General features: G+C 44.1%; 7 protein-coding genes and 1 long non-coding RNA gene across 14 annotated transcripts in view; 4 read left to right on the top strand and 4 right to left on the bottom strand.

Moving 5' to 3' along the window:
• cdk14 (cyclin dependent kinase 14) overlaps positions 1 to 18307 on the top strand; it is a 150931-nt gene extending 132624 nt beyond the window's left edge. For all 3 annotated transcript variants that reach the window (XM_076041300.1, XM_076041302.1, XM_076041301.1), the window contains one exon: positions 13870 to 18307. The gene's annotated coding sequence lies outside the window, so the exon portion shown is untranslated. The remainder of the gene's footprint in view (positions 1 to 13869) is intronic.
• Positions 18308 to 20343: 2036 nt separating this feature from the next.
• Positions 20344 to 23912, top strand: fzd1 (frizzled class receptor 1). The gene has a single exon (XM_076040927.1). It carries the CDS (start codon positions 20832 to 20834, stop codon positions 22551 to 22553), a length of 1722 nt encoding a protein of 573 aa, XP_075897042.1. The 5' UTR covers positions 20344 to 20831; the 3' UTR covers positions 22554 to 23912.
• Positions 23913 to 63462: 39550 nt separating this feature from the next.
• On the bottom strand, positions 63463 to 90433 carry LOC142898246 (uncharacterized). Its single transcript, XR_012928553.1, has 3 exons — positions 89346 to 90433; positions 81802 to 81911; positions 63463 to 63641 (listed from the first exon to the last, which is right to left on the bottom strand). It is a non-coding gene; the product is annotated as an uncharacterized LOC142898246 (long non-coding RNA).
• Positions 90434 to 95104: 4671 nt separating this feature from the next.
• On the top strand, positions 95105 to 123056 carry znrf2b (zinc and ring finger 2b). Of its 3 annotated transcripts, none has more exons than XM_076041177.1 (5): positions 95105 to 96097; positions 107960 to 108055; positions 117980 to 118085; positions 119059 to 119133; positions 119214 to 123056. In XM_076041177.1, the coding sequence occupies exons 1-4, from the start codon at positions 95671 to 95673 to the stop codon at positions 119114 to 119116; spliced, it is 687 nt and encodes a 228-aa protein (XP_075897292.1). In that variant the 5' UTR covers positions 95105 to 95670; the 3' UTR covers positions 119117 to 119133; positions 119214 to 123056. The 3 variants fall into 3 exon arrangements, with proteins under 3 accessions (XP_075897292.1, XP_075897293.1, XP_075897294.1); XM_076041178.1 differs by having other exon boundaries at positions 119211 to 123056; XM_076041179.1 differs by lacking the exons at positions 117980 to 118085; positions 119059 to 119133; positions 119214 to 123056 and adding an exon at positions 108780 to 110743.
• Positions 123057 to 123474: 418 nt separating this feature from the next.
• nod1 (nucleotide-binding oligomerization domain containing 1) lies at positions 123475 to 131303 on the bottom strand. Of its 2 annotated transcripts, none has more exons than XM_076041176.1 (12): positions 131230 to 131302; positions 130561 to 130753; positions 130282 to 130456; positions 127855 to 129673; positions 126912 to 126995; positions 126509 to 126592; positions 126295 to 126378; positions 125806 to 125889; positions 125563 to 125646; positions 125400 to 125483; positions 125242 to 125325; positions 123475 to 124464 (listed from the first exon to the last, which is right to left on the bottom strand). In XM_076041176.1, exons 2-12 carry the CDS (start codon positions 130729 to 130731, stop codon positions 124392 to 124394), a joined length of 2826 nt encoding a protein of 941 aa, XP_075897291.1. In that variant the 5' UTR covers positions 130732 to 130753; positions 131230 to 131302; the 3' UTR covers positions 123475 to 124391. The 2 variants fall into 2 exon arrangements, 1 of the variants encoding a protein (XP_075897291.1); XR_012928568.1 differs by having other exon boundaries at positions 124398 to 124464; positions 125242 to 125299; positions 131230 to 131303.
• A 1574-nt stretch (positions 131304 to 132877) lies between these two features.
• On the bottom strand, positions 132878 to 153252 carry enpp2 (ectonucleotide pyrophosphatase/phosphodiesterase 2). The gene is made up of 25 exons (XM_076041180.1): positions 153106 to 153252; positions 151770 to 151878; positions 147884 to 148039; positions 146830 to 146955; positions 146537 to 146597; positions 146344 to 146441; positions 146048 to 146127; positions 145036 to 145155; positions 144352 to 144407; positions 143093 to 143158; positions 142385 to 142457; positions 142164 to 142272; positions 141348 to 141473; positions 141113 to 141144; positions 140884 to 141011; positions 138249 to 138324; positions 137643 to 137730; positions 137295 to 137464; positions 135736 to 135781; positions 135106 to 135245; positions 134733 to 134868; positions 134282 to 134359; positions 134040 to 134172; positions 133705 to 133858; positions 132878 to 133588 (listed from the first exon to the last, which is right to left on the bottom strand). Exons 1-25 carry the CDS (start codon positions 153121 to 153123, stop codon positions 133418 to 133420), a joined length of 2550 nt encoding a protein of 849 aa, XP_075897295.1. The 5' UTR covers positions 153124 to 153252; the 3' UTR covers positions 132878 to 133417.
• An 876-nt stretch (positions 153253 to 154128) lies between these two features.
• On the bottom strand, positions 154129 to 175769 carry taf2 (TAF2 RNA polymerase II, TATA box binding protein (TBP)-associated factor). Of its 2 annotated transcripts, XM_076040919.1 has the most exons (27): positions 175242 to 175767; positions 174937 to 174991; positions 174353 to 174513; positions 173934 to 174052; positions 173662 to 173803; positions 173316 to 173547; positions 172404 to 172588; positions 172001 to 172114; positions 169159 to 169258; positions 168112 to 168197; positions 167902 to 168037; positions 167628 to 167782; positions 167221 to 167335; positions 166849 to 166958; positions 165965 to 166030; positions 164844 to 164970; positions 164156 to 164281; positions 161771 to 161911; positions 161415 to 161525; positions 160806 to 160999; positions 160375 to 160514; positions 159872 to 159941; positions 159636 to 159745; positions 155887 to 156116; positions 155596 to 155760; positions 155155 to 155257; positions 154129 to 155052 (listed from the first exon to the last, which is right to left on the bottom strand). In XM_076040919.1, the coding sequence occupies exons 1-27, from the start codon at positions 175289 to 175291 to the stop codon at positions 154730 to 154732; spliced, it is 3666 nt and encodes a 1221-aa protein (XP_075897034.1). In that variant the 5' UTR covers positions 175292 to 175767; the 3' UTR covers positions 154129 to 154729. The 2 variants fall into 2 exon arrangements, with proteins under 2 accessions (XP_075897034.1, XP_075897033.1); XM_076040918.1 differs by having other exon boundaries at positions 154129 to 155257; positions 175242 to 175769.
• Positions 175770 to 177736: 1967 nt separating this feature from the next.
• cndp1 (carnosine dipeptidase 1) lies at positions 177737 to 184377 on the top strand. The gene is made up of 12 exons (XM_076041112.1): positions 177737 to 178129; positions 178573 to 178683; positions 179173 to 179316; positions 179769 to 179931; positions 180685 to 180773; positions 181819 to 182016; positions 182112 to 182196; positions 182682 to 182842; positions 182931 to 183095; positions 183208 to 183349; positions 183671 to 183818; positions 184080 to 184377. Exons 2-12 carry the CDS (start codon positions 178573 to 178575, stop codon positions 184153 to 184155), a joined length of 1482 nt encoding a protein of 493 aa, XP_075897227.1. The 5' UTR covers positions 177737 to 178129; the 3' UTR covers positions 184156 to 184377.
• Positions 184378 to 251596: the final 67219 nt, after the last annotated feature.

Below are 251596 nucleotides of genomic sequence, written 5' to 3'. Positions count from 1 at the left end.
CTTGAGCAAACACAAGCCTTTTGGAATAAATTAGAGCCCGGGAAAAAATTTCCAGTTTCAGCATCAGCAGGAGCTTCTAAATAATTATGTAAATATGAAACAAATTTTCCCGAGCAGATTTCCTCCTCTGCAATCCCCCTCCATCATTCTTATGCATGCCTCGTAAATTAACTAAACTATGCAGATCGTTATACTTATACAAAATAGGCTAATTAATACACTTGACAATAGTGTTCTCCAGAGTGGGTGGGGATGGGGGGGGGGGGGCAGTTGGTGGGGCGGGATGCTGAACTAAATCTTCATCACACGGAATTGTAAACCGCAGGCCAAACAGCAGCAACGTGCTGCTGAACTGGATCTTTTTTTTTTTCCTTCTTCCTTTATTCCTCCTCGTGACGCCGACGGATGAAGGACTCGGAAAAGAATCGCATCCCTCCGTGCATCCCCCCCCACCCCACCCCACCCCCACCACCCCTTTCCCCGACTCAGTGCTAACGTTGTGTTTGTTGTGCGGTTGTACGGGTAGGGAGCGGGGGGTGGGGGGGGCAAGGATTTGAATCAATACCAGCTTTACGGCCTCTCATTTGGTTTGTTTGCGTGTTTGTGTTGCGTTTTTCTCGCGCGAGCTCGTTATCCGAACCAGCGGTCATTTAAATGATGCTCCCTCCCCTCCCTTCCAGCTCCCTCTGAAATGAATAGGGGGAAGGAAATTAAAATAATTAAAATGTGTGTGTGTGTGGGGGGGGGGAGCAGAACGCATCCCCAAGGCTGGGGGACCGAGAGCAAGAACAGCGCCGGTGGTGCTTCTGTGGTCTCCGCGGCGCTGTTTCTGTGTCAGCGCTGCATTTGAATATGGATTATGGAATGTACAGCTGGTGGGGGAGGAGGAGGGCTTTAGACTGGCTAATTACACCGCGTGTTATAATGACCATCCCCATCCCGGCTCACTCGCACGTCTCTCCTTGAGAGGGATCTAATGAGGACGGAGGAAGCGCGGGGTGCGTGCGATGTAAATCCACCTGGCGCTGCTGCTGCTGCTGCTGCTGCTGCTGCTGCTGCTGCTGCTGCTGCTGCTGCTGCTGCCCCCCTCGTTGTCGGGCGGGAGAAGAAGGGAAAGAAAACGCGCGGGGATGCGCTAATGGTTGCGTGGCTGGAGTCGCGGGAGAGCGCCGCAGAGCCCGTCTTTAATCATCTCTCCTGCGGGATGAAGGTGTCGAGCTGCCAGGATCGAGCGTTCCCCGCTTCCCGCTCAGTCCGTTCGCTCCGTTCAATCAGAAATACAGATGCGGGCGTAATAAAAGGAGGCGCGTGGCTGCCGCAAACATGGGATTCAGCCTGTGTGAGCCTGGGGGGGATTCGCCAACAGCTCTTCATTATAGAAGCCTATGGAGGTGGCATAACTATTTGCATTCTGTACTTCAGTAAAAGCACAGATACTTTTGTCCCCCCCCCCAAAAAAAAAATACCCCAGTAAAAGTAAAAGTACTGATTCAACTCCTTTACTCAAGTTAAAGTACTTTAGTAAAAAGTAAACTTTTTTTTTTTTTTTTTTACCATTAAGGATATAATACTTTCGTTGGTATTTTCGCAAATATTAAAAAATTGTGACGGAATAATCTGGACTGGTCAGAGGTCAGAGGTCAAAGGATTTGGTGAGCATCTGGGTCCTTTTTTTTTTAGAGCTAAAGTCCTCTAAAATAATCTCCCTCTAAAATATGATCCTAAGTGAAGTTAATTCTGTCTTTTCTTGCAATTATCTCGTCGGTTCTTTATCTCAGACATAGATTGTAAGGTTTTTATTTACCTGACATGTTTCGGCATGTTCTTCCGCCTTCATCAGAGTGTCACACGATGTTGGTGTGTGACTGGTCTTTATCAGCTGATGTTTATTGATCACATACCAACATCATGTGACACTCTGATGAAGGCTGAAGAATAGGGCAAAACATTAAAACATTAAAAACAAACATTACAGTGTTTTTATTTTCCTATTAATTGTGCACCCTTTTAAGGATTCCAACATTTCTTCATGTGAAAACGATGGAAATTCTCTCGCAGAAAGGGAAGGGATTTTATTTTACTGTAATGCACTTTTACGCAACTTCATGTGATTATTTTTTTTTTTTTTATGGTCATTGTGCAACTACGTGTTTCACAATCCACGTTTTGCAACGCATTTCCCTAAAATGAACCTACCGTCCCAACTCTCTTCTGCATTGCGCTTTCTCTCCAACGCAAAAAAAAAAAACCCATGACGCCCAATCATGTGAGTGGCTGATGGATGAAAGTATCGTGTAAATATTGTAGACTGTAAATCATGCACGACATAGTGCAAAATAATGGAACGAGTCGACTGTACCGACCAACTGCATGTTCATTTCGAGGTAAACTTCCTTCCAGCATTGTGGTTTCGCATCAAAGTGAAAGGCTCAGAGATTCTCTTGAGGTGAACATCAGAGTGATGAGATAAGACATTGCTTCATGTCAGGAGTGTCAGTGATGCTCAGTCCAATTACAGATGTGTAGACCAGGCATGGGCAAACTACGGCCCGGGGGCCATATGCGGCCCATTAAGCTTTTTAATCTGGCCTGCCAAACTTGAAAAAAAATGTTATTATTAGTAAGTTAGTCATAAAATAGCTGTATTTCATCCATTTTTTCAGTGTTTTTAGGAGTCACTTTAATAAATAATAATAATAATAATAATAATAATAATAATAATACCGGGGAGCTTCAACAACACATATTTTCAGTTGACATTAAAGAACGTTTTTACATCCCATGATATACCTTTTTCTCCAAGGAGGTGGTTTACCAAAACACTCCATCCATCTGCTCCTGCTCCGGCCCCTCTGTCAAATTTTAGAATCTATTGTGGCCCACCAGTCAAGAGGTTTGCCCACCCCTGTTCTAGAACCTTGTGAGTTTTTGGATTTAGTTGTGAAGTTTTTTTTTTATACATATATATATATATATATATATATATATATATACATATATATATATATATATATATATACATAGTGAATATTTCATAAGCATAGCAAGTCAAGTTTTACATTGGCACTTTAACCTGAGTGGTTGTCCCAAAAAAGTTTCTCTTGACGAGGGTCCGACAAGCGGATCTGATTTGACAAACTGGTTTGTGCGCTTGCAAGGAAATATATGACGATTTATGAACATACAGTTCAAGTGATTCGTGGACAGAATGGGAACAGGTCAGTGATCGCGACGTCAAACGATGGTCGTGACGGTCAGTCACACCTCTTCGGATACTTTTTAGCCAGAGTCCCTCACTCAGTTGCACAAAGCAACCTTTAAGTGCAGGGTGTTTGTGTCAACTTAACTAAAGTCAGGAGAAAAAGAAGTGCAGTAAACAAACCCTTGTAGGCTCGCCCAAAAACAAACTCAAGGGAAGTGTCAGCAAGCCGGACATGGATGCCAATGAGGCTGATGCCCATCAGTGGCGGGATTAATGGGTCATCTGGCGGCGGCAAAGGTTACAGCATGACAAATTGTCAAATCCAAGCATGCCAAGGTTGCAAAGTGATAAAAAGAAGGAAAAAAAAAATGAAAAGAGCTCAGCCTCTAAATTTGTTGCATAGACGTCACAGAATCTGCATTGCCTTCGGTGAAAGATATTTGGCTGATGGTGTGATTGAAAACCCCCCGTGGGATTTTTTTAAATTTTTTTTCCTCCACAAACCCATTGCACACGCGACGACAGAGGCGGGGGGGGGGGGGAGCGAGCAGACAGACGCGCGCATGAATTTATGCAGATGAAGGCAGCGACTCAACATTCTCTCCCACATCCTAAACGCCCAAATGTTGTCGATGAGCCATGCCCGGGCTGCCTCCATTTGCCTATAATCCCATTAGGAGGAGAGAGGAGAACGTACAGAAATAGAATGGTATGTTCAAGCTGATTTCCTCACTAAATGCAGCCGTTTAGGGCCCCAATAAAGCAGCTTTCACAGCCACCAACAGCAGGCGCTTCGCTGTGATGGGAGAAGACTAACGTGCTTAGATGGCCCCATTTACCATTTATTTGGTACGTGCTCATCAACTCTTAAATGGGGGGTGGGGGGGAGATGGCGGAATGATGACTGCCCTCATCTACTGGATGTTGTTGATTTGAGTGTTTTTTCGGTTTATTACATTTTGAGAATGTGCGACAAGCAGGGAAGGCCTTTCAGTACTGACTGATACCGATACTGAGTACTCAGGCCAGTACACATGACAGAATTACTTTGGGGTTTATTTTCCCCGTTCCGTTCTGTTATTTGAACAACATTCCTCAGCATATTTTTCCAGAACGTGGGTGACTGTCATAAGTCTCACAACAGTACGAAGACAAATTTAACCAAATTGTCATATACTGTACGTACATATAGAGCTGGTATCGGCACGTGTTTGATGGCCGCGTTCAGACCGCAGGTGAATCTGATTCAAATCCGATTTTTAGAACCGCCTCTCGAAAGTTTTCAATCCGTCTTGCAAAAATCGGATTGTATGTGATTTGTGACTGTTCAGACTAGAAAAGAGCCATCCGGTTTCAATCTGGATGCGCAGTGTGAATGCGGTGTGAATGCGGCTTATGTGTTAAATTGGAGTACAGTATTGTACTGATACTAATACCAGCATCGGTACTAATACGAGCACAGAGTATCGGTACCGATACACGATATCCCTAGTGACCGGTATTCTTGCTTCATTTAATAAATGGCTACGAAAATCTGCTCCCTTGCCATCGAATGGAAGAAAGTCTCTGCAAAATTGTCCAAGTAGCGACTGTGAACGCGACAAAGTGGAGTTTTGTCAGGCGTCGGGAACAGGAACAATAACTCGGCCAAACAATGCAAATGTCAGGCGAGCTCCCCAGCGTACTGTTGGTTGGAACTGGATAGGGCCTCCCAGGTCCAGAGCCGGCTACACCCTCTCTGACAACACAAGCTGCTCTTTTGCAGGAAAGTGACACCGCAGCCACCGCGACCGCCCGATCTCACACTCCTCCGAGCTCCTCATGCCTGGCGGCTCGTTTCAGCGCTTTGGATAGATGTTGAGGAAGGTGGCGGTGTGTTCGGCGAGGCCAAACGGAGGGTAGCGGCAGACAGCCAATCACAGCACAGAACTCTTAAGTCTGTCTGCTGGCATATGCTGTCATTTTAAAGCGCGCCAACTTCCCCCAGAGTGTTTGCTTACCTCCTGCATTCTCCTCATCCGCACAAAAAAACTGTTGATGGGGAAGAAACAGCGGGCCGTTAAAGGGAAATGTCCATTTGTTCGGCCCAAAAAATTAAATATGCTGCAATTATTATTTTTTAAGAAAGACGTTTAGTTGAGTTTGAGCTCGACTTCATAATAAGGTGTACACTGTTTAATGCCGACAACTGGTGTCAGTTTCTGGCATGATTTATTAGATAATACAGTCCGTTAAAAGGAAAAATAGCCGACCAAGCAATTTTGCTTTTGAATGAATTCATCCACAAAGCCAACAGCAAGCAGTGACTAAAAATAGTACCAAATAGCTAATGCAGTCGCTACATCTTGCTACGTGCTAGCGCGGAAACATCCCTACATGAATAACGTTAGCGCCTCTACGTTGAACCCAATAACTAATCGAACTTGTTGCGGCCCGTCCCCTTGTTTGCGCCTCCCCGTTGATGCGTCGCAGCTGTTTCATGGCCTGTCGCCACCATACATACGAGAAGTTAATCTCCCGGCGCTCGCGCCCACATGCTCGGCGACAACGGCGGCAGATGATGCGGGGGGGGGGGGGGGGGGGGAAACGGGCGTTTAAAGTAATACAGATCTGCTCTTTTTCTTCTATCATTCTCATGACAGATTTATCTGCGGGGAGATTAGGGCGAGCGGCGGTGTGCGCGTGTGTGTGTTGACGTCTTCATCGCCAGGCTCGCTCGGGCGAAGGGCTTAACGCCTGGCTATATAAATAGCCTGTCAAAGAGATCAAACTGCAGCAGTGTTTTCGACAATGTTCGGGCTTTAATGTTTTAGCTGGTCATGCGGAGGCGCCGGGTGCTTCCCCCGGAATATCTATGACGGCGAGGCGGAAGATGCCGAAGTAGTAAGCACCCCCCCCCCCCCCCCATATGACAGGATTGTAGCCCTTCTCACGGCAACATGACGTTGGTCAAATCGATGTGTACACATATATACGTGAAGCCGAGTCTCACGCCTGCACATGCCGGGATCAATGCACGTCGTATGATGCGGAATGGTGCTTTTTTTTTTTTTATCCCTCGTTTTATCATCTTCCATGCCTTTGATTGATAGATACAAGTTGGGTGGAGGGATGGGGGGGGGGGGGGGGGGGTTGGAGGAGCTGCAGGTGGAAGCTAAACACAGGCGTAGTGGTGGGGGAATAGATTAATGTATGGAGCGGCATTGATCAGCCTTTCTCACCCCCACTGCTTCATCAAAGCGCGGCGATGGATATGGAGATGGGATGTGATCACACACAGGCTCTGGCCTGTCAGTGTCATCAGCTGATGAATAAAACATTCATTGTGACAGAGGCCCATGACAATGTCGTTCCAGCAGGTGCCGTCAGGGTGCTGAGGTGTGTTGCCACCCACTGACATTTTCACTGATAATAATTTACATCTCTGCAGTCGCTTTTGCTGCATCCACTGATGTAAATTAGAACTTCACGAGGGAATGCAGTAATTTGACTCTCCGGCAATGACTGAAAGCCAAACAGATGGCAGTTTATTGTTTCTTCCTTTTTACATCTCCCTTGATTGGGACCCTAACGTCGCCTGTGGTTTGTTATGCTGTCAATGTGTCTTGTAACTAACATTTCTCGAGTCAATGTAAGTTTGAAAGCCACCGTCTTACTATCAGGATGGCTTGCTTGCCTCCAGCCCTTTTTTCCATGCCTTTTGAGCATTTTGTCCTCATGAAATAAGAAGGCTTCATTTTTAAAAGAAATTTTGCAACTCGCAGTAGCTGTACGTTTTTACGACAGTGGTGTGATCGCAAGCAGTAGGGGGCGCACTTTAAACCAAAACGGCAAAGAAGTGTAGAAGTGAAGACTTTTTAAAAAAAAATGTACGAAAATACAGCTGTATTCCACATTCTGCAAAGTACATCAAACTTTCCATTAATACTGGCACGCTGATTCTAAAAAAATAAAGTCTTTAATCAATTCACTGCCTAGTCACATAAGAACATAAGTATATGATAATATCCAAAGGGTGACAATTAGCCTGTGCTGTACAACCAAGTCATGTAAATAATATAATGCCATTGTGTGCTGATGTTTACTTACATGGACGCTGCAGTCATAAGTTACTTAAAATTACAATGTACATGTATTTGTCTCAGTCCAGATTAGTTCTAGGATTCGCTTTTTCTGGCCTGCCTCACCAGTAACTGACCAGCATTTCATGCACATGACTTATTAACGGCTGTGTCACTCTTGACAGACCTTTGCTTTGTGTCCTTCTGGAGCAGAAAGGACAATGTCATGACGTAGTCGGAGGGTCTGTTGGGTGAATGAGATGCTTTCTAAACTCGGTGACCCACAGGACATGCAGGAATATGTGGATAATACGTTGCACCTGCAGTGGTGAGATCAGGACTTGGTGGCGTAACAACGTGCTGGGGTCGAGAGGGTTTGGCTGAGTGGTCGGTCAGATGAAACTCCATTTCTTTAAATGATGAGGAAAATGTGGAATTACTTCTGTTGTGCAATTGATCTCCTGATTTTTGGAAGGAAATGTGACTATGAGTGGAGTCTTTGGCCACAACTTGACTTAATAGAAAACATGTGAAAGTGTAGCATAGTGAGAGTCATCTGGGTTTAAAGAGCAGTGCATGTAGATTTGTCCAGGATTGAGTTTTTGTGCATATTCTAAATCCTCACATTCACCGAGTCTGGCACTGACAACTTTTTTTTACACACAAAAAAAGTTTAAAGCATATTTGAACAAAAGGGAGCTCGGTGAGCTGTGGATCATTTGACTGTTTCAACCAAACTGAATATGAATATTCCGCAGCCACTTTAGTGAGGAGCCACGAAGAGAAAAGCAGGAACCAGCCCAACACTTTTGTTCCACGCTTTTCGCTTTCATTCCCGTCCAACTTTACAAATTCATTAGCAATACCTTCAAATCCGCATTTAAAGAAAAAAAAGAAAAAATGCCTCGGAAACGATCTGATGAAGCTCGACTCGGTGCTCTGCCTCCGCGGCCTCCATTCACACACGAGCGTGTTAGTGCTGTGAGCCGTGAGCGTCGAGCTGAAACAACTTTCCCAGCCGAAGCGGCAAAGTGAAGATCAACGGGCAGAGCCCCTGTGGAATCTCCTGCTAACGTAAAAACAGGAGGCCCCCGAGGAGCAGCGGCTGCTCGCCATGCCAGCTCTCCACAAATCCTCTCTCTCTCCCTCTCTCTCTCTTTCTCTCTCTCTCTCTCTCTCTCTCGCTCGGCCTTTGTTGCCGCTCGCCGACAGCTTGGGAAATCAATGGCATCAGTGTCCTTTTGTTTCGTCATGTGTCCGTTTCAAGTATTTCCATATCTCGGAGAGCTTTAGATTTATTGATCCGCTAGATCTCTTCTTGTGAAACTCCGAAATGCTTTTCTGGACGGAGTTGTTTTCCATGTTTGTTTTTTGGGTTTTTTTTATTGAGCATGAAGGACTTTTTTTTTTGGCCACTATAAGGTCTTGGAAATAATCCACATCTGACCAAAAGTGTTTGATGTTTGTTCCGCTGCCCAACCCGGACCATCAAAACCGAATGCATTTGAGTTCATAAAATGAAAAGAAATCCCACTTTTGTGTCTCCGCCATGCATCTTGTAGGGGAAATACCTGCTCTTCTGCTGGCTGCGGGACTGAAAGGTCCAGTGTGTAAAATTTGGTTTGACTTGTGATTTTTACATAGGTAAACATTGAAGATAGTGTCCATAAATACATTCATAAAAGTGTATACTCACAGTACAAAAAAAGTAATTTGGTTCCCCCACCCTTAGAACTGTTATCATATTTGTATAAGAATATACAGAGAGCGGTAAGGAGGTTGCTCCTCGTTAGCTGCCATCTTGCACTGCCATTTTTCAGTGGCCTAAAAAGGAAACGCGCTGTCAGGCAGGGTAAGGAATACCGGGCTTCCTTAAAACTTTACGCACTGGACCTTTAAGTTTGGTGCATAGCAGGTTGTGTAAACCCACAATGCGTCGTTTTTGCTCACCCTTTTGCGTTAATTCCAAGGTGTGAAGACGCCTCATGTAGGACGTCTTGTTGGTGAAAGAGTGCAAAACAAACAAACAAAAATCAACATAGATTAACTTCAATTACACAGGTTTTTTTTTCTAAGAATTATTTTGTGAAGCAGGGAACAATTAGATTATTTTGTTTTGTTATTTTAGGTTTATGGGAGTGTAATGTCACAGTAATAACAGTTGTAATATACAGCTGCTTAGCTTCCCCCCCCCCCCTTCATAGAGAACTCCTACCACTTCTGCACCTAATAGGATTCCACTTGTTTTTTTGTCCTGAGTTTGATTTCACACATGGGCTCCTTTGGATTTTGCCCCAGCTGCGACGCTCTGCACATGTGCCGCAGATGTCGAGACCCAGAGCTGTCCTTATCCCACTACGTTCAATGAATTCACGCTGGATTACCTGCGGGACCAAAGCAAGCAAAGGGCCCTTCCTTTTAATTTAAGTTTGAATAGTCTTTGTATGAACAACCTTCAATAAGTCAAACATTAAGTCTTGGCTCCACTGTCAAAACAGACCGCTGGCTGTCAAAACACTCGGAGCCGGAGCTGCTGAAAACCACCGGGTGTCGGGAGTTACACGAGACGGAGCGAGGCCCGGCTCGTCCCCGCCGCTGCCGTTGATGATTTTGGACACGATGGAGACAGTGGACTTTTTGTTTTGCCTGTTAATCGTGGACTCGCCGACAGAACACCACATTCCTCCGATAATCACTGGAAACTTCCGTCCCCCGAGTCCCAGTGAGGCATTCGAAAGAAAAAAGAAGTGAATTTGAATTCCAGCAGTACTTCTTTATTATTTTCTCGCGTTAGTCAAAACCTAAACCACCAGATTCAATCACAGTTTGTTTGTTTGTTTGTTTTTTGTCCAACAGCAACACACAACCTGAATGGTCTCAGATAACACACAGCACTAAGTGCTCCTTCTGTGCAATGCTGCGTGCAATATAACTGACTCTTCTTTATGTGCAACGTCCTTACTCAATATTACTGATCGGATTGAGTTTTGATTTGTGCATCTTTTATTATTGGGTAGCATAATTGTTGTGTCGTGTTACCTGTAGCAGTTAACGGAGCAGCGCTTCAATTCTGTTGTATTGTTCACGATATAAAAGGCCCCTTGAACTTTGACTTTGATATTTTTGACTTTGAGTTGAAAACCACAGCCTCACAGTTTGACCCCAAACAGAAGAACCATGTCATGCAAATTTATCAACATCACTCCCATATTAAATAATGTATGTCGGTATTTTCAATGAACATTGAACGTTTAAACATGTATTATTTTGTGAATTAATTGAATTATCCTCAATGGACTATGATGCGTGAAGTAAATACCGCCATTTCACTGAGTGTTGGTTGAAAGGGATATTGATTGAATTATTAATGAGATATAAAGAATTTGTAATGGGATTTCTTGGTTTTACGACGTTTTTTGGGGGGGATAATCAAACGTCCACTGGGTGGAACTGACTTTGGAGCGGCGTTGCAGTTCCTGAGGAAACAAAACGTGACAGGAGGGTTAAACCATCAGCTGGAGGTGTTCAGTGGGTGACACTGAGGGGGCAGCTCGACTCAGTTCATTAAGCAGCAGGATCAGACATAACGGGACCTCCCTGCAGGGGTGAGGGTCAGATACCGTGACCCCCTCCCCCCCCCCCCCCCCCAGCCCCTTCCCCCCCCGGGCTTTGGGGGCCATCAGGGGGCGGGGACGTTTCGTCACTGCCACTGCTCCGAGCCAGCCGTCAGAGAGACTCGCAACAGATGAGCGCGACACCCGAGTTCGGTTTGGTTTGGTAAGAATTCAGGATGTGATGAAAAGTCGATAAAAGATCACAGGGGTAGATTAAATTGTTGTTGTTTAATTGATATTTGTTTCAGATGTTTCTGGATCGGGATGTGGAAGTTCTGAGGAACAAAATGTTTTCAGATTTGCGAGGTTTGAAAGAAAATATGGAGCTGCGCACTCACACGACAGCGCACGGTGGTGGCAGACGAGGAGGAGAGAGAGTGCCGAGTCGCGAGATGAAGTCAATTCATGTTGCAGCTGTCAACTTCCTCCTCGGTCGAGGGACCGATGTTTGTCATGGAAAGTGTGCGATGGACGGTCAGATTTCATTTCGCATGTGGAAACCGTTTCCACAGCTTCGGAACGCTGCGTCTGCGTCTACCTACGTAGCAGCCGAATGCAAAAAAAGAAGAAGAAGGAGATAGAATTGCTGATTCAACCTCTCTAAATCTGTCCTTGGTACGATGATTAAAATCGGCACGCGGACGGTTTTGCCGTCATGTGACTCTGGTAGGCGGCTAAATGGCGGAGGTAGGGAGAAAAAAAAAAATGTGTATCAGGCTCTCTGAGGTACTGATTAATGTCATTTGAAGCACAAGGGCAGCATTAAGGACCTGTGGGACTCGTGTTGTGTTGTGTTGTGTGTTCTCAGTGAAGTGTGACAAGCTGTTGTCTGGGACACGAGCCATGTCCAAAAGAAAATGTAGCTGCCCTGACATTCGCTCCGACAGTTACCCACATGTAGCTGCAGTGTTCCGTCCTGCTCAGAACTGGACGTTGCAGCAACTACAAGAAAACTACATTTCCATTTATTTATGTGCAGTCAAAACATTCCTTGGCAAACATTTAATAACAAAAATTTGGGATTGAGGGAAATTTTAAGGGTGTCCAAAAAAAAAAAAAAAAAAATCCACAACTGTCTATTTTGACAAAATGTTGAAAATGGTGTTTTTCTCTTCTATCAGCTTAAAAGAGTGAGACGGGAAAGGAAGAAAAAAAAAAATAAACAACCAAACCAGTCACTCTCCTTTCATGACTTGCAAAGTCTTAGCATAGCCATCAATTATCAATCACATCCTTTTCCAGCTTCAGAAATGCACATTTCTGGACACGGCTTTATGTTCTTCTCACTGTCCCATTGCCTGTTTGAGTTTCCCTTCTGCTGTGGCATCACAGTTGTGTGTGTGTGTGTGTGTGTGTGTGTGGGTGGGTGTGTGTGTGTGTGTGTGTGTGTGTGTGTGTGGTGGGGGGGGTTGTCAGGGGGTTGGGGCTCCCCACTCTATCAGAGGACAGCTAGCAGCTGGCCACGCCTGCTAAATCCCCTACACAAAACACACCCACCAGCTCCATCTGCTTTCCAAGTGGAACCCTGGTCCCACACGCACTCTCTGTCGTTTGTCTCGCACACACGCACACACGCACACACACACACACACACACACACCACATGCATTGAATTTAACCACTTCTTTATCCCAAAGACAGAGAAAGACTTCCACTGTTCTTGGTGCCTCAAATCTCAATAGGATGATTATCACCTTGCTGGCCTTGTAAAGTGGAGCAATGGCTGTAGACAACTTCTATCTTCTTCTTTTTCATTTCCTTCCCAATTTTTTGTTCCACATTTTGGGATTTTTTTTTTTTTTTGGTTTTTGTTTTTAATGATGAGGATTGTATTGTATTTGGTACTATGTGGTGCAGAGGGACCTAAGAGAGGCGATGCATTATTCAGTGGTCAACTACACCTTTGTTTCTCAGCACCTCCGTTCCTCCGCCTGTTCTTAAGCTTCCTCCTCGCCATCTTTCGCTTGAACTAAATTCACCCTCACATCCTATTCCCTCATGCTCAGCATCCTCCAGTCTTTTGTTTCCAACCTGAACTCTCTTTTTCCTGTTCTACTCCCTCTTGGTCACCTTTCACTATACACTCCTTAGCTTAGCTTCCGTTTGAGCGTGTGTGTGTGTTTTTCCCTGAACTTCATAGCTTCCGCTTCAATGTTTCAGTTGCACCATTCTTTTTTCGTTTAATAGAGATAGAGAGTGGTGGACAGGTACCTTTTAACACTTTGATGTCCAGGTCAGCCGAGTGCTGCCAGATGTATTGATTTCCATCTAAGACAAGCGGGCTACCACCTTCCTTTCGATCAATGTCTCATTTGCCACTGTGGTTGCAAATCTAAAAGGAAAATTTCAGAAACTGGCTTTGAAAATGAAAAAATAAGAAGTGTTAGTGCCGCGTCTCCACCATTTAATGCTGATTAATGAGGCTGTGTAAAGCGTATCATTTGATACGTCACATCATATCTGATGGGACATTTTACTGCGCATTTGCTTTTTACTGTGTCCATTTCTGATGATTTTCATGATGATGCAAAACTGAGTCTCACAGTGTCTTGCGTTAAAGGTCTGGTGTGTAATATTTGGCAAAATGTATGATTTTTATATTGGTAAAAGGTTAACATACAGTCCATAAACACATAAATACAAGTGCATACACACAGTACAATAACGGTAATTTGGTTTTCCTATCCTTAGAATAGTTCTTCTATGTATGTAAGAACACACATAGATCAAGGATACACCATAGTTCGCTGGCAAGTTCAGGAGAGGGAGGGTACAGAGTCTCAAAGGGGAGTAAAGTTAAAGAGCGCTGCAATCTAAACCATAACCACTTTCACGTCGCCGTTTCTCCTTCAAAATCCCCAAATAATACACACTTCACATTTAAGTTTCTTATCTCTCCACTGAGAGAGTGTAAGAGTTTATAACCATCCAATGACAGCTGATGGACCACGTCTCTAACGGAAGTACCTGTTGTGTTTTCTATGTGTTTCAGGCGGCTGTTGTGGAAGAAGAGAAGACGTAACAAAAGATGCTGACGCGGAAGATCCAGACGAGTGAAAGAGCCCCAGTTCTTTTTATTTATTACTTTATCAACGTGTGTGTGCAAAAGGCGCACAGTTGTGTGTGTGTGTTTGCTCGCGTGCGCGCGCGCATGCGAGAGAGTGAGCACTGAAGACTGCCGCAGATGCGCGCGCGCTTGGTGGCGGAAGGAACCTAAGATTTCGAGCTATCATTTGCAAAACGTTGTTTACTTTTTATAACGTTCCAATAACTCATATATCATTGTCACAAGTATAAACAAAAGGACTTTACTCTTGGTGCATATTGTGTTTTGTGTTTGTAACTCCTCCTATTTAAGAATGTATATTTGTATGTACGATATAGACATCTAGAAACTATATAATGGACTATTTTATCACCGTCTCATCACAGTACTGCTTTTCTCGCCAAGACACACGTAAACTCAGCAAACACATATAGCTAACATGCGTATTCGCAAAAGTAACAGCAATGTATAAAAACCAAAACAAATGCAGTGATCTTTAACGTAAAAAAAAGGAAAAAAAAAGAAAAAGAAAACTAACAAATGAGTTAAACAATTAGCCATCCGTCTCTTCCTTGCCAGCTCTGATTTATGGTACCGCAGACCGAAAAATAAGTTGGTGTAACTGGCAGCCATATTGGACGTCTGGACTGTAGCTCCGATCAGCAAGTGTTTTGTTTGTTTTAATATCAAATTTTATTATCAAAATTTTTTTAAGTTTACGTCTTGAAATCTTGAAACATCAGCCCCAGTTGCAGAAAAACAGGACGGCGGAAAAAAAAAAAAAAAAAAAGGGGGACGCTCCTTTTGTTTTTCCAAGCGGACCACCGTAACAGAACCAGTGGGGCACCGCTAGGAGGAGTTTTTTTATAGCGGCGGTACTGACGGCACACGCATTGCATAACAGGGACAGCGCCGAACCAGTGCGCATAACAATACAAACGCAATACTGTACGTGTGAGTGGGCACGGGGTACAGCTGTCATTGTGAGAACCTTTAATTTTACGCTTCAATTTTGCGAGAGCAACAACGTTTTAGCGGGCTTGGCTCTTCAAAGGACTCTTGGAGGGCTCCGAGGTTTATTTCCAGTCGGAGGGTTATTGGATGGCCTCGGTCACGGCTAAGATCCGGGAGATGTTTAGCGTCGATGGAGGTTCCTCACAAGTGCGGCTGTGCGCGCGTGCTGGTGCATGAGAGTGCGTGCATGCATGTGTGTATAAAAATCCATAGGCAATAGCTCAGCATTAGTGCTTCCATCCATTAGCTAATGTGTGAAAGGTTGAAACAACGACGAGGCAATGGGCGGGGTGGCCTTGCGGTGAAGTCCGGCCCTCGACAATCCCTGACTTACCTGACGCCATGTGGTCACCTGCAATATTCTGACAGGAGCTGATCATCCGTATTGATCGCCGTAACTTGTTTTTATTCAGACCGCCAATATCACGACCGGTCAGAGGTCCTGCGAAACGAGCAAAGCGCATGTGACGGGCGTCGAGCGCAGTAGTGCATGCAGTGTGGGTCCTCTAGGTGGCGAGTGACGCCGGTGCGTGCACCCCCGTGCGACCACCCGTCCACCCCACTCCCCCCAACCCCCCCCCGCCCCCTTATCCCTGTAAAATGAGGGTGGCTGTATAATGCAGTATCATCTCGCAGAGTTGTTTATGCATAGTTTTCGATCTTTCTTTGGGTGTTTCGTGTGGAAAATATCTAAATATTACTGTTTTGACGTATGGTGATAATTGTGAAGTACTATCAATACAATGGCTTCCTCTTCGATCTTTGGTTCCGAATGAGCAACAATGATACTCTCCCCCCCCCCCCCCCCCCCCCCGCCCCCTGCCCCCCGAACAGTTGACTCGCAGTGGAAATGAGGCTGCTCCACGGGAGAGTTGGAAACTGTGGGTACATGTGCCACTTTACTGCCTCTGAAAACATACACACATACATGCACACGCACAGTGCTGATGTTAGTGTCTTGCCCGCAATCATCCAGCATGAGCTGCAGAATACACCCGCTACCCCTTCGTCTACATGAGCTGTCCAATCTTTTGCTCGACAGCTCGTCTGAGAATTTGTCGGGATTATTTCATGTCTATCTTAATGGGTAATGTGACCACGCCTGCCCTCTCCCACGCAAGATGTTCATTAGTTGAGTTTCGGGAAAGATTCTGTACCAAAAAGTCCCAGTGCTTAGCGGAAATGTGTTTGAGACTTTCACTAGGCTGACTCTGCCAAACTGTTTTGTTCCAACCTTTGGGCCAGTTAATTGACAGCAAGTGCAACAAAGAGCTATTGGACCAAAGCAGAGCTACAAACACAAGCAATACTCGACGCTAAATGTCATACAATTGTCATCAACTGCCACCTGTTACTCTACAATGGTACTCCAACTGCATTTCCATCAAACCCTGTCGTCCGTTTTGGAAAATTGCACTTGGGAACGTTGGGAAAATGGCTGGAAGACCAAAAGCTACATGGTACATGGCAAATGGGCCAACGTGAAGTGCAATAGCCAGTCAAGTCAGGGTACAAGACGCAGTAAAATGAGTTGGCCAGTCACGTTGTCGGTTGGACAAAATCATCACCAACATGTCCAACCAAAGCAGTGTTAACAACATATTTCTGTGTTTGATTAGCAATTGAATCGGACAGCAGCCCGGCCTGCACATACAGTTTTGTTTTTTTTTTGTTGTAAGAGAAGTTGAAATTCACGTCCACACTTCTGGACATTTGTTTCTGTTTTAAAAAAAAAAAAAAAAAGAGTGTATTTAGAAAGAAAAAGAGGAAGAGGACTGCCAGCTTTGTTATTTCTTCACATCTGTTGCAAAAGCGAGCGATGACGGTTGCGTCTGATACCTCTTTCCACTGCGCAAGTGATGTCGATGACGTCGTGATTTAAGATAGACTTGAACGTATCCAGACCTATTCTTTTGAGGAGCAAAACGAATAAAGAGAGATTTACGGTGCTTTGACTCTAATCACGTTCAGGATCCACTTTTTGACCATTGACAGGTGGCTCTGAGGCGGACTGACTCAGCTGTGGGCTCGAATCTCCCCAAATGCGTTTCGAGAAATGCACTTTAGAGAACAACTCAATTTTGCCCTCCATTCCAACCTTTGCGCTCACGTTTAATGCACTTGCTTTGACCTTAATGATAAATATTTAAATGTACATGTGTGTGTATATCCTCGCTTTGGCCGAAAGATAGCAGACCGGACCCCCCCCCCCCTCCTCCCCCCCAACAAATGTAAATACGTCCCTGGTGTTCAATGCTCGCCGCAGATTGAAGAGGAAATGCTCGCGCAAACGCTGCACTTGAAGTTATCGCGCCGCTTTCCAGTGTCCTCCCCAAGCTGCGACTGCGAGGCGCAGAGAAAGGGGGGAGGAGAGGATGTGGGTAATGCCAGTAAGCGGCGTGACAGAAGAGGGTTAATACCATCGAGCCGTGCTAAGAATGCCCAGCCTCGCGTGGCTTTAAGGGATTGCAGGCAGTATTAGCAGCTGAATAATTATTTTTGGGATGTTTTTCCTTGTGCACACTCTTTGCCATGGCACACACTGTCTTTTTGCCGACACCCCCCCACCCACCCACCCACCCACCCACCTCAACACACTAGACATACTGTACATGGAGCTTTGGCAGCCTGCAGCCTTGTAGAAAGACGTATATAATTTCTGGGGTGCTGCGTGGGACAGAGTTCCCAGAGGCGCTCTGCATAAACTTGAATGTTCTTCATATCTTTCAAATGCGGTCCAGAGAAGATGGGGAATTGCACATTTAGCACTGTGACAGGACAAAAAAACAGAGAGAGAGGGAGAGGGAGAGGGAGGGATAATATCGGAAGAAATGTCGAACAAAAATTGCAAAAGTGATGGGACCCCTTTGTGTGAAGTAAACAGGGTTGCAAATTACCCATTTATGCTTATTAAAGAGAAATCATATATGAGTAGACATGTGTGATGAATATAAATAGAAGGCATCTATTTTTTGGCATCCTTTATCTTGTGGACAGAGATGATATCAGTTGGACAGCATACAGGTTGGGTCCTTGCCATCCTTGCTGCATTCAACAATGAACCTGTGATTGCATTTTGTTTTTGTTTTTTTCAACAAAGCTTCTCGCATTTGTTTAGTTTTGTTTGTTTGTTTGATTGATTTTCTTTTTGTATGCTGCACTGAAAATACATAATTTTCACAAGTAGTTTGGAGAGCAGAAGTGTTGTCAGTCACTTCACCAAGTAAAACAATCTAGTATACAGTAGAATAGCTGTTGCATTATTTGTTACAACCTGTATGTAATGTTATTATGGAAGATGTAATGTCCTTCTGTAAATGTTGTTCAATGTTGTTTTATCTGAAATAAAATTTATTAATGCTTCAGAAAAGTGTGTGTGTGTGTGTGTGTGTGTGTGTGTATGTGTGTATCAGCAAAAAGTTTTGACCAATAAATTACGTTAAATTAGGTAGAATTTGTTTTTTGTTTTTGTTTTTTGTTTTTTTTAATAGCAGTGGCACAGACTTAATATTCCTACATGCACAATACTAAATACCTAGAATTCATCTCATGATTAGGTAATGGCACCAAATGCCTGCAGACAATAGTATTTCTGCCTGAGTTTTCTGTACGTAGTTCACGTAAAGGAACACTTTGCATGATGCAAAAATGAGAATGTGATTGCTTTGTCATCCCTGGTTATGGCCAAGGTTAGCCTAGCTAGCTTAGCTTAGCTAACCACTTGAGGACCGCAAACGATTTGCGGGTCTGGATGGATGTGCCCCAAACATACCTCCAGAAGAAGGTGCACAGGAGACTTCCTGATCAAAAGGTCAACCAACTCAATTGAGTCTCTCCAACGTTGTGAACCTCAGCTCCCTCTGGATGTCTCAGCTGTTCGCCCTGGATTTAAAAACCCAGCGCAGCCATCCATCAGAGGAAGTGCACAATCTCATCCCAACCCATGGGGATGTATAGATTGACCGCTAAATCAAAAGATTTGCCTTTAAGGTCTGCTCTATATCTCCTCTAAGCAAGCCTAGGACCACTGTAATGTACACCCCAGATGTCTCCAGCTTCTGAAAGGATAAAGACGTTGCGTGAACCCTTTTAAACTGCCATATTTAGCTGCTCTAAGAAAAAGGAAAAAAAAACAAAACAGAATCATCCCTTTTGTGAACAAGGTTTAAATCACAGTGCTGTTGTGAGGTAGCTTTGGGATACATTTGGTAAAAGTAGAATTAGGAGGGCTGTGAAGTGCACACATTTTTGGCCAAAGAGACACTGCTGGTTTAAAAAGAAATGTTTTGCCGTGTAGCGGAGGTGGAGATAACGGCCTATTTGCATGATAGCCAATAGCAAGCATATTTGTTTTTTGTTTTGCTTGTTTTAATTTATTTACATTTTTGAATGAGGTATCTCCCCATTCTCTTTGAACAGTTAAGATAGTATCAAAGCAAATGTTGGTTATATTGGGGATAAGTTACCTTTGAAATGTGTTTTATCAGCAAAACGGGCGGCAATACTTGCAAATGAATCTCTTCAACTCAGATTTACATTTAGAGAAGAAGAAGAAGAAGAAGAAGAAGAAGAAGAAGAAGAAGAAAAGAACTGCCTGCATTGAGTAACCTCTACGCAACCTGACAAATGTATCAACTCTCGTCAGGTGTCTCTCTGATTCATTTGTTTTGATTTAGAAACAACATGTAAACTCACATTCAACAGTCATAAAAATCAAGAGGTTGTTCGCCAAACCTAACGGGGTGAAATGGCCCTTTAAATCGGTGAGCGTCACCGTGCACCCTGCATTCAAACCAGAAACACGGTTTAGATGAACTGAAGTGAACCTTTGCAGTAATCCAGCGAAACACCGAGGAGAGAGGGGGAGGGTGGTGAGAGAGCGAGCGAGCGAGAGAGAGAGAGAGAGAGGGGGGGGGGGGGGGGGGGTTGAGGTTGCCGAAATACAGCAGAGGCAAACAGGAAATTAACAAAGTAAAACGTCGTTAAACTGGGTTGTTTTTGCAGTAGCAAGCTGAGGGTCTTTTTTTCGGCGCCGCATAGCAAAAATATTGATGTATATTTATAGTATTGAGGTCTGTAGCTGAGAGGGGACGCAATACATTCACAAGTATATTTTAAAGAAACGTAACACATGCAATGTGTTTTACTTGTCATTCCAAAGGTGAAACGTGCTTCTCTAAAGATAACTATGAAACTTGCCCCCGTCCATTTATCTAGATCAACATCATTCGGCGAACTGCAGGTTTTCAGTTCGTTCACGTTCAAGTGTGAAACGTACAAAAGGCCTCGGTAAAGACCGACGGGGCTTCGACGCGTTCGCGAGCTAAGAGCCTTTATTTTGAAATGTCTCGCCGGATGTGCTGCGGAATGGACCCTACCTTGACGTCAGCGGCACGTTGAGGGAGCGCAGAAACGGGTTTGAACCGCAGAGAGTGACACGGTGTCGGCCGGCAGCACAGGAACAGTCCCTCCGCCGGAGGAGTGCGCTTCTTCTTCGTCTGCTGCGGTTTTCAACTTCCGAGGACCCGGTTGTTTTGCGAAAAATCCTGGATATTACTATTATTATTATTTTTTGGGTTGTTGTTACTGTTTTGGTTCCTCCCCAGCCTCCCACGTTATCTCGTCTTCTCCTGCGGCTGTTTTGCCAACCACCAACTTGGACAGGGACTGTGGAATTCCATAGGAAGAGGCAGATTTTGTATTATTTTCTTTTTTTGTATAAGAAAAGAAGGCGGCAAAAGGACGAATTGAAGGAAGTAGCCCGCTGCCTGGTGAAGGTAACGCAAGTTAACGCCGCAGTGGGGAGGGAAAGTGTGGATTTAAAAAAAAAGGGGAGGAAAAAAAATCTAATCAAATACGAACAATAATAATAATATAAAATCAAACATTCCGCCATGGCTCGCGGCAGACCCTCCCGCGCGGCTCTGCCCGTGGCGCTCGTGCTCACCCTGTGGCTGAGCGCGGGCATGGTGCGGCGGGTCCGCGGCCAGTACGGCGACCGCGGCATGTCGATCCCGGAGCACGGCTTCTGCCAGCCCATCTCCATCCCGCTGTGCACCGACATCGCCTACAACGAGACCATCATGCCCAACCTGCTGGGCCACACCAACCAGGAGGACGCCGGCCTGGAGGTGCACCAGTTCTACCCGCTGGTCAAGGTGCAGTGCTCCGCGGACCTCAAGTTCTTCCTCTGCTCCATGTACGCGCCCGTGTGCACCGTGCTCGAGCAGGCGCTGCCGCCGTGCCGCTCGCTGTGCGAGCGCGCGCGCCAGGGCTGCGAGGCGCTCATGAACAAGTTCGGCTTCCAGTGGCCCGACAGCCTCGCCTGCGAGTCGTTCCCGGTGCACGGCGCCGGCGAGCTGTGCGTCGGCCAGAACATGTCGGACCGCGCCGAGCACGACGGTCCCGCCGTGGCGCCGCCGCCGTACCCGACGGAGCGCGGAGCCCTCGCCGAGCCTGGCGGCGGCGGCGGCGGCGGCGGCAGCGGCAGTTCCGGCGCCTCTCACTACTTCCGGTGCCCGGCCTCGCTGCGGGTGCCCCCTTACCTGAACTACCGCTTCCTGGGCCAGGAGAACTGCGGCGCTCCGTGCGAGCTCCAGCGCTCCCACGGCGTCATGTACTTCAGCGAGGACGAGCTCAAGTTCGCCCGCGTCTGGATCGCCATCTGGTCGGCGCTGTGCTGCGCCTCCACCCTCTTCACCGTGCTCACCTACCTGGTGGACATGAAGCGCTTCAGCTACCCGGAGCGGCCCATCGTCTTCCTGTCGGGCTGCTACGCCATGGTGTCGGTGGCCTACATCGCCGGCTTCCTGCTGGAGGACCGGGCCGCCTGCAACGAGCGCTTCTTCGGCGCCGACGAGATGCGCACGGTGGTGCAGGGCACCAAGAAGGAGGGCTGCACCATCCTCTTCATGACCCTCTACTTCTTCGGCATGGCCTCGTCCATCTGGTGGGTGGTGCTGGCGCTCACCTGGTTCCTGGCGGCCGGCATGAAGTGGGGCCACGAGGCCATCGAGGCCCACTCGCAGTACTTCCACCTGGCCGCCTGGGCCGTGCCGGCGGTCAAGACCATCGCCGTGCTGGCGGCGGGCCAGGTGGACGGCGACGTGCTGAGCGGCGTGTGCTTCGTGGGCGTGCGCAGCGTGGACGCGCTGCGCGGCTTCGTGCTGGCGCCGCTCTTCGTCTACCTGCTGGTGGGCACGTCCTTCCTGCTGGCGGGCTTCGTGTCGCTCTTCCGCATCCGCACCATCATGAAGCACGACGGCACCAAGACGGAGAAGCTGGAGAAGCTGATGGTGCGCATCGGCGTCTTCAGCGTGCTCTACACGGTGCCCGCCACCGTGGTCATCGCCTGCTACTTCTACGAGCAGGCCTTCCGCGAGCAGTGGGAGCGCACGTGGGCGGGCCGCACGTGCAAGGCGTACGCCGTGCCGTGCCCGCCGCACGGCCACCCCAACGTCAGCCCCGACTTCACCGTCTTCATGATCAAGTACCTCATGACGCTCATCGTGGGCATCACCTCGGGCTTCTGGATCTGGTCGGGCAAGACGCTCAACTCCTGGAGGAGGTTCTACACGAGACTGGCCAGCAGCAAACAGGGCGAGACGACGGTGTGAGACGCGGACACACACGCACGCACGCGCGCGCACACACACACAGACAGACAGACAGCTCAGCGACGGACTGAATGATAATCCTCCCTTTTTTTTTCTTCTCTCTTTCAAATTGCTCTTGGAACTTGCAGGAGAAACCTGCTCTGTTTTTTTTTTTTTTAAATGTACATACGCATTTGTGAGATTTTTTTTGTAACTATATATTTGTATTTAAACGACTTTTTTTAAGAAAAAAAAATTCTTTACAAAAAAAAACAAAAAAAAAACACAACACCTTTTTTTCACACTTTGGACATAGTGGAATTGTACTCAATCATCGCGACGAGCCATCCCGAACCGTGGAGGATCCCATGACCTGAATTACTGTGGACGCCAAGAAGTGGAGGCGTTTCGCACGCAGTGTTTGTGTAGCAGGTCTGTGAAGTGCCACCGAGCGGCGGTCGCCTCTATTCTAAGCAGAGTCCCGTGAAACCCAAGTGCTTCCTCATGGCTCCCTCTTATCCCGATTAACCAGCTGCAGTCGCTGCGTGCGCGCGTGTGAGTGTGTCAGGTGTGTGTGTGTGTGTGTGTGTGTGTGTGTGTGTGTGTGTGTGTGTGTGTGTGTGTGTTGCACAGTGGAGCAGCAGTTGCCTGGGTCTGAAGGGAAAATGTCAGCAGTCTGGGACGAGAAGCGGCGGCGCACAGGTTGTGAATGTGAGTCATTGTGACAGATGGTTGCGGCCTGCAGCTCAGGCCCCGACAGCAACAACATTCCTTTCCAAATAAAGCACATGAAAAAAAAAAAAAAAAAAAACACAACTAACCAGGTTGAAGAGCCAGACCATTGTTTTGTTTTTGTTTTGTTTTTTTGTTGTTGTTGTTGTTCTTTTTGTTTTTTTTGTTGTTGCATGTTTTCATCCTAAAAAAAAAACAAAAAAGTATTTTACAGTTGGACCTTTTTCTCTGGCAGTTTGGACATTTTTGCATTTTTAGGGTGAGGCTCTAAAATCGCAGAGCAACGATCTCTCTGCAGAGAGCATTGCGGCTGTCTTTGTTCAAGGCGACTATTTTACCTCATGCTGTTGTTAAGTGCAGAGCGTTGGATTCACGCGCTCGGACGGAAAGAAGAAGGCAGGTTTATTGTTCTCAACAACTTGTGTACAGCACAAAAAAAATAGAGCCAACAATGGCCTGTTTGCACCTCCGGTCAAACATGCAGGAAAGTACACACAGTACATACAGTACATACAGTCAGAGCAGCAGCACCGAGGAAAACGAGACAAGCGCCGAGGCCAGTTTCACATAAACGGTACCAACGAAGACCGTTGGACACCCATTGAGCCTTTGATTTACACCACTGTCTGCTATGTCTAATGTCAGCAGGGGGAGAAAAGAAGAAGCGAAACGTCCCATGCACTCGTATTCATTTGATTTCAAATGTTCCCTTCTTAACAGCGTAAAATCTATAGCAATAATCAGCAAACCCCTGATAGCCAATCGAGCAAGAAAATGTCAAAAAAAAAAATACAAGCAATTCCACATCTATATATATAAATATACATAACATTAAACAGTATTTGGAGATTCAAGACTTGCAGCTCAGAGTCAGCCATGACGTTGGTCCCAGTCTGAAATGCCTGAAAGAAATAACGTGCAGGTAAATGATAAGAATATGCAAGATGTCTGGTTGGGATCAGTGGGCTCTGTGCACTTCAGCCCGCGGACCCTCGGCTCAGCTTTAGAGACTCCCGTCTCGCCTCGCAGTAAGCAGCGAAAGGACAAAGGTGTTTCTTGTGATCTTCCCTGCGATGTGGCGCTCACGTGAAATTCTCCAAATTGGACGTCCGCCCGATCTCTCGCCCATCAGGACTGTTTTGAATGTATTGTTTAGCGCTTGGCGGCTCCCTGCGGCACTGCAGCACTCGTTTGCATGTTAATATGATGTAATGTAAAGAAGAATGCTCTCTCCATACCCCTATGTTTTACTTATACAACAAGGCTTTTTTTTTTTTTTTTACAATTCAAGTAATTTATTTCACGCTATTGCTCTTTCAGAAGTGCTTTTATCCCCGTGCGTTTTTCGCGAGGGTTTTGCATGGGTCCACTTTCTGAGACGTGGACCTTGTGGAAATCGAATTCAGCTTCATGCGAGAAGTGTAAAATGACAAGAGGATGGCTACAGATGTACATACACACTAAAGAAGATGCTCTCATTAGAATTTGAGAATTTGCAGTTAAGGGGGAGCAGGGGAAAAAAAAGAGCTAAACGGGTGCTAAAACCTTGAATAAAACACTGTAACCATGGATGCACAAAGAGATTAGAGAGGGGAAAGAAGACGCTTACAGCCCCCCCGCCTCACCGCCACCACCGACATATGTATTTTTTTTTTCTCCCCCCCCCCTTAATCTGGACTTTGAATGCGTTGACTTGTTTCGGAGGAGCCTCGGTGCTGATGAGACGGTGGCTGCGTGTCTGCGCTGTGGCACGGAGGAGCAGCCAGCAGCCTGCGTTGGCTTCCACTGCCGGAGAAAGGAAGCGTTGTGCTGGAGCACGGAGCGGCTGCTGTCAGCACAGCTCTCTCTCACACACACACACACACACACACACACACACACACACAGGATGACTTGTGTTTCTGTCAAATGCTCCTCCACTCGGTGCTTCCGGTTCATAATAATCCTCTCCTTGTGTTGACGGCTCTACAATAGTCACAGCTTTGAAGTAATTTCCTTTGCATTTGCTATGAAGAGAAACCTTTATATTTATAGAAAAAAAAAGAATCTTATATGTACACTACATCGATTGCTTTATGAGAATAAAAAAAAAAATTGATCTCACACTGCAACTGTCAATGCTTTGTCACGTTTTTTTTTTTGTTTTGTTTTGTTTTTAAGAAGCAACATTTCTGTGCTTTTTCTCCTCTTTTATTGTCAAAGAGTGGAATTGCTGAAATGCCACCAAGACAAAATACAAAAAAAAAAAAAAAATCAACCTCCAAGTTTAGACACTTTATTTAATGCCCAAGTACTTTGTGAAATACATATATATTTGGAGTCCAAAATATTTTCTTTACCAACAGTCATCATCTGCACTTGATTATGACCCTTTTTAAATGCAAAGAGCGGCGAGGGAAGACTGTAATTAATCCTCCAGGCCAGTCATTTCCACGAGTGAAGCCATTACGCTTTGTTATTCCGAATACGTTTTCAAACAAGAGAAACATCAAACGTTATAAAACAGCATTTTAATAAAAGACATAATAAATGATGCAACATATTTCGAAGGTCATAAAAAAATGTGCAACACAGAGCCATCCTGGAAAATGCAGCTTTACTGAAAAACTTCAAAAGCTAAATTTAAGAGTTTGACTTTTACTTGATATGAAACGCGCTCATCATTTTTGTCTTACAAATGTTTGTCCACTGCCAATAATAATGGGACCTGCTACTATAATTTGCTTAGACCTCTTTGCATTGTTTCTGCCCTGAAGGAGGTTCATATATGTCCAAAAGCTGAGCACCACTAGGTCTTTCATCCTCATGACCAATCACCGGCAAGAGAGGAAGACAGCTTGAGGTATCCTCTTGTTAGGCTTGATTAAACTGTCCTGCAGTGTCCAGTGACGCTGAGGAACAAGTTGGACCCACCTTAGACCAACGTGAATATCTGTCAATTCCGTCAGTCGTGTGGACACAAAGTCTCACTAGTTCGTATCGTGTACTGAACTAAAGTACAAACATACACATGTTTATAAATGTATTATTATTACAAATTATTCTAATATACTTTTAGATGTTTCCCCTTTCTTGCTTCCAACCATCTGGCAAGATTGGCATTATGTTAAGATAAAGTGATAATGAAATATGTTGTTTCACAAGTGAAGCATCAAAACTAATGAATTAGGTAGATCTTTTATTCTTATTATTTAATTGGCAGTTTTTTCTGGCCTTTTTTGAATCGTCTCAAACATTTTAAACATCGTCATAAGTGTAAATATCTGCTGAATCAAATTAGAATTTATTTTTATTATTATTTATTAGTGTCATCATAAAATGTTGGGAAGTTGTTACTCCAAAAAAATCAACAATATATTTTTTATGTGAATAAGTATTCTTTTTCCCCCCAGGTTGATTTATAAGTAACATTTGTTGTTGGTATTGCTTCTAATGGTCTCCACCCTAACTAAGAATTTAATCAATTTAAGCAATGTCAACACCACCATGGTTACTGTCAACTTGGCTATTTGCGTAAGACAGAGAGAACCACATTTTCATTTCACTTACATTCTTTAGTGAAAGAATCTAGAAATACAATGAAATAACATGATATAAATCAGCTTTCATGGAAATGTACCAATTTCCAAGTAATTGGTGTATGTCATCATATGCAAACACTTTAAATGACTTCCTACATGGTAATCATCCCTTACTTTTCAGTTCATAGTATTTTAATGGCATGCTTCCAATACAGTCAGTGTCATATTTTTTTTATTTTAGCAGGCATAAATGAAATATTTCTTCCTCAGCTCTTCATAAAACTGTGTTATTATGTTTTGTTTATTTGTTTGTTGTTGTTCATTTGTTTTTTAATTTTGTTGGTTTGTTGGTTGTTGTTGTTGTTTTTTTTCAGTGCGACTGAAAACAGTCAATTTTACCTTGGAAGAGGAGCTGAGGTTGCGACGTCACGTCTGTTCCGCCAGCTCCTGTAACTCGGTGCAATCTCCCATTCAGCTCGTCTTTCATCTGTCTTTGTGAGAAAACACGAAGAGCCTTCCGTGAATTCACTTCCCATGCACGCCGTCGCTTCCCGAACACAGACGCCGCTACACGGAATTCAAACCTTGGTCGAATTCAGAGGAAAATATTTTTTTTTTCTTTCTCAGTATTTTTTTTTTTTTCCACGGTGTTGTTATTGCCACTTGCAGTGGCATTTTCACATTCTGCATTAGTGACTCTTAGCTTTTGTTCAGTTCTCAACGGCATATTTTTTTTTCTCTCAAACATAAAAAAGAATTTTAAATGCTCCCTTAGATAACGTATTAATACCCGAAATGGTCCAATAGGTGCCTGAAAATATAAAGCAGCCCTGCCATCCACTGGAGTCCAGTTTAATTTGGTTGAATTCTAAATGTTGAAAGATTTCTAGCTTCACGCAGGAAGCAGGCAAAACAAGCTTAATGGTCGGTTTTGGGCCATTCTTATGGGCGTAACTGCAAAATTATTTCTATTTACGTCTGACGCTACCATTGGTGACATTTTATTGATACTAATATATCTTCAGTACCAATTAATTGAGAGCTTTCGAGAAGAAATCACCATTTCAAAGGCCTTGGAATTGGAATTGGATCTTTTTTTTATTTTTATTTTTTATTCAATTATTGATGTTGTCCAAGCAGTCAGTGTGTTTATATGGCAGGATTATTTTCTACATCTTAAAAGAGAATACAGAAAACATTTCACTTAAACACTCCTCACACATTATCACTTTGTAACTATATTTTTTGTTTGACACAAATGTGTTTTTCTATGGTTGCAGCTTGATCCAAAACCAATTTATAAAAAAAAATTGTACGTAAAAACTACATTTCCAGAGCAATGAATTGTGCCCGGAGAGCTTTTGAAAAAATTCCACATCACTCAAATGCTCTTGCAGATTTTTTTTTTTCAACAAAGTGGAATGGTGAAAAGCACTCCAATGTAACACATTAGGGGGGGAGGAAAAGTGAGTTAAGGTTTTGACTTGACTCAAGTAAATATATATGATATATAAGAGTGTCGGTCGGCTGGCCAGCCGTTCCTCTGACCCGCTGAGTGGTTCGCTGGACCTTTCACCTGCTTCAGCGTCCGTGAAGTTGACACTCGCCGCCAACGGACTGACATGATCGCCCACGGCTCTTGAGAAACGCACTGCCTATTTTTTTTTATTGACCCCCCACCCCCCACCCCCCACCGGTCGGCTCTCTGTGGTCCGCAGTTGCAGCCGTCACTCCTCGCCCCCACGCTGCTTCCCTCTTTTATTCCTCCACGGCCCTCGCTGCTCCCGCCGCGGCCCTGACGCTGACGGTCATACGCACATGACAAGTGTGAAGAGCGGCCCTCCATTGTTGGACGCACCGGGAGCACATTCCCCATACAGTTACAGTGAATAGGCGGCGTGTTCCTCATGGGGAGTTTGTCAAAGACTCTCCGGCCCGCCGCCAGAGCAGTCGAGCGGCATCCGCCGCTCAGGGTCGGCGGTCGGGATGCCGACCCTCGGCGAAGCTTGTCTTCATTACGACCGGAGCCAAAGTTTGGTAGGGGGGGGGGGGGGGGGGGGGGGGGGGCTTGCATCTGGTTTGCTCCGTGTCATCTGGATTCAAGCGCCAGCTGTATTGTTTTACACATGTTTTACTTTTTTATTTGAGAGAGGGGGGGTGAAGCTAGAGGTCCCATCGAGCAGGACTACAAGCAGTAGCTTCCCCAACCCCAAGAAGGCCTGTTTTTTTTTTCCCGTTGACGAGTGCTCGAAATGACACAATGTCTTTAGTCTCCCTACGCCGCCTTGCATTTCCTTATGTCTTCATTAGGATGCTTCAAGGCCGCAGAGAGGCGTTAGGCGATAAGACGAGACGACTTGGCTGTTTGTCATCTTCAAATGGGAGGCAGGGCGGTGCAGAGTTCCCCCACCCTGAGACTGGGAGGCTGTGGCTCCGATTTCCCGGCCGGGTCGGACCAAAGACTATTAAAATGATACTCATTGACGCCCTGCTCGGCACTCAGTATTCAGGAGTTTGGACTTTGGGGCGTTGGATCAACCAATGAGTCCCAAGCCGCTGCTAACCGCTCCCTAAGGTCGAAAGGTCAAATGCGGACGACAGATTTTACATACTTAGGATCTGCGTTACATTACCCATAGAATTGCGCAAAAACTAAATATCGCAATAAAAAAAAAAAATCGGTAATGGAAACACTTTGAAAAACCTCTCAAATATCTCTAAAAGGTTTTGACGCTCTCATGAGGTGGTTTTTCAGACGTATCGATATAGAGGTGTATCGCAAAAGTGTCATGGAAACACTTTTTTTCTCCCGTATTTATGCGTCAGCGGACGTGACGTACGGGGTCACGCGACCAGTTCACTTCAGGTGAAAATGGCGCGTTACGTTTGGACGGAGGCAGAGACGGAATATTTTTTTTAATTTTTTTTTTACAAGTAATCAAAGAGAAAAATATAACAACCATTCTTGACAGCAAAGAAACGTAAACAAACGAGAGCAAATGTAACGCGCGACACTCACACACACACACACACCTATATTCACCCTCATGAACTGAACTGGACAGGACTACACACATGCACACACACACCACACATTCATGAACTGAACTGAACTGAACTCTACCTGACCACACACGCTGGCTTACACATTGAAAGGACTAATGTGAATATTGATCTTTGAGATTCTGGTTGTGATTGTGTTTTTCAGGAAATTTAGGTTTGCATAAATGTTTGTTTGTTGATGTGTGTATTTGATGAGAAAGTGACTATGAAGCTCACTGTTTAAGTTGTAATGAATTTTGTTGGACCCTGAAATTACCCTTACATTGCAAACTCATTTTGGTTTCCTTGTTGTGCTAATTTTGTAGGGAGACAATAGTCGGGTATTCTCTCCACCTTTCCAACAATATAAAAAAAAAAAAATGTAATCTAAAGATTTAAATGTATCTTCTGACAGTGTGAATTCTGTCTGGCGCCCAACACTAAAACATTTTACATAGGTTTGGAGAGACGTGCTCCGCTACAAACTGTAATGGAAACGCAGCTACTGATGTGACAAAACAGTGCAACCAACTGTACACCAAATGTACATTAGGCTTGAGTGTAGTTCGGTCATTTGTCCTCTGGTGAGTCACCGCAGAAAAACCTGCCAATGGTGTTCTGTGTAATTGCAGTCAGTGAAAGTTGTGTTGATATAGGAAAAAAAAACAAACTTTTAAAACTTGTGCCCGAGAACATACTTGAAAATATTTTTTTATTCGTGACCCGCACATAATCAAGGAATTTTTCCTTCCCCATCCTGAACATTTGGTCTGAGTTTTACTGATAAATCTTACAGCTGCAAAAGCATCTGTTCTTCATCCAAGCACCTGCTCGTGTTTTTTTTTTAGGTGCGCTGCAATTTCTGTGCTTTGCAAATTTTCCAGCCCCGCAACAAAGCAATGTGTGAGTCAACACCGGACGAGTCTGGAGCTCACTGGCGATAAATCTGACAATTTGAAAATACTGCGGTATTGAATTTATCTCCTTAAGATACATATCTGGCAATGCCTGTAAAACAAAATTCCTCAATTACTGATTTTCTCCTACCGGGGCACCAGAAAAATCAGCGCTGAGGCATCTGAGGTCATTGTTCTGTATGTACTCAGATATTATCTTGCCATGGTCAGTAATGTAGTCATGTAGTACCACTCGGTATTGATGTATTCTGCTGTCTGTCTGCACATCCATTTTTGCACATTTCTCTCTCTCTCTCTCTCTCTCTCTCTCCCTCTCTCTCTCTTCTAAAATAAGAGGCAGCGTTGGTCCCAGAGCTGTTTACTGCTACTGCACGTGTTTTTGTTTTTAACAAAATGGCTGTAACCACAAGACGCTCTCACAACTGAAAACGGGGTAAAAAAAAATAAATAAAAAAGTTGTCTTTTCTCTCCGAAGCCTGCGTCTGAATCTACAATTGTGTTGTTAGATGCTGCTGCTGCTTCTGCTTATCAAATCAGAAGTGACAAAGGTTTTGTAAACTATATATATATAAAAAAAAAAGCTGTTCTCTATTTTTCTTCCTCTTCTCCTGTTTTTCCAGGACCTTCAGTCCAACTTTCAGACTGATTGAAGACAAATGGACAAACTTTAAGAGTTGCATCTAAAGCGAACCAGCTGCCTTGTAAACCAACTTAATTTTGATCATCCTTCCCTAGTGTTCTTAATTATTACAATCTGTAATAGGGCCTCCCTCGGTCAAAGACAATTCTTTGGAATTCTGTCGTAGTTACAGTCACAGTTAGGGTTGGCAGGCCGGCACTGGCTGGTCCGTTGTCACCTACTCTACGTCTACACGCCCTGGTGAGAAGGATCCCTCCTCCGTGGTTCTCTGAGGTTTCTACAGTTTGCTTGAGGGTCTTACCCCGACCTACAGTTACAGTCGGTAACTGTAAGCATATGCGGTCACCACCTTTGCCGTGGCGCAGCACCCTGTTCCATTGGGCGCATCTTTACATCTTGCATCCTGGAGACACTCACATTGACTGGAACTCACACTTCCAGTGGGGTGGGAGGGAGCCTTTACGGTGCAGGGAGTTGAATCTGCAGAGACTGTTGAAGCCCTTTGAAGCAGACTGTTGTTGAAAAGCTGGGCTATACAATATAATTTGATTGATTGATTGATTGATTGATTGATTGATTGATTGATTGATTGATTGCCACAGTGGTGCAGTAGTTGGCACTATCACCTCACCGCAGGAAGGTCTGGGTATGCTTCCCTTTCTGACTCCGGCTTGGTACCACAGTCTAATAACATGCCCGTGAGACAAAGTAGGGACTCTAAATTGTCTGTAGGTGTGTGCGTGTGTGTGTGTTGGTGTGTGTGTGTGTGTGTGTGTGTGTGTTTAAGTGTGAATGGTTATTTGTCTTTGGCGACCTGTCCAGGGTGTAACCCTATGACAGCTGGGATAGCCTGAGTGCAGGAGAAACTGCTCATCAGTCATCAGGGCTTCAATAGGATTAGCAGTAACAATAAATGACGAAAATAAAGGAATTTGTGAGTGCAAATTAGATTTTTATAGAATAAGCTGTCATGATTTTCCAAGGTGTCTTTAGTGTAGGATTTGGTCAAGGAAGAATTTAGGGGAGGAAACTGTGGAGAAAAATTAAAGCAACTCATTGCTAAACTAGTGGCAAGGGTAACAGTTGATATAAAATGTTCCTAATGTGCTGTGGACCAGCTTCCTGACACATGGACTGTGGAGTCTAACAAGGTTTCGCTTTTCACTTGATGTGCGCACAACTTTTTTTTTTTCTACGTATAAGAAGATGAATTTTGAATGCAGTGCGGCGATTTTCTATAAATACAAACCCGAAGACCTCATGAAAATGGACTGCCGCTGTTCCTGCTCCCCCCCTCCCTCCCCCCTTCCCTCCTTCTCTCCTCATTGTGGGATTCAAAACTGTCTCCGGATCAGCGGCATCATTCCGCCGCTCATCTCGCTCTGCTGAGGAGGAGGCAGCAGCAGCGTCTTTTCGCCAAATGAGGAGGCACCACGCTGCCTGACACTGTGAACTCCACCTGCTCGTCTCCACCTGCGGTTGACTAATGTGTTGTTGTTTTCTATACTTCTTAAGCTGTCGCTCGCTGATACACCCACAGGTGTCACTGCCGATGCTGTGCAAGTCAGATCACCGCCTTTCACTTGTTGTGCCTTTTTAACTTCAGCCACGGCTTCGCTCAGCTGACACACGATGCTTACCCGTGTTGTTCATGTTATTTGCATTCAAATTCAGACAAGGTTTGCTGAATCCCTGAGAACACACACGCTGTTGCTTCTGCACAAGTTCCGCGGCGGAGATCAATGCATAGCGGGGAACAGCGGATAGCGGATACCCAGTTTGGTTACAGAACATTTGATTGGCTGTCTAAAACCCTGTTTTCACTTTGCAAAAGAAGCAGGAAACTTACAGGCACTTCAATATACCCGAGTGTAAATGGCCACAAATGTAAAAATCCAGCATTTTTGGTGATTTTGAAAAATGCCCTGGAGAATTCCTGGTCCTAGGTTAGTGTGATAACACTGAATATGCTGCATATACACAATGCTTTACGTAGCAGGAAGTGACACCATGTATTACATGTCATTCTACCTTCCAAATTCTGATGATTTTTTTTTGTGTGACTTAAGTTTATTTTTTTGTTTTGTTTTTTGCAGAAAATAAGCATATTTGAAATGTATAAAGTTCACAATTAACTTGCTATAAATGATAGCAACGGTGAATCCATAGCAGGTAATAGATGAATAGTAAATTAATGTCGAATTTTACATTCATTTTACAACCGCTAGCGTTAGACGACCAGGCTCCACGGCCTTCACTACCCATAGGATGTATTGCAAGACATGGACACAGTACCATTGCTCTGCTAACATGACAATTTTTTCTGGTGGCCACCCGTTTTATTGCAAGAATGGGTGCCAAAAATTATTTTGCCCATTGATTGCAATACAAAAATAGACACCTGGAAAACAGTTGACTGTATGCCTCTGAAGGGAAACATTGTGGGTTTTTTTTTTTGAGTCACAGACTTAAAATCTTTCAAAGGATTTTCTACAAGTCAAAAAATCTCCAAAAATGTGTTTAGTCCGAGTGTGACATCATGGCTTCTCTGTGCTGTGTCATGGCTCATTCTAATTGGCTGATCGCGTAAGTTACAGAGGCACGATGGCAAGTGACTTCTACTGCCCCATTACTGACCAAAAATGGCTATTAGGACCTCTAATTCTGCCAGCAGCTAGGGGGCAATACAAATGTTTTTCATTCTGTTCATGTCGCTGATTTTTATTTCATCGTCGGTACGTGTTCAACCTAGAAGCTGGCAACACAGTACAGACTGAGGACTTCAAGGGATCTTGGTGTACCAGTGCCACGTGGGATTCGCTCCCTTCCGGCAGACACAGAGTCTGGCAGGAGGAGTGGTGCTTTGTGTCTCTCACCAGACCTGACAAATTAACTGTAATGGCAAGACAGAGAAATTCCACAGAATCACTGTGCTGCCCATGCAGCCACTCAGCCGTCAAGTGGTAGTTCCCACAACCAACTCCACTAAAACCACAAAGTGTCTCTGTTTGTGTGCTAATCAAACAAATGCGACGCGAGTGTTAATTAGTGATCTGAGGAACAGTTAACAGATCCTTTATTATATCTTTGGTATAAGGCAGCGCCTCTGGCTCCCAGTCTTTGTACTAATCTCACCACATCCCACTTAATGCAGACACATGACGCCAGTCTCTCCTTGAGTCTTACGCGAGGTTTACCGAGAATTTCAGAACGGTTTCGGAGTCAAACCTGAGCTCAAGAGGGGGGGACAATGTTTCTGGATTGGCGCGCCGCAGCTTGTTTCAAGCTACTGGGAATGACTGCCGTTGACCGTCTGAAAGCACCGCAGCAAAACAAACTGGATAAATTCAATTTGCAAAGTGGCTTTGTGGAAACAGTGAAGAACTGACCTGTGACTCTGAGCAAATGGAAACCCAGCTATGAGTAGTTCTGGTGTGATTCAGCGCTAGTTGGTGTGTGGCACTGTGCTCGACCCTCTTCGGTGACGTAGTTTTCAGGGCCTAAAGCCAGTAGCAGCCCTGTGTTTCATATGGGACGGCTCATCCTGGTGCCTACTTCACGTTATTTGTCCCCTCTGAACGGCCGTGCGTCTGTCCAACTGATGCAGAGGCGGTTTTATCAGCTATGAATTGACTACTGGACTAATTCTCACTTCTGACCTGTGAAGCGGTCCAGCCGTGCCGGCCTTCAGCCAAGCCGTTTTTCACAACAACAGCACCATGCAACTGTCTTGCCCACTTTCACGTCTCGGTGTCAAATATGAATGAGCTGCGTTTGGATAACACGGCAGTTAAAGTCCACGTCCAGTTCAAAGCCTGTCTTTAAAATATATTGTAAAAGCCACACAGACCAAAAGAGCCACTGGGTAAAACTCGAGACGTGTTAACTACTCCTCTCCGGCAGGTTTATTTTTATCTTTTTTCTCATCTGACACAAAGCCAGACGTAATAACAGCAGTAGTGACAAAATGCCCAAAATAGAGTACTTCCATCGCAATGATGTCTCTTGAAGATGACGCTGAAAGGAGAGCAGGCAAAAATAATGAATGAATAAATAACACTGTGGCGTGGACAGAGTGTCGTTTCAAAGGACAGTTTAACACGTTGGGTGACGAGTCTTTGGGACCAGCAGTCGTTCAAGCAGTGAGGGCATCACGGGATTTTATTTTTCATTTTAAAATTTGCCGCTTTTAATCAACGCCAAAGTTCCAAACAGTTTATTTCGTTCCGGCAGGCATCCAGAACCTCGCAGCGCTGCCTCCAGTGATCCGTCGCAGTCCTGCGGGCTAAATCTTGAGGAAGCAGCTCGGGAGGATTTTCAAGTAGCGCTCACAACAACTCAAACCTGGAGGAGTTCGTGCATTATGGTTAATGAGTGACGGGGGAACAGTGTGGATCCGGAACCAACCTTTCCTGTGCGCCTTGCGTTAGGTCACTTTTTCTGAAATGCATGTAGGTCCGATGCGCCATGTATTAGAACTCACTGACACGCAGCCCACATCAAGGCCTGAATGTTCCTCCAGGCAAGAGTAAAAATGGCAAAATTGGTCGCCGTTTCACCTTTTCCACAGTCTAACCAATAACTGAACAGTATTTCATGCACGCCCTTCTGGTGACCGTTCACTGTCTGCTTGACAATTTTAATCTAAATCAAACCATTAAAAAAACAAAAAAACACCATTGTATTCAGTATGAGATAATAAAATACATTGTTCAGACTTCAGTTTAATACAGTGTTATACAGGCACAAGTATGTATTTTGCAATCTATGTTGCTTTATAAAATGTGCATTAGAAGGACCAGATACATGCACAGGGTGTTCAAGCGGGGGTTTAACTTTGGGCTATTTTCAGTTCTTTTCTCTTTTTTCTTTTTTCAAAACAACAAAAAAAGGGCACAAAAACACACAAAGATGCTGATCAGCGACACATTCAGCTCCGCCTGTGATTAATGCCGAGCGTCACAGCGACTTAACTGCTCCCCAGAGAGGGGGAGAGGAGCTAAAGTGAGGAAATCCATCAAAATCAGGTTTCTGTGCGCCCGTTCTCTTCATGTCTGCGGCTGAAGTGAATGAAACTATGCGAGCATGAAATTCCCTAATGGAACCCGTCTGTTTTCAACCTTGACTGTTTCTTAAAGAGGCAAAGATAAGAGGCGAAGGAGAAAGGTTCTCCGCTTTAAAGAGCTACGGGGGGCTAGAAAGGAAACTGTCACTGCGACGAGCGGAAGAGCCACATGGTTTTACTAGTTCAAATTCAGCGAGTGCTGACACGTATCGCGGCGGTTACATAAAGACTTTATGGCTGCACAGTAACCTTGGATGTCGTGAGGGCTCGAAGCCTGTTAAAATACCTCTTTTATTTTTGGAGTTTCATAGACTTCACTTTGAAATAGCCTTCAGAGGGAGAGTTCACCCGTGCCATAGCCACTGTAGTGGAAGAAAACTAATTATCTTTGGGATATTTAGACTTACTGATTTGGACTTATTATGGAACGCAGAATGTGACGATAATCGTCTAAAATTCTGAAAGAGTTATTGATTATGTGTAGAGCTCATCCGACGCATTAGCGTTAATAATACAGGTGGACAGCAATAGTTAAGGTGGAGGGAGAAAATATAAAATCACTGTAAAATTGCCTGACCAGTCAGACCTTAAAACATGTTTTATTTATACCTGAAACCCTTGTTTTCATGATTAAAGTCACAGGTCTGGTTTTGTCATCGTTGCACAATTAACAAATGCAAAGTTTCACCATTCAAAGCACCACCAACAGACACTGGGAATCGTCTTTTTTTGCGCGTCGTTGCACTTGACGACTCAAGACTAGCAAGTGGAAATATGCAATTCTGAAATACATAAAAAATAAATGTCGGCAAGAGGGTTAATCTATTCCTATGGACTGAAGAGACTTGGAGATTAATAATCAGTAGAAACCAGTTGTTCTATTGTAAGCTACTCTACTGGGCAATTGACTCACTGGTATTAGTCATCAATGTTTGTATTTCTATCTGAGTTATGATAAGATAATACTTTAATTATCAACAGGGAGGTAATTGAGCTGTTACAGTGCACTGTGAGAAAACATTTAGTCATAGGTGGTAAATAGATGAACGTAATAAAGCTCAATACAAGCCAGTTTCACATGTTGGTATTTCTCAAATGTTTTCACAATGTTTGCAGGTGCGAGAGAGAGAGAGAGAGAGAGAGAGAGAGAGAGAGAGAGAGAGAGAGAGAGAGAGAGAAATAAAAATAAAACAGGCAACAAAAACATCACTTCAGTGCACGGACACAGGCGGTGTTTACCCTCTCCTCAGCGTGCCTTGAAACTCCCCGCATGTGACTCTCATTGCACTTTGTATGCTAACTAATGCAGAGCCCTGGGTTGGATCGAGCCGGCGAAAAATCAAGTGGCAACAGTTTCCTCATCCCTTCCACTACCCTTGATCCCTTGTTATCGTTGAGGATTTCCCACGTCAGTGCCTTATGACAAGAGCAGTGACTGCAGGCGACTGTCTGTGTGTGAGGATTGAGCCCCGCCGCTCCGTTTTCCCCAGCGAGCTCAGAGAGGTGAAGAGACAGCGGCACGGCAGTCCTAATGGGAAACACAGACCTGAGTATAAATATCCACGCGTGTGTGTGTGTGTGTGTGTGTGTGTGTGTGTGCGTGCATGTGTGGCTGCCTGCGCTGCCAAAGGGCCCAACGGGAGGGTTAATCCAGCTCACTCAAGGCTCCGGTGTAATGAGAACCATGTTGGTGGGGGTTAGGCCTCGCTAAATGACTCATTCCTTAACAATGCTCCATACCCAAAAAAGGTGTGCGGAATTAATCTTGAAATCTCGCAAAAAAAGTCCACCCGTGCCTGGTGAGCTTTTTGTCTTTGAGCGCGAGCAGAAAGACGGGCTGGAATCAAAGGAAGTCGGTGACGTTTGCCTGATCCAACTGTCTAATTCCTGTGTAAAGGACAGTTGTATTCCTGACACGAGCGAAGCTCGCCGTCACCTTTTTTTTTTCCATTAGAGAGGACTCTGAATCTCGATCTTAATTGGATTTGCATATCTGCTCCATGGACAGCGTTTGGAAAGGTTCAAAAAGACTCAGATCGATGCCGTTACACCAAAACTGGGCCAGTTAGATTTCTTCACCGCCTGTTGACTCAGTTGGTGAAAGTACTAGTTACGGCATCTGACATGTCACAGCCCTTCGGCGAGCTAAGACATGCCACAATAGTTTAACAAAAAAACAAAAAAAACAACACAAAACGAGTCACGACTAGCGGCGTCCTTTTCTTTCCTTCCAGTCAAGGAATATGGGCCATCGACTAAAAATCCACAAAGATCCGCCGTTGTTTATATGCCTGCATTATAGGTTTTGTGTGTGTGTCTCCAAAGTAGATCCCACTACTTACAGCCGCTCTTTCCCTTCTAGAATGCCAGAATTTTCAGTGGCTGGGAAAAAAAGTTCAAGTCGGGACCTTGTTTGAGACGGCTCTACAGAAACCCAAATCGAAAGTCTCCGCAACTCGGCTTCCTTGAAAGGTTCTGACGGTGTTACTTTCATGAACAATTTCAAACGCAGCCCTCAAGACATTGTTGAAATGGTTGTGCGCTGCAGTTCAGAGGCGTAATGATGACTTCAGAGGCGACTTCAGGATCTAAATATTGGCAGATCCTCTGGTAGCAGAGAGCACAAGGGAAGTAAAGAGGGGTTTCAAGATGGCAAACATTTTTGCACTTTTCCAACTCCAAACAAAATTGCTTGTGCACTCTATGTGAACACAAGTAAACACGATTTCTCCGATTGTTCCCTCTGCGATTTTACACGTTTTCCACTTTCGTCTTTAGTTTGCCCTTAAACCCCAGAAGGCTCTCTGGGTCTTACACATCCCAAAAGCCCTGAAACACTCAGCGGTAAGAGGGCGAGGTAACAAGCCTGTGATGTTATTTGGCAAAGTTAGCATGGCTAATGCCCAAAGTTTTTTTTTATGTTAGCGTTTGGCTTTTACGACCCTGCGTCAGCACAAAACCATGCTGTTCAGGTTAGTCTCCTCCTCAGAAAATGGGATGCACATTGATTCATTTAGACTCGGCCAACACGGCCCTGCACGGTTAAACATGTTTTTCTTGCGTTGTGTTTCAAACCACCATAGCTCAGAACGTGCTGTCCATCCAGAGAGCGACTGGGACCTGAGGAAATAAGAGGGAGGGTTTCTGTTTAATGTCAAACACAGAGAAAAGTTGGTAAGCTGGAATTTTCCTTCCCTCATATCAACTAGATAAGAATAGTCTGCCCCTTATAAATGTCTTCACACTGTCCTTATACCACTACCACCCTTGAAATATGTCTCTTGACTTTTCTATATGTTTTGCATTGATACCTATTGGGAATTTACTGAGTTTGTTTGTGAACGGATGGAAATGGTGACATCAGCTGGTTTTGTCTGCACTGGTGCACAGTTGTGGGCTTCTAATTGGTGGAACTGGCCATTTATAACAAGCATTTTTTTAGTGACAACTGCCGTCTGAAACATTACAAGAGTTAAAAAGAAAATAACCATGATAAGGAACCACAAGGATTAAATATTTAACCAAAACGTCACAAAAATGTGATAAGATGTATGTTGCCCATACTGTGACTTGTCTCCTGACCTCTGACCTCTGACTTCTCTAACCCCGAGATCAGCCCCCTCAAACGGCGGAACAATTAACAAAAAGTGTTCAGTGGGTTGTAGCTAAGACAAACGCTGCTCAGGTACACAGGGACATTTGACAGGGACGAAAAGAAGAATTCAGGAGTCCGGCGGTGGCCAGTGTTCTGTGTTGTTGGGCACTTTTGGCTGTAGAATCGTTCCGCGAGTAGCTGCGGAACGATGGCGTCGCTCACGCCAGACTTGAAGTGGGCTCCACCTCCGCGGCCGGCTCGCGCCGCGCAGCGATCGTTTCGGCGTCTGGTCTATTTTCTTTCTAATGCGCGAGCCGCGAGCGAAAAAGCCAGAGGACAATGAACAGTTTTCGAGCGCCGACAGAACGTAATCAAACACCTTTGCATCAGTACGTGATCTACGCCGCGACTGGCGTGACATTATGACTTAGCACACGCCACGCTCAACGTCATGATGAAAGATTTTCTTCCTCCAAGGTGGGGCGTGACAGAGAAAGTTTGAGAAACACTGCCCTAATGCCATGCAAGTCTATGGGGTCAAAAGTCAACTTTGTCCAAGAGACATGGGACCACTTGCAGGTTCATCGGGATCCCTCAAGACACAGCCACGTCAAATTTGGGGCTTCTAGCCCATGAGGAACCCCGAAACCCTAACCCTAATTCCAGCAGTAACCCTAACCCTAACCCTAATTCCAGCCTTATCGCTAACCCTAATACCATGCAAGTCTATGGGGTCAAAAGTCAACTTTGTCCTAGAGACATGGGGCCACGTGCAGGTTCATCGGGATCCCTCAATGACACAGCCACGTCAAATTTGGGGCTTCTAGGCCATGAGGAACCCCGAAACCCTAACCCTAATTCCAGCAGTAACCCTAACCCTAATTCCAGCCTTATCGCTAACCCTAATGCCATGCAAGTCTATGGGGTCAAAAGTCAACTTTGTCCTAGAGACATGGGACCACTTGCAGGTTCATCGGGATCCCTCAAGACACAGCCACTTCAAATTTGGGGCTTCTAGGCCATGAGGAACCCCGAAACCCTAACCCTAATTCCAGCAGTAACCCTAACCCTAACCCTAATTCCAGCCTTATCGCTAACCCTAATGCCATGCAAGTCTATGGGGTCAAAAGTCAACTTTGTCCTAGAGACATGGGACCACTTGCAGGTTCATCGGGATCCCTCAAGACACAGCCATGTCAAATTTGGGGCTTCTAGCCCATGAGGAACCCCGAAACCCTAACCCTAATTCCAGCAGTAACCCTAACCCTAACCCTAATTCCAGCCTTATCGCTAACCCTAATGCCATGCAAGTCTATGGGGTCAAAAGTCAACTTTGTCCTAGAGACATGGGACCACTTGCAGGTTCATCGGGATCCCTCAAGACACAGCCACGTCAAATTTGGGGCTTCTAGCCCCAAATTGGGGGCGGGGGGGGGGGCACATGTAAAGTTTTCATCCTCCTAGGTGGGGCGTGACAGAGAAAGTTTGAGAACCACTGGCATAGTGGCCCCTCCATACAGAAGACACTCCTTACCACAGAGGCCCCTACATGCTTCTACCTCTGTGCACATTTTTGTTACTAGCTGCATTTTTGTCCCCCCTACAATTGCGCAAAACCTAAAAAATTGGTAATGGAAACACAGAAACTTTGCAAAACCTCTCAAATATCGAAAAAAGGTTTTGACGCTCTCATGACATGGTATCAATATAGAGGTATATCGCAAAAGTGTCATGGAGAGGAACACCGGACTCGTCACTGGACGTGACGCACGGGGTCACGTGACCAGTTCACTTCGAGTGAAAATGGCATGTTATGTTTAAACAAAGGTGGAGAGGGAATATTTTTTACAAGTAATCAAAGGGAAAAATATAACAACCATTCTTGACAGCAAACAAACGTAAACAAACAAAAGCAAACGTAGCGCAAAGTAGCGCGTTATTCCTAATTAGACTTATTTGCATAAAGAGGGTGTCTTTTTGCATGAAATGTATGCAAATGATCAATTAGAATATGTTCACATGAGTCTACTGCAGCTACTATCGCTACTACCTGGCCCCCATCGCATTTTGTGCCACTTTTTCTACCTTTGCGGAGAGTCTGTGGAGAAAACGCTATTTTTCTTTTCTTTGGCACGCTGGCACGGGGTTTTTTTTTCCCCCCGCCACGAAAGCCGAGCGATCGCTTTGTGGATTCTGGGCGCCTTGCGTTTTTTAAAACCTCAGATGAGATGAGGCCAGGCGCCGACAGCTTCAAAAAGCCCTCTGTCTCTCGGAGATGATTTTGTAGCTGGGCAGAGAAGGAACTTGGACGGAGGGAGCTGCATTGTCTGAGCATTAACACCGTGTGAGGCCTGAGTGGGGAGAGTGTGCCAGCGCGAACCTGGCAGCCTCATCACAGGCTCGGGGAGTGAACAGCCTGCATGTGTGACTGTTGTGATCTACACAGAACAGCTGTCGGCGAGGGGGAGGGATTAGAAAACCACGGCGCAAAGTAGAAGTCAGCAAATTTTTTTGCTTCTCGAGGAAACAAAGCCCTGTTTATTTTTTTTAATTCAGTTTTTATTTAATGTATTATTTTATTTGTTCTTTATGTATTAATAAATTGCTTTAATTCAATTGAATTTAATTAATTATTATTTATTTCCAATATTATTATACATTTTTATGTATTTTCGGACGAATTCATAAGAATACATCCCTCACCCTCGGAAGGGAGAGGCATTCCGAAGGGGCCTCAGAGGGAAAGACAAGAGAGAGAGAGAGAGAGAGAGAGAGAGAGAGCGAGAGAGAGAGAGAGAGAGAGAGCAAGACATGGAATCTTAGGCAGGCACCAGCCTTTATTAGTGGTGTCCCAGTAATATAACCACCTCTCAGAGGAGAGCCAGAGAGTTTCCTGTTCCTTCCAAATCTCGGCCAAGAATGAGGCCATCGTTACCTCTGTTAAGGAGGAGCTCTGCCACAGAGAGGGAGAGAGAGAGAGAGAGAGAGAGAGAGAGAGAGAGAGAGAGAGAGGAAAACAGGGAGCGAGCCAGGCTGAAGCCCGGCAGCGCCGCAGAGCACGTCCACACTTTTATTTATACCCCCACAGTCTTCCATTTTACTTTTTTTTCCCGCGCGACATCTTCGTCTCTCGTCCAAATCTCCGACGCTTCAGTCTGCCTCGTGTCCCAAACCGTCATTCCGCTGGTGCGCGCAGACATTTAACCACTCAGACGGCCAGTTGAAGAGTCTTCCCATCCATCCAGGTCCGCGCCAGACGCATCAAGGTGTCACTGAAACGGGAGGGAGGCAGGCCAGACATTCTGCTGTATGTTGGTTAAATGTTCAGTGTGTAAAATTATAAGGAAGCCTGCCTGACATCAACTTCCATATTTAGGTCACCATCAGGCGGGCTTCCTTAAAAAAACATGGCGGCGCAAGATGGCAGCTAATTGGGAGGAAAACCCTTGCTTTATGTTTATTCATATACATGAGAACTGTTCTAAGGGTTGGAAAGCCCAATTACTTTTATTGTGCTGCGAGTGTACACTTTTATTACTGTAATTGTGGGCAGTATATTAAGCTTTTACCAATATAAAAACCATAAATCAAGCCAAATTTTACACACTTGACCTTTAAATGGTAAGAAAATACAGTGAGAATCCAGACCATAATTTTGAAATTAACTTCTGGAAGCCTATTAAAAAAAAAAAAAAAAAAAGGCACCTTCAGAAAAGCCCACTTCACCCAACAAATTACCTGTAATTAGATAGAAACCACACATATTTGCTAGGCAGACAACCTTAGTTCTAATCCTGCAATCTAGTTATTATGCCTGTCTGGCAAGTTTGCCAAAACAGGGAACCCCTGCAACCACAGGAGTCTGAAGTCTAGCTCGACCAACTCACCAATCCCCACCCAATACAATAAAACGCAATTGCAGTTTTTCAAAGGGAAGACGTACCAGAGAGGTTTTGTTTTAGGAGAACTGGACAGTATGTTCACATTGAAAGAATCAAAGCAACTCGGAAGGCATTTCAGTGAACATGATTTAACTTCACTCTCAACTGAATTTGGCAAGAGCGCTGTTCGTCGCTGGACTAATAGGAAAGCTCAACGTCTAGATAGATGCAACTAAAACTGCAGAAACTCGTCTGATTATTCTGAAATTAGACAGAACAGGTTTTCCCACTTTAGAAATATGCTTTTGCTTCCTTTAAGAGTTGGCTATGCATATGAATTATTTGGATGGTGAAGCGAAATCTGTCAAATAGAAACAAAAAGTCCACAAAGATGCTCAATTTTCCTCGTAGGTTACTCCTTGTTCTCAAGGACAACACTACACAGCTTTCCTCAACAAACATTCAGCTCAGCAGCAATTTAGCCATGCCATTCACTGGATATTGAATGTTGAGGTCTTTTTTTTCTCCACACAGTAAAACTAGTTGAGTTAATATTGACTGAGTTATAGCCATTTAACCCAACATTTAAGACCATGCCTCACTGGTTTTTAATAATCCATGCAAGACGTCATCATCTAGCCGCAGACTCTTCAGTCAAGCGGCGAAGAAGCACCGATCCAGAACCCATTCGGAACTGCAGAGGAACTCCATGGAAAGGCCACAATAGTGGGATCTTATGGTAGAGCCCAGAGGAGCCAGCAGTAATTCATTTAAATCATTTTAGCTCTCAGTGACCAGCACCATGTCCTTGTGCACAAACATCCCAGTACACAGTATTATATGGAAACTACGTTACTGACATGTTTGTCTGCATGTGAATATGAATAAATAATCGTTTCATCCTCATTTCTCTTTGGTCTCCCTCTGATGTACTCACTCCCGGTCCGACCCACGCTGGTCACTCCCAGAGACGACCTCAACATTGTCATCTCTGCCACCTCCAGCTCTGCCTCTTCTCTCGATGCGTGTTGGGATAAACTCGCGGACGACCAAGCAGCTTGACTTGCTTCAAGGAAACATCTCCCACATTAGACTGGCTGGCGACCACGGGAATCTGGACAGGCCATGTGATGACAACATCGATGGAATGATACGTCTGATGACAGACTTACTGAAAAAATATACTGGCCCTCGAAGGTCACCAGTTCAGATACATCATTTGGAAGGAGCTCACAAAGCGGGAGAGAGAAGGAACAGATGTTTGGTACATGCAGTGGTAATTGGAGGTTTGTCTTTTATTAGCGATTATTTTTTTCTCTTCAGTGAAAACTATCGTGGCAAACACAGTTATTTATTCTTTTCTCACTTGAAAAGATTCAAGTTAAACACAACCAGTGAGGGTATCAGGTGACTTATACCCCCCCAGTCAATCACACACACACACACACCCTCCATCAAGCACGAGTTTTACAAAAGGCGGTAACAGGAACCACACAGTCATGTAGCTGTGGTCACAAACCAGGACATGTTTCAGAGCTTTGAATGTTGTCAGTAGCTGCGTTTCCATTACCCCTAGCATTGTGCAAAACCGAAATATCGCAATAAAAAACTGGTCATGGAATCACCGAAACTTCTCAAAAACCTCTCAAATGTCGCTAAAAGGTTTTTACGCTCTCATGAGGTGGTTTGTCAGACATATCAGTCACCGGACGTGACATACAGGGTCACGTGACCAGTTCGCAAGTGAAAATGTTTGGACGGAGGAGGAGACGGAATACTTTTTTTTTTTTTTTTTTTTTTTGTTTACAAGTAATCGAAAAGAAAAATATAAGAACCGTTCTTGACAGCAAACAAACGTAATCTCGTAAAATCTCACGGGAAAAAAAGATCGCAATTGTACTTTTATTTTGTGGGGGAAAAAAGCCAGAGTTAATTCAAATCAAATCAAACTTTATTTATAAAGCACTTATCATCCAAAGAAAATGCAACACCCACTCCTTCCAAACACAGAAACCCGGCCACACCCCTAACCCGTCCATCCACCCACCCACACCGCAGAAACAGTTTGTGTAATAACATGGGAGTGCACTGAGGAACCATAAGAGGAAACAACCACCTCTGTGTGTGTGTGTGTGTGTGTGGGGGGGGGGGGGGGGGGGTCATCCACACTGAAACACATGTTCTCGAATTTCCTGGTCGGTTAAAACAATTCCCCTGCAATTAGTCAATGACTAAAAGATTTACCAACATATTCACTCTCTTTACTCAATCATTTTCTTCCGACGTCTCATTTGGGATTTGCGCCCTGCGGATCAAGCCTCTCTCTCTCTCTCTCTCTCTCTCTGTCTCTCTCTGTCTCTCTCTCTCTCTCTCTCTCTCTCTCTCTCTCTCTCTCTCTCTCTCTCTCTCTCTGTGTGAGTTATCATGAATGGGTGCCTGTTTGTTTGGACCGCGCTGCCCTCGAGGCTCCGGAGCCTCACAATGACAGAAAACTCATTCATTCTCCTCCCGCTGAAACTTGACACCTGGGCCGCTGGCACATTTACTCACCCAGCCAATTACCCATATATCTAGATTAGCCCCCCCCCCCAAAGAGAAGGAAGTCTAAATCAAACTGCGCCAGAACAGTTTCCTCCCAATATCCTGTTGCAAAATGAGCCCGCTCATTTGATATTTCTATGGCCCGAGGGTCAGCGGATCTTTCCAGCCTGCTAGCGCTGATGTATGGACGTGGTCGCTCCTCACAATGAGACCTCAAAGCGAACCCATCCGTTACTCTCCAAGCACAAAAATGGAGCAGAGTTTTCCGCTGTTCTGGCCCCCGCAGGAACTCTAAGTTGCTTTTAGCTTGCCCACCATTTAAACGACACAAACCGCATCTAAATTATTGCCCCTGGTAGATTTCTTTTTTAAAAAGGGTTTATACTTTTCATAAAATGCCTGGCAGCCCCGCTGACCATTTCTTCCCTCATTTTCCTTTCCACCATCACACACAGGAAAAGATAAAGACTCATTAGAATGCAATGAAATCACTTTTGTGTTTCTTCATAGTATCTTTATTGTAAACAACAATAAAACAATACAATTAAAAAAAAAACAAAGAACATAGACAAGCAAATAGCAAAAGAAACAAACAGACAACAGAAGAGTACAAAAAAAATAGTGTTTCCCACGTTCGAAAGGGGGAGATAGTATAGATAGTATGTGCAGTTTTACATGTTATGTCTGTTTCGTATTAATGTCTCTGCTCCCTTTCCTATGACCTTTGACTGATCCAGGTGATTATAATTATAGCAATGGGCGATTGGATTGGAGATATACAAGCACGCCGAGTCGCAACCAAATTCAAGGCAATAATAATTACGGAAGTGTCTTTAGCAATACGTACATCAAGACTAAAACATCAAACAGAATCTTTCATTAGTTCTAAAGTGATTAAACCAGAAACAGAGCGCTCTGCTGCGCTTTCCCAGGAAATTTCATGTTTGGTTTACTTGTACTTTTTATACTGTTGTGTTTGCACGTGTTGTGTCAGAGTGTTTAAAGAGCGGATGCCAAATACTGTAAATGTTAATGAGGCTCAAGAGTTCAGCAACCTCCTCCGGATAAATAAGTTTGACTTTTTCATTGGGCTCAGGACGGAAAATACACAGTGAGGACCGTTTGAGGACAGTTGCTTGCCTCCCGAGACGATCACACACTGTAGATAGTGTTTCAGTGACTGAGGTGCAAATGCTGATGACCTCTCCTTCTATCACGCGTTCTTCTTGTTCTGCACACATGCAAAACACAGCACTCAAAACACGGCTTTCTCACCAGTCCACCACTCTCACTCACGCAGAGGCTATTTCATCACCAGCCTATCACCCTCAGTCGACATCTTCGATAACCGCATCCACTCACACGTCTCCACAAAAACACCGAAATCACTTTGTATGAACTGGAACCTTAATTTGACATTCCTCATAGAATCAGATGATGAAAAATTCTTGAACAGGAAGTGGCCAGTGTTCTTCCAAAGTAAAGACTTGCCAGGAACCAACGCCCGTGCACTCTGGGAGTGATGTCTTATTAATGCCACAAGGAAAAGAAAGAACAGGCTCTAGAGTCAGATATAGAGAACAATATCAAAACTGTTGAATCAGCATAAACCATCCAGCAGGAAGAACACCTGTTGATGGAAATTTGCAAATATTAACTGAATTAGCTAAACTCACAGGACCAAAGGTCAAGTTCCAACTACAAAGCTTGCTTGCAATGCAGTCTAATGCTGACAGATACAGAGATTTCTCATCGTCCATTTTAATTAGCCTACCAGTTGGGCCTCCGTCGCCCGCATTGTTATGGCAAAGCAGCTTGCACTTTAAACCCCAGTGGAAAGATTTGGGTTTCCCAGTTTCCTGGATTCAATTATGCTCTCCAAAAACTGTCACAGCGGAGTCACGCGTCAAACCCTGGGCGGCATGTGGAAACAGTTAAGCCACTGCGGCTGCAGCGCATTGTGTTGGTCAGGACTTGGAAACTACTGGCATTAGTTTTTTTTTGTGTGGTTTTGTTTGTTTGTCCATGAGTGCCTGTGGTCCATTAGAATCAAGTCTTGCAGTTTGAAGCAATGAAATGTCATAAAAATTCTACTTTAACATGTCAATATGTCCGTATGACCCATATCCATTTTCAGTGCTGGTGCATTAATCACTATCTATGAAATATTTTTAAATGTGCAGATTCAGATTCATTATTGTTGTATCGTTATTGGTATACAAATTGCTAAGTACAGTATGTAATTATGTACATTGGATTAAAATGGACTCATTAGAGTCTGATAGTGCAAATCGCAATTGTACTTTACTTATTTTGCGAAAAACTGTAATGGAAATGCAGCTATTGCAAGACAAAAGTCTTATTTAAGTTATATAAGCTTTTTGTGTCGAAAACGAGTCACATTTGTTACACCACAGCCATGCAGTCAAGTGTGTTGAGTCCGCATGTGTACGTACATGCAAGTTAAGGTGCGAGGGAGAGCGACAGGCGGACAGAGCGAGATTTAATTAAGGAGACCAGCTCGAGTTTCCTGGACGGGACTCGGTGTGTTGCGGAGCAGAAAGAAGTCATCCAAGAAAAGGGCCGTTTCCTCGTCCCGCCCAGGGAGAGACGAAAGGTCGGGGGAGGGGTCAGGAGGTCAGCTGCGGCGGGATGCCGACGATGAGTTGTGTTGTGGCTGGCTGCCCCGGGGCGCTGCACGGCCCCCGGACGGACCGATGAGCCCGGCATTCTCCTGTTACCAGCGTGTGGATGGAGATGAGTGAGTCGAGGTCAAAGGTGAGGACGGCTTCCTTCACAGCGTGCATGAAAGCGGGAGGAGAGGGAGAGGTCAGGAGGGGGATCCATTTCAGCTTTTGTTATTGTATGTATGGAAGCTTTTCATGGTGCTTCAGCCCGACTCGGGGCAGCGGGAGTTTCACTCACTTTTGTGAATGTTAAAACTGGTCAGCGGTCAGCGGTAAAAGTTGCAGCGGATTTTTGTGAATGACGACGGTCTAAGACCTCGGAACTTAAAGACTTAGAATAATGTTCAGTTAACACAAATAGCTTAAACAATGTACCAAGAGTGTTGAATTACGTGGTGAGAATCCAGCCCCGTAGACTTCAAAACCAACCAAAGCCACCAGCTTTCAGCCAATCACTGGACAGCTACAGCACCTACAGTCTGAGAAATATACTGGGAATCATTCTGGAGCCTTGCTCTGAATTAGGATGAAAAAAAAGATCATTTTCGGGGGGAATGGATGTAGGACTGTAAAATATATGACTCAGCTCAATTCCTTTACTTTCATTTTAAATGAGGCCATCGTGTTTATTTTCACTTTTTTGGAGTCTACCAATAAATAGTAGTGTACATTTAACAGCCAGCAGTGTTGAGAGGGCACAGGGCAGCTGTACACTGGACTTTTTCCAGTGAGATCCTGAAATTCGATGCAATTTGTTGAAATAAGGTCATCCGTGTTTGTCTTTGTTGAGTCAGCCTGCAACAAATGCGTGAGATGAAACCCTAACCCTTATCCCCTCCCTCCCCCGAGACCTACAGTAACTGCGTCCCTGAACGAGACTTTGCTCAAAATAAACAACTTTGGACTCTTGTTATGTTTTCCTAACAAAAATGGGAATGATGTGAGCTTTGATTTCTCCCATGAGCAATGTGCTGATCAGTGAGCATAACCACGGCCACAATTCCAAGGTTCAGTTAGAGCTGTCAGTCGTCATCAAACCTCAGCCAGAGACCAAGTAGTCTGGAAAAAGGTTCATCAACGAAGACGTAACATCCTCTGATGTTTTGTTTAGTTTTTCCCCCCGCACAATCTAATCAGTACATGCTGTTGGTGGCGGACGTTGTCGTGAGCTTGACCTCTTTGTTTTAGTGTATGAAATTTGTTTTGTTTCTTTTTCTCTACTGGTATTTCGTGTCATCCGTTTTTACGAAAGACGATTAATGCCTCAAGAAGTGGGGAAAAAAATATTCCAGGAAGGAGAGTTTTGTGTAAGTTTTCATTTTGAGTTTTCAAAATTTCTTGAAAAAAGTCGACGTAAAAAAGACGAAATTTTGTGAATAAAGTTTATGTAAAAAAAAATAAAAAAAAAAGACAACATTTTGTGAATAAAGTCGAAATTTTGTGAGTAAAGTCGACGTTAAAAAAGACAACATTTCGCAAATAATGTAGAAATTTCATGACTGAAGCAGACACAAATAAAGTGGACATCGGCGAGCAGACTGGATGGATGGTGGATTAACCCAGTTACCCACAGTTAAAAGTAAACTGCTGAAAACAGGTGTCTCCCACAAGGTTCACCCACAGTAATCAGGAAACTGGCGAAAACGGAAGGACTCCACTAGACTTGCGTGCAGAGCCTTTTGACTTATTCTCGACATTTTGACTTACTTCACGTTGACATCAACTGCAAAATTTCAATTTTATTCACGAAATTCTGTCTTTTTAACGTCAACTTTATTCTCGAATTGATTGGAGGCGTGACAAAAATATATATATGTTGCCCTAATCCTCTTCCATACTATTTCATTACTTGAAAATACTAAAAAATCGTACGCTATCCGACTGGAGTCCATCCTCACATTTCTGAGTCTAATAGCCACTCTGTGTCCAATTCAGATGACCTGAAAACGGCTCAATATCAAAAATACATTCAGCCCGGGCAACCAAACCTGCGCTGGGTCTATTTGCTTAATCCTGTTAATATACTTGATTGTGCTGCAGGGAAGGGGCCCCGGCCGGGCCCGGAGGTGCTGCGGGAGAGAGACCCTGATTGGGTGTGATGTCATCTGTTCCCGCTACTTAACTGGTCTTTGCCTTTAAGTGCTTTCCACTGTGTTTGGAGATCAAAAGCCACACTTGCCAGAGCAGCTTTAATCACCTCCTCTGCTAGGGGCAGGTGTGTGTGATTGTGAGTGTGTGTGTGTGTGTGTGTGTGTGTGTGTGTGTGTGTGTGTGTGTGTGTGTGTGGTGTTGGTTGTGTGGCACGGATATGCAAAGGGTTGCTGGCATTTCCAAAGATAGCCAGGCTGACATTTCTATTGACTTTGATGTCGATAATCCCTCACAAGTTCCCCAAAGCTAACTGATATTATTATTATATATATATATATTTTTTTTTGCGTGCGCACACCTTTGGGTGTGCGTCCGTGTGTATGTCGCGCACGTATGCGTATTGTGCACGAGCAGGTTTGCAGGGGTCAAATCAAATCAGTGTTATCAGTGTTTACCTATGAAAATGTTCCGGAGTAAACAGGTTATCAAGGTTTTTTTTTTTTTTTTTTTAATGAGATTCAAAATCCAGAAAAACATCAAGGATTTTTTTTTTTTTTTTTGAAATTCACCTTCTTTGATCCTCACGATTTCCTCACGGACAAATTACTGTTAAAGGGCATGACATCACAGTTTAAAAGACACTTTAATGTTGCGTTCTTCTGCGGTCAGGCGTGGGAGGTCAAATGACGGAAAACAACCTCATTAGCGCCGAAACTAGCTAAAGGTGAAATTGTCTATTTTTGAATGCATGTTGGCAAAGAGCGAAATTGTTTTTCAAGAAGAGCGCAGTTAAAAACACAAACACAAAATCTTCTCATTTTAAACAAAATCCACCAAACTTTTTTTTTTTTCCTTTTTTTTTTTTTAATCAGTTAAGTGTTTTTCCTACAGTGACACAAGGCTAAAAACACAGGGATTAGCTTATGGAAAGCTACCAAAAAAAAAAAAACTTTACAGAATTCAAATTTAAAAATAATCAGAAGTATGCATTCCAGAAGTACACGTCAAATGATGTAACCTGACCATGATATAAGCAGTAACATATATTTATCTTGTCACCAACAGATCTCTTCAGATGTTGCAGCTCTACATAAAAAATCCAACGTCCTGCAGTTTGAAAACACCACATACTGCATGTTAATTTGTATGTTTGTGTATGACTCAAGTAAAAACAATGCTTGTTGTTGATTTGTGAGCTGTAAAAGCACTGCCATCTTCTCACTGAAGGAAAGGGACATTTCTAAAGTATGTGCGCCTGAAGCCATTATTAGAAAGTCTTGACATCATGAGAAGTTGAAGTCTAGAATGTTTTTTTTTAAATCAACATTGAACACTTTATGTGCCATTTTCTGGCTGGAATGTATTTGGAATGGAATTCAAAGCCGTTTTGAATTTAAAGGTGACGTTGTTCATGACATATTATTGGAAGATGATTTTTTTAAAATCTGACTACAGAGGCTCATTGTGAGCTCAGCATTGTTGAATATAAACAAGTGGCTACTACCAAAGGGTTGAATTCAGCACCAATACAGGGAGACGGCAGCAGGAATCTGGGGGCGTTTACATGCGAACTCGTGGCAAACTGGGTCACTCAAAACCTGAACAGGGGCTTTTCCAGGAGTCTGTGTTGGGACCTGACGTTTACGACAAGCACAAACAACCAAAACATATCAAACCCTGGATGCTCAAGTCCATGAAAAACCGTCAGTTGTCCGACCGTTTGTACTTCACCACAGGAATTTGCTGAAAAACAAAGTGGAAAAGGGCGAAAAAGAGACAGTGACAGTTACCAGACGGGCTCGACGGGGCTCATCCAGTTTATGTCTATCTAGTAAATTCACAACCCTCCCCACCACCACCGCTCAACCCCCGCAGAGCTGTGTTTGTGTGTCCGTCAGAGGTTAATGGGACTGTGTCATTAGCCCTGCAGGACGGCGAGGAGCTTGAAGGCGCGGAGGTCAGTCTCCGCCGCCGTCTGAGGACCAGCCGGAGTATCTGATCGTCTGACAGCAGCAGTAATGGCAGCCTGTCAGGAAAAACACACAAACTGCTTTCTTCCCCCTCAGCAGCCTCCACTATCGCTGGATCAGCGGAGATGCGGCTGTGGCAGACGCGGCGCGGGAGACGTCTGCGCGCCGCGTCTGCTGCGTCCCTTAAAAAATAGTGGGCCGATGCAGGAGGAAAACCTTCACCACACTGTATGCTGAACTATAATATATTATCATTGTATGTAACAGTATAAGCAGCGATGCACAGATACCGATATCAAATACTGGTATCGGCACCGATACTGGAGTTGAGTACTCAACTCCAGTATCGTAAAATATGCGCCGATAACTCGACACCATTATTATTAAGTACTCGGTATCGGTACGGGTGAGTTCCCAAATGCAAGTACTCATACTCTACTGGCTCTGCTCGTTCTGAAAAAAAGTGGTATCGGTGCATCCCCGAAGCGCCTCAGTATCTGTTAACATCTCAAAAGTTTGATGGACCTTGACTATTGAATACTGAGGAATACTTATCTCTCTACTCGTGTGCTTTGTACTATCATGTCCTTGTCTCCCTGATCAATCTACCCAAATTGTTAGTCTGACGTGCAGATCTTTTCAGAGTTTGGTTTAGTTTTAGGCCAAACGAATCAAACAGGGTCTCACATGGCTGCCCAGATCCTTTGTTTGATACAATCCACAGACTGATCAAGGATACGACAAGTTCCTGCTCAGGATCACTGTCACGCAGGGAGTGCATGTTGGGAATGTCAGTGCAGCTGGAAACACTTCAGGAGTTCCAGTCTGCTGATTGTCAGAATCCTATCAGCAAGAGAGAAGTGACAAGGACCGAGGACGTCCATCAGCCATCCTTGAAAATATCGTCCGTCTGTCTTTGGTGGTCTTTGCTTCAGGTCATATGGTGTTTTCTATGATATGGTATATGGTGTATCTGATGATATTGACTGGATTGACGCTATTTAGCCGCAAAAGTGCCACATGAAATACTTCAAGTGTCGTTCACTGAATTCACAGTTTTCTCGCCTCGTTCTTTTAAAATGTCATCCAGTGTCAGTAGCAGCCTAATGTCGCACTTACTTCCTGTATTTCTTCTTCTTTGGTAAATCTTAAGCGAAGCTTGACGCACCGGCTCCCTTGTTTGGTCACAACTAACAAAAATAAAGCTGATAGATAACATTACATTGAAATGCTTTCTGTGGGTAGTTGGCAAACTGGACGAGCAAGTCCTTGGAGTTGAAATCTGGGTCGTCAGGGAGGAATGATCGCGGAATATTCTGGATAGAACAACTACAGAGGAAGCAGCGAGTCTTTAAGTTCTTCGCATGGAGCTCGTCGGGGTGAACGCTTGGCCTTTGCACGCTGTCCGGCTCTGTCCTCCTCACGACAACGCTGACATCAGGTCCGAGGTCTGAGTACAACCATGGCTGTGTTTTCTAGGAAAGCTACCAATAGAGCATGCTAGCCTCGCATTCACATTATCATTAGCGGTGGCGCAGACAGTAAATAAGTGGTGTTGTCAAAAAGAGGAAGCCGAGCGCAGACCACCAGTGTGCCGTACCCTCATATTAGTACGAGGTGCCTGCTAGCAGCCAGCGCTAGTCTGTGCTTGTCTGTTGACGTCTGTTCCGCAGTCTGAACCAACAGGTGGTGGAGTCAGTCGGGCGCTCAGTGCAGCGAGGAGCCCCCCCCCACCAACTCCCCTCCGTCTGAGTAGAAATGAGCAGTTTCTTGGACAGGTCATCTCCTGCTGGAGGTTGCCCTGTCATCTGATATGCACCATCCGAGCCTCTCCTTCCTTCACCTCTCCTTTATCCCACCTTTCCTCCCGCTGCCCTGTTTCCTCCTCTGCTGGTAATAGGTGAAGACACACCACCCACCCCCACCCACCACCACCTCCCCTCCCCCACTGTCCCCTGCTCAGTTCAAAGGCACCCGTCTCCGCGTAGGCACGGGAAACCCGCAGTCGTGTGATTGACACGGAGGAAGCACGTGGAGGCACCTGTCTTTATTTTTAATGTAAAGTGAGCCTGATTCACATAGCAGAGCATAGAGAGAGAGAGAGAGAGATTTCTCATGTTACCTTCTGAAGCAAAAAACTGAAGAAACCAAAAAAAAAAAAGTATATTCCTATTCACCTTTTCTCTTCCTGCTTTTTTTTGAGCAGTAAATATATCTTGAGTGTATAAATGTTTCATGACTGTTGGGGATGGAAACAAAAGCTTTAAGTTGATAATGGTATTTAATAGGAAAATGTGTTTGTACTTTTCTCAGTTTCATCAGGTAAAAAATAATACACGTACACACACACACCTAGATAGATAGATAGATAGATAGATAGATCGATAGATCAGTGTTAAACACCTGATTAAAATACTTGTCAAATGTGAATACCAGAAGTACTGAGTGTTTTCCTCAATTAAAAATAACTTGACGAAAACATGGCTGGGTGAGTTTATGCCACTTAAGCAATCTTTGACTTATAATTAAATCAGAGTTGTCAATAAGTGAAGATATGTGGGTGGGGGGGGGGGGGGAGGGAAAATGCCGGTCCAAGAAATGTATTGTTTTATTTTTACAATAATGAAAAATGGATACAAATTGACTTGGAGTGTTGTGGAATGTTTGGAATTCACGGCATGTCTTCGGTAGCCCTTTCAGGATGAAAACAGCTTAAAGGAGAGGACTAATATATTTATGGTGAAACAGGGTTTGTAGTGGGGCTTATGAAATGTTTCGTGAGCAGCAGCATCGTCTATCTTCTCAGCCGTGTAACACTGCTGCAACAGCGGCGGCAGTGTCACAGCCGAAATGTCCTACAAATTGCACGTACAAAAACTTGCACTGGTATTGCAGACCTCTGTGGAGCCGCCAAATTGGTTGAAATCTAATGTACAGGTTGACGAAAATCCAATGTTGAGCCCTGAAATTCTAAAGCTGGAATTTCATTTGTGTAACTTAATTCTTTTTAAATTGTTTTACCGAAAGTGATTCGAAGACAGCACATAACTCAGGATCTTTGTATCTGGAAAACACATATGACCAAGAAATGCATAAAAATGCCTTATTTTTTGAGATGCTTTTATTTGTTAATGAAGACACTGCATGTCACCGGGATCACCAAGTTTCTATGCTAACATTCATTTCCTTCTGTCTTGTGTTTTATCTTCATCTTTCCTTTCATCTTTTCTTCTTATGTTCATAATGGTGACATTTCATGCCACAGGAGGAACTATGTATTGGAGCAACATTCTAGCATTATGATTTTATCGATGTAAAACATTTAAAATGACATAATTCACCTTAGGACTGATTGTTTTGTTTGCTTTTGATTGTTAGTTGTTCTGTCCTGCAGAATCACTCCCCTCACACAACTTTGGCTTCAATATTTTAAAATTATCGTGCAGCGACCGCATTATTTTCACACGCTCAAACCTGCACCAAGCTATTTTTTTTTAAGCGTTTCTTTTAAGCTTGTGCCCTACGTTGGTTTGTCATCTCAATTACCAGTTCCAAGTTTACGCCACCAGTGCACAGGGTTCATTTCCCAATTAACTTTGCTTGCAAAGCGTTTGAATTGTGGGAGGAAGTAGAGCACCCACAGGAAACCCACAGAAAGCAGGGGCTCACGAACGTTCTTGGCAGGGAAACAGACAAATTCAGGCAATAGTACCAATCTCTTCACCACTCCACCACCAGTCCACTGCTGCACTCCAAAATAGGCTCAGTCATTAGTGTAGGAAAGATTTCAGGTAGAATTTTCAGCCAATATTTTTCATTTCTTTCTTCTGCTTTAGCTGGATTGATGCAACGAGGCAAAATTGCTGCTTTATTCCAAGCAGAGGGAGTCTGGACTTGTAGCAAACCAAGAGATCTCTGTCACCTCTATTACAATCACGTTGCCTTTGGAAGGTCCGTGTACCTCGCAGTCATTTCTGGGCCATTTGGAATTTCTGAGACGTGACCAAGAAAGAAAAAAAAAAAAAAACACAGATTGAAGCACCCATGACTAAATGCGGAACCCGGCCGTCCCCTCGGAGAATCGAAGGAATGCGTACGCAAGAGCGTGAGCAGGTGGGCAGCAGCCTCTGGTGGCTCGTCCGGCTTCAATCTGACCATTTGCGTTTCTAGGAGAGGGCTTCCCGTCTGCTGCACCAGGCCAAGCTCCCAGCTTTCACAGCCGTCTTCCCACACCACTCACTGTGACCTGGCGCTCTGCCTCGCAAGTAGGAAACCAAGGCGGCTGAAACTGTCAAAACTTCCAGATTAAAGGTTGATTTGAATGGAGTGTTTTGGTGAGCCACCTCATAGGAGGAAAAAATATATCATGGAATATCTAGAAAACTTACTTTAGCCAAATATGTGTCTTTGAAGCCCCACAATAATTTGCTCTTTGTTGAGATGACTCTTAAAACACTGAAGTAATGGATGAAATACAGCTATTTTATGACTTACTTAGTATTAATATAATTTCTTCAAGTTCAGCGGGCCATATTAAAAAGCTTAATGGACCACATATGGCCCCTGGGCCATAGTTTTCCCATGCCTGGCTTAAACCCTTGTCCAAACTTGTCCAATAAACTGCACATTGGCTACGTTTGGTAAAGAGGCACCAACGAGACACTAACAGAAAAACTAATTAAATCATTAAACAATTGAAAAGGTTGATGCAGCTGCTCCGCCAATGGGCCACATGTAAATTCCAGATCCTTCGGAAACAAAATCTTTCTCTTCTCCTTCTGGCTTTATGGTGACGGCAAACCGGATCTCCGGGTTGAGTTCCGTCTCTCAGTGCTCATCCAATCACAGGACGCGTATGTATAAAATTTAGCGTAAGACCTCCTCGGCCTCTCAGACTCGGGATCCGATTGGCTATTGCAACCGACTGTTCCGTTGACTGACACGCTAACTGCTCCAGCTCCGCGCGCCCGCCTACCCACACCTCTCACTGACCTGGCACTCTGCCTCACTCGCGTCTTTTCCCCCTCCTTCCTCTCACCGACCTCCGGCAGTCGCCTCGGGACGGACGGCCTTCCAACTGCTGCTATCTTTCATCTTGCCTTTCCCGGTTCTTCGCGGCAGTGACAAGTATCCCGAGTATCGCGTAGCAGAATGCCGGATGCTCCGGTGCAATGGGCTCCCGAGCGCTGAGGGGCGTGGGGGTGGGCGGGGGAGGGCGGAGGCCGTGTGCGAAAGGCCAAGGGTGTCTCTCACCGCCCTGGCGGAATCCGGAGACGAAACCGCGAGCCGGATGTTGTGTTAAGAGCTTATAGATGTAGGCTGGAGATAAGTGACTTCCCCCTACTGTAATTGCACTCTAATTACGCCGCGTCATCCGCGTGTGTGAACACGTTTAATTACACATCAGAGTGTCCCTTCGTATGTTCACATGCGCGCCAGCACAGCTGTCTAGCTGGCTGGGTGGGGTTGGGGCGGCGGAGTGGGGTGTAAGACGGCGAAGCGCCGAGCCGCTGGAGGTGAATGCGGCAGAAGCAGGAAAAGTGTCGACTGTGATTTATCCAGCGCGGCTGCGCTGCCTGCCTAGCTGCCTGCCCTCGGGGCCAAACCCTCCCATGTGACAACGCGGCAATCTGTCATTCTGTCAAAGCGGAAAGACGGAGCTAAAGTACGTCACGCTCCGTCTCCGTCTATAAACCACCTCGAACTTCCTCTGAGCGCACTGCGCACGACTCTTCGCTAGCGCGTGCGTCGCAACTTTGACACGCGGCGAAGCAGCTGGCTAACCTGTCGAACCCACGAGCAGTGGTGCGAAGTAACAAAGTACAAATACTTTCACTACTCTATTTTTTTTTCTTTTACACAAGTATCTGGACTTTTACTGAAGTACGGAAGGTGATTACTTTTGCCACCTCTGCCTATGAACAGATACTCTTGGCTGGGGACAGAGTTTGATCGATGTGGAGTCTTTAGATTTTGCCGTTGAAGCTGCTCAACTGAGACAGCAGTTCTCGATGCCCGTTCTCGATGCCCGTCAGTTTGTAACAAAAGCCAATATCTGGCGCACTAGACAAAAAATAGCTCTGGAGATGAAGAGTGGTATTAATAGCACATGAAAAAGTGCAGAAGTGGGCGACTGGACTGGTTTTGCTGTCTTGAAGACGTTTCGCCTCTCGTCCAAAAGGCTCCTCCAGGTGGTACTTAACCACCAGGAGGAGGTTGTAGATTGGCCTAAAGGCTTTAGTATCTTTTATTGGCAAATTTAGGATGAAACCCATGTGGCTCATTACTCTGATGACCCACCGGGGGGCGCCCCTTTTGCCTGCCCTGCCATCATGTGAATTATGATTTATGCGGAGAAGTCTTCTCAAGCCAAAGTTGCCAACCCCCAATTTCAATCTCGCCACGCTTGGGGGAATTCTGCCGTGATGTTTAAACATGTCGGCGAGCTCGAAGGTAGTCGACTAAAGCCCCAGGCGTTGTCGTTTGAGAGCCAAGATCGAATTTTAATTTTGTTCTCTTTTTCTATCAATTGCCCCCTCTCGCAAGGTTCACAGTGCAGCTGTCCACAGAGTGATATTAGAAGTCTTGCAATAATTCAGTCTGCTTAAGTCCAACTTTGTCTTTCAGGTGATGACCAGAATAATACAACAAAAACAGTTAGAGTACAAACAGCATGCTATGAAATCTGTCATTAGGTGAAACGCAACGCGCAGCTTGATTTGCGCGCTGAATAACTTATGCTCTGAGCTCTCCGGTCTCAACACGCTGTTTTTGGATCACAGACAGCTTCTCATCCCGTCGTGCGCACCTGATGCGTGGGTAAATGATTGTTATACATCACAAACGCGCGTTCAAAGAATAGCTGAAGTTTGAGAGCTCAAAGACAGCGGCTCAAAAAAAAACCAAACCCCAGATGAAAATCACAGATGCGTTTGCAAGCGAGAGCTGAAAGTGAGAGTGAGGAGCACTGGGGCGTTTGAATTGTTTGTTTGCTCATCCCGCTCCGTGGCTCTCTGTAGGTGATCAAGAGGCCCAAACTGAGCGCATGGAGGCATGGGGTAGACAGAAAAAGCATCATGTGAGCAGCCCAAACAAAAACAGAAAGGCTCCGATCCGAAGTAAGTGTGAGAGTGCAGCTGTTGTTGTTGTTGTTTTAACTCATTTAAAGTTGCAACTTCCCGCACATGAACGATAAAGGGATCGTGTGTTTCTTTAAGCCACTTACAGGTACAGTGGAGGTTTTTATTTTTATTTATGTGGATATAGTTCCTATGTCTAACCAATTAACCCAAAAATCAATACATTTAATGAAACAGTGGTCAAAGTTGTTACTCATATATTGAAATGCCAGTTCATGATTTTAGAAAACCCTTGAATTTTCTCATTTGTGTGTCATTTTCATAATGGCATAGAAATGGATAAAATGATAAAAGTGACTCTAGGCATTGTAAATATGTATGCACACCACGGGTCATTCTAAGTAGGTGGTCATAAATAACTGTTTTGCAGATCTCTATCTTTATCTGTGTGTGTTTGTCAGCACATCTCGTTCCTTCAGTGCCTGCTTGATCACAACAGAGATGAATTTGGCATCAATATTTCAGGCTTGCTTTTAAGTAGGACAACGCTTCAGCAAAATTTAGTAAGCAATGATATCATGGAACAATCGGAGAGATTTCCGTTTGGACTGAAAATACCCAAAGGCCTGAATAAAAGACTGCATGTTAAAAAGTTTGAATCTAATCAGCTAAGCTGAACCACTCCAGTCTGGTCTTGGCCAGTATCCGCTGTATATCTCACACCGCCCTTGCCATCCTCTATGATATGAATCTTGCCTGTCAGGAATCCAGCCTTTCTGGCTGGTTGTGTTTAACGCGCGACACATTTTCTCATTTCTTCCCACACATGTCTGTCAAGCCGTCTCGTTTGTTTTGAATTTATGATTCTTGACAAATGTCGTAGTGGAAAGGGGGGGGAAACAAATGTTAATGCGGTGAGGGGTGTCAGTGATGAAATGATTGATGCCTTTGTTGAGGAAGCTCCTGAGAGCTGCCACTGTGATGGATTGGGTTGTTGTTTTCATTGTTCATCGCAGTGAAGGCCTTAAGCCACCAGGGGCCTGAGTCACGACGCGAGACTTTCTCTTTGGCGAGACAACTTGAGGGTTAACTTTTGGGTTTGCTCTGTCTCACGAAGCTGGTGCGATTCTTATCGTGGCGCATCGCCACCGCGACTTGCCATGAACGGTTGGCCTGCTCGGGAGCGTTAAGGCGTGAAACCTATTTTCCTGGACGGAACCGGTCCATCTAAACAACAGGTTCTTATTCTCACAGACTGAATTACATTATACATCCTAAATGTGGAATCAACTTGGAGTTCTTCAGTAGGAGAGAAAAAAAACAATTCAAATGCGGTTATTTCACCCAGTCAGTTTGATTGACAGACAGATACGTAGATGGATAGGTAGATAGAAGGGAGAATACATGTTTTGGCCCTTTGCCACTGACACATTTTTTAACCCAGATCAAAGATAATCGGAGAAATTTATTAGTCAATAATTAAAACTAAATCCACAATACATTCACACTATCAACAATTATGAGTTTTGCCATTACTTTTTGTGGTGTCAGCTTTAACCTTTTTTTTTCTTTCATTTCATTTTTGACACGTTCCCACTTTCTCATTAGCCCTGAGTGATTGCGTCTGAGAGAATGAGACTCGCGGCGTGATCAGTGTCAGATGTCGCCGTTTCAAAATAACGCCTTTACACTGTCTGTTTCCCCCTGGGAGCTGACAAGGTGGTGGCGCTTTCAGTTACAATGTTTCTCTTCCTCATATTTCTGTAGAATAAATAAAGGGGGAGGGGGGGGGATCATTTTGGCTCAGCTCTCTTCTGTACAAACTGTCCATCCACACTTGCAAAACCTTAATGTGAAAGCGTACGGTATGACCTGTTGCTACTTATGCTTCCCAGATCACCTTTGAATCCGTCACAGGAAAAAGTGCAGCGCGTTAGAGAAATATGTGAATGCAACAAAACTAACTAAAAAATACCAGTGTAACAAGTATTATTATTCTGTGTATGACACAGTACGGTCTGACTAAGTGAGGCTCTTGACTGAACCCACAAGAGCAACTGATCCACTCACCTGCACAACAACACACAGCGATAGCTGTGTTCATAATCTCGCCAAGTTCTCGTTTAGCAGCAACCCCCCGGCGTCATCGTTTCAAGACTGTATACCGTCACTTTAAAGGGCAAGTCTCCACCGCTTGTACAAATACATTGCAATTTAATAGTCATGAAGCTGTTTGATGTCTCTATGTGTGTTTCCAAAGCTGGTAATGCTAATGATGTCTTTAGGGTTATCATTACACAAGAACACCAATTTAGGGATGTGGAATCGAACAGCAAACAATGAAAAGACAAGTAAAGTAGTTTTGCTCCACTACTTTCCATTGCCTTCAACCTCTGCTTACATTGTTTGGAGTTTGATGGAACTTCTATGGGACCCGTAGGAATTTGTGATCGTGAGAAGTTTCAATCCTAAACAATCAAAAGCAGTTTCTTGTGGAGCAACATCGAATTTATGGCTTGACGGAAAAAAAACGGCGGTACATTGTTCGTCGTCACACATACACACACACACACATTCTGTTAATGAGGTTGTATGATGTGTAAGACGTGTGTGAGTTCATTTGTGGATGCGTGCAACTTAGTGTGCGGCAAATGTCGTGAGAGTAGGAAGAAGTTGGGCCAGAATTATAGTGTTTTGCTCAATTTAGAGGTGCTGCCGACACAACCCCGTAATTACTGCGATTGAAGGCTCATTGGGTGCAAGCATGAATAAATGACCTATGCAGAGTACCATTCTGATGCAGCCTAAATAATTGGAATTTACATACTGGTTAAATGCATATGAACGAGGTTGCAGATTCATGGTCACTTTGTAAATTAGCATGTTGCTGAAACTGCTTCTAGCTAACGGATGCCAGCGATTTTTTTTTTTTTTACTGTAGTATTCAGGACTGTCACTGTTAGATTGTTACTGCAGTTGTTGTGGTTTTGTTATTCAGACCCAAGCACATTTAACACAACCTTTCAAAAGCCTTAGAGCCTCACACCGATTGACTGGTTTTTAAACGTGAAGAGACACGACTATTTGAAATACCTTTATTTTAAATAAATGTGCAACACCTTGGACTTGTGGGAGATTAAAACTGACTTGAACAGAACTGGTTTGAAGACCAGAGGGATGGGTCTATCTGATCTCGCAAGGCAGATGGTGGAAAACGGGCTAGAGTGACACCACTATCAGCGGTTCAACGCTAATCAGGAGAACGAAAACAGGAAAGTGAGCCTCCATATGTGATGGGATGCGTCCAATATCTGTTCTCGGGGGAAGATCATAGCCAGGGCAGCTGCGCTGGAATAAGATGAAAGCCAACAACAGGATTATTTTAAAGAGAACAAACATACATTGTCAATGACCAATCCCCAGTGAGCAGCAAATGTGAAGTGTAAAGCCAGCTGGAAGGAGAGGAAGTTGGGGAATTCAGTTGATTTCTGAAGCGAAAATACAACAAGATTGACCTGTGAGCAGCTCAACTACTATCTTGAGGAGAATAAGCCAAAAATAATGCGGTCAAGATTCTAAAGACACAAGAACAGTGTTAAAAAAAAACAAAAAAACATCCATCTTCTATACCCACATACTTATAAGAGTAGTTGACCAGCAGTTCTCAAGGGCCTCAACAGCAAAACAGGTAAGGAGTTGTTTCAAATTCTCTGATGAGTTGCAACTGAATGGTACATATTAGAAAACATCTGCTGTAATTGCTGCAGTCTTGTTGTAATTGTGTTTTTATAGAGGTGTTGTCTTCCTCCTCCCTAGCAGGAGACATATTGTTTTGTTTTTTTTGTCATGTTGTATAACACTTAACAATCTGAACTCAAATTAAATATAAATTTAAAGGTACAGTGTGTAAAATTTAAAGGCAAAACATGATACACAAAATATGTTTATGTGTAAAATCACTGGAAAATAAAAGTTGTTTGGTTTTCCTACGCATACAACATAAGCGGCCCGTTAAGGCTTAACGGGCCGCATATGGCCCTCGGGCCATGGTTTGCCCATGCCTGGCCTAGACACTGCCCTCCACTGTCTCCATTCTCTAACACAAAGCATGACAAGTCCTGTGAGTATTGCCATTTGTATTCATGAACACAACATCGACTCTCCCCCTAAAAGCAACAACAATCTCCCTCTGCCCTCCAAGTGACAGACGTGCAGACGCAACCAACACAGTCGAATGGCCAGACAGCATTCTTACCAAGCAGAGTAGCAGCGAAATGTCTTGGATCACTGTAACTCTGACATGTTTGGATGGCCTGATCGGAATTCACTGATAAGAGGGAGCGGTGCAGCACACAGAGAGGGCAAAGCTAAATGGCTCAGACAAGCAGACAGGAGCGTCTGGTTATCAAAGAAAATGTAAAAAAAAAAAAAAAGAAAGAAACATTTGCACTGTTCTCCTTGTTTCATCACATTTGCTTACTTTTAATTATTCATATTTGCCTCGCATTCATTCACATGCTGTCACGCACGTAAAGCGCACACAGGCTTCCCTGTGGGCAACCTGAGCGAGATAAGGCCCAATAGCAGTCAGGGGCCGATGAAGGATTAAGTGCGAGAGTATGTATGTACATGTGCAGACTGCGTGTTGACGGGGATGCGGAGTGCGGCGTGGAGGGGCGCTGATGGCATCTGTCAGCGTGGCCGGCGACTGACAGGGACCTGCCCAGTGAGACACGGCTCCTCTCTGTCTCCTCAACAGGAATTCCTGGAAATTCCAGTCAGTTCAAGCTGTTATCAGATCGTGGCAGTCAACCAAATAATTATGTTCTTAATGGGCAAAAAAGAAAAAGAAAAAAGAAATCAATAGTAATGTTCCAACAAAAAATAACAACTGTAAACTATTGCAGTTATCCCCTTTTTTTTTTTTAGGAACTAACTATATATATATATATTTGTATTACTTTTAGCGTAAGATTTTTCTTTTCACAAGAATTCCTGGCATTCTTGAAGGGAGCTATTAAAGGCTGAGACATTGGAGCCAGAACGCAATTGACTGGGTTCCTTGTGAATGCTCATTGTATATATGAGCTTTTGAGAAAATGAGCAAATTTTCTGTTGATTTATTGCTTCAGATCACTTTCCCCCGCTTTGGTTACGGGTTAGTTCCAAACGTTTCCCAGTGCCGCATGACTGGTGTTTCAATTGCTACGGTCACATTTCGTTGAATGTAGACGTCAATGAAGGGGATGACCAATGGCTTTTTCTCAATATCACAACAATGTGTCACATGCATATAAAGGGACATTTAACCGTGTGACCTCCTCCACTCCCACCTCTCATCCTAACGTCCAACAAAAAACATTACGTTATGACGTAAAAGCTATACTCCATTTGTCATTAGCTGCGTTTCCAGTACAGTTTTTCGTAAAATAAAAGCGATATTTCAAACATTTCGACAAAGTACAATTGAGATTTGCAGGTGTTTCAATTGAATGGTGTGAAGTGCATACGTTTGCTTTTGTCCGGTGACGTGTAAATGCGGGGGGGGAAAGTGTCTTTTGCGATATATCTCTGTCTCGATAAGTCCGGAAAACCACCTCATGAGAGCGTAAAAAGCTTTTAGCCATATCTGTGAGGTTTTTCGAAGTTTAGGTGTTTCCATTGCCAGGTTTTTATCACGATGTTTAGGTTTCGCACAATTCTAGGGGGAATGGAAACGCAGCTGGGTGACGCCACAGTGCCATCAGCAGTTATTGTACAGCTTTATAGGGAATTTTAAACCTCATTCGGCAGGAAATGTTTCGGCACTCAAAGGATTGTAAAATAATGTCCTTTGATAAAAATCAACAGTGAACTTGTCTGAACAAGCCATCTGGAACTGAGAGGAACTTGTTATCCTCCATAACACTGTCCCTATTGCCTTTTAGGAGATGTCATGACAAACTGATCTTCAGTACTGAGGTGCTTTGATTCATCTCTCAGCAGACGTCTGCTGTGAATGGACTCCATCCTTTAAAAAAAAAAAAATCTGTTGCTGCCCTGACTTGTAAGCTATAAAAATAGCGAGTCCTCCTATGTCATTATATGGTCTGTTTATACGGGCAGAACCTTCTTGTCAGGTCCAATCTGTTGACATCTAGCGCCGCTGCTGCTGGAAAATCAAAGATTAAGTTCAGCCTGGTTTCTCACGCACTTGCTAGAATGCCAAAAATGTGTCAGTAAAAAGCTGCTCCGTGACAAGTGAACTGTTTCTTACACCCGGCGTCATCAATTATATACAACCACATCCTTTCTCGAAGGGTTTGAACAATTCACGCATTCACGCGTGAGGCCTTTTAAAGGTTTTATCCCCAAGTGCGGAGCTCAGATACTATTGGTTTTTGTGAATTTGTTAAGCATTATGTATAGCAACAATGTCCTTATCATTTGAACCGCAGACTCAACCATCAGGTCCTGAAGACTAAGTCAATGTCAATTCAAAGTCAGTGTTCTAATCTTTACCTTTTTGCCAACTATTATTGTGTTTTTGAAGACCAAAAAGTACAAAATCCTTTTTCTGCACCGAACGTGAATGGGCGTGCGTGCAGTGCGCGCTTAAAATCTATGGTTCCCACTAATGAGGGCAAAACAATCACTGTTGGAAGCCTCGGCTTCTAATCTATAATTCAGACGCATCATCACATCAGCCTGACATGCATGTGGATTTTTGAGGTGTGTTGCTGTGGTAACACTTTGTAGAACTCATCAGTCAACAGATCAGAAGACGGCAAAAACAATGCTTCTCCTCCTCCGTGAAGAGAGAACGAGTGGCGCCGACCTTTTGCAATCGGAGAGACCGGTCATGAAAGATGTCAGAAGCACCTGCAGCCACCGACCAACAACTGTTTCCCGACAGGACAAACCAGTCGACAGAGGCTGCGGCGGCCCTGCTGCTTCATGCTGCACCGGAGCACCTGCAGTTGAAGAACACATACAGTGCAACTCCACACTGTTTGTCGACGACACCTCTGCTTTCAACACAATCCTACCGAGCAACCTCATCTCCAAAACTTCAGGACTTAAACCTCAACACCTTGCTGTGCAACTGGGTTCCGGACTTTGTAAGGAACTGCAAGAAATTAACTGGAGTTAATTACATTTAAGATTTTGTCAACACTTGACCGCCTACAGGCAAGGCGCAAACAAAGTAGTGTAGCAAGACATAGGTGCACATCATACACTTCATGGAGTGCTTGAACTAATCTGTACCTGGTACCCTGTAGTTCTCCTGTCTGGAACTACTCGGGTCAACATTAAGCCGCCATATTTACTTCCAACGGACAGTTTTGCGTAGTTGATTGTGACATCAACAAATGTACAGGTGGTACAGGTTGACAATGGTCAACCTGTACCCCCCTTCAACTTCCAAAAGCTTGAAGGGGCCAAACTTTGTTTTCTTTGCATCTTCAGTTCTTGCCAGTTAACTGTACATTCCTCTTTAGGCAGCTGCATGGAGGTTTTTATATGATGTTTTACATTTTTGGATGAACAGCAATAAGTCCCAACAGATCACTTCTGTTCACTTTCAGACGAGCCTTGATAAATTGCACTGACAGACAGCACCACTTATTGTTCTGCTGCGTTTTCCTCGTCTTCAACAGCTGCGTGCGAAAAAACCCTATGAAACACTGACCTGGACCTCTTCTATCTGCTAGTTGATCTATTAGTTCAGCTGCTACACTGACATGCACACATGACACGCTTCCTTCCCGCTTCACCTTTGTTCCTCTCTCATTGGGTATGGACCGAGTGTAATGTGCACCGGGACATCTGGAAACTACCCCAGAGCTTACGGGTCTGCGGCTGTGGTATGATGGAAACCTTACCCTGACGTTGGACAGGAAGGACATGTTCAATAAGAAGATAATTGTCGCTATAATTTGAGAAAATGCATACAATGTGTGACATGGGGTTATGGGTAGTGAGCGCACGTCAAAAATCCAGAACATTATGAGATCCAGTTGCTCTGCTCACGTCTTGAACCTGACCAACGCGGTCAACTTTCGCTGGTGATACTTTGGAAGTATCTGAAGTAAGAAGCTAATAGGCCCACGACTCCATTGCTTTACTAATGTGTTCCATGGAATAGTTGTTATGGAGTATATTTTTGTCCGCAGCCATTTCCAAAACAAAACATTCTACCTCTCTCCAGTAAGCTGTAAGCTGTGAGGCTCCCCAGGGGGCGTCTATTTTTGAGGAAAGCCAAAATAAACCTATAGAAAAGCCTGAAAGAATTGCATGAATTTCCTCTGAATTTAAAGCAGAGCGCTGCCTCATAATTATATCCTACCGAGGCATTCTGGGGTAAAAGTGAAGTGGACAGACAAAAAAAAATCAGCAAGTCACTCAACAGCTCAACCCCACTGTAAGAGAAAAGGACAGTGAAACACCCTTTGATTAAAATGTCCCAAGTTGGATATCATGACGTATTGAGGATGAAAACCACATTGCAGACATGCTTTAATAGAGCCGGTGGTGAATTAGGAGGATTAAGGGACGTTTAAGTGGAAGGGAGTATATCGAAAGGATAACAAAGGTCCCTTGAAAACATTCAACATTGTTTGCTTCTAATTTTTTTTTCTCACAAAAGTTATTTTAAACATTTTTCTTATTGTATGGACTGCACATAACAAATGTATCAAAATACAAAACAGTTTTTTTTTAGCAAAATATGTTATTAATTATAAACTGAGGGCGTATCAACTGTGGCGCAAAAATGTCATTTGACAAACGGCAAGGGCAGATTAAGTCATTAATAAGTCATTAATAATCAATCATTTCATAATTAATTATGAAATGTATTTGAACTAGAAGTAAAGAGGTGGTCCTGCTTTAAACACAGCACTGTCGAGTTTCTGTAAAACTCTGCTTTTAAAGTAATCTCATATCTAACGCATTAGGTCAGGTGATTGAACTGTACGAGATATTGGGCTTGTCATTGCTCGCATTCCAAACATGTGACCACGGTCATGATGATGACTGCTGATCCATCCTGCACGGACTGTCACAGGGGCGTGTCTGTAATTCCTATAGACAACAGCCCGAGTCGGAATGAAGGTCCTGTTGGTTGACGACTACAGGAGCACTCGCCAGTGGTCCACTGCCCTGCTGCCAACTACTGGTTGAAATAAACGACGAGCAGCCAGCGAGCTGTTTGTCATTTCGCAGGTTCCCGAGAGAAGGCAACTTTGATCTTTGTGCGTTCTAAACGAAGCTGACCCATTGCGCTTCAACCCGTTTCACATCCTGAGGGTGAAGCTGCACAGCAGCATCCCAGCAACAATGAAACACAACACACAAGACAGACAAGTGGTTCAAAAGTGGTGGAAAGCATTCATCATACTTTCCTCTTCGTCTATTTGTCTCATTTAAAATGAGTTGTTTTTTTTTTCTTATTGCTGTCACACTTTCCTACTGTGTTTACATATGAGTTTGTTTTTTTCTTTTAAGTCCCTTTGTGACTTTTCTCTTCCCTTTGGTAATTCTGAAGAGTTTACTATCTTTTCATCGGGGCGCCATCTGCGTGTCCTCTGTGTGAACTCTGGGTGGGTGTGCAAATCATTTCTGTGAAAGACATTCTATACGTCTTTTTCGCTCGCGAGGAGACTCACATGCCGCTAAGGTTTCAGGAAGGTATCAGAAAACGTCTTGGCAGCCCGCGTTAGATAAACACGCTGCAGATAGCCTGTTATTTATTCTAAAGAAAAATGTCTTTTCATGTTTGAATATAATATGCATAATATGAGTGTGAAAATACACTTCCTATTTCACGGTGCCCTTAGAATCACTTGCATTCACCGTGGTCCAACAGCAACATTTATAAGCATAGAGGACTTTTAATAAATGTCTTATTTTATCATTTTATAAGAGATGTTGAAAACAGTTGATGCTTCATACAGAAGGCTTTCATTTTATTGTTTTCTTTTTTCTTTTTTTTTTTGGAGCGGGCAATAACGCAGCAGCTGGAGCATAAAAATTCTCCACCACACATCAGAGCGCCATGATTTATTTACCAGTTAGCTCTGCTCAGGTCTCATTAGTGTTATTCAACTTGTCAGTCCCCTTGGGTTTATGTAATGTAAGGGTGAACTGAAGCAGATGAACTGACACTAGACTTTCTTTTGCAGCAACTCTCGTAGGAAGCGCAGTGCCGACTCGGACAGGAACACGCTGCTTTCAGGGGGAGCATGATTTAGTGGAGGTTTGCCCGTGTAAAACCATATGTAAACTTGACATGAGTGGAATCTGAGCTGCTAACCGGACTGCACTGAGGTAGGTAAGTGTCTGTCAAATGTGCACAGTAAAGTGGTGTCCATTAAACATGTTTGCCACTACATGACTGTACTTTAAATCATGTTTTTTTTTTTTTTTTTTAAAAGGCAGGTGCAAAGTGTCATAGTGCACAGTAGATCGCAGGTTGCGACAAAGCGTTTTTGTCAATATGGTCATATGATATATCTGTATATATATATATATATATATTAGGTCTAGGGTTGAGGTTAGCCCTTCCTGACCCTGATCATCTATAAAGTATGAATCCCTGATCAATAAACACTTAATAGATATGCTTACAATAGCATACAATAGTAATACAAACCGTAACTTTATTTTAATAGTTTTAGTGTGTTAATTAAAACCTTAATTTGTTTCCAGTCTGAACAAACCCATTTCAATGTTGAAGATGGGATAAATGATACACAATACGCAACTTTTACCCAAAAAGCGGTGCGAGATGCACCACAACAGTTCCACACAGTCGGCGCTCTTGTATTCACAACCATGTGTGTGACAAACGTTTACAATGCTCGCTACTGGAAATAGCCCGGAGGCCATAACTCGTATCCTTGCGCTGCCGAGAGGTATGTGCTAATTCCTCTGACCTTTGCAGGGCTGCAGAGAGAGAGGGGGGGGCGGAGGAGCCAGTGAAGGGGTTAGGGTGCCAAACTGATCTGGCAGAAGTTCAGAGAGGCTCAGTATCCGCTACAAAGCAGGCCAAAGGAAACCAATTTAGCCCACCCAAGGTCATGTCTCGTAGGCAGCTGCGGGGGAAAGCCAGTATTGCAGCCTGTGTCCGTCATGAAACCACTGCATCAGCCCCTGCTAAGCCGCACTACACATATGGAAAAGACACTACGCTGAGCAGTATAGTTTTACATCATTTTGCACGGTACAGACCCTGAAAGAAACCTTTATCCATGTGCCTGGTGTGGGAAATGAATGAAAGCCATCCTCAGATTTGGACTCTTGGACCTTCTGTAACATGCTTCTGCTCTCTCCATGGTCGGCTGACTGGAGAGGAGATATTTCTTTGCTCACTTTTCTTTGATGTTCACTGTGGGTTTTTAGTGATGAGGCGAGGCTGACGGTTGGCTAAAGTATCTGTATCCCAGGCGCAGACCAGACCACAGCACACGCGCTTGGGCTGACAGATGGCATGTTGACATATGACTGATAGCTGTCAGCGGTCTCGATCCTTTCCAGCTGCACCCGAGTGAAGCGCCAACCAACGATTCTCACCGGCCACAACAGCACGGCTAGTACTCAGTACTTTGTTGTAGCCATTGGTGTGTTTCTTGCTTTCTTTCACTTTGGACCGCAACCATGGTGGAAGTGGTAGCCGCTAGAAGCAGAATACCTTAATAATCCCTTTGAGAAAGTTCAATCGTTAATCACAGCACTGCCTGTGATCGCATGCTAACAGTAATACATAGTCTTTCAGAGCTAGAGTGCTAAAACACAAGGCACTGGCACCATTTTAAATGGACAAGAGCTAAAAAACCCAATCCATGATTCAACTACTTGAATTCCGCACACATCAGGAACATGGCAAAGGCAATGCATAAATTTTACTCGCTGAAGAATTAATGTTCTGGTGCAGGGGGGGGAGGGGGGAAATACATAATACATAATACTTACCGCAACTATTTCCATCGTTCGTGTTTTGGAGGGCAGATATTTTATTATATTAGTTATTATATTGTTGTAATGCAAGTAGTGTTTTCATAATATCCACTTTGGTCCAAAACTCCACTTAATGATAGGTTTTGGGTAACCTGTGTCTGTTCATTATCAGACTGCCTGCTCACCAAAGGGAGACTGATCACAGGACCTGGATCACTGTAGCACCACAAGCCCTCTTAACTCTGACAAGGAAACCAGCTTGTCTTCGAGACAGCGCGCTACGAGCAAAACACGCCTCCGGTCAGAAAGGTTTTAGCTTTGTGCACTTTCTATCAACAGCTGAAGGTCTTAGACGTTTCTGATGAACGTTAAATGAGAATTTAGTTAAGGAGGCAGACAAATCACTATGAAGGAGAATAGGAATAAAGCCCTTTGTGAGTAGTTCAGTTTGCACTGAGAATGACCAGATTAAATGTTTCGCTCAGTTTTAATTTTAAATTCCAAATGAAGATTTGAATAGTTAGGTTAAGCTGCAACAAACACCGTGGATCAGGTTTTGTACAGAACTTTAGGGTTTCTAAAGTTTCCATTAACTACGAATTTTAATAAGTGCCTGGATGATCTCCTTTCCTATTAAGGTCCAAAAAAATGGCTGACGGGAAATTTTTCTGATTTTGAAATGCTTCCTCCTGAATTAGCCATTTGATCCCCTTAGGTTTTCTTTGTTCTGGAATCTGCCATACATAGAAATGCGATTGCGGGTGGACCCCCTGTTGTTTAGTTTTCATTAAAGTAGGTGTTGATACATTCACTTCTCTCTTACGGTTAAATAATACATATGCTCTTTTTCCGGCTTCGTGAAGCTGTGAGATTGAGCGTATTAAATGCATAATTTATTTGTGCCAGAATATTCATCCCAACAGCTGGGGAAAGTCTGTTCCAGTTTTCTGTCTGCTATAATTCCGAGATTGGTCATGAATCAAGAGTTGTGTGGAGAAAGTTGTTCGGGGTGTGAAGAAGACAGCCTTGTCATCTTCAATTTCAACACAATGAGCCGATTCATTTAATCAGACTATTGTCTTCAACTGAAATATTTCAACAACGGTCAAATGGGTTTCCACCTCTATGTAGATACCTGTTTGATTTACATTCTTTAAGACAATGGGTACACAGGTTAAAAAATACAAATACACAATCTTGTTCGTATGGCATTGAATTTACCATATTTACTGCTTCTCTATTTGGATGCACTGTATAAAGAAGAACAATGTCTAGCAAAGTCTTTGTAACTGAAAGATTATAGACTTAGGCTTAGACTTTCTTTATTGTCATCATGAAGGAAAACACGGCAGTGGTTCAATTCACAACGAAATGTCGTTGCCCAGTTCCAGAAATACAGTACTGACTAAAATCCATATACAAGCTGAGATAAGTACAGGATATAAAAATATGGGAAATATGGGAAATCTGGAGGTAGAATGTTGGTGGTACATAAATAAATAGAGTAAATGTACATATCAACAGTATAAACAGCGTAAACAGCGACGTGTGGAGTGTAAACAATATGAACAGTATGAACAGAATGTACAGAATAACAGTGACCAAGTGGAGGGGTATGCATGTATGTATGTAGGCTGTACATGTGCAGATAGTGCTGGAATAGTGCTCTGATGCTGGTGACAGTGTAGACAGTGGCAGCAGGGAGGTGGGGAGTTAACTGGCGTTTAACAATCTGATGGCCAGGGGGAAGCAACTGTACGATGTTATGAGTTCTGAGGTTTTAAGTTTAAAAAGCAAAATACTTTAAAAGACTGAATTGCAGATGAAGGCCTGGAAAACAGCCTCATCAGTCTAAAGCTGAAGACCTACTGTAAGATGTTGGAAGATTGTACAACAACAAGTAATACAGTTTGCACGTATGCAGTTCATACATTTAAAGTTTGTAAAGTTTATGTTCGGCATATCCGAGGGATTGGTAACTATAACCATATTGTCAGGTTGCTTCGGTTGATTCAGGAAAGAACTGCGCTGAATAAGCTTTCAGCTGAAATCGTCGTGAAATAACCTGTTTGCTATCAGTACTGACGCTGAGGTGTAAGCTGATCGCAGGACATTACATATAAAATTGACATTTTGCATTTGAAAGAAGTTCGTTTTTTCCTTCTACTTTAACGATGCAGACATACACTCGCATATTAGACGTTGCCTCCGTCTATCTCCATTCTCAGCTTGACCTCATATCAGACGCCCTTGCTTGGAATGCCAGGCATCAGCGCGCGGACACGTACCCCTCGACTGGAAAAAGTCGTAAACCGCGCGGCACAGGGGGTCACGCTTTGTACTTTCCTCCTTCCTTGACAAAGTTCTGCACAGTAAACACGCATTTTCACAGTTTGTCCTTTCGCAACATTTTTTTCCCCCACCCTTTGATTTAATCCGGGGTCACAGCCCCCCCCCCCTGCTGCTATCAAGACCCCGTAAAGCAGTGGCACCGGTGCCAGTTTGGCACCTTGTTTTGCTGAAACTAAAAGCCTGAGCACGGCTTTGTGATGCACACAATTATGCAAACCGGGCTGTTTACCTTGGATTACAATCAATATTGAGGTGCCCTGTGAGAGTTGCATTAAAGCGTTCCGCAGCAGCAGCAGCAGCAGCAGCGGCAGCAGCGGGTGGCTTTACCCTGTGAAGTGGGCATTGGCTGTATGTAACAGCGAGCAGGACTGTGAGTGCCAGATAAAAGATGAATTATAGATAGCCCTATCCGCCCCCGGGGCTGAAACGTGGAGGCAGTTGACGCCGGGCAGCAGTTTGTGGGGGGTGGGGGGTGGGTAGGCGTTGCATATCTTTGGGTAATGACTCTCTGCGGCAGTTCTGGAGAAGGTGAAAAGGTGGCCATATGTGAAGAGAGATGATAAATTGTAGGATCTATTTTGTGGAGAAGATGGAGAGATGCAGGGCCCAGGGCTCACTGATCGTGCTGTGAATTATTTAAATAAAGCTGTTTAACTGTTAAAGATGTGTCAGTGACAAGGATTTTTTTTTTTTTTGATTTTTTTTTTTTTTTTTCCCTCCCCCCACCGCGAGAGCAGAATTACAATTTGGAGCTGTTCAACTTCAAACACGTTGCAATACCTCAGAGAGTGACAGGCATGTAATTTCAACACTGTGTTAGATGTGCTGGCTCGCACTCTGATGCTGCAGCCGCGCTAAAGTTGTTCAATGTACACCAGCTATTAGAATGACACGAGTTTTCGTGAGGCTCGGCACAGGATGGTGCGCTTTAAATTCCCCAGTGAGCTTCCATAGCTGCTTTACAAGCCTTTGATTTTCCTCCACACTGCAAACAGGAGAGGTCTATTTATTAAAAAAAAAAAACACACAAAGAAAGAGCTGGTTGGCTTCTCTGCAAAAGTCTTCTGCTTCATCAGAGTGTTTTTGTGCATATTTAGGGAACATTGTTTGGAAGATGGATGTTAATTCTGATGAAAATAATACTTTGCAGCGCTGGTGATTTAAAAAAGCAAAAAAGACAACAGCAAAAATACAGGGTCTTCAGAAGTGTGTTTTCCTTTAAGACTTGTAATAAACAAACAACAATTTCACCACAGTAATCAAAACCAACTCCTATCAATTCAAGGAAAAGATTCCTTTAGGGAGAAAAATAAGTATTTTTGGAATATTTTTTAGAATAGTTTAGGTATATTCCAAGGGCATCCAACCCAGTCAGTTATGTGTGACTTATATCAGTACGAGTCTTCAGCGCTAGCTACTCAAACCAAACATGATGAGGCTAATGAGGATTTTAGCTTTGACTTTAGCACTGTTGAAACTGGAAACCTACAATGACTTCCTCTTCGAGTTCTTTGACTGAAATGTAAATGAGCCTGACAAAGTGTGAAAAGCCTGGGACGCATATGAAACACACAAAACCGAAAGTTATTTTGCGGTGGACGTGGCTACCTAGCTTGCAATTAGCCATCAGCTAGCACTCTCGTTGACAACAGGCTGGGTCAAGCAGACTATCGCTGTTGCTATCACCCCAGGCTGCACGCGCATCCTCGGTAGGCTCGGAATTTTTGTATACAATGAAGGGGTCTATATTTACACTGATATCTGGATCAGGGGTCAGCAACACGGTGACCGCAGGCACCAGGTCACCCCCCCAAAGACCACATGAGTCGCCCGCAGGCCTGTTCTAAAAATAGCACAACTTGTTGAGCTGCATCGAAAATCCAATTTTATCCAACCTTGTTGATAATTATTGAGAACGTATTAACATGATCAGTATCATTAATACGCACATGTAACTTGAGGCTAACTGAAAAAAAAAAAAGTTATTTTAGGAGAGTGTAGAAAACTAGTTGCCTTTCATATGAATCAGCACCTATAAAGGAGCTCTCAGGTTCATAAAGGGTGGTGACTCCTGATCTAGATAATAAAGCAAACAAATTCCAAACTGTCTGCTGGGTTCACATGAGCCCAAGTAGTAGTTTTTGAAAGTAAAATGTCCCTTTAATTGTTCATATGCACTGTAGAAATGTCTGCACAACACAAGAGAGAGGAATTTCTCCCCAAACTCTCATGGCGTTCACGGTGTTCCACCGTGACTGATCACTGAACACTATGCGCAGCAGACTGAGCTGCTGCAGGATTAATGCCCTCTGCCTCGCGCACGTGCACAACCACACTCATCACTCTTTCGCTTCCCGCCAAGCGTGCGCGTGGCCTGCGCAGGGAGACGCAAAGATCGCTGCTGTGTTCTGCTGTGCGTAGATCAGTTAGGGGGGTTTTTCTTTTTATTATTTTCTTTTTTGCATTTTCTGCGCGCGTGTCTGTGTGAGACACAGACGGGGGTGATTCTCCAGCGGTGGGGGGGGGGGACGACTTCAAAGGTGAGTCGGGGCAGCGCAAGGATGCCAGCCCCAGTGTGTGGCCATGTAAATTTCATGACAAGTATCTCGCTATCAAGCTAGCTCATTATCAGTCTGGCTGCCTGAAAGTTCTCAGCGTTTGCATCCAAACCTCTGTGGGCGTGTTCTAAAAAAAGAAAAAATACCCTACACCCCGACCGCGAGAACTCATTAAAGTGCATTTTACCCTCAGACATGCGTTCACATGATCCTTCCCCTCTGTGGTCGTCTCCTTGGCCTATTGTTTTTTAGGTGTTTTTGGGTTCCCTCGGCTTTCCAGCTGTCAAACGCGAGCAGAAGATTCTCTCCACTTCCATTTCATCCCTCCTCCTCCTCCTCCTCCTCACCAGCTCTTTTACCCTGTTGGCCCCCGTGTTCTTCCACACCTCTCCAGCTCTCTGAACCTAGATCCCCTCTCTGGGGCTGGCCTGTCAAGGTGAGATGAGCCACAGCGTCTTTTCTTTTAGCCTCAGAGCTGGAAGCTCATGGAGGCCAACAACTGGATCAGGAGCGACTAAAAACATGATCAGTGGAAAGGAAGTCCTGCCTTACGTTGAGCCGGTTAGAAGTCAAAGGTACCCAAGGAAATGTTACGTGAAAATGGAGGCACACAAAAACAACTTGAATCCTCGGAGCCCGTAGTTTCACCCCAACTTTCACTTTCTTTGTTTGCAGGAATTCGATATCAGTATCAACACAGCCTTGCCTAGGTAAAGGTCAAGTGTCAAATATCTGGAGATTTTGATTAAGAAAAAGCGACATCAAGTGGCTGCATTTTTGATTGCAGCGTCTTTCACGCTCCCTCCCCCTCCTGAACTTGTCAGTGAGCTACTGTGGCCTGCACACCCAAACCTGGATACCTCGTCCACGCTCTTCTTTGTTCGTTTATTTGAAGACACCAGGATTCACCAAACGCTAAATACGAAACCGTCAGGTAGACTGGATTGTCCACACCAGGCTTCCTTAGAAATATAGCTGTGCAAGATGGCAACTAACTGGGAGCAAGACCCCTGCTACATGTACAGTATATTCTTATATGTAAATAAGAGCCATTCTTTGGGTAAAAAAAAACAAATGACATTTATTGTCAACAAGTTTTTTTCTCCTTTTTTTTTTTCCTAATAAGTGCAGTCATGTCTTCTCCTTCCCATCACCCCTCATTTGCCTCATGACATGGTGACAGTAAGTGCATAACAAATACATTCTAATCTCAACCTTCCCAAGCAAAGCTGTTTAAGTGTAAGATTCTTTCTCACTACCTGACAAACTGGGGTGTTTTTGCAACATTTTAACATTTTATACTTATCAAGGTGGAGGGAATGCTGATATGTAGAGTTGTCCTTGGCATTTGCCGCTCCATTTTCCCCACTTTGTGGTTTACACATGCTGAAACTTAAGTGCGGTTCCTGAAAGGTTAAACTGTAACACTAAAGTCATGTGGTGTGCATGTGCAGGGTGGTCTGAGCTGAGCTGTGCTTGTGCTTAAAGACCCCCATCGACAACCCACAAATTACGGAATGGTGAAAGGAAGTACACAACAGTGTTATCTTTGTACGTAGGATTGACTTTTTCATGCTGAGAAGTAAAGAGAGGTACCGCTTGTCCGCTCGGTTTGTTGACTCAGCAGTCTGTCTGAACCACTCTTGGCTCGAGACAAGATGTCTTTACGACTACAGGACAGAATTTTGTCCCAGACGGTTTAGCTCAACCTCTCGGTGTACCAGGAAAAGAATGAAGAAATGTATAAGTGACATGATGAAATGTAACCTGTTACAATTTATGAGAGTAATTTACTTAATTTGAGCTGGTTACTTAGCACAAGCTAGCAGCAGTTTGGGGAACTACTTTATTTGTCTTCTTTCATTCATTATTTTGATAGCCCTGTTGACAGCAGTGATATTTACCCTGTAGTGTAATTGACTGTGGTTAGGAATCAGTGCCTTTCTCTGTGGAAAAAACTGCTTCATGATTTGTTGATTCAAGTTCCTTGCTGATGTGACCATAGACCTGTCTGCCAGGATGGAATGATGTTTCCAAACGATGTGACTCCGTGCGAAACATGGGGCGGGAGGGGGACAGGGCGCGAGGGGGAACTAATGTTCCTAACTAATGTTTTCACGTCTCTTTTTGTCTTTCTAATGTGCGAGCCACAAGCGAAAAAGCCAGAGGACAATGAACAGTTTTTCGAGCGCTGATAGAACGTAATCAAACACCTTCGCATCAGTACGTGATCTACGCCGCGACTGGCGCGATATTATGACCTAGCGCACGCCACGCTCAACGTCATCCCGTGTGGCAGGTAGAAAATGCGATGTTGTCGCATGACTGATGTTGTTGATGTGGTCAATTTCATCAAAACAAGACCCCTGAAAGCGCGGCTATTCTCTGCACTTTGTGAGGAGATGGGAGCACAACATAAAGCTGTGTTGTTTCACAGGGAAGCCAGGATGGTGGATGAAAAAGGTTCTTCCTCCAAGGTGGGGCGTGAAAGAGAAAGTTTGAGAACCACTGCCCTAATGCCATGCAAGTCTATGGGGTCAAAAGTCAACATTGTCCTAGAGACATGGGGCCACTTGCAGGTTCATCGGGATCCCTCAAGACACAGCCACGTCAAATTTGGGGCTTCTAGCCCATGAGGAACCCCGAAACCCTAACCCTAATTCCAGCAGTAACCCTAACCCTAACCCTAATTCCAGCCTTATCGCTAACCCTAATACCATGCAAGTCTATGGGGTCAAAAGTCAACTTTGTCCTAGAGACATGGGACCACTTGCAGGTTCATCGGGATCCCTCAAGACACAGCCACGTCAAATTTGGGACTTCTAGCCCATGAGGAACCCTGAAACCCTAACCCTAATTCCAGCAGTAACCCTAACCCTAACCCTAATTCCAGCCTTATCGCTAACCCTAATGCCATGCAAGTCTATGGGGTCAAAAGTCAACTTTGTCCTAGAGACATGGGACCACCTGCAGGTTCATTGGGATCCCTCAAGACACAGCCACGTCAAATTTGGGGCTTCTAGCCCCCAATTTTTTTTATTTTTTTTTTTTGGGGGGGGGGGGCGGGGGGGGCATGAAAAAGTTTCTTCCTCCAAGGTGGGGCGTGACAGAGAAAGCTTGAGAGCCACTGTGGCAAGGTAATATTCCATAAACAGAAGCCAGTGAAATACAGTGTGCCATCATCAGCAGCTGTAGAACACTTTAAACTAACATTTCCAGAAATGTAAGCATAGCTTTAGTTGCGTGTTCTTTCATGTTACCATGTAGTTGGAGCTGGAGTAGACAGACAGACTGCATTCAAGTTAACTTGAAATGGTAAAAATCTATGTACATAATTTATATATCAGTGTTTCTTAAAGTAACTTTTCATAAAATACATACATCTACAAGCAAAACAGTATAATGAACCAAATCTCACAAACTCCAAGTTTGGTCTTTTTAACACTACATCTTGTTTAGCTGTTCACAGAAAGGGGGCGAGATGTTGCCCCTTAAATTACTGCTGAACACTTGACACTATCTGCTCTTTGCCTTCTCTCCTCAGCTCCTGCTGCGTCCTGTCATCCCTGGAGTCATAACTTGAGCTTCTTGTAAGAGCAGCTCTAAATCACAGCCTCACTGAGCTCCATTTGCTGAAACAGGCCAACGAATGTGGCCAACATTCAGGAGCCGGGGGAAGTCTTGCGACCTGCAGGCTTACGTGAGAAGTAAGTCCAGCAACTCTGCTGATACACAGGATCAACTTAATTAATGGCACCTAAGGTTTATACAGCTCACAAATAAATAACTCAAGACATTGAAGGGGGTTTTGTCTTTGTGTGCCTCAAGTTTTTTGGATAATTGGAGCTGCCGTTGCTAGAGTCAGTCATTATAATGAATTGCACTTGGTAAAAAGTGGTCATACATTTCATTTCGACCTGTGTATTTTTGCAAACAATATGTACAATGTTTTTGATTGTACCGTCACAACATAATAGATTATTAGCAATGGCAATGTCGGAGTTACAATGTAAGAAAATGTCTAGTGTAAACACACTTACCTTTGCTTTGTGGCTTGAGGATGAGAAGAAAAACAAGGTTTCCAAATATTTTCAGTCTTCTAGTTTAGTCTTACGAGCAGCATGAGGCTGCTTTTAATACTCAGTATTAGCACCATATCCCCACATCTGCTCATTAGCAGGCTGTCGGGTCACTCTCGGCGAGTTCTCACACAAACAAGATTGGAGGATTTTCAAGAACTGCGTGATTACATGCACAGAGAGGGACCCACAGCTGATGTTCTTGTCAATACTCCGTGAGTGGGTTTACAGAAAAGTTGCCACACGCCTCACATTGGAGTCAAGCAATTAGTCGGAGTTGGAATTGTTCACATCAGATAATTGAGATGAATCCGTGCAACCAGTAAAGTGCAATTAAACCCAGAGTTTATTATTTCTGGGTCAATTACATGAGAAAAAAAAATGCCGTTCTCATTATCCAAAATTGACTCAACATGAAACAATGGAAAATTATTCCAAGCATATACACCGGTTTTTGTTTGGTTTTTTTTTAAGCTTTTTTGAATCTCTGATCTCACACTTTAGAGCATAATTACTATTGGTCCAACAGAAAGAATGTCAGTAGACTGTATTCACTTTCAATTTAGTAAAAACACTTACCATTGTTGCAGTTTTTGGTTTCTACCAATCTGACTCATGGTTTACACAGATTCACCAACTGTCCCACCAATATCTTCGGGTTGGCATTCAGGCATCAGTTTCAAGCTGCCCTGTCAAAGTTCCACATGCGCAGCAGTAAAAAACAAGAAAAAAAGTGGCGAGTTTAGGTGAGATTAAAGTTTCTATACACATTTAGAGCAGAAAACATTGTATTGTGTGCACCGTGTATGAAGTTCAAACTGCAAAAAGAGACTGAACCCTCTCACTCAAAACAGAAACTGTGTCAACTGTGGTGGGGATCATTGTTCAAGTCCTGTGACCACATTCAAATACCACTTTACCAAAGGGCATCATGATGTCATTTGTGACCAAACAACGTGAAACAGCACAGTTTCTTTGGACGATGTCAAACTGCGACTTCAAGTTCCGGGCATGTCGGGTGAGTAACGTTACTCTGAACGTCACACCGGGCGGAACAGAGAGCAAGCTTGAAGAAGAAACAGACGTGAATAGAGAAACCGCAGTTGTTTGTTTTTTTTGTTTGTTTTTTCCTAGTATATGAAATTTCAGCTGCATTCTTTTGGAATTGGCAACGTGAGATGCTGACTCCTCGGCTCGGTATTCCCGCAGGACTGGAGAGAGCTCTGCTCGTTCCAGCTTGGCTTTGTGTTACGGACCTCAGGGGTTGCAACATAAACCAAGCGTTGCGAGCGCTGCGAAAGGTTTTCGAATCTGTTGCAACTTAACAAAGCAACTCCTACGTTCCGCCATGCCATGCAAGTATGAAGCGCGATATTTCGTAATCATCCTTGAGCAGAACACTTGACTTTTAGCATTGAACTACAACTTCCAGGAGGAACTGATGTGGATGTAGGCAACCTTTTCTGTGAGAAGCAGTATTCATGGAACGTGTGATACAAAGAAGACCCTGGTTATATTTTTTTTTAATGCGAAATCCTATATGTTCTCAGCGCTATCAGATTTCAACATTAATTATGAATAAAAAATAGACTTTAGGAGTGCTACCCTACAGCGATGCTGAAACTTCTTCACTTCAAAAAGAAAAAAAAAATGCAGAGAATTCTTACTTGTTAAAAAAAAAAAACAGTTACAGTGACACTCAAATCCTGCGTTCAGTAAGAGTAAAACTGAAAAAGGCCTCTAATAATTTCACCTAAGCAGCCCATCCATTCCATGGCGACATTCTTTGTGCCAGATCTCAGGACTTTCTGGGTCACGCCAAAGACTAAAATTTGGGCCCATTATCTGCCCGCTTGGCGCTCAGCACCACGAGTTGGACTTGAGGGTTTGCTCACCAGGTGGTTCTCCAGCACCACAGCTGCTCATCGCTCCCTTATGGTCAAATGCGGAGAACACATTTTTTCATGTTTAGTAATGTGACAATTAGTGTGACTTTAACCTTATCCGTTTTTTATGGAGGCCTTTATAAGTAGGTCCCTACTTTGAAGCAGGGAAGCTTCAAAGTAGGAAGGTAATCAGGTGGACCAGTGGCAGGTGTGTCAAGGGAGCAGGTGTAGCTGATCATGTTGATGATCCCTCCCAGGCTAGCTGCCAAACAGGGGAGTACAGAGAGTAACTGGAGAACTGCACACTTGTTGTCTGAAAATAAAAAGTAGTTAAAAAAATAAATATCAATGTATATATGACATATGCACTGTAGCTGCGCATTTAAATATATAACTGCTCTATACTACCTTAGTGATGAGTGAAGATAATGTCTGCCTTTCAAAGGTGCTAAACAAAGCTACAAAACTAAAACCTTCAGCTTTGGTAAATCACATTGGGCCCGCTGAATAATTTATTTGCACCCTTTCAGCCCAATGTTTTGCACGTTTTGTCAGAAACACGCAGATCTACATATTCATGAAGCCGAAAGCGCTGAAGGGACTCTGCGTTATTTTTGCCCGAGTGACAGTCGCCACCGTGAGCCTCCTTAGTAGATCGGTCTTGTCATTAATTAATGTTGACGTTTTTCCACGTGCAAACCTTTCAGTCAATCCGTAGGTCCTACTTCGCAATCTCAGCTGCAGTAGTGATCAGAAACCAATAGGGGGAGTAGCAGAGAGAAACGGCAGACAGCGGTAGCGATTTGTAACTTTGTTGTACCGTTCGCATGAAATGGGAGTTTATTTTGATGATGGTCACTTATAACTCTCTTCTATATAAATAATCAAACTTGGAGGTTAATCGCAGGATCACAAATTTTCTGAGAGCCATATGCAGTGATTTACACAGCCATATGTTCCTGACCCATGCTATATCTTACTGGCGACACACACTAATTTGATTATTGGAGTTCAATTCCTCACACGATTGGCTTATTTCTAGGATGACATCACTTGTTGGCGGTGATGGCCGAGGTGAAGGCCCAGCTGCAGTGCTCACTGTTCGCCACTGATTGGAATAATGATGCAGGGCTGAAAATGGTGGAATTATGTTGTGATGAGTAGCAGAGCAGCCTGGTACTTCTCAAAAGGTTCTGCATATGTTGTGATGAAGGAACTAATGAGGTCCTCCTTATCTGTTTCGCTCTGTGTCTCTCAGTCTCTCTCTCTCTTACACACACGTGCACACACGTGCACACACACACACACACACACACACACACACACACACACACATATGTAGCTTTAATCTCTTAAAGATCATGAACACATGATTCCACTGCCCACAGGACAGCCACAGTCGGACCTTTGTCCCCTGACTAATTATGAACATATGTGACATTCACAAACCAAAGGATAAAATATGACGCACCCCCAATCACACAGCAGTGGAAGACCAAGGATCGTTTTCTTTGGGTCATTCACATGTTGGGCAGGGGAGTCCAATTCTACAGAAAAGCAGAACTGGAAACTACGTTTAAACTAAGTATCTAATTATGTTTCATTTGTCTCTGTGAGAATGTATGTTTAAATGCAGTTGCACGACAAAGTCGATGATATACAACAGACCCCTTTCCCTTTAACTGAGGATAGGGGTGATTTTACTGGAGCTGCTCAGTATCAAGAGGAGCTGACTTAGACGAAAACATGTTTTCTTCGTTTTTTTTGAGAAAGTTTTCTGTGATCTCTTCCCTGCTTCTTCTATGACTTGTTGTTGATAAGTTCCAGCTTTATAATGGCAATGAAGGCAAGGAAGGCAAGGCAATGATGCTGTGGGGAAAGTCAGAGCTGCTGACCTGCTGACGGCAGTGTCAGCTCTTCGTGCTGTCGCTGCCGACGTCACCAGACTTTGCTCGCTCGGGCCGTTGATAACAATCCGGCGACGTGCAACGTGAGAGGAGACGCCGATTCTAATTCAATTACGAGGGATCGGAAAGTCGTGACTGGAGCAAAGCCTCTCGCTCATCACAGCCGAGAACGTTGAAGTTGCTTTGCGCGCGATGCAGTATGTCTGAATGCCACTCTGTGGTTTGGTTGTGTTTTTTTCCTCTTCCTCGCCGTTGTGTTCCAGCGTTCGTCTTTCTAGGTCAGTTTGATGTTGCCTCCGGGAGTCGGTGTGTAAATAGGAGCAGTTGTCTGTTTTGATATTGACCTGCGCTCCTGCGGGAGCTTTCTCTCGCTGCTCTGTACGGAGATTCCCAGGTGATTCAATCATCTTCTTCTCCTCGACGGAGCTGCAGGGGGGCGGCTGGGGAAGGTAGGGGGGTGAGGATGATGCTGCGTGCAACTCGGCCCCACGTCCCATAGCACAGTTCAACTTTGAAAGAGACCACCCCACTGCTTTGTGCAGCCACGCCTAAGTAATACATATATATATATATATATATATATATATTTTTTTTTTTTTTTTTTTTTTTCAAGAAAGACAGAGATGTAAGCCGAGCGCCCAGGAGTTGGAGGAGTGAGAGGGGTGAGAGGGGAGCTATTATTTGGAGTGCAAAAAGTGAAATTCTGGAGGCGGTCAATATATTTTGCCTTTGGCTCGGCGAGGTCAGACAAATGTGTGATGTTTGAGACACACGCCGCAAGACGCGAGCTTCAAATTGACTTTGAGGAGTTGAAAGGTTCTGCTCAGGGTGTTTAGCGCCGGTCGGCTTATCAATATTTCAAAAATCCGAATCACAGCACACGGCTGCGAGGTCCATCTTTGGGTTTCAACCAGGCCGAGAGCGCAGGTGAACGCTGGGCAACGACAAAAACAACATTCATTCTCGGATTACGTGTGAATTTTGTTGAAGCTGGTGAGACGACCTTGACGCTCGCCATCGTGTAGCGACGGATCTCCGGGTTAGTTCATTGTCGTACATTACTAATGTAGATGTTCCTGTTTTATACAGGAAATGAGCTCTGTTAGCTTAGTTGTTCAACTTGCAGGCATATTCCTTTCTAGGTCAGAGGCAAACTATCGAAATCTAATTTAGTGTGCAGGCACTGCATACATTATACATTCACCCACTCAGAATCCATTTAGATGTAACTTGTTTAGGTCCATCATGGCATTTTTGGTAGTATTTACTCCCAGTCAAGATGAAAACACTTCTTTAACGTTTAGTTTGAGTTGAGTTTTGGAAATCTGCCAATGGCGGACCGTTGCTTCTTGACTGCGCTGGTCTCATCTTTTCTGTAAAATACGGAGCCGCTTGCTTGCCTTTCCATTACCCCTCGAATTGTGCAAAACCTAAATATCGCAATAAAAATTGGTAACGGAAATACCTAAACTACAAAAAAAAAAACTCTCAAACATCGCTAAAAGGTTTTTACGTTCTCGTGAGGCGTTTTTTCAGACGTATCGGTATAGAGGTATATCGCAAAATTGTCATGGAAACACTTTTTTCGCATTTACACGTCAGCGGATGTGACGCATGGGTTCATGTGACAAGTTCACTTCAAGTGAAAATGATGCATTACAGCTTTTTTTTTTTTTTTTTCTACAAGTAATCAAAGAGAAAACTATAACAACCATTCTTGACAGCAGACAAACGTAAACAAACAAAAGCAAACGTAATTCTCGTAAAATCTCACGGGACAACATCTTACGACAATTATGGCCTACCATTCAATGGCAACAGCTGAAAAATCGCAATTTGAATTCGCTTTTGTTTTTCAGTAAACTGTAACGGAAGCGCAGCTACCTACTCCCGTAAGCCAGTCCAGTAGCAAGCCGGGATTCAAACCAAAGACCAATTGTTGCTCCTCAAACTGCAGCCTGTGTGTTTTCTGTTCTGTCGCGTACATAAAAACAGGTTTCCCGCAAGCAACTGTGATTAGATTCACTCGTTTGAAATTGAATATTGCGTATGAGACCGAATGTCTTGCATAACCAGGTCAAAAACAGCTTTTTCTTAAAAAAAAAAAAAAAAAGTGTTTCATTTTTTTTATAGCGCTCTTAGCACCACACGGAGGATTCTGGCCAAACAGATTATATTGGATCCCTTCAGACAACCTCTCATAAACTGACCCAGTGCAGAAACTCGTGAATGAAGAAGGAACGCCGCCTGCCCGCCTAAATCCTGCCGGCTTTTAATTGGACGTCTCAGTTTGGCTCAGAGTCGTAAAAAAAGCTGCTAAAGTTCGGCTTCGTCTCGACCGGAGTCGGCCGGGCGTTCCGCCTTGTGTTTCTTCCCCGGAACACCTTATACATCTGCAGCCCCCCCTGCCCCCACCCCCACCACCACCTTCCCCCCTATCAGAATATGGAGAGCTTATTTACATTCCTCCATCCTGCGGGAGGAGCTGCAGAGGCGAGGCGGTGGAGAGGATTCTGGCTGTCTCTGTCCCTGTCCTCATTAGTGCAGAGCTGGTCTGTTTCCACGCTCACTCTCTCTCTCTCACTCGCTCTCTCTCTCACACACACACACACACACAGGCACACACACACACACACGCTCAGACGCGGCGAACTCCCGCTCTAAACAGGCTGACAGTTTGAAGATAGGCCCAGTGTGCCGAGCCGAGCAGAGGGCTGCGAGATGAGAAAGCCCCTGAGTAAAGGAGAATGCAGGCGAACGCTTGTAATTGGGCCCTGAGTATCAGCTGCCAAATATCTCCTGTTAGTTCTCTGCACCTCCATCCCCACCCCCCCCCCCCCCCCCCACACACACACACACACACATACACACACACGCACACACACACACACACACACACACACACACACCACCTCTCCACCCACCCACCCACCCCCTCTGCTATTACTATGCTAATACTATGCCATCTACGCATGCAAATGAGGCAGGGCACACTTGGCAGAGGCTCCTGCCCTCACTTGGTCTCTGTCACAGGGAAAAAGCACTTTTCTCCCACCCTCATCACACACACACACACACATACAGATGTAAATGTCGCTACCTGTGGCAGGTATGTTTGCTGCATACGTTGTAGCAACACAGAACAGCTTTGCAGCCAGAGGCTTCTGTTGTAAGGTATCTCACCTCGTGACTGTGTTTCTGCGCTTTCAGCGACTATTATATTATTTATATAGATAAAAGGCACAGAGGAAAAATATTCAATGGGCGCTGGATCCTAAAAAAGATTTCTATTAGTATCTATCTATCTATCTATCTATCTATCTATCTATCTATCTATCTATCGCAATAGATGCAATGTCATTTCTGATTCCTAATCTATGCTTAGTCCCACATATTCCCAACCAATAAATGCAACTGGATGACCAGAGACTATTTGTCTGACATTATGCAATATGCTCCATCCAGAAAGCTTTTGTTATGCCTACCAGACACATGAATGGACCAATGAGAACTACTAGTATTGCGCTGTGGAACTTTAGCAAAATAAAATGCAACTAGATCTCGCAGAAAATGTCAAAATGCATATTGATAAAGAAAAAAAAATATTATAGATGTTAATCAAGATTTTGTCCCTGCCTTATTTTTCTACTAGACACAGTAGATAGATAGATAGATAGATGGATAGATAGATAGATAGATAGATAGATGGATGGATCTTATATATATAGGTCAAATGCACCCTCTTTAAAATCAACTAGTTTTTCTAATCTAATCTGCTTTTTATCTAGACTGTATTATGAAATACACACATATATATATATTCTTAGATAAATAATCAGTTATGATTTGGTTTCTTCTGGTGAACCGACAAGCATGTTCACAGCACCAAATTGCAGGTTTCCGCAGGTTTTTACACTTTTTATACTGTGAGAGGAAATGACAGGGTTCACCTTAAACATGTGTTCCGTGTTCTTCTAACAGAGACAAACAACCTCACCAGCAGTCCGATACTGATATTTCAAAGTTTCCCTACTTCTCTGGCGCCACGTACACCGGCTTCTCTTACACGACGGCCAATTTCAGGAAATACAGGTTTAGGAGGCAGAATAAAGCTTCAAGAAATGTGATCGGACGTTAATATGGTGACCAGGGCGCTGGGGCACAAAAGCTCTTTGTTTCTGGTTTCAAAAGCACTGTGACTGCCAAGTTTCCAACACTGACTCAAGTGTTAACTTTTGTGAGAGTGCATGCATGCGTGTCTGTGTGTGTGTGTGTGTGTGTGTGTGTGTGTGTGTGTGTGTGTGTGTGTGTGCGTGGGTGTGTGTAATACCTGAGGATGAAGCAGCACAATGTCCCACCTGCTCCGTGGTGTGAAGCTGGATGTGCTTCTTTCTGAAGTCCTCTTGTCTTAACTAAATGATAACTTGATATGTTGACAGAGCAAACAAAGGTAAAGGGAAGTTCCCATGGTGTAAGATGCCGGGCCCCCGGGCAGAACACACTACGCACTGTGTGTTCCCATGCAGACAAGCCAAAGCTAATTGTAAGTTAGCAAAGGTAGGATTACAATAAAAGAAAGTTGAGTGTGTTTACAGTGGCAGAGCGCAGCCACTGAGCCCGTCACCACCATGCCCGTGTATGTACATGTTTAACATGTTTAGTATCTGCAGGCAACTCCATTCGCCATGAAGTTACAGGCACACATTTTTTGATCTTACGTTTTTGTTCCTTTGTCTCAGATCTTCACTTGCTAATGTTGGACTACTTAAACACTCATTTTGAGAGAGCGCAAAACCACAGCGAAACACGTTTTGGTTTGAGCCAACATTAACATTTTCAACATAACACAGAGCGCCTCGAGTTTCTTTTCTTTTAGTCAGTCTTCATACTAGCTTTCGCCCCCGTGCACTGTTCCGTCCAGGGCAAAAATGGAGGCATCAAGATGATGATCCTTGCCAGACATTGAGGACAAGTGCGGTAAAAAGGGCATTTTTTTTTTCTACAAGAAAAAGTTTCCTCTTCTTCTTTGTGTCTGTCTGATGTAGCATAATCTTGAAACACACACAAAGATTTTTTCGACAAATACTTCTCAGTACTTATGATTGTATAAAAACGGACCTCCTCATGTCCAACCGCTCCAATAATCGCCCTTGCCAATGAGGATGGTTACAAGTTCTCAAATGACTTTGACTGTCTCATCGCCTCTGAGCCCTCTGTTCCACCCTGTGCTGATTAAATCTGGTGTTTCGCCTCTACTAAAGATGATTCGATTTAACGTGTTTAAAACAGAGAGATGTCTTGTACGAACCTGCTGTCCCCTTGACCGATAGCCTCTTCCTGTCTCCGAGTTTAGTAGGGGAGGTAGGTGGTAAACAATAATGTCATTTACAATCATATCAAAATACAGATTCACGCTGCAGCTAAATAAAAAAACAACAACACATTTTACACCAAAGGGCCTGTTTTCATCCCAAGTCGTGCAAAGGATATTTTCTACAGGCCAATAAGGGACCACAGTGCGGCGAGTTTGGGGGGGTGGCGAGGATGGGGGGTGGGGGGGGTACAGCTCTGATATCTGGCTTATTTGAAGTGTTGATAGGCAAACGGCCACAAAAAGCCGAGTTAATAAGCAATTTAGAGCTTTAAATCCAGCCCATGATGAAAGTTTAATGATATCAACACAAATTTGCTGTCACATAATCTCCCCTTTTAATCATTTGCCACTGTCAGCTCAGGGCCTAACAGAAAAACAAGCCTAATCCACTTGATTGACATCTCGCAACTAAATGTCGCCGGGAGAACGGCTGGAAAATATGTCAGGCAATTAATTAAGAGAACCCCCCCCCCCACCACCGCGCCTCTCAACCCCCCCTCCTTTTCAAGTATTTGTCTGGAATGCAGAGTTAAAGCCGGCGCAGTCCCACAGAACACACAAGAGCCAGCGTTGGTGTGTCGCTGAGGTCAGTCGCTGGTCACTCGTGTGATCAGATAATGATAGCGCGTCTGCGTTCTGGCGCTCCGTGACTGACGCAGAAGATCGCACCTCCACTGGAGACAATCCACAGCATTTCACTCGGGATAATCCCCAGAACTGTTGGCTCGTTCAGCGTGAGCTGGTTTACCGACTGCGACTGCAGATGCACACTTGACTCTGAGCAGAACACATTGGTAGCTAGGAGGCAAACCGTTTCATCTGACTGTAAAGATTTATGAATCATGTTAAGAGGCTGGGTTGGTGTTTGCTGCGCCTTTAAGTCTCAAACTACCAAAGCAACCTCCGAGCATCGCTATGGGCTCTCAAATAATTACTATGAATGGAATGAACAACTACACTATCCTTTCTTTTATACTGTTGACATGAGCCATGTTTTCATCTGAATCTTACTGGGAATTCCACAACTTTTCTGGGTTTTGTGGCTCATATTAAAGCCTATATAAATCTTTGAGTAATGATATGAATAGAAATAAATAAGTAATAGAAATTGAAATAATAGAATTACACTTACAATTACAATCAGGTCTGCTCCCCGTAGACCAACAACAACAAGTGTATCCTCGTTGTTGTTGGATACACTTGTTGGAAGCCTAAACTAGACCATGCGTGTGCAACAACCGTACTGCTTTGTAGTCATATTTATTACATTTATATTTATATATGTAACACTGTGAATATCCCCATCGGGAGATTAATAAAAGGAAATATCTTATCTTATTGCAATATTATTTTTTCACGTGTCTGCGTTTCCTTACAGGTGATTATTATATTGTCTTCATCAGATGCTGCTGTTGCTTTTTTACCCTACGGTTGAAAGGAACACCCCTTTACCTAAGAAAGCAGACACTTGATGCAGCACCTCCACCTAGTGGTAGATGTGTAAAGTAAAGACTTTTACTGTTGATGTGTATTTAGATTTATTCTAATATCAGATTATTATTTACTGTGGGTGTGTGTGTGTGTGTGTGTGTGCGCGCGCGCGCGCGCGCGTGTGTGTGTATGAGTGTTAACGTAACTTGTATGAGTAAGCTGTGTGTTCTTAACTTTAAATACCACTCAAATAAATTAGTAATTAGACGGCACAAGTTTCTAATTAACAGTGTGAAAATATAAGTTTCCTTAAAAATTAAATAAATAAATAAATAAATAAATGAAAACCTGTATTTCCTCTAACAGCCACCAGGGGTAAGCAGTGCTCTGCCTTTGACTCCAAGTTCCTCATGTTATCGCAATCAAATAGGGGGAATTTCAACTGACCCTTCTCATTCTTGATCAGAAATATGAACATGAGAAGACTTTTTATCAGACTCTCACATGGGGCTCTTACCACCTGAGAAAGGTGCTTATAAATAAAAATGTATTATTATTATTATTATTATTATTATTATTATTATTATTATTATTATTACCAATGTGTGATTGCTCATTAAATTAAGTAAGGTGACTCTTATTCAAATTAAATAATTATGGAACAATAACATAAATAAGTAATGCCTGCCTCTTGTCCTGACCTCTGACCCCGAGATGAGCCCCCCCCCCCGGGCCCCGATTTCCAGTCACGGGATGGTATTGTGGCACTGCTATCTGTTGCGAAGGGAGGCCATCATTTGGCATTGCAAGTTATTACAATTATTATTGTTTAGTTATTTATTTATTTATTCATTGTTTCACCCCTGAGAACACAGACACTGGTGAGCCATACATACAGCAGATGGCGCTCTGGGCAACTGTCTATCTCACCCATGCCAAGAGCCGGCCCTGGAGATAAATGATAGATTATTTCATGTTGCAGAGACTTTACAGCATCGACCGAGTCCAATGAATTTCCTCAACCAACGCTGCACAATGTCATTTTGCTAAAAAAAAACAATCTCTGGCCAAGGCTAATGTCAGGGTTTAACCGCATGGCTGCTGCTGCCCTTATCCTATCCTTCATTATGTAGGTGTCGATAGACGCTGCTCAACCCCACCCAACCATAAATTGACAGATAACCTAAGCTATTTCCAGACAGGGGAGATTAGAGGGATTAACCCAGTCGTGGGTGAGAAACCATTCACCTTCGACACCCACTGTGTGAAATGCCTGATGTTGCTGACAGAAAGTCGTTGTGCTTTGCATCCCCTGGAAACACAGATGTTTTGGTGGCAGTGGTATAGCCCAAATGGAAAATAGACTCGTTTTGTAAATAACACTAGTATTGAGATGCATGTGGTGTCGTTGCTTTTACTGTTTTGTGAGAATAGTGAAGGAAATATCATTAGTGATACTGCTCAGACAAATGTGGGCAGACATTTATGTATGTAAGCTTGAACTTTCCTTCATAATATTTTACTCACTTTAACGACACACAGTAAAACTTTGATGTCATCCATTGTATTGCTGAGAGGAAAGAATGTGTCTGAATAAGCATATCCAGGACTGACACAGGTGCATACTGTATGCAGAGCCACACTGCTGGTCTTACGTGTTGTACGTCATTTGACCTTCTCTGAGCTCTTGAATGCACATGTCCAGCTGTTCAACGTCTCAGTGTTCATATCCTATAACAAGTTGATCAACTGCAAAAATCAAAACAAGTACGTGATCCCTTGAATCGACCACAAAATCTTATGGTTTCGTGGCAGTTTGGATCCTATATAAAAGCTGTTTACTTTTTGACATGTTTTTTTTTTATTGCACGCATCCCTGTTGATAGCCTTCATTTCAATACATTATTTAAAATTAAGAAATCACAATTGCATGTCCCTACTTAAATAGCCTGCTTTCCTTGTATAATATCAGAGTCATTGTCACTGTCTCCACTGGTACAGACACTGTTCAGCAACAGGCTCATGGTGAGACAATCACATGATACTCACTGATGGATAAACACAAACAGAAAGGAACAACTGACTCAATACTGGACCAACACCACGTCACCTGGACAGTCGCTGCCTATTAGCAAATGAACTTCACCGCATCAAAATGAGGAGTTTAGTGAAGACCATAAATGTAGTGTGAGACTTAGCGGTTTGACGTTGGTGCGTTGTCGCTGACGTCACACAACGGGATGAGCTACATCTCGTCAAGTCCACACTTATGTTCAGTTTTGGAACATAAAATAATCATATTGATTTCAGTATAAGGGCATGACAGACGTCTCGAAAATCGCATTCTCAAGACAATAAAATATTCAAGTAGAAATATTGGATGTTGATTGGTTCATGGATTAAAAATGTTGTATGAATGATTCTTTCGAATCTTAATAAATAAAGATTTGTTCACAAGAAAGTAATTATCAACTTCAAGTGGAAGTCTAAACTTGACCGTGTGTGTATTTGCTTACATTACAGCTTGAACAGAATGCACCGCTAATTTGTGTGTATTTGTTTGCGGTAACTGTAAATACACTGCAAATAGTGATATCCATTGTTTAGACAAAGCACAGGGACCAGCATGGTCTGGATGTGTAAGGCCAGTGGGTGACCCAGCTGTTTTCAAGGTTGTTTATACAGATGACACATGGCGTGATATGGCTTCGGTCCAAATAGTTTGCAGCCACACAGAAACTCAGACACTTTCTAATTACATGGTTGCACAGTTGCTGTTGGCGTTTCCTCATAGCTGTACTGGGATAGAAAAGAAGAGTTTTTTGTCGCCACACTGATAAGTCTAACACAAATGGACATTATGCAGGTGTCATCACGGTATTAGGGTTAGGTATTATCACTGTTATATCAATTATGTTATTATGTAATCCTTGCAGACTCTTAAATCATATAAACAGTGGTTTAAACATGTTTTTAAACACCCTTAAATGCTTCTCAATCCCAATTATTGTTATTAAATACTTGCCACAGCTTTGTGTGTGTGTGTGTGTGTGCGTGCGTGCGTGCGTGCGTGCGTGCGTGTGTGTGTGTGTGTGTGTGTGTGTGTGTGTTTCAAAAAGTTTAGCTAGCCATCAGGGGCACACAAACAAATGGAAATTAGCTTGTTGTTTATGGGGGAAAAGTCCCTTTGTCCCGTCGTCGCGCCTTGTAACGCGGAAAAGGTTACATCAGCGTTACCCAACGCGACGGCTTTATTTTGAAAACACGCAGCGGAAAGACACGTGATGTTGCGCTGCCTTGACGGCCAGCCCTCTCCTCGGGAGTCTTCTCGCTGCGGCTGATAAAACGCTTTTTTTTTTTCTTTTTCTTTTTTTTCACATGCAGGACTTTCTCTTCCGCCACTTCCCTCTTTCGAGCGATGCCTTGTCAGCGGGGGAGGCGTGACGAGCAGGGCGGCTCTCCCTCCCTCCACGCCGCTCGGGGGATATGGCGGGCCGGACTGTGAGGAGGGGAAACCGGGCGGCCGGAGCGCAGCGGGTCCCCGGCGGCGGCAGCGGCAGCGGCTCACACAAGGACACGTCCGCACGTTACCTGCAGCGCGACCGCAACTACAAGCGACGAGGCGGCGAGCGACTATGGTGACGCCTCCCAAACTTTCCCCTTTCACACCCTCAGCACCCCCCGTGTCGCCTCGGCTCGCCTCGTCAACTTTCCGCGAAGTTTCTTGCCGTTTGTGATGTAGCTACGCGCGGCCATCTGCTCGCGGCGTAAATCTGGCGCACTTGTCCCGTAGAGGCGGCTTGTCGTCGTCGTTGACATTTAAAGCCGGAGAGTCAGCGGGAAGGTTAACATGGGGGCAAAGCAGAGCAGCCCGGCTGCCAACGGGCGGACCAGAGCCTACTCGGGTTCGGACCTGCCCTCCAGCACGTCCGGCAACAGCGGCGGCAATGTCAGCAGGACTAACGCCGGCGGCGGTGGTGGTGGGGTCGGTGGGGGTGTGAGGTACCACGCGTACGGCGCTTCCGGTGCGTCCGGTGCAGGCACGGCCAGCACCAGCCAGCACCTCGGAGCCAGGGCAAGGTCGGTGGGCGGGTCGGGAAGCTCCGGGACCAGAGCCCAGTCCGGCATCAACATTCCGAACAGCAGCGGAGCCTACAGCTCCCAGGAGTCCGGCGGCAGCAGCAGCAGCCCGGAGGAGGCTGCGGACCGGGAGCAGCAAGGTCCCCGGCTGATGATCGGATCGCTACCAGCACACCTATCGCCTCATATGTTCGGAGGTAAGAGGGCAGGGGGACGGGACGGGACGGTGGGAACAGCGTGTGCTGTTGACACAGAACGTGAGTGACTGATCCGGAGTGACACACCGACACCAGGACGCAGAGTACACAGATGGGCCCTGCAGCCTCAGTGGGGCCCAGAGCAAGATTCAGATAAGAAGACCTCATTCACAACCAGTGCAAACCCTTGTTAGCACTGCCATCATCATCATCTTCTTCATCATCATCATCATCATCATCATCATCATCATCGTCAATATTAGTTCACAAACATTAGATACACAAGGTCACTCCAGGCCAAAACGACTGCTTTACACTCATGTACCTTACTGGTAAGTGCTGGTAAGTCACACTTTTACCAGGTGAGTGTTTGTTTGATTGATTAGTTATTAGTGTGTTGCGTATTCCCACCTAAATATTGTGATTATTGCCAGAAAGAAGAGGCCTGATGAGCGAGTACATTGTTCCTTCCACAGATGCCACTGAAGACTCAGGCTGCAGCTACGGAACATTTTGGTAATCGATTATTCTATCGAATATTCCATCGATTCAGAGTAATCGGATAAAACATATATTTGCTTAATTAAAGCCCCCCCCAGCAGAACGCGGCCATTAACGTCAGTGTGCAAGTTCACACCAGATGTACCTGGTAGCCTTGCCACAAGACCGGTTCCGTCTTCTCACGATTTGCATTGGGCGCATGGCCTGTGATGGAAGCACATTGTGCGAAATGTGAGCTTCAAATTTAATTAAATGACGCCTCAAGGCAGATGAAATTCCTCGATTATTTTTTGTAATTGATTGTTGGCAGCCCTACTAAAGATGCAGGGGTGTGTCCTCAGCCCTCTGTTGTTTTCACTGTGTTTGGCACCTCTAGTTCTGATTGTGTTGTCTTTGGAATTTGTATTTAATTGCTTGATTAGCACATGGGAATGCCAGTTGTTGTAGAGTATGGATCTGACTCCGATAGACGCTTCACTTTTCCTTAATTTCTCTCCAATGGTGTTGTTTTCTCCTGTTTTTTACATCATGCTATTGTTCTACACAGGTCTTGGCTGTGTCAGTGTATGCTTTTTGCAGAGAGTTAGTTCCGTAAATGTGAACAGACTTGAGCGTGGACTGTTTTTAAATGAGCGATGTGAAGGCTCCAGGTACACATGTTCTAGTTAATGATTAAGCAGTGGCACGACTGATAACTGAGGTGAACTTTTAGGGAGTCTGGTTTGTTCCTTGTGAAGTGATGTAAGCTGAGGGCTGTGTCATGTGAGTCGCAACAACTGAACCATCTGAACTGGTCGTGAGTCACACGAGTAGAAATGTTCTGTTTACTTGAAATGGTCATTGAAAAGCGCATTCAAATTCATACAGTTACCATTGCAAATGGTGTGCAAGTTACATTTAGTGTTTTTAGGGACTGAGCCAGAGAAGGTCAAACTTGCACTAGATTTGTCCTGTTTTGACTTCCTTCTTCTCCTTCTCTTCTGTACAATAGCGTCAAACGCAGATTTGACCCCTGGGCACACACCTCAGGATAAATTGGAAAATAATTCACACCAATCAATCAAATCCTCAATTGTTTTGCTCTTCAAGACATACGTATCACACACTGACGTCCTTGACCGAATCAAGCCTGGAAAGTCAAAAGTAGTTTACATTTTGTCACTGTGCATTTCTATAAACTCTCACCCATTCCTTAAAGCATCTGATTGATTTTTACATAATGGCTTCTGCTGTTTTATTCTTTGCTCATTCTGTCCCTTTAGACCTTGGGGTCAGTTTCTTCAAGCAGTCAATGAAAGGGAATAAATGAACAAAGCAGGCGTGTCACAAGGGCTTGAGGTTTAACACAGCTTTAGTGTTCTGACATAAACGCTGAAGTGTTTTGTACACAATTATTATCATTTTTATTGAATATGTCTGTACTGCAGTTGCAAACTGTTCAGTTCCTTTTACCTCAACCAAGACTTACACTTCAGTAGTTTGAAGTATGTTCCACTACAAACACCTACAAAAAACATCCATTTCATATTTATGATGCAAAGAGTAATAAACCAGCAACACCTTGACACCAACAGACTAATCGACTTCCCTGAATGAGGTCATCAGTCAGTGGACTTCCTTATTTGTAGTTGAGGCAAAACTGAGGCTGACCTGCCATACTCAAAACCAATGTAGTTTTCTCAATAAACGTCATCCAGTTTACAGCTTTGGGTAGAGCGTTATAAATCTTGAAGCACTTCAACACCAGATATGTTGCTTCTACCTTATTTTATAGGTTCATAGATCAATAATTACAAAAGACTATCCATGTCAATAGCCATACAAATGTTCAGAGAAAAAACATTTTTTCACACGTTTATGTACCAATGTCTTTAACAAAGTCCCATGTGTGCACAAAAAAACTAGTCTTCCACTCAAACCCAAGAATTCCTTGAGGTTGTAAATAGTTGTTGCGGCGCTCGCTCTGCCAGTAGTGCCACACCACATTTAACACCCACAACAGTCCGATAAAAATACAGCAGGCCAGTGTACTACTATTGAGCGCAAGTGCCGACTCACTGTTCATTCTACTCACCCAAGTGTGCTGAACGCTGACATAGCACAGTGCCCCTGAGAAATTTAAGTTTCCCCCAGAATTAAATCGATTCCGCATAGCAGCTTGACGAATTGCGTGAAGAGGTATGCACTTCATTCTCTCCAAGTGCACCTCTTTGTGCTCACAGGGTGCGTGTTTAACTTGTCTCCTCTAAACGTCAGGTAAATCCTAATCAAAGAAGAACAGAAGCCTCTTTGAAAGTCACCCTGCCTGCCTGTAGAAGCAGGCCGTGCAGTCCAAACTCTTGTTTCCTTCCCTGCTAGAATGGAAATGTGCTTCTATTGTCACTGAGGGATTTGAATAGATACAGATTTCTATCTGCCTCACAAAGTCGTACAGCTCAGCATCCTGGTTTGCTGAAAGGCTTCTGTTCTCTGTCGCACCAACTATCAACTTTAACGTAGACGCTCCAAGTAATCTGGGCCTGGGCTGGAAATAAAGATTTAGGGGATTTTGTCCTCTTGCCAAGAAAAAAAAAAGTAATTACCGCTAGGTCATAAGTCCGTCTCAGTTGTACTATGTTGTTGGAGCTTAACAGCAATATCGACACTTTTTAAATTAGCTATTTCATTTTTTTTAACCGTTGTCCATTCATGCTGCAACCTCCTTACTGTTATATGACCAAAGCAAAATGTCATAACTGCAGTGTTGTATCCTGCTGACTAATATAAAGTCGTCCTTTAAACAGCACTTTCAGAACAGGCCTGTCACTTTCAACCCATTTAAGAACTACAACACTGAATGTGATTGGTATTCTATATTCTGTAGTAAGACCAAGGTGGTCCACGTCACGGATGAGAGGTATGCTTATGCCAAAGTACTTGCATCCAATGCGGCACTTTTTTATGCTGGGGAAATAAAAGATTTGCGTCATTGTCAGATATAAGGTCATAAAAATTGGATTGTGAAGCTCTAGTGGTGTTATTTCATTGAGTGTCGCATCACACACCGGCTGTGTCTAGTGATATCGAGTCCTTACGGTCCTGCGTGCATGCTAGTGCATGTGGGTTGTTATGAATAGCAAGAGGCAACCGCCTCGACGACAAGCAAATGCTCATGTAAATAGCATGAAAAGCTGAAATGATGCTGGATATATAAACTCTGAATTTGGAGGTCGCATGTTTTGTTTTGGTTTACACGCGTCCACTCGTCATTAACAGATCAGCCAATATTACTTGGTTGTATCTATTTGTTTTTTGAAACTTTTGCACTAGTATGATATTATACTGCTGATAAAAAATTAAACCTTTGATGGTCCATTGGCATTGCTACAAGGTATCTCATGCAGGATCAGATTTTCCAGAGCCTGGTCATGAAGACCACCACTGGGGGAAAATAAAGAAAAAAAAAAACATTTTTGGCATTTGACAGCGTTCAAAATGCTTCTGCTCCCTCGATGAGAGTATCCATCTGCAGCGAAGGAGGGATCTATTGCTCATCTTCTGGTGAATTCACAGCGGAGCTGCCAAAGTGGCAAGACAGGCAAGAGAACACTGCTCCAATTACTGGAAGAAAAAAAAATGTTCCTTTCTATGATTATTCATTAGCACGTACAATGTGGCACCCACCCACTTGTTCAGACTGAGAACAATAATAATCTGTGTCACTGGAGACACTATGAGCGGACCAACCCCTGCGCACGGCCGAGTCAAGGTGATGATATTGGTCGAGCCAGGTTACCTAATCTCTCCTGATGGGCTAAGCCAGTGGCTACCTAACGTCCACTCCTAATCTCTGCTCCTGAGAACCTTTATCTAAGTGCTGCTTGGAGACTTAGCCGGTGTCTCTCTGCAGGTGGAGGGAACAACAGGCTTTGGCTTTGCATCACTTTGAACTCCTCTGTTTGTAGTTCGGAGCAAAGAACAACAACACACAAAGTGCTTTGCCTGACGTGTCCAGACATTTAAGTGTGGCATAAATCTCTGAGTGGTGTCATCTGCTTTCAGTCAAAACATTGTGTTTAAGTTTTCCTGCTGATTGACCCCGACTGACCTTACACACGGCTGGACCACAAAGTAAACACACTGTGGACAGCATACATTTTTTTTATTTATTTGTGTAACTCGGCAAGACTCGCCTGTGTAAGTATATTGTGGCAACACTCATGCAGCCACGCTCGTTTCACAACCAATCAGCAGGCATTCTCTGCCCTGACTGTTTGTGTTCCAGACCGAGTCTCGTGGCCTGTGATTAACAGACAACTTCACTGGCATTTATGCAGCACACAACTGTATCCAGGCGGTCCTAAAAAATAAAACAATTCCAGTGCGGGCCCCCATATGCAGGTAGAAAAGAAAAGAATAACATTTACACAAGTAGGTCTCGATTGTTCTTTTAATTGAGTTTTTTGTGACCTGTTTAGCTTCAGACCTGCTTATCCTATATTAATAAAAACAATCAGTAATGAAATTCAGGAATATTAAGTGCTGTATTTCTGATGCATTACTCAGCTACATCTCAGTGTCATATATCACCAGTCTGCCTCCCACCAGTCTTTGGCGGTGACTGAAAATCTTTCAGGACATGTGTCTGTTAACGTCACCCTGCTTTCCACAGGTGCTAGAAGCTGTCACCCATACGCCCATTACATCTTGAATTGTGTCCTTGTGGTCGTTTTTGGCATTGGCAAGCAAGTGTATTTACAGTCAACTCTTGGTGATGGCCACCCAACATGTCAGGAACAAATTGGATATTGATTTTATCTATTCTGTAATTAAAAACCGTAATGTAGAAGCCAATGTTTTTCCGATGTTAGTAAATCATATTCAGGAGGGAGGAGCTAAAGAAGGCGCAGGACTTCAAGTACTTCGGGTCAACAGTCCAAAGCAATGGAGAGTTTGTGAAAGAGGTTGTTAGGGCGTGTAAAACAGCGGTGAGAGCAGCAGCGCTGTTTGGTTTAGAAACAGTGGCACTGAGGAAAAGACGAGTGGAGGCAGCGTAGGAGGCAGCTGAGATTCAAATTTTCAGCTTCAGATGGAAGCAGGTGATTAGCTGTGGTGATCCCTAAAGCACAAAGGAGGAGAAAAAGAAGAAGATAGCGAGGCATAAGCCACGAAGTTGCGGCACTCATAGTTTGCAATTAATTTTTTTTAATATGTTTTGAGGATTTTTCCTGATCCTCGGTGCGTTTTGTTTTGGTTTTTTGGTCCTAGCAAAATCCACAATGTCGCAATGAGATGAAAGATTCATGGTATTGCTTATTTTTTAATGGTCAGAGAGCCATTTTTGTCCACACTGGCTGTGATGGAGAGTGCTTTTTGTACCAAATAACCATACTCTGACCCGAGGTGGGTATTTTGGTCCTTTTATTGCCGCCTCGCGGTGCTCTGTGTTTGTGTGCGACACTGATGTTTACTAAGTGAGCGGTGGAGAGTCCGGGCCACTGACGTACGTAGAAGGCACTGTTACATTAGTCCGACGGAAATAATCATTTACCCTCTTTAAGGCCATTTCCCCAGCAACTAAAAGCACATTAGCCCCCCTTCCCTTCATCATTCAATTTTCATGTGTCTTTTTTTTTCTTACCCTTTCTAACTGCACTGGAGCCCAGGTGGCAGTATTATGAATAATAAAAGAGAACTGTCTCTTAGCCCTCATATCTAGGGACAGACATGTGTCATGCTTCCTCTAAGACAGCGCTTGAGTGGTTAGTTTCTCAGTGACTGAGGTCATACATATCTTTTGTTCATTTGATAAAATACAATTTCAGGCCAACAACAACAAGGAACATGAAGAATCCTCAGTTTAAACTGACACATAATCGCTAAATGTGGGCAAAAATTTGAAAATGAAAAATACAAATGAGAGGTATTGTTCTCTTCTTCGAACGTTGCTTCTCGTGACATAAGATACTTAAATCCTCTAGTCTGGTACACAACACCCTGTTAATTAAGGATTTTCAAAACCTACATTAGCTTAACATCGATAACCACCAACTCTGGTAATGTCAGCTTCTTTGCAGACAGGCAGTTAGCTGCCAGTAAGGCAAAAATACCAATTGTCAAGTGCTGTGCATCCCGAACTGTAATCATGTTGTATTGCCCTCCAAAAAAAGAAGACTACAATTCGGGCATAACTATAATTGAAAATGAGACCATGGGTTTAAGCAACCAATGTTTTATTCGTCCGTTTTCCAAAATATGACGCAAACAGCAGTGGGGCTTGTTTCAAGGTCAGGAAGAAGCTGCCCAGTGTGTGCGATGCCCTGCCGTGAGATAACGTCCTTGACCGACTTGTTCAATACCAACATCTCATACAACCTGCCTCTGGTGACTGATGGTCTCATTTATGCCAAACAGTCCAAAAGTTAGCTTCAGAGTGATTACTCCTGCAAAAGTCTGAGCCTGAGGGTTAGACTGTTTACACACTGTTTTCACATGCACTGCTGGAAATATATTGATTTTTCTATTCGTGTAACACTAGTCATTCACTTCGGGGCCCAATCTCTCAGAATGGACTTGCTAGGGGTAAGGACATCTTCTTCCAGCGGTTCCATATTTTATTTATTTGTTTGTATGTTGATTTTTTTTTTTGGAATGAAAATATATTGTTTTTTTTAACTGTATAACTGCTGGTTGGTTGGATACCATGTCACGAAGAAAAGGCTAGAAACCCAATGCCGCTCTAATTGTCATGTAGCATAGTGCAGTGTAACAGAGGATGAATTGATCACTGAAGCACCGTGACCTTGCCGTCCTGGATCGCAGCCAATCTTCATTAACATATATCACAGTAACTGTAAACTGCATCCTGATATCCATCATATTGTTTGCCAATGCGCCTCGCTGCTGGTTTATGACTCTGTGCTTCGTGCAGCAGACCCTTCCCGTGGAGCAATCATTTTCCGACACGTCAGCGCGCATGGCAGTGGAGAGCAAAGCAGAAAGACACAGCGGATGCAGTTTGGTCGGCGTGATTGATGTCTGGCCCCTGAAGGCCCTACCTGCTCTCTTTATTTGCCTCTTATTGTTTTTCCAGTGGTTTTTCCAGTATTGTTTTTCCCTTCGCCGTTGCGTGAGTTGCGCTGAGCTTGAGGGTTGGGGTGGGGTGCAGCCAGCCATGTCCACAATCAGTGAACCTATCGATATAATGGCGATTCATAAATCCAACTTAATAGCACCAGAGTCCAAGATGTGCTGATTCGGATCCTTGAGGGAAGCAGAGTTAACCGAGAGTCTTTTCAAACTGCTGATGAGGACCACTGATGTGGAGGCTTGTACAATTGTACTGATGATTGTATTTGTCAGAGTTCTGAAGCTGTGCCATAACTTGAGAAGACCTCAGTTTCGCTAAGCGTCAGCACAACTATTACAGCGGTAAATGAGAGGTGGATTTCTTTAAAATGCACTTCAGTGTAATGCATTTTGTGGCAGAAAATCAAATGGAAACAGAAAAAGTTAAACTTGCCAAAGGGTAAGAACATCAGATGCAGATCACTGCTGTTAGGACGGCCTCCCGTTTGGTTGACACAGCCAAGCTAATTCTACGAGTGTTGAACGGGATTGAGGTCCAGACTGCTGGCCCGCCATGGGAAAATTCTTAAGTTAAACCCGCTATCTTGGAGGACAAGTCTGTCGAGATATGGGACTGCCACCGGTTGCACAATTTCATCACAATCTCGGCACTAATATGATCCAGTGATGATAAGATTGTTTATCCAGTGAGGGAGATGCTGCCTCTCTCTATCACAACTTCCTCCAAGATGTTACTCTATCAGCACAGCAATCAGCTGGATGTTGTCTACGTCTTCTCCACACTTTGACCCAATGATCCAACAACCACCGACAGAACGTGGACTCCTTACTGAACATTCATCCACACAGTCAGACGACAATCAGGCACCTGGGTGTCGGCACCTGAGTGTCTTCCAAAAGAGTCAGTAGTGACAGTAAAAGAAGCTGTTTGACTTTGAACTAGTCCACCAAACGCAAATTTTTGCACCTTTTGCACCACGTTCAGTCCCAGAATCACATCTGTACATTTTTAATGAAGTGACATAATAAGGGAATGGTAAGTGTGTGCATTGCCAGTGTCATGTAATCCAAAGACATATACTGCACATGCATTGTTTTGCTGATCTCTATGAAGTGAGTCTGCTAAATCATTCATCTTTCCTGGTCAATGGTCTAGTGTTACATGAGACCTTTGAAGGCCAAAAAAGGAAGATTTTTTTTTTTTCACATAACCCTTGTGTATGCCTGTGTGTGCGTACATAGATAATGAGAGTGAAGGATTTTTTTTTTTTTTTACTCTAAACTGTTAAAGTAGATATCTGTTGAAATGTTGACTTATTAGGTTATTTATTGTTATTAATTATTAGGATATTTCTTACAACCCCAATAAAACCAGTCTTTCTAGCCATCTGTGTTTTATTTTTAATTTGAAGGCGTCGTCCTTCAGTGTTGCAACGCCTGCGAGTGTGTCACATCAGCGGTGGCCGTTTCTTCATTCCCAACATTGGCCCATTAAAAACAATGTCGCACGTAACTACTAGCGATTATCTCCTGCTCAGCCAAGTGAATTATCGCTCACCCACATTGGACTGCGCGCCAGGAGGATCACTGGGACGCTGAGCCGCGATAATGAGGTGCACGACGTCATTTGTTGCTAACAACATTCTCACTGTTTATTTGGATTGACTTACTCACTTAATTCCATTTGTCTACTTTGGCAGCTCGGCCACTGTGAACTCCCCTCACATTGATCCCTGTGCTTGGCAAGACGTCAAACTTTAACCCTTGAATTCATCTCCGTTCACCACGTGTTTTTTTTGTTGTTGTCGTTGTTGTTGTGAAGTTTCTGAATGCACATAATACCCTTCTCAAGTTTAGCTAAGTTAATTACAGGTGATTATTGTCTTGAGAGTCCAACCCTACCTGTCCTTATTTGACTTAAATTGACATCCTTATTATTTAAGGCTTCAACACCCCAGCTACAGCGTTCCGACTCTCATCATTATATTTTTTGTATTATATAATAATAATTTGTGACATTTATTACTCGTTTACAGTGTTTTCAACATTCGTACGTTCTTTTTTGACAAGTATTTTTTTCTCCACTCTGGCTTTCAACTTTTTACTCGGCTCCACGCGAACGTAGATGAATTCCGACGTGCCTTCACTGTACAAGAGGAAAATAAAAGTCTTGATTTTGAGATTAATCAACGTTAATCCCCGTTTTCTCTTGTCCAGCCTCATTTCACGTTTTTCCTACACCAGCTGTGTTGTATTGGCAAAACCATGACTGTGTTCTCAGCTATTGTTGATGTGAGCCGTGTGTGTCTGTGTGTGCTCGCGCGCGTGTGTGTATACACATATATGTTCTTCCAGGCCTCAGAAATAAACTAGAGGAGTCTGTAAGTCAAAGACAAGTCGAAGCGAAGGTGCAGGACTTCAAGTACGAAGGGAGTCAATCAAGTCTTGTTGCATCTGCAACTGTCGGTATCTTGTCTCTGGTTTCTCTTCTTGTTGAAACTCGAGGAAAAGAAACAAGTTACCTTGGGGTCAACATTGGCAGTTTTTAAAGTTTTTAAACCCATTATATGTTTTATCGGATAAGAAAAAGCATTTCAACCTCTCTTCATTGTTTCAAAGACTGACGCCAATTTTCTGCAAATGCTCCAGGCTGCAGCAGGTGCTTTAGGTAACAAGCCTTTATTGTCCTAACGATCGGGCTCCGGAGCGCACAAAACCAAACACTCTGCCGCAGGCCCACGTTAGAGCGGCTGCCTCGTTTATTTTCCCTTAACATATTCCCGCCTGGGAAATTGAGTTTAGGAAAATGAAAGCCCCGAAAGACGGAGCGTCGGCGCTATTAGAGGGGCGGCGAGTGACAGAATGCATCAGGACACTCATTTCCTGGAGAGAGCGCCGCGCTCACTTGGATGCGGATGAGTCATCGCTGCTGCACAGGTAGCACCGGGCTTCAGGCTTGACCGGCGGCGCCGAGGGAAGCTGGAACTCTCTCTTAACTCACGTAGAGCAAAACAGCTGCTGTGGAAGGGGTTGCTCAACGGAGGCCAGTCTGATAGCAGTGGAAGCTGTGCAGAGGCTGATTCTGGGGCAACTGGGCAACTGGACCTGTTCTTGCCCCAACTGAACCCTTTCTACATTCAAATGACCTAGATGACCTTCACTGACAAAATTAAAGATGGGACATATTTTCACGCATACACTGAATTTTCAATGTAACAATTATATTTACTGATCTCCTTTATGGGGAAATATTTTCTCTGCCTTTTTTCCCATCCCATTCATAGTTCACCTCAACTACACCCACTCGGAACTGCGGTGCTGTACCCAGGGAGCAGGCAGGGTTTTGGAGGTCTTGTCCAAGGGCCCTCAGTGATGGTGATAGATAAGGGTGGTGACAAGCAGTGGCCACTTTGTCCGCCCAAATCGCCCATTGGTTTGGGCATTCAAACCAGCTCCCGATCACAACCTCGCTCTTCCACCCTGTCGTCCGCCGCTGCCCAATATCTTCCCCTTCAGTCTCTTCCTGTCACATTTGGCAGGCTGGCAGAGGCTGTTGTGAAGTTAGGATCCATTCATGTTCAAGCCTCTCTGTGGACTATACCATTAATTGCAGGATCGCAGTGTAACACCACCGACACAAACAGGCAGCCAACTCGATTTAATAGTGAGAGTAATTGTTGTTCCACCCTTGTTGGTGTCACAGATTAGGTCAGTCAGAGCATTTCACGCCACAAACAATGTCAGCAATGTATTTTGATGAAAGTACTGCAAAACAACATTCCAGAACACAATTCGACAACTACGGTAGTGGAAATAAGTCTTTGAATTGTGCCTCGTGCATTTGTGTTGGACTTTATTGTGCTAAGAATCAGTCTACAGTCTCCAAATGCGGCTTATTTTAGTGCAATCACCCACATTCACCCACATGCTGCATTGTTCCGTCCAGCTCAGAACTGGATGTCTCTGCGCGATAACGTGCATCCCTTGCGACACATCCAAAAAAATATTTCCCTGGAACACATAAAACAATGGCAAATATTTGATGACATTGATAATGTTTTCATATGATCGCCCAGTCTAAGGTTTACGCCACAGGTGCCTTAAATTAACAGCCTGGATGATGACTAAAAAAAAATGTTTCTGTAAGAACTCACCAGTACATAGAAGCTCTGAAACCTATATATTGTCTTCAATGCGACAATTACCATTGCTATCCACAAATTTTCAAATGAGCTGCTTTACAAAAAACAGCTCATTTGACCAACCAAGAATCATGTGTTTGCTCTGTTGCAGGCTTCAAGTGCCCCGTGTGCTCCAAGTTTGTTTCCTCAGATGAGATGGATCTTCACCTGGTCCTGTGTTTAACCAAACCAAGAGTGACGTATAACGGTAGGAGCCGCTGTCTCGCTGCCGTACCCGTGAATGTCTCGGTCACAGTTTCCCCTTGACATCATAACACCCTCATTCATTCGGTCACTGTGTTTTGAATTCTTGTAAGCCTTTGTGCATGAAGCTAAATCTCAGGCAGTGAAAAAAAAGTGTTGTTAGTGTCAACAGCAGTCACAGTGATATTAGTAAAAGAAAAAAAAAAAAAACAACCCGAAAGTGTGAAAGTTTTAGACGGCAACCTGCTGATTTGCCTCCTTGTTTCGTGTTTGCTTTTGCTTGTGCTGCTTATTCCGAATATGTAAGTAAGGATATTTCGCTTTTGCTTTTCTGCTGTTTCATGCCCACTCGGCCTTGTGTGAAGTCATTCCAAATTGCTCACTTTATTCTTTAGAAGAAGGTGGGTCATTCCTGTTGCGTTCAAAAAAAAAAAAAGACGAGTGAAAGCAGGCAATCACAGCTTTGTGCTTATATAACTTGATCCCCCGTCCACGGTCTGCTTTCCTGTCAAAATCTTGTGTAATCTCTGTCACTTTTCCAAAAGTGCAGACGAGCACTGTGTGCATGCCTGAGGGCAGCGATCCTCCTCCGGGTTGAAAACGATCTGCGCGGCGCTCTCGGACTCATGGGCAGGACAAATATTTTGAAATGTCTCGGAGGAGGGGAAATTGTTCTCATTCTGCTTTTCGCCGGTTTTTCAAAAACGAGACATTCCGTTCCGCTTCAGACGCGTCACGTGGCACAAGAGCGCAGACCTTTTCTTCAATATTGTACCGGCAGATGTCCCCGCCACATTGACAAAAGTTCCGGAACATCAGTCATAACAACTCGTAACAAAAAGACCTCATCAATGTGCTCAGTGCAACAATCTGATGCTGTTTTTTTTTTTTTCTGCTTTTCAAAATTGACTGACATTGAACACTTTGCAGTGGAAACCATCTTGACGCGTCTTGTTTTCTTTCCTCCGCACATTTGGCCATCGCCTTGATAGAAAGTTTGGGGGGGGGGGGGATAAAGATGATTTAGGAGGACAGGCGACCTCAGGCAGGGAAACAACAGAGAAGGGCAGGAAGAGGACGTCAAACAGGCAGCAAAGGAGAGCGGCAGAGCGAGCGATAAGACAAGCTCCCGCACAATAGGGACGTCTGGAGAGAGACCAAGTTCTTTTTTTTTTTCTTTTTTTTTTTTAACGTTTTGCCACAGTTCCCGTGATGTGCAGACGAGTGTTGGGGAGACAGCTGAGCCAGTCAGAGCGTTCGCAGGTGGGGATTAACAACCAGGCTATCGGCTTCTTGCAGCAGAGCCAGAAACTAAAAAGAAAAAAACTGTGAAAACCCAACTGCAACCATTGTTCCTCCGCTTGGTTAAAATGAGCTTCGCTCTTATTGTCTCTGAAAAACAAACCGGCGAAGCATGTGGGACGCCTGCACGAAGTGGACGGGAAAAAAAATATAGGAAAAACTTCCACAGGATTTATTGGTAAACATGGACACTGTTGTACAAACATCTTTAATTGGCTCAAATTCATAGTAGTTTTATCAGTCTGTTATGTTAAATGTTAATCTATGATTTTTATATTGGTAAAAGCTTAATATACAATATACTAGCTTGCGTCCTAGAATAAACCAACAAAGAAGAAGGTTGACAAGGTATCCAGGTTTAGGTGCACAGGCCACTGTAGTTCCCTGGCAAGCTCGGGAGAGGCAGGGTGAGCGCTGCAATCCAAGATGTAACCACTTGATGTCGCTGTTTCCTCTTAAAAATCTCCAAATATTACACACTTGACCTTTAATAGTGGGGTTTAAAGTCATACCTCCGTTATACACATCTCTTATTTGCTGATCTCACGTACATATTTTACTCAATGTCCCCTCAACACACGCAACAGTGCGCTTTTATTAAGAGAGACCAGGACGCGTAGTTGACATTGACCACATAGTGCAGCAGGCAGCTGCTTTGTCTCCCAGTGTGATTTATCTGTGCAATTTGACTCGCGGCTCCGCTCGTCTCCCCGAAGATACGCTCAACATTTCCTCTCCAGCCGAGCGTGTGACAGGGTGCACAGCAGGTTCCTCTTTAGGAGAAGCGACTTCCTGTTCAGCTGGCGCATATTCCTGTCCCACTTCCCGTCTGCATGTCATGCGACACTCTGATAGCGGAAGCAGCATGTTAGGTATATTAGGGAGGTGTATGAGGTGGCTGCTTGTGTACCAAAGCCGGACTCCTCCTCCTTCCATCATGACCAGTTTGCTTGTGAAATTGAGTATGAAAAAAACGAAAAATGAGTTTCGTAAGTATTTACAAAAAGTATTAGTTTTGTAAATACACATTGGATATTAAAGGTCCAGTGCGCAAAATGTAGCTTGATTTATGATTTTTATATTGGTATAAGCTTAATATGCTGCCCATAAATAAAAATGTATAATTGCAGTGCAATAATAGTAATTTGATTTTCCTACCATTAGAAGGTCGCGGTATTCAGGTTTGGGTGCGCACGCCATCGTAGCTCACCGGCAAGCTTAGTAAGGGGCGGGAGAGTGAAAGCACTGGATGTCACGGTTTCTTCTGCAAAATCTCAAAATATTACACACTTGACCTTTAAAGGGATTTATTGCAAGTGCTGTTACAGAAGGAGCACAAAGAGGATGTGGACCTCGAGTCCCCACATGCCAACCAATCAAAAAAAACAAACCCAAAAAAACCCAGAGAAAAAACACAGAATTTGCATTTTGCATCGCTTTAAGGCACTTTCGCTAGGAGAGGCAGAGCTGATGAACGGCTCCACCTGCTGCGCCAGAGAGCCGTCTGAGGAACGAGGACAAATGAAAGACTCTGCGGTCTTATCAGCAGCAGAGACGGTCAAATACATGTTTTCACTTTAAAAGACCAAGAAGTTGTTTTTTTTTACACTTCTAAATAACGGCAAACAAATAAATAAATAAATAAGTAAAACTAAAAGAAACAAATCTTCTTTTTTCGCTAATTGTTGTTGTTGCGCGCTATTGAGACTTTTTTTGTGAAGGCTATCGATGAAAGCAACTTTTGCATAGCTTGTTTATTGTGCATGGTCCTGTGCATCGGTCTCAGCCTTCAGAAAGCCGTTGACCTATTTTCAAGATCGAGATTTCTTTCTTGTCGCTCAACTCGTCACTGTCGTTCAACCAGGCAGGTCTTCAGACGACTCAATGAGATAAGATCTGATTTACTGTCTGTCCCGAAAGGCTGACAGAAATTCTCCTTTTGACAAGGCCCCTCAAACACATTCACACAATTCCCATCAAGACACGTGGGCATTAAGAACAAATTGAAGGGAAAACAAACCCACTGTGAAAAAACAGTGACTGATATGGGGGAGAAACTTGAAATGCAACTATCTCAGGGGGCAAAATGAGGACGCTAACAATCAGAAGGCGAACATTAAGTCAAATGAACTCAAACGATCTGAGTTATAGCAAAATGCAACATATTGTAGGCATATTGTCTCACTTGGTGCAATTTGCTCAAAAACACCCAGAGCAACCGGACCGATTATAAAAAAAAAATAAATAAAAAAAAGCCCAGTCAGCACGCACTTTATTGCTTTTTAACACAAAGTACTTGTTAATGATCCATTTCCGCGGTGGCGCTCCAGCGACGCAGAGACTGGAGGAGAGGACTTCCCTCGCGGGAAGGGAACCGGTGTGTCAGCGCCACATACGGGCTCGTCTGTGTGTTGTTTACGAGTTGTTTTTTTTTTCATGACCCCGTTTTAAGATCCCTCTCCAGCCCCCCCAGCCCCCGCTGTGAATCAGTCTGATGACACTCACTGTCAGGAAACACGCTGCCGCCTCCCAGTAAACAGCCAAGGCTGAAACGACACATCAGAGGTTCACCTGCCACAGTAAAGCTAACCGCCCCCCCACCCCCACCCCCACCGCCCTCTCCCCCTTCGTCTCTTCCTCCATAATCCCTGATCCTTCACGCTGGAGTCATCACAAAGGTCAGAGGTCGGCGAGGCATTCGTCAACTGCTGATGTGTGTCACAACATCTTTAAAGCAGCCACCATACGTTGCCCTCGGCCAGCGACTGGGAGTGGGTGTCAAACTCAAACTCACAGTGGGGCCAAAATGTCAAACTTGGGACAAAAGTCGCCCGGCCAACGTTGATATGAACAACGACGCCACGAGCAATGTTTTGACTGGCAGGCAATGATATGCTGTATTATGATAGGTTATAGTTAATAATAATGATTAAACGGTAATTTGACTATATTTGTATATATATGTCATTTAATTCTACTCGTCATTTATTAGCTTTTCTTTTCCTTAATCCCCCCCCCCCACACACACACACACACACACACACACACCTTTAAAAACCACCGCTTTAGCTGCAGCTTTCAAGAAAACTCTCCGGGCTCATTGTTTTCGATGATCACGGACAGGTTGCCCGTACACTGGGGGATCGTCATAGAACCAATTCGGCAGCTGTTGGTCGTTGAACAAATTGCCGTTCTGTTACCACCACCTGCAGTTACGTTGCTCTGGAGCGCTCTTGAGCAAGACGCGGAGGGCCAAATTGCTGGTGGTTGCGTGCCACCGGTGGGCCGGTGCCTACGTGAGCAAGGGGATTAATGCTGATATCACCTGTTGCTGTACAAACAAGGCAACCCCCCCGCCCCTTATTTACCTAAAGTTCAGGGCTGAAAACAGGTGAACAGTTTTTGGGAAAACACGCAGACGAGTGATGGACTATATAATGCCCAGACATTAAGAGCATTCATTTGCTCGGGTCAGTGTGGTATCAACACATTTGAAGAAAATGGTACCAAGCAACTTGCCATTTGGAATTTGGCATAACTGGCGTGTATGTGTGTGTATGTATATGGAATTATTTATGGCAAAACTTCCTTCCAGTTTCTTTCTCCTGCTTCACGTCTGTCAAAATGTGATTATATGGTCCTGGTTAGATTCACGTAGAGGAGCTTCGAGCAGACGAGAGTTATGGGTGCAGCGGAGGACATAACCAAGTTAATATGAAATGGTGTGTGTGTGTGTGTGTGTGTGTGTGTGTGTGTGTGTGTGTGTGTGTGTGTGTGTGTGTGTGTGTGTGTGTGTGTGTGAAATGTTTCAGCCACCAAAAACATCTCATTTGAATAAGCAGCATCCTTCTGAGGCTTGTTGGAGAGCCAAAAGTCGTAAACCCTGTCGAGTAGCAGCGTTTGAAAATTTCCGCACAAAAAAGACCCACATTCCACATTCGGAAGCATGCGGGACTCGGACTGGGAGGACCCTGAGCCACTGGCAGGCTTTTCATATTTTTGATCTGCCGTTGGTCTTTTTGCATGTTTGACTCATATATTTATTTTATTTTTTTTTTTTTTAGCCAGTGTACAGACGTCTCTCCCTCGCTGGAGAAATGTCAACACTTTCCAGTGGCGATCTTTAGATTAATAAATCGTGTTTAATCCAGGCTGCACATTTTCTGTGCTGCAGAGATAAGACGGCCCTAATTTAAAATTGAAGTTTTAACCCGTCGTCAATCTTAATGCTCTGATCTTCATGTTCTACTCAAACTAAAGTGAGTTTAAACCCATTGAATAACCACCTTATACCGTTTCTTAAATGATGTGGCGTAACTCACATCATTTCCTGGATCGGTAGCAGACTTGGTAACATGATTACGTGTATCATATGTGTGTAGATTTCTCACCAAACAAGGCTAAAAAAAACGAAAAGTGTCCAAAAAGTGTCAAAGCAAATAAAATGATCATTAAAATATGCGTTTAGTATTTTGGGGGATTTTCAGATCTTTGTTCTTTGTGACATCACAAAGGGCAGACCTGCATGTCTTAACACTTGCGTAGAATAAGCGAAACAAGGAAATGGTGAACTTTTCTCGCTCAGGCTTGACAGATGCACAGACGAATGCTAGAAGTGATTTTCACACTTGTTATTATAACTGGAAACTGTATCTAGGACGTAAATAAAACGTGTTCAGGGAAGCACCCAGATATTCTGAGTGGAGGAAATCCCATCATTGAGCCATGAGCGTGACTGTGCTCGGAAATCACCGCGTGACACAGTGTTATTTTGAGAGACGGTGCCAACACATCAGCAGGACTTAGGCATCAGAAAGGGTTTTGGGGCCACTTGTGTGAGTGTAGCTGTAGGTGACGTTAGCAGGTGCTAGCCTGCACCTGTTGTGCAATGGGGTGGGCAGGACACAAGAAATGAATGAATGAATGAATGAATGAAATCCCCAAACGTCCTCATAATCAAAGCAAATAATCAAGAATTCTTCATACCTTCCCCTGTTTGCCTGTCCATAGTGAATACATGAATGAATGAATGTATAAATGAATGAATGAATGAATGAATGAATGAATGATCGAAATCCCCGGAAATCAAATCAAACATTCCTCTAAATCAAAACAAATAATCAAGTCCTTGTCATACCGTCCTCCTTTTGCCTGTCTGGGCGAATGAATGAATGAATGAATGAATGAATGAATGAATGAAATCCCCAGAAACCAAATACAACATCCCCATAATCAAAACAAATAATCTAATATTCTTCATACCCCTCACTGCCTGTCTGGGCAAATGAATGAATGAAAGAATGAATGAATGAAATCCCCAGAAACCAAATCAAACATCCTCCAAATTAAAGCAAATAATCAAGTCTTTGTCATACCTTCCCCTTTTTGCCTGTGCAGGTGAAAACATCAATGAATGCATGAATGAATGAATGAATGAAATCCCCGGAAACTAAATCCAACATCCTCCAAATCAAAGCAAATAATCAAGTCATCCTTATACCTTCCCCTTATTGCCTGTCCAGGCGAATAAACGAATGAATGAATGAATGAATGACAGTCTGCAGTTGTGTCATCGCATGAAGAAAAAAAGAAAAAGATGTTCCCGTCAGCTGAGCTCTCAGCGATCCGAGCGCTGCAGCCCATAATAACTGGCCTATGTGGGTTAATCCACGGTTACGTAAGGCCGACCGGCCGGCCGCCTCTAATGACTCTGTGTTTTGCTGCAGGTGATTTGGCGGTTGAATGGCGCACGCTCAGACTCCCACTTTGGAGGCGGCGCCGTGTACATACAAACACACAGTGTTGACACACATACTGTACACAGGGGTCGGCAGAGGTGAAAACAAAAGAAGGCAACCGGGGCAAATGCTCGTGTGTGTGTTTGTGTGTGTGTGTGTGTGTGTGTGTGTGTGTGTGTTTAAAGATGTGGAGCAGTGACTCAGTAGTTGAGATAGTGAGTCTTCAGAGTCAATATCTGCATCTTTAAAGTGAGCCAAGAATGAAATCCTGCCTTCGGGGTCCTGGCGGAGACACCACCACTGCAAGCTAGCACGAGAAGCATCCAGTGAACTTACACTTTGATGTAATGACGGTAGCATGTCGCATGTATTCTGAATACACTTAATGCAATAGTAATTTTCTGTGCTACTATGTACTATGGGTTAGTTGCTATGCGCTAGCGTACTGGGTTATTTTTTATTTGTGTTCTTTATTTTCACTCTGATGCATTAAAGTGAGTGATTTCTTTACACAGGTAAAAAAAAAAATAAATCAGATTGAGCTGCTTAGTTTTATTTCTATGTTGTGGACAAACCTACACATCACGCACACCTGTATGACGTTTTATTTTGATCTGAGGAGATTCATACAAATAGGGGTTGGTGTGAAAAATTTCTGATTTGCTGAAAACTCTCCAGATAAATACTGGTGTTGTTGTTTTTTTTTTGTTTTTTTTAGCAGCTCTTCTCCTCCAGGGCCAGAGAACGACAGGGTATGATGGATCTCATGTCTAATATTTATCATCTTATTCTGGGGAAAAAAAGTCATAAAGTTGTCACTACATCAACTAATATGGATCCCGGGCTATATTTAGCAGCTCGATTTGGCTACGGAAATCTTATTGTCCTCCATTAACATTGTATAGTACGTACCTCTTCACAGGGCCTTCTTGTACAATCTAAAACTACTTTGCCAAGCAATATAAGATATGGCTGTTTTTGTTGAGTGCTAATTTTCTTTAGACAATGTCAGCATTGTTTTAGCTCAGAGGTTGAAAAATTAAACCCAAGGAGCTGATTTGTCCTGCTTTTTGATTCTCATTTTCTCTCGAGCCAGGTCATCTGAGGTTACTTTCAGCAGACCAGACACACTGTAAGTCACAGAGTCAATATCTACGGCGACCGTGTGAATAAAGGGGTCATCCAGCCTCCTATTGGAGGACACTACTGTGTCGAACACGGTGGGGGAGTGTCAGTCTCCATAAATTTAACCGCGACAGTGTGCGAGATGTTTCTGCTTAGTGTGGGTTGACCTTGGGCGTAGCTCTCAGCTAAGACAAGGTCAAAACATAAAAAAAAAAAATGGTTGGACAGAAGGTCATTGTGGGGAAAGATGTCTAAATGGATAAAAGAGCAGGAGTAACAGTGAGGTCCTCTTCATGGTCATTCTTGTAAGGAGGAGAATTAACTTCCTGGGAGAATCCTAAATTGTTTTGAATTGAATACAAAGACTGTCTCTGTCTCGCTGTGTCAAGCTGAGTCTCATGCCAGAATAATATCATCTTTGGCCAATGCCAAGTATTACAAAAAAATTCTGAGAATTCATCTACAAATAAGTTCATCATCCATCGAAATGATCAATTATTAACATTTAACAATTGACCATTAAAAACGTAACAATTTATTTGATGCTTTGACTTCCAAAAGATTTAGGTATAATGTTAATTAGCTGTTATAGGAATTGTAAATAGCTGCCACGCCATCTCCTCGACCGCTGTCTCGAGGTATATGAGTACTAATGTGACCTGGAGGAGAGACTTCGTGAAGACATGAGACATATTCATCTTGGTGCAACCAGGTTTCTGTTCGGCTGAAAAGATCAACATCACGTTCACTTCATCAAATCGTTAACCTGATATTTATAAATCCATACGCATGTTCTTTCTATTACAATTAATCCACATGATGTTACTATAACCATTCAAAAGCCCCAACACCAGATTTAGGCTGTGGTAGGTAGACGCAGTTGCTGTTAGAATCACTGCAGTGTAGCAACTGCGACTCTGTTTCCTGAGTGAGTGAGTGGGTGGGTGGAAGCTAAAACATTTTTTAACTAGACCACTAGATAAGAAGTCTGCACCGTCCCAGGTGGGCTGAACGCCGTCCCCCCCTCCTAACAAGACCAGACTTGCCCTGGAACGACTCCCAAGTTATCTACGAAGCCCACCGAGTGAGTCATTGTGAAACCGCCCTGACGACCAGCGGCGAAAAAAGACGACGTGCGGCTAAACAGCTCCTCGCTGCTTGGATTTGTCCTGGAAGGAAAAACATATCTGTTTCGCTCAACAGTAGGACACATAATCAGGAATCGGGGACGTCGTCCACAGCGGTGTTGTTGGTTGGCGGCGCGACTTCATCGTTCTTCTCATTAGCTTTCCCACAGCTCCACCTTGAGGATGAAATGTGAACTTCGCACATGACTCTAATGACTGCAGCAGCGCCGCTGAGTAAATAAAATAAGTTGATTGGGAGGATAATATAAATATCAATGTAACTGCAGGGGACTGCAGATGAAAACTAGCCTTTTGGCTAATTCTGGCTTCTTCTTTTTTTAAAAAACCATGTCTATTCATGTGTTTTATAAAATAGTATTGTCCCCTTTCAAATAAAAAAAATAGAATATAATAGAATAATGTTTATATGTGTGAATTAAAAGGCAATGTAAAATGTGAGCAAACTACACAGCTGCTGTTTCCCGTAGGGAGAAACCTTGAGAAGGACAAAGGCCGGTGTGGAAGTGTATTTTGCGCACGTGATCAACAGTTGGGAGTCGGGAAACTTAACAGCAGTTTCTCTTTAGACGTATTGTGTTGATTCGTCCCGTGTCTTTTTCTTTTCTCGTCCTCCAGAGGACGTCCTGACCAAGGATGCGGGAGAATGTGCAATCTGCCTGGAGGAGCTGGTGCAGGGGGACACCATCGCCCGGCTGCCCTGCCTCTGCATCTACCACAAAGGGTACCGACATCAGTCAGCCTCCCTTAGCTGTGTCTGCTGCTTTACCGCATATGAGCGAAGGACACACAGCCACACACATTCGCACACACAGTGCGAAGCAGCACTGGCAGACAGGCTGACGTGCTCCAGCTAGTGGAGGTGCTGAGGACGGACTGAACTGGGCGTCAGCTGTCATCAACAGCTGAAGAGTCTGACAACCTGCTGGACCTGCTGGTAGGCAGGGCAGGCAGAGCAGGCAGAGCCCCTGACTGCCTGCTCGAACCTCGAGACCCCAACACAACTGAGGCAGGGCTCAGTTTGACACTGAATTGGCCAGCAGCGTGACGGAACAAAGTACAAATACTTTGTTACTGCACTTAAGTAGATTTTTCTGGTATCTGTACTTTATTTGAGTATTTCTTCTCACATAATTTTAAATTTCTTTACACAAGTCTGTACTTTCTACTTCTTGCGTCGGAAAAACACGCTTGTTGCCTTTGCGGTTAAAAGATACAAATTCTCTTCAAAGTAATTCACTTGTCATATTTGTTGTTGCTTGAAGTGGAGCCATTTGAACTATGCTGTTGTGTAGTCATATACACAATTGGATCAGGGAACCCTTTTACTTAGTGCTTGAGTACCTTTTTTACTTAGTAAATTATTATTTTATTTAGTACCTCAGCTTTGGGGTCACTGTTAAGTTAATTTTCAATACAGAGAAAAAATTATCATGTAGAAAATAACATGTGTAAATATGTATGTAAGAACGTATGCATTGTTTCCTGCATTGCAGAAAAGTATTACCGGTACTTTTTAGTACATTTCAGAACTTGTATTTTCATACAGTTACTTGAGCAGAAGTCTTGAATCAGTACTTTTTTCTTTTACTTAAGTACAGAAGATGAATACATACTTTTGTCACCTCTGCTGACATATTTATATATGTATTTTTATCTATGTTTCACCGTTTCCTCCCTGTGTTTTCTCCCTCCAGCTGCATCGACGAGTGGTTCGAGGTGAACCGATCGTGTCCAGAACATCCGTCAGATTGAAGCATTTCTCCGCACAGGTTCGCTCCTCCTGTCTTTCCCGCTCCTTTCTTTGTCTTTCTTTCCTTCTATCTGACACTTCTTTCCTTTCAACCAGCAGCTGCTGCGGACGGAGACGTGGAGCCGGGGCGGGGGAGAAACGCCGGACGCTGACCACTGTGATCATCGAAACCCTCCCACCACCCCCACCTCCACCTACCGAATAATGTAGTACCGCAGTGTGCCAAATCTCATTCAGATAATCTTCAGGGATTTTTTTCTTTTTTTTCTCTCTCTCTCTCTCTCGCTCCCTCTCTCTTCTTCATGTCTGACTTGCACATCCCACACGGACTGATCTCGGCCTCTAGCGGGGCTCGGAATGTGCAGGGAGGCCATTGGACAGCGAGCGTCAGCTGATATTGCACATCACGCAGAGGAGGAAGGGGAGCGGGGGGGGGGGCGTGTTTGGGGGAGGCCCGGGGGAGGAGGGACGGAGGGATTATCTCTCCTCCATCGGCATTGTCGGTGTTTCTCAAAGTGGAACCTTTGTGTATAACAGACAGTGACTTGGAAGCTTCTGGAAGTGGAAGATTCCTTCCAGCGGTTCCACAATCCTGACATTTCCAGACTTTGAGAAGCACCTCGTGTCTACCAGTGCCTTGTCGGACAGAGTCCCAGAGAGAGAGGGAGAGAGAGTGAGAGAGAGTCTCAACCCCGCTGGAGCGACTGTGGAGCCCAGAGGGCACCGCCCCGACCCCCCCCACCCCCCATCACCCCCCTCCCACTGGAACATCTGCGGCCAGCTTGGACATTTGAAGCAAAAGCTGCTGCAAAAGAAAACGATGCCAATCAACTGTGAATAGACACGATCTCACACACACACACACACACTGTCCCTCTCTCGATCATCAGTGATTTTAAGATGTAGACCTTACAGAGTTAGAGGTCCCCAGGTCCACAACCTGTCTCCAGTCCTTCCAGGTTGACCAGCCTTAAACAACAGACATAAACGGCGAGCAGTGCGTTTGCTGAGATTCTCCTCAGCCAGCTGCGTCGCGGCTCAACCGTGTGGACCTGTGCTTGAAAAACACATGGGGGAAGCAGAATCATCTTAAATTATCTCAAGCCAGTGTTTTTCAACCACTGCGCGGCGGCCACACGAGTGCACCGTGAGAATGTCAGGTGTGCCGTGAAAAATGATCCAATTTCACTTAATTGACCAAAAAAAATAATTTTCAAACTTTCCACCAGGGAGTGACTTTGCTTTTAGGGGAATGTGAGCCCACTTTTCCCCCTTCAATTCCTGCATCTAAACAGGCTCATCAGGTTCGACACTGAGTGAGTATCAATAGATGAAGACACTATGTTGACAATATTAGGCTAAAAAGTGTCGCTTTACGATATTTTTGGTTGGTGGTGTGCCATGAGATTTTTTTCAATGTAAAAATGTGTCGTGGCTAAAAAAAAAAAAAGAAAAAAGGTTGAAAAACATTGAACTAAACACATAGATTCCATCTTTTTTTTGTTGTACTGTTTTATCGGAGGGCGACATCAAGCAGCTGCTACAGATACCGTGAAGTTGAGTCTTGGGGTCCTGACTCTGGAGATGTGTTTTTTGACCTGAAAAGATACAGGCGTTTTTTTTTTTTTTTCTTCCCCACAGCGATAATCAACAAAATCTGTGCGTTGGCAGCCTCTGTGATGTAAACTTAAAGATCTTAATGTCACATTCAGTCATCCCCCCCCCCCCCCCATTATTTTTTGGTAGGAGAAGATAAGAATTGCTTATTGCTGCTTCTACATCAAGAGGTCTTTCACACGTCCGATAAGAAACATTTCAACTGGCCCTCAGTTTGTGTTTTACAAGAATCGGATTGACTGTCAGCGAGGAAGACGTCAGAGGGAACATCGGTGCTTCTCACTTTGACTTCAAGGTCCACTGTGGAACATTTTAAAGGGATCTGTTGACAGGAAGGCAGCATGTATCTCCAGTAGCCCGGACGTGGGTCTGCTCAGGGTTTAGAGATTTTCACCCCCCCCCCCTGTTATCACCGCTGCTAGAAGAGACGTGAGAACAAGCAAGGCATCAGGAAACAGGGATTATGTGCAATGTCCCGTCTTCCTTTCAGCTGCTACTAAATCTGACGCAGTGGCCTTATTACAAATAAAAGCGATGCCATAATGTGAACTTTAATTCTAAATTACGACCAATCTAGTAAGATCTGTATCAGTATTTTGGCATCTGGTTGGTCAAATATCAGCCGACTGCTTTCAGTTGCTGGTGAAGCTTCACTGAAAAACGGCCCCTGTCCAAGTTACCAGTGGAATTCTAGGGGGAGTTTTATGCGGTCGGGTTGGCCTGAAGATCTCTACCCTGGCAGGGATAGACACTAATGTCACAGTTTTATTCCAATCTTGAGACAAGAGCATCATCAACGTGGTTCCCAAACTGGTAGTAACCTCTGTTTTTCTTCTCTCCCCCCCCCCCCCCATGACTCAAAATCTTGTCACTGTGTTCAAACAGTGTAATTATATAATTATAACTAAGGTTGCCGGTTGCTGGCTGAGACACAGAAAGCGCTCCGTCTCAATCCATCCCCTTTATTTTTGGTCCCTGTTTTTTGACTTTTTAGAATTTTATTTTTATTTTTTTAACTTTCCGGCATTCTGCTCTGACAACATTCATTCTGCGTGTTGTACTGTTTTGTTTTTGTTTTTAAAATAATTTAATAAAAGTTGAAAGATGAAGAGAAAAAAAATGGAGGTTGCCAGGAGTTTTGGAAGCCGCTCTGATTTAGCCTCACAGAGATTAGCAGCCTGCTGGTGTTCTGGGCAGCAATATAGGCCGATGCACTTCTCACAGGGGCTCTAACAGAACCTCTGTCTCTTCCTCAGTCAACCATCTTTCTCGAGTGATTCTCAGCCCGTCGTGCAAACCATCCATTCCAACGGTGAAACCTGGAGTAGAAGGTATTGCTGCATGAAGACGCAACAGTGGCACGTTGATGATTCACCTAAACTACAGTAGCAACACAAGGCCGACCGTCGCCTTTTACAAGAGACATTCTTTTCCTTTTCTGAGAAGGTCCAGTCACTCATTGTGGCATTGCTCCATTTTCCCTGGTGTCTCTGAAGCTTTGTGGCAACACGTAGAGGCGCTGAGACTGGACTTAAACGCTTTAGTGGAGATGAGAGCGCTAACTCTGTTAGCGTTAACTCTTTTAGTGTTAACTTTGTCGGTGTTAACTCCGTTGGTGCTAATTCCATTAGCAGTAACCGAATTAACACTTAGTGCTAACGGTTAGCGTCAACTGTGTTACCCTACCTAAACTTTGTCAGTGTTAACTCTGTTAGAGTTAATTGTTAGTTTTAGCTGTGTTAACTCACATAGCGCTAACTTTGTTAGCGTTAACCATCTCCAGGTTGGAAAACATCTCGGTGTGATACAGTGTGTTCTTTTCCCTGCTTGCGCACATACTATGTTGTGTTATGTGTCCGGAAAAAAAAAAAATTACAAAATAACAACAACACAGAAGACTGTTGGCTTGTGTGCGAAATACACTGGGGTTTAGTTGAGTATGACCAGTTTTTGACTTGTGCTGGGTGTGCATGAGATGCGTAAGCCTTACATGAGCTACTTTAGAACCAGTCAAGCACTTTTTTTTTTTTTTTAGTATTTTCATAATTTATTCCTCGGCAGTTCTGAGCCCCAACAAAACATTTACCTGATGAAATGTAACGGAGAATGTGTGCCGTTTAGTATGAAACTCACAAAGACAGAAAAATAATAAATAAATCTGCATATGAGTTGAAATGTTTTCTGTAAAGACTGTACAAAGAGCAATTAAGAGTGAGTCCTTTGGATACCAATCATTCTCTTGTACTTCTTGCATTTTTATGCCATGCTATATTGAGTTTGAAGCTAATTCCCGATTTTTGAGTAAAAAATTCCGCTGTCTAATCAGTCAAGTGTTTGCTGTTTTACTTTCTGTTGAGATCAAGTGTGACTTCTGAAATAAGGGATTCATTTAACGCTTGCGATACAGTTTCACCACCGGATGCTGCTAAATCCTGTGCCTTTAAATGATCTGCACTGAGGAGAGTTTGTGATTGTTTCATGCAGCCATTATTGAAATATGGTTCAAGTATAGTTTGACTCTTTCAACAAGCACCCAAATAACCGTTTAGATGCGGAAATTTAAACTAGATCATTATTTTATTAATAATGTGGCTGTCACTCATTTTAAGCTGTTTAAGCTTTTTTTTCCCCAATTAATTTTAAGGTTTTCAATAATTGATTACATCAGGCTTGGTGAATCCCTGATAAATGTTCAAGAGGCCATCTTCCAGGGGACTTGATGCTCTAGAAAAGACACCACAACCACAAATGTGAGTGTTTATTTTCTATGGAAATGACATACATGAGTACAACAGCCAAAACGTTTGCACGTTTTCAGCATAAAGTACTTTAAACACACAATTCTGTGTCCATTACCCATCATTCAGTTGAGTCACGAGGTCACCTAGAGGAAAGTGTTACAATGATGGCTTGTAAAAGCAAGCTGGTGTCTGTATGTGCAAGCCTGGTTACTGGAATTAAGTAAATGGGAACACATCATACATTCATAGTGTCACAAATGTTAAAACTAAGACTCAACATGTGATGTCTTTCTATGGTGAAAAATGCTTCTGGAGTGTCAAATGATCTGAACTTTAAATGCACCTTTATTTGTTAGCATCTGTTAAAATTGTATCAGATCAAAAAGATTTATTAGATATATTGGAGATCCTTAGTGATAAGAATAAATACAGTTTTGTCCCATACAAGGTGCAAACAATTCTGTCTTTTAGATTGCAGTGCTTATTCACTCACCCTCCCTCTCCCAAGCTTGCCAGCGAGCTATGGTGGTCACTGGCCATTAAGAAGCATGTTGTGTTCTTCATCTAATTATCAGGTTCACGTAAATACACCTGTTTAAACAATCTTGTTTGCCTAAACTGAAGTCCTCCTCACACAAGACAGTCAGTATTTTTACTATGATTTTTCGACACTAGTAAAAATTTGGCAATGGGCTGCCAATGTTGGACCGTATGACCACCCAGCCAGTTAGTGCTAGTGCTAGCGCAAGATGCCAGTAATAGAAGCCCAGAGCCTAAATATAAAGAGGACAGAAAGTGAGTAAAAGTTTCTGTTGCTGTGGCTACATCATAGAGGTGTTCATCACATCTCAGAAAGCTATTTCCCCATGAAGGCACGGTCACATGGCTGGGCGGCGGGACTCATCCCCACGTGTAGCCGTCAGTAGAAGCGCAGCCTCTTTTCCGCAGCAAACTGCTTCTCTTCCTCCTCAGTCAGCTGGTTACTTTTTACACTTTGGGAACAGACAACCAGGAGTTTACACTTATTTAGGATGCAGGGATTAAAGCAAAAAAAAACAAACAAACATACATACTGTATATATAATATTGTATACTATACAATTACTTTCATATAAAAAGCCCTTCTGTTCTTTAATCTAACATTCATATTTTAGGAAGGCTTGAAGTCACAAGCAGTGACAGTCCTGTTTTAAACAATTTGTTTTCAGTTGTATGTCTTTTAAAGCTTAATGGGAAAACAAAACTAAGTGCAAACTGTCGTGTCACTTCTGCTTTTTTTTTTGTTGTTGCCACCGAAACCAAATGGTTCAAGCAAGGCCACAGTACACCTGATCTTTCGGTGTGAAGACCTACTAGAGACCTACTGCCTGAATCCAGCAGTGCTCGCGACAGCGCTGCGTGCGACTACAGGTTGTTGGACTAACCTGGAACGGACCATCTGAGAGCCACCTGGTAGTAACACACCATAAACACTGACCCTAATTTCAACAGGAATTGCCCATATTAAGTCACTAGTGTAGATCTACCGATAACAAAGAAAAAAGGGAAGCTGCCCACAAAGCAAAACGTGGTTTAATTCTCTGACTCTCTGTCACTCTTTCTTCTTCATGTAAAAAAAAAGACCCACTATCAATCTAATATCGGCAACAGGAGAAAACAAAAACAGGGTGAAAACTTCTCTTCCTATTTTGCTGCACAGCAATCACAAGCTTTGAGAGCATTTGATACGGCTGGAATGTGAATGTGAGCGGAGGGCGGTCCTTCCTCACCAGATCTCTTTGAGTACCGTGTTGTGGGGCAGAGCCTCTGCCAGCAGCCGCAGTCCATCTGCAGTGAACCGGTTATTGATTAACCTGCAGACAAACACAGCCGCTGAGTCTCAGACAAGTTCGGGAAACCGAACAGGGGAATGCGGAGTCCTCCCTACCAGAGGTGGATTAGCCCGGTGTTTGCTCGCACCAGGTCGGCCAAGTGCGGCGCCGCTTCGTCGGTCATCTCGTTCTGGACCAACCTGCAGGCGGGAAAGGGACGGACGTGAGCTGGTGCTGCGAAGAGGCGTGTCGGCGGGAAAAACAAAGCGGCCGGCCCACCAGAATATCCGGAGTTTGTCGTTTTCCTTCAGCGCTTCTGCCAGGCACTTCCCACCTCGAGATGTGATGTTGTTGGCCGACAGGCTGGAACAGCGACACCAGAGTCAAGACTTGGGGATGCTCACACAGACTGAAACTGATGGTTAAACTGAAAAAGTGCTGCAGAAGATGGTCACCAAGCCAAGCATTTTTTTTTTTTTTTTTTTTTTCAGTTGCTTTGAGAGAGTGTGGGTGCTCTCTCACCTCAGGTTAGTCATGCTTGGGTGGCTCCTCAGAGCTTCAGCGAAGGCCTCTGCTCCCTCATCACCGATACTGTTGCCCCACATGCTGAAAGCACATCCTCAATTCCATCACTGTGGCATCGTGTGTGTGTGTGTTTGTGTGTGTGTTTGTGTGTGTGTGGGACCCAGACTGCACCGTTTCTATTTTCTTTGCTTAGGTCCTGTACAAGAGCAGAACATCGAAGTGCTACAATGCTGAAGGACATTTTTATTGCGTATCGAAATGTCTTAACTTTTTATTTTTAAGTTTGTCCAACAGCGACCTCGCATCAGCCATCAGTGAATCTTTGTCCATGAGGGGGAAATAGAATATAAAAAGACAAAACAAATGTCTCAATAGAGAAAAACCCAACAGACCGCGTTCAAATTAAGAGACTGTTCTAACATCTACATGAGACACGGCGACGTTAGATATGTTGCTTTATTGTATGTCACATAGTCAAAGTCTTACCCCACGTCAAACACGGAAGTGCTCTTCTGAACTGCGCGGGCCAAATACTTTCCACCAATAGCAGTGATTTTGTTTTTACCAAGCCTGGGGATTAAAAAAAAATAAATCACAGCAGCCTTATTACGATCAGGCGTAAGATCAGGACACATTAGTAACATTTATGAAAACTTAACAACATCTTATCAAAAACACTGTCTTTGGGAAACAAACATACTTTACAATCCGCAGCTTTGGACATTCCTCAATTATCTTGGCGACCAGCTTAGCGCCAACGTCTGTGATGTGATTGTTGTAAAGCCTGAGGGCAAAAAAAAAGAACTTAGAAGAGAATTATCAATATAATTATATATATTATAACACCCAACATGCAGATCATTATTATTGATTTGTCCAGTTAGAATATATGTTGGTTTTTGTGGCATAGTTGCCACTGAGCTGTGCAACATGTAACAGCAGTGAATCTAAAAAATAATATTGTCCCTTTAAACGCTAACCAGAAGGTGCAAATGTATCTTAAAGTGAGAAAGAAAACAGCTGGCATGCACCACTAGAGTACTGCGGAGTAGAGTACTGCGGAGCAGAGTACTGCTATGCGTCACAGTGACATTTTCACTTACCCTAAGATCTCTACAACTTTGTGCTTACACAGCTCTTCTGCAAGAACCTCCATGCTGCTGTCCGTCAGGTTATTAACACACAACCTGTCAAAATAAGAGACATTTTTAAGAGACATACAGTTCTGTTTTCTTGGACGTTCTCTCGTTCTCTCTCTATTTCTTTCTCTGTCTCTTCATTTTTTGGACTTCCTCCCACATCAACCGGTCAAAGCAGCTGGCCGCCCTCCACAGACAGGTTCTGCTCCAGGTTTCTTCCCATGGAGGAGTTGTTCAATTGTTGGTTTTCTCTTGAGTGTGCAAAGCGTTTCAGGATGCCTTTGGACAGGATTTAGCGCCATATAAATTTAAGCTGATCGATCTTTTGATTGTCAAGTCAAGCCAGGTCCACGTTTATTTACAGAGAACATTTCAAATCAACCAGAGTTGACCAAAGTGCCTTACAAGAGTGTGAATTGATTGATTGAATGATTGATTGACTGACACTGGCATTCTTGTGAAATCAGACATTACAGCCTGTCAATTCTCCAGAAAGAACTGGAATTAAAGGGCCTAAAATATTGGACCAAGGATCGCATCTGTCAATCTAATACGTCTGATATACAATCAAGTAAGAGCGGAAAATCTAGGGGAAAACCCGCTGGGTTGACTAAATATGACACCTGGTTTGTCAGCTCACAACGTGAATGCGAGAATCCCGTTGGTCTGAAACTGCAAGCATAGCAGCACCCACAAAAACTGTTGGTCACAGTCACTGCGTGACATATCTGATCATCTGCTACTCCTTCCTGTCGTTCTTTTTACTTAAACAAAGGGAGTGGTATGCCATGACATGCCATTGTGAGGTCCACTGAAAATGTACTGGAGCTTGGCAAGACAGTGAAGCAAGACTTCAGACTTCCCTGAATAAACATTACAAAGTGCAGGAGTTCATGGAGTTGCTCACCTCACGACGGTCATTACAGAGAAGGATGGCCTCAGCTGCTTGACCCCGTAGTCACTGATGTTGTTGTTGTCCATGTCGACGCCCAGGAGCTTCTGGCGGTGCTGGAGAACAAAGTTCAGCGCCGTGCAGTCCCCGGAGAACATGTTGCAGTAGCCCAGCTTGATGAAGTTGGCTGTGATCCCTTTGGCCGTCAGCAGGGCGATCTCCTTACTCCCGGCTTCGAAGATGCACCGCAGCATCCACAGGAGGTTGGGCAACACGTGCAGTTTCTTGCCCTCCTCGGTCTTGCACAAGGGCAAGCCGTGCAGGTGCGACTTGACGCTGGTAGAAAGGTAGGACTTCAGCACCGAGCGTTTCTTCTTCAGCGACGGCGGGGACACGAGGTGGTCCATCAGGCCCGTGTGAGCTTTGGCCAGCAGCCCGCACAGGAACAGATTGGTAAACTGAAGGTGCTCGGTGGGCGCGAATGGGCTCTTCCTGCTCGGCTGCGAGGAGCTGCAGGTGAGGAAATCGAAAGGCAAACAAGAGGAGCTTCTCTTCCGGCTGCACTCTGTGAAAAACCTCAGGATGGAGCTGGCGGCGGCCTCCGTGTTCAATATGAGGGCGAACGCCGCCAAGAAGGACTGCAGGGTGACGTGGAGGAACTCCAACACGGCGCCGCCGCCGTCGTGGTCTTGGCAGTCGCCTCCGCTGGCTCTCAGGAAGCCCAGCGAGAGCTCGTCCTCCGTCAGGCCGCAAGCCGCCACCTCCTCTCGGCTGAACATGAAGGTCCCCCTCTCCGTGCCCCAGAGGGCCAGTTTCGCAAAGGCCTCAAGCGTACCGAGCCTCCCGCTGAAGGTCTCCGAGGCACACCGGGCGCTCTTCTTGTGCAGGGCCGAGGAGGGGGCGGCGGTGCGGCTGAGGAAGACCTCGCACAGCAGGAGGAAGATGTCCGTGAGCGTGACGCAAGTTTGGGGCAGTTGGAAGCTGTCGTGCACCGTGTGCAGGTGCCTGAAGCTCTTCAGGATGATCCAGCAGAAGAGTGGGGTGGAGCAGAGGCCACACAGGTGGGGGCTGGCGTCCAGCTGGACCCACACCAGCTCCCGGTGCTCCCGCTCTCGGAAATGCATCCCCACGTAGCTCCTCAGGTGGGCCGGCGAGAACCCGCGCAGGGCCACCTTCTTTTTGAGCACCTTGCTCTGGAAGTCGACGCCCGTGCGGGCCGTCAGCACCTTCTGGGAGCCTTTGAGCAGTTTGCCGCTGAGCAAGCTGAGGAGCAGCTGCAGGGGGTGGGCCAGGTCCTCCGGAGACACCACCTCAGGCACGTCCATCCCGTCCAGGTCCTCCTGGACTTCATCGTAGCCGTCGAACGTGAAGATCACCCTGCCAGGGAAGCGCAGGATGTAGTCGAACACCTCGTCGTCGGCGTCGCGGTCGGGGTAGCAGTTGTATTTGAACAGGAGGTCTCGGAGGGAGATCTGCTCGGCGTCCCTGAACATGCTGAACATCCTGCAGCGGAACTTGAAGAAGAAGACAGCGTCCGTCTGCAGCTCCTTCTTGGACCAGAGGTTCTGGAGTTTCTGCAGGAGAATGGACTTGCCCACGCCGGCGTCCCCCATGACGTAGATGATCTCCCCGTCGGAGTTAAAGACCCCTTGGTCTCCCAGGAGTTGGTCCAGCGTCTCCAGGAAGCCCAGACTTTCCTTTCCCTCGTTCAGCAGCTCCATCAGCGTGTCGATGTAGAGCTCGTCCAGACGGGTCTCCTCCCGCTGGCCGTACGACATGATGAAGGAGGTGTCGCGGTTCAAGTCGTGCCTGAGCTTCTCGCAGTACCTGCTGACTAAGAAGTGGGAGGAGGCGCATTCGTATTTGTGGCTTTTTTGTGAATTACCACACAGATGTGCACACGCAAGGAATGAGGAAGACGAAATTACAGCTCTGGATTAATCAAGTTACATTCGTTTTCAAGAAGCTAAGATTTCACATTGTAACTGCCAGCAAAGCAGCAGCCACAATAATCTGTTGGTCACAGCCGCTGCTTGACATATCCGATCATCTTGCCCCTTCTTCTCTCTCGTTCCTTTTACTTAAACAAAGGGAGTGGTACGCCATGACGTGACACTGTAAGGTCCACTGAAAATGCACTGCAGCTTGGCAAGACAGTGAAGCAAGACTTCAGATTTCAGATCTGAGAGATCCAGCCGCAGAGATCCGCGTAAGAAAACAACAGTGGCTTTTAGCTCACAAAAATTCATTGTCAATTTATTTTCTATACTCTTTCTTTAAAAACTTCAAAACAAACACGAGTGTTAAAGAAGTAAGTGTCCTTGTAAAATGTTTGTAAGGCACTCCTACGCAAAAAAAAACAACAACATGTTTTCTGTTACGCACGTTTAGGTTTCTCTTTTCTTTTTTCGTTGAGCAGCGTTAATGGTTTGCACTACTCACTGGGATCTGTGTTGACCACTTCTAGCCCCTTCACTTCCTCGCTGGGAACGTAGTTGATCTCTTTCAACCACGGCTGGAGGTCTATGTATGCGTCGTACACGTGATGTATGATGTAGATGAAATATTCACACGCCTCCTCCCCTTTGCATTGGACCAGCTCCAAGATTTTGCGCACCTGCAAGGGAATCACATGGATTTTTCTAACTAGGCCGGAAATATCATCAAGAGTTGGCAATCTATTGCCAACTCTTGATGATATTTCCGGTCTAACGTACGCACCTGATCCGTCTTGGTGACTGCCTGCAGCACGATCTCAGCCTCCTCTTGGCAGAAGAAGCCGCTTGCAGACAGATTGTCCACGATGCACTGGATGCTCCTCAGCCTGGACACCAGCAGCTCCCTGTGGTGGGTGAGGACGCTCCTGTAGGACACTCGCTCCAGCTGACCCATGATTACAGCGCAGTGGTCAGCTCTGTGAGTAACCACAAGACAGGGGAGGCCAACAGGAGCAACGTGTGACTTTTGTGAGCGAGCACACACATGCCCGCACAAACATTTTCCCCCAAGCTACAGTACATGTATTTACAGGAACGTGACACAAAGTGATGAGTACTTAAAAGTTCTGTGGCGCCAGTCAATTAGCTTACAATAAATACTATACCATGAAAACATATTTAATATTTGTGTTGTTTAGATCAATTAAAAAAAAAAAAAGTGTTTACATTCCCATGTGTTTAATCACCATGATTAAATACATGGGACTCGCTAAACAAACAAACAAACAAACAAACAAATAAACAAACAAACACAATCTTTAAGACCTGAAGAAGTCTTCACTTGCCTCAGCTTGGAAATTCCAGTTGCCTCATCTCTACACCACACAGCTGAACTGTCACGCAAGCAAACTCGTCCGTACGTATGGGCAAGTTAATGACAGATGAGCCTTACCATAGTCTTGACCGTGCTGGAGCGCCGTGGACACTTTAACGCAGAATGGTGTTAACCGACATATGTGGGAGTGGAGGTCCAAGTGAGGGGGAGGGGGGTGGGGGGGGAAACAAAACAGTTTACTGACTGTATACTTTCGGTTCCTAATAGGAAGTGGGAGCGCCGGTTAGCGCCGAGAGGAGGCGTTTCTCCTTTCTGCTCGCGCTGCGTTTACGTGCCAGCACACAAAGTGGAAAGTACGAAAACTTTGTTGAGACCAACGAATCCCACAGAAACAGGGTAGTTTTACTGAGGGCATTGGACATGGGAAGCAATAGGGTCGTGACGATGGTACTCTTTGCGTATTATTTTGCAAAGCTGGTAAAATACATTATTAAATGCTCCACTTTGGGGTCATATTAGGCCCAACACATTGTGTTGGCACAAAACGAATTTACAGAGCAAGGGATACACTGTTGGTTTCTCATTATGTTTTATTTTATTTTTATTTTAACAATTAGATATTTATTCAAGAAATTTCCACAATGGAAAACCAGGAAGGAAACAGGGCTGACTTTCATAAAACAGCAGCTCACAAATAATCTCATAATAGTTCATGTGATCAAGTCATAGTACTAGGAAGGTAGGACCTTTCCCAGGAAGATGCTCTTGGCCTTTAAACACCATCAAGTGAGCACTCTGCGATTGATACACTATAAGCTAAACTCAGCCTGAGTTCCTGAGCTGGTTCAGGGAGACACAGAGAGGTTGGCAGCTGGCTGCATCTGGGTCATTCAAGATAGATTTCAAGCTGAATTTCTGACAATAATTAATAATTAAAAAAATAATAATAATAAGGCCTACAAAACAAAACAACATTTAACAACTACATATAGCCACTCTCCTCCACTTTGGGCCTACAAGGGATAGACAGGGTCAATCAGGACCCCGACCATGATAAATACCCTGGTCTTACATAGGCAGGAAACTCTCCCTACTCCTACCTGCAGAGGGCAGTGCAACGACTTTGAGCAGCGCTTAACCTGCCATACAGTTTTGTGCTGACTGGACAATTGGGAGCTGCCCAGACATAACCCCGGAAGAGTTGTACACATATAGCAGTTGAAATTCATGAAAACTCACTAAACTTTATTCAATAAAAAAAACAACCTTGTTTAATGTAATAAAATGTACATTAAGCATAAATAAAATCAATCTCACAGGTGGTAGATGTTGTATAGAAAACATTAACAAATCAGCATTATCAACAATTTTCAGATTGTGCACAGGACAAAAGCTAATCATAAAACACACAAACTGGGAAAAAAAACAAAAAACACCCAACATTACATTACATCACAATGACAAACAAAAAGCATTTTGAACACACACACAGGCTGCGTAATGAATGAAGTAAATAAGGCATGTGGGTCACAAGATTGATTCAATTCACAACTTTAGTGCAATCAAACATTTTTCGTCCTCAAATGTCATGACGTCCAACTTTAAGACACTTTGAATTTTTTTTTTTTTAAATGAGCTCTTTGACACATTTGGCACGTTTGCTGTGTGTTTTCTCAAAAGTACAGTTTGCATTTGTAGGAATGTTTTAACCTGTTTTCGACATTACTTGCATGATTTTTAACATTCGTACATTTAAAAAAAAAAAAAAAATCAGAAACAGTGTATTTATATGTAGACGGAGCAAGTTGGCTTTGACTTTAATAACGGATGACCATGTAGATCTTGCCAGCAGGATAAATCATACAAGGCAGATAGATGACGATGATGATTTGAACCATGCCGCCCTTATTCTGACATAATATAACGTCACATGTAATATGAGCCCTTGAGAAAAGTGAATGCTACAATAAGACTAATAATTCGGTATAATATTGCATGGCAGTCCTGCAGTTGGGAATCTGGAGGTTCCTTCAGTTCTAACACAGCTAGTAGCTTAGTGGTGATAAAGCTGTCTCTCAGCAGAGATGGAATGAATGCAATGACACAACATGCTCAGTGATTGGACCACAGCATGGCTGCGCTGCAGAGCTCCTGCAGCGCAGCCTTGAGCTTCCGGCGGGAGCTTAAGCTGGCACAGGTCGGCGTAAAAGAGACGATAGCATCTTCTCCTCGCACCACACGCGTGTCCACCACAGTTTGAAAGGAACCATGACTCATGGACTCAACCAAGAACCACTGGGAATCATCAGATCTCACTCTCGTAGGTGTGCATGTAGGTCTTGAGCGAGAGGATTTCAGCGTAGCTACGGCTCGTTCTTCGGTACAGGTCCAGGCCTGTCAGGAGTTCCACATCCCTCACTCGTGCTGTGTGCATCTTCATCAGGTTCTCCACCCAGCGGGACTCCTCCTCCGCGCTCTGCAGGGGAGAAAGGCAGGCGTCCGGAGGAATTTAGCGAAGCTGTAGTAGCCGTCGAATACTGCGGTTATAATATTGCTCTATCGCTTGTTGCTTAAAGACATGAAGGTTCTCACTCTGCAGGTCTCGGCATTGCTGGGTCTGTGCGGCAGTATGAAGGCAGCGCTGCTGAGTGGGCCGGCGCACGTGTCTGCAGGCTGCCGGAAGTCCAGGCAGCTGGTCAGAACCACAAAGTAGTGCGTGGGGACGGGCGTCATCCCACTGGCATTCCTGCGGTGACACACACAAGTGATGACATCGCTCCTCTTGGCCGTATCGATTCCAATTTCTCCACCACATTAATGTTTGTGATCAACAAATAAGCTTGGAGCTTGGCAGGGTCGGCGATGGGGAGAAAGAACATAGCGAGCACAGTTTGCATTAGAGCAGAAGTTTCTACGCATTTTCTTACTCTCGTATCTTCTCAGTGGAGTCCCTGACACCATCGAAATCATAGTCGAATATGGGCCCAACAAGTACGTTCACTCCATTTCGCTCATTGGCATATTTCTTCACCAGCACCCTCTGGAAGTAGGTCCATATTCCTGACAGAGAGGGAATACAGAGCGGACGTGAGACAAAGGTGAAAGCCGAGGGGTGTGAGGACACGAAAATGACATCCGTCAGCGTATTCACAGTGACTGACTGACTTACTCCTGAATGCTGGATACATGGGAACAGTGTTGGTGATGAGCAGAGCATCATATCTCTTCTCTATGTTTAGGGAATATTCTGAAAATCGACAGACAAAGAGACATCATTTACATTATTTCACTCTCTTCAGTTCTAAATGTTGAGTTTTGAGTTCTCGGTAGCTCACAATGCATGTTTTCATGCTTTGTGATGCATGCACAAAAAAATAGATAAATACTCTCATTGTTTCTTTAATGTCAAAATTGTTATTTCATAACTGGCAATAAGGCAACAAAAAAAAATCTTTAAATGAAAATCTCTTTTTCAATATCTGAGTCAGTTTGTATCTGTCCATTTACATTCATAGCTGAGTCTTCCGAACGAAAAAACTATTACTTGAATCCTTTCTCGTCACAAGCTTGAGACTGTGACTGCGGACGGGAGGGATGTGAATTTGTGGATTACTACTCACGTGGTGGATAGAGAAAGCTGTAGGTTACGTGCTTGTCTGCTCTGTAATTGGTGCAAGACTGACTGAAGGCTGGTGGCACTCTGTGGTCAGGCTTCACACAGTTGGAAAGTGCGTCTGGCAGAGGAGACGCGTCCACCTACAGAAGCAAACAAAGGAGAGTTACTCGGGGAAGAACAGAGTTTCACGTGATCAGGATCGATTATGTCAAAATGTATTCATTCGGGGATGTCGTTCATGGTTTGAAAAAGTTGCTCACTTCAAAGAGTCACAATAATGTGATTAGATTGTGCATCCGCAATTTAACCATATTTGATATATTTTCAAGTTAGGGATTCAGTTGAAGGAGCTCTGCTAATCATTAAGAGAAAAGTACCTGTCTGCTGAGAGTGTACGACGTCCAGAGAGGCATGGAGAGAGCCTCACAGTAACCGCTGATGTAGTCACTGTGGTGGAGGACGGAGTACTTAGTACGAAAGAGTACTGCAGGGCGACCATGTGGTAGGTTCCTGCTGTCTGGAGGGGGGAGGGGTGGGGAGGGGGGGGAGGAAACGCAGCGCAGAGGACAAGTGGGTTGTAACTGGACACCTCGAAATGTAACTGCACGTCAGTCAGACTCGCACGCAACCATTGTGGCTAAACGCGGAATCGTGATGCAGGCTCATCCTGAATATGATGCTCAACAATCAGCTGCTCTCACAAGAGTAAACGTGTAAAAGCGCCGCTTTTGCCGAGATGGCCGAAGAAAGAGTGCAACGTAAAGAAAGCTGGCCAGCATTAAATATGTCTATTAATGTCTTTTTTTTTTTTAAAGCTTTGCTCGCTAAGATCTAGCTAGCGTGAGCTTATTTTCAAAAAGATTCACATGATCCTAAAGATTCATATATATTTTTCCTTTTACTTGACAAACTCTGTGAAAGACCAACTCTGTCACACAGTGTTTCAAAGAAGAAGAAAAAACACACCACCACCACCACCACACAGGCTAACATCCTTAAACACTGACCATCCAATGCTTGCCTCAGACGCTGGTTTAGCTCCTCAACTTTGTTCTGTAAGAGACAGAGCCAGAGTGTATCCAGGTTATAGCCGCGTACAAGGGTCACTTTCAAACCTCTCTGGCCCCTACTTTTTACACGAAACTGCAAAAAGATCGGAGATTGAAACAATCTCATGCCAGAGATCTACACTGGAAGCACAAACAGAGCACAGATGAGGTGACACATTGTCGTGAAGAGCCGGGTCAACCTGAACTTCCAGTCCACGCTGTTCAGTTACGGTTAGTAATTTAAAGAGCCAATGAACTGAAGGTTGCATTCAAACGCAGTGGCTGGTGTGAAGTTAAATTGACCCAAACTCTTCAGAAAGCACAGAGACAAAAGGACAAAAGCACATTTAGAGAAAAAAAAAAAAAAAAATGAACATAGTGTAAAAACAGCCTGTGCCCACCTGAATTCTTGTACACACTGCGTAAAATGAAATATTTCAAGACTTTTTTTTTTTCCTTTTTGCCTTAATGTTTTGCACTGTCTGATGTACTGATCCAGTACATTGATACTGTGGTCACCTCCCAGATTGGCAATGGCTTTGGCACTGTGAAGCAGGTGCAAAGGCCTGCTGGAAAATGAGAACGAACGTCTCCGTGAAGCTGGTGAGCGGACGCAAACACACGGAGCGCTCCTGGTAGATGGTTGCGTTGACTGTGGATACAGTGGACAGTCAACCAGCAGGTGACACGGCGCCCCAAATCATCCAAGCAGCTTGGGTTGTGTACCTCTGCTCTCTCTTTCAACACTTGGGAGACTTGATTTTTCCAAATGGAACCACTTTGGCGCCACACTGGTTCTTTTTCTCCTCGGCCCATCTGCGACACTTCTGATGCCGTCCCTGCTTCAGGGGGGACTTGACACAAGGAATGTCTCACCTGTAGCCCATTTCCTGGACATGCCACATGCACGGGAGCTCTTCATGCACTGACCCCGGCCTCAGTCCTCTCTTTGTGACGCTTTGCCAAGTTCTTAAACTGGCCTTGCTTGGCAGTCCTCTGAAGTGTGCAACTTCTCCCGCCACACTTTTCCCTCCCTGTCAACATTCCATTCGTGTTTTCTCAACTCCAGTCCTGCAGGGTGACTGTGACTGTCTAGTGGACGACCATCAAGTCACCAGTCCGTCCCTCCATCGTCGCTAATGCTAAAGCTCCTTTCAGGACGCTGAATGTTGTAGGTCAGCGCAAAAGCCTTGAAATATTTCACGCTGTGTGTACTTAAATCTAGAAAAGATTGAATCTTTTTGGACACTTTTTTTTGAATTGGATTATGGAAAGATTGGAATTATCCACAATATTACAATGTAATTCATGCACTCACAAACATACACAGGAACACATCAGTATGCATGATTGATTGGGTCCTTGACAGCAAGATGGCTACGTATCATTCAAAGCACACCAACACGATAAAGCGGCTCTACTACAATGACTAAAACACTGCCTATTAAATTTTTTTTTTATGCTTTATCAATATTCATGGTATAAGATCCCTCTGATGTTGAATCAATGTGGCTGACCTTGTCCTCGCAACTGCAGCCAAGGTCGTCCGTGCCCAGAGACCCAACACCCGAACCCATTGGCCTGGAGACCTCCTCCGGGATGGTGGGTCGGTGGGTGGGCGCTCTCAGCAGGTGGTTCAGACTGCCATGGGTTCCATTATTGGGGGCTGGTTTCAGTCCCAGTAGATCTGGGAGTGCATGGTGTTTGTTGGGTTAGATTAATTTGCATATTATAAAGCACTCATGGAATATTAGTTGAACTGGCTCATTGAATATCAGTTTCAATGAGCCGGTTCCATTGATATTGAATTGAATATCAGTTTCGATGGTCTCCAGGGCATTGAGAAGAAAAGAAAACAACCTTACCACACATGACGTTGTACAGCTCTATGTTTTCAAAGGCTGGAACTTTAGTCTTGAATTTAAACGCAGGGCCGTAGCCCAGGAAAATAGTCTGAATGAGAGAAAATGGAACAAGGCAGTTGATTTTTTTTGGGAGTTATGGTTGTGAACTTTTGTTTGTTTTTAGAGACATAATATTCTGGACTTCTTCTGGATTCAATGGCAAATAATGCACTAATGGTTTATAAAACGTTGCTTATCCCAGCCTCTGCACGATTTGTCTTTTGCACATCTGTTGTTTGTTGTATATAGATTGACTTGAACTGAATGTTTCTTTTAATTACTGTATACTGTATTTTTTTGTGTTGTTTTTAGTGCTGCAACAGTGTAGTTTCCCAATTTGGGATCAATAAAGTAAATTTATTCTATTCTATTCTATTCTATTCTAGGGATGATTGCAGGCAACTACTCCATTCTTGGGGATTTGACCAAGAACCAAGACTCCAGTTGCAGACAACTCAACTCTTAAAGAGTATGATGACGTGGATGAGTGAGAACCTTCGCAGACAGAAGACAGGTGGGTTATGGCTGTTGTCTTTAATAATACGTCGGTAACACTGAGATTGCTACCTGCATGCTGTTGATTTTGTTGTCATAGCCGTGGTCGCCAGAGAAGCCACAGTGCCTCCTCCCTTCAGGTACCTTCCTGAAATCCATAGCATAAGCACGGCATCAGTGTTTGGTTCACAAATCAACACTGTGCTAAGTTTGATTTCCAGTGACGTCACGCTGCATGAAGCAAAAACTGTAGGTTCCACATGACAAGAAAACAAGATTTTCCCAAACAACCACCTTTCCAAACCTCGTCACCTCAGTCAGTATTCGCCTACCTCGGCCCTCGACCCCAAACCACCTCTCCTTTACTCAAGGCCGAGGTCCCCCAACTGAAAAACAACCACTTCTTATTCTAAAGAGTCCATGAAAACACGGCGTACCGCTATACATCTACACACCAGTGTGTACGTAAAGGTGTGTGTGTGTGTGTGTGTGTGTGTCTGAGGGGGCAAGGCCACAAATATGTGAAAAATGTAGAATGAGCGGCTGGCGGGGAAATGAGATGAACTCGTTTTATTCGGCGTCAGCAGTGAGCTGTTCTGGGATTTATGCAGACATTAACTAATACACATATCCCTGTGTGCTTGCGCATGTGTGTGTGTGTGTGTGTGTGTGTGTGCGTGTGTGCGCGCGTGTAAACGTTCTGACACTCTGATTCCAGCTCCACAGCCTACAATTAGCCCGTCTGTCCATCTGAGCGGCAGAGAAACATCAAAGTTCCCTCTCTTGCTACTCAGCTGCGGCCAGGTGGGTTTCGTTTATCACACAACAACATTATGCCAGAATGTCTCTGTGAACTTATCTATAAATCTGTCTATCTTTGTGCAAAATGCTACACGTGAGTACGAGTTTTACAAATTGAAGTTGATTGACAGATTGGTTGATATTGCATTGGCAAGGTATTGAGTGCTTTCGGGACAGGAGGATCATTTCCATGTTTCCCTTCTAACTTTAGACTGCGCCGCAGGTTGATTATGTTTTGGTTGGGATGGTGCACTGGACTGAAGTTTGTTTAGTGATTCGGTCGGTACAATGGCTGTTTGCGTTCAGGCCCGGAAAAAGAAAATGATTGCTGCAACGAGGGTCTACCACAAGCCAACCTCCAGCACAAAGCCATAACATGGTGACCGCATAAAAGGAGGACTGCAAACCTCACTGGGTTACTGGGTTTTGACTTTGCACCGGCAGAAGTGAGGGTTTTACAGCAATGCAGTACGACGATGATTCCCCCGAGGGCTACTGGTCGAAAAAGGATTGGTGTTTATGTGGAGTGAAAGTTCTCACTCTCTCTCTCATATACACACACACACACACATACACACACACACACACACACACACACACACACACAGCATCACTGGCTTGCGCGACTGTTTGTTTTCACTCTCAGTCCCGACGACTTCATGCTTCACCCCGTCTGTCACTGAACAACCAGCATAACATTTCCACCGTGTTTTCAATCAAACTCCTGTCAGCGTTGGCAGTTCAGCGCGTCAGAGATGTTTCGGCGGCGGCGCCCTGGAGAACCGCGCGGCTGTTTTTTTTTTCCCGAAGCGCGCCTGTGCGGCGTGTGGTGCGCGGCTGGCACATCTTAAGGCCTTTCGGCACGACGCGTGTTAATGGCGTGTTGATAGCGGCCCCGTGTTTACATAAAAATGTGCCTTAAGTAAAGCAAGATGTGCAATAAACCCCCCCGCCCCCCCTAGTGATGGGTGGGCTGAGCGTGCCACATCAACAGCGGTCACGCAGAGGCATCAGCGCACTTCCTGGCGGCTTGTGTGGCTTGCAGTGTGAAGCCAAGCAGAGATTACACTCAGTAATCCCTGTGCCACGGTCCCCTCAGCTTAAGCTCTTACTCAAGTTTTGCTCAATTCATTTTTTTCAAGACAAATGCTGATTATATTGTGTCACTCAGTTTTGCTGCTCTCACTGCTGTTTGACTGAAAAACATTGATCCGTTCGGTCCGAGAGTTGCCTTGTGCATTGGGTTGTAAAAAGAAGAAAACTGTTTGATTGTATAAAGTGCTTTGAGACGCCATTGGTTGTGATTTAGCGCTGTACAAATGAAAGTTTATTATTATTATTATAGAGCAAGCAGCTGCATTTTTGGCATTCTAGTGAAGCAGAATTGCAAAAAGTGTGACTGATAGGCCAGGGCGTATTGATCTAAATATTGATAGTATCAACATCGAGGTGAGTATCGTAATATCATACGGTGACGAGATCAATATTTTTGTTGCAGTTTCCTTTCTGGGCATCAGGCCAATGAGTCCAACCTACTCACAGCTTCACGGCCAAGTCTGTCTCAGCACTCTCCCTCACAAAATCACAAAGTTATGCAATGCTCGCGACATTTCACGTAAAAAAGCGTCGGTATCGGTGATACTAGCCCTCAAGACCAAAATCCCCAGTGTTGCCCACCCCACAGCGACTAAAGCAACTTGCCTACGTCGTTTACGTCGATTTAAAATATGAGACGCAAAATGTTCTTAACAAAAAAACAAAAGTCCGCAGGCCATATGTGTTTAGAATGGACACTTTAGCTGTTAGACATAATGACGGACGTGTCTCACAGGACTTCCAACCTGATGAATAAAACATACTGGGCTTAAGTCATGTACGATCACGCTCCCTTTGTAGTTTATAGTACCTGGCAACGTGCCATTTCCTGTCCACCAATAGGTGAATTTCCTCAATACGGCGGTTGTTGGCGTAGTGCAGCCTTTTGGGCAGATGTTGCTTCATGTAAGGCTTGAAGTGCTGCTCTGTCCTCCTGCACTGCAGCAGGGAAAAGGGACAATAGCAGCATCAGGCACACTTGGATATTATTACCTACTTTATTGTAATTATGATGTATTTTGCAGAAGCCCAGTACTTACTGTTAAGTTCGCTACGACAGCCTTAGCGTCATCTGTAAAAAGAAAAAGAAAGTGCGTCACACCAAAGGGAATGATTGCAAATAACGGACACAGGTTTATCTGAAGGTCCAACGGATACGTTCAAGTCTGCAGGCATAGAAGTGCAAAAAAAAAAAAAATCCTAATAATTTCCAGAGGAAAAAAGGCACCAAGAGGTTTTAGTCTGTGGAACTATAATGTTTTCTCTTGCTCTCACATTTGGGGTTGTTGGGGTATCGTGAACGAATCCTGCCAAGAGACCCGGGAATGAGGATGATGTCATCAACGTTGGTCATGTAGTTACTGAGGAACTCCGTGCGATCACAGTGAGCCTCTTCCATACCTGTGGTCAGGGTTTGAATGGGAGGATGTCAAAGAATGTGTTTTGTACAGAGTGAACGAGTTACTCGCTCAAAAGAAAATTCATTGTCTAAAACTTTCCAGTCACTTGACAAAAATATGACCCATGAAATTGGGGAATTGTTTGACCTTAACAAACTCATGTGGGACTGAAGTTTCTTGCTCTTACAAAAATAATTTGGTACGGAGGTTCGTTTAATATACAAATGGCGTCATGCAATTCTGAAAACAATTATCTCTGCTCGACTGAAAATAGGAACAAAAGCACTGCTTGGCTGCTCGTAAAAACAGACCTTTCGGGGCTGTACCGTGCTAGCGTGACCTAAGAAACACTGACGCACACTTGTTTAGTTTGCCACCCCTCTTCCCTTTCTTTCATCTTCAGGTCTTACAGAAGTATCTTACGTAGCTACATGCAAAAGCTAATGCTATCTTCTGATAGCCAGACAATGAAATGTTCTTAATTCTCTATTCTTTCAAGTAACAAAAACTACACAGTGCTTAGGACAACTGCAGTTCTTGCTAGTTATCACGTGTCAATAAAAATTGGCAAAAAATAAAAAATGAAAATGCTACTCTTTGCATTTTTTCAATCCAACTCTTAAAAGACATATTAGAACTTTCAGCAATAGGGCCAACGTATGTGTTTGAGTTAGCAAAGTGTCCATCATACCATGGTCCCCCACTAAGATGATGTTGACGCAGCGGTGCAGTTTCATCTGCTTAAGTCCGTCCATCAACTGGCCGACGACTCTGTCAATCAGCCTCAGCGGATTGTTCAACTGAAACACACAAGAGGAGTCCAGGACCACTTATTCTGTGCTTCCATGATACATATAAAAGACATATAAAAGCCTGCATACACACAGTACACCAGAAGAAAATATGACTCACATCTGTGTTCATGGGTCCCATTTTGTGTCCATACGTGTCTGGCTGTTCAGAGTGCATGGCGTAAACATAAGGCCTGGATCAAGACAAATACTACGCCGTCAGTATCACATACACATTTTTGACTCAAGCTGATATTTTCATGTCACAAATATCAAAATTTCATATTTCTTATATTTCATTTTACAAACAGCTTTGTTACAAATCTGGATATTTACATCAAATGCAGTCCCTAACCCAGTGAATATGATATGTAACAATTCAAAACACAGCTTGAATTAATGTTTGCCAAAATTCACTGGAAGCTGAGGTTTGCACTGGAGCCTAAGAGGATATTGTGGTGGCTGCAAATATCTTCCTGTGGGAATATCAAGTACCACAGAAAGACCATCAACCTACTTAAAAGTGTTTCCTATATGTCGTCACACTCTACACATGCCTGATAACTGCCGGTCTGGCAGCCTTCTTGGGGCACCTACTGGGTTTTTATATAACATTAGTAACATAATGTAACATTTAGTTATTTATTTCTAAGAGTAATTTCTTAAAAAAAAAAAAGAGAGAGAGACTTTAATATTTGAAGTGGAAAGTAAACATCAACTTGAAGTCAGCGTAATCGGTTTGGAACAGTTGAAAGTGTGAAACAGCGCTGACTTAATTCATCGAGACGGGGCTGCAAAAGGAAAAGGAAACAAAAAAAAAGGTCTTCACCTCTCTCCCTCGGGGAGGTGGAGCCACTGCAGCATGGTAAGAATCCGCCTCTCCAGCTGGATGGCACTGGAATAAATTGTACAGGAAAAAACGGAGACGAAAGTAAAACTCACCACAGACAACACAACAACCAGGGGAGTGACAGATACCAAAATCTCGGTTGCCAGATTGAACCTACACTCGGAAGAAGCGCTCCCCTGCCTCTGGTTCATCTGCTTGTGGTTGAAAATGTGTGGTGGTGGTGGCAGTGATGGGAGTCGGGGGGGCGGGCGGGGGTGTATTTAAACAGACCTCCAACCAATCAATCATTCAACAATAATCCCCGGCCCCGAGACTGATATGTGTAACAAATCAAAGCTTTTTTTCTCAAAAATGCCTCCCCTCGTGTGCACATTCCTCACTCTCTCTACCCCCACCCCCCCCACCCCCACCCCCACCCCCAGATTCTGGCTACCCTCTCGCCCGTGCCAAGTGAAATAAAGGCGCTGGGAGCCACACGCTCTCGGCCCCCGCGGTCCCACTGAGTGGTCCGTCTGCGACCTCGCTTCACAGAGGAATCCTGCACAGTGTAAACAGGCCCATTTGCACAAATTGCTGTAAAAACAGGCCCGGGCTGCGTCCCTCCGCTGAGATCTGCCCTCGCGCCCCCATCAAAGGCCGCTCTGTGCCGATAGATGTGGGCTCCTTTGTGCTCAGGTTGGCCCGCGGGGCAGGAACACGAGTTTGGATGCGTTCCGGTGACTCCTGCCACCGATTGATTCCTAAATCGTTAGCTGCAAGGAGGCATGTACGCAGCGGCCTTCGGGGGGGGCGCCAAGTGTGTTTATTTAACCTCTGTAGGGTTAAAGTGGGCACGGTCCAACGCCACAACAACGAACATTCTGAAGATACATAAGTTACATGGTTCTTAGCACAATCATAGTGCCGAATGACTGCATGACAAGACAAAAGTCCAATACAGCAAAAGGTAACAGTGACAGTAATCAGTTGTTTTTTTTTTAATGACTATGTTGCAACATGACCCAAGCAGAGAGTGACAAGTGAAAATTGCATCCAAAATATTTGATATATTTTAGCAAAAACCCTTGTTAGCATCCAAGGTTGAATTTAATTTGATTTAAAATGACGACTGAAAAAACATCACGGAGCAGTTTAGAATAAAGGGTTCGCTATTACCAGGCGTATTACTACTGCTGCACAGGACCAGAAATTAGTTGGGTTTTTTTTTCAATTGCATGCAAGTGACAATGTGAACTTACACTGGCCAGAAGAACGTGGCTGCTTTCACCCCTTGTTTCTGTGCCGTTATCCAGATCTAGGAGAAAAAACATTATGAACCCATTGTTTCATCAGCCTCATAAAAATAGTTCATCATATTATTTTCATATCTTTGCTTATTTTCGATATTTGATTGTGCAAAGCGCTTTGAGAAGCAAGATTCCTTTGTTTTTAATTTAGGACTTTTTTTTCCTATTTTCATATTCACTTCATTTGTTTATATATGTATGTTAATACAATTAATACAATTGATGAAAATCAATGCAAACCAGTTTTTGCAGTTAAAAAAAAGCAACATTTTGTATTATTGTTATTGATATTACAACAAATCAGGAATCCGGAGCTTTTATAACAAACATCTGCAGTTCAGAAGTTCGGGAACTTTTTTTTTTTTTTTTTTTTTTTTTTTAATTCTGGGTCTGAGTCATGTCATTCACAGTGCAGTTGCTTTCAAAAGAAAAGTGTTTCCAGCTTTTGCTGGCCTGTGATCTGTCATCCAAGCGTTTTGTAAAGCACTGACTGGGATATCCATCATCACAAAATGGGAAAAACAAATTGCACTCAGATTGTGAATGAACACGTAATGACACAGCAACGGACGACAAGTCAAGTGGAAGTCTGAGCAGGATGAATAGAGGAAGACAGGAGAGTGGAAGGAGACTTACGGGCTGCCCTCCCCACCAGCGATGGTTGAGTTTCTCCCGGCTTCTCAGGGTGAACGTAGCATCAAAAACTGGGTCATACATGGAGTTCCCCACAATACCATGAGACTCTGGGTAGAGGCCCTAGAGGAAATTCCAACAGTGGCTACTATAGATTATTGACTGTGGCTGACTTAAATAGACCATTTCAACTGGTGACATTTCTCAGTTTATAGTGTACTCGGGAAATAGTTGGTTTGAGCAAGCACCATGTCAGCGCCTGAGAAGATGCTCTCTGGAGGCAACAACAAGCCATTCACCCAACATTATCTCCTCAGAAGACTCGTGATCATCTCCAGTTTAGTTACACAAGCCAAAGCCAGGTTGATTCATTCTGGAACCAGGGGTGATTACAGCATTCACATATACCCAAATAAAACTGACAAAAATTCACATGGTCAAACCCTTGCAGTACTGGAACAATGAGCTACGTGTGACAGCATCCAAGGACTGAAACCAAATTGTACCATAAAAAAATAAATGTTGCAATTGAAGGTACTTTTACGTGGAAACCATAATTAAAATGAGCTGATCTGTACTGGTGGAAAAAAGTTTTTGGACATCTCGTGCATGTATGCTATTGCGCTGAGAATCAGTCTTCAGTCTCCAAGTGCAGTTTATTGTACGGACATTTACCCTCCTGCTGCACGTCCAGCTCACACCTGGATGTTTCAGCAAGGTGACGTCCCTTTGCAACACGTCCACTGTACAAGAGTACAAGAACTGCAAGAATTTACTTTTCTTATTTTGTCTTATTACCAATAAACAACACAATAATTTCCATTTGTTTGTGTGCCTCTGATGCAGCCAAACCCTTTGAAACACACATGGAAAAAATCATTCTGGAGGACAATGAGAATGCCATCTGAAAACTTTTTTCCACTACAATGATCTTCTTTCACAGAAAAATAATACTTATTGTTAGACACGGGTAAACACTAGATTTTTTGGGACGACATTAAAGGCTATTTCTTACCGTAGCTAAAGAGTAGAGGTTCGGGAAAGTCTTGGTGGGGTACACGGGTCTCATGTATGGAGCGTGGGTTCCACACGTTCCTACAAAAGGTTAGAAAACATTTGCTGCTGTGGACGTTTGAGGAATAAGGTTGTGTGAAGTCGGGGAGAAATGATGAGGGCAGGTGGCAAGCACATTAGCAGAGGGCCGGAATACATATGTGGAGGCCGTTTCAGACTGTAAAATCAAACTGGACGCAATGCGATCTGAGCTCCATCCCATTTCTTTGCGTGACTCATTTCCCACAAGGGCCTTACGCAGCTTCTCAATGTGAGGCATAACGGCGCTCCCCCTTTTCACGTATGAAGCTCGGAATCCGTCCACCGAGAGGATGATGAGCGGCGGCCGCACGAACCTGCACCCACACGGTACAGAGACAAGAAGAAAGGCCGTACGTTAACCGCGCCAGTGTTAAATCCCCCGACTACGTCATTGCGGTAATGGACCTACCCAGCAGGACATTCAGCCGTCTTGATCTCTTCACAGTCATCCTGCAGCCAGGACGGCTCTCCTGAAAGTTCAGGAGAATGCAATAAAAAGAAGCCGAGGACAAGCCGCAGCCAATGGCATGTCAGCTAATTGTGTGGCTCATAATAATGGTAAAACAAAACAAAACAAACTTGAAGCCTTCAAACACTTTTTTTTTTTGCCTTCCATTTATGATCCTGTTACACATATGTATGCGTGACTTGCGTCACCGTGCATGTAGAACTGTGAAATGCGGACGTGCGGACTTGCCAAACCTTTGCACAGGGTCTTGTAGTTGGTGCAACAGTCTCCTCTGGCCAGGCAGTCCTCCGAGCAGTGGCAGGCGTGCTGCTCGTTCCTCGCCTCCCCGCAACGATCTTTCCTGCACTCATAACCTCCGTCTGCACTCCCCCAAACGCAGGGGGGACATCCAAGGAAAAGATTTGGAAAAAAATTCTAATATCAGTAGCAGCGGGGAAGTGAAGATTCGGTCTCACTTTGGAACAAAACTTTGATTGCTGAAACCGCAAGAGAGGTGATTTATTTTGGGCCGCATGCAGTTTGAGGGGATTTTTTTTTTTTTTTTATGTGCTGCGGAAAAGATGACAGTCACAACACTGAGTCAAGTTCATCTGTTGACTGCCAGTCAATCCATTGCATGCACAAGCGCGGTTAGGGTGGTTTATGGCCGTGCCGAGCCGAAGACCGCCAGGCTGGCGGAGGGAACATCAAATAGGACCACCAACACTGGGAACAGCGTGAGGGCGAGAGTTGACGCAACAACAGAGGGAAAGTCAACATCAACAACGGCTCATTTATGGAAACCTCAGGCTCCAGAAGAAAAAAAATAAAATCTAATCTTATCGTGACAATTGAGAGCTTTTGATGAAGAGGTTCAGTAGCAGCGGTTCTCAACTGGAGGAGTCTTAGGACCCACTTTTTTTTTTTTTTCTTTCATGAAGTCGCGACCCAAATTTATTCCACAGCACTCAAATTTTTTTCCACACAAGTATCCCACTTTCTACCATGTCTAGCAAATAAATGACTGAGATGATTGAATCGAATTGTGTGTCCTGCAAAAATAAATGGCCAACATTTAAAAACCCAATCAAAACGGCTCCATGATCCACTTTTGGGTCCCGACCCACCAGTTGAGAAACGCTGGTTTTAATATCGGTCACGTTTAGATTAGAACAACAACAACCACATCAATTGCTGCAGTTCTGCAGAACAGCAATAATGACCGAGGCCAATGCACATATGCACATTCACCACCGCGACGGGCAAAACTCAAAGCATTTTCCAAGGCGGGGAGGGGGGGTCGACTACCTGTCCTGAGGCACAGCTGGTCAAAGTCGGAGCAGCAGCTGTGGTAGGTCTTACACAGGTTGTCGCAGCGACAGTTTGGTGGCTCCTGCTCCGCCAGCTCAAAGCACCTGTTCCTGCAGGAGCCGGAGGTGGGCACGTACGGGGACGCCGAGCGGGCTGAGGACCACACGCACACACACACACACACACACACACACACACACACACACAAACACACACTCAACAACAGCTCTCTAACGTTTGCTTTCTTAGTGCTGAATATTAAAAAAAGAAATTATATATATATATATATATATATATATATATATATATATATATATATACATATATATATATATATATATATATACATATATACATATATATATATATACACATACATGTAAAAAAGAAAAGATGCAGAAACTTCAACTGTACAAGACAGGAAGGCTATCAAGTGTGTAATAAAGAACAGAATATTTACACTGGGGGAGGGCGTCATCAGAGGGGCCCATAATATCATCAAAGACAAGAGACTTCCTGAGCTCATGCTGTTCACTGGAGCAGCGACGCACAGCAATGTAAAATCAGGAAGCGCGCAGTCTGATGTGTCACGGTGAAAGTGTTGGGGGGTTTTTTTGGCATGAAAATGTATTTGATGGCATGTCATCAGTTAACTGATTGGTTAAAATGGTTCTGTCCAAAACCTTCCATTATTTCTATCTGTTTAGGAAAACAGCACAAGGTCAAGACGTGGAAAGGTTGAGTTGCATCCGAAGCAAACGTGCACTTCATTAGAATTAAGTTGTGTATCAACACACTGCCTCCCTTTGAAAGCCATTCACCTTTGTCACCACTGTGAGCTCAGAGAACAGCTTTGTTTTATAAATGACACTGACTGGTCCAGCCTGCAGACACTTGCAGACACAAGATTTATTACGGACGCAACTCAGCTGTCGGGGAAGTTTAATGTGTTTGTTGAACTGAAACTGCGGTTCATCTATCAGACAGCTGAATTCCCTTGATCAAAGATCTGTGGTAAAAGAAATAGCGACGGAGTGTGTTGGCCCTCGCAAGGTGTTCTGTAATGCTTTCCATGTGTCTCATATATTGGGAGTCTGCAGAAGTAATCTTTTCTTGCCACATAGGAATCAGTGGCAACAATTCTAAAGGGCTATTGAGAAAATCCTGGAAGGAAAACTGCTTGGAGCAGTTCTATGATACCCTCATGCTTTCAACCAAGGGGGTTGAACTCTAGTGCCAAACCAAGGGGTCCCCCCGCACCCCCCGATATAAAACGCTGCGAAATTACCCAAGACAGCTGTTTTCACATCTGTGCCGTAGGTGGAGAAATAAAATCAGAGACAGTATCTTTAAAAACAGAACGCGGTGCAAAAAAAAAGAGAAGAATGCATGAGTGACTGCACTGTTCTCTCAAGGAAATGAGACGTCTTAGGTTATACTGATCTCCCGTCATGAACACTATATAAATAGAGCATACGACATACCTGGCAAGGCAGGAATGTCAGCAATTCATTATTCTTCTCGTTGACAATAACTGTTCTAGGTGTGATGAATAGTGTGAAAGCCACGTCCCTTAAGTCATAAACCCAAAATCCTGCACTGTGGTAATTCAACCTCACTACGGGGACACGCATGGTTCCCGCATTAAAACAATCATGTTCTTGTCCATGGCCCGGACCCAAAGGACAGTGTCAGGTTTTTCGCCGCGGCTCAGTGTGAACCGAACACATCCTGGAGAGAGACAAGGACGGGAGTGAGGCGCAGCAGCGAGCGGCAGCGCTAGTCCTCCAAACAACTCGCTCCCTGTCCATGTAAGCGCGAAGAAAAAAAAAAAAAAAGAAGAAGAAAAAAAAGCTGAGCTAGGCAAGCTGGGAAATCAACAGTATGTCAACAGCACATGTGTATGTGCCTGTGTACCGTGTGCAAATGTTTTAATGTGATACTTGAAGTATGCTGCAGCCCGCATGGTTGGCGCAGTGGAACAGCAGGCTGTAGCATCAGTCCCGAGCCGGCAGTCATACACTGTCTCCTTGGTTTAAGCAGTCAGGCTACTCTAGACTGGGGACTGAGGCTACCAGTCGTTTCACTATTATTAGTAGTAGCAGTAGAAGCAGTAGTATTATTATTATCAAAAGGGATGCACAATAGCGATTAGTGTATGAGTACTTGCTTCAGTACTCACCGATACCAATACCAATACCAATCAATAAATTGCTTTGATTTTTTTTTTCTGTTATTTTAACAGCAGTCCTCAGCATGTTTATCTGTGACTGTCAGAGGTTTCAGTGCATACAAACACAAATAACAAAATCATCATATAGATAGATACCTAAACAACTGGTATTGGTGGCGTGGTATCAGCAGTCAATAATGCTATCGGTACCGATACCGACACTGGTATCAATATTGTACACTCTTAATACTACCACGACTACTACTATTACTACCACTACTACAACATAATAATAATAATAATAATAATAATAATAATAATAATAATAATAATAATAATGATGATAATAATAATAATAATAATAATAATAATAATAATAATAATAATAATAATAATAATAATACATTTCAATTATAACTTTTGCTTTCACATTGCCACAGTTTGGCAGTGTGATATTGTGACTGCATGACACTGCACAAGATTCCAAATGAAGCAAAGCATACAGTAAAGGCGCAGGTTCGGCTCAGCAGGAAAGAGCGAAGTTGATCCTGCAGTTTCTCACAGTAATGATGGTTGTGTCAAAATGTGCACTCCAAGAGGCTGGGGTTAATAACCTATCTGTGGTCTTTTTTGGAATTTAAGATTTTAATTATAATGTTCTATATTGGTGTGTGGGCAGTGATGTGCGGTGGTGTCCAAACAAATCTGGTTAGGTCTGTAAACCTGGCCGTCTGGTTTAGGGAAAATTAAAAACCTCATCATTGAGTTATGCCATTGCATCGAGGGAGATAATATGTAAGAAGTATATATGCAAATACATTTTTAAGTTTAACATGTTACAATATACATTATCTACAGAATAGGATTCGAGCTCTACCAACGTCAAATATAACAAAGATAGTTGGCTACTTACTGAGAATCTACATAATGTAAAAGGGAATCTGTTGCTAGTTTAATTAATTAATAAGCCAAAGAAGTTACATAAAGGCAATTCTAACACAAAGCAAAACCTGCATGAGCTGCAGGGCCAAAGGGATCTGATGTCCGTCCTCCAATCAGTACCGCAGTACCACTGCAGCCCACTGAACTTGGCTCACTCATTTTATTTGTGCCGGCAAATACTTCACACAGAAAACAAACTTTCATATTCAACGAGCAGAATTGAATGAGTCACTTCTGAGATTTTGGAGATTTGTTGTTCTATTAAGTCTTGGGAGGAGTGACTGCTCTTTACGCTAGCATGCTAGCAAGCTAGCAGGTTCAAGATTTACTCAGGTCTACAAAAAATAAGTTGTTTCCTAGTTTGGACCAGGGTCACGTCTTCACACATATCGTCTGCGCACTTGGCCAGGATGTTGATGCAGGTCCAAAACACACTCAGTGCAGCCCTGTGCTAGAAAGCTTGGCAGTGAAACCCCAGACTGTTTCTAAGATTTGCTTGCAATCTGAGCAGTTTGCTGCAGCATCCTTACTGGCAACCATCAACATATGTGCTTATGTAGAATGGAGATGCATACTCTGATTTTTATTTAGACTAAGACTAGACTATGAAGAAAAATTGTCATTTTGTTGCTCCACTAAAAATGGGGAGGACAATACTCAGGGAAATCTCTGCAATCAGCTGGAAGCCACCTTGGCTCTGGGAGTTTTTCCTCGCTGCGGTTCAAGCAGTTCAAAGATGTTTGCCAGGGACGAGACGAGCCTACTCACACTCTGTCCTGGCCGAGGTCCCGTCCTGAGCCTCTGAGCGTTTAGGCCGGTCATAGATGAATCCAGAGCCCACCCCAGCGCCACACAGGACAGACAGGATCCACACAAACTGGGGGAAAACAACAACACAGCCAGCCGGCAGCTTTCAGACATGATGATTCCATAGCAGAGAATAATCACAGGTCGCAAGCAGGAAAACACACGTTTTCACCTCCTCTCGTTTCACAGGGAGACATGAGATGTATGTCTTTAAGTATAACCAAAGTAGATATTAGAAAATCCCCACACTCTACGTACCCATTTTCTTCACGTTTCAGCACAGATTTTTAACTTACAGCTTGCTTCAAACGAACTAAATTCCGCCAAGGAAAACAGTTCAGTGCTACCTTGCAGATAAAGCAAGTTAGACATTTTTTTATTTTATTTTTTACTTTATTATTATTATTTTAAAACAAATATTCGTGAAAATCCAAAGATGCTTCGACAACTTTGTTTTTATTCTTGTGGATGCGGGCATCTGTTTCTACAGTATATCTGCTACCATAAGTGGGAAGTAACAAAGTACAAATACTTTTTTCCAGGTATTTCTTCTTCTGACAATTTATTTTGTTACTTTTACTCCCTATACATTTGTACACAAACATCTGTACTTTCTACTTCTCACATTGGAAAAATAAACATGCTCGTTACTTTTGTGTTTAAAAATGTTTAAAAGATACAAATAGTGGGGGTTGAATCAGCACTTTCACTTTTACAATAGTATTTCTTTTACACAAACGTCCGTATATTTACGGAAGTGCAGAATGTCAACACTTCTGACACCCCTGTCTGTTTTGCTACACAGCCCCTAAACGCTTCATTTTGTTGGTCCCCCCCCAAAAAAAGAAAAAGTTGCCGCTTTACATAAAGCATGAACATCTTTCCAGGACTCCCTGCTTGAAGAGGCTGAAGCGAGGAGGTCATTGTTGAACCAAATTCCTCTTTGACCTGTCAAGAGCGGCGTAGCGCTCACATCAAACAGGAGAAACGGTGTCCCGCATCCGCATGACAACGACACCCCGCCTCCTCCCCGTTACCTTCCCCCGTTAGCTAGCCTGTAGTGGCCGCTGTCCCGTCCGAGTGACAAACCAGCGCTATTATTGCTCTCCAAGTGAGCCCGTGAGTGGAAAGGAAAGGGGGCTAAGACGTATTCTAATAACAATAATGATAATAATTTTGGGGGAAAAACAAACAAACAAAAAAAAAATCTCAAAATAAGTCATTCTAGAAAGTTCCAACCCCCCTCCCCCGAACCCTCACCCCCCAACGCAGTAGCATTCAGTGGCTCTTACCGTACCAGTTTGTGCAGCAACATGTTCCTCCGTCTTCTGTCCTGTGCTGTGCTGTGCAGTAGGTCGGAGAGTGGTTGGTGGGTGATGCTGACTGAGAGAGAGAGAGAGAGAGAGAGAGAGAGAGAGAGAGAGAGAGAGAGAGAGAGAGAGAGAGAGAGAGAGAGAGAACCAGAGGACCACCAGGGAGGGACCGTGACAGGAGGCAGCAGGGGGGAGGCGACTATGAGGTGCAGACAGGAGTCTTATTGGTTTTGGGTCGGGGAGGGGCTCCTCCACCTCCTTCCGCCAGAGGTTACAGCTACACAGGTACACGAGGAGGAGGAAGATTTTTTTTTTTTTTTTTTTTAGTGGTTCCCTCACTTTAAATGTCCTTATCGCTCTTGCTCATCTATGATTTCATTTGGAAAACACATCCCAGGGCTCAAGAGAGAAAAATGTGAATTACAAAGAAGGTTTTTAATTTTTTTTCGAGGACTAAGGGAAATACTTCCAACTACCCATGAACACAGAACAAATGAGTCCCATGTCCACTGAGTTCTTTTGTGTTGAAGCGCACCAACTGCATTGCTCCAACAGTTCAAAAATCTACATTGATGTCTTTGTCTTGGGGTGCACTTTAAAATGGGAGGTAAGTAATCTGGTTAGAAAGTGCTTTATTCTTCAAGCTGATACAAGTCTAAATTGACTCAAGCTGAAAATAGATGCTTTTTCAGTAATTCTCACTATATATATATATATATATATATATATATATATATATATATACATACATATTATTTTATTTTTTTATTTTTATAAACTGACTAGTTTTAAAACTATTTTTTAGTTTTAAAACTAGTCAGTATTGAAGCCAGGGGCTGTCAAAATACGCACAATTTGGCCTTTTGTCTCCTCACATGAATAGCACATTTATTTTCATTGTTTGAAAACACCTTGAAGCAGCGCCAGAGCAAAGCGAGCCATAATTCACCTGGTGAGGTGGAAATCAATCCAGTGGGGGGGGAACAAATAAAAAGCACAATTACAAAAAAAAACATCTTTAATCAATGACAATAGTTGTAGAAACAAGGTCACAAGTATTTGCGTTACAATTGTCAACATCCATCCATGGTCGTGTACATGATGTCTACGACAGCGGAGGCTCAGCCCGGCGGGCAGGAACAGTTGGATCCGCGCCACCCCACCCCACCCCCCCACCGAGTTTCCTGTGGGAGTCTGATCTCTCGGAACGTTGGGACCGAGCCGGAGGTGTGAGGCACACCGGAGTGGTGGTGGTGGTGTCTTCACTGGGGGGGGGGCTTGGCCGGGGCCGCCTTGTTTGCCTGCTTGTGGACAGAGGTGTGTGTGTGGTTGCATACCTCAGTCAGCTTGGAAGCAACATTGGCTTCCTCAGACTGTGCAGTGTGTGTGTGTGTGTGTGTGTGTGTGTGTGTGTGTAACTCGAGAACGCCTCTTCTCGGGGGTTCAGTTCGTCATTTCGTGAGCTGATGATTCCTGAACAGTCAGCCAAAACGAGATTAGGTGGTACAGTATCTGACATGATTGAACGACATCGATTACTTCCCTTCGCCTCTCCGTCTCGCGCCTCCCGTGGCGGCTGAGCGAGGAACAGAACCTGGGGAGACGGTTCTAGTCGGACAGGGACGGCGAGCGCAGCGACCTGCCGCTGGCTGGACTGTTGCTGAAGGCGTGGGCGTTGTCGCGCTCCCGGTCCTTGTCCTTGTCCTTGCTCTCGTGCTTGTGCTTGTGCTTGTGTTTGTGCTTGTGCTTCTTCTTCTTCTTCTTGTGCTCGTGGTGGTGGTGGTGGTGGCCGCCGTGCTCGCCCCCTCCGCTGCTGCCGCCGCCGCCGCCGTGTTTGGAGGACATCGAGGACGCGGACTCCTTGGCGAAAGAGGGCACCGGCGTGGCGGGCATGGACAGCATGGACTGCTCGACCGACGGCGGCTCTTTACCTGAGAGGAGGAGGAGGAAAAAGCACGGCACCGTGTTGCGGGGTTTTGCGCCGGTGGTCGTGTTTTGCGTTCGGGCGGTAGTCGTCGTTTGGATGTGCTTACCGGGTGTGGAGGGTCTGTCGAGCAGGTTGAGTTGATGGTGGATGAAAGCCTGACTGTCATGGACGGTCTCCATGTCGATGTCTTCGTCCTCCATTGTGTTGAACTGGAAAAGAGGAAAATAGAAATATCTGTATTATTACCAGATCAGGTCCAAACGCGACAGCAGCATTTTATTGTGAAATAACTATGGGTGTCAGCATTAGCGCGAGTCTTCTTTGTGTTCATTAAGGTTCCCAATTAAGACACTCCGGTAAGAATTGCTTCACGTAAATAATGACATAAAAAGGAAAAATAACAGAAGTTTAACAATGCAAATCAAAACGCGATTAATCGTGATTAACTATGGATATTTAGAGTTTAATCGCAATTAAAAAAAAAAAAAAAAAAATCAATCGTTTGACAGCCCTTGAAGTAATCTTTCAGTAAAGTGCACTGCTTTACCCGGATCTTGTAGCGCCCTGGTCTGCCATCGTCCTCTTGCTGCTGCAGAACCTGCCCAGGCTCTGGAGGTGAGCCCAGTGGGGTCTCGACCTTCCTCTTCAGGCCCTGCGGAGGCTGGCCCACGCCGCACACGCCCAAGGAAATAGGATCTGGCTCTTCATCCACCTGGTACATGTAAAAAAAACAGACCAAAATAGTACTGGTACTCATCAGTTCAATGCTTTGTTGTAGCATGAGAATGCTCAGTGTTCTACTACTGAATTTACTGCACCACCACCCCACGACACTCACGGCAGTGAAGCTCATCCCGACGCCGTGGATCCCGATGCTGGCGGCCGTGTCCACCACGTTGCTGGCTCCCAGCTCGGGCTTGATGGTCGGGTTGAGGACGGCTTTCTTTTCCTTCAGGTTCAGAACGAGGCCCAACTCCGGCAGCGGGAGGCAGGAGGGCCGAGTCAAGCCGAACAAGGTGTAGTAGAGGTTCACAGCGTCACAGCGTAGCCGCCAGTCATGGGAGGTACCTGGAACGTCGAAGATGAAGGTGTGCAGGAGAAGCAAGAGGTGGGTGGGGGAGGGCGGGGCAGGAGGAAGATGGAAAAGAGAATGGAAAGAAATTCTTAAACTAAAAAGTTGGGCATTTCAGTAATGGCAATTTAAGCTTCTCAAACCATGTATTGAAAGCAACGGTAACAACAGCGATGTGATGACCACTGCAAAAAGTGTAAACGTCGCAATGACTTGTCATGCGACCGTTTCATGAGGTGCGCCTTGGTCTTCAGAAGTCAAAATGTGAAGTCACTGAACTGGAAGATTTAGCGGCCAATTCAGTCAATTCAAGTACTGAAACACTTGGACGTGGCATTGAAAAGTTAAGTGAAAGTCAAATTGGCATATTGTGCATTTACAGCGCATTTTATTTGCAATCTGAAAATTCACCCGAAAGCAGATTATCCAAGACTTCTTGTTCGCAGTGCATCTCCACTGGGATGACTTCTACATCTTGCTGCTCTCTTTGACAGCCCATAACTAAGAGCAGCCACCCAGAAAAGTACAGAAAAGTGGTCATTATCTTTATGAATATATCCACCAGCAATTTATCCTGAGCAGCAGTTTTAAGATATAATGAGAGCACAATCTCTCATTGGGGGGGGGGGGTTTAATATTGCTGAAGCAGCCAATCTGTAAGGCCACGGGCGTCCGCTATGAAAGAGAGCCGTGGTTTTAGAAAAAGACTGAAATGGGAGAAGCCGACTGTAAAAGCGCTTTGTCCAGGCACTCGGGCCGGCGACCTTCAGCCAGTGAAACGGCATCCTGCAAGTCGTGTGCGTTTCACACATTGTGGGGGGTTGCGGGTTACGGGGGGTTGGTGGAAGAATAAAACAAACAATGCATTTGGATAACGCAGACTATAAAGTTACTGCTTCGCTGGTCACTTCGTATTTAAATTGGCAGCGCGGCGAAGCCGTCCAGCGGCCACCCACACACCGACTGACCGGCAAATAAGACTCCGCTGGAACTAACAAATAACTTGATAGCGTGTAACGGTGAAGGCTAAATGTTCCATAGATATATGGAATGCTGCCCTATGGTGGACCCGCGCTCGGGCCCTGAGGCGGTGTGTATTTGGGTTGGCAAACCGAGCTGCCGCAAAGACACACAGTACCCCCTGGAAGAGGCCGAGCTAATAAAACCCGAGGAAACAATAGAAGGCGCGTTCCAGTGGTGCTGGTGGTGGTGGCACAGCACCAAAAAAAAGCAAAACTGCGACCTTCAATAGGTCACACTGACAAGAAGCAGCCACACAATTATGGTCCAAGATTACAGGTAGGACGGAAATTCATCTGAAATTCCTCTTGAAAAACACACAGCCACGCGTTTAGTGGCCATATTGTGGGGGCGCCGCGAGTCCACCATAGCTGAGAGACTGAAGCCAAGACCCTTGTGGAATGCATTTTACACTTCCAGCGCTCACTCAGGGATTAGGATGGGCCCTGTTCTATTTCCACAGGTCGCGGATGTGTTTATACTGCAGCGTGGCGGCGACCGAACTTTCCCTAATGACGTGGCGCGGCGGATCGAGCTCCAAGAAACTTTGGCCGGGCGCGCGGTGGGGAAAATGTCTGACCTCTGCAGCCAAAGGACCCTGCCAAATGACCCACTGGAGTGAATGGATTTAATGGAAACGGAAACTAAGACAACACTGTCCAAATCAAAACAATATCCCTTAACACAGCGGACACATTCATCGTTGTTCTGCTGCATCTTTTGAATTTGAATTTTGAATTTCCTCGTGTTCTTGGCCAGTAACCTGCGGCTCTTCTCCGATTCATGAAGCACTATGGATCTTTTCACATTTACATCTTTGCAGTTGCTTGAACTGTGGTCACATTACTTGGGAGTCGGCCAACTTGTGACAGCAATTTGCCCGGATTTGTAGTTGTTGTTGTTGTAGTTGTTTTGTCTTTCCTTTTCACCCCAAGTGGTCAAAGCAGCTGATGATCTGCTCCATCTGCTTTCTTCCTACAATGCTGGCTCTGGAGGGTTCGGTTGGGAGATCACCAAAGGATTCCCGAGAGCCGCTGCTGCCCACCACTCCCTCAGAAGACGGATGGAATGCAGATCGTGACATACTTAGGGACTTTAGCCACACTCCTTCTCATGTGATGTAGCTCAATGAGTTATCATTAATTGCTCTTGTTTAGGCAAACTAAATTAAAGAGCCCCATGAAACTGTGCACTTCATTGGTTGGCGTCCCAGTAGGTGGTTTGGGCTTAGTTGGGGACAACAAAAAATTATCACGTTAAAAGTGGATTACTGACATCAGACCAGCCAAAGCGCAGACCGATGTGGGTCGCAAACTCCTACAGTAACTTTTTATTTCAACCAAAGTTGGTTGGGTTTCAGCACAAACCCATGAATGACAAACTGACATTATCGTCTTACCCTTAAACATATTCAGGTCCCTGCAGTGCTGCTTTCCATGGAAAGAACATTAACTGTATGAGTGGAATTAAGTGCGAGCTCGGGCCAAATCAAAACAAAGAAGATACGGGCTCGGTTAAAAGTGCCGCTGTTTGTGATTGGAGCGCTGCGAGGGTTGTCCTTGCGTGAAAGAAAAAAAAATGAACAGCTATTAAATGACCTGTCAACACTGAATTCCCTGCGCTTGTGGTTGGATCAGTGCGCTTGCGGCCAGAACCGACAGCATCAGTGAGGAGGGAAACCCAGCCTGTAATTTGTTCTGGAGTGAAAAACCAAAGCGAGTGAGCCAAAATCCACTTTATTATTATCTGCTGCATTTGAGAGCAGCGGGATACTTAGTAATGTTATATCCCCTAAATAGACATGACAGCAGTTGCTTTCTGATGGCTGCATAAATCTTCTGGATCATAAAAACGAGTCTTTACAAATAACTCAATTTTGCTCTAGTTAAACTTGCTCGCGCTCCACTTTCACAGTGTTTGTCTTCTCAAGGGAAGCTGCACAACTGTGATTGTAAGTAGCATAATTATTGCGCAGGATATCTTTTGGACGCATTCTTGACATCCCTCACTTAGCAGCATGATGAAGCTGCCACTGCACACAATGAGACAAACAGTAGTGGAAAAAGTTATTGGGCATCCTTAAAATTTTACTCAATCCCAATTATTTATCATCAAATATTTTATATTTTAAAATATTTTTTTTGCACTTGTTGGAATCTGGATGTGTTGCAAGGAATGTGGGTAAATGTTGGTGACTGCACAGAAATAAACTGTACTTAAAGACTTGAGAGTAATTCTCAGCGCAATATAAAGACATCAAAAATGTACAACGGTGTCCGAACACTCCCCCCCCCCCCACCACCACTGTGTACGTAACCAGCCTGACAAAGCCTACAGTACAGGCATCACGACAGCCAAGAGTCAACAACCAAGCCAGCAATCTGAAGTCTTCATTAAAATTTAATTTAATTAAAGCCATAAGAAGTTAAAATATGATCAACCTTAAAACAGGAAAGTACATTTGATCTTGGCGGTCAGCAGTTCAAACCCCCTACCTGAGTTCATGAGCTTCCACAGCTGGTCGACCAGCGCTTCATTACAGAGGGTGGAGTCGGTGTTCTTGGTAAAGGGTGGATTCTTGCAAAGCAATCCAAGGATCTTGTGTCTGATTGGGAACAAACAAGAAATAAGAGCAAGAAAACAAGATGAAAATTTAGGTTGGGTTGCCATAAAATGATGAAGTCCAGTAAAACCTGTTCTCTGCCACCGTCTCCAGAGGCAGTTTGCTCACCTGACGTAATGAGACGGGTCACTCTGGACCATGTTGAGCAGCCACTGGAGCTCCGTGGAACACCTTTCGACTGAATAACAAACAACAAATAAAGATGTAAGCCAACGAAAGAGACGGAGCTGGCATCGTTTCAAACTGCTTTGAACAGATTCTGGATATTTGACACCATGAGAGTTGCAAGTGCGGAACTACTTTACGAGGTCAACTCTGTTCCAATGAACAATTTGAACAGATTTCCTATCCCTGTGGTTCAAATCACCTTTGGGTCAATCGTAAGTAGCAGACGAGGAGAGGATGATAAAGTAATACTCCATTTATCCATTAATTCAAAGAATTTTCCTTGCGAAAAGGGATCATTTCAGTGACAGTCAAGTCTCCCTGATGTTTCCTCGCTGAGAGAACAAACAGGGAAATGGTTCACAGTTACTGCGCAACAAGCTCTACCGATCAACGCTGATGAAACGCAACGATGATATTCGCTGAGACGCTCATTTTCTCCCCACCTCTGGTGTAGTCCACTAGAGCGTCCAGCGCAGCAACGCGAACGTCCACAAAGTGTCCGTAATTGGCGTAGGACTTGAAGAGGGACGCGTCGCTGGGAATGTGACCGTTTTTCTGGAGCTGACGTATCGCTCGCAAGCAGCTGTGGAGGCGGGAACGTAAAGAAGAAATAAAGAAGAAAAACAAAAAAACGACGAAATTATGCACAAAGAAAGATGTGTGATTTAAAGCAAAAAAAATTTTCAACATTCAACTAAAATCTCAAAATGAATCAACAAAAACATAAAATTCAAACCGGTGTCATGCAGAATTTTAGGTCATTTTCTTTTCGGGTCAAAATCAGGATGAGAGACTGAATCTCGTTTCAAAGTGAGCAGTTCTTGGTTGGTTCTTGGTTGGTTCTCGGTCACAGAGGCCCGACTGCGGTCCTCACCTGACGGTGATGGTGTTTCTGAAGCTCGGGAGAAGTTTCTCCATGTTGAGGAAGCGCGTGATCTCCTCCAGGATGAGTCGCACGTCCGCGTTCAAATTGTCCACCGTGCGCACCTCGTTGTTAATGCTGATGGCCGGAGTCAGAGAGTTGGTGAGCGCTCGGATCAGATCTGCACGGTAGTAGTTGTCTGAGAACTGGGGAGGGACAGACAAGGAAGAAGGCACATTAGGCATTCAATGAAGGTTTTCACGAAGGCCAGTTTACCGCCAGCGTTGTGCTGACGCCAACACTGGAGTCAATGATGTTGAAATTGAACGAGCGCATGAAGACAAATTTCTTGGTGTGACAATTGATCACATTATGTTGGAAACCGCATATTAATAATGTTAAAACAAAAATGTCCAAATCCACTGCAATATTGAACAGAACCAAACATATCTTGAATCAAAAGTCACTATATATACACTGTACTGTTTTCTCATAGTGCCATATATTACCTACTGTGTGGAGGAATGGGGAAACTAGTGTTGTCAAAAATGTCGACATATCGATCAAGTATCGCTAGTGACCCCCCCTCCCCCAGCACCCCCCCCCCTCTCTTTTTTTTACCTTGTTTTTTCTGTTGTCGTTATACTTGATGAGGTCGAGGATGAAGTTGAGGACGTCTTTCGGACACAAGTTCTGAACGTCCCTCAGTAGCGCCATAGCAACCGGCATCGTCTGAAATTGACAAATAGTGACCGTAAAGATGATCAAGTCACGTTTACCTGAGATACCTTCAGACTATGACAATGATAAAATCCTCATAGGATGGAAAAAAAAAAAATAAATTTTTCAATTTTTTTTTATTCTTGTTACGTCATGAAGGTGTTTAATGTTTTTTTTTTTTTTTTTTTCAACAAACAAAATGTAAAAAAAAATAACAAAAACTCTGGGCTAGAAGACGTGTGCAGGTCTCCAGCTACCTTCTGCAGGAAATAACTCTGGAAACTGATGAAGTTGTTGGTCTTGACGATGTTGGGGCAGCTCTTGCAGCAGAACATCCGCGTGAACAGGGACTTCATGGCGGGCGGGCCCTGCCATGTGCTCACCATGGAGTTTGCAATCTGGGGGAAAAAGGAAACGTGCACATAAGAACGGGCATATTTCAAGGGCCTAAAAAAAGCTCATTTCCTTTTTCTAGTTCTACTTTTCTAGTTTCGGCATTTCGATATTGTTTGCGGTCAAGAATGGTTGTTATATTTTTCTCTTTGATTACGTGTTAAAAAAAAAATTCTGTCTCCTCCGTCCAAACATAACGCGCCATTTTCACTGGAAGTAAACTGGTCACATGACCCTGTATGTCACGTCCGCTGACGTGTAAATGTGAAAAAAAAGTGTCTCCATTGCACTTTTGCAATATACCTCTGTATCAATTTGTCTAAAAAACCCACCTCATGAGAGCGTAAAAACCTCTTAGCCACATTTGAGAGGTTTTCCCAGGTTTAGGTGTTTTTCCATTACCATTTTTTTTTTTTTTGCCATATGTAAATTTTGGCGCAATTCTACGGGTAATGGGGAAAAAAGCTATGGACAGCGTAGAAGCATAACAGGTATGAAAGACTAGCAGCTCAAGTGGTGTTTGGGTTCCAACAGGGGTTCAAGGTGCTGCAGTAAAACAGGGTCAAGGGTCACTGGCACAGGATGTTGTCATTTGGTAAGACAAATAAAGAGCGCTGGAATGTTTTTCATATTTATGCACGCGTGCGTGCACATTCTTGACTACATCTTGGAGTTTTTCTTTTTTTTCACGTGATGAGAGTCAAATGTTGAGCCCCCAGGCTGCCCCCCCCCCCCCAGCCTCCCGCCCCTGCATTCTCCATCAATAACAAGCGTGTTAACGCCGTCGCGAGCCAATCATCGCGCGGCCGCCGTCCATATTTCACTCTGTGGTTCACCGTGAGCCAACGTGTTTATGTGTGTGTCGGAGAGTTTGTGTATCCGCGCGTGAGCTCACACCAACGGCCATTATGCTATAGTCTGCTGGGTGCAATGTTGCCAAACACAGCAACTTGGCGAGAAGGGAAAAAAAAAAAAAGCCGAGTGCTGCCATTTCAACCTCCACTCAGTTTATCATGTTGGGAAAATATTGGTTCAGGTGGAAACCCTGACGAGCGGAAATCCACCGAGGTTTTAAAGCTTGAATAGAGCGAACCCAGAGAATCGAGAATTTCCTGGAGTCGCAGAATAGGATTATTGAGTCGACTGTGCTAAAGCTGCTGGGGATCAACCAGTGGGTGGCCTCGCTGGCTCTGTTTATGTGTTGTTCTCATATTGGGACCCTTAAAACAATACTTTCCAAACTAAAGACATTGAAGAAATGTTTGCCCTGACAATAAATGAACGCAGATGAAATGGAACCAAAGAGGGACAACAAACTAACATGAACCAAAGGTTTCCATCTTGGTATAAACACCGCTCAATTACTCCTGAGCAAATACAACAGATCAAGGCAAAAAAAAAAAAAAAAGAATCTACATGATTGGTTTAAAAAACAAACAAAAAAAAACACCTTCTTCTTTGGTTTGGCTTGGACCTCTGTGACACTTCTGATGAGTCAAAGTGTTTGGTTAACCTACGAGTCTCAAAAACTCCTCATTTGATAACTGATTTAATGTCAAAAATATTCAGAAATGTGTGGCTCATAAAAAAAAGCAGAAGATAAAGGAAAAAACCCATGGCAGTGTCTTAATAATAAATGAAGAATAACTGCACCAATCGAGAGATGTAGGTGCATTATAGCAGGAATAAAGGTGCAGAGAAGATACAGAATAAGAAACAAGGTTGAGACACCGTTTCAAGGCGTTTGTGATTATTGACGAGTGATTTTCACCATTACAATATTAGTGCATAGTTTAACCCTGACTGCACTTTTAAAGCAGAGTTGCATGCAATGCAGCATGTGCACGTGAATTGTAGACATACTTGTGAAGTGTTTTTTTTGTTTGTTGTTTTTTTCAGAAAACTGACTTTCAATTTCTGAATTGTTTAGTTTTCATTCAACATTGCTTACGTAACAGTTCAAAATATGCATAACAATAAGGTTATGCGGGCCTACAGCCATTCATGCTGATACGCAGAGTTGAAGCAGCCGGTTTGAGTGTGAAATACGATAGTGCCTTTGGAATGCGTTTCTGAGCAACAAAAAGTTTTGCAACAAGCATAAATAAAAAACAACAAATTCATATCAAGCAGTGAGGGGAGGGCTTGTTTGTCCACCATCCACTGCAACTACTTAAGACAGACCATCCTAACTTTTAGAATGTACTGGACCAGTTCAGTGCGATTGTGTGTCTTTGTGCGCCACGTACCTTTGCCAAACAGAAGCAGGCCTGCATGCGAACCTTATAGAAGCACTGCTCTTGCTCCAGGATGTCCGTCAGAGCCAATCTGGAGGCGGGAGTTGGAAACTTTTCCAGCGCCAAGATCGCTTCTTCCTGAAGCGATACAATGTGACAAACGTATAAATCTCTATATTTGTTCCTCTATCTAACACACCACATACAGGTACTACCCGAAAAATATTTTGGCAATTTAACATAAAAGATGAAACCAACAAATTTTATTGAGCTATTACACGCAAATTGACATCTCTTAAGCAGTTCCTTGTTGAAACTTTGCTGATTTTCAGCTTATTAAAACCACAAACCCAAAAACTCATAAAATTATTGTAAAATTTGAGGGTTTTTTTTAAGCTGCAAGACCTGATCAACAAAATCCAAAGAAATGAAAACTTGAAATATATTGATTTGCATATTCTTCGTTTATATAATACGTCAAATTCACCTTTTAAGTTGAATTGCAGAAATACAGCAACCTTTTCAGGATATTCTAATTTTCTGGGTAGTACCTGTATATTTCTAAACAATGCACATTTGGTGAGCAAAAAACACAAAAGTCAGAGTGTGAACCACACTTGGACGCGTTAAGTCCGTCAGAGTAAAAGGCAGATTTATTTTCATCGTGGTGTGCAGTAAATGCTGAAGGCAATGAGCCCACCTGAGCGACGACATCCCGCTCATAGCGCAGCTGATACTGCCACATGAAGTCGGCCTGTTCAAACTCCACTTTTCTCAGGATGGACATGTCGGGGTCGATCCGGATCCACAGGAGAGGGGAGTCGGCACTGCAGGTGTAATGAAAGACAGTGAGGGGGGGAGAGAAAAAAAGGATTGAGCGGATAAACTGGGCACACAGCCAGCGTTGCCCAACTTTCATCCAGAGAAATAAAGGAGGCCTCCCGCAGGGCTTGGTGCCATGAGCATCACAGGCCAGTGGCTCGCCCTGTTGTGCTGAATCATAACTTAAAATAGGCTTTCAGAAAAATATATGGTTCACATAGTTTGAACTACATTGTTCCTAATAGACATTAGAAATGAGCTGAACGTTTAAATTGTATTGAAATCTTTCAATTGAACAAATTTTTACACAAGAATCAAAGTGCAGGATGGACGGAAACAAATCAATTTAATTTCAAGACAACTCAGAAACACGGGACAAACCCTGTCCCGTATCAACCCGAGTGTCTTCAGTTCACGCCTATGTCATGTGAAAGCCAATCGCCAGCGACTGCCGACACATGTGCTCCAAATGCTGATTCGTTTTTGGGTATTCAATAGGACCGGAGCGTTTCAATCGGTGCTACACATGTATGGAAGCTCGGTACCGAGGCCTGTAACAGTAAGCAGATGAAGAATATTTTCCGCTTCATAGCTTGCAGCTAACTGCTGCAGCATGTTGATTTTTTTGGGGGGGCTCTGGCTACAACAGTTGGCGTCAGATTCCGACACGAGACTTCTCAATCGATCTGTGTTTGATACTTGGGTGAAATATAACGTTGTTGACAAACCAAAGTGGGAGACTCACAGATGCTTGTTTTTGTGGTTTCACGCGTCACTTCTTAATAGGGTGTCGTTGACATTAATAACGTGGGTGTAAGAGCCTGTTTGTATGTTGACGTGCACTAAAACTTTCCTCTTTTTAGCTGCATTTCTCACCACCCAACTGTTGATCTAAGTTAAGTGGCGGTTGGCGGTGAGAAATGCAGCTTCACCTGCAGGGTAAAAACAACATAACTCCCTCACGACGATGACACATGCAGGACAGAAGTGATGTCTTACTCCATCGCTGATAAATCCATGTCAACCTCCTCGCCATTCATCAGCGGAATCTTCTTCTTCTTGTTTCTGGGGTGGGAAACATGAGGGAACATGAGCAGAAGTCAGGTCACCTAAAAGGTTTGGTGTGTAATGTTTGGAGATTTTGAAGAAGAAACAGCGTATTGTCCGCAGCGGCTTCCTTGAAAATGTGGTGGCGCAGGATGGCAGCTAACTGGGAGCAAGAACCTCACTGTATGTATGTTCTATATATAAATCAGAGCTGTTTTATAGGTAGGAAAACCAAATTACATATATTGTACTGGGATTATACAACTTTATTAATATATTTATGGGCAGTATATAGTGCTTTTATCAATATACAAATTAGGGATGTTAACAATTAATTGATTATCGTTTAATTGTCGATTAAGAATTTAATCGCTTAAATTAAATTAGTCGCAATTAATTGAATATTTTTTATGTGGGTAGTTGGAAAGAGAAATTCACCTGTAGATACTGTGATGGTCATAATATACCTTGAACAAGTTATTTTTAAACAACATCAATAACAAAGAGGATAAATGTTGAGGGTGTTTTTACTGTTCTCTAATGTAAAAATGGGTCACAATGGACCCCCAACATTATTTAAGGGTTACATAATGTGTTCCTTACACATTTTTCATTGCGAGATTTAGGTTCTCAGGAAAAATCGCCGCTGATCAATTAATCGTTAATCGATCGACAAGGCCAATCAACTATCGATTAATGACTTAATCGATAGTTTGCATCCCTAATAAAAAAAAATCATAAATCAAGCCAAACATTACACACTGAACCTTTAACCAGTCATTCAAACGCCTCTTGGACATGCAGTGTGAAGAAGTGGGCTGGTCCGCTGTTCTTACCGTCTACTTTTGGAATGACAGGGGATGTCATGCTTGAGGCTGTTCTCTTCTATCTGCAGCGTGTGCTTGAAGGAGCCGTCTAACTCCTGCACCGTCACCTTGATGGGACCCTAAGAGAGAGAGAGAAAAAAAAAAGAGCCAGATAGGAAAATGTGATTCTCAGTTAAACAAAGAAGAAAAAAAGAAAAACTAAATGAATACGTCCATTCACAGCTTTTTGGCATGAAGGAGAAAAAAAAAGCTCCAAGTTTCATATGACGAATTTCCAGAAATAAATTCAAATGATTATTATTTTCTTCTTCTTTTTTTTTCTTCCAACCTGGACGCAGACGCGAGCGCGCTCGTTCTCGCCGCAGCATCTCAAAGGCTCACCACATATTTCTGGGTTCCAGACGATGTGTAGTCCTGACGGATCTCCAACTCCAGCACATTCCTCTTCCTGTTGAAGGCAAAGCTGCCAAAGAACTTCACCACGGCGCTCTGGTCTCTGGGCACGGAACGTTAAAGACTCAAAGCAGATGCAGGTAACCTGAAACAGCTGCACAGAACCCAAACAGCTGAGCACAAAGGCTATTGATCGGCGCCACAGCGGTGCTTCACCATGCCGAAAACAACAAATGCTTTGGATCTTAAGAACCCTGAAAATGACTCGTTGTTTGCTGCATCCGTGACATTTGCTGAATCCAAAGTGAAAGTGAGACGGCAAAGACTTTGTTTTGGAATGTCAATTTCATTTTGGAGCGAGAGTCAAAGCACAGCATTCAAGTGAGCAAGGATACACCCATTGTTTAATCAGGGGGCTGATGTCTTTGCCCGAGACGTTGGAGATGGATTTAAGGAAGGCGTGAGTGGACAGCAGCATCTGACTCCACATTTGACTCTGGTATTTCTGGGAAGAGGCAGTGCTGGCGAGACTCAGGAGCTTGTTGAAGACCTGCAGAGAAAGCGGAGAAAACATTTGTTGGAAGAGGCAAATTGAGTTTTCCGTGGAATGAAACACACTTGAAAAAATGTTAACTGCAGAGAAAAAAAAAAGAAGACAAGCTTGTTGACCTGCAGCATGAACTCCATGCTGATTCTGTTCTCTATCAGCCTCATCACCAGGTGGGCCTTGCACTGGAACATCTTGTAGTACTCCCAGGACAGCGTGTGAGGGTGCTTGATGGAGAAGTGAAGGTGTGGGGTTGGACTAAAGGAAGGGAAACAGTCAGTCAGGGTGTCATCCAGTGGCAGCCATTACACTGGAACTGGGTGTTTACGTACTTGTCCTTCTCTTTGCCTCCACTGAAGGTTGGGTGCAACAGAACTCCTCCGATCTTCAGCTCGTACTCCACGATCTTGTCCAACTCCTGGAGGGGTCATTTCAAGGTTATCGGCACCGTTCCGTCTATGATGAGGTAGATTTCACCACATCTCGTCCGTGGTGTGAACTTCGACTAGGGCTGGGTACCCAACTTTGAATATTTTTTTATCTTTCGCCAAATTCCGACATTCAAGAAAGTAAATCTTAGCGCCTTCGAGCCAATCGTGATTCAAAGCACACACGACCAGTCAGAAGTTTGGACACACCCTATAAATTCAATGTCTTTTCTTTCATTCTCATGACTATTGACATTGCAGTTTCTCACGGAAGGCATCAAAACTGCGTATGAACACACATGGAATTATGTAGGAAACAATACAAGTGTAAAATAACGCGAACATGTTCTATATTTAAATTCTTCAAAATAGCCACCTTTCATAAAAAGCATATCTAGAGTTATTGAACCTGTTTTTCTGTGCTGCATAATTACATATATCCTGCTCATATATTTGATGTCTTCAGTATCTATCTGCAGTGTAGAAAGAAAGAAAAATGCATGAGAAGGTGTCCAAACCTTTGACTGGTAGTGGTACATGTGTCAAGATGTAAAGTCGCAGCCAATTGGCTTTCACAATGTAGAGGCCTGTGCTAAAGTCACTCAAACTTTTTTTTTTTTAGACATCAGAGTAAAAATTTGCGTCAGGCCAAAGAATTCTTAATTGCAGCTCCACTTTATCGAGGTGGATCAAAATGAAGCAAAACAGAACATTTCTGTTCAAGGAAAAAGGATGGGAATACAACAAACTTGATTTGGAGGAAAACCTGATTGGAGTCAACGGCAAAACGGAAAATTATAATTGAAATTGAATTCAAAACAAATGGTATCTAAAAACAATCTGTTGTGTATCGTTCCGGAACTGATATCGAAACCAAGGCATCGAAATTGGCCTCGTATGAAAAAACTTTAAAACGTCACCGAGCCCTGCTGTTGACACAAAATCTTTCACCTCTTTGATCCAGTGGCGGTAATCATTGACTCCGAAGGTCTTCTTCAGGTACAGGCCGTAGATGTAGCCTGAGATTCCCTTCAGCACCCACTCATCAGCCCTGCGGAGGAAAGACACGTTGCTTCCATCAGAGATTTCAGCGTGAAAAAGTAGCATTTCCACTGATTACTTTGAGCTTGACGTCCAACTTCTGAACAATCTGAGGATCACAAACTATATTTATGATATTGGGTCGTTTTATGAGCCAACAGCTGCCCTGACTGACTCGATTTTGATGATTCTTACGAAGCATTAGATCGTTTTTACTGCCTCCTTCTTCACTGTGGAAGTCTTTCAACTTCATTTGTTTGGTCCCAAATCTTAACTGAAAGAGCTTCATGCATGCTTGCTTTTCAGAAGAAACTGTATAGGGGAAAAAAAAACAACACATTTCTCCTAAATCTATCCGCCTGAATTTATGAGCTTGTAAAAACACTGGGACAACGCGTCGATTCAACCTTGGTGGTTTTGCCACTTGCGGCTGAACTGAATCCAATGGGGCTGCTGAAGTCTTGAAGAAGGCTTAATCTGCTGGGATCAAGATAATTAATGACGAACAAATCTGGGGCCTGAAGGTAACGTCTCACAGGGAGAGGTAGCGGTTAGCTCATCCTCCCTCATGTCACCAGCTTACTGTTCAAAAATGTTGCCGTTTGTCTACCAAGTCACCAGATTCCCTATTTGTCAACGATTTGATGAATTCCTCGCTTTCACTTCGGCACTTTTATAAGACTGACAGACTACAGAGCGAGGTCTGTTTTCCATTACAGGCCCCGGCTGACCCCCCATGCTGATTAATTACTAACAGGCAGTGCCAGGCTTTTTTTTTTTGGGGGGGGGGGGGCAAATCAAAGAGACTTGACTTTTCTGAAGCCTTTTCTTACACAACAACTGCCAGTTGGACGACCCCAGCAAGCCAAGACCTCACATCTGATGCCTGTTTAGAGGTCAGGGGAGGAGACGGGGAGGAGACGGAGAGGAGGCAAGGTGAGGCGCAAAGGGTGAGGAGGACAGAGGACACGAGAGAAGAGGAAAGATGAGAAGAGAGAGAGGGAAGAGGAGAGAAGTGACGGCAGGCAGAAAATGTAAATATGGAAGGGGATGGGGGAAAAAATGGGGACAGGAAAACCAAGGTTTTTTTTAACCCATCCAGATTGAAACCGGATGGCTCCTTTGTAGTCTGAACAGCTACAAATCACACAAAATCCGATTTTTGCAAAACGGTCTGAAACCGCCTTGGGGAGGAAGTTTCAAAACGCATTTGGGCAGATGATGCGTCTTCGTCTGAACAGCTCCAAAAGCACACCGATCGGTTTCGACCGTCCGTGACGTCACTCTACAGTAGGCGATGCAAAACCCAATGCGCCAGACCAGAGAGCGCCAGTCCAGAGAGCGCCAGACCAGAGAGCGCCAGTCCAGGTGCGGCGCTGTAACGTGATGGAGCGGACAGAAGAAGCAGAAAACAGCCGTCCCTGGACAGAGGAGGAAACTCACTGGCTCATCAGTCTGTGGGGAGATACTGTAGCTCCACTCAAGCCAAGCTCCAGGGCATGTATGGCAACAAGTGCCGCTGTCGCAATCATATGGTAAAAAAAAAACTTGTAAATGGACTGCACTTATAGAGCACTTTTCCAGCAGCTTCACGATACCCCAAAGCTGTCAGATGGGTCAATAATGTGGCCCAGTCAAAACAGAGCCAGATCCCATTTGGACACTTGCTTAAAACCAGTGTGGACATTCAGCCCTAAGATTCGGATTTGAGAGGGAATCTGATTTGAATCAGATTCGCCTGCAGTCTGAACGCAGCCTGACAAACATAAAGCAAAGACAGGGAGGAGGTGGGACGTACATTGTCCTACGTCTTCCCGGTGATGGACCACCAGTGACCACTCAGTGATCCGTCACTCTGGAGAACAAACACCAGGCCAAGTTGCCCCCCCGACCCCCACCACCCAATCTCTGGCTCCTCGCACCGACAGCACAGCTTTCTTCTGTTATAAATCTCTCCTCGCTGGCTTCATATGAAAAAAACTCCAGAGTTACCACACAGCTTAAAGAGACCAGAGAATTACTGGGGCTCTATCGAGTGCGGTCCCGTGTGAGCGCGGCTCCAAACAATAATGACATCAATTTTTCCATTACACGGCCATCGAGCCTCTGAGGTCCATCAGAGATGATTCAAACTGGCAAAACAGGACAAATCCGTCGTAAAGCTCGCGTTTGATCGCGTCTGACGGCAGGAGAGGTTCTGGATCGACCGACCACACTGAGCCTCTGGTTTCCATGAACACTCAAAGGTCTATTTTTACTTGATTATGACGTTCATAAATAAAATAGACATCCAACGCTTTCACTCCAACTTGAGGCCGTTCCACAAGCCTGACTGATTTTAACTAAAAATAATGGTGAAAAAACACAAGCTTTCATTCACTTTAACTAAAAAGCTTAACTGTCTGTTACATTCTCAGCATCTTTTAGCCTAATGTAAAGTTAATCGTGTATTAGTATCAAGTATTATTGTTCTGCATTTTCCTTATTTCTGAATGAAAGGCTCACCATATGAATTAAACATGAAAATAATGCAGATAATGAAGCAAAAAAAAAAAGGGTCAGTCGTCATTGCGGTGATATGAAGCTCATTATAGTTACAAAAGAAAATATTTTGAAATGAATCGAAATCTGATCATTTTACATACAGGGAGCGAGGCTAAGTGGTGGCAAGCGCTCTGACGGATGTGCAGATGATGTATTGCCGCACCCCTTTAGGGACAAATAGGATGCTTCTTTCTACGTGAAGCCTTACCATGACATCCTGGAAATGAAGCAGCCAAAGAACTGCTGTGCCAAGGCCTGGGCCAGACAGCGGCGAGTCATTGGGGTCTGGTCAATGATCATTGCGCTGTGAAGCAGGTTTGTGCTGCCGAAAAACAAGAAAAAAAAAATTGTCATTGCCATTATTGTCACACGCGTTCAATGTACTGAATAATGACTACGGTGTTGGGCTTCTGAGGACTCTGATGCAACTATGGACTTTTTGCACTGACTGCACTTGATGTTGCGTTGGATGCTCACAAACGACATCTCGTTATTTATAGCTATGTTGTTTTGACAATGACAAAATAAAGAATTGAATTGAATGACACAAAAAAAAGTTCTCAACCACAATGGACCATAATGGATCTCACCGCGGACATCTCACTGCTTACCTGAAGATGCTCATGGAAGCAAATGTGGACACTTGCATATAGGCTTCGTCCACAAACACCGTCTTGAAGCAGGAGTAAGGGTAGCGACAGGTCAGGATCTCCTCGTAGAACTCGAAAATCTCATGAAGGTACGACATGGAGTGCTTGAGCAGCGGCAGCAGCTGAGGGAGGCAGAAATGTGTGACCTGAAGGAGAGACAGGACGGAGCACAACATCACACAATGGTCATAAAGCAAAGTCGCAGACAATCACAACCGGGTTCTACTAAGTTCAACCAGGTTCCGAGGAGATCAGTGACGTCATCTCAGGTTCATATTTTAGAGCCAGTTCTTCTATTTAATTGAGATGGAAACTAAAAGATCTTTTAACTTGTATATAGCACTACCTAGTGGTCATCATGAGCTAATGCAAAGATAGAAAGATTGTTAATAACTTGACTGATTTTGTGATGCTTTTGAACTTAAATATGTCATTTAATACCTAATGATACTTAATACAGAAACTGAGCAGTGTGGTAACCATCTAACAAACATAAATTTGCAAACTGAATCTGTACACTCTCCAGACGAACTGTCATTGACATTCAGATTTACAACAGCTGAGCGTTGCCATTGGACAGAGCTAAAAATATTAATATTCCCTTGCAGTTTAAAACTTGTGCTTTGCAATGACAATAAAATACTATTTTATTGTATTTTTCAATCATAATCTCGAAGAAAAATATAAAGGTGACGACATGTTGGTTTCAACAGTGACATCTATTCCAGGTGAAGGCTGTTAAAAGTTGACACCGTTATGTGCTGCACATCCGAGTTTTTAACGTGCGTCAGGTGTGTTCAGAGCAAGTGGTGATGTCGTCTGCTTACCATCCTCAATCATTTGAGAAAACCAAAACCAAAGCAGCGAACCCACCTCATGCATGTAGGGGTCCACAAGAATCTCGAAGGGCCCGACTGCCAGGGAGATATTGGGCGCTGCGGTGGGGATGGGGAGGACATAGTGATAGGTCTTCTTCCTCATGTCGTGAGTGTAGATGGTCTCCACCAGATCGCCACAGGAAACGGCCACCATGGACGCATCAACGGTGAACTCCAGTTTCCACGTGCAGAGCTCGGAGTAGGAGTCCACGCAGGGGAACCAGAATCTGAGGGAGGAGTTCATCAGATGCTGTAACTATCAGTGCACATACATCAAAAAAATGCCCTTCATCCCCCAAAAAAACAAAAAACAAACAAAAACAAAATCTTTGTTTAAGGACCTGGAGGAGTTCTGGTATCCAAAGGAGAACACATGGGCTCCTCTCTCTGCCATACTGCCTTCCACATCAGGAACAACAAAATGGAGACCTCCTTTGGGCTGGTCCAGGGAAAATTCAATGTAGACCTTCAAAACCTTCAAGTCTGGTCACACATGCAACAGAGGGCAGTGCATCTGTCAGTTATGGTGAATACAGGTACTGCAACATCATACATTTACTGTAAGTAAGGCGTTATTACACATATACAAAAACACTGTGTTCTTGAACTTTACCGTCCCCTTGTTTCCAGAGTTCAGAGGGAACTTTGATGACAAGTTCTCCATGTCCTGCGTCAGGATCCACAGCACTGACTGCTGCGGTGTAAGCACTGGAAAAATAGTTCAAGTTCCTCCTGCAGACACAATATTAAAAACAAATATATATATGAAAAAACTGAGAAAATTCAATTCTCTGAGAATAAAAAAAGGGACAAATCATCGGAAAAAAAAGAAGGTACAAATCATTTCACTTAAAAAAAAAAAAACTTTAGCAAACAAATCAATTGACAGACATTGCGGAAACAAACACTAAATCTGTTTTACAGCGAGCGATTGCTTTTGGCTGCAGACACACGGCGGCTGTGACACAGTCACGACTTCAGAGAACGCTCAAGTGAGAATAGAGACGGAAAATGATGCACTGATCCACTCACTGCTTGGACTCGTGGTGGCACACCTCCAGCGTGGGGTCATTGTAAATGAACGGTGCTTCCAGGTCATTGACTCGGACCCTGTAGATGCGACACTGTTTACTGTTGAGCTTGATCCTGTTCAGGTTGACCACCGTGGGGAAGATGGTCAGCTCAACAAATCCCTGCGGCAATGAAAAAAGCAAGAAAATGTAGGTTAGCTGCAACGGAGCATTATAACAATGAAAAGACTTTTCTTTTAATTGCAGAAGGCCCCCCCCCCCCAACAAAAAAAAACTAAACAAAAAAAACATAACAAAACAACAACAACAAATTACTACAATCATTGCACTAACGGCGAGAAGAAAACGTCACAAGTTAAAATGTTTACTTTATTTTGGTACAGTTATTTCACATAAATATTAAGTAATAATTGATTTACAATGTGTATGAGAAAGTTAAATATCAATACTGAGCAGTTCAACAGTTGTGTGTGTTTTTATTATTATTATTATTATTATTAATGATAATAATAATAATAATAATAATAATAATAATAATAATAATAATAATAATAATAATAACCGTTGTTATAGTATTTTACTCACGATGACCGACTTCCTCTGAAAGTTGATGTTGTTGATGCACACCACCTGGTGGGTCGTGAAGGGAATAACAAGAAAACACTGTCAATACGAGGCGAGTTTTGAATACAAACCAGATTCGATACTCCCTCCATGTATTAAGCAAAATTCGTCGCATTCGACTCCATTTATAATCGTCATTAGTAGTGGCGTTGTGAGAAACACGCATCATCATAGCAATTCCATTACCCCCCTCGCTGTCGATAGCCACACTTTTTAGGATACCATTCATTTTTCCGTTAGTGAAGAAACACAAAAATTATACTTATAATTTAAAAGGGCGCGGGCTCTCGAATCCTTTATCCTTCTTCCTGTTCATCGTCGTCTTGCGCTGTTGCTCCTTGAATGGAGTTTTAACATGCTACAAAACAGTTATGTCTGCTGTTCAGCCAGCTCGACATGCAGCAGGCTGCACTTTAAAGGAAAAAACAAAACAAACCGACACAAGTATGTCGTGGTAAACAGTAAAACTAGGTAAAATGCACAGGGGCGGCAGCACTGTAACGTTACTAATTCCTCCCAAGTTTCTCACTGGTGGTGAGAACCCCGTGCACTGTGGTTTCCACACCAACGGGAGGCGAAAAAACAATTTGCTTTGTTCATTCACCATGCAAAAAAACAACAACAAAAAAACAGGCTGGGCCGTGTGCAGTAGGAGGGGATCCGTGTACCTATTGCCGAATTTAAAATGTCTTAAAAGATCCTCTCTAGTAGACTGCCAAGAGTGTTGTGACTGCAGTCTCGCTGTGTTCAGCCATTTTGTTGGTAACCTTTGACCTCCCGCGCGCAACTGTCGCAAATCTCGCGAGATGATGAATTTCTCGCGTGGACTAGGCAGACAATTTCCGTTCATGAACGGGGTTCGTAAAATTGTAACAGAAAGTAAAAATTATCTCAGCGCATGTTTAAAAAAAAAAAAAAAAAAAAAAAAAAAAACCCGAATGTAATTCTGGGAATGTTGTTTTTTTGCAGTAAGAATAATTACTCTCTCAGGACAATTGGAGACTGATAACTGTTATGTCACAATAAAACACGAGGACATGTTTACGCACGTAGACTTGATACTGGCTTAACACATTTAGTTGAAAGTATATTTATATATATATCCAATACATCCAATTACAGACTTATTGGAATACAGACGGTTTGCCCAGTGAGACAAATGTGTTTATGCTGTTTAGTCAATTACAGTATGTTGCATTACCGCAGTGTTTCTCAAAGTGGGTGGCACCTTTGCCTCAGTAAGTGATCTACGCCGCGACTCGCGCGATATTATGACTTAGCGCACGCCACGCTCAACGTCATCCCGCGTGGCAGGTAGAAAATGTGATGTTGTCGCATGACTGATGTTGTTGATGAGGTCAATTTCATTAAAACAAGACCCCTGAAAGCGCAGCTATTCTATGCACTTTGTGAGGAGATGGGAGCACAACATAAAGCTGTGTTGTTTCACAGGGAAGCCAGGATGGTGGATGTTACAAAAGCGGTTTGGCAAAAAAAAGTTATTTGCACAGCAGAAAAGTGAAAGGAGTATTCTTGTTTAAAAAAGTAATGTTCAGGATTTAATGTCACAAAGAGTGATTTGCTAAAGTTGTTTATTTGTACAAAATAAATGATTTCATAAATGAAGAGAAAAGTGAAATGAATGTGAAATGAATGTTCATGTTAAAAAAAAAAAAAATGTTGGTTTTGATTTCACAAAAAGTGGTGTGCCAAAGGTAAAACATTATTTGCACTTTTATGTTGTTTCAGTGAATTTGAAAAACTTATTTTGTCACCATTTTGTTTTTTTGTTTTTTTTTGGGGAGGGGGCATAAAAAATTTTCTTCCTCCAAGGTGGGGCGTGACAGGGAAAGTTTGAGAACCACGGCCCTATTGCCATGCAAGTCTATGGGGTCAAAAGTCAACTTTGTCCTCGAGACATGGGGCCACTTGCAGGTTCATCGGGATCCCTCAAGACACAGCCACATCAAATTTGGGGCTTCTAGCCCATGAGGATCCCAGAAACCCTAACCTTAATTCCAGCAGTAACCCTAACCCTAACCCTAATTCCAGCCTTATCGCTAACCCTAATGCCATGCAAGTCTATGGGGTCAAAAGTCAACTTTGCCCTAGAGACATGGGACCACTTGCAGGTTCATCGGGATCCCTCAAGACACAGCCACGTCAAATGAAAATGAAAATTTTTCTTCCTCCAAGGTGGGGCGTGACAGAGAAAGTTTGAGAACCAAAGCATTACCATGAGACAACAAAAAACTTGGTGTGCATAATGCCCTGGTTTTTAAGTGATCAAGGACTTAAATCCCTTAAATGCTCACTTCATATGCCCTTTCATATCTATTTGTGCAAGTGAGAAAGCAATAACTGTGCATGTAGAGTGGAAACAAAAACTTGTGCCTGATGTCAGAGAAAATGTACCAAGGGGAAGTACGAAAGAAGAAAATGCTAAATAGAACATATAGTTGGTGAAAATGCCTAAAGTGTAACACATGCACGTGTGTGCGTGCGTGCGGGTGTTTTGTGTTCGCTCCCCTGTAGGTTTATTTTCACGTGAGCGTGCCAAACCTTCAGCCTCTTGTCCTGTCTCACACTGCGACACGCAGGACGAGACAGGAAGCTTTGACCCTGGACAATTTACCCAATAACCATAAGGAGGTGATGGGATTAAATAATTCCAGGCATTCTTGTCACCGGCTAATCATTTAATACAGCGGCACAGCTGCATTCCCCCAGAAGGAATGCATACCTGTAGCTAGATGTCAGGTTCTGTACAATGGGACCCCTGCCTGATATGGAACAAGAAAAGCTGCTTTACGGCTATACTCTGCCGAAGCTGTAGGAAGGGGTTGCTTAGTGATTCCAACACAGAAGCAACAGGAGCTTCTGTTGATTTCATCACGCTGCTTTGTTCCTGCTGAACCCTGGTGTGCGCTCCCGGAGCTGGATCAATAGATTGGAAGTAATTCCTGTGCGTGTCAGCAAGAAAAATTTAATTTGTCAGCTCTCTTGGCTTTGTGTCAGGAAAATGTTTGACTGCGTGACCCTGGGGCCCAGCAGACCTCTGAGGAGAGGCTAAATAAATGGGCAGGCAGTGAATCGGGATCACAGTCTAGCCGTCTGAGAAGACTGTCACGGAAAACCTCCGCGGGGAAGAAAGGTAAGAACCAAAACGAGCGTGATGTATTGTCGATAGGATTGAAGGTGATGTTTTGGGAAATGTGTCCCGGAAAATGAATCTGGCTCTTGATTTATTGCTTGAAGGGAAACATCTATTTTTGTAAGCATATCGTTCAACATTAAAATTTTGAAATTGCAGACTGAAATAAAACAGTCGGGCTTCTTAGATGAAGGGGAAACTCTGCCATTCTGCCTTTAAAAGTAAGAATTTAAGGAAACAAACCTAAAATAAATAAATAAATGTGAAAATATTTTTCAAGTTATGGTGTGGTGGTCCTGTGAGGGTGTTTTTTTTTGTTTTTTTTTATTATTACAATGGATATCTAGTTTTTTAAACAATCACATACTTGGCCGAATGTACATTTTGTCATTTTTTTCTTCTATTGTGACGTCTGTTCTGACAAAACAACATGTTTTGCACAGATGGATCCGAGAGTTCTACCCTTCATCCTGCTGGTCATTTCTGCTGTCCATGCATTCCAGTACACAGAGCTGGTACAACATATTGACAGTCATCAAGAGGAATATGTGGAGGTACAATATCTTGTCTTGAGATTCCTTTATGAGCCGCTGCGGAGGCTGAATTTTTCTTTAAATTAGATTATTGTTCATTTTATAATTATGTTTTTTCTCATAAAAAAAGACGCACTTATGTTTTCACAGAAGTGAATGTTCCCTCTGGAAACTCAAATTAATATGTTCCACTTTTTTCGGATACTTGTACGTCATAGTGATTAAGTTCCTTTTAATACTTTCCTTGATGTTTTCATGTACGCCACATACAAAATTAAATGAAATTACTTTTGAATAAGTGCCATCACAGGTTCTGAATGTCACCACTGTAGCCCCTCCAAAGCTCCACGCCCCCAAGAAAAAATTTAATCTCTGTTTTCTCAAGAGGGAACACACGACAACACTGCAACGCTTTGTGCTATTATATCAGACACGATTTCACCAAGTTACAACAGGGAGTTTACAAGTAAGGAATGCAGGGCTCAGGGCAACGTGCTTGTTTGCTTTCAGGCTCTGCGCGATTGGGTTGCAATCGAAAGCGACTCCAGCAACGTGTTGAAGCGGCCAGAGCTTCATCGCATGATGGCGATGGTGGCTCAGAAGCTGAGACAGATGGGCGGCACAGTCGAGCTGGTGGATATCGGTGAACAAGAGGTCAGTGATGGAGCACACCTTTGATGAAATGCTACAAAAAAGACATATGAGAACTGTTGAAAAAATGTTTGCATTTCAAACAGAGAACTGAGCCCAATTTTTCATTAAAGCCAAACTGATTATAAAAATAAATATTTTTTTCACATGATTTGTAAGTACATCTATTATGTGTTTATTGATTGTGTATTCGAATTTGATAGAGGATTTGTTATTGAGGTTTGGGGTCAGGATTAGCCTGCCTTAACCTTAATCCATCACCTACAATTTATTGATTTAAATACACAATAATAAACAGTCTCAGATCATGACTGTGCTGACAAATCAAACAGCTTTGCTTATATTTTACTCACCAGTGTGTATTTGTAGGACCATTTTACAACAACAACAACAACAAAAAAATTGCTTGTGCTAAATGTACTTCAAAGAGTTTCCCTCTTCTTCAATATCCGCAGCTCCCTGACGGCCAGACACTGGCTCTGCCTCAAGTGGTGACGGCACAGTTTGGCAGCGATCCGAGCAAATTCACAGTGTGCGTCTACGGTCACGTAGACGTCCAACCGGCAAAGCTGGAGGACGGCTGGAGAACAGACCCCTACAACCTGACCGACATCAACGGTAACAAGTGACTGACAGGAACTCGTTTATTGAGGACTCGGTTTATTGTTTTATTGGATAATACATCCTAATTTTAGACACAGAGCAAGTCACAAAAAGTCCCAACAATTATAATCCAGTTTTCATCTGTCTGTCACTGTCACATCAGAGCTCGCGCTAGACCTGCTCATAAAGCTCCCTGAGGTCACTGCACTGTGATATGGCATGACACGAAAAAAGCTAGAACGAATTGAATTGGTGGGAAATGACAGAAAACAGTTGCTCAGGTATTTGGGGTTGCTACCAAAAAAAAAAAAAAAATTCTCTGACATTTTGCCTTTAACCATTGAATCTTGTACACTTTCTTCAACTATTGGGATTTGAATCCAAATCTTAACCCAAAGCTATGGTATCCAGCTACATTTCAAATAGTCATGTATAGGTTTGGGCATGGCTTGAATTTGAATGATTCTAGTTTCAATTCCGATTCCTCATTTCAATTCCAGTTCCTAATGATTCTCGATTCTGATCATTTTAAAGGTCGAAATGCAAATATGTGAAATATATATATATTTTTTTAACAATTCCAGGTGAATCTGAATGTTTCGACCTGGTTCCAATCAATGCTTGATGCTCGATGCCCAACCTTAGTTATGTATTCAGTACAGTAATAAAACCACATATCAGGCTAGCAGGATTAAAAAAAAAAAAAAAAACAGATTCCCAGCACGCACACATACTCAAATCATAATCAAATGGTTATCCTGCCCTCAGGTAACCTTTACGGAAGAGGAGCATCAGACAACAAGGCTCCAGTTTTAGCCTGGATCCATGCAGTGGAGGCTTACCAGGCACTCAACATGGTGAGAGGTGCTTCCCAAGCCACTGGATTAACAGCGCACAATAATGAAAAAGCAAAAACATAATAAAAAAGACATTTGTGGGAGCAGATGGTACTAAGGTGCTTTGACCTCAAGCACAGAGCGGATTAGAGCTATTATTGGCAAATCAATGTTGTTTTAAACTCGCTTAAAATCTTAATAATAGGAACACCGTGAAGCACCTCAGGCATCGCGAGCCCCGTGCTAACTCCTCGTTATTTGGCACAGCGTATTAAATATTTGAGACATGTTTAGCCGGAGCAAATTGGCGCCCTTAGGCGAGTGCAAGAGGAGAGCGGCGCTGCGGCCAAACCAATTTGCCAACTCAATGCTGCTCTTCAACAAGCAAATAAAGACAAGGGCAGAGCTGCTACATCAAAAGGCCACAGTGGGACAAGATGAGTTTCACACACACAAACACCGCAAATTGCTCATGACCTGCAGCGCCGTTACAGTTACAAAAAAAAAAAAAAAGCCTGTCAAGTTAAGAAAAGGTGTTTGTCGGCCATGTGCAGTTTCTAGCACAGGGGTCATCAACACGGTGCCCGCAGGCGCCACGTCGCCCCCCAAGGGCCACATGAGTTGCCTGCAGGCCCGTTCTAAAAAATGGTACAAGTCGTTTAGCTGTGTCTACAATTCCATTTTGTCCAATTTTAAGTTGTTGCTGATAATCATTGAAAAGTCTTTAACGCGATCAGTGTCAAATGTTCAAAAGGAAACTGCCCATTAGTCCGACAAACTGCCCATTGGTCCGACCTCCCATTAGTGTAGGGTTAGGCTTAGGGTTATGGGAGGTCGGACCAATGCCATGCTCCCCTTCGAATAGATCAGTAGCATTAATAATAATAATATATAACTAAAGGCGAAATGAGAAAATGTCTTATTTCAGGAGAGTGTAGCAAACTCGTTGCCCTCCATATGACTCAGCACTTATGAAATAGCTCTCAGGTTGAAAAAGATTTTGCGACTCCTGCTCCAGCAGTCAGATCTCTGACGCAGCAGCACCGTCGTCACTTGTGTCCGCCAGGAGCTCCCAGTAAACGTGAAGTTCGTCATCGAGGGCATGGAGGAGACAGGCTCCAACGGCCTGGATGCCATGATCGTGGCCCAGAGGGACACCTTCTTCTCCAGCGTTGATTACATCATCATCTCAGACTGTGGCTGGCTCAGCAGGCGGCCGGCCCTCACCTACGGCACCAGAGGAAACTGCTATTTTTACGCAGAGGTTGTTCAACTACACGCGCACACACGACAAACAACATCAACGATGACAAAGAAAAACTTGGCAGAATCAATGTTAAGACGAGCTTTCTTTTTCAGGTTGATGGACCTAAACAGGACTTACACTCTGGTGTTTATGGAGGCGCTGTGATCGAGCCAATGACTGACCTCATTGGCATTCTAGGTGAGTGTTTTTCCAAAAGGGACAATGTGCAATCACTCAGTCCTTCGCAGAAAGGTAAAACACAGACTAAAGAGCAGCTTGGCCTTGGAAATATGCCAGGTAATGTTTCCATTTTGTTGAATTTAAAGTCATGATTTGCATAATTTATTTCTTTGAAAGTGAGGCAGCCTGACCAGAATGCCTGGAGACTTTTAACCACTAAGAATGCAGCCGATTGACATACAATAAAGAAAATCATTAAAATTGTAATATTTATATAGTTATCGTTGGTACACATTTATAAACTTTAATATATATAAAATTAGATATAAAATTATCTTTTTGCTACTTGTTATATAAGTACATCTATTAATTTTTTATTGATTGTGTATTCATAATTTAAAAATGAAGGATTAAAATGAGGGTTTATCCATCTTTAAGTGTGCTTACACTATTAATAAACCCATAATAGATATGCATTATTAAACATCCAAACACTGTTGCAGACACGCTGATCAGCCCCAGTGGTAAGATCCTGGTCCCTGGGATCAGGGAGGCTGTGGCCCCCTTGTCAGATGAGGAATGGAGGATGTACCAGGACATTCAGTTTGACGTGGACAACTACAAGAACAAGATAGGGCTCAACCAGCTCATGTACAACAACAAGGTAAACCGTTGCGTATTCCCTACTGGTCTTCATGCTCCCTTGCAGATAATGAGGATGAATGACGTTGGTGTCCGATGATTTCTGTAAGGTGGACTTGTTGGCCCACATGTGGCGCTACCCTACAGTGTCCATTCATGGTATTGAGGGGGCCTTCTCTGATTCTGGCACAAAGACTGTCATCCCTGCCAAGGTTACCGCCAAGTTTTCCATCAGACAGGTTCCCGACATGGACCCTGCTATGGTCAAAAAACAGGTACATCGGGAAGGACACCCAAGCTTGGCACTCAGACTTACTATAAGCATATTCTGTACTTTTACCCTCCTAAACTGCTGTGGCATTATTGGATTATTGGTTGGATGTTTAGGTGACAGATTATCTTCAGTCGGTATTTGCCAAGAGGAAGAGTCCCAACAAGCTCAAAGTCACGATGGTGATTGGGGCCAAGCCTTGGCTGGCCAACACTGAGCACCCACTGTATGAGGCCGGGAAGGCAGCAGTCAACAGAGGTGCCTCAATGCAACACTGTCTTACATTAAAGCTCCTTAGTGTCCTACCAAAGCAAATGGTAGAAACTCTTTAGCAAATTCTTTTTTAGATCAGTTTAAATCTGTTAAGATACATGGCCATTTTACAGTGGTTGTCAAGAATTCAAAGGTTTGAAAGAGTTGTATAGAATCTCTATTAAAATGTCATAAAATTAACTTAACAGGCTATCAGTGCTCAGTTGTGTCTGACTGCATAACACACATACAGTGGTACTTTACGAAGCTTTTCTTTAAATGATGAATGTGGTATAATTCTCACATCTCTCAACCTTCTTTATACAGTATTCGGCGTGGATCCTGATCTGATTCGTGAGGGCGGGACCATCCCTATTGCCAGAACCTTCCAGGATGTGACTGGAAAAAGCATCATCATGATGCCCATCGGAGGCTTTGACGACGGACTGCACTCCCAGAATGAGAAAATCAGCAGGTTTGACGTTGAATCAGTTCACCGTCCGTGCTTCCAGTCATTTGTCCCGGTGAAAGGAAATTGTACATAACATGTTAGGCTATATAAAATACTTTAATATTTCATTTATGAGCAGCGGTGTAGTAAAATACAGTACATCTACTTATCTACAATCTTATAGACTGTAAAAATTCTTTGGAAGAAAACAGATTTTAGGAACAATGGATGGTAAACTGTCTTAAACAAAATGTATATATTTTCTTCTTCTTTTTGTTTTGCCAGGTACAACTATATTGAAGGGACCAAGCTATTTGTTGCCTACCTGAATGAAGTCTCCCAGATCAGAAGAACGGTGTGATGTTTGGTGGCTAAAACAGTTTGGCCCCTCCGACTTCTGTTGTATGTTTTCACAGTGACTTTCACTGCATTTCAAGCTGCCCGTGCTTTCTTTATCTTTACGTATTAATGCCTATCTATCTATCTATCTATCTATCTATCTATCTATCTATTGATGTGTACTACTGCTACATGTGGGTGAAGGCGTGTCATGCAGTAAAGCTGAACAATGCAACCAATGCAACCTTTGTATCGTCACGTTCATTTCATTGTTGCTAAGTAACGTTAACGATCGCAGTAGGACAATGTACTGTAAGACACACATCTTGTTCTCGCCATTGAGGAATGTTCGCTTACTAGCTCTCCGCTGCTCGGTGCCACGGTGCGTGTGGACAAAGGCTCAAACAGGCAATAGTGGTGCTTAGCTGTGCACATGTGCACTATGCATTATTTGATGAAAACTTTGTGAAATATAAATCATTTTTATCACCCGTCAATCAATCAAACACAAAACTCAAATAATTGAATCGTCTGTAAGATTGTGTGTGTGTGTGTGTGTGTGGGGGGGGGGGGGGGACAGACACCCAAGTCACTTGAAATCTTCAAGGTATTTAATGTCAGAAAGCAAGATGAACACATATTTGCACAATATATAGATTTTTATTTTATTTTATTTCTATCAGATAATCAGTTATCATTTATGATACATAAATGTTCTTGGATCAACTTACTCATTATTCCAGTTACCATGGGAGCTGCAGGGAACACAGCGCCCATGCTGGGGGAGAGATTTTTTTTTTTTTTTTAATGCAGCCATGGAGCAGAAGCCTCCGGGGCTGTTGTGTTGAAACGTACCTGAGAAGGCAGTGGCGCGGAGGAACCCTGGTGTTGTGAAGAAGCCGGCTCTGACATTCCAGCGGCCTGATTCACAACACCAGCTGACCCTCCCCGCCCTCGCGTGCGCTCCTTCGACACGCTGACTCTGAACCGTGCGAAGTGAGTCAACGTGTCATCCTCGGCCTTTGGAATCCCCGACAGCGCGTCCCTCCACTGCTGCCATTCATGATCTCAGAGGGCAGCAGACGGGAGGTTAACCGCCTTCATGTTGATCCAGCCAGGACCAGTCGGTGCCATTAGTGACAATCTTCCCCTCCCTTTTGTAACACAACGCTACTACCCCCGCCCACACGATCGCCACACGATGAAGAAAGAAACGCCGGCTGCACTGGCGAATAGCCGTTCCGCTGCAGTTACAAACCGCCTCCGCTGGGGGGCACTTTAGATCCAGCAGCACTCGTGTCCACGCTCACTGTTAGCAACCTACAAAAAAGAAAAGGGACACAGAAAGAGAAGAGAAGAGCAACGGTTCGATTAAGAAATGTCGGAAAACGTGAAGTTCAACACTGCTAGAGAGCAACGTTCTCTCTCATGGAGGCGCAAACATGCCCCCATGACACTCAGTTAGAAGCAGTTCTTGTTTGTTGTACCCCCCCCCCTTTTTTTTTTTTTTTTTTTTTTTTTTTTGACAGGAAGTGTGCGACCACACGGTGAAACACAAGATCGTAACGCAGCTCAATCCTGCTCGTCTATTTATAAAAGCGCGTTGCTATTGAGGACAGGGCCGTGATGATGGAGCTGAGAATAACCTTGGTTTCACAGCGGCGGGCCCTAAATCCTCCTTGGAGAAGCCCGCTGTGTATACAAAACTGAAACATGTCACGGTGAACTCAGTTTACAGTCAAATGATCGCCCGCCGGCCGGCGTCTCTTCTTAGTGGAACACGTGGCAGGTGGATTTACTATCGTAGCCCTCCGGACCGACATGATCAATGGAAGGATTTTGCTTACGGTTATCTGTCAGGATTTGTGAGATGAATTGTTTGTAGTATCAACTGGCCGCATTGTCAAACGATGCTGTGATGAATAGTAAGCCATGACTTTCAGATGGCAGGCGTAAGTGCATTAGTAACGTAGAGTAATTGCAATGTTATTTATTTAAAAACAAAAAAAAAAACAAAACGTGAAAATGTATGGATTTAAATATCAATAGATTTTGCTCTTTCAAAAAAAGGGCTTTAGGAAAGTGAATTTGCTCGTTGATTAAATACATTTTAAATGTACATAAACACATATCTAGCAATAATCTCCAAGTCATAAATAGTTTAAAAAAAAAATAATAAAAAAATAAAAAAAAAACTAGAACATGGTATAATTCAGGGTGTTATTTAATCCTTGCTAAGTCAAACTACACATTTTGTTGGTGCAGCCTCTCAGTATTTCTGACCTTGGACAGTAGAGTATTTTTGTCATTTTTCCTCAAAAGCAGCTTTATGAACAATAAAAATGATAATGAACAGAAATCCATTTTCTACAGGTTTGCCACTGCAAACAGTGTGCACATGACAAAGTTGTAGTTTGATCATTTATAAAGTTTATAATAGAGGCACCGAGGCTGGAGCTTACAGGCTGCCGTCACTGCTGGATCAGCCTCGCTATAGGGGCGCGCAATTATGGAGACAAGGAGAGACAGGCTGGAGCCAATCTAAATGCTGATGATGCCATTATTCCATTTCCAATACACTGAGCACATACCATTTAGAAATAGGTTACATCAAAATGTGTAATTTTGTAGTTTGAGTTAAAGTGTACATAAAAAAAACAGACATTATCTTTATTATAAAAATGTCACTGTTTCCATAATCGTAGTGGGGTTGAATTATGTAATTTCTGAAGTTTTGCTCATCCACTTCCTGCAGAGGTTGTTTTCAGTGGCTATTCCAGTATTATTAGAATCCATAACCAATCAACTGCTCGGTGGAAATTGTATTGTCGCCTTGCTAACAACTGAGGTTGGCTTGCAGTTTAGCTGGACATTAAGGTCCATCTATCTATCTTTCTATCTATCTATCTATCTATCTATCTATCTATCTAGAATCAACAGGAAGTTATGGCTAAAATTGATTTGTGTACAGTTTTCAATAATGCCTCTTTATCAAATGGAGTCAAATCCAAATGCCATTTCTTAGCTAATCAGCATTCTTTTTTCAATTCTAAATCATGGATTTAACTGTATTTTTGTCAGACAACATACTAAAAAGTCTGATGCATTTAACCACTTCAAGTGTTTTTAATCAAATTGATTTTGAATTATTCCTTTCTGTAAGCAATAACTGTCAGAGGTATATCTTGGTGAGGTGGCACATCCTTTTGCCAGTCGACGGCCAGCTGGCTGCCTGAAAGTGCTGTGCTGGTGTGCCTCAGAGTTAACTTGTTTACAGAAGCACTCTAGAGGCTGAGTTGGACCAGTGCTCCCAGTATGCCACCACCCTTGTGCTGGAAATTGGGATTTAAGTGTATCTTTTGACCTCTCAATTAATCACAGGTTTGTCCCCCTGCCTGGCCAGCGCAGGGCGGCCCGCTAATTCCTCCACAAGCAGCCGTGTCACACTCCACATAATATCCCCGGCTGTACAGTCCTCCTAATCTCTTTTATCAGGTTCACTAGCCTTTCTGGTCAATCTAATTGCGACAAAGCCCACATAAGGGCTTTTGTGCCCAAAGAAAGTCCCTTTTTACGCTTTCAATTAAATAGCTGGGCTGGCCAAGCAGAAGCTCTTTGCCAGTGTCCTTTAGACAAAGAATGTCGCTGCACATAATGGAAGGGGAGCACTTCAGCGAGGAGGAAGCAAAAGAGGTGCAGAATGCTGGGGGAGAAAAAAGCTGCTCGTCTCACAGTGGAGCTTGTTTCTGAGCCAAAAGGTTCAGAGTTTTTTTTTGTCGGTGAAGGAGCACAAAGATTTAACTAACAATCAAAACTAGCCAGAGGGATTATGAGCTGGATCAGTGTGTGTGTGTGTGTGTGTGTATGTGTGTGTGTCTGTTTTCTGAGTGGAGAAAGCAAGAAAAGCTCAGTTTTTTGAAGTGCATCACACTCTCTGGAAAGGTGAAGGCAGTCACGGATGTGAGCTTGCAGCTTTTTGGCAATGGCCTATTTAAAGGTTTTCATTGATTTCCACTGTTTTTGATGCACCGACAGGTCTTGCTGATCCCTTTTTTATTCCTTTTCACTCGGCGAGGTGTGTCCTTGTGTTAAAGCTGCAGAGGACTCTGCGCACATTTACAGCGGAGCATGACAAAATTTGAACGAGATACGATCGGTGGGACGGGGCACGGTGGACGATTGATTAAATGCGTCGTCACCTGCCGCAGCAAGAACTTTCACGGAGAATCATCCACCCACACTGTTTGAATTCTCCTGCTACTTCCCTGCTGGTCGACACAATGCTTTCGGAGCCTTAACATGCCACACGCGCGCCATAAGGTCCCCTCATGTAGCAATATGTTGCAATGCGGGTGCAGTAACCGCCCCACTGAGCCTAAATCAATGTTCTGGATCAGGCATGGGCAAACTACGGCCCTGGGACCGTATGCGGCCCGTTAAGCTTTCTAATTCGGCCCGCCCAACTTGAAGAAATGATATTGGTAGTAACTAAGTCATAAAATAGCTGTTTTACAGCCATTTTTCAGCGTTTTAAGAGTCATTTCAATAAAGAGCTAAACACTGTGAGGCTTCAAAGACAATGTGATCCTTCACATTCAGTCTCAGGAGCACAAGAATCTTTTTAAAAACCTTTTTCCACTAGGACAAAGTAAGACGTCGTGAAGTCAAATGTCTTGATCAATGTATTCAGGTATAAGAATGTACACCGATAACCGGTGAGAGTGTCTTCTGTGTCGATTAATTTTCTTCACGTCCGTGTTCCGCTTCACAAATCCATTTCCCATTTCATCACGTCCACTTTCTCGGTCTTCTGTGTCAAACGCTGCCGCCCGCCTCACTGAACCCCTGTCTGTCTGTCCGTCCATCTGTCCCTCTGCCCGTCTTGGCTGTCCGCAAGCGCTCCTGCCTCGCTGTCTGACAGGCCTGACAGCTCCTCTGCCGGCTACCGCCGCGTCTCACTCATTACGATGTTTGTTAAGCCAACATATTCTGCGCGATGCCTCCACGGAAACAGAGCAACGGGGGGTGAATTTATTTGTCAAAGGAGCTCGACAATTCTTGACTGTCTCAGCGCTGAGCCATCTCAAGGCGACGACGGTGTCAGTCTTGCACATGATACTGTTCTTTTGTGAATTTGGAATACATACATTTTTGTAAAGTATATTGTAATTTTCTTCCTATATCGCTTTTGAAAATGTGTGACGAGGTGGGCTTCATTAGAACTTGAATATTTTTCAGTGAAGTTTAAAAGTACACAAAATTGGAAATTTAAGTTTGTGTGTGCTTTTTTTTAAAAAACAAAAAACAAAAAACAAAAAAAAAGAGCAAAATTCAGTCTGCCTCTGCAGTAACTGAGGTATTTATTTCATTTAAGTGATGAACCTCATATATCTAGGATCTCTTTTTTTTTTTGTTGCCTACATTCTAGTAAGGTGAGGCGTCCCAATCTCATTTCTTACTTTCAACCCACCACCCAGTCACACAGAGAAATTTTGAATCCTATTTTTAAAATCGACACCTGCAAATATTAATTTCAAGTCAACCCGAACATCCGCTGGTGTCTCAAGGTCAGCTGCCATGAGCACGATAGCTTCAAAGGCAGCCACGTATGACCAGCGCGACCTCTGTTCAGGACTTCATGAAGAAAATGATTCTGACCTACATTAAACTGAATGACGACATTATGGTGGCTGTGGTGAAGAAATCTTTGTTCAACAATCAAAAAATATGAAGGGCAAAATGGAGGGGAAAGGCAAAGTGGGCAGAGAGGAAATTGGGATTTAACCTAAAGGCCATGCATAAATAATGCATATCTGCTTTGATAGCCAACTGCATAAATGGCTCCTATTGAAGTCCCTTTACGACGGCGAGAATTAAAATCTGCTCCAAGACGAGGCTTAATTAAATCTGGGCAGTTGTTACATCATAAATTCCACTATTCACCGGGGCAGTATCATACTTCTGACTTCTTACACAACAAACACTTTGACGGTTATGGCTGTTAGTGTTGCACATGGTTTGACGTGCACATTATGTAAATTAGGTATTATAAAGATAATGTGCTAAAAGAAATGTGCTAGATAATGTGTGAAGAAAAAAACCAAAATGTTGCAATGTAATAGAAGAGTCCATGTGGACTGTAATGGTTCACAGTAATAATATAATATGATATAATATAATATAATATAATATAATATAATATAATATAATATAATAACAATGTAATGTAACCTAATATAGTATAATATAAAGTAATGTAGTATAATATAAAATAATATGATATAATATCAAATAATGTGTATGATTGTGTGTGGTCTGAGTGGATTCTTGTATCGTGAGCCGTTAACAGTGGCAGTGCAGCAGCTTTTCCACAGCGTCTCAGTGGAAGGTAAAGCAGGCCGAGCTTCAGCCGGTTAACACTGCCGTCTCCCGGGCCTTCGTCCCACCGACAGCACCCCACAGCCCCCGGGCCCATCCCCCGCTCTGCTCCCAGAGCTGTGCCACAGGCCTGCAGAGGCCTGGAGAGAAGACTCGCTGCTGCTGCTGCTGCTACTGCTGCTTATGGTTTGTGTTGCTCATTGAGTTCTGCCTATTTTATTTAAAATCAGTTAGTCTGCGTCACAGCCGCATCCTCGCTTTTGCATCATTCATGCTGTAAGAAGGCTGCTGACACTTCTGAGGAACTGGAGGAGCTGCTGCGCTCAGTCAACTCAGTCATTAAGTTCTTCGTTTTTGAGGCAGGAGAAAAGAAATTTGCAACCCGCGGTGTCATTAGCCCCTTTGATTCGGGTTTCACCGCAAGCCTCCTGGTTCTTTGAACAGATGCCGTCCCCGTTTCGTCGGGCTTTGATGCGACTTAATGTTTCGCCGCACGCTGTTCGCTGTTTTTTTTTTTTGTTTTTTTTTTTTTTTTAAACTCCGACAAACTGCGAGAGATTTGTCGGGGAAAAAAAAAAAAGTTACAAACGAGCTCATCCAGCTTTGGCCTTGACTGAGTGACAGCTCGGAACATGGGGTGGCAGTGGTGGTGGTGGGTGGGAGGGAGGCTGCGTGGTCGGTCGGCAGGCGGAGAGGCTCGCTGATCGGCCGGCCGCCAGCCACAACCGACTGAGTCCGAGTATTTTCGGCCCCCAGAATAAACCCCGAGTCTTATCGCAGGCGGAGCAGCCGGCCGCCGAGCAGGACAGGTGACAGAGATGATGCTGACAGCGGCGCTGCCTGCCAATCTGCCAGCATCTCTGCAGATCCCCGGCGCGAGGGGAGGGGGTGGGGGTGGGGGTGGGGGGGCTGGAAGCGCTGGAGGGTGGGGGGAAGATAGGGGGCCTCCGCTGATAGGCGCTTGAAAGGAGCTCTGCAGCAAACGCAGCGGTCAGCGTAAAGTCACAGGCATATGATTGGATGAGTCGGATTTGCTGCAAGTTCCGCGAAGTTGCCCCCAGATCCAATATCATCTTTACGACTTTAAGAGGGGTAATGAAATGGAACAGTTTGAGAGGCTTATGTACACACACACACATATACACGTGAATAAAAAATATACTGAGAAAAAAACCCCCATGTAATCGCTTCCTGTGTAGCCCTAACATTACAATACTGTATTCTACTGTATTCTATAATGGTAAAAAAGACCAAACAGTTCACCTGACAAATTGTGGCTACTGGTTTGCGTGGAGGTCGCATCTTGCAACCAGTACATGTACAAGTTCTTCTTAGGGAGCGTCGCGCTCAATAGTTGTGTATATTTTGTTCTGTCTTGTCATGCGTGATACACTCGTTAAATCTAACTTGAACTTTTATATTTATGAACACAGACCGTACTTAAAACAATAAAGGAAAAAATGTAGAAAAAATACTGAAAGCTTCCCGCTAAAATGTTAAAAGTATAATAATAACAATAACGTTAATAATAATAATAATAATAATAATGTATTATATAAAGGTGTAATGTAATGCAATGTAATGTAAAAATGTGTAATGTAAAATATACAAGACACTCACAATGTGACTTGACAGCTTGTGTGTGTGTGTGTGTGTGTGGGTGTGTGTGTGTGTGTGTGTGTGTGCAACAAATAATGATATAAAGGATATTGCCTCGTCACCCTGCAGGCTGTGTGTCTGTGTGCACTGGCTGCTGGTGAATCAGCATGGGAGCAGTCGGCCCGTCCTCTCCAAAGTGAAGATGACAGTATCTCCAGGTTCATCGGGACAGTGGCAGAGCAGCAGGAAGAATAATTAATGCCTATAAATAGCTTCTTTCTGGGCTGCAAGATGTTCCGAGCACGAGCGAACTCCCCCACCTCTCCTCACGCCCTCCCACCACCACCACCACCACCACCACCATTCCAACCGGACCCCAACGCATCTGAGCGCAAATAACCAATGAGGGATTTGAAAAAAACAACTTTCTTCTCTTCTCTCTCTCTCTCTCTCTCTCTTTCTCTCCCTCTCTTTGAGCTCCGTCTAAATATCGACTTTTTCCACAAAGAAGGCAACTTTTAGTGCTTAATTAGTTCATAAAACGGTGCAGGGAGCGGCGGCCCTGAGGCAGGGTCCCCACGGTGGAGCGGCAACAGTCTGCTCATTAGGAGAAGCCACTGGTCTGTGTCTTGTCGCTCCGCATGGGCTGCTGTCAAAGTCTCCCGATGCTGTGTCAGTACGCTCACACACGCACGCACGCACGCACACACACACACACACACACACACACACACACACACACACACACACACACACACACACACACACACACACACAACACTATTGGTGGCAACTAAACACAAACAACTTGTACTGCTCCTGCTGCTGCTACTGCTTCTGCTGCTGCTCCTGATGTTGCTATTGCTGCTGCTGCTCTTGCCACTGCTTGTCCTGCTGCTGCTGCTCCTGCCACTGCTACTGCTTCTGCTGCTGCTCCTGCTATTGCTGCTGCTGCTCCTGCTTCCGCTGCTGCTATTGCTCCTGCTGCTGCTCCTGCTCCTGCTGCTGCTGCTGCTACTGCTGCTGCTGCTGCTCCTGCTATTGCTGCTGCTGCTCCTGCTTCCGCTGCTGCTATTGCTCCTGCTGCTGCTACTGCTCCTGCTGCTCCTGCTGCTGCTGCTGCTGCTACTGCTACTGCTCCTGCTCCTGCTCCTGCTCCTGCTCCTGCTGCTGCTCCTCCTGCTACTGCTCCTCATGCTGCTACTGCTCCTGCTTCTGCTGCTCCTGCTTTTGCTTCTCCTCCTGCTGCTACTACTGCGGCTACTACTGCTACTGCTCCTGTTGCTGCTGCCGTCCATAAACTATTTAAAAGACATCAGTAACGCGTGGGCCGAGTGCGCCGGGGAGACGCTCATTAGCATTAGCGCTCGCACTGCCGTTTAATTGGACATCAACTAACAAAGAGTTACTGGAGGAACAGTGGGGGGGATTCATTCACTGCAGTGGCTCACACCCAGTTTACTCATATGGAATTAACTCCTTAAGTACATTAGCTAACGGGCCTGGCTTCCACTCATCGATGTTGTCTTTCCCCTCTGAACAAATTTTTGATTTGATGTTTGTATGATACGGAAAAGTCGGAAATGGGTCCCTTCTTTTCAAACAAGGCGGTGTTGAAGGTTCTTTGACGCCCTGATTTAAAGGTTGCTGCTGCAACGAGTGTTTATTGTCAAGTTTGTGCATCTGCTAGTGCAAACAGGCTTCAAAAGGGGAAAATATAATCCCTGTGCCAAAAAGCTGTTCATTAATTCAACCTGGTGAAGCGTGAGACAACTCGGGTCCAGCAGGAGCAACTTGTATGTTTGTATGTTTTAATTAGGTTCATTTTCCCAAATTTTTTGAAACTCACAAAGATTCCATCCTGTTCTTCTTATCATCCCTATTATTATTATTATTATTATTATTATTATTATTATTATTATTATTATTATTATTATTATTAAATAATAATAATAATTATTATTGTTATTATTATGTCGTTAATTGTGTCAACATGAGCAGACAAACAAACAATGCCAATTAACAAAGATAATAATCCATTTACTAATCTGTTGTTAAAGATAACAATCGGTTTAATTTTTAATCTGTTCAAGCTTATCAGTGGGTTAGGGCTGTTGGCCAAGGTTTAAATAAAAAAAAATACATTGGAAAGAAAGATGAAGAAAAGGGAGTAAAGTTTTTGTTTTTGTTTTTTCCCAGAAAATTATAAAGACAAGTTGGATGGGTTTTTAGAAACTTTAAGGGCCCAATGTCAAACACATGTTGCATTTTCTCACACAAAAAAAAAAGTTTGTCAGGTGTTCCTTAAGATTTGTATCCAACAGGAACAAACCAGCCACAAAACATTTGAAAAGAGCTAATTACACATCATCTCAATCAACGTTCCTTTGTGTCTCCTTTCACTCGTCGCACAATCCGACACGCTTCTCCATCTAAATCTCTCCCTTTTCCTTTTTCTCTTCCACTTTGGGTTCAAGGCGCTCACACACACACACACACACACACACACACACACACACACACACACACACACACAGACGCTGTGTCTTCAGCCCAGAGACTCGCTGGCACCGAGCAGCGAGGCAGCAAGGCAGCGAGGGAGGGCCGCCAAATCATAATTGTCATCATTTCATGATGGAGTAGGGGGCTGTTTTTAGCAGCTGGGAGGGAGGAGGTGACTCTGGTTTTCCTTTTTCTGTTGCTCTGGATTGTGTGTTTGTTCTTTGGGCAGGCAGGCAGGCAGGCAGGCGTGGCACACTGCAGCAGGAGCAAAGCAGCCGGCGGATGAAGAGGCCCGAGCAGGAGGAGGAGGAGGATGAGGGGGAAGAGGAGGTGGAGGAAAAGGGAGGAAGAGTGAGGCCTGGTGAGAGAGGATGGACACAGTGTGCAAACTGTATCCATCCTCCTGTATCCATGACTGCCACTCAATACCAATTTAAATTCCCTTAACATGTAGCGTGCATATTTTTAAGAATTGAATATGAGAGAGACAGACAGGCCGATCAGTGACAATTAGTGCCAATGTATATATCGGTTTGGTATATATATATATTGATGTCTGATTGAATGGTTTTTCTGTCATTTTCATGACTATTTCCATCGTAGATTGTCACTCAAGGCATCAAAACTATGAATGAACACATATTGGAATATGTATTTAACCAAAGAAAATAGTGAAATAACTCCAACAATTTCTATATTTTTTGGATGATCTAGAATAACCACCCTTCATATGAAATATATATAACATATCATATTTATATGGTATTTAACATTTTTTTCTTTTGCCACATTAATCCACAAATGTCGGTCATATATTCGATGTCTTCAGTTTGTATCTACAGTGTAGAAAGTAGTAAAGATGAAGAAACAGGTGTTCCCAAACTTTTGACTGGTAGTCTATGTATATATATATATGTATATATATATACACTTCCGTATTTTATTTTATTTTTTGAAAAAAAATATGAGACCCCCTTATATTCAAGGGGTCTCATGGGTTACCGGACCCCCCTGCATTTTGCACACTGGATGGATACCGAGGGAAAAGAAGGTGAACCACACTGCTGCACGCAAAGGCCCGAGGAACGAGACACAAACTGTCCTGACTGATGGAGTGTTAAATCTACCTCCCCAGATAAAAAAAATTGAGCCGTCACCGGCCTCGCAGAATCGCCCGCAACTATTAATTTGTTTGCCTCCGCTAATTAACTCCCGCGTGAACTCGGCAGCACCGGAAAAAAATGAACGTGACTCCTGTAATCCTGCCGGTCAAATCATCCAGACTGGGAGGTGAGGTGAGTAGCTGCAGGGCCGCTCGGTGGCCGCACTCCCTCTCCAGGCTACATTAAATGATAGCATCTGTAATAGGAGTGAAATGGAGCTCATTTGATTGAGCCAGGTGAAGGAGAGAGAGAGGGTGAGAGAGAGAGAGAGAGAGAGAGAGAGAGAGAGAGAGAGAGACAGAGCTCTTGTCACATTAATCCTAATGTGAAAATGATGGAGGGAAAAAAGAAATGAAGTCAGTGATTAAATGATTAATCCCACGTGGAGCTCTGTGTGTGTGAGGATGTGTGTGTGTGTGTGTGTGAGAGAGAGAAAGAGTTGCATAACCGGAATTATATAGATGCATTTATGCAATTATGTAATTGGCTAAATACTTCAAAGGGTGCAAATTGAATAGAGTGACTCACGGCCACCGAGCAGGTGCGCAGAAGCTTCGGCAGGATTATCAGATTGAATCCCAAACTAATTAAAACACTCTCAGACAGGGTGGCTTTATCTCCCCTCCCCGCGTCTCCAAGAGTGAGTTTGTTGCGAGTTTTCGGAGGAGATTTAGACAATGGAGTTAAGAAGTTTCTGGGATGCAAGGCAAAGAGAAGCGCAGGGTTGTTTTTTTTTGTTGTTTTTTTTGTTTTTGTTTTTGCAGAAAGAAAAAAAAAATCAGACATTGTTAAGGCGTTTCTCAAAAGTGAGCAGATTGCTTGTTTCCTCTTTACAACAACAGGAGGCGAATTGGCAGTGTAATGTTCAGTGTGTGTGTGTGTGTGTGTGTGTGTGCGCGTGTGTGTGGGCAACATGAGACAACATTTTGTTTTTATTGTTCAGACACTTTTGTATTTAATTTCCTACTCTCTCACTTGAAGCTTTAACTCAGTTCAATTATGAATTTAATATTTTGTGGCATTGTGCTTCCATTGAAATTTCTAAATCATACAATAATTTGAAATTTGTGTTCCTCTTAATAAACTGAATGGTAGGACGTAAAGTGAAACAAGGCAACAGTGTTGCATGACTTCTGACAGTCTGTAGCTGTGTTTCCATTACCCCTAGAATTGCGCGAAACCTAAATATCTCAATAAAAAACTCCAATATGGCTAAAGGTTTTTTTTCTCTCCCAGAAACCCCTTTTTCGTGTCCGCTGCCTTGGTCTCCTGATGGTAACAGTTGCAACAGCAGTAGCGACAACAGAAACAGCTGCTGCCAAACGTTTTGTACCTCCATCCTCCTCAAAGCGCGAGATTTTCCAAGAATTACGGCTTGTGCGCTCCACACCTGCAAATCGCAATTGTATGTTGTCGAAATTTTAGAAATATCGCTTTCATTTGGCAAAAAAGCTGCAATGGAAACGCAGCTTGTGTCTGGCTACTGTCACCGACGCTGCTGGGTGACGGGAAAGCCGTAAAACAAATTACAGCAAACGATGAAGTCGTCCAAATCTTATCGGCAATGAAATGGCCAATCAGGCAGACTGGATCACCCTGAATTGGGAAGAATTTTTTTACGAGTTTATGGGATGTCGCGTGCTTTCCGGAATCCCGGGGGGGGGGAATGGGCACTGATTTGGAGAGGAAGAGGAAGAGAAACACATCCCCCGCTGAAGATGCAGTGAATGTGGTGGACGAATAAATAGTCCAGTGTGTCAAATTTTCATCACGGGTCACTTCACTTTGATTGGCGGCGTTGGAAGTCCCGCCCCCTTGCCTCTCGCAAAGGCCATTTGGGAAGTTTCGCGCAGGTGACGCGTTTTAGCCGCGGCCTCAACCGCTTTGTACACGTCCCGGCCCCTCCGTCTGAACGGGGGGGGGGAGTCGCCGAGGAGTGAAAACCAGCTTCGCCCGTGATTGAATCAGCGCGGCGGCGCCCCCCGCTGGGCTGACCTTCCTCCTCCTTCCCTGCTGCAGAGTTCAAGAGAAGCAGCAGGCTACGGCTGATTGCCTACCTCTCAGTCCCGCATCCAGCGCTGAGAGAACTTTCCATCGGTGAGGCCGGCGACGGCAGCGCCCCCTGCAGATGATGGAAGGTTAAAAAAAAAAAAACATCAGCGTGAGTCATTTGTTTTTGTCTTTAATAAAATCAGATTCGCTGCGATAAATCAGTCAGGATGTGGAAATGAATGCAAACAAGGCAGGGATGTGTTTACATCTGCGTGTGTTTATCCTGTGTGTGTGTGTGTGTGTGTGTGTGTGTGTGTGTGCGCGCGCGCGCGTCCTCCCTCTCCAGTGCAAGCTGCCTCCCTTATTGACGGAGCTGTGATGAGCTCCACTCTGCGTCTGTAATAAGCTCATTAATCATTGGTCCGTGCGGCCTGCAGCTCGCAGCTCGCCGGCGCGATTATCAGCATTGATTGGCTGTGAAGACGCAGCCGCCGCCTCCTCTGGACCAATGGAGGCCGGCGGAGCGCTGTGGAGCGCTACGGATGAGCTGATGACAACCGATACAGAGGCGAAATGGAATCTGACGACTCGGTATTGAATACATGGGCCGTGTAAGACTTTCAGGTTCTTTTCATTTTAATTTGATTCTTTCAAAGACACGTATGTGTCAAATTAAATATTGCAAATGTCGGAATGTGACCAGTCTTCCATAACTCATACTGATAATTCATGGTAAATAGTTTTCACTCACTTTTAAATTCCATGCATTTTCCCCTGCAAGTATTTCCAACGGACATTTTTGCTTGCGTTTTCGTCCACTGATTAAGACATTTTTAAGAAAACTTTCAAAATTAAAGCTTTTGAGCTTTTGAATTTGCAACAGCATGGGTGAGATTATATATGCTTTTTATTTTTATATTGCCAAAATGAGTTCTTTTCACAAAGAAGCACATTTTATATCATTTTTGATGGGATTGTCAATTTTCCAGTTCGCTGTCACTTGATTGTTCGTTACCCACTTCATGAAAGGAGCATCTTTAAAGCCAAATATTGCAGTCACTACGGCATAATGATTTTTCCCATGTCTGCAAACAGAATGCGATTGTGGAGACGGTCGAAAAATGATCCCATTTGTGGCAGAATTAACAAACTGGGTGAGATGTTAAAACGGAGAATAGTGAATAGAGAAGAATCTATTGTGATGTAAATGCAGAAGGCTCGAGTGTACATAGCTGCTACTATGACAGTTAGTATACATTGGGCTTTCTATTTGACTGGGAAAGAGCAGATTCTGCTCTCACTCACTCACACACACACACACACACACACACACACATACACACACACACTAGCCCAGACTCTAAATAGATTCACACATAATTATTTATTATGGGAAGAAAATTCATAAATGTGGGCAAAAATCAAATATCTATATTTTAAAAATATTAATATAATAATTCAATCTATCATAATAATATTAAATGAATTTAATTGATGATCAAAAATATATTTCCTTGTATTGTAGCTGGTTTAGACCAAACTCCTATTAATTATTACTTTACAAAGACCCAACATCATATCATTAACAACCACTTTTATCAATCGATTCAATCCCCCCACCCCCGAGCCTGTCATTTAAAAAAACGCAGCTTTTTATTTCAATCTGCTGTGTCTTATCTATTCTCTCCTTTCTTCACCAATGAGAACACGCCATACCCAAAACATCTGAAAATATAGGCAAAGAATAAAAATATGCCCATTATTCATCATTCAAGCGCACTGACCCCTGAAGACGCCGAGCTTTCTCAAATCCACCGAATGTAATGAGGCCTAATAAGAGCACTTTACCGCGCATTACGTTAACCGTGTCTGCTAAAGGGCCCCCCCGCTGAATGCTGCACTTTGTTGCATTACGACAGTGCCGTGCGTCCTCCTCTGGAGACGGGGGTGGGGGATGCAAAATCAGGGCGGCCTATAAACGAGATGGGAATAGAAAGTTGAGTGCCGAGGCTCCGAGCTCTGGGCGGAATGACCTCAGTCGGCCCCCGAAATGAAAGTGTGCTCACGGTTCTGCTAAAAGCTCTCCCTCTCTCTCTCTCTCTCTCTCTCTCTCTCTCTCTCTCTCACCTTCGAGATGACAAGAACGCGGAGGCACAGACTCAGCTCAGAATCCACCGGGCGACGCACCACGACGTATTCTTGCACAAAACCATTTGAAATTTTGAAAGTTGTTTTTTTCTTCTTCTCTCTCTTTCTCTCTCTCTCTCTCTCTCTCTCTCTCGCTCTTCTCTTTTTGATGTGAACTATTCGAGAGGCTCTTGACGGAAATCACAGAAATCTTACGGAGAAAAATGACTTTTTAAAAGCCCATCCAAGACACACACACACACACACACGCACACACACACACACACACACGCACGCATGCGCACACTACAATTTCCAGCATCGCAAAGGCCGTCAGATCTCCGTGGAGCCGTTCACCTGCATTGTCCTTCGACAGCCTTGTGGGGGTGGGAGTGTGTGTGTGTGTGTGTACGCGAGGCAGCTCTGCAGAAGACCTTTGCAGCCTCTCACCCCTCCCCCCCCTCCTTCGCCAAACACGCTGGCAAACTCTGTCCCTCAATTAACGTCGGCTTTTATCTGCTTTTAACATACCTGCCACCCTCAGCTGGAATTAAAGCATCCCCCCCCCCCTTCTCTCTCTCTCTCTCTCTCTCTCTCTCACACACACACACTCATGCACACACATTCGATTCCCTCTCTAAGTAGCTAAGCAGTGAGTGTGTGGGATTAAGCACTGCGGTAATAACTTCCATACTGCAAGATTGAGTCCCTGCGTTTCCCTCTGTACTCGGTTACTGCAAATAATTGTACACTTCACGAAAAAAAAAAAACCCAAAAAACATGCCGTACGTACACATATGTGTGCATACAGTGCGTGTATATTTTCTCATATGCATATATTCGAGAGTGAGCGTGTTCCTCGTTTGCGGGTTCAGCTCTAAAGTGCAGCGCCGCTGCTTTATTTCGCCCTCCCCCGCCTCCCACTCGGCTGCCGCGGCGCCGCCACGCCGGGTCTGATGCCGCGAAACCGTCTCGTTCAGTGTTTTTCCTCCACAGCGTTTTGGGAGTTCAAATGTTAGCGGGGGGTTGCGGGGGTGGGGGTGGGGGGGTGGGGGGGTACTGCTGACGCTCCGGTGCAGCAGATATTGCTCCCTTTGCCCGCCAGCGCCCTAAATCCCCCTGTTGCGAGGAGTGTAGCGTGAAATCCATTTACCGCCACATCCTGCAGGAAGCTTGTCATCTCATTGAAGAAAGATCCCCGGGAAATATGGAAGAATCCTCTTTTTCTTAAAAAAAAAAAAAAAATTTAATGAAAAAAAAAAAGGTAGGTGCCATACCCCCCCACACCCCCCTGCTCTTTGTCTAGCCTGGCCTCTTCATTTTTTTTTTTTTTTTTTTGTCCGTCAAAGGAGGTCGCTTCCGCCGAGCGCGTGCAGTTAATCTCTTCACAAACTACGCCAGGAGACTCAGTGCGGCCAAGAAGGCCCCTGAGGAGGAAGTGAAGCTCCGTCATCTCTTTTAATTCAACAGGGCCTGGCAGTGGGACTCGGGGCGTTTAACCTGCCACTGGTTCTGATCAAAGGCACAGCGGTGCATCCATCGCTCCGGTCTCCCCGCCGACTGTCGCTCTCTTGCTGGTTTTCCACCACCGGCGGCGGAGTTTGCACCGCTACGATTTTCTAAATCTCACCAAAAATAATAAATCCAATGCGTTGAAATAAGAAATAAAAAAATCGCAATCCGTGCAAGAATTCCGCCCACAGTTCACATTCACCGAGCGAGCCGGTGGCCCCCCACCCCCCCACACACCCCCGCGCGCGAGTCGGCCGCGCGTCTTTTGTCTGAAGTGAAACAAAGGTCTGGCGGGGTTGCGCTTTGAAGGCTGCTTAATTATCATCATCATCATCATCATCATCATCACTGCAAGTAAACGCTGATGGAATCAAGAGATTTCTCCGCACTGACAATTTTGAGGGGGAATAAACCAGCAGCGGCATTTACTGGAAGGCCCGGGTTTTAAGCCAATCAGAAGTGGTCCTGATGAGAGTGTCGGCATGTGTGTGTGTGTGTGTGTGTGTGTGTGTGTGTGTCTGCGTGCGCGCCTCTGCACTCCAGCGCTATTCCAGGTCCGGATGCCTTTGTGTGCAGCTATGTCAAACAAAGGGGGGCCGCTTCTCTGCTCTGCCTGAGATGCAGCGGGGCGTGCACGTACGTGCGCGTGTGCGCTACGGTTTGGATTGAAGGGGGTGGTGGTGGGGGTGGTGGGGGGATGGAGGGGGGGGGGACGGGGGCTGTCTGCAGGGAGCAACCAGGCGTGTGAAAGTCCTCCACTCCTCCTCCTCCTCTTTCTCCCCATCCTCCACTTCTTCCTGTCTCCCCCCCCCCGCCTCACTTTGCTGTCATCTCTCTTCACTTTCACCCCCAGCCCAACACACACACACACACACACACACACACACACACACACATCCCGTCGACCCCTTTCTACCTTTTCGCGCCCCCCCCATCCCTTTCTACTGTCTGCTCCCCTGCCCCCCCCCCACCCCCCGCCCCCCACTCCTCACCTCCTTCTCCTTCTCCACCTCCGCCGTCTGCACTTCACTTCCTGCCCGTCATCCGCAAAAGAGGTTTGCACGCCCTGCAGGCTAACGCTAGCCCGCTAAACAAATCATAATGGAGAGTTTACCGCCCATTACAGCCCGTTTGATGGGGAGGCAATCTTTGATATGGAAATGCCGCCGCCGCCGTGTAGGAAGCATACATATGCACTACATCTGATTCTGCGTGTCTGCGGCGCACGCTCTCTCTCTCTCTCTCTCTCTCCCTCTCTCTCACTCTCTCCCCCCCCCCCCCCCCCTGTCTCTCTCCCTCTCTCTCTCGCTCTCTCGCTGCGGCCGAGCGTGGGAAGACAATGAAAAATGGAGGGTGTATCCTCAGGGAACCTCGTCGTAAACCGCTCTGACAAATTGGGACTGAGGGTATGTTATCTCCGAGGGGTTCGCCCCCCCCCCCAACCCCCCACCCGAACACCCCCAAGCCTGCTGCCAATACACACACACACACACACACACATCGTCGTGACACATGATGAATGGTGGGTGTGGATGATGGACTTACTATGAGCAATAAGCTCTTTAATGTATTCAAACCCGCTTAGTTGCCACTGAGTGGCTGAGCGCTCAAAGTGGGAGGAAGGTTAACGACAAGTCTAACGACTAATAAAGTTAACATCGGTTCCTTTGTTTGTTTGTTTTTTTTGGTTTTACCGTGGTCAACCAATTTCAATGTTCCATCACAGATTATGATCATTCTTCTTTAAATGCTGTGGTATCACAGGAGCGTGCTGTGCTGTGCTGTGATCAATAGAAGAAGTGTGGAGCACAGAGACAAAGAGAAGGGCTTACCTTTCAGTTCTGCTGCCACATGTGGGAATCCACTGCCACTGCTGTACACATTGCATGCACACACGCGCCGGACACACATGCACAAAAGACAATCACACGTGTGCTTCCAGGCGCACACACATACACACTACTGTGCAATGGGGGGGGTGTGGGGGTGGGTGGGGGGAAGAGAAGCGAGGACCCATCATCATTGTTCTTCTAACCCCTCCCACACCGACGCCGAGCTACGTCTGGGTGGAAACATGTGTAGCAGCCTCCGTCTCTCTCTCTCTCTCTCTCTCTCTCTCTCTCTCTCTTTCTCTCTCTTTCTTTCCCACACACACGCACACATTTCTCACGCACGCGCACGTGAAATGAGCGGCGCGGCATCAGCGAGCCTTCCTCCTTGCATGCAGCCTCCCCTCCCCTCGTCTACCGGCATTCCAGCACACACTCACGCGCGCTCAACCTGCGCGCACGCACACATGCGCACGCACTCCCGTGCAGCACACAAAGACCCCCCCGCCCCCCCCTCCCACCACCACCACCACCACCGCCACCCACCCCCTTTTCAGAGTGTGTGATCATGTGATGCGTTTGATGTGCAACTCATGCATGCATGCGGTGTCTGTTCCACTATTGCGCTTCCTCCAGCCCAGACGGCCGGTGTGTCTTCTGCTCGCTGCCTTTCAGACTAATGGGCATTTTACCCCAAAATTCTTTTCCCCTGCGCATATATCCATATTGACAAACATGTGAAAGCGGCTACATTTTATACCAAAGGGCGCCAGGGGCAGTAGGAGGGAAAAAACGCACACATTTCCAGCCGCTCTCTCCTTCCTTAGCTCGGCCGTCGGTCGGGAAGGAAACTCTACTCTCTCGTCTCGTCTCTCGCGTCCCCGCGTCACTCCGGTTCCCCCCGAGGGGCGTTGTGTGGCTACAAGTGCTTAGCGCCCCCCCCCCCTCCCAACCCCACACCGCCATTTCCCACCCCTCAACCCCCACCACCACCCCTGCTACGTGCATTATTGATGGCCTTGTAATGGCGCCATTAAAACAAGACAGCAACCTGCTGGATGTTTTAACAACTGTGGGTGGGGGGGGAGGGCAGACGGGGGGGAGGGGGGGGGGAGACGCGTGAGGACCACCGGGTCCACCGGGGTCAATTACGGCTCTTTATAACGGCGACGGCGGCACTACGCACAGGCCAGGCCAGCGGAGTGCGGTGATTTTTCACCACCGGGTGATTTTTCTGCCGATTTTTCTGAATTTTATGAACGTGTCGACCGCTTACGGCTTCTTTCTCCCCCTCCCCCCTCTATTTATAACCTCAGAGAGGAGGCCGGCGTTCATATCGAAGACGCGGTGGCGGCGGGCCGCGTGTACGTCTCGCAGCTGGCTGGATTTAAACAGCAGGGAGGTGGGTGGGTGGGTGGGGGGATGGGCGGACTAACGCTTTAAATGAATCCAGTCAGCGAGGAAATGATGGCAACGGCGGTACACAAAGACACAGTGCAGCACCCCACCGCTCCCCATTGCCATTTTAAGACTATCAATAAAGCACGCCTCCCTTTTTTTTCTTCTTCTTTAAATTCCTTTCATATTCTCACCAATTTTCTGTCATGTGAACCAGCAACCGTTTAAATTCATCATGCCCATTTTCAACTGTTAATTATAAAAAAAATGTCCCCCCCCCCCCCCCCCACCCCCCGCCTCCGATATCTCCCTCTGATGGTTGCGTTACACCGGACTCACGGTGATGTGATTAAATCAAATCAAGAGCACAAATTGAGTCACATTTGCAATTATGATTACCGCTGCGGAAGCGACACCCAAACGGTTTTACCGCATGTTTCGCTGTTCGCTAAAGCAATTTGCTCCACAAAAGTCAGATTGAGGATGCGTTTGAACACTCATTAAAAATCTAATTAAATGTGTTGCCGACTGTCTTTGTTATCCCGACGGTGAGACGGAGAACAATGGATGTTAGTGTCCTGTAAGGAGCGCGCACGTGCACGAATTACAACGCAAGAAAGTAGTGAAGGAACTTTTCTTTATATTCTACGTCTGTTCATCTTTAATTCAGAGCTATTTCAGGGGGAATTGAATTAATCTGTTTTACTGCTGCAACTGTTGCCATACTTACATCCAATTCATTCTTTTTTTTTAAATTTATAAATGAATCGTTCATAATAAAAGAAAAAGTTAATAGCACTTTATAAATTTTCTTGAATTTTTGTGACAAAAATTTAAGAAATAACTGAACATAGAGGGGGGGGGGGGGAAATTACATATAGGAACCAAAAATATGAGTGGCATCGCATTCCCGCAAATATAAATATGAATAAAACATTCAGTTTCTTTTCTGCTCCCTGAGGCCGCACTGTCATTCCAACAAAAGGGAAAATTCAAGAAGCTCCTGCAGGGCCTGAATATCGCTGAAATGCTCATGTGACAGTGCAGGGATGAATAGTTCCCACTGACTGCCATTTATACGATGTGTGAGGAACATTTGGAACTGGGGAAATTTTGTATGGAGGATGTGTAATTTCTTTGCTGTGGCCTGGGGAAAAAAATGTAGTTTCAAATCACAGTCATATTCACAAATTCAATACATGCCTTGAGTTTTGAGTTTTTATATGTATGTATATATGAATGTATGTGTGTGTGTGTGTGTGTGTGTGTGTGTGTGTGTGTGTGTGTGTGTGTAAGACAATATATATTGGCTTTTTGGTTCAATCTGCTTTATCAGGCTTAACACCGCGCTCCGCACAAATACTCCTGTGCACCTCTATGAAATATGAGCAGCAGCTGTGTGTGTGTGTGTGTGTGTGTGTGTGTGTGTGTGTGTGTGTGACGATGCTGCTGTGCTGTAGCTTCAGATTACTCTCTGCAGAGAGACCACAGCCCCAAAAACACAATGGCCCCACTGCCTCGTGGCTGCCTGGCAGCAGCAGCAGCGTAGGCAAACCGTTTATGCCGCATTTTTTTTTTTTCTTCCTTCCAACTCGCCTTCAGTTTCCCGGCGTCGGGAAAAATCAAAAACATCAACGGACATCTGACGGCGGCGGGACGCTGGGCGTTGACTAGGCGCTCCCCGGTTTTTGTGTGTGTGTGTGTGTGTGTGTGTGTGTGTGTGCTGATAATGACTCAGAGCCGAGGGCGGGTTTGTTGCATTACACGGCCGTACGCCGTATCAGCTTCTGTGCGTTTAGATATTCAAATGGCGAGAGAAGAGCGAGACGGGCGAGACTGTGGGGCGGTGGAGTAAAAAAAAAAAAAAAAAAAAGTGACACAAACTGCTGTGATGTTGTTGTAAAGGCTGCAGGCAACTATCAGCACATAAAAGAATCTGGAAATTTGTAGTGTGTGTGTGTGTGTGTGTGTGTGTGTGTGTGTGTGTGTGTGAGTGTGTCCCCTACCTGCTCTCTCCCGCCCTGCTAACAAGCTGGCCAATAATCCTCAATGGCAGCTTCCATACACCCCCCCCCCCCGCCTCTTCGCCCCCCCCCCCCCCACACACACACACACTAAAATGTATTTCGACATGTCTGACGTGGCCGCGTTCCAGTTTCTACTTTGAATCAAAGTGTCAAATCATTCTTTTAGCACCTCCAGCATCTTTAAGTACTGGTTTAGGTTCTAAAACAGAGGAGAAAAATTAGGGAACATTTTCTTTTTTTTTTATATATATATATAAAGGTGTGGTTTTCCCCAGCCGAGAACGAAGCGCTGGGCCTTGAGCAGGATTTGGTTGCTGTCGGGATTAATTAGCGAAACGTACCCAATAGGAAAAAAAAGCAGGACTGCCTGACCGACCCCAACCCCCTCCTCCCTCTGCGCCGCCACAACGTTCACTTCCTCCTTTTCACGGGCGGCGATCAACTCCCCCACGTCTCCGCCCTCCGCCGTGGCGCGGAGGAGAACAAGAAAGCAGCTGCAGGTGGCGCCGCGAACGCTCTCCGCGGACCAGGTGAGTCCCATCCACAGGGGGGGGGCCCTCCCACCACCACCACCACCACACCAGCTTAGCTCCATCACAATCTCCATGACGACCGCTTACCATGACGACCCCTACCCACCCCCACCCCCCACCCCACCCTACCCCCACCCCACCCAGCCGCCCTCCTGAGAGGCCTGTAACAGAGCTAATATGGCCGCCCTGCTCTGCTCTGATGCTGTAATTCCACCGCCGACACCACCGGGGTGGGCGAAGGTTAAGGCGGCTCAACGCCCCCAAAGTGCCTCTTATTCGGGCATTAAAGCCCCCACTCCATCCTCACTGATCCAGCTTGGAGAGGGGGGGGGGGGGCGGGTGGAGAAGCAGCGACCCACCCCCACCCGCACCTCCAATCAATTAGATCTTTGCTTGGCTCTTTGCTAAAACAAGGGCTTCTATCTAAACCCCACCCACCAAAGAACATCCAGCACTGGGGGTCTCGGATTCCTCAGACGGCCAAACTGTCATCTGGTTCAGGACCCGGACAGTTCTGGTTCTGGGAGTCCGGGTTGGAAACTGAGCTTTTTTGGGGGAGGCGAGGCGAGGATGAGAAGGCGAATTGTGCGCTTCAGGAATGTGCGTGCGCTTCGAGATGAACCCCACCACCCCCCTGAACGCGCACATTGGCAAAGCACACACGCACGCAAACAGCAAACGTCTCTTTGTTACATGGGTGGGGGTGGAGGGGGGGGGGGGTCGCAATAATTCCATGACAGCCCGTCAGACATCATATGAAGCCGATTCCACGCAGCGGGAGCCATCACCCCCACCCTCACCCCCCAATGACTAAGCCCAGTCCTCCTCATCATTTTACTATCTCAAGCAAAAAAAAAGGCTCATCATCGCCCGAAGCCTGGCTGTGCTGAAAGGGATTTTTTTTTTTGGAGGGGGGGGGGGGGGGGGTGCACGGACGTCGGTGGAACACTTTGGAAATCTCTCTCGACTCGGCGTATTTTTCGACTCACATCTCCTGCGTAGCTCGAACTTTCCAACAGGAGGAACCCGAGTAAACTGACTATGGAGATTACAGTGCAGCAAAGGAGAAGAAGAAGAAGAAGAAGAAGAAGAAGAAGAAGAAGAAGAAGAAGAAGAAGAAGTCAGCCGGCAGATGACTCAGAAACTGTCTAAATCCATGAATGAGAGTGTGTGTGTGTGTGTGTGTGTGTGTGTGTGTGTGTGTGTGTGTGTGACTTACCCCCGGCTGTCCCTGAGGGCTGAACAAGCTCTGACAGCGCCGATGCCTCTCAGCTTCCTGCTCCTCTTACAGCTTTCATCTGCAGTATGTTCGCTATCACTCAAAACTCCTGCTTCTTTCCCTCTCTGCACTCTCGGGCTGCTCTCGCTACTCTGCCTCCCTGCTGCTGCTGCTGCTGCTGCTGCTGCTGCTGCTGCTGCCGCCACTTCCTGCCATGTCCTCGCTCCTTCTGCCTTTGTCCTTTTTCTTTGCATCCCCCCTACCTTTACCTCTTTCACCCCCTGCTCTCCTCGCTCTGCATCGTCTACCTTTTCCTCCTCTTCCTCCTCCCCCACCCCCCTCTTCATTCCTCCTTCTCCGGCGCTCCAGGAGCTCGGTATCGCCGTCTCTCTCTCTCTCTCTCTCTCTCTCAGCTGTCTGGCACAGAGAACAGGCAGACACATGGGAGGGCTGTTTTGTAATCCGGCAGGTCATACCACCCCGGCGAACCGGGAGGGGGTGCGGGGTGGGTTTGGGAGGGGCGGGGGGAGGCGAGGACGCAGGAAGGGAGGGAGAGAAGGCAGAGCCGAGCCTATGGCGCTCACCTCCCAACCTACACCTTCGCCGCATCCCTCCGTCTGCAAGCCGATGGTCTCTCCCTGCCATACCCACCCCCACCACCCACTGACAACGGGAGGTCTTCAGGCGTGCCAAGGTTTTCGTGGTGACGGGGCGGGGGGGCACTCTGAGGAGGAAGAGTCTCAATGAAAGAGGGATGAGAACGAGGGGAAGTATGAATTGAAGATGAGCATAGGGGTTTGGGTGGGGTGCAAGCGCCGGTTACTGTGCCTGGAAGGGTCGTAGACGGAATCAATGGAGCCTATCAGATCAGGAAACATTTTTTTCCGAGGGCGAAGTGTACGGTGCGAGTGAAGAAAAGAGCTGATTCATGAATTTTATGACGCCGTGTACAGTCGGGGTCGGGCGAAGGAGTGGAGGGAGCAAGAGAGAGAGACAGCGAAGGATGAAGGTTTGAAGGCTCAGGGCGGCCGACCGTCGAGCTGTCGTCCTGATGGTGAGTTGTAGGCGGTAGGAGTCACCAAAACTGGCCACGCTGGATGGAACTGCAACTCAGTGGCCTCCTCCAAGTAGTTGAAGAGTTTATTGTGGGTTTTTTTTGGCATTCAAATGCACATCATCGTCAAAATCAAAAGGAATCAGTGTGAGGATGCTTTAATGGGTGACCCATGGCGCAAGAGTGTCCACCTTGAGACTGAGGGCTCGTTAACACGAAGACGAAAACAGTAAAATATTTTGTCAGTTCGGCCTTGCGTTTATGCAAAGCCGTTGTGTCACTGGAACGGCAAAGACCGAAACTGCACATTTTCGGAAACGTTCTCCAGGGTGGATCAGTTTGAAAACGGCGCCCTACCGGCTGAATTGCTCAAAACCTAAATATCGCAATAAAAAACCTAAACTTCGGAAAACCTCTCACATGTCGCTAAAAGGTTTTGACGCTCTCATGAGGTGGTTTTTCCAAATGTATCGATCTAGAGGCATATTGCAAAAGTGTAATGGAAACACTACTTCTGTGTTCTTCTTCTTCTGCCTCCGGGGAGTAAACTTGCAGCACCACACCAGGCCTGGCATAGGTACTACATTGTTTTCAGTCGTTTCCAGCGTCTCCGTGTAAACGGGAACATTTTTGAAGACGGCTGTGCGTTTTTCCAGGACATTTGCGAAAATTGTCAGTTTCAAAAAATGATGTCTCTGTGTAACCTGGTTTCTTCCCTCCAAAAATACAGCCTGAACACAGTGATCCTTGAGTTTCCACTTTGGGGCCGATCTCCAGAGCCAGATCAATGCAAAGGTTGCACTGTTGATGGGCGACCTGGTCAAAACTGGATGTTTTACCAAGATAATGCCCCTTGCCACACATTCCTTGGTTTCATCTGCAGCTACATCTTTTTCAAACTTGTTTTTTTTCGGAAGAGGAATGTTCTAATAAAAAGGTCACCAATGTTGCTTTAATATGAGTTCACATGGAGCCTTTTCAATATGAGCCTAACCTAATCCAGCAGCGCACTAGACCTGACAACTACCTTATATCTGTATTTTAACCAATGTGCGGGACATAATGAAAATAGGTATTTTTTTAGTCAACCATCTCAAAGGTACAGTAAACATTGTGTTTGTGATTTGACACCTTTACTTACCTTTACTTTGACCTTCACAAACAGAAAGGAGTTTAGCCGCTGGTTTAGATCCAGCAACGACCTACTGCAAATCCAGGATGAGGCAAAAGGGTTATTGAAGTTGACTGGAGGATCAGTGAGCTAGACACGGGTAATTCAGACACAGACTAGATCGGCGAAGAAGTATTAGTCCGAAACTGTGAAGCACTGTGAAGTCAGAACACTGTGGAACCATGCGTTGGTGCATCCACGCTTGAAAATGAAAACCTCTCCATGAAAACAGAAGAGTATTTTGAGGAGCGAGAGAGTCACAGTGACATCTGATGTCACGTGGGACAATGTCAGTGACAGGAAATAATGAGGTTAACATCTGGCCACAGTGGTGCTATTTTAAGCGGTGGGTGTGGCTGGCTGGCTGGTTGGCAAGAGGAGAAAGATATTGGGGAACAATGCATCTGAGCAGAACTGTGACATCGGCTGTCTAATATCATCTAAGTAATATTCAAATAATATTGTTGTTAAAAATATGCATAACGTATTAGCTATGCGATTACTAATATGATAGGTGACGATGCTGTAAGAAATGATAGTGCTCAATATATGTATATCCAAATATCTCCTTGTGAATCTAAACATATACTAATCTATTCAACACTTTAAACAAAGGGTGCGCTTTAGAGTTAAAACTAAATGCGAGTTCTACCACTTGGCAGGTACTAGAGTGAGTTGGGTGCTAGGCAAGATTTAAGTTAAGCATGTACAGCAGCAGGTCACATATTTTAATGTGGGATTTGCTGCTTTAGGTGGACGTGATCCAAATAGGTTTGATATTATTGAAAATACTTGAATTACAGATTTATTAGTGAAAACAATTGACAATAATTGTCACTAAAATAATATTATGATCATGTTTTTTACTATAAACTAGATTGATGTCACTAACAACTAATTGTGTTTTCCAGCGCTCAGCTAAATCCTTTCAACGGAACTCTTCATCAACAGCAGTCTATAATAGTCAAATCTATTGTTTCAGACGAATCAGCTTCATGTGCAAAACTGCTGGCTGTAATCAGGCAGCACTTAACTAAATGATTATGTGCCGACATTAAATTGTTCACGTACTGGCTTTTTAATTGCTGTTGAAACCTCTACAGCAGACTCACATTCATTGCTAAAAAAAACCATCTCAAACCATTTTTCTAATGAACCATGATAGAACATAGTGATGGTGAATGTTTTGCGTAATGATCATATTACAATCAACGCTTAAATGTTTTCGGTGTAAGCATGCACAGTATTCAGAGTGAGCAACTGCCCACGTGAAGCGGGGTACACCCATAAAAATAAACAAGCTGTTTTTGTCCCGACTTTCCTTTCCTTGCTCCCAGTTAGCTGGTTTGGGTGCACAGGCCACTGTAGTTCACTGGCAAGCTCAGTTGAGGCAGAGTGGTGAGGGCGAAAGCGTGCTGCAATCTAAAATGTAACCGCTTGATGTCACTGATTGTACTCAAAATCTCCAAATATCACACACTGAACAGTTTAACACAGTGTTTCTCAAAGTGGGTGGCGCGCTAAAGTTGTTTATTTGTACAAAATAAATGATTTCATAAATGAAGAGAAAAGCGAATGAATGTGAAATGAATGTTCATGATAAAAAAAAAGGATGTTGGTTTTGATATCACAAAAAGTGGTGTGCCAAAGGTAAAACATTATTTGCACATTTAAGTTGTTTCAGTGAATTTCACCATTTTGGCCTTTGGGGGGGCGCATGAAAAATTTTCTTCCTCCAAGGTGGGGCGTGACAGAGAAAGTTTGAGAAACACTGCCCTAATGCCATGCAAGTCTATGGGGTCAAAAGTCAACTTTGTCCTAGAGACATGGGGCCACTTGCAGGTTCATCGGGATCCCTCAAGACACAGCCACGTCAAATTTGGGGCTTCTAGCCATGAAAAATTTTCTTCCTCCAAGGTGGGGCGTGACAGAGAGTCTTTGAGAAGCTTGAGAACCACTGCTTCAACAGATGTATGCACTTTTTTTTAATTAGCTGTAGTGGTAGTTACTGTAGAAGGCTTTTAAAAGCTGGTGTGGTGCTAAAGTTTCTGTGTCAATGTATACCTGTGTGTGTGTGTGTGTGTGTGTGTGTGTGTGTGTTTAAGAGCCAAGTATGATTGAATGAATTACTACTGAACCATGAAGGAAGGTGACACACACACACACACACAGAGTGAAAAAGAGAGAGAGAGAGAGAGAGAGAGAGAGAGAGTGTGTGTGTGAAGGTGTTTCAACAATACAGGGATGGTATGAATGAATATGGGGTCATGGTCAGGCCGTCTTAAAAAAGATCAGACAGTGAAACTCCGTCAGTGTACATTCTACAAGTTTTACAAGCTGTTGTACTTCAAAATAAAGGGCGGGAAAATGTCCCCATTTGAATAAACAAATTCAAATATGTTACAAACAAAAATCACCATGACGTCGGGCAGTGCACATTGAGCTATATCTCTCGCGTTACTAAAACTTTTGAGTTCTCTCCGTGGCAACACCATTCAGACGACGATCTCTTTCTTATTAAAAGTAAAGCTGTCAAGTGGCCGCTGGATTAAACGTGCGTGCTTCCGTGAGATACAAAATGGGAGGCAAGAGCGTACAGGGCACTCAGGAGGGAAGGATGTATGGTAGGATACGGCGCTGCGAAACACACAAGCCAAACAGTCTTTCATGTCAGGGTGGCTGCCTTTGTGAGTGATAAAAGGCGTGAATGGGTGACTAAAGCAGCTCGAAGCGTTGCCGCCCGAGTCCTCCATTTTCCGCCATAAACAAAGACGGAATCTTCCGGCTAGAAACCGATTTGACGAAGGCAAAAAAACGTGAAGGAGAGGGGTGAAGGTTCTCTTTTATGTGGCCGGAATGTGAAAGACGAGGGCTCCGTCGCCCAATCTAGCCGGTGGCTCCGCGAGCAGATTGATGCAAATTCGTTGGTTATTGTTTTATAGGTTACCGTCGAGATGAGGTATTGATTTCCCGTCCGCCCTCTTGCGGCGTTCAAACCTTGTGCCTTCCACCTTTTCTTTCATAAACTGTGATAGGACTGTGTTTAGACATTAGCGCGGAGAGAAGGGAGATGATACACGTCTGATTCAGCATCACTTTGTAAGGTTTCAATGGCAGGAAGAGCAAATGTTAAAGTTTAAAAATGAAAAAAAAAAATATTTTTTTTCACCCAAGGAGACTCTGAGAGCATGTGGTCACAATACACATCAATCACTGCGAGTTGGTAAAAAATACCTGTACTCAATGTTCTGTTTAGTTGTGTTGACGTGCTCTGTACTGCTGCAGGGATTCAGCGAACTTCACCTTACAATTTCAAAGCTTCTTCCACGTCATCACAGACAAGGGCAACGATTTTTAAACGCGGCCCACAAAAAGTGGGATGTTTCCAATCAAATTTCAGAATGGACCTCGAATGCATGATGACCTTTGCAGGTGAACTGAAATTTCTTCCCTTCTCTAAACCTTTGAATATATACTGCTCAAAAGTCCATTTTCCATTGGAAACGGATTGAGGTGATTGAGCTCAAAACCACACACACACACACACACACACACACACACACTGATCCAGGAATGGGCAAGTATTTTCAAAGCTAACTTAAGCTAACTTTTTGTGATTAGCATACATGTTGTCACTGTCTTTCTCTGTCAGCATGTAGAATTTTATACCATCACAATTGATGGATGGATTTGCAATCCGGGAACCAAATTTTAGTCGCTCGAAATCTATTTCATCTTGCGTCTCAGAATAAAACGAGACAGATTTTGGTGTCGCTGCACCCCTCGACACACAAACGCGCACAAACATCAGTATACATGCGGCAGAATCCTGCTGCACCCAGCACCACGCAGTGAAGCTAATGGGTGCCGCGGCTCATATTGACAGGCTGCCTGATTGACAGATGCACAAAGACGCCCTGCAGTCAAGGCTCAGCCCGCTGCTATTCTGTGCGCTGCCATTTACATCCTGCCTTGTGAAGCAATGTGCAGCTTTTAGAAAGCTTTTTTTTTTCCTTCTTTATAAACAGCCTTGCTTGTCTCGCAAATCGATTATCATCACTGACCCGTTTTATCCTCACAAGGAGGTGTCGCTGACGGCGACAAAAAAAAAGGGAGGGTCTCTGCCTAAAAACAGGTGAGGGGCTACGTTGAATAAATGTATATTTAAAAAAAAAAATGTCCTTTATGGTGTTCAGTTGATCAGTGTGCAGGAAAACGTGTACACCGCTAGCTGGCAAGTGGTGGCTTCAGAGCAACTGAGGCGTTTTCCAGTTCCTCTTTCACAGATCTACTCTTGCACTAGTCATTGCATGTTTCACATATTTCTGTTGACTATGTGCTTCTTTTTATTATTATTATTATTTATTTATTTTTTTACAACAAAAGCTCATACATTTAATCTGCTTCCTGCCGGCCGACAGCAGAATCTGTTTGAGATTGGTAGAAGGGAATCATGCAAATTAGAACATAATGTATCATATACTGTAATCACACCATTACGGAAAAGTAGGAGGAACAAACAACATCGTACACACAGAAGTAATAATGTGTTTACATTGTGCCTCAATAAAAAAAAACAAAAAACAAAAAACGACTCGTCTTGTGACAGCCATCGACGCAGAGGTCGCATTTTTTTTTTTTTTTTTTTTTTTTCGCGGGAATTATGCAGACTGTGCATCTGCTGCAGCAGTGGGGGATGGACCGTCGTCTGGCTCTGTGCTTCTCTTTGTGCTCAGACCATGCTCTGATACACCCATGCCGCTCAGCTGCATACGTCAACCGGCAGACTCAGTCACATGATGTCACATGACAACCCAGAGGAGAAATTCGATAAAACAAAGAGCCGTATTAAACACCATGTTTTCCTAATGAACGACATTGAGGGCTTGTTGGCTTGACACCGCCTGGCCTCGCTCTGCGCAGCCTGTAATGAAGAAGACGTTCAAAGAGCAACACAGACCTCACAAGAACTCGCATTCTATCAAATCACATTGCAAGCAAATGAATGGAGGAATATGTTTCTGTATTTTTTTTGTGTTGTATCCCTGAGTGTGTTGTCACTTGGCTTTAAATAACTAATGCATAAATAGGCAGACACAGTGACCCTTACTCTTGACAGATGATGACTTCAGTATTAGTCGAAGCATTTTTCTCTCATTAGCGGTCCCATCTGGGAAAGGCTGCTCCGATGTCACTTCCTGTTTTCTGATGTTCCACTTGATCTCACCTCTTCGCCCACTGTGACTGTGGACGGAATTCTACAATCTGGGCCGGACGCTTGTTCTTTGCTAATGTGGACTTGAAGAGGGACAATGAGGCATTCTCCCGAACCTGTTGTTCAATGTAAATTCGTACTATTATGGCACTAAAACATAGCAGTTGCCTTATATGATGGAATAAATATGTTTTTGTGTTCCATTCTATTTCATACGTGCTTTCTAAAAATACCATATTTGCGAAAAGGTGTTTTACAGCAACTACTGTACAATCAAATGAGACCTATAAGGTTAAATTCTTCATTTGTACACATATTTCTGACTCTGTTATACATACTTACATATATATATATATAAAATAAGTGCATAATGAGGAAGCATGTTACTTGTCAGAATCCTGTGTTGTCATAAATGTTTGACTGGTGCTGCTGGGTTTGAAAACAAGAAAACCAAGTACTGACGACCACAGTCTGAGAAAATAGAAGCATCTCAAAGCAAGACATGATTCTTGTTCAGAAGACGCAAGGCAGCGCCCAGAAAAGTCAATAACCTGTTACTGTCAATATGGATCGCGATCAACGTGTTTAAACCTGTTTGCATGCGATGAGAATTCTTTGCCTCCCTCCAGTCAATCGAGATAACATGCTAGAGGGAGACATGTTTTTTTTGGTCCAAACAATAAGCCAAAAAAATTTGTTATGGTGTATAAACTAACAGTAACTAGCCACAGAGGATGGATTGAATATGTCTATCACAAGGTCATGTCACAAGGTCATGACAAATTGCACCGTGGCCACATTGTGGACCCGCAGTGACATATTTCAAAAAGTAGACAATGACAATGTAATATTTGAGTTGGCATTCACGACTTAACCAGCAGAAAACCAGCAGCGCCGTTGCAACTTTTCACTCGGTTCCGTTTTGCGTTCACGAGGGCTCAATTCAAAACGGTTCGGAACAGTCACATGACCGCAAACGTTGTCCTGTGTAGACAAAGAAAATCCCTCACCGTCGCGTCGAGTATTACTGTCTGCCAGGTGATTTTATTTAATGTCGGTGCCGATCTGGGCTGCAGCATCAGCAGACGCTAAGCTAAAAGCCTGCGGGTTGGCGAATAATGTTTTAATACGTGCATATCTCAGACGCAATCAGACGGCCGTATCAGACAAGACGGCGGGCATTAATGAAAACCACGACTGGTTTTCAGGCGGGGTCGGCGAGGAGCGTCGTGAGCTTCCTGCTATTGGTGCGGACGGTGTTCACATCACGAGTGAACCACGAAAGAGTTCACTCTATACTGTTCACTATGTATATATCTATATATGAGAACCGTTCTAAGGGTAGGAAAACCATTGTACTGCGAGTATACACGTTTATGAATGTGTTTATGGGCATTGTATATGCACTTCTATCAATATAAAAATAATAAATCAGGCTAAATCTTACACTCTGGACTATTAACCGGACGATACAAGGCTAGTGCCTCAGATTAACTGACACTCCAGTTTGACCGGCACACTTGCAATGTGGCACCGTGGCGTATGTACAATTCCGGAAATGAGGGCTGGCTCGAAGAACACCCTCGAAGCACCAAGTGCCACACAGGTCGCGCCGTTCGCGCACCGTCCCGCGAGAACGTGTCGCCAGTGATGGTGTTTCATTCGCCGTAGACTCAAGCGGCGTCGTCGAGCTGCTCTGCAGAGAGCGCGAAGCTGAAGTGGCTCTGTGGAGAGAGGACAAGACGGGGAGGGAAGAGAGGTGTTATTTTTACACCTATAGAGCCTATTAGACACATCCGCCCATTATCTGGAAATGCCTCCCACTGCGTGCTCGACTCGGATGCGTGACGAGTTGTGAAGATTTCTTTGAAGATGATTAAATTCAATGCACAACAGCATTCCAGTGCAATTTTGTAGACGGGGGGGGTGAACCTGAAATGACATATTTAACAATGGCAAGTCGGGTGGTGGGAAGAGTTATGGAGACGCGGACACACGGCCATTGATGCAGACAAAGACGCGGGTCGGTAAATTTGGCTTTCTGGGGTTGAAGCAGCAAACATGAAAATACAAACACTGCTGTCGTGAATGTGTCCAGCTAGTTTGTGCGTGCGCGTGTGTGTGTGTGTGCGTCTGCCTTTGATCATATTTTGCCTCGTGGTATACAGACCATTAGGTGGCTGCAATCCCACTCATCGGCTTTTGTTGTGTTTACATAAGATAGCATTACATTAACATGCCCGACAATGCTAATGGGACAGACAGAGGAGCGACGACCCACTCAAGGATTCATCAGAGAGGACATGTTGTGCGCTTTTGCCTGTTTCTCTTTCTTTCCCCTCTTCGTGTTTTTTCTTTAACAAATAGGTCTTTTGAATAAGATTAAGTGTGTTGTTGAACTGCTTACTTAGGCGTTGTGGTGTGTTTACCCGTGAGCCCTTTAAAAGTTTTTTTCCGGCACTGCAAATGGTCAACAGTTGATGTGTTGATCATTGAAAACAAAGTGTCTGCCTTTTCAGCTGCAGGCGGAGCCTCCAACATTAGCGTGTTTGCCCGGGTGCGTTTCCCCACTGTGCCGTTTTACATAAGCTGCTCGCCGTCGTGCCTCCTTGACCACATCGAAAACAGAAATCACCTTGGTGTAAAACCATATGAAAAGGTCACAGATTCCTTGCCGGAAACGTGTCTTGTTGTAGTTTCGCACATCTTACTTTGAAGGGAAATCACAAATCATTGCCTATTAATATGCAAATATTACCTGCAGGGTTACTAGACCTGCAATCAGACAGAGCATGACTTTTTTTGATCATGTGTTTTTCCGTGAGTTTCGTACTTTGTGTTCTTTATTCCTTCCTTCAGCTCTTACCTTTGATCATTTACTCAGACAAGAAACTCAATGGACGGTTTCAGTTTAATTATGTGTTCTGTGGATGTCACATCCAAGAAATCCTGTTAAGTTATGTTGATTATTTATTGGTGTGTGCGTGTTGCTCTGTGATTTGTGACTGATTATTTCCACCTCTTTCCAATTATCTTAGCCGTATATAGTCTTTGCTTCTTTTTTTTTTTGCGCCAGTTCATTTCGTCCAGCGTCTGTTCCCCGCTAAGTTCCGTCAGCTTTTGAATTCCCTCTCCCACTTTGTATCGCTCCTGCCACGGTCTGCCTTAAAAAATATATTATTGATTTTGTTAAAAGACACAGCAAACATTCATAAATAATACTAGCTTATGATGAATTCCTTTCACTATGAGACGAAGACGCTCAGACATGATCAACACGCACCGGAAAGTAAGCTATGATCAAGGAAAGAACTGCTTTTGTATTCACTTTGTCTATGTTAAAAAAAAAAAAGAGAGAAATGAATAAGACTCATCATTGCTGTTTACCACAAACAGTGTGAAGGCTCTTCCCAAAGTCTGATCAGAGCTGCTGAGTCATTTGTGACACACAGAATGAAGGCTTGTGAGAGAGGTTTTGGAGAGGCCAAGACCACTGACATACTGATTAAAGATGCATGAAGTCTGAGGTGAATGCCTCAGTCTGTGCAGCTTCTTTTTTTTTTTGGTTTGTATTAGGCAAACAAAGAACCTCAGTGACTCCATTCCTTACGTCAATGGGCACTCTCTGTGGTCTCTCCACATACGTTCTGGCACAGTCCCCCTCCAAACGTAACGTCACCACCAGGAAAGCATTTTGTCCGTTGTTTTTGCACAGCACTGAATTATAAATGTAGGTTGAGCTGATTGAAATCTCTGGCAAACCATTTGATAGCTGCGATAGGAAGGACTGAGATTGGCCCGCGAGTGCGTCTGGGGGCGCAGGTTCAACTGCTGGTGTCGCAACCAGCATGTCCTTTGGAGAAAAGACCGAAGAGGCTTGGAGGTTAATCCCTACCCACAGCCCTTGCGAAGATCTCTTAAGATATCAAGAATATTCATCCATGGCATGGACCCAAAAATCCAAGAGATGAATGTGATTTGTCTCGGAAAATACGTACTGCACGTAGGTTGCTGCAGAGTTGGGCTTACACTGCCGGAGAGCTTTCAAGGACCACCATTACCGAGTTGGCTAGTTTGCTTAGACACACTACAACACACTCTCCTGTTTGCATGACCCAGCCTCCACAACCTGACTGCATAATGTCCTGTCTTTTGGTAGTTAAGCCAGCGTTAATTCATTCATTCATTTGCTCCATTTCGCTGATGGTAGCAAATAAACATAAAACACAAAGACCAGCATGTCTCACTCATCTTGTGTGTGGGTCATTTCCACACTATCTGATTGTCCAGACAATTTTCGAAGGAGTTTAAAATAGCCCAGAAATGCAGGAAGGCGTCTATTTTTCTAGATGTTTTTAAGATGCTTTTATTATAGCTTTTCTGTTGCTCCAGATGAACAGTTTCTCCAATGTTAATTTGATTGAAATCATAAACTCTTAATGAAATGGAAGCAAATTGAGATGATAATGATAGTTTCTTATCACTAAACATCCACTGCTACGAAAAAAACTCGCCAAAGTTCCAAAATGTGAAGAAGTTGCAGGACAGGGATGCACTTGACGCTAGCCTGTTTTGCTAACGTGTTTTTGGCTGCGCAGGAAAATATATTCTTTTGACTGACGTTGGGAATAAGCTTACCTTTACTCCTTTATTTGGCAATATGTCCATGGTGCAGCTACGAAACAGCTGATAATAATACAACAAACACATAAGCTGCGCTCGGCATAAGAAATGTAGAGGAAGCGCAACAATCAATCAACACCAATCAATATCTACCTGTTATTATTCTGCTATACGCTTTTGAAAGGTTTGTATAAAATACAAATAAATAATACCCTAACAGAACATTATTTCTTTACTACTGGTATAGGGAAAACAAGCAAAGCGTTGACTTGTGGGTTTGTGTATCATAATAGCGGTATTGCATTGTCTTGCTGTTGGGCTTTTGATACGTATGTATGACAAATCAGCATTTGTGCGTCGTTGCTGTAATGGCAACAACACACTGCGCTGTGAGTGGCAGCATAATTGATTTTCGCCCGGAGCAACAGCGGCGCTTGCATCGGCTCTGCAAGTGACCTTTGTAATTATATGATGGGAGTTGCTAAGACAACTATAGCTCCATGGTCTCTAATTGTTAAGTCACTGATGGGTCTGGTTAATAACAGTCCAGTGCAATAACTCCATGTATAGAAACATTCTTTTTATGGTATTTAGCACCATGATGTAATCACTTCCAGTCATTAAGTCATGTTGATGGACTAATTACAATCAGCAGAACCTCTGGTGCTCTTGTGTGTGTATACATATATGTATATATATATATATATGTATATAGGGATGCGCCAATACGATACCTGTATTGATACCTCGGGGTTGAGTGAAAAAACGTGCCGATGCCACAACACCCATACCAGTTGTATATGTATGCATATGAGAATTTTGTTAAATTTGTGTTTGTATTCCAGTAAAACTTGTGACAGTAATGTGTAATTGCCTTATCAAGTACTCAGTATCGGTATTGGTAAGACTCAAATGCAAGGACTCGTACTCTACTCGTTTTATTTGTGCATCCCTAATACTTTCTCTCTCACTCTCTCTTTTGCATATATATATATGTATATATATATACAAATATATATATATATATATTTTCCATTTAAATTTGTTTCAAAACTGGTGAATGTCTGTCTGTGGCGACTGCAGACGGATCCCTCCTGTATCCCGGACTGACCGTCGTCATTAAGAGGACGGGAAGCAGACTCAACAGCCCCCCCAGCTATCGACTCGTCGTCTCCTTCACCTGCTGGTGAGTCAGCCTCCCCGCTCCTCTCAGGCTGGATTCTTTTATCTCTCCCTCCCTCTCTTCCAGTGTCGTGTCCGTCCGTTTAATGCATTATCATTATCACTGGTCCTGTGGTGACGCTCAGCCTCCCGAGCTTCTGATGATTGAAATGTTTTCTGTCATTTTGAACCATTATCATTACCAAATACGCAAATAGCATTACATATGAATGAGGCAGATGTACCATTAGGCCCGCGGAGACGCCGAGATCAGTTCGCGCTTTGCGTAATCGGATAAAACGCGCCGTAAACGTATTTGCTTCATTTTTTTTTTCCTTTCCATTTGACTGACTGCATTTGTTCCCAAATGGTATTTTTAGGTAATCCAAACAGGTCAGACTGCGTCTGTCATCATGGAACCTCGTGATCAATCTCTTTCAGTACGGAGGAGTTAAATTCAGAGAAGGGGTAGTTGAGAACTTTTAAATAAATAAATAAATAAATAAATAACTAAATAAAACAGATGACACAAACTGCTGATTGCTGCTCTTTTTGAGGAACTGTTGCTATTTAAAGACCTTGAGCACACTTAAATAGCAGAAATATATATATACATATAAAACTGCCAAAGGTTTATCATAAATAATATCCATCCAGTTCATTAATTGACGTGACAAAGTGTCACATGGTATTCCATTGTTCCATTCGATGCGCATAAACGTAAAAAGACAGAAGAGGCAGTCGAGGATGAACACAATGAGCTCTGCCGTGCAGTAAATCAAACACGCTGCTCATTCGCATCCTGCAAAGAGTAGCGATTAAAAAAAAACAACAACAACAACAAAATCCATCCATAGCGCCCCCTGGTTATCCCTCTCCAAAAATCAAGCAAATGAAAGTTTGTTTCATCCCACGTTTTGCACGAGTTCGTTGCGACCACAACTAGACGTTCTTTCAGCGGATCAGTGGGAGAAAACCGCAGGACCTCCAAGTGAGTTTTTCGAAAGCACGGAGAAAATATCAGACCATAGGTCTCGACAATCCCACTTCAGAGTGTGAGCGTGCATAATCAGTCCAATCACAAATACATTCACGTCTACCGTTAAAATGTTCAGCGCGGCCTTAACCCATATGTGGCGCTGAGTGGAAAACACATCATTTTGCCTTGAAATGCTGCAATCAATGTCATTCAGCGGCTCCACGTAGGGAGCATCGTCCTGCCTCGTGCCCCCAATGTGCATAAAAAAAAAAAACAAGAAAAAACCCTGACACCATGGAAACGATCAATCAAGTCGAGCAACACACAGGGCGGCAAATTACCCCACTGAGATGCGAACTGTGTTTGACTGCGTCTGTATTTTTCACGATCCAAACTGTCAGTTGACTTCAGCCGCCGGATCGGATCAATTATGATTTAACAGAAGCAAATAAACCTCCTGGAGAAATGCAGAGAGAGGTGGACGGTTAAATCCGTCAGTTAGCCTCGCGGGTGACGTTTATATCATTCTAACATTAAGGGGGCTGCGCCGCGCTCAGCTGCAAGAGAAATCTTCTGGAAGCTCACGGGAGCTGATTTAACGCGGAGCAGAGGGATCAAGGGCAGAGTCATTGTGTGGATGGGGTCTCTCGCGCTGCAATATAAGGTGGCGTATAAAAGCGTAGGAGCGTTTCGTTCTTATTACTAGTATTATTATTATTATTATTATTGTTATTATTATGATCAAGGTATTTCCCTGGTCGTTACCTTTCATCTCTTTTGGAGTCTTCGGTGGGATTCTGACAGACGGGAGCGCAGCGTCAGTGCTGGTCTGGCGCAGAGCAGAGAAGCGGCTGAATCACCGGAGCGTCTGTAGGCCAAACGTGATGGAGCGCACACACACACACACACACACACACACACACACACACACACTAACACGTGCGTTCTATGTATTTGTGACACTTTACACTCCCTGCGAGTCTTCCAGATGTCTTCATATCACCCCCCCGTCCCACCCCCCCCCAAAAAAGATTCATAAGAGGTTTCCAGTAACAAATGAAGAAATATATAAAAACACCAAAGCTTTACACGCGTGTATGTATGTTATCACAAACTTATCACACTCCTGTATCATACCACTCTATAACATACAAACACATAAATTGAAGATTGGGTGGCCTCGGTCTGTAAGCGTTGCGGAAGGGAGAAAAAAAAAAAAAACACATTGCAAACAAAAACATTAATAATAACCGCAGCGTGAAGATGTATGTTGCAAATGCAATAATTCTGCACATTATTACTCAGGTGTCATCTGGTCCCACACCCAATATGGATCTTGTATATTGAGGTGTGTACAAGAGGCAATAAGTAACTTTAAGGTGTGCTTCAAAGAAAAGTCTACGCGGTTTGGGGGTAACAATGCAGTTTTTTTTTTTAGAATATATATGTAGCATCTAAGCTGCCCAGCTGGCCGCCCGTCAAGCTCAAGCACGGCTGAAGTTTGGAACTGCGCTTCAAGCGGAGTCCCGTCTACTGTCTTGGACAGTATGTGTGTCTCTGCAGATGGATGAAGCTGCTCCCTCCCGGTCCCGTCTCCAGGCTGCCAGTTAGCAGCTGCCAGCAGCTGGATCAGCAAGCTCCCACTGGAGCAGCCACGACTTGCTGGTCCCTGTGTCTGGAGCACCATAACTCACTGAGCCTGCACTCCCTGGATGTTCACGCTGTCCGGACTTGTCCCCATCTTTGCAGCTGAGACATAGATATATATATATATATATATATATATATATGTATATATATATATATATATATATATGTATATATATATATATATATATATATGTATATATATATATATATATATATGTATATATATATATATATATATGTATATATATATATATATATATATATATATATATATATATATATATATATATATATATATATATATATATATATAAATACATATATCTTCTTCTATGGTCAATGAGTGTGTCTGAACTAGGAGCAACAATTTTATAACCCATGCTATAACATGTCACCTAAATATTGGCTGCATCAATCACTGGAGGCAGATATGGCCTCCTTCACTTTAATTCAATTCGCTTCAGTTCAATTCACTTTCCTTTATTATATTATGTCATTATTCTATCACAGAATCCCAAATTTGAGTCAATAAGTAAATTACTCTAAAAAAAAAAAATGTCTAATGAATGACCCAAAGTTCAAGTCCAATTTTTCCTCAGTGCCACTCACACCATGAATGTGAGACATGCCAAGTGGCATTGCAATACAAATCATTCTTTCTTTTTTTTTTTTGTGAATATTTTCTTCTACAATTTATCTCTTTCCAGGTCGGAAGCCAATGCTCACCTGCCCCCTACGGAAGCTTTCAGGGAAACAACAGGAAAACTCATCATTGCGTGAAAACCGGAAGCAAAATGGGGAAAGGAGCAACACAGTGAGTGTGAATATAAACCCTGAGATGCGCAGGCAAATGAAGATGCCTGCAGTTGAAATTGTGTTATTGGCTTTGTGAATCCCGAAACTCACAGTGTTTAACGGTGACAAAAAAAAAAAAATCACACAAGTAACTGATGATGTCTTTAAAAGTGACCAAACAACTTTCCTTTGTCATTGTTAATGTCATTATTCTTAGTAGTAGTAGTAGTAGTAGTAGTAGTAGTAGTAGTGGTAGCAGCAGCAGCAGTTGTACGTGGTAGGGACAGCACACATTGATTAACGCGACAAACACAGATTTACATGAATGATGTGTAAACATGCCGAATAGTATAACACGACAGCAATACCCATCCATCCTTATTCCCGAGACGGCGTTTATAGCAGCGCAAATGAATTCAGTAGACACATTGGAGGCAAACGCTACAGATGTCAGTCAGCATTTAGACTGAATAAACTAATAAAACGTTGCATAAATCTCAACTCCTATCCATTTTCATAGTACAATAAAGGTCGGGGGAGGCGGCCATCGCTGCGCATCGCTGGCATTGCCACACAGTATATCATTGTTACAGTCGCACCATCCGACAAAGAAAAAAAAAAAAGCATGCTGTCATCATCGAGCTGGAAATTACAAGTGTAATCATCATTGGCAGTAAACATCAGAGAGACAGAGTCACAGCGGGGTGGGGGGGGGGGGGGGAGGAAAGGTAGAGACAGAGGTGGAGAGGAGATGAAGGCAGCGGGAGACAAAGGGAGGTGGGGGAGGTGCAGCAGACTATAGGCTAAAACTGGCTGCCGTGTTTAATTGCTGTAAAATAGGCAGTGAGCTCCTCTTCCCACCTTCTCTTAGCGTCGTTAATGTGCTGTTAGTCTCTTCTCCTCCTCCTCGCTGCTGCTCCCCCGACATACACACACACACACACACACACGCACGCACACGCACACTACTTCCATGCATCCTCTAAACGCGCGCATTCATGCACAAGCCGCCGCAGTGGCACCCTCCAGCTCGCCCTCTTCAACTGCCTTTTTCTTTTTCTGCAAAAGCCAGAGAGAGAGCCGCGCTCGTTCGTTCTCATGCTCTCGTGTGCCTGCCTTTCCAGGCACACGTACGTGACGGCGGTGCGCCGCAGCGCACCGACTCTGCCGGGCAGAGTAGCTGAGGGTTTGAGAATCTCTGACAAGTTTGGGGGACAGTTCTGCGCTGCCCGCCTGGCTGAGAACAGCTGCTCGCCGCAGCCTCCCTCCTCCACCTCCCTCCGTGGCTGCTAACCCTTCCCCCTGCACGCTAACAATCACGCACGGATGCTAATTAACGTCCATTCACGTCGTTTGTTTCCACAGCTTCGCCTTCTGAAGGCCCCGTTGACACGGAGATGACGGAGACACTGTAAACGACTGAAAACGGTGTAGTACCTATGCCAGGCCTGGTGTGGCGCTGCAAGTTTACTCCCTGAAGGCGGAATAAGGAGAAGAACACCTGAAGCAACCCTTCCTTCCGATCCGCGCCCTTTCCTTCCCCCATCTGGTAAATTAGCTAGCAGACGCTAAAGGCTGCAGACTGAAAACGGTGTAGTACCTATGCCAGGCCTGATGTGGCGCTGCAAGTTTACTCCCCGAAGGCGGAAGAAGGATAAGAACACCTGAAGCAACCCTTCCTTCCGATCCGCGCCCTTTCCTTCCCCCACCTGGTAAATTAGCTAGCGGACGCTAAAGACTGCGGTCGAAGCGGCTCAATGAGCGCAGCTCCCCTTGTGTGGAAATCACTTTATCATCAGCGGGCACTGGTCTCCTCCGACTTGCCTGTCTGCTTTCTACATCTGAATCACTTGTTGAAGTTTCAGCCCTTTTCCGTCTTTTGGTTTCCTGACTTGAAAGGATCTCCCACTGTGCCGCCAAATCATCAGAATTTCCCTACACATTGAATGGCAATTCATTGTGACTTGTGACGAATGCTAAGCGTAAGATTTGATCTATTCAAATCACTAGAGCTTTATTCACTCTATGATTGTTCATTATCAACAAAAGGGTGCACATTAGTGTGCAGTCATAACCAAAGGGATACGACAGACAGCATCGAGTTGGAGCCATTGTGAATGAATGAATGAATGAAAGATTTTCTTTATATACAAAAAATAAATTGGTTCATTTTTACATAGATACAAAGACGGAAAAAAGACAACAAAAAGAGAAACATAAACATAACACAGTGTATCCTGTTTAAAAAAAAAAGAAGTACGAAGAAACACACTTTTATTCTCTCTTAACTATTCATCACAACTGATATAATTGTGTTCAATATAATTCAATACATTTAGAAACATTTAGAAAATATATGTACATGTACTACTTGTAGTTCATTTACATCCTACACATACTTCCAATTAACAACCTTCCTCTTCCAGATACCTTTCGAGGAAAAATGGTATGGAAAAGAAAAGTGTGGGGGAAAAAAAACACAATTTTCCTAAACCATCTATTTTAACTGCTGTTTGTGATTCAGGCCAAACTCCTAAAATAGCTCCGGTCCTATTTATAAAGCTTCAAAAACGGCACGCTTCTTTTGAGAGGAGCCTGATGCGGGATAACTGTCGCTCTTCTTATTTAACTACTTTTTTTCTTTTCGCTGCTCCTCCACCCTCAGCCTGTCATCTCGGAATCATATACCCGAGATATATACGTAAAAATAAAATAACAACCTTTGTGAGTCGAGACAGTCCCGCCGCCTTTTCATGTGCGGTAGCATCACGGTCTGAAAAAAAGAAACGTTGCCTCCACAAACATGTGTATGTGTGTGTGTGTGTGTGTGTGTGTGTAAATCCATTCAAAAAAAGTATAAAAATGCAATTTCAAGGATGGTGTACCCCGTTCGGGTTGTAATTTGAAAGGCGAAGCACATTGCGCTCTTGGCCCCTCTCGACTCTATTTCGCACATTAGGGTTTCACCGTGAGCTATTCGTACGCACGCGCACAATTAAGGTGAGGAGTTAAATTAGGGCTATTGATCGATTGTTAGTTCAGGCAGGCGAGGCATGTCGAGCCCAGCTCAATCAGCTGATCTCGGAGCCAGCCCGCATCAGCTGATGACTCATCCCGGCGAGGTAATTAAGCTGCTTTGTTCAGCTCACCCTTCTTGCTGCTGCTGCTGCTGCTGCTGCCTCTGCAGCCAATCAACCTCTCTTCCCCCCGTTTTTTGCACTGCCTCAACCTTAATCACTGCTACCGCTGCCAGTGTTGGAGAGTAACGGGTTGAATGCAACGTTGTTACACAATTCAATTACAAAATAAAGATAATTGTAGTCAGTTACATTACTGGAAAAAATGTAATTGAATTATAGTTACTTGTGGAATTATTCATAATGTTATAATTTAATTACAACTGACCAATTTTTGCAAAAAAAAGGTTTTGGTCTTTATGTTATTATTGTTTAATATGACATAAAGACCAAATATAGTTTTATTTTTGTTGCTTTGCATAGTTTCCACAGATGAAAGTTTGATACTATTCTGGTGTTTCTAATTGGTTCTCCTCTCAAGTTCGGAAGCGCAGCAAAAATTGGCAAGAAGAGATAGCATAGACAAGGCACACACAAAAAATGAACCAAAGTGCACGGAAATTAAGACACTTGCATTTTCAAGGCATATTTGCAGGCATATCTGCAAAAAACAATTTTGCCGATTTAAAAGTGAGTTGGTTTCAGTACTGCTGGAAGCAGCAGGTTCAGGTGGCTGTGGTCATAGATCCAGGGTCTAAAACGCTCTGTCGGAGGACCTGTAAAGGTGATGGAGCATCGCAACTCCAGCAGAGAAAATATTGTACTGGTCACTGGCAACAAAGACCACAAAGTGCTAACAGATAAAGGAAGAGACGGGAGCTCAGACTTTGAGAGCTCTGCTACAAGACTCAGTCCAAAGACTGGGAAATCAGCTATTGACTGTAAGGGTTATGGGTGCTAGGAGTATTCAGCATTTTACAACTCCATTAAATGATATGTTTAAACATCAGCCTTTTGTTCTTCTCGGGGTCTATCTCATGTCTGATCCTGTGGACTGTATCCGTCCATCATCTAACAGCTATATCAGATTATTCTCACTCCATAATGGTCCCCAGACCAACACTTCTACTCATCCTTCAAGCACCAGCTGACATATTGACCAGTTTCATGTTCATATTATTGGTCACTGTTACAGCTCTAATGTGATCTAGATGCTGTTAAGATGGCTAACTATTCCCAGCGGAGGGGACCAAAACTTGATCATGCTGGATGATTCTGGATTCTGGATGAGCAGAAAGAGGCACCCCAAATGGATTTTTGCCAGGTTCCATCACGACTCGAGGAAGTTTAGAGTAATTGAGAGAGATTATGTGGTGGTGTTAAAAAAAAAGAGAGAAAATGATGGCATTAAACATATCTGCGCACCGATGATTTCCTTTGGAGTTACGCATTTAGTTAACCTCCCACATCCGCATTTCTTTTGCTATCAGCAGGTCGGAAGACAAGGAATCTTCGTATAATATCTTAATTCCTTTACTTTACATGACAGTAATATTTAAAATGAATCACCTGCTTGACTGCGTTTGTATCTCAAAACCGAGTCGGGGTGAACAGATCAGCAGGGGACTGTCTGTCAAGTCACGCAGCAGAGCATTTCAAATGCAAAAGCACTGCAGTGTCTTGACATCCAGTCGGAAAGTCTGTTTCAGTCTTCAGAAACTCTCGATGCCTGTTGCGCAGAGCACGAGGAGCTGGAGAGCAAAATTCCCAGGAGGGAAATTATAAAAGAAAAGTTTTCAGAGAAAAGAGAGATATTCGTAGGCTCAGGAGGTAAAAGTGTGTGAGCAACGATATAGGAACACTGAAAAAACGGAAACAGGTACAGATGTCAGCCGATGTGTTCAAGAGACGGCTGCAATCCATCCCATTTATTCTGATAGGGCTCATCAAAAGTCTATGAAGTCGGCATTATTTTTAGTTGAAAATATATTTTACACTGAATAACTATACCAGTTCATTGTACATAAATCGAAGTGAACTGAACCAGTGTACTGTACACGGTGCAGCAGTTTGATGTGACTTTAAGCCCTGTGACCAGTGACCCTGTGACGCTGCCGTTGTTGAGGCAGCTGCTGCTAGCTGCAACCTGAAGGTCTCTAGAACTTCAGGTTGGGCCAAAGTCGAGGCGGGAACCCTCATACCCACTGGTGGACACCCAGGACCAAGGTGAGCTGTCTACTGCACATATCTATTTAAAGACTATTGATTTTCTTTACATTTCTTAAGTAAACCACAGAGCAGAGTGACACAGTTCCAACCTCAGATAGTGCCGTAGTTACGTACTTGGTTTTTTGGCTCAAATATATATAATAATGTCCTAGTTCTTGGGAAGACATCGCTATCACTCTCCACCATAAAGTCTGCCGTGATCAGATATTGGCTTCTTCTCAACAAATGTATAATTTTGATTACTGGAAAAGCTGGACTGAAAATATACTTTTGAAATCACTTTGCCCAGCCGGTACGTTTGGAATGAAGTTTTGCCTTGAAAACAACTGCGTCTAGTAATATCAAATTATCATTGCATTGTTGGAGGTGTTGGATGCATTTCATGAGTTCTGAAAGAGAGAAACCTGTAGGCGCCCGGGGCCTAATATAGTGGCCCATTAATTTCAATGGAGTTGCTCATGTAGAGCGCACGCCGAAAAAGTCACTTTTGTAATGGCAGTAATGTCACCTCCGATCACGTCTCCGTAACTCTGTAACGCATCAGGCATATAGAACAAGCCGCAACTCAGCAACATATAGTGCCATCCTATTTATTTATTAAGAACCTTGTTTTTGTTTTATTTGTTTATTTTAATTGATTTTCATTCTTGTGCTTCTGCATTTGACACAGCACGGTGAAAATATAGGTGTCATGCGTGTACAAACGAAAAGACTTAGCAGTGCACTGTCATCGCGTCCCTATTATTATTCCACAGCTGTTCCCTCTCTTCATTATCTTTGAGACTCATTAAAAAAAACAAAAACAACATAGTCATCCAGACTGGAGCACTGTGAGACTCAAATGGTGGCCACCACTTCTTTCACCCTCCAAAACACACGCAATAGTCGACGCCGCCGACGCTCCTCAGCGGCAGCTATGAGCCTAGACCTCAGACCAAGCCCTAACAATGCAATCAAAACACCATTTCTTGTTTCAAAGCCAGCTGGTATAGAACGCCTCATTGCCTCGGTGCCTCCAAGTCCTGTCTAAATATCTGCCACTGCAAACGCTCGCCCCTATCCCTCCCGTGCATCTCCTCGCTTTCTCTCCAATCTTATTCGTGGAGGTTGGAGGGAGGTGGTTGGGGGGGAGGGGGCGGGGGTTGCATTTCGGTGATCTGAGGGGAAGATAAATAGAATATTTGGCTCGTCGTCAAAGCCGTGGGGCTGAGCGAGGCTGCGGCAGTGCCACTCTGGCGAAGCCGGCGTCTCCGTGAATTGTCGCCATTTCACAGCAGCCGGGGCAGCTGTTTTGGGGAAATTATGGGGCTATTGATTGCAGGAAGAGAGCAGTTTCAGAGAGAGCAGCAGAGCAGGACCAGACCCTGACTGGGAGAGGAGAGTACTCCAGCTTTATTAGCCTATAATGTGTTAGCGATACCACCTCCCTGCCCTCATCTGCCTCCTTCTCGTCTTTCTTTCCGTTGACCATTTTGCCGTTTCTTTCCTTCCTGCCACTGCTCCCCCCCCCCCCCCTTTTTTTTTTCTACCGACCTTCGTTTCACAGTAACAACATTTCTCCTTTAGCATTTCCCTTCTGACGAAACCATTGTGATTCATTGGAGCCCGGGGACGTCAGCCAGCTCTTTTCCCCCCACCTTCTACGTCTCTCTCCTCCCCTTTTCCTATTTCCTTTATCTCTCCTCAGAAACTTTAAAGCAGCAATTTGAGCATCAGTTGAAAATATATTATCTTATTACACACAGCCTCTCTTCACTTCCTCTCCCTCCGTTGGCTAGTAACATTACGTCTCAGAGACGCACGCAGATTGGAGGCATTGCGTTGACCCGAGCCGCTGGAGCGAGTTCATCGCCCTCTTATTTTATTTTATTCTATTTATTTATTTGATTTCGTCCCTCTCAGTCAGTAAGTGGTGTTTTGTAAGTCTAGGTGGAGAGCTGCCAAACGCAGCAGGGAAGCAGTCAGACAGACATTCTCTGTCAGTGTCAGATGCTGAAACCCAATTGTCTGTGTCCTCCCAGATATTGCATAACATGCAGCAAGAGAGCTAACGCAGCCGCGCTAATTAGCCCATTAACCCTAATGTGTCTAAATCATGTGGACAGGAAACTGGCAGACTGGAGACAAAGAGCATGCACCACCGTTCTTGTGAGTTTGACAATCCTGCATTAAGAATGGAAACGTGACAAAGAACCCATTCTGTCTGATTTGGGATTTTCCATATTCATTCTCGATGAAACATTTTGGCACTGGAAAAAGAAAGAAGAGTAGAGAGTTGAGTGAAAATGTATGTTAGCTCTAACGCCTGCCTGGCAGATTAGATTTAACGTGCATAAGAATATGTTTGTCATACTGCTGAGTGTGGGCACACAAAATGCAAATTTGACGCAGGAAAAAGTGACCTTGTCCGCTGATGTCCTCAAATACACCCCGAACCAGCTGTGGCCCAGTCTCAAATCTTCATTTAGCTGACAAAACTTCCCCTTTAACAACTTTGTTAGGTCCCTGTGGGTTGCAAGATGAGGAGTCGTGTCGAAACCGTATAGCAAATTTGTTTTTCCCATCCCCGGTCCTAAAATGTATGCAGCAGTCAGTGTGAAGAGTTTTGCATTTGAACATTTTGCCTCGTGGTGTTGTTCAATGTTTAATGTTAGATACAATGCAATGTGAGTTAATAACATAGAAATAGTCAAACTGTCCATTAGACATAAATATCTTGTTTGGTTGTTTTTTCTTATCCTATTTTATTTGATTGATATCATTTTTCTTCTCTTTGCGCTATATTGTTGTTATAATCTTGCAAATTTCACCAATTAGGGATCAAAGCTATTCTATTCTATTCTATTCTGTGTCTTGTATCTGACGTGTGAATGCACCACGAAAGTAGAAAGGTTAGGGTTAGGTTCACACACACACACACACACACACACACACACATAAAATAATGTAGTTTTTCATTCAGGAGACACAGACATATACACACATGCAGACCTGACTTGGACCTATTTTCTATTTGAATGTAGAATTCTGCTGCTTTCCCATCAAAGCATTGTTGAAATATTTGACCAACACTTTCCCAACCTTTTGGTGTACAAATCAGCTCCTTTACTTGTGACAAGAGCTGGTGGCACTCTGGAAAAAAAAGAAAAGCACGGGGGGGGCGACTACAGCAATCTGGCTGAGCTCGCTGTGTCCCGTCACTGTGATTCTTTCTCCACAGAGCCGTCCCTCGGAGCTTTTATCAAAGTTGTTGGCTTAAAATAACACTGAGCTCGTTTTTCCTCGCCGAGATAAACTGACACGCTTTGGTCTGTGTTAGATGGAAAATGTCATCTTTGGGAGTCATCGAAACCAAATAAGTCGGCGCCAAATGTTGAAATTGACTTCCGATGCACAATCAGTGACGATCAAGCTGCAGCTAACTAGCAGGGAAAAGACGGTAGTAGAATCTATTTTCCGCTAAGCGTTATTGCACTGTAATGCCCCACCCCTCTTCTAATATTACACATATATTTCCTCCTCTGGTAATGTATCCATTTCCTCCCCCTTCCTTTCCCCTCCTCCTCTTTGTCGGGGTGTGTCCATCCATCTTGGCGTCTGGCGAGTAGCGGGGGCTTCCCATCGCACTCAGCGGTGGAGCTGTCCAGCCAGCACTCTCCCTCATTACCCCTATGCTTCTTCTTCCTGAAAATGCACTTTTAAAGCACCTTAATTGCATTGGGGAGATAACCCCGTGGGCGCGAGACAGGAAGCCTGGTCATATAGAGCTTTAAGGGGCTGGATGGGTGGAGTGTCTCTGTGTTAGGATGGGGAGGGCGGAGGGCCGAGGCTCTTTGCGTCAAATCAATGGCCCATCCAGAGGCTAATGCAGCTCTGGGCAACTCCTCAGGAAGCATTAAGACTATTAGTGCAGGACTGGCAGCAACGCACAAGCACACACACACACACACACACACACACACACACACATTTAGACACTGTACCGTCTGTCTTTCACTGTCTTTCACTTTCTGCACACATACACAGACACACATCTAAATGCATTCACTTTATCTGAGCGCGGAGGAGGGCTGAAATTTCAGAGTCACGTACGGGCAATCAGGCCCAACTTTAGATCGCCGAGTATAGGAGTGAGAAGACCAACAGCACACTGACAGTCAGCACCACCAGCAGAAATAGTTCATGTTGATTTTTTTTTTTTTTTCTCATTTTGTCCGTCGCGTCCGAGACGTTCTTGGACGTGTTTTGAGTGCATACAGAAAAACAAAGGTGATACATGATTTGCTAATGTATGTAAAAACACACAAATTTGGAGCTTCTCGGATGCGGTCGCGCATCAGAAAAAAAAAAAAGTGGTGTAATACAGACCTGATGTACTGAGTAAATGTTCCCATTTGTCATCAACCTCGCCCCTTGTTGTGCTCTTGGTTGGTATTGGCTCTGCTCGATTACTGTGACCAGTCCATCTGGCCTGAGGATCCCACCCTAACCAGTCCATTAGTCCTCACTCTCCCACCAAGACCAGTCCATTTCGCCTCTGTTGACCCACCGTAACGGCTCAATTGAGCCACTCTGTCCATCTTCAATTATTCAATGGATCCTTTTCTGCGTTGTCTCAGGGTGATCGGACCTTTTAGCCTCTGTTTCTCGTCATAAACAGTCTGCGTGCTCTCGGCTTCCAAATTTAACTGATTCATTTTGCTTAAACCGAGCCTTTGAGTGGCTTTCTACCAGTGATCAGTCCGTCTCCCCTTTAATGCTGACCCACTTCAGACTTGTTGGTTTGCCTACAGTGTCAACAGGGCACAGTTAAGTAGTGACTTAATGAGATAAATGTAACCACATTGTCAGATACAAAAACACACCATGACCAACAACCAATAATGCATAGACATTATTAGGGAAATACTCTTTTAGGCACTGAGAACACATCTATGACCTAGGCAGCTGATGTATACTAATATGCTAAAAAAAAATAATACCATTAAATTAAAAGGTACACATACAGAAAACTCTTGACTATAGGACACATAAGAAACATTGGGAAGAAGACACCTCCAAGAAAGCACAAATGCACAAATCAGCAGGGAATCCAACATGGCATGAAGCGGGAACTGTTTGTATGTATTTGTTTAAGGTTTGCATGTTTTCCCAATGTCAGTGGCTTATTTACATGTCTCCATAAAATCAAATTTTGCATTGCAGCCTATTTGCGCACATCTGAGAAAAGATAACTGCCAAATAAGGATTTCCCAGTTTCATTCTCTTTGCCTTATGTAAAAAAAAATATAAATGTCCAAGGAACCACTTTTTAACATGTAACTGATTTCTAGGAGGAATTTATCTGCTCCCACACATACAAAATTACCTTTATTTTTGCCTCTATTTTTCTTGCTAAAGTAGAATAATTTTGACTTTAGTGATTTGGGAATGCCAACATGACTTGTGTTGGGAAATGACAATTGGCCATATCAGAAAACAACACTCATACTTCAACTCCGACCCAAGTTAATCGTTCTTCAAGTCATCAGAAACTGAACAAGCTCACATGGCTTCATTTCACCAGTGCATTAACCTCATGGGAGTTTGTGCCAGGCATTAACAGATAGAACTTGTAAATCTCGCCCGGAGGCGCGGGGCAGGAACAAAACGTTTATATTTGATGGGCTTGGCGTGAGAGCAGACTGCTGTACTGCTGTGGGCCAAATTAAGTCCTGACAGCGAAATGTGAAGCAGCATCACCGCGTCTTTGTTTTCTTCGGCTGGAAACGGTCACGGTCCGGCGAGCACCTGCGAGACTCGGCTCTGCTGCTGCCTGCAGCTCGAGCAGCGACTCTGCCGTTTCTCCGCGTCCAATTCTCTCACTATCACCGCAAAGTGTCAACCAGTGTCAGCATCACATTTCAACGCATGCCATGTCAGGTGGGGGAGACACACAGAAGACCCCGCGCACCGCCCATTAAATATGGACACTGGCCCAGGCGTACGGCAAATCAGCAATGCACTCAGTCGCCGTTGGCAGGGTTAGACAAGGACTAAAACTTAAACTTCAGTGAAGAGATGAGTTCACGAGCCACAGAATCCTCCTATTTCCGCTTTAGAAAAAAAAAAAAAAAGGGAAAAACAGCCGTCCTCTGTCATTCCATTTGACTTCCGCGCAAGGTAAATTGTGCGTGCGCGAATCTCCGACGCCTTGCTGCACATTTGAACCGCCGCATGCATTTACTTTGCCGGCAGCTGAACCGACAGAGTGGAAAATTCACTGAGAGAGATGTTTCCCGGCTGTTCCAAACAATGGAGTTGCAGTTTCAGTGGAAGGGCAAGAGCAAACACAGGCATTTGAGTGAAAAAAAATGATTCCAACGTGCGCCAGCGTGTGGAAATTCTTTAGCTACAGCTGCGTAAAAGTTCATTATAAACTTTCAGAGAGCAAACAGGCAAAATACGTTGAATCCATCAGAACTAAATGTAAATCCAAGGTTTGGCATCGTTTTTCCCCGCTCTTTCTTATATCACAATCAATCAACTTATATTTGTACAGTGTTAAATCACAACCAAAGGCGCCTCAGACTTTCTACAATCAGAGGAAAAACCAACTGAGCCCCCGGAGCAGGCAAAGGTGCGACAGTTACCAGACAAAAAAAAACCCTGTGGGAAGAAACCCAGAGCAGATCCAGGCTCCAGAGGGCCGTCATCTGCTTATGAGTTGGGGAAGAAAAGGAAGTACAAAAAAATGGAGACAACACAACAACACAACAGAGACTCCTGAACACATCTCATTGTTGTTGTTTTGCCTTTAGTGCTTGCAAAAAGGACAACAAATTCAAACCTGCATGTTTGTCATAGTTGATTTATGTCTCTTCCGCTCTGAGCCCTCAGCCGACAGGAGATTCCACCTGAGTTTGACAGTGACGTCCGCAAGGCGAAGGGAAGACAAATGTCTCCTTCTTTCCAGGCGTTGGATCCCAACAAGCCAGACTTTTGTTTCCAGGTGATTAGCTCCAATGTCTTGCCGACAGAGGCGGGCAGTATGCGTTCGGTCTACAATAATGAGTCCAGCACATTGTCGGTACCACTGCAACGCATTCCAGATCCTCGGTATTGACTCTGATTTAATCTTATGCAAACAGAAGTAGGCTGTCGGCTGCAGCCTGTTACGCTGTGGCGGTTGCAGGCAGCCAAAAACTAGCAGCACTTTTGAATCCAAATTTATGTTGTTACATTGAAATACTCTTTTAGATATTCCTGCAACCCAAATATTATTGCAACCCTCATATTAGCCAGCTAGGCTCCCCATAACAGTGGCTGATCCAGTTAACAAGAGCCAAATCAAGCACCTACTCTTTCATGGTCTCTGGTGAACTCACTTTAATAACACTTTAATATGTGCAACAAAAGAATCCCACTCACATGTGGCTCGTATGACTTTCACACACACCAAGACAGGGGTTATAATATTGCTGTTGCTTCCCGCTTCCTTGCTCATTGTCAGAGCCTTTCAAATGCAATCGATAGAAATGGATCAGTATTTTGTGATGTCTTTGACCTTACAAAGCACCTTGGCGAGATCCAGTGATGACAGCAAAACTGTATATGCAATGAGAAATACCTGCTCGCTGTCTGATTCCACTCCTTTTTGTTTGTTTGTTTGTTTACCATATTCGTCACAACATTGATAGGTTTTGTTCCAAGTTTTTACAGTTATTCATACAAAACATCTACATACTGCTATCTATGTATGACGATGCCTTCACAGAACTGCAATGCCAAGTCATCTGCAGCAGCTGAGATTCACGTAGATCAAGACTCACTGCATAGCACCCGTCAAAGACAAACAACAAATAAAGAAAGAACAAGAAAAAAACAAAATATTTCATCACGATAAACATTGAGAGGTGCCAGGAGAGGATATGGCAACCATTATTACTATTTCACTTTATAAGTGACGCTGTATTAGTATTGGTGTCAACATTGCTTCCCAGTTTAATACATGCACAGTGCCGACTTTTTACACATGTACATATCATTGAAACAAAGAAAACACATCAAACAGACAGCCACGGTGTAGTGTGGGCATGGTCTTTAAATAAGAGCCATAGAACTAATGTGTATTTAGTCATCTGTTGAAAAGCTGTGTTCTTTGCCATCTGTCTGTGCTACATTGTTTGTTAAAGTTCACTGTTTTCACGAAAATAATACGCTTTGATATGATTTTAAAATAATAATATGACTGAAGTTTTTTTTCCTTGTTTCCAACTTCCAACAAGTTCCCCAAAATCAAAGAGTCAAGTCAGTGTGGACTTAGTAGGGTGGTGTAGAGGGGCCGGACACAGCCTCCTCTGGAGTCAGGAGTTGCAGTTGATGTCATCAGCATGGAGCCGTCCGCCTCCATGGTACGTATCTGGTGAAATTCTTATCCTGACATCAAAGATTAGCTTGTCCCTTAGCCACAATAAGCTTTGTTCTTGAGAAATTCATTTTGGGTCTTTCCTGTCCTCTCTCCTTGCATGTGTGTATTTATCTTTCTCAATAGAGATTGACTTTTCTTTTTTCACCGGAGGCCGAGGGCTACTGCACTGATCAGGGAGGAACCCATAAATCCAACTCCTCTGTTTTTTGTGGTAATGATTGTCAAAGTCAACTATCTTGAGGCTAGTTCCATGTTAAAAATCATATATATATATATATATATTTTTTTTTTAGTAGTAGTTGTAGTGGTAGTAGTACTAGTAGCAGTATTGAGATTTAGGCCTTTAAAGAGATAATAGACTTGTGTGTATACTTGTATTCTGTCACGTTAGCCGTGCGCGGCTCATCGTTATTTTACACCACTGGATTATTTTGCACAGTCATGGTGTGGATGGTGTCTGATTTCCCCTTTGCTGCTTCTCTGCTGTACAGGTTGCATTAGATAAATGAAGCCGGTGTGATGCGTCTTGTCTCACGTTGCAACGTTGCACCTCTCATCCCCGAGCAGCCGACTCACGTAAAAAAAAAAAAAAAACATTGTCTCTTGATGCTGTCGACAGCCTCTCAGCTCTCTTACTTACGCAGCTTAGTGCGCAGTGGTTGAGGGCGGTGGGGGGGGGGGGGGGAATACATTCAAAATGACTTAAAATCAGGGTTTCTCCAATCGGATCGGTCCAAGTGACTCCAACCCGCAATGCATTGCGGCCTCAGACAGCACGCCTAACTTGGTGGCTGCTTCCTGTCTTACTTTTTTCCCATTTTTTTTTTTTCCTTTTTTACCTGCGTATCTCTGTCTTCCCGTCCTCTTTTCAACACCCAGCCAGCATCCCTGCTTTCAGTTGGGACTCAGCGCCCCCCCTCCAACCAACTGCCACTCCTCACCAGTCACGATGTATTTTTAGGGCGTGTTTTCTCTCCGTTTTGCACATAACCCGACACAGCGCGGCTTTACATTGATTTCCCTCCCCTTCCACTCCCTCCCCGTCTGTCTCGCGCACGTCTCCCTGCACTTCCCCCAGCGCTCCCCCTCCGTTTTCTTCGCGCTATAGCGCTCTCCTCCTGCACCTGTTCTCCTCCATCCCTCCTTCCTCTCCCTCCTTCTCCTTTTCTTTCTTTTTTTTTCTCTTTCCAAATTCGTTCTCTCCGCTGCTGCTGCTGCTGCTGCTGGCACTTTGCAGTCTACCCAGCGCCCCTGCCTCTGCTCAGCCGTGCCTATCGCTCGGCTCGCGCTGCTTTCATATTCACTGTGCCATGTCACAGCGGCAGAGACCTGCCACGAGCACAATCTGCGGGTACCTGCATGACTGTGTGTGTGTGTGTGTGTGTGTGTGTGTGTGTGTGTGTGTGTGTGTGTGTGTGTGTGTGTGTGTGCGTGCATGTGTGTGTATCCTGTGGGGTGAAGGCACAAACAACCGCGGGCTAACAAACAGTATTTTTCCACCAGCACTAAAACACACAGCCATCCAGAGAGAGCGAGAGAGACAGAGACAGAGAGAGAGAGAGAGAGAGAGGAGGATGAAAGACGAGGCAGAGGAGAGTTAAGAGAGACCCAGACGGTGTTAAAAATACATCTCTGCTCCAGATCCCGTTTTATGCCTCTCTTTAATTCTTTTGTTGCCCGACGCGAATCTCCGGATTCTCGGCGGCGACCCGAAGCAAGGACGGTCTGCGGATGATTCGCTCTCTTTCCACTGTGGCGCAACTGCGTTGGCGTGTTTGGCGTGCGATGTTCAGCAGCAGCTTATGGCAGGAGAGCATATTGCAAATAATGTTTATGTTCACTCCAGTTTTCTATAAGGTCCCTGTTTCCTCTACCAGCTGCGAGTGAAAATCAAGCACGTCATTGTTCTTCGGCTACGCAGTGGTGGCGTACGCTTTTATCCAGGTATTTGCTTCATGGCCACTTTAATGTGTAAAATGTTCAGTTGCTTTGATTGATTTTTTTTGTGTCTGAATTTGACTCTCATTTCACCAGGCTAGTTGTTTGAGGTCATAGAATCTCATCGAAGGCCTCATCAAACCAGCACCGTTAGGTGGGACACAAAGATGAGAGTTCAGACGCGAACAAAAGATACAAGTCAGTCAATCACATGGCAGCAACTTGGTGCATTTAAGCATATAGAGGAGGTAATGTGACTGGCTCGAGTTCTAAGTATGAACGGTGTTTACGTGACTTTGAATGTGGCATGATTATTGTTGTAGCCAGACAGACTGGATTGAAACACAAACTGCTGATTTTCACGCGCAATCATTTCTACCAAAAAAAAAAAGAAGAATAAAATAAAACATAGCACTCGTGGTTCCAATGGTAGGCGTGAGGGCGAAGACAGCTGGGAGAAGCTGCAGCAGCGCCCTGAGTGGAGGGACTGTAGTCTTTACAAAACACAGGGATTAATCAAGCTAGTTAGCTGGTAGGTCTTAAATCTCACTGAATTGAGAGAGCAGTTGTTTCCTTTGTGAAGAAGGACAGAACTGTGATGACCTTGTTAATCTGCAACAGTTTAGCTTGGTGAGAAACCACCATGACCACTGATGAAATCCAACCTAATTAGCATGTTTGGAACGACAGACAGTCCGTCGCATCACTTTTGAAGTTCATGAAAATGACGATTCAGCTTCTAAATGGTGTGTTAGTGCCGTTAGTCCTTGCATGTCAGGTTATGGTAAATCAAATCCAGGACCGTGTTGACAACTTGTTGACAACCTGTCAACTACTTACGCTCACGTCTCAGACTGAGCAAATATCTGTCTGCAACACCAATTTGCAATAAAGCCTTTATTTAAAAGAAAAACAAACAAACAAAAACCTGAAAGCCATTCCATGTCCTTTTTCTCCACCTTTATCGGTTCCTCCTGATGATCCAGCTGGGCTGCAATCCTTCGGGCACTTGAGAGAGTAGACTGGCCCCATTTGTCATCTTGGCAGGAGGACTTTTATATCAGCTGCACTTGGACTCTGTTGTGTAGTGGACGGAGCCCAGGCCCAGCCTTTCAAATACGGCCATTCTTTCACTATGATGCATTCATAACGTTGAAAGAAGCACAAACACGTTCCTGTTGCTTTATCGTACACAAGTACAGCAAGCGTTGTTGTACGGTGCTGAATATGAAAACATGTTGCATGTCCTGGTCTTGTGGTTATGCACGGAGGAAATACAATAGTTGTATGCAGTGAGGCATTTTAACATTAATCTTGCTTCAGGAAATCAAACAGGAGGAAAAAAATCATTCTCTTTCAGTTTGGGTTTGTCTGCTTTAAGAAGAACTGTCCTTTTCTTTCCTCACTAAAGTTTTTACTTAGTTAACCAAGGTCTACCGTATGTGTTTCCTTAAAGGTCCAGTGACTAATATTTTGCTTGATTTATTATTTCTATATTGGTAAAAGCTTAATATACCGCCAATAAATACATTAATGAATGTAATTTGGTTCTACCACCCTTAGAACAGTTCTCATATGAGAATATGAATAGTTCAAGGGTCTTGTTCCCAGTTAGCTGCCATCTTGCACTGCTATAGTTTAAGGAAGCATGGCATGGATCATCCAGCTGCCTGACAGCGCTTTTCGTATTCAGGGTGAACGCTCGCATCCTCAAATAAGCCAATGGAGAAGAAAGTGGACAAGGTATCCAGGGTGTGCAGGCCACCGTAGCTCACTGGCAGGTTCAAGAGGAGGAGGGAGAGGGAAAGACGTTGCAATGTAACCACTTGACGCCGCCGTTTATTCTTCAAAATCTCCAAATGCTACACACTTAACCTTTAAAATCGACAATTTAACCTTTCGTCGGAGACCCTGATATTTTTTTTTTTAAGGTCGAGCAACAACTGATGCAGCCGAGACAGAATCACATTTTCTTCTGCGAAACTTAAGAAAGAGTAATAATTTCCTGTTAGATCAGGGAAATGACTGAAAAGTCTTTAGAGATAATGAGTTCTTCACATTTGTACATTGTGCTTGATGTCTTTTGAAATGTTTATTAACTTGACAAAGAACTAAGTGTGTCACAAACACACACACACACACACACACACACACACACACACACACGACCAGTCTGCATGAAATAAATGTTACGTTTCCCCTCATGGGCCAATGTAGAGAGACAACACTAAAAAAAAACCCTTAATGTGAATTTCTTTGTCTGCTTTTCAAAAGGCACGAAAGTCGTTTGCGACGCACCAAAAATATGCGTTTGTGTTTTTGTGTGCATGTGTGTGCCTCTAGTAAAGCAGTTAATTAATCTAGGTGACAGCGATGACGCTGCGGTTGCCAGTGTGGAATGACAATAAGACAAACTGCACATCGTTTGTATCACAGTAATTGTCTCCTGTCAACTGTTAACAGCTTTTTGAAAAGAAAACCAAGACAAACATACGCTACCATACAATTTCCTACTGCGATATTTGTATGTAAATCAGTTGATCCAAGGAATGAGAAGGAGGAAGGAGGTCCCGCTTGATTTACAGAAATGCCAAGCAACATTTATGTATGTGCTTTGTGTTGCTGACTGAATGCCAAAGTAAGTTGAATCAAAGCCGACTGAATCATTTCTGTGCAATATCTAAAAAACAAAAATGACTTTTTCACTTATGTGTCCCGTCAACAGCGGGTGTGCAGACAACAAATAGACATTTTTATTCCAGTGCCAGCACCCAAACTGCCAATCACAGCCTTTGATTACTGTTCTTACACTCCCGAGAGAAAGAAAGGACAAAACAGTTGAAATACCTTCAGCTGTTATCAGTGGGCATGCAGCTTCGGTGGACCTTTCACACAGTCAAGTGCAAAAGGTGTGTGCGACTCTTACGAGCTCAATTTATAAGCTCGACCAGTTGTCATACAAATAAAGCAGCTCGAGAACGAAAATGGAAGGCCTAAGTCAAAACAGTAGACCGGCACTTTGCTACCACGGAATGGTACATTCTTCTTACTCCTTTTTGTTGTTTTTTTTGCCTTGTGTACATATATAAGCATGTCATCATTAAAGGGCTCCAATTACGGACATTTCAAGATTTAATAAATTAATTCTGGTGGTCTGCTTCCAACAACAAATTAAGGTTTGTTTGGTCCGTAAATTCCTACTTTCAGCTGTACAAACCAAGGGTTTCTCCATCTGCGTTTCCATTCCAGTTTTTTGCAAAATAAAAGCGGTATTTCCGAAATTTCAACACAGTACAATTGCGATTTGCAGGTATTTCCATTGAACGGTGCGAAGCGCATAAACCGTAATTCTCGTAAAATCTCGTCGCAGAATGGTCGTTATATTTTTCTCTTTGATTACTTAGAAGAAAATATTCTTTGCCTCCTCCGCCCAAACATAACGCACCATTTTCACTTGAAGTGAACTGGTCACGTGACCCCGTACCCCGGACGTGACGTCCGGTGACGTATAAATGCGAAAAAAGTGTTTCCATGACACTTTTGCGATATACCCCTGTATCGATACGTCCATGAGAGCCGCTCATGTGAGCGTAAAAACCTGATAGCGATATTTGAGAGTTTTTTTTCTTTCTTCGGAGTTTAGGTGTTTCCATTACTAGTTTTTTATTGCAGTATTTAGGTGTTGTGCAATGCTAGGGGTAATGGAAACGCAGCTTCTCACTCAGCCTGAAGAGGCTGGTTTAACCCTCTTCCTCCCCTCCCCTACCTGTTTCATCCTCCTCCTTGGAGCAGCTCACCACCTTGTGATTGGCTGGCTATGCTAGCTAGTGGAGAAGATTAGACTAGCTGTCATGCCAGTGAAGCCTCGCCTGTAAAACATGTAAAAAGTCGGCCCACCTGGAATCGTAAGTCGTCATTTTTCATACTTGGTGTGTGTTAATTGGCATGCCAGTAACGCACAAAGATGTGTTACAGAGCTGAAACAGTCAGTGTTTTTTTTTTTTTTCACAATAGGGCCTCTATAAAGCGCACAAGGCGCCCCATCTTCTTCTTCAGGAATCAGCTCCAGGGGGACATTACAGCAGTGGGTGGGTTTTATTTCTCTTCTTCATCACCCTGTGATTCTGTGGTACATGTGCTGGCACAGGAGGATAGCAATGATTCACAGAGGCCTGGGCCATGGTGAGAAGACATGGGTAAGGATACAGCGGGGGGGAAGAAAAAAAACCTGTTTTAACAAGCCCTTTAATGGCCTCAGTCCCCCGGTGTTTGATATTTTAAGGCATCACATCCCATCTGGGGCTGGAAGTCGCTAACGGCGCCTCGGAGCGAAGCCGCTACTACCGAGTTTGCTGTGTCACAGTGGCTGACACACCAAATGATGACTCCATGTCGTGGTGGTGCCACTGATCTCATTGTGCTGAGGTCACGATTGACTAAACCTTTGATGATGAGGAGGATGATGAGAAGGAGCACATTTCCCAGAGGGCGTTGGTCCTTTTTTTTTCCTGGCAGCTGGGGTGTGGAAGGCGACTGTGGCTGACTTCACTGTGACATTGTTTCTTTTTCATGACCCTATAACGGTACTATATGTTATAATATAATTGTTGTGTTTGTTAATATGTGTAAAACACTGCCTAAGCAGAAATACAGAAGAAACAGGATACAAAGAAATGGCTCAAAGCAGAGATTTCATTGAAATGAATTTTCATCATTGCTCTGATTGTGTTTTTCACAAAACAGACCAGAAAAAAATATATACATATATTTGCAGTGGTCATAAAAGGCAATAAATAAACATTGGGCAGGTACACCACACATTACATGTGGGTATTGTTTCGCATTGTGCCAAAAGAAGGCGTGCAGTTCACTGCAAAACAAGGACAGGGAAGGATTATCCCTTTACCTCCTCCGAGATCATTCGGAATTGAAGCGAGACCGCCCTTTTGATCAGCACCCTGATTTTATATTAACCTTATGTTCACGCCTGCTCTTAACTCAAAAACACGCCAGAGTTCGACTGGGTCCAAAGCAGGTGTGAAAGCATCTGTGGTCATCAGCGTATATGAATGTAAAATCCAAGGGCAAAGCTTGACTGTCACAGTCTGAATGGTAATGCGGTTATTCGAGCTATCTGCGCGTTTAAATGCCTGTGTGTGCGTGCGTGCGCGTGTGTTTTTGCAATTTGTGTTTTTTTTTAACGTGTGTGTGTGTGTGTGTGTGTGTGTGTGTGTGTGTGTGTGTGTGTGTGTGTGTGTGTACGTGTGTGCATGGTAAGTTACAGAAGGTCTGGCCTGCCCGAGGGCGGTACTCACGTCTCGGTGCGAGAGATACGGGGGTGGCAGTGGCGCGCAGCCCTAGAGGACACACTGTCTGAGGTCTGAGACGGAGGGAGGACGGAGAAAAGAGAGAGAAAAAGAGAGAGCGAAAAAAGATGTTTGCACACATATACGGTCTGGCGGATGGCAACTGGGGAGTGCCTAAAAGAGGGAGGGGAGGAGGGGTGAGAGAGGCTGAGGAGAGTGTGGGAGATAAGCGCCTTAGAGGGTGGGAAAGATAAGAACAGATAGTGGGGAGGGGGGTGGAGGAGGGGAAAAAAAGGGAAAGCGCAGGGGCCGAAAGTGAGCATTCGAAACAGACAGACCGACTGACGCAGGAAGAGAGAGGAGAGGGAGATACAGAGGAGGCGAGAGGCTGAATTTAATAAATTAGATCAGGCGCCTTGCCGGTTTCCTAGCAACCCAGACAAGACGAGCCTGGTCTGGCCGGGTCTGCCCTCCGCCTCCCTTCGCCTTCCAACCGGTCCACCACCCCACCCCCTTTTCCCCACACCCCCGCCCTCCTCCCACCTCCTGATGCAGCAGCGCTGGATTCACTCACCGTTGCCGAGAACTATATTTAGAAGCGGAATTTGAAAAAACTTTACTCCACAATGGATCTCCAGCTCCGACGCCCTCTTTGGCGCGTTAGGTGTCAGCTGGCCGACGTCTTGCCGCACTGTGACCGAGGGGAACGTGACGCTCAAAATGACAGCTTGGGAGAAAAAGATGCTGCGATGAGAGCAGGCCGGCAGCGTCATAAAACTCAGAGCTCTATACGACATGGACAATTACAAGTTATGAACAGTAATACTACACTTATTGGACTATTTGAAATACAATTAAAACAAATTGTAATATGAACACGTAGCCAGATTAAAAATAATAGATAACAAAAACATTTTTCATTCTTTTGATTCATCATTTGGCTCATTTTTGTTTTCTTTTTTTTGTTTGTTTTTTTGTCCATAGCAGTGTATGTTAGTGATTTATAGTTGAAATTGTGACAGACGTTTAAAGGTTCAGTGTGTTAAATTTGTAAATAAGCCAGTCTGACAGTGCACTAAATACAAAACGTGCTGTGCAGGCGGATCTCCTTAAAATATATAGGGTTACAAAATGGCAGCTAACTAGGAGCTAGCTTATTATTGCTCTATGTGTATATTTTATACATAAGAGAACTGTTCTAGAAAAGGGTAGGAAAACCACACTTTTATTGTACTGCGAGTATGCACTTTTATTAATGTTTATGAGACACATGAAGGGTTTTTACCAAAATAAAAATCATAAATTAAAGGCAAATTTTACATACTGGACCTTTTAAAGCAAATATATCCACTCAGAATCTCTTTCCTTCCCGAGCTGCCGAAAGGAGGTAAAAGAGGAAAACAAAACAAAACAAAAACACAAAAATGCAGTCTCCAGAGGGAGAGTCTCCATTAGGTCAGGCAGCATCAATTAATGCCTTGCAAGTCTGGGGGTTCAAAAGTCAACTTTGTCCTAGAGACATGGGGCCACTTGCAGGTTCATCGGGATCCCTCAAGACACAGCCACGTCAAATTTGGGGCTTCTAGCCCATGAGGAACCCTGAAACCCTAACCCTAATTCCAGCAGTAACCCTAACCCTAACCCTAATTCCAGCCTTATCGCTAACCCTAATGCCATGCAAATCTACGGGGTCAAAAGTCAACTTTGTCCTAGAGACATGGGGCCACTTGCAGGTTCATCGGGATCCCTCAAGACACAGCCACGTAAAGTTTGGGGCTTCTAGCCCATGAGGAACCCTGAAACCCTAACCCTAATTCCAGCAGTAACCCTAACCCTAATTCCAGCCTTATCGCTAACCCTAATGCCATGCAAATCTATGGGGTCAAAAGTCAACTTTATCTTAGAGACATGGGGCCACTTGCAGGTTCATCGGGATCCCTCAAGACACAGCCACGTCAAATTTGGGGCTTCTAGCCCATGAGGAACCCTGAAACCCTAACCCTAATTCCAGCAGTAACCCTAACCCTAACCCTAATTCCAGCCTTATCGCTAACCCTAATGCCATGCAAGTCTATGGGGTCAAAAGTCGACTTTGTCCTAGAGACATGGGACCACTTGCAGGTTCATCGGGATCCCTCAAGACACAGCCACGTCAAATTTGGGGCTTCTAGCCCATGAGGAACCCAGAAACCCTAACCCTAATTCCAGCAGTAACCCTAACCCTAACCCTAATTCCAGCCTTATCGCTAACCCTAATGCCATGCAAGTCTATGGGGTCAAAAGTCAACTTTGTCCTAGAGACATGGGGCCACTTGCAGGTTCATCGGGATCCCTCAAGACACAGCCACGTCAAATTTGGGTCTTCTAGCCCATGAGGAACCCCGAAACCCTAACCCTAATTCCAGCAGTAACCCTAACCCTAACCCTAATTCCAGCCTTATCGCTAACCCTAATGCCATGCAAGTCTATGGGGTCAAAAGTCAACTTTGTCCTAGAGACATGGGGCCACTTGCAGGTTCATCGGGATCCCTCAAGACACAGCCACGTCAAATTTGGGTCTTCTAGCCCATGAGGAACCCCGAAACCCTAACCCTAATTCCAGCAGTAACCCTAACCCTAACCCTAATTCCAGCCTTATCGCTAACCCTAATGCCATGCAAGTCTATGGGGTCAAAAGTCAACTTTGTCCTAGAGACATGGGGCCACTTGCAGGTTCATCGGGATCCCTCAAGACACAGCCATGTCAAATTTGGGGCTTCTAGACCCAAATTGGGGGTGTGGGGGGCATGAAAAATTTTCTTCCTCCAAGGTGGGGCGTGACAGAGAAAGTTTGAGAACCACTGAATTAGGTCAACAGAGTGACCAGATTATAGAATGTTAATCCATGACAATCCCGCCGTCCACTGAGGGTTAATTTTCCAGCAACTCGATACCCTGGTTACAGCGCAGGAAAGTGTAATCGCATGTAGACATGAGGCGAAGACAAACCCTAACAACAGATCTGCTTATTTACGATCGAGACAGATCGTTCACTTTGCGTTCTACTTTCATGTTTGAAAAGGTGAGGACAGCAGCAAAAAGCACATTTATAATCCAACTAGCAATGCTGCACTAAATGATAACATAGCAAAATGACATTTTCTCTCTGTATTTGCTCGATGACTCATATCTAGATGTAATTCAGTCCAACCATGCAACGGTGCGAGATCTCAAAGGTTTAGTTCACCCAAACAGAATTTTTTTTCTCTTCTTCAAACTCCAGCATGGTGGTGGATTTAGGGAACATCTCAAGGTGAGTCTCAGGACCCACATTTTTTCCATGTCATTTAAATTTACGCCACAGCACTCAAATTTATTACACAGAAATAGAAATAGTGCAACAACACGGAATGTCTTCATCTGGTCATAATCGTCATTTGAATGAATTGAATTGTGCGTGTCAAAAAATAAATGAACATTTCTCTCGCTCTCTTTCCATATATATATTGTGTATATATATATATATGTATATATATATATATGTGTGTTTGTGTGTGTGTGTGTAAAATAATTTATTTTCAAGAAATAAAAAAATCCGCCCACGAAGCCACAACCCAATCAAAACAGCTCTACAACGCACTTTTGGGTCACGACCCACCAGTTGAGAAATGCTGAGTCAACAATCTCTTAAAAACTACAACAGTGCCAACAACTGCATATTCCTGGACATCAGCGCAGGCCTTCCCGTGTCCACTCCCACTGTGTCGCGTCCGCTTGCCGGCCCGCTCTGCGCGAATGCAGCGTAAATCAGATCAGCGCATGTCTGGTTTTAATCAGAATGATTGCACGAAGTGGAGTTTGTAATTACTGCGTCGAGATAAGAGAGGAAGGACCGGGGCACCAGCGCACATTTGTCTGCGAAAGCCTGCATCAGCTGGAAGTGGCCTGGCGGTACAGTGAGTCACGGCACCGTAGATTAGACTGTGATTCACATTTGCATGTCATAAAAGCTGTGTTACAGCTCCGAAGCTTAATGCTTCGAGGCATGACGCTGCAAAAATCATAGTGTGGAGAGTTATTGCATATAAAAGGGCCAGCTTGAAAAAAACGGCTAATCATAAAGTGTTGTCAAAGTGGGTGACAGGGAATCCCTCGGGCTTTAATGACCGATGGCCAGGTCTGCAAAAACAATTTGCATTTATTCCAAGGACAAAAAAGATGTTAAGGATAGCGATGTTAACAATGAATCGATTATTGATTAATTGTCTATCAAGAATTTATTCGATTGAATTAAATTAGTATTTTTTTTACACAGGTAGTTAATATCATTATAACAGTGTAGTGGCAGGAACGAGCAAATCACCTGTTACAAGTTACTTTTAAACAACTTTTTTTTTTACAAAAAGTTGAAATGTGACCCATTAGAAGTCAACTTAAAGTCAGAGGATAAATGTTTAGGGTATTTTTTACTGTTCTCTAATGTAAAAGTGGGTCACATTGGACCCTCAACATTATTTAAGGGTTAAACAATGTGTTCCTTACACATTTTTCATTGTGAATTTAGGTTGTCAGGAAAAATCGCTGCTTATGAATTAATCTTTGATTAATCGATCGATAAGGTCAATCAACTAACGATTCATTAATTAATCGATAATTCGCATCCCTGGTTAAGAATTTGCATATCTACAAATGGGGGACAGTTCACGCCAATGAAATAGGTGCACTGTGTTCATTTTCCCCACCTGTGCTGAATCTTTAGCCAGTAGAAGCCCCATCATGACGGTGGAAAACCTGTCAAGACTCAACTCTCATCACTCATTCGCCACAAGCTGCTTGTGTTGACGACGATTTGTTTGGCCCGTCTCCCCTGCCAATTATTTCCACAAAGAGCACCGCGTTTATTATTTTTACACTCAACATTTCACATGACTGACAGTCTGAGATGGACTGCGCCAGTCGCGATGCTGTCAGTTTTCTTTAAAAAAAAAAACAAAAAAAAAAACAAACCCAAACAGAAGAGATACAACGAGGTGGAGTATTTTGTTCCCTTTCTTTTTAAATTCTAGAAGATCCAACCTGCCGGGGAAAAGGAAAGCTCATAATGCCTGATGAGGTACTGAGAACAAAGACACCTGCTCGGTCAATTGGTTCTTCTTGGCACTTCCATGTTAAACACATCATTGCACATGACACAATGCATCAAAGATACCTCAACGGGAAACGGACACTCTGAATGATAAATTCACGCAGATATAAGGGCTTGATGAAATTCCTTGACGAAATCAACGAGATTCATTTTCTTTCTGCGGCTAATCAACCAGCCCCCAGCTTCATCACACCTACCCCAGCCATTCTCCCAGCAGCCGAGTGGAACATCAGCCCTCACCGGCTCCATCTGACGTCCCCGGACATGAGCTTGCATATTTGCCAACAGATTGCATGTCTTTTAGATCAATATCTCTGTTAATGTTGGTTCCGGACCAAAGGACGTAAGTGGTATGACGAAGGAGGGAGAGTGGGGGGTGGGGTTGGGGGTGATGACACTCGATGCTTATATCACTTCCTGTTCTGCCTTGTCCTCAGTGCCCTCAGAAGTCTTTGGACTCCTGTCGATTTATCACGTTGTAAGCTTCTTTCTTCTTTTTTTGCGGACTACT

The sequence above is a fragment of the Nelusetta ayraudi genome, unplaced genomic scaffold (assembly GCF_046127955.1).
Source record: "Nelusetta ayraudi isolate G7.1 ecotype Tasmania unplaced genomic scaffold, CSIRO-AGI_Nayr_v1 ptg000063l, whole genome shotgun sequence".
Lineage (NCBI taxonomy): Eukaryota > Metazoa > Chordata > Actinopteri > Tetraodontiformes > Monacanthidae > Nelusetta > Nelusetta ayraudi.
This window is presented reverse-complemented; position numbering and strand designations above follow the sequence as displayed.

Bases quoted from the DNA above. Each gene is read 5' to 3' on its own strand.
- znrf2b (XM_076041177.1), top strand. From the start codon at position 95,671: ATGGGGGCAAAGCAGAGCAGCCCGGCTGCCAACGGGCGGACCAGAGCC. The intron at 96,098-107,959 runs GTAAGAGGGCAG...GCTCTGTTGCAG, and splicing joins ATCGCCTCATATGTTCGGAG to GCTTCAAGTGCCCCGTGTGC. The intron at 118,086-119,058 runs GTACCGACATCA...TTCTCCCTCCAG, and splicing joins CTCTGCATCTACCACAAAGG to CTGCATCGACGAGTGGTTCG.
- nod1 (XM_076041176.1), bottom strand. From the start codon at position 130,731: ATGGGTCAGCTGGAGCGAGTGTCCTACAGGAGCGTCCTCACCCACCAC. The intron at 126,593-126,911 runs GTAAGTGAAAAT...TTTTGCCCTCAG, and splicing joins AAAGTTGTAGAGATCTTAGG to GCTTTACAACAATCACATCA. The intron at 126,379-126,508 runs GTATGTTTGTTT...TTTAATCCCCAG, and splicing joins CCAAAGCTGCGGATTGTAAA to GCTTGGTAAAAACAAAATCA.
- taf2 (XM_076040918.1), bottom strand. From the start codon at position 175,291: ATGAACAGGAAGAAGGATAAAGGATTCGAGAGCCCGCGCCCTTTTAAA. The intron at 173,804-173,933 runs GTAAAGTTCAAG...ATGTGTGACCAG, and splicing joins ACTCTGGAAACAAGGGGACG to ACTTGAAGGTTTTGAAGGTC. The intron at 168,198-169,158 runs GTGAAAGATTTT...TGACCCCTCCAG, and splicing joins ACCGCCACTGGATCAAAGAG to GAGTTGGACAAGATCGTGGA.
- fzd1 (XM_076040927.1), top strand. From the start codon at position 20,832: ATGGCTCGCGGCAGACCCTCCCGCGCGGCTCTGCCCGTGGCGCTCGTG.
- cndp1 (XM_076041112.1), top strand. From the start codon at position 178,573: ATGGATCCGAGAGTTCTACCCTTCATCCTGCTGGTCATTTCTGCTGTC. The intron at 179,932-180,684 runs GTAACAAGTGAC...TCCTGCCCTCAG, and splicing joins CAACCTGACCGACATCAACG to GTAACCTTTACGGAAGAGGA. The intron at 183,096-183,207 runs GTACATCGGGAA...TTGGATGTTTAG, and splicing joins CTGCTATGGTCAAAAAACAG to GTGACAGATTATCTTCAGTC.
- enpp2 (XM_076041180.1), bottom strand. The intron at 146,128-146,343 runs GTAAGGCCCTTG...AACCTTTTGTAG, and splicing joins GCCTCACATTGAGAAGCTGC to GAACGTGTGGAACCCACGCT. The intron at 138,325-140,883 runs GTACTATAAACT...TATGGATTTCAG, and splicing joins AGGAAATGGCACGTTGCCAG to GAAGGTACCTGAAGGGAGGA.